At 39.7% G+C, this 288,358-nt stretch overlaps 3 protein-coding genes and 1 pseudogene across 5 annotated transcripts; 2 read left to right on the top strand and 2 right to left on the bottom strand.

The window, feature by feature from the left end:
- Positions 1-1,366: 1,366 nt before the first annotated feature.
- On the top strand, positions 1,367-29,920 carry Mios (meiosis regulator for oocyte development). 2 transcript variants are annotated; one of them, XM_021165674.3, is made up of 13 exons: positions 1,367-2,256; positions 3,088-3,161; positions 4,769-4,827; positions 7,975-9,308; positions 9,577-9,675; positions 15,654-15,908; positions 17,677-17,846; positions 20,137-20,202; positions 21,604-21,762; positions 25,096-25,248; positions 27,395-27,599; positions 28,585-28,714; positions 29,702-29,920. In XM_021165674.3, exons 4-13 carry the CDS (start codon positions 8,015-8,017, stop codon positions 29,796-29,798), a joined length of 2,628 nt encoding a protein of 875 aa, XP_021021333.1. In that variant the 5' UTR covers positions 1,367-2,256; positions 3,088-3,161; positions 4,769-4,827; positions 7,975-8,014; the 3' UTR covers positions 29,799-29,920. The 2 variants fall into 2 exon arrangements, with proteins under 2 accessions (XP_021021333.1, XP_021021332.1); XM_021165673.3 differs by lacking the exon at positions 3,088-3,161.
- Positions 29,921-50,201: 20,281 nt separating this feature from the next.
- Rpa3 (replication protein A3) lies at positions 50,202-53,479 on the bottom strand. The gene is made up of 4 exons (XM_021165723.3): positions 53,272-53,479; positions 51,984-52,058; positions 50,928-51,036; positions 50,202-50,480 (listed from the first exon to the last, which is right to left on the bottom strand). Exons 1-4 carry the CDS (start codon positions 53,368-53,370, stop codon positions 50,398-50,400), a joined length of 366 nt encoding a protein of 121 aa, XP_021021382.1. The 5' UTR covers positions 53,371-53,479; the 3' UTR covers positions 50,202-50,397.
- A 107-nt stretch (positions 53,480-53,586) lies between these two features.
- On the top strand, positions 53,587-247,560 carry Umad1 (UBAP1-MVB12-associated (UMA) domain containing 1). 2 transcript variants are annotated; one of them, XM_021164346.2, is made up of 5 exons: positions 53,587-53,765; positions 63,700-63,799; positions 161,977-162,038; positions 216,376-216,590; positions 245,606-247,560. In XM_021164346.2, the coding sequence occupies exons 2-5, from the start codon at positions 63,718-63,720 to the stop codon at positions 245,691-245,693; spliced, it is 447 nt and encodes a 148-aa protein (XP_021020005.1). In that variant the 5' UTR covers positions 53,587-53,765; positions 63,700-63,717; the 3' UTR covers positions 245,694-247,560. The 2 variants fall into 2 exon arrangements, with proteins under 2 accessions (XP_021020005.1, XP_021020006.1); XM_021164347.2 differs by lacking the exon at positions 245,606-247,560 and having other exon boundaries at positions 53,615-53,765; positions 216,376-218,192.
- On the bottom strand, positions 166,079-167,851 carry LOC110295932 (lysine--tRNA ligase pseudogene; annotated as a pseudogene).
- Positions 247,561-288,358: the final 40,798 nt, after the last annotated feature.

The following is a 288,358-nucleotide window of genomic DNA, read 5'->3' as shown; positions in this document are numbered from 1 at the left end:
CAAACCACATGAGGCTTTATTTGGGGAAAGCCAGAGCTCTGGGGATGACTCATATCCCATGCAGGGGTAGAGAAGTCGACCTCAAGAGGAAAGAGGTCCCAGTTTTTATAGGCCCTCAGGGGAGAAAGGAGAAGGGGGAGAGTAGGGGATTTCCAGATCTAAACAATGTCTTTTCTCAAGAAATGGGTATGGGAGGGGTACAAGGAAAGAGTCTGGTGCAGGTGTAGCAACTTAGGATTGGCTGGGCTGTGGTTGCTGGGAAGATTTTCTGACTCTTTCTCAGCAACCAATATCACAAACACCTGGCAATGGGCTTCATCAGTGGGCACACACATGGGTTCAAGGAACAGTCAAAACATTGGCAGACACACAGGTTCAACGAGTGGCCAGAGCATTGTGCACCTCTATTTTTCTAAATCAATGAAGCTAGTTCTGCTAACAGTGACATCTATCTTGCCAATTTCAGGGCTTCTGTGACCTTTTACATTCTGTCAGGATCTTTCACCATCAGTAGACATCTCAGACTGTGGTTAGTGTCAAACTCAGATATCCTATATTTTTCCTATGCATATATATCTATTATAAACTCTAATTTATAAATTAGGTACAGTAGTGGCAACAATAATATAATAGTTATAAAAAATGGTGGACCCTTTATACTCTGCAATGATACTAAGATCCATGTATGCTCAAATGTTTTATCTTAGTTGGTGTTATTTGCATATAACCTACATACATTCTCTGTACCTATATAATATACAGACATATGTATGGAAAGACAGACAGATATGAGAGAAAGTTATTTTCATGTAGCCAGCCTAGCTCAAACTCAGTATGTTGTTGAGTCTATCTTTTAATTCTTTGATCCTTCTGCTTCAACCTCTGGAGTGTTGATATTATAGACGAACACTACCATACCCAATTTTAAAAACATTTTGATCTGTGGTGGTTGAACCTGCACAGGCAGAGCTAGAGGATCTGGAGGGCCAACAGCACTATAATAAATCATATGTGAATCTCTCTCTCTCTCTCTCTCTCTCTCTCTCTCTCGTGCTTACTCTTCCTGTGATGATTTGTCAATACCTACATGTTAAGACAAAATGGAGTGATTGATGTAGGTATTGTGATGTAGTATTCTGCTACTTGGTAAGGGTTACTTGAAAGTAAGCACTGACAGACAGATCTGATGGCCCAGATTGCAGCTTGGGTACACTGTGACTATGGGTAGTTGAATGATGTTCAGGATCGGACTGAACAGGACTCAGAAAGATTTCATAACATTCAAAAATTCAAATTTAGGTGTTCTTTATTTCGAGTCGTCCACCTAATATTTTCAGGCTTTGACTGGTCAGTGGTTACTGAGACTTCATAAGCAAACTCACAGGTAAGTGAGAGACTTGCTTTTCCATTGCTGTATCCTGTTTCCTGACACACTATCCAGTTCTAGAAGGCCTTTCTCTTCCAGTTGTTTCCGTCTTTAACTTTTCTGTGACCAATCCATGTTTGTCTTTCTTGGTCTAGTGATCCTCAAGGAAGTTCTTCTGATGCCCCGACCCAACCTGGGGGAGGTGCTCTCCCAGGTAGCTTAAAAAAACCATCACTCTTTTGTCCTGTTTCCTACAAGGGTCTTTTTTTTTTTTTTCTCATTCCTATATCCCAACACGGTTGTGACTCAACTCAACAAGCCATTCATGACCTCTTTTTTGGAATAACTGAAATCGAATTATGAGCCCCAAATTCTTATGTTTTTACTAAATCGCCCATCCTCTCTGTGGAAATTAAAATGTCTCACATATGCTAAAGTGTGTGTACCACCACGACCATGGTAGCTGGCTTCAGCGAAATAATCAAATTCCATGAGCGCAGGGTTAAAGAATGGCTTGCTTGCTGGGAAGGGGTCCCAGGGTAGGGCCCACACTGGGCGGAGCGCGAGGGAGGGAGGCGGGGACTCTAGGCTGTGGCCCTGCCCACAAGAGGGCGACGGAAGGGGCTCAACTCAAGGGCGGAGTGTTCGGGAAGAAGGCGGGGTCTCAGCGCGGCGGCCCCGCCCCGGGGCGGAGCCGGGAGAGGGGAAGGCGGGGCTCGCGGCGAGGAGGACTGCTTCGGAGGCGGCAGGGTGGTTTGGTCGTGGGCCCAGCGGGTGGCCCGGGTCACCGCCGGCGCTTCGGCGGCCATCTTGCCCGCGCCCGTCTCCCGCGGCGGGAGGGGCGGCGTAGAGGCCGGAAACGTCTGTGTGGCGACAGGCCACCTCCTCAGGTCAGTGAGTGCGGCCCGGAGCGGGTGTCTGCGTGAGGCCCGGGGTGGCAGCCGCGGCCGCTTCCTCAGAGCCTCGCCCGCCGGCGGGTGGCGTTCCGATCGATCAGTGCGCTGGTCACGGCACCGGGCGCCTTGGGGTGTCCCGCGGCCGCGTGGCGACCGTCCTCCGTGCGGCCGCGGCGGGAGTGCGGAGCCGCGTCCCCCGCCGCCGAGCGGCTCAGCCAGGTGTCTGGACCGTGGGAGTCACGATCGGATTCCTGGCTTACCCGGAATAGCAACAGGATGAGTTCCAGTTGTACCCAATCAAATCCTTGTTAAAGGGCCTGTCACCCCCGTGAGCTCTGTGCCCTACCGACGCGAATAAAGCAAATTCCTTGAGAGGAATGGAGCCTCTCTGCTTTGCTGAATGGCTCAGCACACGACTGCTCTTGTTGGCTCTTTTGAATAACTATAGTTTAACGAAAATATAGATGCGCAATGTCTTGTGGAGATGGTAGTACTCCAAATTTCCTGAAACTGCTATCGTTTATTTAGCGCGGAAAGAAAGACGACAGACCATATAATTGTATGTTTTGCGTTATGACAGTGTTTTGAATGTGTGCCCAGTTGCCACGTGGGGTTAAGATGCTTTGTAAGTGTAAAGTATAGACTGGATTCCCAAGATTTAATAAAAATATAAAAACTTTTCGTTTTTTTTAATTGGTTGTATATTTTAAATTATTTCTTATTTGATAGGTTAAATTAAAAGATATTCTAAATTTCGTTTGCTACTTTTGAAATGTGCCTGCTAGAGAATTGTAACTGGTGGTTCACTACATTTCTTTTGGATAGTGTTACGGATGTTCTTTCTGGTGGTGACTTGTGGGGAACCATTGAAGGGAAATGAACACTGACTAAATTTGAAGGTGAGGACCTAAATTATTGCCATCTCTTAGCCCCTCCATGGATTTGCCAGTTGTCTCCAGCATCTGAAAGCATTCACTTCCAGGACTGGTTGAAAGAACTAAATAGGGACACCAACATCTGCATGAAGCAGAAAACTCAACTCTGATGAGTTGGTGTTAGAACTTTGTGAGGTGGAAATTATGTAGATGTTACCCAAGTCACAAGGGTCTTGTAATCGTCTAAACTAATAAGTGCATGAAAGACTTTCTGATCCCTTACTGGTTTTTGTTGTTGTTTGCTTGTTTTGTTTTTTGCTGTCCTCCATATTTATATTATGTATGTTAATAAGCAAGGACCCATTTGTATAGAGTGTTAGATTTCTTAACAGGATGGTTATAGACATACTGGTTTTCTAGGGCCATCTTTGTATTGTGCAACTCTACGCAGGAGCGCCAGCCGAGCATTTAGAATGCCTAGCAGTTTAAAGCTGCTATGTCACTCCTTGACATTTTCATTTTGCACTGGGCCCTGCAAATTAGGTAACTGCTTCTTTCTTTAGCACTGGTCGAAGTTGGAAGTTGACAGATAGGCACAAAACCAAATCATCTGTTCTGTTTAGTCCGTCACAAAATGAGAAGGATTTATTAGTTCCTTTCTAACTGAAAAGTTCAGTGTATGTTTTGTATGTGTTACTGCCATAATTTTGTGAGTGGTGACAGTATTTTACAGGCATAGCATTGGAGTGCTGACTGGTTCTTGTTGCGCATCACCTAGATCACAGTGTTCAAATTACAGTGTCTTAGTTTCGTTTCTGTTGCTGTGATAAAGTACTTTGACAGAAGCACCTTCAAGGAGGAGATTTTATTTTAGCTTATGTTTCCAGGTTGCAGTCCATCACTGTAAAGCAGTCAGCATGACAGGAACCTGCGGCAGCTAGTCACGTTGCTTCTGCACTTAGGAGCTGGAATCCGTAATGTAGTATGCACATGCTTCCTGCTCAGCCAGCCTTCTCCACTCTCAGACAGCTCAGGATCCCCTTGCCTACCGGAATTGTACCACCCACAATAGGTTGATCCTCCTCTACTTAATATGATCAAGGTGGGCCACATGCCAACCTGATCCACACGCTCCCTCCTTGAGAGCCTCTTGTCAGCTGCTTCTGGATTGTGATATTGATTTATTTATTTATTTAGACAGGGTTTCTCTGTGTAGCCCTGGCTGTCCTGGAACTCACTCTGTAGACCAGGCTGGTCTCGAACTCAAAAATTCGCCTGCCTCTGCCTCCCAAGTGCTGGGATTAAAGGTGTGTGCCACCATGCCCAGTGGATAAGTTGGTGATTAAAAGTAACCATCACATACTGTAGCCTTCTTGTTGTTTGTTTTTGAGACTGGATTTCCTGTGTCTGAGGCCAACTCTGATTCTTGATCCACTTCTACCTCCTTTTGCCAGGACCAAGGTGGACTTCACCACACCTAGCTTACAGTAACTCTTTTGAATTGGATTTTTCTACATGGTTTTGTTTTGTTTTACCATATATAATTTGTATCAGTAGTAAGATTGTAGAATGGAATCCTAGGTTAATGTGTGTTTATATAAGTATTGAGTTTTTCTTTTTTGTTTTTTCAGGGACATAGCAGGAATCTCAAGACATGGTTCAGAAGCTCCCTCTACTTGTGAAAATCTAGGTATGGGCACGACCCCTTACTCTAGGTGCTATCTAGTTTTCTTTGCTGTCTGATATGATTTTCTTCTCTTCCTCATTTTTTCAGTTTTCAAACTTTCTCTATTGTATGTGTCTGTTCATTAGAATGCAGCTTTGTTAGAGCAGGGTTTTTATCTGCCCCTAGCTATCACTGTGTTCCCATAATTGAGAAAAATGTGCATACAATGTGCTAAATAAACAGCTACAGAATAAACAGAATACAGTGTATTAAAGCAACCCACTTTTAGGATGCTTTACTTTGGATCTTCCATTTCTAGAACCAACTGTAACAGTGATAGCTTTGTTCTTAGAGTTAGGCTCTGTTGCAAAAAAGAAATGTTGATTCTTCAGGAGTAGGAAAAAGTGGAAGCATGAAGAAAGCGTAAAACCTTGGACTAATAGTTGTGAGAAGTGTCCATGGACCCCTGAACACATGCCTGCACTAGGCAGACATTAACCATCTACTAACTGGCTAGTTCTATGTTATGTATTAGAACTATAGTGGAAACAAAAGATATTTCATCTTTTGTATTAGAAGGCCTAATCTAGTACAAGAGACTTAGCTATGAGGTTTAAAGAGAGAGAATACTACTTGATGAGAGTGTATTTCTAGACAAGAGAACATTTGCAAAGATGAGAGATGGCTGGGGAAAGAAGTGAATTCCAAGAACTGAAGAAAAAAAATCGGTGTAGCTAAAATACTGCAAGTAAGGTATCCCAGGAGGTCAGAGCAACAGGTAGGGGCTGAAGGTATTTATAGATCTGTAAATTACTTGTGTAAACTGGTAAATCATTGTGTTATACAATGATTATTCTGGCATGAAGAAATGACATAGTATAGTGCTTGCTACACCCCCATGAAGACATGAGTTTTGGGATCCTCAGAATCTATGTGAAAAGCTGGGCATGATAATGTGCACCCACGATTTCAGCACTGGAGAGGCAGAGACGCGAGGATTCCTTGGATTTGCTGGCCAACTAGTATTGCCAGCGAGTTAGTGAGCTCCAAATCCAGGAAGGAACTTTGCCTCAAAAACATAAAGTATACAAATTGAACTGGGTGGGTTATCTTTAAAAAAAAAGAAAAGGAACAAAAATTTGGGAGGAGTGAGGAGGAAGAGTGAATATATGTTGAAAATACATTGTATGTATGAGCTTCTCTGTGAGTTCATGAAAAGTAAGGCGCTAGAAGACATCTAACATGACTTACATGGCCTACATATACCACCTGTACACATGAACACATAAGCCATATATGCTCACATATGCACAACACAAAGGTTATTCTGACTCTTTAAGGATCATAGTAAAGATGAATTGTTGAGATAGTGCCACACACTAGAAATTATATGTTCCTCGATCTCTCATAGTTAGTCTATAGCACCTTGAGAATATGTTCACTGTAATACCCTGGTAGAAAGAAGTAAATAATTTGAATAAAGGAAAGACACACAACAAAGTGGAAAAGGAAATAAAGAAGAAGTGATATTAAGAATATAATGGAAATGACTGATCCTAGGTTTCAGAAGTGTTAAAGGAGGAAATAAAACCAGTATGAGAATTTCTGAATGTTTTTTCAAATCTAAATTATATGAGTTCTGGAGAGATGGCTCAGAGGTTAAGAGCGCTCTGCTCTTGCAGAAGACATGAGTTCAGTTCCCAGCACCCACATTAGGTGATTCAACAGCCTGTAACTCCATCTCCAGCTGACCCAACGCTGTTTCCTAGGCTCTAAAGGAACTGCACTCATGTGCACAATACCCACATTCACATACATACAGAATTAAAAATAAAAGACTTCTTAAAAGTTAGATAAATATGAAGTCTGTGAAAGTCTATATTAAGAATTCATGTCGAAAAAATGTTTGCAAGATCAGGAGGTAAAGCAGTTATGTGAGAGTTGAATATTTATCAAAGAATATCTTTATTAGGAAAGTATGTTCATCTCTATACTTGATACTTGTAGTAGATAGTGGCAGACTGAATGTTCACCTTCTGAAAATAACCACAGTGAGATTTGTAAATGTTTTGTTAATTTTGTATCTAACCTATTCTTGCCAACCTCTTGGCAGCACTTAATATTTGCATCCAGCTTTCATTTTTAAGCAAAAAAAAAAAAAAAACAAAAAAACAAAAAAACTATTCTGGTTTTAGTTAAAACTTATCTAGGCTTATAAAATTGAAAACTAAGACCCTTTAGTGGTCCCTTAACTCATTTTTCTCAAAGTAAGTGTGGCATATGTACTGCTGATCATAAAGCGATGATTTTTTTTTTTAGATAAAATACAATCAAAGATATTTTAATAATATATTTTAGCATACATTAAAATATAATTAATACTCTCTTCTCATGGTTGATGAAACTACATATGAAGTTAAAGTTGATCAGATTTTGAAAAAAAAAAATCAGTTTAAGGAGACTAATAGCATTGTGAGTGGTCCATGAATGAGTAAAATTGGGAAGTACTAATCTAAATAATTCTATTATTGAGTAGATGAGAAAATCATCCTATAACTAATTATAGAAAAGTTAGAATAAATCTGGTATCTCCTTTGTACATTCCAGTTTTTATTCTGCCTGATTCTTAATGTTGAAAGCCAAAGAAACAAGTGTTGCAGCATGATATTGTACTTCAAATTTGTGTTGTTCATTAAATTACTGAAAAGTGAGTGAGTTAACTAGTGCTTAGTAGCTCTGTGGCTAGACATTCCCATGTTAGCACAGACAGCATTTACACTGAGGACTAACTGCTGCTCTAACCAATACTTAGGATAGTGAGTCATACCTCCTTTAAGTCTTCCCCCATCATGGGTATGGTACTTATTAATTTACTGATCATAGTGAAGTTATTATGACCCAAGGTTAATTTGAAGGCCCTGGTAACTATACAATTAAGATAATTCATCATGGGAAATAAAGCCAGGATAGGCTTCTCAGATCCCTGCTAGATCACTTTATTGCAGGAAGCGGTTATTCTTCTGTCTCCATTTTTAATCAAAAGAATATCATCTTGAATCTGTAGGGTGAGAGAAAAATACAATCACAGAGAAAAAGAAGGTACTTATGTAGAGATTTGAACATAAGAATTGTGTTTTGTTGATATTTTAAACTTATTTTTAACACTTTCAGTAAATGGACCTGACTGGACTTTTTAAGCCCATCAGTAAACATGAGCGGTACCAAGCCTGATATTTTGTGGGCACCACACCAAGTTGATAGATTTGTTGTATGTGACTCAGAATTGAGCCTTTACCATGTGGAATCGGCTGTGAATTCAGAACTCAAAGCTGGATCATTACGTTTATCTGAAGACTCTGCAGCGACATTACTGTCAATAAACTCAGATACACCCTATATGAAATGTGTTGCGTGGTATCTCAATTATGATCCTGAATGTCTCCTAGCAGTTGGACAAGCAAATGGTCGCGTTGTACTTACAAGTCTTGGTCAAGATCATAACTCTAAGTTCAAAGATTTGATAGGAAAAGAATTTGTTCCCAAGCATGCTCGACAATGCAATACCCTTGCATGGAATCCACTGGATAGTAACTGGCTTGCTGCTGGTCTCGACAAACACAGAGCTGACTTTTCAGTTCTAATATGGGATATCTGCAGCAAATACACTCCTGATATTGTTCCCATGGAAAAAGTGAGACTTTCAGCAGGTGAGGCTGAAACAGCATTACTCGTGACAAAACCACTGTATGAGTTAGGGCAGAATGACGCTTCTCTATCTCTCTGCTGGCTCCCACGAGACCAGAAACTTCTTCTTGCTGGCATGCATCGTAATCTAGCCATATTTGATCTTCGGAACACAAGCCAGAAGATGTTTGTAAATACAAAAGCTGTTCAAGGAGTGACAGTAGACCCTTACTTCCACGATCGTGTTGCTTCCTTCTATGAAGGTCAGGTTGCCATATGGGATCTTAGAAAATTTGAGAAGCCCGTTTTGACTTTGACTGAACAACCAAAGCCCTTGACAAAGGTCGCATGGTGTCCAACTAGGACAGGCCTGCTTGCTACTTTAACAAGGGATAGTAATATTATTAGGCTGTATGATATGCAGCATACACCCACTCCCATTGGGGATGAAACCGAACCCACAATAATTGAAAGAAGTGTGCAGCCTTGTGACAATTACATTGCTTCCTTTGCATGGCATCCGACGAGTCAAAACCGAATGATAGTTGTGACTCCCAACCGAACAATGTCTGACTTCACTGTATTTGAAAGGATCTCTCTTGCCTGGAGCCCAGTTACATCTTTAATGTGGGCTTGTGGTCGCCATTTGTATGAGTGTGCAGAAGAAGGCAGTGATAATTCCTTAGAAAAAGATATAGCAACAAAAATGCGCCTTCGGGCTTTATCAAGGTACGGACTTGATACAGAACAGGTGTGGAGAAACCACATTTTAGCTGGCAATGAAGACCCACAGCTCAAGTCACTCTGGTATACTCTGCACTATATCCTTTGTTGTGTTAACTTTTTGAGGCAAATTGGGTAGCATGCTAAATGTTTTATATACAAATAGAAATTGTATAATCTAACATTCTGAAGTAAAATTGTTTAAAACTTTTTAAAGTTTTAGTTTGTAGAATAGTGGCAAGGAAAGTGTCAGTAAAGGGAAACTATTTTATTTGTATAGATTCTTATGAATTGGCTCCTAATTAAAATAACTTTAATTTTGAAATATTATGTATACTTACTAGTATTTCCTATGCATTTAAATACTTATGAAGCAATATACAGAAGATAATGATCAAAAATCTCCAGGCAACAAAGGATCATTGGTTTATGCAGGAATTAAATCAATAGTAAAATCATCTTTGGGTAAGAAAATTCCATTTTATATTTTTAAATACATTTATAACTTTTGTACTCTTACTTGATCCCTATTTGATTAAAATTAAAATTAGTTCAGGACTGTGTACAGAAATGTCATTTATCCCTTTTGGCTTTCTGATTGGGTATTTTAGTAAAGTCTTAAGTATATTGAGTGTATTTGTATCTGGAATGTTTTATGGAAGGAAGTTTGATCTTTGATGTCCATTGACTCTTGTTAAATCTGTTCATTTTTGTTTCTGTGCTATTTATATGAAGACCCACTTGAAGAGAGGTACTATACAAGTTCACTGCTAAGATCCTGCTTCTTAGGTTGAATTTTATCGCAGCATCTTGTTTTTTAAAGAGTAAATTAAAAGAATCTTGAGTGAAGTTCCCTTTTGTTTGCTACAAATACTTTCACAAGGACTATGATATGACAAGAAGTGTGGCCTAGGCTGAAGAATCTCGAAGTGCTTGTTAAGTAAGTGAAGGAATCAACCAATGGATGAATTAAGAGTTAAATTGATAAACTATTTCAAAACATATCCCTCCCTACCCGACAAAGAACTTTTAAGGTAGCTGCTTTAAGCAATCATTCTTGTCTTTGTCCTAGAATTTATTGTTAATGATTGTAATGTATTGTTAATTATTGATAATGTTACATTGTCTCTTAGGATTCAACCTCTACGTTTTATTAGTTGATTTGTACTCCAGCTATGTAAGGTACTAGAAATGTAATTTACATTATTTGGTTCAAGCCATAGTAGAAATAAGATTTTCTTTATAGAACTTCCTTCACTGTGTTACAAGTAACATAGAATGCTCAATTGTTTGTTTTTGTTGTTGTTGTTTTAGAGTATGTTTAATATCTTCAGTTAAGCTGCTGCATTTTTTATAGTGGGTTTTGGGGTTTTTTTTTTTTTGAGGACTTTGAAATTATTTTGGTACTCAGTGCTAAAGATGATTTGACAGCTTCAGATCTATTTCATTTTGGTGTTTTCCCATTACAACTATACCAGAAAGTAATCTTTATCAAGAGAAATAACAGAGCAAGTTCAATGAGAAACTGCCTTATTTATTAACAAAAGTAAAAAGGCAGGCATATATATGATCACTTCATATAAACTTAAATATAAAATGATTTGTGCGTTAAAACCACTGCCACCAAGAGTTAAGTACTATGTTGATAGCACTTATAGTATTGGGCAATGGGATAATATTGTCTAGAGTAGAGGAAAAATATAACCAGAAAGCAGTATGTTAGAAATATTGATATTTTATGAGATAGATGAAAATTTTCAGAGGAAGACCAGAAAGGAGAGAGTCGTGGTGAGGTAGAAAACCTATGAGAACCATACATTCATGCAGACAAGGGAAAGAAGTCACTTTATACTTTACACTGAAACAACTAAACAGCATCATGTGAAATCATCAATTATAAATAATTAGAAACGTAGGTTCAATAAGGTAGGATAAAATGGTAGCTAGTAGCAGCAGCTAGCCTAGAATGCAGCGAGGGCTGTTATTGCTTTGGTTTTGGTTTCAGTATGCGACTATGTTTAAATGCTGATTGGAAAAGCCATGTTCACAGTATTGTAGATATATTACTATATACTATAGTAATTATAGTGTGTGAGTGGGCTTGCACATGCTAGTGTGTGCATGTAGAGGCTGGAGGACAACTTTTGGGAGTCAGTTCCAGCCATCTACCTTGCAGAGGGAGAGAATCTCTGACTGTTTATGAACCTTCTATGCCGGTCTACCAGGCCATGAAGCATTTCCTTGCTACCACCCATCTCCCATAGGAGTGCTGGGATCACAGATGCATTCTGTCTGGTCTTTTATGTGAATCCTAGGGGAGGGAACTCAGGGTCAACAGGCTTGTACCTAGGACTTAACTGCTTAAGCTGTTTCACCCACACCAATACCTGTCTAATATTGAAGAGGGTTATATATTAAAAGGCTGGCCAGCTTTTTGTCCAACCCATTGAAATTTTGTTTATACTTGAAAAAGTATTCTTTTTTTTAATTTATTTATTTATTATATGTAAAGTACACTGTAGCTGACTTCAGACACACCAGAAGAAGGTGTTAGATCTCATTACGGATGGTTGTGAGCCACCATGTGGTTGCTGGGATTTGAACTCAAGACCTTTGGAAGAGCAGTCAGTGCTCTTACTTACTGAGCCATCTCACCAGCCCCAAAAAAGTATAATTCTGATCTAGAAAACTTACGTTAAAATGATTTAAAGGAAGAAAATAGCTAAGATGTTGTGTTTTTGTTTTCTTAACACCAAGTATTCTTATAAAGTGTATTTTATCACACACATGTTTTATACACATACACAGTGTATGTCTGTGTATGCATATGTGTATGTGACATATACAAACACATCTGATAGCTGATTTGAGACTTTTTTTTAACCTGGTAGTTTAATGTTTGAGTATACTTGTTCTCTTTGCAAACAGTAAAATATTGATTCTACTAATATGGGCAATAATCAGATTCAGTAAATACAGTTTTTCATGTTTGTATTGTATATGATGCATATTTTATTTTTCTTCTATAGATATGTTAAAATTTTATAGTTGTTAAAATTGTAGTGTAATGATACATTTGGAATTCATGGTATCACGTTTTTTTGATAACCCTAATTGCCCATAGTATAGCTGCCAAGCTAAGACTCTCTGAGCTCCTAGAATTCAATTTATTAAGTTAAAAATGGTCTATTTAAAAGTAAAAAAAAATTGTAAGAATATTTGCCTAGCATGCAGGAAGCCTCAGGTTTAATTCCCAGCATTTCATAAAACTGAGTGTGCTGCTGAAGCCTGGAGTCCCTCCCATATCTTGGGAGATGGAGGCAGAACACTCAGAAGTTTAAGGTCTTCCTTGGTTACATAACGCGTTCAGGGCCAGCACGGACTATATAAGAGCTTGTCTCGGGGAGAAAAATACTTTTGATATGAGAGTGTTTGTTGCTTAGCAGTAGATTTGTACTTAGCATATGTGAAGTCTTGTTCATGTTCCATATTCAACCTCTCTACCTTCCTACCCTACAGAGAAAAATCTGGTTGGTGATACAGCTCAAGGATATTCAAGGCCAGGACTTTATCTATAGCACCACAAAATAATAATTTCCAAATGTAATTAATTTTAAACAACTCACCTTACAATTTTTCCATAAAGCAAAAAGGTATACTTTAAAATAAATGCTTACACAGGTAGTATTTTCAGATTATCACAAACTACCATCAAGGGGATAATCACAGAAGTTGTTCAAAAGTATGATTTTTAGGTTTAGTAGAGAGCTTAGACCTACTCTAATTCCTTGTAAGTATTTAGACTAAGTGATTTATACACTTAGATGTACATATATAAAGTTTAACTTAAAAGTGACAGATTTTAATTATTTTTCTCTCTTTGTTTGTTTTGAGACAGGATCTTTCTATGTAATCATGGCTGTTCTGGAACTCACTATGTAGACCAGGCTGGTTTGGAACTCTTAGACATGCATTTGCCTCTGCCTCTCTAGTGCTGGGATTAAAGGCATGCACTACCACAGCTGGCTGTTTTTCCCTTTTTAATGTTTATATTTTGATACCCTTGACAGATTAATTGTAGTTAGTCAGCTTTGGACCCTTTGCTACTTTTCTATAATAAAAATTGTTATAGAATCTCATTGTTTCCATGAGTCCAAAGACTGGGCACTGCTCAGTGTCACAGAGCTAAAATGAACATAGTGGCTAAACTTCTACTGTTTCCTTCTAGAGGTAGAGTATTTTCCAAAGTCATGTGGTTGTTGGTCAAGTTCAGCAACCACAAGACAGGTTGAAGATACATGTAGGAGATAAAGGAAAGTTCCTAGAAATGGGACGGAACTGGATTCGATGAGATTTGGCTTTAGATAGAAGGATGCACATATGCTTTATTAGCTGGGCGTGGGGGTGGGGTGGCATTTTTAGGGTTTAATGACCAGAGGCAGAGAGACTGAGGGTCCCTTGCCTTTGTAGAACTAAGTTATGCCCTTCTTGCTGATTGGGTGATAGCCCTACCCATGGCCCCTAAAGGTTATTTACAGTTCTTTTCTGTGCTACTTTCTCACAGATTACCTTATCAGTATGGCAGCTCTGCCTGCTTTAAGACCTGCTTCTCTTACTTGTTGACTCTTGTTTAATGTAGGCCTAGACCACATATCTCCACTGAGTCACTCACAGGCAAGGACCTCAGCTACATCTGTAAAGTTCTTTCATCTCTGCTCTGTTGTTGTTTGGAAGCAGATCACAGATTTAAGCTTAAAGTCCAGAGGAGGGGATCACTCAAGGATATGGTCCCCAAGCTGTAGAAACCTTGGGGCCCTACTTTGTTCTGCCTACAATCAGCAGACTGAATCCTAAAAGCTCATCTGTTTACTTTGATCTAGTTATTTGTTTAAGTAGCATTGATGCTTATAAGCATATAAATATATAACTGTTATAAGTTACAAATATAAATTACTAAATAAAGGAAGTTTGTATATGGATACTTGTGTTTCCTATGCCATGATTTAATTTTTTTCTAGAAATAATGTATTTTTGACAATTTGATCATAAAACTTTCTAGAATATTTAGGAATTTGTTGTAGTTGGGAGAATCCCTGAACTTCATGTTTGTATATTTTGTCTCTGTTTGCCATTAAGTAGTACCCTAAATGAAATTACTTTGCCATTATAACCAGCTCCCACAGTTTCAGTGTAAATAACATTATGAAAATGTAAGGTATTTTTTATTAAAAAGATTGTGAGACATAGGTCATTCCCATTGTATTTTTCTCTTTCTTATTTCCCTAGAAGTCCTTTGACTAAAATCTCATTTTTTACCCGTGTTGATAGTTATGTACCACATAACAGTCAGGCAGAGGTGGTCCAGCCCTTCCTTATGCATATATGCAGGAGAAAGGGAAGAAAGCTCAAGAGCCTCGGATCTCCAAGGCAGAGGGCATTCTTTGCAAATAAAACAAAACTGCTTATCTGTTGGAGCTTGTGCTCTAGTGAGAGAAGAGATATGAGAGGCTGTGTTAAATATGTCTGCAGGAAACAAGTGAACTACATACAGAGGGATCTGTCTCGGGTTAGAGGGGTGAAGCAGAGACTCAGCTCAGTGGGCCCAAACATTTACTCTTACAACAATAGCTTCTTTTTTTCTTGTTTTTTTTTGGGGGGGGGGAGGGTGAGGGTGGAGGCACAAAGTGATTTGTCTTACAGGTTACAGTCCATCCATCATGAAGGGAAACTGAGGCAGGAACAAAAGCAGAGGCCATAGAGGAATGCTCATTACTTACTGTCTTGTTCAGCCGGCTTTCTTTATTTTCTTTTTCAAGACAGGGTCTCACTCTGTAGCTCTGGTTGTCCTGGAACTCAGTGTAGACCTGGCTGGCCTCGAACTCACAGAGATCTCCCTGCCTTCTGCCTCCCGAGTGCCCAGCGGTGGTATCACATACAGTGATACCTCTGGCCCTCCCAGAGGAATCAAAATCAAGGAAATGCCCCACAGATTTGCACTTCACACTTGAGAGTCTTTCTTCCAAATGCCTCTAGCTTGTATAGTGTTGACAAAGACACCTGCAGGAAGTGATCCATCAAGGCTCTGGGAGTGGATATCGGTAAAAGATCACTGATGGCTCCATCTCTTCAGGGTAAAGATTCTTCGGATTGGGAGGCACATGGAGCTGCGTGTCTCTGTCTGCTGGTGACCTAGCACAGACTGCCACTTTTGGAGGAAAAAGATGCCCTGTTCTTGCAATAGAAACAAGAATAGCTTCTTGGTAACTCAACTATGGTGCAAAGTGTTTTATTTGTGGTATACTGCGTACTTATGCTATTGTAAGATTATGGTTGAGAAATTGAATATTCTAAATGTTGAAATGTTTCTTTGTAAAGCTGAAGTGTTTCCTAATATATTTCAAAATAACAATAAACAAAACAATATAAAACTTTTCTGCTTTTAGGAATGGTAGAAAGCAGCAGACATAATTGGAGTGGCTTGGATAAACAAACTGATATTCAGAACTTAAATGAAGAAAGGATTTTAGCATTACAGCTTTGTGGGTGGATAAAGAAAGGAACGGACGTAGATGTGGGGCCATTTTTGAACTCCCTTGTGCAAGAAGGAGAATGGGAAAGGGCTGCTGCTGTGGCTTTGTTCAACTTGGATATTCGGCGAGCAATCCAAATCCTGAATGAAGGGGCGTCTTCAGAAAAAGGTATTAGGTTATATGCTCTGAGAATTGGCAGTTCATAGAATTTTGTCAAGAAAGGATGTGGATAATTTTCAGTTTTCTAATCAACATCTTTTTCATTCAAAGGGGAAGTATATAGTGTTGAGCAGTAAATACTAGCCAATCCCATTTATATATGCCTTGGGATAGGTCAATAAAAACAAACATATCTTAAATGACATCTTAACAATAATATAAGAAGTTGTCTAGCATGTATGCCCTTGTTTTCTTTTTAAAGACTGATCATATACATTAAATATTGGAACTGCTTTCATTTGTAAGCACTCTGACTACAAACGGCTGGATATATTCTAGTGTATGCTTTCTCCTTTGGTAGGAAACTGAATGATATTTTTGTATAGACCCGTGTAGATTCTTATGAAAAGCATATTTTGACCTGGAAAATGTTTCTAATTGAGTCCAATTAAAGCATGTTCCCTGTGTTTGTGTGTGTGTGTGTGTGTGTGTGTGTGTGAAAGAGAGGGGGACGGTGATAAAGTTTCTTTGAGAATTTGCCAGAGGATCCTCCTTAGGAAAACAAATCAGTCAAAACCAAAGAATTTTGGTTTGTTTTATTCTAGTTTATATGCTATTTATATTTAATACATATAGAAAATTATTTCTGAGTATTTAGAGTATTCTTACTTGCTCTGGCCTACTTTCAACCTACTTTCAGTTATACTATAAAAAACATGAAATTGACTGTAATCTATTTAGTTTCATTCTAAAAGTTAAAAAGGTTAGTGCCTTGCCCCGAGCATCTTTACCTGTGCTTCAGGGAAAGCCTTCTGTACTTGGCAGTATGAGAAGTATGTAGTGTCATTAAAAAAAGAAGAACATATATGAGTCTGTGGGATCAATGTTCAGCCCTCCTCCAAAAGGGACTCTATTTCTAATTTAATTTTGCCTCAACTTAAGAGCATACTTTCTTATCATATATGTCTGGAAAATTTGGTATTTGTATGCTTTTATTTTAAAAGGTTTAAAACTTTATAATAGAGTAGGCATCAAGTATCTTGGAAAACATTTTTGTAAAAGTGGCCACACTGTACACCAAGAGCAACTGTTTATAAAAGCCATTGGTAACCAATGCTTTGTGTAAACATGTCTACATGCAGTGTTGTAATGATTCTCATAGCTGTTTGACCTAGAAGTTTTCTAAGTATATTAAAATAAAAATACCAACATATTGTTATTTTTTCTCCAGTTGACACTTTGTATATCAGGCTATGTATTAATAATTAGAAGTAGGAAAATAAGAAACCTTTGAAAATTATGATCATGTGGTAAAGTAGCGTTACGTTCAGTACTTTCCAATAGCGTGGATGACCTTACGGTAAGAGTGACAGTGACTTTGGTGAGATGGTGTCACTTGTCTCCCTTTCGATACCAGGTAATTGTACAACCTCGTAAGAAACTGCTGGACGGAGAACTTGAAAGTAACCGTTACTTGCTGCTGCGGAAGCAGTTTAGTCAGTGCCAGAGCCTGCCAGTGCGATTCTGGGCTCAGTCTCCAGTGCTTCTTCTTAGGGAAAGTACTTCACTCACAGTGTTTTCAGGCACACGTGTGTGTGTGTGTGTGTGAGCTGTTTTTAAGAATGAATTTTTCTTTGTACTCTACCAAATTTAACAGTTTTAATTATTTTCTTATTGAAATTCATCCTTTAGTCACTGTGTTGAGGATTTAAGAACTGTGGGGAAAGGGGCTATTAAGCTTCTGATAACTGACGAGATGTGTACTTTTAACCTGCAGGAGATCTGAATCTCAATGTGGTGGCAATGGCTTTATCGGGTTATACGGATGAGAAGAACTCCCTGTGGAGGGAGATGTGCAGCACCCTGCGCCTGCAGCTCAACAACCCCTATCTGTGTGTCATGTTTGCATTCCTGACGAGTGAAGCGGGGGCATATGATGGAGTGTTGGTGAGTTATCTTCTTTCTCCACGTCCTCCTTTGAATTAACAGGGTTGCTTTTTTCATGGTTTTGTTAATACAGCTACAGAACTAAGAAAGACTATTTCATCCATTACTGGAAAACTGAGCTGTAGAAATGTACAACTGTAGACATATACATGTGTTACTGTTTAAATATTGTGTATGTGGGAGTGTGGACAACTGATAATCACTCAATTAGTTTTGGCTAAGGTGCCTTACATCTTAAATAAATGGTCATTTTTCAGACAAGTCCTGTTTGGAAAACATGTAACCACACTAATTATAATAATCTATATTTTATTTAGTCTTTCAGGTCCTTTTCTTTCTTTCCTGATTTAGTCACTGTGTAACTCCATCATAGCTTCCTTGTCACACACTGAGGAAAGAATGAAGTGAGATTTCTCATTTCATATCAGTTGTTGACTTACAAACATTAAAGCCACTTTGCTTTGTACTGTTAGTCTTCTTTCCAGCAATGAAAAGGACTTTCTTTATTAAGGTTTATTTCTCTGTTTGCTGTTAGAACATTTCTTATGTGTATTGCTGTATTAGTTGTCATTCTATAAGATCTGTAAAAACATATATTTTATTGACTTATCGTGCTGAAAATCTAAATAGATGTTAGTGTTTATTTTGACAGTGTGTAGTTTGTTCTGCCTGTTGCTTTAACTTTCTAGTGAACCTTTCTGACCTCTTTACATTAATATCTAGGAATATTTCTCTTTAGCTGTTACTACTGCGTTTGTTAAACAGAAGACTTTAAGTGTTGTGTTTGAGCTAACAGTAAACTTTCAGCAAGAGCTAGAGAATGATAAGAGAGCAGAAAAAAAATGAACTGATTGCTTAATGTTTACTGCATTTCTGTATTTTAATTAGTGACCTATACTAAGATCCCTTCTTCTCTTATCCCTATAGGGAGAGCTGAGAAGGGAATTCATATATCCAAGCTTTTTCAAGAATGTACTTTATTTAATGTCTATGTAATTGTATTTTATTTTTTATATTGTTAGCATAACTACATACATATTGATCTTAGAAGCCAGAAAAGCTCCAGTCTTTGTTCTGCCACAATTTGACCTTAGCTATACAGTTAACCTTTACAGCTCTCATTTTCTCAGCTATAAAATGCACCTAATTTTGTTATAAAACCATTTGTTTTTGTAGCACATGTAACTGAGTCTAAGAGCTTATTCAATTTTAAAGATAGATTTACACTTTATAATTGAGGAAAGGTATCAATGAAAAGTATCAATGAAAAGGATATTAGATTTTAAGAAGGAAAACTTCAAAGAAAGACTCTGATAGAAAGTGGATCTTTTTGCTACCTATAACTTAATTTTTTTCTTATTGCAAAATTACTTTGGAACTTTCTAAATTTATAGTAACATTTTCAAAGGTTTTTTTTTTTTTTTTTTTTTTTTTTTGGTTTTTCGAGACAGGGTTTCTCTGTGTAGCCCTGGCTGTCCTGGCACTCACTTTGTAGACCAGGCTGGCCTCGAACTCAGAAATCCGCCTGCCTCTGCCTCCCGAGTGCTGGGATTAAAGGCGTGCGCCACCACGCCCGGCTCAAAGTATTTTTTAAATAATATTGATGAATAAAATGCTGCCTCTAAATATTCTATTGCAAACCACCCATATAGCAATTTGGATAGAGTGTCAGTTTACAAGTTTTAGGTTTTATATTTAAGAGGTATAGGTAGGTTTTTTAGAGGTAGGTTCATTTTTCCTTTATGAGTATGCATGTTTTGCCTGGATGTATGTCTGTGCACCATATGTGTGCGTTGTCTAAGGAGACCAGCCAGAGGTAAGCATTGGCTCCCCGGGAAGTGGAGTTATAGGTGCTTGTGAGCCACCATGTCGATGCTGGGGAATTGATCCTGGATCCTCTGGAATTGTTCTTAACCATTGAGTCATTGTTGCTGCCCCAAGTTATTAATAGTTTTAATCTGTACTGGTATACCCCGTTCATAGATTTTTCTAGATGTGGTGATTAATTTTATGTAGCTGTTTCTCCAAAACTCGTTGCTTTGAGAGAAAGATTATGTGACATCTAGTTATAGTTTATATCGGTGTTACAGGAGAATGGCCTGCGGTTTTATGTCTATATAACTGAGTTAGCTAGGTCTGCCTGCATTTGAAAGGTAAAGCTCCACTGTTAAGGACAATGGCCTTCCGAGGCTTCTTTAGCAATTGATGACTCTTCTAGCATCTGAAGAGTGCCTTTGCAACACATTTCAAAATAAACTTATAAATAAATGCATGTATAATTTCCCCCCAGTATGAAAACAAAGTTGCTGTACGTGACAGAGTGGCATTCGCTTGTAAATTCCTTGGTGATGCTCAGGTGAGAACTGATTCAAATCCGTATGTGAGGTGATTAATGTTTACTATGAATTATTCTTAAGAAATTAATCTTTACATGTAATTATATGCCTATGAGATTTTATATAAAATCTAAGAAGGCAGCTATTACATTGAAATTATAAATATGCATGTAATAACTAAGTTTGTTTTAGAATATTGAGTTGATGTTTTAGTTTATTTTTGCATTTTGAGGAACTTAGCAGATATAAATTTTAAACTCAGGCTTTAGTAGCACACACAGTGATGTACACACTTAGCTGCTGCTCTGATGACCGGTGAGGAGGAGGAAGTGCACAGAGATGGCTAGCAGTGCTGTAGTCCTGACAGCTGTTAGCGGGATGGGAAGGAATGTTGGCTGCAGTTTGCACAGGATGAAATGGGAAGGAAATAGTTTTTATTGATGATTATGAACATAGAGCTCTAATTCTGTGATACTGTTATACTACCATGATAGTCAAGCACTTGCTGAAACGAGGACACTTCTTGTAGATCTAGCCATCTGTAAACATAGGAAATGTCTTACTTTTTTTAAATGATTGTGGGAACTAGGGAGATAGCGCAGTCGGTAAATACTCACTTTGGAAGTTCAGGGACCTGAATTGAATCCCCTAGAGCCCGTGGAAAACCTGAGTGCAGCAGCTGATGCTTGTTTTTTTGTTTTTTTTTTTTTTGATTTTTAATATTTTTATTACATATTTTCCTCAATTACATTTCCAATGCTATCCCAAAAGTCCCCCATAGCGCCCCCCACTTCCCTACCCACCCATTCCCATTCTTTTGGCCCTGGCATTCCCCTATATTGGGGCATATAAAGTTTGCAAGTCCAATGGGCCTCTCTTTCCATTGATGGCCGACTAGGCCATCTTTCGATACATATGCAGCTAGAGACAAGAGCTCCGGGGTTCTGGTTAGTACATCATGTTGTTCCAACAATAGGGTTGCAGATCCCTTTAGCTCCTTGGGTACTTTCTCTAGCTTCTCCAGCAGCTGATGCTTGTAATCCCAGGCTGGGTGGCAGAAGCAGGAGGGTCCCTGGGACTCACTGCTCTCTCATACTAGCAAATCGCTGAGCTCAGCTTCAGTGAGAGCCCTGTATCAAAATATAACTTGGAAAGCTGTTGAGAAAGACATCTGTTGTCAATCTCTGGTCTCCACACATGCCCTCGCACACATGCCACACAAAAATAAATTGATTATGGATAGATACTGTATTGAAACTTGAAATTGATATAGACTCCTCAGTACATATTTAGATTTTGGCAAGGGATTTTTACTTAAAATGTTTTTCATCAAGAATAAAATGTTCAAAATATAGTAATTCTCAGTTATAAAATATGTGGTGAAACAGATTGCATCGAAAAACTCACTTTGAATTTTTCAGTTAAATAAATACATTGAAAAGCTGACCAATGAAATGAAAGAGGCTGGAAATTTGGAAGGGATCTTGCTTACAGGCCTCACTAAAGATGGAGTGGACCTGATGGAGAGCTATGTGGACAGAACTGGAGATGTCCAAACAGCAAGTTACTGCATGTTACAGGTTAGTGCAGTGTGACACTGGCTTTAAAAAGCCAGGCCACACTCTACATGTTCCATATTTCCTCAGCTAAAGTGCATGTGCTCTGTTCCTTGCATATGGGTTTTCGTTTGCAGCTTTTCCCCATTGTTCTGTTGAGGATGTGTGTTTCATCTTACTGGCCCTAATCACGTCATTTGCTTCTCCAGGTTTTCCCTTTAGTCAGAAATACCTGTGTTGGCTGGGTCTGAGTTCATGTAAAGCTCAGATGGAAGCAGAGAAGCTTCTCTTGAAAGCCTCAGATCAGAGTCTCCCTCACCTTTCATAACGGACTCCGTCGCCTGATCTGAACAGTGGTTTTGGTTGCATTTGAATAGAAGGCGAGACATTAAGTCACACTTGAGTTCTTTTACTCCCCAGTATCCATCTTCTTACCAGCAGAGTAATTTGAATAACTATGTCATCAACATTTTGTCATTGCCTTAACTGTCCAGTGGTTAAACCAGATTCCAGGAAAGGATTACTTAATACTTTAATTGTGTGTGAGAAACATAACTCCATCCACTGTGTTGCTGTCCAGTTGGCCTCCAGCTGGTCTTACCTTTCTTGTTAGGAGCACCTCTCTCCTTGGTGCCTTCTTCCTTTTGTAGGAAAGCTTGCTTTACGTTGGTGAACAAATCGAAATATGTTTGCCAGCCCCTCTCTGTGTGCTTTCCTGTGAACTTATGTAATGCTTGCTCAAAATGCAGTCTGCTTATATAAGGTATCAAGCCACCACTTGTGAGAAAAGCTTTCCTCCACACAGTTTTCTCACTGGAAGGAGTTTTTTGTCTTTTAAATGAAATGCTGATATATGGCTGCAGAGTGCAGATGGGGTGGTCAGAGCGCTATTTGTGAAATACTGTTAGCATGCAGACAGTATGTAAAGCGAGCGAGCGACCTTTAAGCAGTCTAGTCAGATAATCATTTCATTTTAGCTGGGATGCCTTGTCTTTCCATGTGGCCACGGCTAGCTGTGCCATTGTGCTGGCCACGGTTAGCTGTGCCATTGTGCTGGCCACGGTTAGCTGTGTCATTGTGCTGGCCACGGTTAGCTGTGCCACTGTGCTGGCCACGGTTAGCTGTGCCACTGTGCTGGCCACGGTTAGCTGTGCCATTGTGCTGGCCACGGTTAGCTGTGCCATTGTGCTGGCCACGGTTAGCTGTGCCACTGTGCTGGCCACGGTTAGCTGTGCCATTGTGCTGGTTTCATTTTGTTTGTCCTCTTTGCTTTTGTTCCTTTGTTGCCCTGCTGTATTTTGTATCAGTTTTTGTATTTCACCTTAGTTCTTTATATTTCACCTTACTTCTTTATTGGCGTTTAGCTGTACCCTTCACCCTTCTTGCTGTGTTTGTTGTTTTTTGTTTTTTTGCTAAAGCCGTTGCTTTGTCTTACAGTATGTGTGCATCTCAGACTCCTCAGTCCCACCCCCCTCAGGCTGCACTTCACACCCGACATGCTGTAATACCCTCCTTTTCCTCCCACACATCCAGCACAGGGCTTTTCTTACACCTTGCATCACACAGGTATTACAAGAGTGTAATTTCATTTGTGCACCTTTTCCTTGTCCAGAGATAACATATTTTACTCTATATAGAGTCTCAGCTCCAACTTACATTGTTCCTTGTGCTTTACCCAGTGATTTGTCTGTTCTGTAGATTATAAAAAGAAAGGAATTGCAGACTTTGTATTTATTTATTTACTGTTCCTGGTGTCTGTTCTTCCAGCGGATCTGAGTTGAGTCTTATTTCATCCTGTTTATTCACTGGCATTCCTTGTGATGCAGGTGATGGTCCTGGCTGGTGCACTTTAACAGAAGCATCTCCTGGATCTTAGATTTTCCTGCAGCTCTTTAAAGAAGTGCTTCATATGCTTCTGCCTCCTTTGATTCTGATGAGAAATAAGTGCTTTTCCTTGTTTCCCTGTATGTGGTGTTTGACGTTACCATGGATTTCTTGCAAGAAGCCCCCTTTCTCAGAAAAAAAATGACACCATTGTGCCTAGTTACAGTTCTTTTGCCTCTGCCAATTAACATTTTTGTCATCAGGTTTGGGGTGGTTTGGTATATTATTTCTGTGCATCTTTCTCTTTTCCATGCTTGTTCTTTTTTTCTTCACCGTGTTCTGTGTACAGTAAATCAGTTTTACTCAGCACTTGGGCTTCTGTTCATTTTCTTTTTTCTTTCCTTTTTATTATTTACCTCTCCTGCTTCAGTTGGACAATTTCTCTTCTTTTTTTCTTGTTTTGTTTTGAGACAGGGTTTCATTGTGTAGCCCTGGCTGGCCTGGGGTTCACTTCGTAGGCCAAGCTGGGATCCACCTACATCTGCCTCTGAGGGCTTAGTGGAGTGGTAGGCCTCCATGCCCAGCTTCAACTGGATAATTAATGTTGGCTTGTTTATTTGTTCTCTCTACACTGCCTTTGGCCATTAAACTAGCCAGGGAATTTTTTTCTCCCACATCCAAAAGCACTTTTAAAATTAAAACAAAGTAGCTTCTCTGTGGTAACTGCATCATTTGTTTTAATGTATACTTTGTTCTAGTTCCTCCCCCTGATCTCATTTTCCCTGATTTTGTACTTTCTAGTCTTGAGGCAGTTGTTAATTTCGGTTATTTTGCATTTCAGCTGTAGAATGTCAGCTTTGCCATAGGTGACATTTCTCAGGTTAGAGGCCTGTTTGCTCCTTAGTTGGTTATTCCCACAAGTCTGTCATGGTTCCCGTTGCGCTTATTTCTCTGAGTGGCCTACTTCCTGCATTGAAGATTCTCTCTGCCAACTCTGACACTAAAACCTGTTTCAGCGATATCTATCTTACAGGTCAGAAATATTGATGGCCTGATGAGAAGAGCTTTAAACTTAAGGAAAGCAATTCTTGCTTCTCACTCGTGCCTCTGTGCACTTGATGTTTAAAATACTCAAAAGCAGTCCTTCACTACCAGATTTGAAGGGCCAGGGTCAGTATTAGTTTAAATGTTAGGTAGTTTCCATTTGCAATTTGGAGCCATTGTAAGCAGAGATTTTGAATCCGTAAGTTTTAGTACGTACAACAAGGCATTTTCTTATCACAAGTGCATTATCAAGAAAAGTGGGTTGTTTGTAGCTTGCTCCTTAAACTCAAAATAGAATTTTACTTCCTGGTCAAGTATTTATATGGCGTGCATGCTTATATATCTCTAGTGAAACCCAACTAAAGATGGATTCGCCAGGCTTTCATTGTTTTATTCAAATCCTCATTAGGATAGAGGTTTTTACCCAGAATCCTCTGATTTAAACCAGGACATTTCAAATGTTTGAAATACTTTGTGTTTTCTTTTTAGGGTTCACCTTTAGATGTTCTGAAAGATGAAAGGGTTCAATATTGGATTGAGAATTACAGAAATTTATTAGATGCCTGGAGGTTTTGGCACAAAAGGGCAGAATTTGATATTCATCGGAGTAAGTTGGATCCCAGTTCCAAGCCTTTAGCACAGGTAAGTAGACTGTTGGAGAGAGAATCAAATCTTAACGTGTGAGCACCAGGTGAATTCATTATTATCACCCTGTTTTTTGTCTTTGTCTATTCCAGACTTTACTCTGTTCTTATTTTTTCCTGTCTTTTTTTAATTTCTATTTTTTAACCATCACCTTGTACAGCTGAACTTTACTTTGAGATAAAACAAAGGATAGTAGGCCCAGATGATCTGAGGAAAGCCTAACTCCTAGGGCTCTCTGAAATGCGTCAGTAACTGCCAGACTTTCAGAATCCTAACTGTGCCACCTGTACATTGCTTTTATGTATTACTTATATTCAGTACAAAACGATTGGAGGTTTAAAAAAATAGAATAAGTACAAACATATGTCTATGCATGAAATTTTAGTATGAGATCAATTATCACATAAGGTATATAATATAATATCACATAATTACTTCAGATTTAAATACTTGATTATCTTCACTGTGACCAATGGGTGGTGCTATTTTAATTTTGTAGGCAGTAGGAAATGGTTTTTTTCTTTTCTTTTCTTTTCTTTTCTTTTTTTCTTTTTTTGAGACAGGGTTTCTCTGTGTAGCCCTGGCTCTCCTGGAACTCACTTTGTAGACCAGGCTGGCCTCGAACTCAGAAATCCACTTGCCTCTGCCTCTGCCTCTGCCTCTGCCTCTGCCTCTGCCTCTGCCTCTGCCTCTGCCTCTGCCTCTGCCTCTGCCTCTGCCTCTGCCTCTGCCTCTGCCTCTGCCTCTGCCTCTGCCTCTGCCTCTGCCTCTGCCTCTGCCTCTGCCTCTGCCTCTGCCTCTGCCTCTGCCTCTGCCTCTGCCTCTGCCTCTGCCTCTGCCTCTGCCTCTGCCTCTGCCTCTGCCTCTGCCTCTGCCTCTGCCTCTGCCTCTGCCTCTGCCTCTGCCTCTGCCTCTGCCTCTGCCTCTGCCTCTGCCTCTGCCTCTGCCTCTGCCTCTGCCTCTGCCTCTGCCTCTGCCTCTGCCTCTGCCTCTGCCTCTGCCTCTGCCTCTGCCTCTGCCTCTGCCTCTGCCTCTGCCTCTGCCTCTGCCTCTGCCTCTGCCTCTGCCTCTGCCTCTGCCTCCCGAGTGCTGGGACTAAAGGTGTGCACCACCATGCCCAGTTCAGGAAAAGTTTATCGCTGGAGTAGGTATCTTAGTAAGATGAGATAGTATTGTGCCACCTGTGAGGAATCTGGGGAAGAGCTGAGGCGTTCTCATAAAACCCAGTGAGCACCTTCTGTGGCTGTTTGCACCCTCTCGTCAGCTTTGATCCAAACTTCTAAGGCACTGCTGCAGGAACCTTAATCCCTTTCCAGCTAAGAAAAGGCCATGGTGGTTGAGGAGAGGGGTGTTCTCTTGTTTTGTCCTCAGAATGGATCCTGGGGTCTTGTACATTCTAAGCAGTTAATCTCATACTGAGCTGCATCCCCAACTTTCTTTTCTTTTTCTATTTGGGCAACAATTTCACTAAATTACTTGGCTGGCCTTGAACTTGTGATCCCTCTGCCTCAGCTAGCTTGAGTAGGCAGCTCAGCTCAGTGCTGCCTTTATAAGATTTTGTTCTGAAGATGGTCACTGAGCTGGTTGCTGGTGGTGAATTGGCGTCCCTTTTTGTTGCTGTGTGCAAATACCTAACAAGAAGCAGCTTAAGGTATAGCAGTTCTGGGGTCATTCCTGGGAGGGAGGCATGGGGGCAGGGCCATGAAGCAGCGGACCACTTTGGGTCTACAGTCAGCAAGTGAGGCCGGGCTACGAAACCTGAAGGACATCACCAAATGACCCACTTTCTCCAGCTGGCCCCTATATCAGGGCCTATTTCCAGCTGTTCTGTAATCACATTAAACCACAATTGTGGCATTGTGTAATGGCCTCGCGTGCATTCCAATGCCCTTGATAATTATACAGCATCAGGGTCTACCATTTCTAGTGATTCACAATTATCCATGGTATTAGAAAGAATGTAATTCAGTAAAGGTAACAGGACATAGTAAATAATGTCACTTCTGCCTGGAGACATGGCTGGAAGCCTAGTCAGATGGATTACTTTGCAATGTAAAGTAAAACTTTAAAACATTTTATCTGTACCAGACTTTATAATTCCATTATGGGTCGCACTAAATTGCTCTTTTCATTTGCTTTGTAGGTGTTTGTGAGTTGTAATTTTTGTGGCAAATCAATCTCCTACAGCTGCTCCTCCGTGCCTCATCAGGGCAGAGGGTTCAGTCAGTATGGAGTGAGTGGCTCACCAACAAAATCCAAAGTCACAAGCTGCCCTGGCTGTCGGAAACCCCTTCCTCGATGTGCACTTTGCCTCATTAATATGGGCACACCTGTTTCTAGCTGTCCTGGTATGACAATTGCACAAGATATTTCTCTGAACTCAGTGTTTCTACATGGTGCAAGTAAAATATATATTAGTTAATGCCTGCATGATTCTTACTTCTTGAAAGTTTTATTAAATTTATAGTCTATTCATTAAAAATTACACATTATATTTATGATAACTTAAGTAATCTCACAGATGCTAACTTAAAGTTGATGATTATATGAGTGATTTTTATAACTATGCTATTCTCATGGCTCCTACTGGTATTTCAGATTTGATATTTAAAATTCAGTATGCTCCTAGTTATTAACAAAACTTGTATCCATAAAGGCTCTTTGATAGTGTCTGAGAATGTTTACTTCTTTCTTATTTCATCCTCACTAATAATATATAAACTATTAGCCCAGAAACCAGACCACTTGACTTCTTAGCTTTAGTCTTGCTTCTGCTATTGTGACAGTTATGTAATAAGTAGATGTGGGGTTGTTGTTGTTGTTGTTGTTGTTGTGTGTTGAGCGGGGTCTCATTATGTAGAACAGACACATTTGTGTGGATGAGAACTACCCGTCCTATTGATGGTTAGTAAAACTCACCTGAAATCTGAGTCTACATTTCTTTTTGGAAAGGTCTTTAGTGTAAAGTTTTTCCATTCAGATAATTCCTTAATAAGTCTGGATAACGTACACTTTCCCATTTTTTGCTGATAATTAAAAATATAGGTAAACTATCTGGGTGTAATGGCACACTCCCTTTATCCCAGCACTGGAGACAGAGTCAGGAGGATCTCTTGAGTTGCAGGACAGCAAAAGATTCATAGTGAGGCCATGTCCTGAAAACACAAAAGCAAACTGCAGTGTTACATATATGAACTGTTACTAGATCTTAACATTCAAATTGTTGTTTCAGTATGGTATATGATTTATATTTTAGCATAGTTTCAGAGCTATCCTCTAAGAAACTTAAATTGCTGCGACGTAGCTAATGGTGATCATTTTGTTTTCCCGTAGGTGGATCCAAATCAGATGAAAAGGTGGACTTGAGCAAGGACAAAAAGTTAGCTCAGTTTAACAACTGGTTTACCTGGTGTCACAATTGTCGGCATGGTGGGCATGCCGGACATATGCTGAGTTGGTTCAGGTAAGCAGTGCTTTCCCTCCTTGATAATCTTACAAGACATAGAGCAGACGACCTGTTAAGTAGTGCAGACTCTTGGTATCAATGTGTTAAAGTCTACTTTTTTTTTTACTTATTTGCTTATTTGACTTAATAAAGGTAGTATCAGTGGTTCCATCATTGCCTTATGTAATGTTTAACTTTAAAAGTAATAACTATGCCAGGTGTGGGGTGGTGTTTGCCTTTATTCCCTACACTCGGGGGGCAGAAGCAGGTGGATCCTTATGAGATGAGTTCAAGGACAGCCTGGAAATAGCAGATTCCTGACTAGCCAGAGCTAGATGCTCAGATCTTGCCTTTGACTGGATTAAAATTATTTAAGGCTATTGTGGGACAGGATATTTAGTTTTTGACATCTCACAATTTGTCATGTAAGTATCTATACATATGCACACGCACACACACCACTCTAGTGCACTCACTCTTTGCTTGGTATAAATAACTCTTGGGATGGAGAGTCTCAAGATGAACTTACCGTTGATTCACTGACATCACACTCACGTGCACCTTGTCTCAACTGGCTAATCTGAACTCTTTGGTGTTTTCTAGATAGGGTTTCTCTGTGGAGCTCTGGCTGTCCTGGAACTCACTCTGTAGCCCTAACTGTTCTGGAACTCAGAAATCTGCCTGCCTCTGCCTCCCAAGTGCTGGGATTAAAGGTGTGCGCCACCACTGCCCGGCTCTAACCTGAACTCTTGATATTTCCTCATCACCAAGGGACTGTGAGCAAGCCATTTTGGTATATTAGTGTATAAACTAAAACTGTTCATTTTCCAGTAACTTTCTCTTAAAAGTTCACCTTGGTGATTGTTTTCAATTTGATGCTATTAATGCATTTTTTTAGTGGGTTTTAATTCCTATACTTAACCCAGTGTCATTTTGAAAATTGGTGCATAAATATATTTGTGTGTATAAGTCTTGGATTCCTAACGGTTATTTCACCTTTTTCAGGGACCATGCAGAGTGTCCTGTATCTGCATGCACGTGTAAATGTATGCAGTTGGATACAACAGGAAATCTGGTGCCAGCAGAGACGGTCCAGCCATGAAATGTTCCACCTAAAGAAAAATCTTCAAGTGTGGAGTTTTTAAAGGATGTCCTTCATAGTTCAGGAAATAAAGTCACTCATGGCTTTGCTCTCGTGGGAAAATAAAGCATTCTGTCAGCTCAGCAATGTGACATTTGAGTGACTTTGACGTACTTCTCAGAGGCAAGCGCTGCTGATATGAACATTAGAACATGAATATTGGTGCTGTTTAGTAGGTTAAAGTTCATTTGAAAGAACTGTCTAGGCTTTTGTCAAAATTATGTTTATAGATGGTTTTAGAATAAAAACAGACCTTGTGCCTGCATCTTCAATCTGAAATTGATATCTTTTGATAAAATCTGTACATATCTAAAGCCAAATGCCAATTCATTGTTTCATATATCAATTTAAGCTTATTCATGCTTAAAAATGATTTCAGAGAAAATGTCAATTTTTACATTGGGAATTAGCTCCTGACCCATGCTGGAGAATACATGCATGTGTGCATATGTGCACACACACGTTTAAGGAACGTTCTCTCTCATACATTTCTATTTTAGTATAAAAGATTTGATATAGGTCATTCTTGTCTTCCTCAAAACTGCAAGTTAAGAGCAGGCTGGTGAGCTGGTTCAGCATGTAAGGAGGCTTGCAGCCAATCCTGATGACCTAAGTGCGGTCCCATGTGTCGGAAGCAATGACTCAACTCATCTCCAGAAGCTTGCTGCGGCATGGGGCGCGCACGTACACATGTGCCCGCACGTGAGCACTCGAGCACACGCACGGACAATAAATAAAAAAATGTAAAACAATATACTTTGAAACTTTTTTCTTTTCAAAAAAAAATGTGTGAAATTTCAGGAAAACATGATAATAACTTTTTCGCTTTCAATTTTTTTCTTTACAGTGTTCTGATTTGTCTCTGGCTATCATCTTTACTTACCATTCTCACCACCACCAGGTACTTCTGAGTCAGAAATCTATGCAAGATCATATGTAGGACACCATTTGTGGTGCGGTCAGACACCTTCCTGTTTTGGAGTCTCTTCTTTTTTCCAAGGTAGACTACATGGTGTTGGCCAAAACAAGGGCATTCCTGCAGTCACCTTTAGATATAAGTTGCTAAAAGTGTGTGTATTGGGGCCAATTCAAGGGCTTTGTTTCCATTTTTGTTTGTTCCATTTTTGTTCCATTTTGTTCATAACTGGACATAGTCAAGAGAAAGGAATTGTACCACGCTTCTTTGTTACACACTGTGTGTAGGAAGGGAACTGGATTTTGTGCTTGAAGTTATAATTGTGAGGATCCTGTTCTCTAGGGTTTGGAGAGAGATCTGTAGCTGCACAGCATGAAGAACATCATGTCAAAAGACTGAAGATCCAGTAGACTAGACTGAGTTGTAACCTTGCTTCCTTAAGACCTGATAGAGAATAACATTGGCTCAAGTGTATGTGTGTTCTAAATGTATTCAAATGAAAAAATAATGACTTTTCTTTCTTACAGAAGTTACCATTAAGATACTACTGGTGTTATAAACTTTACTGTTTTCATTTTATTAGGGTATTTTCTCTTTCTTTTTCCTTTTTTTTTCTTTTTTCTTTTTTCTTTTTTTTTTTTTTTTTTTTTTTTGGTTTTTCGAGACAGGGTTTCTTTGTGTAGTCCTGGCTGTCCTGGAACTCACTCTGTAGACCAGGCTGGCCTCGAACTCAGAAATCTGCCTGCCTCTGCCTCCCAAGTGCTGGGATTAAGGCGTGTGCCACCACTGCTGGGCAGGGTATTTTCTTTAATATTGCATAAGTTAAGATATTCTTTTTAATCTTACTCTGTTCTTTTTTTTTTTTTAATATATTTTATTACGTATTTTCCTCAATTACATTTCCAATCCTATCCCAAAAGTCCCCCATACCCTCCTCCCTCTCCCCCATTTCCCTACCCGCCCATTCCTTTTTTTTTTTTTTTTTTTGGCCCTGGCGTTTCCCTGTACTGGGGCATATAAGGTTTGTGTGTCCAATGGGCCTCTCTTTCCAGTGATGGCCGACTAGACCATCTTTTGATACATATGCAGCTAGAGTCAAGAGCTCTGGGGTACTGGTTAGTTCATAATGTTGTACCACCTATAGGGTTGCAGGTGCCTTTAGCTCCTTGGGTACTTTCTCCAGCTCCTCCATTGGGAGCCCTGTGATCCATCCACTTAACATGAGCTTCAAAGTAATGTCAAATTCTTAGGATGTATATTTTTATTTTTCCTAAAAGTACAATATAAAGTTAATGAAATAATATCAAAACCTTTTCGACATACTATATAGACATAAATATGAAGTCTAATATGTAAATATAGACTGACTTGTAATCATGATGTATGGTGACATTTAAAGATTGTTCTATTTATTAACTTCCTAATATTTCTTTTGATCCCAACCATATAGCTTATATGATGTCTGTTTATCTTGCCTTACATTATGTATGGAATGAAAATAGAGTCAAGTTAATTAGTTCTTAATAATTTTTAGAATTTTTGTTTTATTTCTTAGGTCAGTGGTATTTGAGACTATAAACTCAACAAGATATTTACCTAAACTTGTTCAGTAGAGGACTTTAAGAAACATGTTTTTACACCAGGCGTGGTGGCGCACACCTTTAATCCCAGCACTTGGGAGGCAGAGGCAGGCAGATTTCTGAGTTTGAGGCCAGCCATGTCTACAAAGTGAGTTCCAGGACAGCCAAGACTACACAGAGAAACAACCCTGTCTTAAAAAACAAAACAAAACACAAAACAAAACCAATAACAGAATTACACACACATAGAGAGAGATTGCAGAATCAGCTGACTGTATAACAATTACCATGTTAAAGCCACAAGTAAAGATAATTAAATCCAAGAAAATGTTATTGAGAATAATATTGTCAGTGCCTATGTATATTTCAGGTATTTGGCCTATTGAATTTCTGTTCACCTTACACGTAATTCTGTGAGACAGGTACATTAGTGTTGCCATTCTGTAAATGAGGTAACAGGCATAGGGACATTGCTTTTCTTAGGCAAAATTATGACATCTGACATAGTGTGCTGATTAAAAAGATGGTAAAGGGCAGAGGATGTAGGTCATTGTGAATATGAGGCTGAGTTCACAAAGTTTCTCAGTACCACATGTACACAAAAGAGAAAGTAGGGTGGTGGTCACCTATCTGCATCGGTTAAAAGGAGAAATCTACATTTTAATGACTATGGGAAGGAAACAATTTGAGAGAACTACAATTTATGGTGTTCCTCAAATGAGTGAGCAAATATATATTAGGCTCCTTAGAAATATTCATAACCTTTGTCATAGGGCAGAAAGTTTTTATGAGCTACTAAGTGGATAAATGCAGATGTTAGTATGATGTAGTTCTTAACTTTACTTACAGTAAACACATAGAACTTAAATGTCCACTGTGACAGTAAGTCTTAACACATACATAGGGAGTGCTAATAAGCTATTCACACATATTACTATTATAAGTTAAGTATGACCATCATATTGCTATCATAAAATAGCCAAGTGTAATTTAGCCCATGAGATACAGAAATGTGGTTCATAATAAGAAAGTATATCGTTCTAATCTACTCAGAAAGCATTTTCCCCTCCGTTTTGTGTCCCCTAGTACTAACAGTGCAATAACAGTTCTTAGTCCAGCACTCAGGTTAGTTAGAAATTGTACTTCACTCTCCAGTTAGCACATTGAAATGGTTATAAAGCTAATTGTCCTGAAGCCAGTGGTCTATAATCAGTAACTGCTTTCACATTGTCTCTCATATGTCTATCTCATAGGTTTTCTGACTCTTCTCTTGTTTCTATGGCCATGGCAGGAAATCTGCTCTCTCCACTGTTGTTCTCCAAGCTGGGCACATACACAATTCAGTTCCAGTAAGTTGTTTACAGTAAGTGGTGAATTCTGAGTGTGCCTAGATGTCCAGGCTCCTAACAAATCAGTAAGCATTTGTGTGCCTTAACTGGTGGACACAGGTCATGATATTAAATGATCAGTGGCACCATCATTGCTTTGGAAGCAGTGTGTTTAATGAAAGTTGCAGACATAAGTACAGTCCCTGCAGACTCAGATACACTGAGGTCAGTGTTTAGATTCTCGCGATCATTTCTACAGATTGAGGATTTTGTAGTGTTTGCAGCTTCACAGCCAAAAAGTCAGTTTCTTCCATTTGTATTTTAAATTTTTGAAATTATTTAAAAAATATTTACTAATAATTGAAGGAAATAATTGCCCATAATGTCTTCTAAATTGCAGTTTCCTTAGGAATACCATTGGTAGGACAATGCCTTTCCATGCTTTGCTTTAGAACTATGGGTAATTTGTAATGCCAGAAATGGCAGTAATAATTCAGTGCATAGTCTTCATTCAACTTAGGAAAAGCATGCCGTCTTAATGTAATTTCCTAACTGGAAATTCAGATAGAGTAATCTAATTAAGTTGAAATCTTAAATCCACAAAGACAGAATTGTTCGGAAGTATATTTGAAAGGAGTAATGACTCAAATGTGAAACATATTTTATATGAATTCACAAAAAAACGTTAGTCTTGTATCTTTTGATTTAAAGAATATTAGTTCACTTATGCATGTTTTACACACACACACACACACACACACACAGACTTTAGTATGCAAGAAACCCTGAAGTTTGAAATACAAATGGCCAAATAACATTTTTTTTTTTTTTTTTTTTTTTTTTTTTTTGGTTTTTCCAAGTGCTGGGATTAAAAGCCACCACGCCCGGCTCATTTTTATCTACATTTTTGTTACAGCCATGTTTTGTGTCCAATAAGCTGCCACAGTCAAATGTCATGATGTTCTTCAATTATGTAATCATGTTTTTAACACAATAGTATTTTATGAAAAAGTGAAGTTCTTGTGTTTTAGCTTCAATGAAAAATTATTTGTCATCCATTTGGAAATTCACATTAGACAATATTATATTTTGTATTTGTACAAATTTAGTTGTACATGAAATGGATACATTTATGAATATAAATATTAAGCAACTATACATTTGAGAGATGTCTGTTGCAAAAAAAATAACTTAAATCTTCTGATTTTCCATTCATCAAAAAGGGAGTGTAGATGAAAATAACAGACTACACAGATTGGCTTCTCTGACCGCCACACTTTGGAAGACAGGTAGCCAGGCTGGCCTTGAGCACAGGATCTTTATCTGTGCCTTCTGCATGCAGTATTGAATGCTTGACTAAATTATCATTTTAAAGAAAATAATATAATGCTTCCAATAAATGCTGAAATAGTTAAGAACAGAGAAGATTATTCTCCATTAGAAAGACAACTGGGAGCCTGGAGAGATGGCTCAGAATTTAAGAGTACTGGCTGTTCTTCCAGAGGTCCTGAGTGCAATTCCCAGTAACCACACAGGAACTAACCATCTATAATGAGATCTGGTGCCCTCTTCTGGTCAGCATATATGTAAGCAGAATGCTGTATACATAATAAATAAATCTTAAAAAAAAAATAAGAAAGAAAAGATACAACTGGGAATGAGAAAACTGGCACAGGTTCTTAGGATCCTTTGAGACAGCCACTCACTCATAGGTTCTTAACCTCATGGGTGAATGATAATTTTAAAGTTGCTATTATGCCTTCAGGAAGTATTATATGAAATATATGATTATTTTTCCATTGAGATTAAAACTATCATCCAGATAAACATCCTCTCAGGAAAGAACGGTTCCCCCACAAATGATTTATTACTTTTAGCTTGTCTATTCTACTGTTCTTCCTTTGGAGTCCATTCCCAGTATGTGAAACTTTGAGATTTCTAATATCTTTTTGAGTGTATAGGCTAGACTTTGAATATTTTATTTCCTGCAGAGACATTTGAACAGAGTGAAAATGAACTCGCATAGAACAAAATTGCCAAGCATATGTGACGGAACTGTAGGGAAGAGGCGCACACTTTAATCTGCAAGGATGCTTAAAGTTGTTCCATGTTGGTTACGAATGAGGCCTGACAACTGACATTTCTCATTTTGGCCTGCCTGCACCAGATCACATTCATGTCTGGAATAGATGGTTAATGACATGCCTCTCATTCCCACTCCTTTTGGACTGAATAGTGGAAGCTTTGGTTGATTTAGTCATCAGCACCCTTATTGAAACGTGGTCCCCAGAGCCAAGGCCACTACACAGTTGTGTTAGGACAACTCAATCAATCAAAACAAACATCAGCATCTCAAATCAAAAAAACTATAGCACTAAAGATAACAAGGTTAGGGCTGGAGAGATGGCTCAGTGGTTAAGAGCAGTAACTGCTCTTCCAGAGGTCCTGAGTTTAAATCCCAGCAACCACATGGTGGCTCACAACCATCTGTAATGGGATCTGACCCCCTCTTCTGGTGTGTCTGAAGACAGCTACAGTGTACTCATATACATAAAATAAGTAAATAAATCTTTTTTTAAAAAAGATTACAAGGTTCTTTTCTGGTCACTGTCTTACCTGGCAAAGTTTTGTTTGTTTTCAGGGAGCATTGCCAAACCTTAGCTTGGAGGAAGAACAAGACTATACTTGTTCAAGAACTTAGCATTTCTGATTCTTCTGGGCTTCCTGAGACTGGGCTTGCTACTTAGACCAGAATTCCGCCTACCTCAGGATTCTGAGTACTGGGATTGCAGGTGTGCACCATTACCCCTGGTTTTTGTTTGTTTTTCTTTCATTTGTCACTGTCACGTTGTATGACATGCAAATGTATGAAACCCTGCAACTTGTATGGTGAGGAATACAACTGCCAAATTATTTAACATTGATAAGTATTCCACATATACTTTTATTTGAACAAGTAGATGTTGGAAGGAGAGAATAAGAACATTGAGCTGTCAGGGTGATGTGGGCTGCACTCTAAAGCAGGTGGCAGAAAATGTGGGCCTGTATAACCTAGGAAAAGGGACAGCTTGTGGGTTTGGTAAGTGTTACATACAAGGAAAGGGAATAGGACTTGGGACTTCTATTTTAGCATCTGTTCCTGGAATTCTCAGCATTCCTGAATTTAAATTACTCATTTACTTCCAGCTCCTAATTTTGCCGATCGATCCACCTGTATTTCTTTGTCTTCTTTGTCACTCAGAATTTTCTCAGACCAACCATTTAACCCACCTTTGAATAAGATTCACCCAGCTGAAGCAATTATGCCCCCAGAGCCAAGGCTGTTTATGCAAGGAGTAGAACTATCCCCTTACTTGATGATCCCTCCCATAGTCTTGCAGTTGGTGGGTGGTGGTGCTGTGAGCGTTCTCTTCACGTTTTAAGAAGCAGCTAGCAAAGGCTGCATTGAGAACTGCTAGCTAGGGGCATTTTTACCCAATATTGATTAATGCATGAATGCTGCTGCATTTTTCTTGAATTTTGGGAAATGGGAAGGGGTCATAGGAAGAAAAAGCATTAGGGTACTAAGGAGTGGGGTGGGGGTTTCTATAGTGACATTTAGTACCTTTTCAGAACCTGATGAACTGGTTAGGCCAAGCTCTGCTTGACCAGGTAGTAAGCAATGAGCACAGCCATCTTTACTCTTGATTCAGATAACTTACCATTCACAGAGCCCTCTTCAGCAAAGCATTCTGGATAGCAACTACCAGCACATACTCGATCTGTTGGCCACTTTAAACTCAACCACATTTAGTCTGACATGCAAATAATAAATTATTGACTGGAAGAAAACTAAAGAATCATCTTGAGAGATGTTCTAACTCGGGGGTATAAGTAGAGTTAGGTCTAGGGTCTAGATTGAAATCTAGAACTTGTTTATTTGTCAGACTCTTTGGTCTGTTTTAAGGGTGTGGTCCTGGTAGATTGCTGGTGCTAATAGTGAATTCCCCCACACCCAGAAGTATATGGGGTAACACAAATTGAACTCCATAGGGTATTAAAATTAAAAAAAAAGACAAACTTGGCTGGAGGGATAAGGATATGAAAGTGGATTTGGGAGGATTTATATGAAATTCTCAAAGAATAAAAAGTATTTTTAAAAAATCTAGGTAAGTAATCCATCTCAAACCTGCTCAGTCTAAGACTGGTGTCCTGGGAAGCAAGCACAGAGGGAGCAGCCCAGTCCCTCAGGGCACTGCATAAGAATCAAGAACTGATGTCAAAAAACTAAAGATTGATGGCTCAGTTTGAGATGACTGCTATATAATTCCTATAATTATACATATAAAATGTATAAACAGAATATTGTACATAATCTTGCATCAATGAAAATTTGTTATAAAATATTGCTGTATAATTAATATTTTAAAGGCTATATAAATGGAATCTTTATTTGCTTATGCAGTTACACCTATAATTGAGAACTCATTATGGGGAGTCAGAAGAATCAGTTTGAGGGCTAGCCTAGACTACACAGTAAAAGCCTGTTTCAAGAAATTATAAAGACAAAAAAGTTGAGAAATTAGTCTTTTAGGAAAGTTTACAGATCCCATAAAAATTTAAATATCTGTGTCTAAAGTTATTCATCAATATATTCAGATGTTTTTCCTAAAACAAGAGGTCTGTCTTCACTTTTGATTCAGTGATTTAGCTATTTTAGCATGCATTCCCTTTTCATTTTAAATTCTGTCCTTATCATTTAACCATCAGGGTTCATGAGTGAGGTAATTCACTCCATGTCTGCTGGAGGGGAAATGTTTTTCTGTGCCACCATAGAATATGCTTTGCTATGGCTATTTCTATTTGTAGTCATATCTTGTCATCACGAGATCCATGTAGCTGAATTTAGAATATGTAGGGGACACAGAAGGCAGCAGTGCTGATCTAAATGTCATTGACTTTGATTTTAAATCACAAAAATTGTTAAAAGCTGAAATACATCCATCCTGATCACCCACTTCTCCAATGTATTCTTCAATAATCTGAATTGTTACAAGAGCTTTGTAATAGTATTCTTTCAAACCCATGAAATTTCCTAGCCTCCTTTCCAGATTCATTAGAGTGCTTGTTTCTGGATCCCACTTTCAGATCGTTTGAGAGCCAAATGTCATGTGTGTGTACCAGCCATACCTAGGAGATATGCCCCTTTAATTAAGCAATCACATATGTGCACACAAATGTCTTAAACTTACAAACTTCTCTTTCCTCAGTGGTTTTCCTTTGAGCTTTCAATTGGGTGATGGACAAAAAGGGGGAACTCTGCTTGTTTGTTTGAACACATCTCAAAGTTTTAAAGCTCATATGTTCTTGTGATGCATTTTCACTGGATTGCTTAAAATATACCCTTAATTTTATATGTCAAAGGTTAGGTCATATTGAAAGATCCTGACAAAATATAAAAGGTCACAGAAGCCCTGAAATTGGCAAAATAGATTTCATTTTTAGCAGAACTAGTTTCACTGGTTTAGAAAAATAGAGGTGCACAATGCTCTGGCCACTACTTGAACCCGTGTGTCTGCCAATGTTTTGACCGTTCCTTGAACCCATGTGTGTGCCCACTGATGAAGCCCATTGCCAGGTGTTTATGATATTGGTTGCTGGGGAAGAGTTGGAAAATCTCCCCAGCAACCACAGGCAGACCAATCTGGAGTTGCTACACCTGCACCAGACTCTTTCCTTGTGCCCCTCCCATACCCATTTCTTGAGAATAGACATTGTTTAGATCTGGAAATCCCCTACTCCCCCCTTCTCCTTTCCTCCCTGAGGGCCAATAAAAACTTGGACCCCTTTCTGTGGGATGAGTTGTCCCCAGAGCTCTGGCTCCCCCCCGCCCCCGCATAAAGCCTCATGTGGTTTGCATCAAGCTTGGTCTCTCGTGAGTTCTTGGGGGTCCGCTATTGTCCCAAGGCTTGAGCGAGAGGCTCCTCTGGGGGGGGGGGTGTCTTTCTTTTGGGGGCTCGTCCGGGATTGGCGCGACCACCCACGTCTCCAAAGACCCACTTGGAGGTGAGATTTTTTGTCTAAAAATACTTCTGTGAGCTGGCGAGGTTCAGTGCTGAAATTTGCAGCTGCTATATTTCATGAGAAACAAAGACCCGCGCCTCGGGATGAGGCACAGAGTGTGAACAGCAGATGTGCTGAAATCACCTGCTGTGTTGCTCCCCAAGCGAGGAGGACTCCAGGTGTCCATCTGGGGCCGGAAGTGAAGAGTCTGTAGTCTTCCTAGATTAGAAGACTTACGCACTTCCCTGACTTTTTTGCATTTCTGAGCTGGTATTTTGTTTGTCCGTTAGAAGATGGGCATTTGTCAGTGTGTGTGTTTTTTGTGTCAATTTCGTGTTTTCCATGATATTGGACGATAGGACAGACTGTAATGACCTCCCCTAAGTTTGACTTTAGACCACTGGACTGAAGTTAGATCAAGGGCCCATAATCTTTCAGTAGAAATTAAGAAGGGACCTTGGCAGAATTTTTGCACCTCCAAGTGGCCAGCTTTTAATGTAAAATGGCCACCAGAGGGGACTTTTGATTTGACTGTTATCTTTGAGGTTAAAGCCATTGTTTTTCAGAGCGGACCTGGGTCCCACCCGGATCAATAGCCTTACCTCGTCCAGAATTCACTACCATAAATCAAACCATGGATTCCCTGCACCTCTTAGAGCCCTCTTCTTGCTGCTCCCATGCACATGGGTGGGTCAGCATAGCACCCTCGCTTTCTGCCCTAAGAAGCAGTAAGCGGTTGCAGTGCGGACCCTACCTGGACCAGTGCACTTTCTGGCCCAGCAGCGAGAAGGCGCAAGGGCTGCCGCATCAAAAGGCTCCTCCCAAAATGGAGTCTCCTCTTCAACCCGCAGGTCCCTTCCATAAGCTCCTTCCCCTCCGCCCTATCTTCTACCCCCGCTGGGTCCCGCTTCTCCACGCCCCTCACCACTGGAGGTGCAGCCAGAGGATCTGCAGCTGGGACCCAGAGCCCAGAGTCCCCCAGCAGGTGGAGCTCCTGACACCACTTCTGCTTTTCCTTTATCAGCTGTAGGTGACCTGTCCGCAGACCCACAATCTCTGCAGATACTACCATGCCTCCTTTTCTGAGAATCTTATGTGTTCTCATCAACCCACTTGAGATGATTGTCAGCAGCTCCTCCAAGTTCTGTTTATCACTGAACAAAAAGAGCACATTCTCCTGGAGGCTCAGAAAAATGTTCCTGGAGTGAATGGAATCCCAACCAACCTACCTAATGAGATTAATGGAGTGACAAGACGCCCCACCAATTTGGTTAAGGTAAGAGAGGTGATGCAGGGCCCTACAGAGCCCCCGTCTGTTTTTCTAGAAAGATTGATAGAAGCTTATAGACACTATACTCCTTTTGACCCAACCTCTGAGGGTCAACAAGCAGCGGTTGCTATGGCTTTTATAGGGCAATCAGCATCAGATATTAAAGAGAGTTACAGAAACTAGAAAGATTACATGCCATGGCTTTACAAGATTTAGTCAGGGAGACAGAAAAGGTGTATCACAAGAGAGAGACAGAAGGAAAAAAAGAAGAGAGGGAGAATAAAAGGGATAGAAGACAGGAGAGGAACTTAAGCAGGATTTTGGCTGCAGTAGTAGGGGAGCATAAAGGAAGGAACAGGCCTGAGAATAGACAGATAGGGTACCTGGGCAACAGGGAACCTAGACCTAGAAGAAGAAGACCCGTGCAGAAGACTTTAGAGAAGGACCAATGTGCCTATTGCAAAGAAAAAGGACTGTGACTCAAATACTGGCACTGGCTACTCCAAGATAGGTGAGAGAATTCTTGGGCACCACTGGGTTCTGCAGACTTTGGATACCTGGGTTTGCAACACTGGCTGCCCCTTGTACCCCCTGACCAAAGAAAGTGGAGAATTCAGATGGACATCAGAACATCAGAGAGCCTTTTTGAAAATATTAAGGAGGCCCTGTTGACTGCGCCAGCCTTGGCATTGCCAGATCTAACCAAACCCTTCATCCTCTATGTTAATGAGAGGGCAGGGGTGACCAGAGGAGTTCTTACTCAGGCTCTAGGGCCATAGAAGAGGCCCATGATATATTTGTCTAAGACGCTGGACCCAGTTGCCAGCAGATAGCCCACATGTTTAAAGGCCGTTGGTGTAGTAGCCTTACTGGTTAAAGATGCCATCAGATTAACTTTGGGACAGCAAATAACTGTGGTCGCCCCCACTCTCTCTCTCTCTCCTCTTTTTTTTATATTTATTTATTTATTTATTATATGTAAGCACACTGTAGCTGTTTTCAGACACTCCAGAAGAGGGCATCAGATTTTTTGTTACAGATGGTTGCAAGCCACCATGTGGTTGCTGGGATTTGAACTCAGGACCTTTGGAAGAGCAGTCGGCGCTCTTAACCGCTGAGCCATCTCTCCAGCCCCTTGCCCCCTACTCTCTTAAAAGCATCATCTACCAGCCCCCAGACCAATAGATGACAAACGCCTGGTTGACCCACTACCAGATTCTGTTGCTGACTGAATGGGTCATGTTTGCTCCTCCTGCTATCCTTAACCCTGCTACCTTCCTGCCTGAAATGGACGATTCCTTGCCCGTTCACTGTTGTGCGGACATCCTTGTGAAAGAAACCAGGATCCATAGTGATCTACACAACCAGCCATGGCCAGGCGTTCCAAAAGCACACAGGTACACAGAAGCAGCTTCCTAGTAGAAGGCCCTTCAGATGGCTGAGGGGCAGCACATCAACATCTACACCGATAGCAGTTTTTATAGATGCCTTTTCAAGATGGGTAGAGGCCTACCCAACAAAAAAAGAAACTGCCAATGTTGTGGTTAAAAAGATCCTAGAAGAAATTTTTCCACAGAATACTTAAGGTAATAAGGTCTCACAACAGACCCGCCTTCGTTGCCCAGGTAAGTCAGGGACTGGCCATCCAACTGGGGATTAATTGAATTTTACATTGTGTTTATAGACCCCAGAGATCAGGATAGGTAGAAAGGATAAATAGAACTCTAGAAGAGACCTTGACTAAATTGACCCTAGAGACCGGTGGGAATGACTGGACAGCCCTCCTTCCCTTTGCCCTATTCTGCGTCAGGAACACACTGGGAAAATTTAAGCTATGGCTTTTATAAGGCAATCAGCATCAGATATTAAGAGAAAGTTACAGACTAGAAAGATTACATGCTATGGCTTTACAAGATTTAGTCAGGGAGTCAGAAAAGGTGTATCAAAAGAGAAAGACAGAAGAAAAGAAAGAGGAGAGGGAGAATAAAAGGGATAGAAGACAGAAGAGGAACTTAAGCAGGATTTTGGCCAATGAACCATTCCCCACTTCTTCTAGTTACTAGTTCTAATCTTAAAACTAAACTGCAATTTCTTTTTTAAGGTTCTGCAGAGACTGGTATTGTCTTAGTACTAACAGCTGGACGGCACCAATCTTTTCTCTAACAAAGGTCACTAATTTATTAAGATTAGCAGGTCACACATCAGCAGTAAGAGCCAAATTTTAGAGGGCCCATCAGAGTAGAAATGAGGGTGGTCAACCAAGGGGATTTATTCTTCAGGAGCTCGCTTTTTGTAAGAGGCATGAATCTAAGCAGAGATGCCTTCTACTTTGACAGCAGTGGGGGTGGTCAGCAGCACGATGTAAGGGCCTTTCTAACAAGGTTTAGATTCCCAGCTCGATGTCGTTGGACAAGAACTGCATCTCCCACCTGGAACTGGTGTGGTACCATTAAATCTCCTGGTTCGTAGGCCTCCTTGAGCTGCTCCCAGGCGGTGTTTCTGACCACTTCTAGGGCTTTCATGCTTGTGAACAATGAAGGACCAGGGTTAAATTCTAGAGAATCTAACACTCTCCCCACTTCAGTGAGCGGGGGAGGCCCCCCTGTACAGGATTACCCCATGCTGTAGATCAAACAGGGTCATAAGAAACATAAATGGCTTACCTCAAGCCAGCATCAAGGAATTTAAACCATGTGTTTCACTGATATTCTGGGTTTTACACCATTTTCATAGGAAAGGCAGACAACTTGATGGCATTAGGATTGACTTTATCTTCATAAGTGTCAGAGACCATACCGTGAGAAGTCGAGCCCTTCACAATCTCCCACCCTGACAGGGCAAATGGCCTCGTGCTAGGAGCCGGTTGTCACTCCCTCCTCCCTGTTCCCTTCCTGGCACCTGAGGCTGTAAAAGCTGAATTATAGTCCCCTCTTCCTTATCTCTTCCTGAGTTCCCATGACATCCAAGGACATGAGTTATGCCTGAGCCCAGCCTGACACCCAAGGCTGTCAAGGAGGATCAATGTTCCGGAGATAAGACGCAGAGTGCCCGCCGCCTGGAGCCTGACTTCTGCCCTCATGTCAGCAGATGCCCGCTTCTTTGTTCTTTGTAAAATTCCCCCTAGACCCCTCCCTATTTCCCTCGATGTATGCTTTAAAACCCGGTGTCTCAGCCTAATAAACAGAGACCTTGATAGGTAACACTCTACTTGGTCTTTTTCTCTTTTCTCTACCAATCCCATTTTCTTCCAGGTTTGCGGTCCCCCTCCCACCCACAAATAACTGAATCCCGCGGGACGGGATACATAAGAGATGAGAATAAAATTCCACATAATTTAGATAGCAGAAGAAAACAAATTTAAGTTTCACAAAGTAAAATTATATCCGACTGCTAATAATCAGGAGGGTTTCTTTGAAACCACAGACCAATTAAATAATAAGACAAGACACCTTGGACAGACTTCAGAGGACTGATTTTAAATTTTGTATATATCTTCAAAATTAGGGTATGGCTTAACATCAAGTATTTGTGGTAAGAAAATGCATATTAATATATTAAAAACACAACCTCCAAAATCTCTGTGTTCACCAATAGCACTAGTTTGTTACTCAGAACTTTTTTTTTTTTAAGATTTATTGCCCGGACCTGCTGGACTTAAGTAACAGGGGTCTCCGGGGAAGGGAACAACAATGACAAATTTGGGATCAGAAGACACGAAGGAAGCAGACAAGACAAAATTTCTGTTCAACTCTCATTTACTCCAGGGAAACAGAGGGTTTAAAAAGCTACAAACCACTAAGGTCTATACCCAGGTGCACGGGTCAAACTGGTATTATCACTTGGTTACACAATAACATAAGTAGAATGTACCCGTTGTAAAATGTCTGGAAAGGAGTGTCCTCGTTGTAAAAGGTCCAGAAAGCCCCCTATCCTAAAATGTCCCGAGTCAATTGCAGGAACGGAATCAAGATAGTGGAAGAAAAAGAAGTGTTAGTTAATAGATGGTAGCCCAGGGACAAGATGGAGACTGAGATGCCAGGGGCTTTGGGTTCTAACATTTATTTATTATTATATCTAAGTACACTGTAGCTGTCTTGAACCACCATGTGGTTGCTGGGATTTGAACTCAGGACCTTCAGAAGAGCAGTCAGTGCTCTTAACCACTGAGCCATCTCTCTAGCAAGGACAAAATGCTTTCAGTTTTGTGTATAATTTCATCAGGTAAAAAAACTCTGAAGCTCCAAGGAACTAACACTTAAGGAAACTAAAATAGGAAATATTCCTGATAAAGGTATTAAAAATGTTATCAAAACAGTTTTGACTGTCTAAACTGTCCATAGGAAGACACAACAAAATTTATATGGAGGGCCACTGTTAATAGAAAAGTTATTAGCTTATTAAATGAAATGGCTACTAAGGAGATACGTCATAGAAATAATCCCTTACTGAAAGTGTAAAAAAAAAAAAAAAAAAAAAAAAAAAAAAACAACCAAACAAAGGTTTATTGAATCTTTGGCTTTTACCAATACAGAAATAAAAGGGATATAGGATTTCCCAGGAATAGATTAAATAATGCTCTACTGACTTCAAATTTTTTAAATCTCAATGAAACAGGTAATACCGCTGCTAAAATAAACTGGATTTTTTTATAGGACTTATGAACAGATCAGCATACATATGTTATAACTTCAGAATGAAAGGAAAAAAATATGTTGTGATGGGGAAGAGGTTTTGTCTTTGTTTCAACAGAAGAAAGGCTATGGATTCCATCCAAATTAATAAAAATCAGATTTGACTGGGTAAGACATCCCCTGAAGATCTTGGCTTCAGAGAGGAAGAAATCAACAAAATAGGTTACATATATTGCTGATCCCTGTACATGGGGACAGCTAAGACTGGCTGAGACATGAAAATGTCTCCAACCTTACCTAAGCATAGCCAATAAATGTTGATCACAAAACCCTCAGGACTTATCATGCCATCCTTTCATTAGGCAAGGATGAAAATGTATATTACAGTTTGGCTATACAATCCAAACTAACTTATAAAGAAAGATGCCTTACCTGCTGAAACAAAGAGCAGAGAATCATCTTTAACTGATTGTGCACACTGCACATTCCATATGTGTTAATGCAGAAATATATATTATCTTTGAAAGCTTCTATATTCACAGAGAAAAACAAGCAGACACTAGCTAAGTTAAAGTGGCCCTGACAAGATTCACCCTTGAGGGTGGTGAGAAAGATGCTGAGACATATTTATTCCAGTATCCTGCTAGATTCACCTTCACTGACTACTTCAATAGCTGCTTCCTTGGGGATCTGCATCTAGAATAGCTGTGTATTCAGATGCTGATTTCTAGGACCAGACATTTGGTCTGGATGTTGGCATGGTCAAGACTCTCTGGTCCCATGTTATGTAAAAACTGTTTGGTTAATAAAGAACAGGTTCAGTCAATAATTGGGCAGAGGAGAGAGCGAAGGCTTCTAATGCCAGGGGGTCTTAAAGAGACTAGAAAAGGTTATTTGGGAGCAAACAAGGCAAAACCCCCAAATTACTTTTACAGATGGCACACCTAATGCACCAGCTCTAGCCCATTTTAGCTCCCGAATAAATGACACGGATACTTAATCAGGTTATTAAAATGCTTCAAGCTCTATAACTGGGTAAATATCTATCTATTCTAACCCTACTATAGTAGCTTGCCTAATGCCCAGCCATATGGTCCTTTACCTGTAATCTGAGTCTTGCTCAGGCTTCCTCTGCTCTAAGAGTGTCCTTAATGCCATTCCTCTTAGTCCCTCCTCAGGGTTTTTCCACACTTCTTCTTCACCTCTCTCTGGTCTCTTTGGAACCCCCCCCACACACACACACACACACACAAACACACTGGAATAGGAAGTCCTGACTGCTTTCTACTCAGTTATTGGCTGAATCAGCTCTATATTAACCAATCAGTGGTGATAGGAAACAATTTTTACGTAACACTGAGACCAGAGATGCTCACCATGCCAACATCTGGACTGTAACCTACATCTGGGCACAGAAATCAGCATTGAATAAACAGTGCACAAAACTCTCTTCTAACAGGAAAACATTCTCAACTTTGTCATGTCCTACATTAAATCCTGATAATCCTGGTACAATTTCCAGTGTCCCAGTAAATTTAAGATATTACACCTCTAGACCTGACATTTTTACAATGTTTTTGTGTTATCACCTATGTTTCTTAGTTTTATAAATAGTTTTTTAAAGATGTGAGCTGCATTATAAATGAACGAATGTACTCTCTTTTGCCTTCCCGGATATTCTATAACCAATATTTACTGAAGACTTACTAGGAGTAAAAAGTTAACGTGTAAATATTGTAGAATTTTCTTTTGGCACAGGGAAAATTGAGTATGGTTAGCAATTCTACACACACACACACACACACACACACACACACACAAACCACTCAATTATATGCTTGAGATAGGTTAAGCTGTATAATTTATGAATAACATTTCAATGAAGTCACTGCAAGAAAAATCTGGAATTTGTGTCAGGGAAGTACCAATTGTTAAGACAATACTCATTCAGGTGCCATGCTCATGGGACACCAAGATGTACCAGATAAGCAGCTCAGACATGAGAGAACTTATATACAGCACCATCAACATAAGCACTCACTCAACAGAAAGCAAGATCCTGGGCTGACTTAGTACAACTTGAGGATACTCTCAACATTTGATAACACCAGATTGGTTAACACAGAACTAGAGACTGACACTTCCTCTGGTATTTAGGGCAAAACTTACTGAGAATGGCTGATGTCCCTCCTTACTTTCAAGCTATATTCCACTTAATAAAAAGCTTTATTATAACCAACTAGAGTAATATTCTTTAAGTAATCTCCAGATTATTTGGGGCCTATAAAACTCAAAGATAACCAAATTCTACTGAACAAAATATTTAACAACTTAAATCAAGACTTTGACTCATGGTCTTAGAAAGTTCAGCTCATGGTCACTTGGCTCCATGTCTTTGGATCTATGAACAGACACATCATTATAGTAGCAGGAATCTGAGGAGAGAAGGTTGTTCACATCAGGGCAGATATGAAGCAGAGAAGACCAGAAGCCAGGTTATCCACTTCAAAGCTGAGCCCCACGTAATTTACTTTGTCTATAACTTTCCAAAATAAAGCCCTAAGTAGGGATCAAATGCTTACATGAACCTGTAGGACAATTTCATATTCAAATGATAAACTTACACATGTGAACACCAAAGAGTCATGGGCATTTCACAATGCATATATGCCATCTCCTCTAGGCCACCAGTATGAAAATTATAAATTAAAATTTCTACAGAGATCTAAACTCTTAGTAGTAGGCCCCTATAAAATGAAAAACAGGTTACGTATTTCCAATACACCATAACACAAAGTTCAGAACAGCCAGAAAGAATGGGATCAAAGACCAAAATTCATCACAGTAAAATTTAAATTCTTGTAGTTCCAGGTACAGCATTTGTGGCATGTGTTATCATGTGAGAGTGCTAAATAGGTCTGGGCAATCTTGCCCTGAATGCTTTGCCCATTGTAACTCATATGAACTCTCCTGGGTTAGCTCTATTTGTAACCTGTAGCTTTCCTCTGCAGATACCTGGTTTATTTCTGGCAACTCTAACACCCTTAAGTCTCCACTGCAGCTTAAGTGTCAAACTCTCAGTTCATGGATCACACTGATGCTATCTGTAGGGGCTCTGCCTCTCAAATACTGTCTAAACTTCCAGTCCTTCCCTTGAGATATAGATGGAAGCCTTCATAGCCCTGCAACTCTTGTGTTTTACATGCCTGAAAAACAAGCACTGTATGGATCTGCTCTCAGCCTGGCCAGGAGCCAGGCCCAGTCAGGCCACTTCTGTATTGACTAAAGAGTACCTGAGTACACAGACACAAACAGACACACATACCTTAAAGCTGTGTCCGCAACATTTCTTGGAGCACCCTGCTTAATGGAAAACCTTCCCAATGAGTCAAAAACTTATTCTGTGATGCCCTAATGGTACGTATACTCTTTATGCCCACTTGAAACATTCCCTTCTGGCCAAACAACAGTTTTTAACATTACTTTTTTCTCTAGTTCTTACTGTAAACCCAGCAAAAAGATGTACAATGAACACATCACAGCCTGAATCTTAATCTGTCTAAAATTTTTTTCCAAATTAATGTCTTCATTTTGAATTTAACCTCACTTTGTCTCGGGACATAGACAAAAATCTAGACAAATCCTTTCACAGAAAGTTTTTCCAATCTAATTAACAACAGTCTCAAATCTACCTGAAATCTTATGAGCAGTCCTTATTCCTATCAGCATTTTGGTCTTTCAAGTTCCAGCCATTATGCATTACATTATTAAACTCAGCTCACAATGTGCTAGGACTTCTCTTCTCAGTTCTCCAAACCCTTGCAAATTCTTCCCCTGAACCCATTCTTAACATTTAAGAACCACACAGATTTCTCATAGTTATCACCCTACTTCCCTGGTTCCATTTGTGTGTATATGTGTATAAATAACTATTTTATCATTGTGACAAAACACTTGATATTCACAACTTAAAAGGAGAGCTTAATCATGCTTTCAGAGGGCTTAGTACCTTATAGATGATAGGGGATGGGAGAAAAGAGAAATTCATACGATTGGGGTGAAGAAACAGTAAAGTGAGGAAGGGGTCAGAGACCAGCTAGAACCCTGAAAGGCAACCCCTCCCCAACCCCCCCACCCAATGACATACTTCTTTCATATCTAAAGTCTCCAGATTTTCTCAAATTAGTTTGACCTGTGGGAAGACATTCCAATATTCAGGCCCTAAAAATGTTAGATGAGAATTCCATACTAAGAATAATGACAAGTTTAAAGGCATAAAGAAAAAGTCAAAGTTTCTGCCAACCCAATGGTCACCTGTTTGGCAGTGGTATATACACAGTTTAGAATCCAAAATAAAGAAACTTGACCAATTAGATACACGCCTGTTCTTTTCATTCATCAAAAGCATTTTCTAAATAAGCTATTAAGGAATAATCAGAATGGTAGATGGTAAGAAAATCTATAGCATGGCTAGCTGGCCAGGCTTCTATTTGGTAGACATAAGACCAAACCTTATAGTTACAAAACTCCAAGTTTGAGACTGAAAAATAAAAACAACTGACCAACAGCATCATATTTTGATTTTTATTATTCAGACCATATATTGAAGTATCACTTTTAAAAAGTTTATAAAAAGGCTTAGTTGTAAACTGTCATAATAGATTTACAAAAGATATATATATGAAAGAACAACTTAAATATTAGAAATTATAGGAGTCGCTCCATTAACTGCAGGAGTCTTCTTTAATAGCCTTCAATGTAGCTTACTGGCAATCCTAAGAAACTGAAGAAGCTCATTCATGTTGTGGAAGCCCTAAAGGAAAGAACTGAGGAAGCTCATTGATAATTTTCACAGCTTCATTGTAAAGTTCAAGATCTGAAAGAAACATTTAAGCAAACACTTAATCTACAGTGGACTCTGCAGTATCAACTGTTACCTGAAGGATTTCTATGTCTTTCCTTGTCAGAAGTCGACTTATTTTCACAATCCATGTTTATTTCACTGTGGTACTACCAAAGACTGGAGAGATGATAAGCCATTATAGTCATCTTCTGCTGGGGTCATACTTTCAGTGTTACTATACTGTTCTAGTGTCCAACTCATATATGAAAATATTAATTTTATCATATTTTAAGTCCTTTTTATTCTATAACTAGCGGTATTTATTGTTTTCTTTACACACAAGGAATGACTAATTTACAAGGTCTCTTCTCATTTTATAGAAATTGAAAATATACCAAAACTGAGATTTTAGATCAAAAACCTTAAATAAAAGTTTTCTCCCATTCATGAGACTGCTGAACAGTGCGGTGCTTTACTCACCAAAGCGATTACTATCTTCCTTGAACAGGGTATAAGATGCACAGAGCACGGTCGCCTTGGCTGTGACTTTTCCAACTACTTCTACAATCCCAGAGATTTCTTCGTCAAGCTAAACATTGAACAAAATGCCAATTAGGTATATTTACCTTTTCAGGTGCTAATGAGCTTGGAAAGATGTTATAAGGTTTCCTTGTTTTTCAGATTTAGTCACAGTTTACTAATTTTTCATTGCAAAAAGAAATTTTACATTTAACCAACATAACAATGAAACACAGTTGTCAAAAATGCTGGCCTGAGTCCTGTTTCCCTTGGTAGCAGTTTACGTTCTGAAGATGCAGTTATACGTTTATGTTGCAGGCAAAGTCATTAAAAGACACCGAGGATCTTCAGAGTTCCTATAAACAGACCTCCTTATTTGTTTAAAAAGTCACTGAGAAGAACTGTGGATAAGTCTTACATGTTCTATATCAAGTAACCAAATAGTATATGGATTTGTCTTCATAAAAGATCAAAGATGTTTTAAGCACATTAAACATAAAACTTTTAAAAATTTATAAATTTACATTTATGTAAAAATATGCATGAAGATATATATACACACACACACAATGTGTGTGTGTATATATATCTTCATGCATATTTTCATGGATATATATATATGTGTGTGTGTGTATGTATATATATATATATATAAAAAAATTAAACATAGAAAATAAAACTGACTAGCAATGCCACTTAGTATGAAGCAGGAGGAACATCTGGGGCCAGCTCTTGAAGGCCAGGCTTGTGATTATGGAAGAAGCAGTTTAAAAATTTTTTCACATGTATTTTTTGGATTTTTTTTTAAGGAATAAAAATTGTTATCCAATCAATACTTAAGGGATGTTGGAGCCCTAAGAATCACTAAAGGTTAGAAATGGAAATAAGACAAAATATGAGAGTACGAATTTGATTTTTAAAGTTATACAAGTGTAATCTTCACATTTCCACCCCCAAATCAGAAATAATAAGAAACCCAAAAAAATTAAATATGAGAGCATATCACTTAAAACATACTGGCTCCATCAATTCAATGGTTCCATTTTTTCCTTCTCCATCTGAAAGAATAAACATTTTTCCAGTGGGATGAATCTAAAAAAGGAAACCAAGACAAAAAGCCATAGATTTAGAAAACAGAATCTACAGAAATGAATATTTAAAAGATTCACACAAGTTTCATGTGGTTGAATATAAAGTAATAGGGGTTTTGCACAGTTTATTTGGTTCAAGTTATAATCTTAATACCAGATCAGATGATTGTAAGCCCAGTTAATTTTGAATTTCTAGTAAACAACGAATATTTGCTTAGTGTTTTGTGTGGTTTCTTTTATTTGCAAAAACCACTTGGTACACTAAAACTAAACCTGGCTTTCACTGTCTAATGGAATTCTGCCAACATTCTTGATTTAGTACATCTCACAGAATATCCTCTTTTGGGGTTTGTTTGTTTGTTTGGAGACAGGGTTTCTCTGTATAGCCCTGTCTGTCCTGGAACTCACTCTGTAGACCAGGCTGGCCTCGAACTCAGAAATCCACCTGCCTCTGCCCTGCCTCCCAAGTGCTGCGTGTGCCACCACCGCCCGGCTCAGAATACCTTCTTTTAAAATTAAGAACGATGATCTAAAAGAACTGGTTGCCAGATCTGAGGAAGACTTCCCTTGAAACTGAGCTCTGCCACTCGATGTGAGGTTTGAGCAGCTCAGTCAGCCTACCAGTTTAGTTAGAAATTCTTTTCCCTTAGAAAATGTGTGAATGAAATGACCTAGCAAGTAGGTCCTTACAGAGGATTTTCTTTCCCTCGGCACTCTCAATTTCTGGGCCTTTGGGCTTAATTTTTACCTACAGGAAGGACGAGGCTGCAATCTTAGACTGGGCTAGATACAAGGTATCTATAGAATATGGGAGAGGCTATCAAGAAATGTTTCAGAGGGAGACGACTGCAAAGTAGAAAAACTAGGCCCATAAAGAGAGACGGTTGCAAAAGACAGGGAAGCCAGAAGATTCATCAGCTAAGTCTGGCTAAAACAAAAACTAGAACAACAGACAGAGGAGCCAGGTTTGTAAATACCTTCCTGGTAAATATAGAAAGGGGGCGCGGAGCGCTTGGATCTAAAAGATCATTCGAAACAGTTTTGGGGACATAAAAGAAGCGGCACCAAAATGTTGCTGCAATGGCTTAGCAGTTTCCACAAGCTCTTCTTGTGAAAACTACAGCAAGCTGGAGGGCAATGCTGCTTAAAGGTGACCTGCTCCCAGCCTCAGCTCCCGACCCCGCAGTCCTTCCCGAGTGGCCCTGGTCCCGTACCTTTTCCAGCTTCCCCACGAAGCACACGGGCCGGTCGATATACTGTGGTAACATGCTGGCGTTGACGCGCGCTTTGGGGAGCTGCATTATGTCCTCCATGATTCTGCCGCCAACATTCGCAACCCGCAGGAAAGCAGAAAATGATTGACGCCCAGCCGGCGGCCGCGCCAACCCGGGCAGATTTCCCGAACACCAATCAGAGGAGACGTACGCTCCAGACCCACCAATCAAATCCACGGGAGCATCTGGTTGGCACGCACCGGGCTGGCGGAGGGGGCTCAAGGCTTCCGGAAGTACTGGTATACTGCCTAGTGACGCGCGGCGTTCCGGAAGTCGCTGGGGCCGAAAGCCAGCGGGCAATGGAGGCGGGACTTAGAGGGGCGGGGCTGAGGCCTGGGACCCGGGATCTGGAGCGGCCGAACGTCGACTTGACCCCGGAAGTAAGCTGAAGGACCGTGGTGGGTGGCGAGCTGCAGGCTGCGGCGGAGTCTCAGGTAGCTTTCTTGCAGGAGGTGTCTGGATCTCCGCACCTCTCTCCTCCCGAGGGCTGAACCGTCGGGGTAGTGGGCGGAGTCGGGCGCCTGGTCCGGGAATGCAGCGGTGCGGGCACTGACAGTTGCCAGCTTTTGCGCGGGTGGCGCGGGTGCGTGCCTAACCTGGGGTTTGGGGTCTTTATTTTTGAGCGAGTTCTACCTGTAGAGAACCATCGTCAATCTTTACCCCTCCCTCTGGACGTTGTTGCTAGGAGACGTTGTGTAACGTACCTGCCTGCTTCACCCACTGGCAGCAAGAGGTGCTGCCCCTCTCTTTACCTTGGACCTTTGCTAGCCTTGGCGGTGTGGAGGTGTCCATTTCCACACCTACTGGGTGCTGGCGTGCATTGGGGCTCCGGTAGAGGAGGACCCCCGGGAAGGACTAGAGATGACAGGCTTCACCAGCTGTTGGACCCAAGCTAGTGCTCCTCCACTGGCGTCACATTTTCTCTTTCTGCAAATGAGGGGTTGACTGCTTTGTAAGGTGCTAGATAACTCTTAATTTTGGGTTGTAATACTATATCTAATTCCCCGAAGTACTCTGAGCTGGCTGTCTGAAAGACAGTTTATTCCAAGATTTGAAGAAAATTGTCGGATGTGTTTCTGGTTCATAAAATGACTGGAAGCTGGTGGCTGTTGATTTTAGTGATTTCACCAGCAAGGGGTTGGTACTGAGAAATTTCAAAATGAACGCACATAAAAATACCTTCAAAAGAGATTGCAGAAATTAAAACATAATTTTAATTGCGTCTCATAATTATGTGGAACAGTGTCTGGATCTTTCTAAAGCCAAAGACTTATTAACCTTCAAATTCAGGGCTAATAATTCAGTTCCAATGTAGTCCTGCTGTTGCTGCCTTAAGTAATAAAATACAATGATCTGGTTCCATCTATTTATGAGTGAAATCCAATCTTCCCGATTTAAACGATTGTTAGCTCTCCTTAGTGTTCATGTGACATTTAATATGTGTGTCTTAATTCTGTTGTGATTAAAACAAGTTTAAAATTTTTTCCTTAGTTGTGAGCTGCATTTCCTTTGGGTGCTGGCAAGTCGGTATTGAAGCATTCATGATATAGCAGTGCATTTTCTACCCTGGTGCATAGCACCCTTTTAGTTCAGTGAAAAGTAACCAGCAAGAAATAAATTCCCGGGGCTGGTGAGATGGCTCAGTGGGTAAGAGCACCCGACTGCTCTTCTGAAGGTCCAGAGTTCAAATCCCAGCAACCACATGGTGGCTCACAACCATCCGCAACGAGATCTGGCGCCCTCTTCTGGAGCTGTCTGAAGACAGCTACAGTGTACTTACATATAATAAATAAATCTTTAAAAAAAAAAAAAAAAAGAAAAAAAAGAAATAAATTCCCAGTTCAGGTCTAGTTTGCTTTATCTGTGTGCTGCAAGCAAATGGTACCCTGTCTCCAGACATAGGTTCTTACCATCTAGTTATGGTGGACAACTAGGAGCATTGTAGTAAATTGTGTTGTTTGGGTGCCTTTGGGGCATCCTTCTCAATAACTCCTAGGGAGGTATATCATAGCCTTTCAGCCCTGAGATTTTTGTTTAGTAACTCATGCCTTTAGGGGAAGCATTCTTTTCCCATGCAGGGTATTTCCATTTAAATTCCTTTTAAAACCAGTTAAACTTTTCAATTAGCTTACAAAGTAGTAGGTTTTTCTGAGACCTCTTTCTTTATACATCCTTAGTCTTAGTTAGCCCAACCTCCTGTTCCCATCTCCACTTAAGCCTTTCACCCCCCAGTATTCTCCTCCAACGAACTACTTTTATAGCTCACATGTTCTACTATCTCTTACCTCCTTGAAATTTCTCTATAGCCACCTTTGGTCTTTTTGTAGCTTCCTGACCTCTAAAGATACCACAAATGTAAGCACACAAATCTAAAACCTTAAAGCTAGGCTCCATATGTGAGAGAGGACAGGGTGTTAGTCTTCCTTGGCCTGGCTTACCTCATTCACTATCATAATATTTTCCAGTCCCTTTAATTTTTTGTAAAATTCATAATCTCATTTTTTTCTGTACAGCTGAATACAACTCCATTGTGTATATGTATACATATATGTATACATATTTGTTCATTGGTTGCTGGACATTCGGGATGATACCATTTCCTAGCTATTGTCAATAGAGCAGTCGTGAACATGGATCTCAGAGCATCTCTATAATAGAATACTGAGTTCTTTAAATGTAAGCCCAGGAATGGTATGGCTAAGTCATTTTCAGCTTTCTAAGAGACCTATACAGTGACTTCCAGTCTTACTGATTTTTCTGCCAACCTAGCTTGTGCAGAAAAGGTTCATTTGGCTTATATATCCCGAATCATAGTCCGTTGAGGGAAGCCAAGGCAGAAACTCAAACCATGCTTCCCCCTAGCAGTCTGGGTAGATAAGAGACCTCTTTTACTCTGAGTTGAATAATATGTTTTCTACATTTTCATCTATTTCTTGTGAGAAATTGTCATCAGACAGAGACTCTTCCTGTTAGTCTGTGGAACCACATTTTCCCTTGCTTGTGTAGATGTCATTCTGGTGATCTTCTTGATGGAGACACTGGGTTGCTGCTGCGGCTTTCTATTGTTGGCAGCTTCTTGCTCTGTCTAGTCCTGGAAGTCAGATGAATGTACCTATTTCTTTGATTCATTCAATTCTAGTGGGTAATAAACCTTAACCATGTGTGGTTTTTGTAGGCAGTAATTGTGTCTTCTGTGGCTTAGACTATAAAAGGAATCTAAATGAGTTGGAAAATGAGGACTGATTTGTAATTCTTTGAGCTTGAAATTAGACAAGTCCTGTGCTCTGCTTACAGAGCTTTTTCTGTTTTAAGTTCTAAATGGGGCACCAGCATGCTAATTATCATAGATGACTTTATTCCTCCTTTACCATACATGGTCATTTACCTGAGATACTGGCTTTACTGGAGAAATGTTTTGTGTTCAAATTGTCTGGAATCCTTTTGTAATGTGTTTTTTTTTTTTCAGAGTTGCACAAATTAAATAGAGTAGGCATTATTGTTCTAATGATCTGTATAGTCTTTTATGCCCAACTAACAAGGGTTGCTTTTGGCATTTATGTAGGATTGTGTTTGTAATTTTTCTAAAACAGAAAAATATATCATTGAATCATTAACTTACACGGATCAATATACAAAAGGCAGAAAACTGTCTTCTTAGTGAATAACTGAGACCTGGATGATAATTTGCAAGTGCAACTTATAATTTCTCAGAAGTGAGTAACTTGATCTTTTAGGCTCTGCGTCACTCCCAGTGCTTCACAAAAGAAAGGCATGCTTTGGAGCCTTGCATGATGGCTCAGTGGTGCAGCAGGCAAGGTGCTTGCTGCCACATGTGCTGGCCTCAGTGTGATCTCCAGTCCCACACAGTGGAAGGAGGGAAACACCTCCTACAGGCCATCTGAGCTCCTCATCTGCACGTTGGTGTATGTGGATGTGTGAACACAAACATGATAACAAATATTGTTTTCCACTTCAATGATTAAAAAGAGGGGAAGTTTGTTTTGTTTAAATCAAACCTCTGACTTGAAGGTGTCTCCTGACTGGAACTCATCACATAGCAGGTGATGATGGCAACATCATCAGGACTAGTACACTGCATGCATTATTATGCAATGCCAGCATTCAAAGAGGAGAAAGGGACACTGTTCTTCATCCCAGGTAAAGCCTCACATTCCTAGGTCTCAGGGAATTTCTTTATCTAGGGTGCTCTCTCTGCTCAGTGGTAAATATTGCAGGTAAATATTCATCAAATGCCTTGGCTTTCAACCAAGGACAGTTTTGTTAATGTCTAAAGACAGTTTTGTTCTTCTTAACACAAGGAATGAAGGGTATTTAGTAGACCACTGATTGTATTTAACACACACTGTATAGGATCACCGTGAGACAGTCCTGCAGGGGCGGGAAGGAGAGCATCACTCCCTGGGCGTTGTTAAAGCACAGCTGGAATCTGGAAATTGGTGGCAGCATTGATGACAAGTGCTTTACGTTTTTACCATAACTTTTCATTTGATGTTCATTTCCCTGTAAACACAGAAAGATGTCAGAGATGGGGCAGTCAGACTCCTAATTCACAGCTGTTAATACTCTTTATTGCTTCCCTAGTTTTCGTGAGCAAAATGACTATCAGTAAAACAGTAAGATTAGCCTTAGCTATCACTTGCTATCTGCAGCACTTCCTGAGGCATCTCTGAAAGATTACAGCTGATTACTCTGACTTCTAAGGGTGCATCCCCAGCCAGGACTGTTGAAAATAGTTTGTTCCAGACATTATGCTAATCACAGACCTGGATGGATGATGATAACAAACTCCACAGCCATTCTACCTTGGCCAAATCGGGGAGCATTTTCCATGGTTGAAAAAATACAGTGCAGCAGGTCTCTGGTGGTTTCTTGTACTCTTCCAGAATTCCCTATAGTTTGATGCTGTATATGTAGCTTGTAATACATAATTATCCAACTGACAAATATTTTTTAATTGTTTTTTAAGGCACCAGTTTGCGAAAACATTCATAAGGTCACATTAGGAGAGTACGTTTCACTTAAATGTTCTCATTTTCTGTTGAGATATATATACACACACATACGACATCACCTTCAATTCAGGTTACAAGTGCAAAGGTTAGAAGTGTTAAATTTGAATATGGTATCTCTTAAAAGTGAGACTGTGTCTTCCCACTAATGGAAACTCAAGTGATTACTGATGGCAACAGAGGCAAAATAGTCTTACGGATTCAGATGAAAACTGGTAATAAAATCCAATACAGCTCTGAGTAGGTGAGAAGGAAAAAGAACCAAGCTAGGTCCATAATGAGTTGCATATGAGCTAGCTAGCATACATCTTTATGCTGTGTTAGAGTCACGACCATACCATATCAAGTGGACATGTTTAATTGGTAATCTGATTTTTCTTTCTTGTGATATGCCTTGGTTGGTTGGTTCATAATAAAAATATGAAGCCTTTTGTGTGTGTGTGGGGGGGGCGGTGCACTAGCCACCACCAAATTGTGTCTTTATGTTCTGTCTAACAAATTCTGAGGCAATTTCCAACTACTCCTGCCCAGAAGAGGAAATAGAAATCAGAAAGAAAGAACAACGAAGTTTCCCACACTTTGAAAAGCTAAAGTGTTTTTATTTATTCATTTGCTTATTTTGAAAATCAAGGACTTTTTTTTTTTTTTTAGTTAGCTTTTGAGAGAAAAACAGCAGAACAGGCCAGCTATAAGACTCTCTAGCTGCCAGGGTCAAAGTAAGAGAAAGCCATGCTGATAGCAGTGGAGGTCAGGAAGCAGCAGCAAGGCAAAAGAACTGGCAGATGCCAGGGAGAGCATGCTTATGTTTAGCCAGTATCTGTAAAGAGGTAACGAGAAGAGAAGGTTGGGTTTTTCTGAGTTAGGGCAGCCCCAGAGCAGAGGCTCCGTGGTACAGCCTGACAAAGGCTCTGCAAGCAGCTGCACTCTCAAGGAGTTTCCACGTGACTGAGAGTGGGTATTGAAATGCATTGTTTAGATGTCATTGAATATGTCTCTAAGGGTTATAGAAGGGTTTTATTTCAATACGTAAATATTTGCAGTGTTCTAGAATTCTTACCAGCTTCTTACAAATTGAAAACACTGTGTATCTTTGGGTATAACCATGTATATTTAGAATTCAGTTGAACCAAGTAGATTTAACAAAATGGTGGTATGTTTCCCCTTAGGACCCATTACTTCCCCAGCCACAAGCTTTTGACCAGGGTTCCAATACCAGGCACGATAATGTCTTTTAGAATTTTCAATGAAAATCTTTAGTTATAAACTTGAGTGGGTGGTAGCAGATAATTCTTTAAGCACTACTTTTTGGGCCATGTGAGAGCCCAGGTACAGTGAGTAGTCTTGCGACTTTAAAGACATATATTATTCTTTGATGGTTTCTTACCCGTATATAGTAGATTTGGGTCATTTTTGCCATTCCTGCTATCCCTTTCTCATCCCTGCATACTCCTGCCGAGCCCGTTCACACCAAGTCTCTTTCGTACCTTTATGTCTTGCTTGTTTGCTTGTTTGTTGTTGTTGGTTTTTTTTTTTTTTTTTTTTTTTTGTGACCCACTCAGTTTAATTCCAGCATGGTTTGGGGATGGGATATTTTCTGGAGCATGGACCCCGCTGAAGAAAATTACTTTTTTTCTCAGCTATCATTAACTGGTGATCATTACTGAGGGAGGAGTGGGGACTCAAAGCTCCTTTCCTATCCATGATAGAAGTTTGCCAGGCTTTGTCTTGTGCATATCTTGTGCAACTAACCGCAGTTACTGGCAGCTTATAGTTGTAATACCCATGGCATTTCCAGAAATCAGCTCACTTCTTTCCATCCTTCAGCTCTTTCTCCCCGTGTCTTCCATGATGTTCATTGAGCCTTACGGGAGCTGTTATTGATTTCCTTCTTAGAGGTGTGCAGTTAACAGTCACTTATTATTAGCATTATTAGCTTCTTACTAGTTACGCGTCTCTGTGTTAACCATTACCCACTGCAAACAGACGCTTCTTACCAGAACATAGAGCAGCACTTATAACCATGTATTAGAATTCATTTGACACCAAGCAGATTTAACAAAATGGCCCTTAGGGCCTATTCCCCAGACACAGCTTTGACCAGGGTTCCAGTATCAGGCATAAATATCATCACAAGGTGATGAAGAACATGTTAGAGTAAATCACAGAGTGGTTGATCCCTCCCCCCACCCCCACCCCCTGCTAGTCTTGCCTCTGTTGGAACACTGGGGGCATTTTGCTGTAGACTTACAGAATAGCCAAAACAATCACAAATGGACAGACTCTTGGGATGACTCAGAACTGCTAAAGACTTTCAGAAATTTTTCTCTGTTGATTAGACTTAGGCTATTAAAATTTACCATTTTAGTTCTAAAACTGTCATCTGAGGCAAATTCTATTTGCATAATATTCAATTATTTTGCATGATATTTTACAGAACTGAAGTAGTTGCTACCTTATAAAAAGTAGGTTATTGTACAATACTTGAATTTCTAGTATACCTTAAAATATTGAAATGAAATATACGTTTTCTTTTTTGTTATTAATTCTTTTATGTTAGGATTCACAGTAATGAGTGGCTGTCATTCTGGGGTCTTCTTATCCTGCTTGTCTTCTTGTATTCCTTCACTACTGTTCTTCCTCAGCTTAGCGCTCTCTGTGGTCTCCAAGGAGGGAAATTCCAGTTGTTTGAATTTTTTGGGTCTTTTTTATCTGTATTTTGTGGAGATGAATAACTGAGCTTTTTCAGCCCACTACCCCTTTTCCCCAGATATTTCCTGTCTCAATTAAGTTATTACACTTAACCTCTACAACACTGTTTAAAACATTTAGTCTTCGTACAAGACTCTTCTAGAGTATTTGAACTTAATAGTAAACAAATCTTGTTATGCTGCTCTGCATATTCTAGTATTTTGACTTTTCAGCCTTTTAAATAGTTTTTCTTTATTCTTCTGCAATCTTGATTTCTGTGGCATATCCACATATTTTTTTGATTCTAGTGAGGTTAATTCCTTTGTTGTCCTGTACATACCTTTATTCCTATTGACTCTTCTTTAAAAACAAACAAACAAACAAAAACCCTTCCTTCTCCCTCCATTTGTATTGGTGCCCCACCCATTGGATGGAGTAGAAAATAGTCTGCCAGGGCTTTTAGAAGTTTTAGTGCTCTTTCAGAAATGATTTATGCCGTTTAATGAATTCTTGTTTTAGATTAAAACTACAAAAAGCATAAAGCACTGCCCTACTCTATTTTGTAATGCTCAATAGAAAATAGTAAATGTTCATCTACATTTATATTTGATTTCATAATCATGCATTTCATAATTTGTCATATGGAAGAGGAAGATTACATATTGTTTAGGATTTATTTTGTCAGTAGTATGAAATTCACTGTTTCTTGAATTTATCTGGCACAAGCATGAAGAAGAAAATTATGTTTATAAATATGCATATATATCTTCTATAGTAAAGTGGCTGCTATATTTCAGTCATGCAGAAATTTTACTTCTGGTATATTTATATTAACTAGTGAGATTAAACACACAATAAACTTGAAAAGTATTTTTTAATGTCTTAATCTTTTTTGTCATGGGTGATGTTACTTAAAAAGAAAATCCTCAGAATAATATGAAAAAAATAGTTATATTATGCACTCTATCATTCCCTGAACTTCAGAGCTGTAAGATCTGTCTTGCCTGGCATCAGATATACCTGCTGGATGTGGTCTGTGTGTGTTATTAAGTGAATATACTGCCCTTTATGTTTTGGTTGTGTTGAGTGCATAAAGAAATGTTTTTACTTTTGTACACAGAGATTATCTGTCACAAACACAAATTGGCTTAAACTTTGAGATGATTTTCTGAAAAATTGTGAACTAAAATATTTATTTAATACCCAAATATGTTAATAATGAATATTCATGTGATTTGCATGTTTCTTCTCCCAGTTTTGGCTTGAGAATGTGAAGTCAGTCCCTGTGTAGCTCAGAGATCCTATGTCTGCCTAGTAGGAACAATATTGTAGTTAGCAAATAATAGATTTTTAAGAATGAATTATGATTTTTCTCCTATTTGCAATGGTAAAATTTGCTTCGTGTGTGTGTGTTGAAAGTAATGGAGAAGGGAAAGAGCTTGTACCCTCCTAAGTGCCAGGATTCTAGGCATGTGCCACCATTTCTCTCTTTTTGTTTTGAATTTTCATCTTGTTTTTCACCACTCCCATAGAGCTCATGTCTCTTGGTATTTTTTCTTCTTTTTTTCTTTTTTGGCTCTACCATATATGAGGAGTTGGGATGAGGGCCATCTTCCTATATTGAAATATTATCTTTTTTTTCATGGCTGATGTTTTGACCTTTTCAATTTTTAATCCCTTTAAAAGAGAAATCTCCTAGGTGTGGTGGCAAATACTTTTGATCTCATCTCTGGGCTCTGGGGATTAGGGGCTAACAGAGGCAGAAAGATAGATCTCTTGAGTTCAACAGCAGCCTGGTCTACAAAGGTTCCAGGCCAGTGGGAGGGAGGGAGGGAGGGAGGAAGGGAGGGAGGGAGGGAAAAAGAGAAAGTGAAATTACCAGCTGTTTTCTGTCAACAGCTAGGCTCCTTTACCATTTATTTACATTGGGCTTAGTGACCTTCCTGGATCTGCAGCTCTAGTCATGAAAACCTGCACTAATCCTAGAACACTTGTCAGCATCACGGAACGGTTCCTCAGGTTCAATGTTAGGGCTGTGATTTATGAAAACTAAACTTCAGAGTGCTTTCTACCCTTAGGACTCTTCTTTGCCCTTCCTTCTTTTGCTCCAAGTGCCTGAGGTAGCAGCTTATGATGTGGCCTTGCCTACACCTTGGCACCCTTCAGTTTCTATCCCAATTGTTTTCTAAGGGTTTTCATTCTACAGGACTATGCAGAGATGGAGGTGGGGGCAGGGCATCAACACCAAGATGGGAGTTTGGGGTTGGCAATAGTGTATATGGGTACAGTACAGTACTAGGCAATCCCCTCCCCCCCCACTCCACCCCCCCCCCCCTCCACAGCAAACTGATGTTTCTTCTGTGGTTTGTGAGGTGTTATCAATTGATTTCAGCCTTTCATGGAGTGTTTTCCTGAATTGTTAGAAACTGAAAGAGGTTGCAGACTTTTAGGGCATAGATTTTAGACGGAAACAGATATATCTTGCTTTATGCCTTCTATCTTTTGCTATCTAGAGAAAGGTTGATGCTTTTCAGTCTGCCCGTAGAATCCTCGGAGTCGTCCTTGTGCTACCTTTATGACAGCTCCTTACGGAGAAGAGCAGGACTATCTGTCCCATCTGAGCTGACCTCATTCCGAATGTCTGTTTCAGATAGCAGCAGCGGCGGCTATGTTTCACTTCTTCCGAAAGCCTGCAGAATCCAAAAAGCCCTCTGGGCCAGAACCGGAAGCAGATGGATTTGTCCTCTTAGGTGAGTCCTTAAGAAACAAAATCCTAACTCGGTGAATCGTTTCAAAAATTAGTTGGTAATGATACGAATGGATTCTAAACTGTGTCTTCTAATTTCAGAGTAAGGTGTATGAGACAGTTTCTCTAACCCTTCCTGTTGCAATGTCAGGAGTTTGTGCCTGACAGCCAGCAAGGCTTTGTCAGCCTCCATGAGAGTTTCTTGGTAGGGTTTTGTTGCTTTCTCCCTTAACAACAAAACTTCAGAAACCTTTAGGCCTTGTGGAAACTGTTGCCTTCTGGAGTTTGAGCAATATACTCTTCTCACAGGAGTTTATTCCAGCTAAGTTTGGTTTTTCCAACCACTGTTCTAGGTTTCTATTTTTAAAATATCTATAAAGGTAAGAATTATACAAAGAACTTTGATCAGTTTTTTTGTTGTTTGTTTGTTTTTGTTTTGGTCTGTGCACACTTAGAAATAGCATTATTCTCTTTCACCATGTACTCATTTAAAGAACATGACAGTGGCTCTCTGCAGTGTCGAGGGCACACAGTTTCTAGAGCTGCTTATTTATGTATCTTTCTACATCTGTCCCTTCAGTTGCCAGCATGGGACATTAGGGGCAAGCTCCATCCATGGGTGATGTGGCTCTCCTTTTTGTGCAATCTCTGCTATCATGTAGCCTTGACCAGATGTTTCATTGTTTACCTCACAGCTGCCCTAGTAGGTATCTACTTTGCACCTGCCTTTGCAGGTAAAGTCCATCTGGTATGGCCTGCCTTTCCAGTCTTAGCAAGACTAGCATTAGAAGCATCTTTGACTGAGACTCAGAAGTCTCACAGGCTTCCAGATTTGCTATTTCATGAGGGAATTTCCAAGACTTTAATGACTCTAATATGCTGGGTACCAGCTGTTCTGCCTTCTCTATCCCCACTCTAATGGTATGTTTTCTCAAAAGCTGACATGCTGTGTTTGGAGCAAGTTTTCCAAGACCGTCTTGGACTAAGCATGACTGCTATTGTCCCCGGGACCGTATGTCTAGAAGTTTGACACTTATGAAGAGGAATCAATGCTGTATAATCCTAGAAAAACAATAAAATATGTAGTGTAGTTGATATGACCGTATACTTTGTTCAAATGACCCAAGAGCTATCAACCTAGGCCTCCATGTTTCTCAGGAGCTGTCAGCTGATTCTGTCTGATTAACTGGGGTTGGTTTTAAATGTAAAGTTTCTATTTCAATAATTTTATTGAAGGAAAAACAACAATAAAAATCTTTGTATACCTGGTGTTCTATGGACTTTGTAAAGCCTCTTGAGGTTTGGTGCTATCAGTCAGTGTGGCGTCTGCTCTCGTTTCCTGCCTCGTTTCTCTTTTCATCTGTCACATCATCTCACGTCTTCCTCAGAGGCACTGCACAGGTTTACAGTTAAGTAGCGATCTGAATGCTGACTTCACAGGCAGAGCAGGGTTGACAACCTACTAGGTTTTCCATTTTTAAGAAGTTATTTAGCAGTCCCAGGTGTTAGTATGGAACTGAATTAATTAAAGCACAGAAAATACTTAGAATATTCTGTAAGTAATGTGGCACCATCACCATATACAGAGCACTTAATTTTCCAGGTTCTTTGCCTTGCATGAAGCAACTTTGGAATTAACCCGGGTAATCCGGTGCCAGAGCCTATCTTTTTAGTCTCTGTACTGTTGCAGTTTTGAAATACTACACTGTCAGCATTTCATTTTTCAAACTGTTTGTTTAGTTGATATAAAAGAAGAGGCATATGAAGTTATGATGCACTGCTGACAATATGGTGACTGTAAATAATAATAAAATTCCACACATGTCAGAGAGCTGGAAGAAAGGGTTTCAGTGTTTTCACTGTGTCCTCAGTTTTAATCTAAGCCATTAGTGATAGTGCAAGGGTCCAGGGGTCCAGGATTCAATGAAGAATGATACCCCAGATTCAAATAGTATATAAACGCAAAGAGTAATTTATCCTGCAGAAATCTAGCATGCTGGGGTCTCTCAATCCAAGATGGAGACCACAAAGTGAGGGATTTAAAGCACATTAGGGAAATTCTGGGGTAGGTGACCTTTATCTTGCTCCATCTCTAGGGACATTCCAGAACTGAGGTGGGGCTGGAAACTGCTGCTGGGGAAGTCTGGAAGCTGCTGCTGACCCACTGTCCTTGCCTCAGGTCAGGTGGTGGGCAGCTTCTGGTAGCTGGGCAGTTTCTGACTAGCTGCATGAAGCCTGGGTTCTTTTTTCCTAGTAACTGACTTGCCTGGACTTGCCACGTTCTTAGGCATAGTCTCCTGAACTGCCAATTTGAAGCCTGTTGTGGAACCAGCCTAGCCTTCTCAATAGTTTAAGGCAAAAAAAAAAAAAAAGCCAAAAAACAGAAACCAAAAAAACCCCTGAAAACATTAAATTGTGTACTTTACTTTTTAAACATGAAAGTACTTTCTTTTAAATAAAGGAGAATTTGGCATTGTATCACTGTTTAATAAGTTTGGCTCCTAATTTGGCTACCTCACTGTTTATTCTTCGATATTTTAAATAACTAAAATATTTTAAAACTATTATATAAAACTAACCTCCTGGAAGTTGAAGGCTCATAGTAGTATTGTTTTTGTAGTAAAACATCATTAGACTTAATCGACTTAACTGATAAAAATTCTAACCATTACTAGGAATTATTGTATTACCGTTAAAATGTATAAAGACAAACTTAAAATTTTTTTTTGTTGTGGTAAACTACCTGTTTTGTCATGTCACTCTATAACAGTCTCTTTATATAATATTTACTTTAGTCTTGGGGCATACCATATGAAAATACTTTGAAAAGATGAGTTCAGTGGTATATTTTTCATAGTTTTATTGTTAACAGGGTACCATACTCACCTATTTTGGAATATGTACTAGTTACTTTCTACTGTGAGAAAACACTACAGCCAAAAGCAACTTGTAAGAGAGAGAGTTTATTTGGGCTCATATTTCCAGAGGACTAGATGTCCATAACAGCAGGGAAGGAAGGTATGGTATCCTGAGGCCAGGTCAGGAGGCTGAGGGATCAGAAGAGGAGGCAAGGAGAGAGAACTGGAAGACAGCTGAAGCTGTGGCCTCAAGCCAGGCAAGACTCCCTCCAGCCAAGCTCCAGGTCCTAAACTCCCATAACTTCCCCAAGCAGTGCCACTTACTGGGGATCAGCGAACCTGCAGGTAAATTTTCACCAAAAACATCCAATAGATCTTCACCTACGAGTTTTAAATTAGTATCGGAACCAGAAACATTATAGGAGCAAAAAAATGGTTGGTTTTGTTTTCTTATCATCTGGCTTCTCAGTGAGAAAGCATATGACTGAGAAACAATCCCCTGCCAGTATGGACTGTTTAGAATTGGTTACAGTGTCTCCTTAGAGCCTCTATAACCAGTTGCTAAAGAGGCCACAGTCAGTTACACTGTTAAATCTGAAAATGGTGCCCCTTTCCTTTCGTTTTCCACCTGAGAATACCTTCTCCTTTAGGCTAGTACTTCTGTTTAATGTTCACTGGAAATTTCAGGTCCAGGCACAGCCAAGGCACTTTACTTGATAACAGGAGTATTTAGAGTAGTCATGTACAACTAAATTAGTTCATGTTTATGGAAAGCCTTTCTCTTTACTAGGATTTCTGAAGCTTTCGCTCTCTGTAGATTGTAGAGCACGTAGACTAAGCATAAAGTGAGGGGGTGGGGTTAGTAGAAAAACATGCTTTCCCTTGTGTAACCAGAATTCACAGAAGAAGGCTAGAGCTCATTCAGTAATGAAGTTGAAGTAATCCTCCAGGTACTGCATCTACACAAAAACAAATTGCAGTTTTCCTTTGCATCACTGGGTGGCGATTTTTCACAGTCTTGTGCTACTGTTTAAAAAGCTAGCAAGCAAGGCACTGTTTGTAATTACCAAGGCCTTCTTCTGTTATGACACATTTAATTGTGCTTTTAACACATTATCTTTAAGTTGATTACAAATTTACTGGTGTAATGTGCAACCTTGTAGTTATTTTAAATTAGGAAAGGGTTTTGCCTAAATGTTGGCAGATAGTTCTATCCAATACCAAGACAAAGGCATGCATTAGCTTATTATGTTAAAGCAAAAATAGGATATAAAATGAAAAGAAGTAATGTAGATTATTGTTATTGCTCCAGTAATATTGTTGACCAAATATTGAATATAATTTTAGAGGGGTGAGAATGAAATTGGGCAAGCAAACTATCACAGAGACAAAAGGAATTGTATTACAGTCCTGCTGAAACCCATTTCCTTCTTCAGTGTACAGGCACTTAAAGTAGGACACAATAACTCTAAGATTCTTTTAAATTAAAACTAATTTAGTAATTCATAGTAGTTTGGATTTCATCTTTAAGTATTTGATATTGAAGTACATATCTTAGCTTCCCCCTTCTTGGAGCTTAAGTATTAAATTAGATGTTATCAGTTGTCTTAAAGACTCTTTCCTATTATATTCCTTATTCTGGGAATTAAAGCATGCGCATATATTTCAGTAAGCCCATTTTATTTTTATTTAGGACTTTTAAAAGGTTTTTTTCCCATCTCTGTGTTTTTCTCTTTCTTTCTTCCTTTCTTTCTTTCTTTCTTTCTTTCTTTCTTTCTTTCTTTCTAATGAAGACTTAGCTGTGTACAATGAAAATGTACATTCCACAGAATAGGAGATAGTAACTTTCATTCTGTGTGGAGCCAAAGGCTTTAATTGTGACAGCAAAACTAAATAGATTTTCATAATGTGCTTCCTATTTTAACTCCTGTCCTTACAGAACAAATGCACAGATCTTTAAAAAGTATTCATGGATTTAAAAAGTAATTTGTTCTTGACCTTGTATAGTTATAACCAGAAAAACTCAAATATATTTAATTTATCATAGTGATCTCTATTTTTACTCTTGACCTTTAAGTTCCAAGGCAAATGTCAGAGGCTTTTTCATTTAACTTCATTAGGTAATGAAAGTTCTTATTCTCCCAGCTGTGTGTAAGGGATGGAATTTTCACAGTATTTGTTCCTTAATTCTGGTCTAGCTCATCAAGGTGTTCTCCCTATGTGTCAGAACTCTGACATCCTTCTAAATAACATGCAGTATTGTAGGAATGGCAGTGTTCAAGAGTTGCTGAAATCATTCTTTCCTAAGGTGTTGGTGGGAGAGCAAAGCATTCTTAGGTGATAAGGCAGAACAAGATAAGGCCTAGTTAGGGCCTTTGAAGAGTTGCTGCTTGGCTAGAGAGAGTATATCAGGGTCACTGAGGAAAAACCGGTCTGGGAAGGTAGTTTGTGATAGACTGAGACATTAGAATCTTATCCCTCATGCTGTAAGGAACTTTTAGTTCATTTTAAAGCATCCGTGACTTAATTTTTTTAAATTCAAATTTAGTAATAGCTTTTAAAAAAGAAGTTAACTTCTATCATTCTCTGTAGACCAAGAACTATTCAAAGTTATACACAGTATTATGACTTGAATATATTTCTGTATTTAGTATATGTCACATTGGGGTGACACATAAGCCAGCAAAACAATAGTCACACAACATAGGGATGCGTGTTGTGTAGCAAATATCTGGAGTTGAACATTTTCCTATCCTTTTGTTTTAATATGATACAAGGCAGAAAACACTAGTTGTATTCATTTTCCTTTCTTCCTTTTCTTTTCTAGCCCTGTGGTTATTTTCCATTTAGGTGTGGGGTTATTCTGTTTGCAGATTCTTGGAGATTTTTTTTTTTTTTTTTTTTTTTTTTTTTGTTAAAACCCAGTTGGGCTAGCCATGATGGCACATGGCTTTAATCCTAGCACTGGGGAGGCAAAGGCAAGTGGGTCTCCTAAACAACCAGAGCTACATAGCAGAGATATTCTGTCTCAAGAAACAAAGAAATAATAAATAAATACCAAAATTAAAATCAAAGCGGAGTTGGTATGCACCTTTCTTCCTTGCTTGCCCAGCCCCTCCATCTTGCTGGATTGTGGACTTGGTAAGTTGGGAGACCTCTGACTGCTCTCTTGGCCATGAAGCCTAAGTATGTTGTGAAGGTCATTGGAGAGTATGCCCTGTGGAGCTGGGTCCTTGAAGACTGTGGTCCTGTCAGATGGTCCTTTGGTACTTCCCTTTGCGCATCTCTTACTGAAACATGAATATGTTTCCATTCTGGGTAAATCACTGTTTTATTTTGTCATTTTCAGATGAACTAAACCTAAACTAATATAGGCACTTAACTGGAAACCATAGTAATTTGAGATTCTCTTTAAGTCTGTCATTTAATGCTTTATTATTTCAATCAAGCTGTCATTTCAGTCTTATTTTTCTTGTCTATGAAATGTGGATAGTTTCATGATTGCCTCATTATCTTGCTGGGTAAAATGAAACTATGGGGGAAGTATCTGAACAAAAACTTCAATTTGTTCGTTAATTCTAATCAGTTTAGGGTTATCCTTAGTCATTTAGGCAAAACTGGAAAGGAAGTTGTAGTAGATTTACCAGTGCTTGGTATGGCACAGACTTAGTGGTGGATAGTGAACAGAAATCTATTGACTCACTTAACTGGAAGCTGGAAAATGGAAGATCAAGGGCCTGGCATTTGATAAATGGCTTCTTGCTGTGTCATCTTGGTAGAAAGGCAGAGAGAAGGCAGCAAAATAGCAAGAAGACCTGACTCTGAATGCATTGGTGTTGTGATAATGACATTAATCCCTTCTTGAGGGTAGAGACCTCCCGGTAAATCTCTTCTTGAAAATTCTATCTCATAATACTGTGACACCATTCCATTTTACCATGAACTTGGGAGGGAACAAGTGTTTCCTGATTTTAGGCCAGACTGGAAGGCCTCCCTGCCTATAATATGATCACTGCCCAAACCCACTGAAAGTTGAAATGCTTAGAGTCTGTATTGAGCAGGCAAACATGACTAAAGAATTGAAAATTGTTGCCAGGCCCTGACAATAAGTTGGAAAGAAGTGTAGGTCATGACAAAGCACCTGCCTAAGAGGTATAAGGCCTGGGGGCTGGTGAGATGGCTCAGCAGTTAAGAACACTGGCTGCTCTTCCAGAGATCCTGAGTTCAATTCCCAACAACTATATGGTGGCTCACAACCATCTACAAGAGGATCTGGTGCCCTCTGCTGGCCTGCGGATGTATATGCATCAGGGCACTCATTAAATAAAATTGGGGGGGTGGGGGGAGGGAGAGGGAGAGAGAGAATATGGCTTTTAGTGTGATCCCCAGCACTGAGACATACAGCTGTTCTTTTCATCGGGAATGGTGTATACCTTCGTGGCATATACACATCATGTTAATGATGGGTTTACTATGCTGAGTCAGTGGTTTACAGGAATCATTGTAAAATGTTTTGGCATTCTAAGTCAAAGGGTTAAGCTCCGAACTTATGGACTGACTTTGTTTTATTTCTGGAGCCTGCCATTTTCAGATACATAATGATACAAGCTGAAAATATGCTTGGCAACACCATAAGAAAACTGGAAGTCTTAAATAGTTTGGTGAAAGATTACTTGAAGAAATTGATAACCGTGACAATCAACTGTTTCAGCAGTTGTTATTGTGTATCAGTCTGGGAAACCAAATGGAATAGTCTGGAAAGACCCACCCTGAAACTATATGCTAATTTTATGGGAAGAGAGTTTGTAACTAGGAGCCTCAGATTCCCAAATGTTTGCTGCCCTAAAAATTGCCAAGAACTATATTCTGGATGCTAGCTTGCTTTATAAGGCATCTGGGCTGTGTGTTCTGTTAGACAGCTCTCTGTTCCAGTTATCGGGTACCTGAGAACTCCGTTCTGAAAAGGAAGGATCAGTCCATGCTAGGCTGGCAGCATGGTCCTTCCACTGTAGCTTCAGGTGTGTGCTTCAGGCAGTACGTGATGGTAAGAACACATGTTGGAAGAAAAACGCCTTCTATCTGGAAAGTAAAAGAGAGGACTGTGGAGTCCAGGAGTGTAGTCTCCCCTGCCAGGACCTGAGCTGCTGTCCCAGAAGCAACATTCTTAACGCGGTGATATTCCGAAGCCCTCACCTTCCGGGTCTCTGAGGGAGGCTTAAGAACCAGACTCGGGTTTTGTTTGCCTGCTGCTTTGTTTGTTTCTAACCTAAAATCACCACAGTTTTACTTGCATTATATACATTATACACTAGTGATTCTCAAAATATCACATTATATTGAAGTTTTTAAATATAATAATAAACATTTTATTTTAAAATATTAAGTATTTCATTATAAATTGAGCTATACACTTTACTATTTCTATATTAAAAAGTAAGAATGAAACAGGATATATAATAGTTTTTAAGGCTAAAGGAATCTAAGGATAATTTTCAGCATTTTTTGTTTGATAAATATTCAAAGTAAATGAAAGCATATATAAATGTGTGTGTGTGTGTGTGTGTGTGTGTGTGTGTGTGTGTGTGTATTGCTTGCTAAGAGATATCTGGCAAATATAGGATAGAGCTACCTAATTAGGAAGAAATGCCAAAATTACATTTGAACCAGTTATAGTGGAAATGTTCTCTCCATGGTGAGATGTCTTTCTTGCCTGTAGGGTTCTTTTCATTGCTAAAGCTGGGTTAAATATATCACCATAGAAATTTAATTATGGTTTACACCTGTTATAAAAATATGCTAATGTATCTAAATACATTTTAATATTCTCAGTTCCACTCTACTTAAATACTTTCCATGCCTTAAAGGTATGCACTTTCTCTCAGCTCCTTTTAGTCTCCAGGGTTTCAGGATCTTGAAGCACGTAGAGTTCAGTATGGTACAAAATGGCATTTCTCCAATCGTGTTTTGTATGTACCTTCCTGAGACCAGAAAGAGGCAGTGCCAAACTGAGTAAAGGTGATCTTCTCACAATTCCAGGACAAACAAGGCTTGGGATTTCAGACTTTTCATTCTAAAACTTTCCAATAGCTTTAGAGAAAAGCAACATTGACTTGGCAAGCAGCGCTTGGGCAGACACGGTGTGTCGACAGGGCTCAAAAGGAAGCCGCTTATTTACCAGCAGCCAGTGCTGACTCGTGCAGAAGTTCCTTTCTTCAGACATTTGTAGTATGTTCTTGACTTTATAACCTACACATTGAGATAAATTGAAAAGATATAAAGAGAAAATAGGGCAGACCTCTAAAAAAAAAAAAACCAACTCAAAATTTAAACCTAGAGCGATGGATTAAATAATTTATCAATGTGATAGTTACTGTTGTATGTAAGAGACTTTCGCAATGTTTTGCACTTTGTGAAACCTGACAGCACTCACTGTGTGTAGAGTGCACTGGAGAGGTGAGATGGTCCTGGTGCTGTCTACTTTCTTCCCCCTTACCTCGTTCAGGTCTTCTTCCTGGGTGAGATGCTTCCCCTGATGAATGAGGGAAGAAATAGGGCTTTTATTTCTGTTTTCTTTTCTTTTTTTTTTTTTTTTTTGGTTTTTCGAGACAGGGTTTCTCTGTGTAGCTCTGGCTGTCCTGGAACTCACTCTGTAGACCAGGGTGTCCTGGAACTCAGAAATCCTCCTGCTTCTGCCTCCCAAGTGCTGTGATTAAAGGTGTGTACCACCACCGCCCCGCCTAGGCTTTTATTTCTTAAAGTTTTTTTTTAATATTGTATTGCATTTTACTGATATTCTTTTGTATATATAGAAAGATTGAAAGATTATTCAGTTGCCCTAGTCTCTGTTAGAATACGCTGATGGTACTGAAATGGACATGGACACACACACACACACACACACACATATTTGTATATGTATATATACTGAATTCTTTATCAGGACAGCAGTAAATCTGTATAATGGCAGTATATCAATTTAGCTTGTCCCTTACTAAACGTTTACTAAATTTCTTTTAAGATCATAGAGAGGAAACTTATAACCATAACAGGATTGAGACTGGCAGGCAGATAGAATCTTGGGGAGAGTTTGACTGAGAACAAACTAGGTGAGCTTTAGGATTTGTGATCTCAGTGATTCCCACCCCTCTCACAGGTGGACTGAAACCACTGGAGGTATTGGATATGTGCTTCATGCTTCATAGCTAGCACAGTTTGAGTTACAGTAGCAATGAAAATAATAATATGGTTGGGGAGCACTACATTATGAGGAACTGGGTTAAAGGGTCACACCATTAGGAAAGTTGAGAACCGCTGTGATATATTGTTGAGACCTCCATAATAAAACCCTACATTGACAGCTGTTCTTCTGCATCCGTCGACATCTATTCTGAGAAAGAAGAGAGCACTCTGTTCCCCTGTCTTATATCTCTTATAATGTCATTATCTGTATGTGCTCAGTTTAGCTCCTAGTTCTTTTATTGGAAATCTAATTGCCAGTGATACTAAGCAATTAGATCAGAGAGATTCTGTCCTCAAGGATGAATTAATGCTGTCATTGTTTAGAGTAGATCATAGAAATGGGTTCCTGATTATTATGGCTTGGACAATTTTGTTTTGTTTTGTTTTTGGAGACAGGGTTTCTCTGTATCCATGGCTGTCCAGGAACTCACTTTGTAGATCAGGCTGGCCTCAAACTCAGAAATACGCCTGCCTCTGCCTCCCGAGTGCTGGGATTAAAGGCGGGCTTGGACATATTTTAAAGGGTTTTTTAAAATGTGGGTATATGTTTCACCTGAACTTATGACTGTACCACATGTTAGTGAGGTGCCAGCAGATGCCAGAGGAGGTAATCAGGTCCCCTGGCACTGGAGTTACAGACAGCTGGGAACTGCAGTGCAGGTGCTGGATATTGAACTGGGTCCTCTGAAGAGCAGCCAGTGCCCTAACTACTGAACCATCTTCCCAGCCCCCAGTTTGGACATATTTTTAAAGATCTGTGTGCTGAGAATGGCTTGATTCCAAGAATAAGACAGATTTTTACTGAGAGTTAGTGAATCTTTAAGAGGCCTAATGAAGGAGATTGATTGGTCAAGGCACTTTCTCCAGAGAAGATTAATGCCTACCTTTCAAGGTGTTTGCTCTAAGACCAGGTTATTTACTGTGAGAACAAATTATCATAAAGAAAATTTGACTTCATCTGCTTTCTTGTTCCTTCTGCCACCATGTATCTTCTCTCTCTGCTACATGTTCTTGTGACTGCTTTCACATGAATGTTCCAACTTACTGTGGTACAGAGGCCCTTATTACAAACGAAATTGATTGGACACCCCGTCTAAGACTTTACCTTCTGAAATGGTAAGATCAGTACACCTAGTTTTTCTTTTTTTATAAACTACCTGGCCTCAGGTGTTTAGTTATGTAAAATACACTGCCATATCTATCAAGTGATGAATTTTTCTCCCTGGCATTCCTTTTTCATCTCTTTGCTATGGATAGTGCATCAGATTGTCCATAGTAAATGTCAGCTTGTCAGCCTGAGCCTTTCTGTCTCTATAATCATAAGAAGTAAATCCCCATTCTTTATAAACTACCTGGTCAGCAGTAATCTGTAAAAGCATACTATCATAAAATAGATCTCACATTAAACATAATACAGACACGAAGTAGACTAAGCTACCACCTTTGCTCTCTGAAAAGCACTTGGTCAGCAAGTAAAGAAGGCAGCGTTGGTCATAGTTGTTAATGGGGAAATACGTCTAGACCCCAAAAGAAAAGTGGCTTGTATAGAACTAGAGATAGAATTAGGGGATATAGCTAAGGCATGAGGAATTATATGTTGTATTGTTATTGTTGTTGTTTTGTATTCTCCAGAGCTGGATAGCAGAAAAAGGAAGCTACCTTAGGAGAGAGGAGCTGCCCTGAGTGACAGGCAGGAAAAGCAGATGGCTGGATAAGATCCTGTGTTTGTGCTGCTGCTGCTGCTGCTCTTGCCGTGTGATGGGAATTCAGATTTGCAGTCTTGATGGAACAATATGCCTAGACTTTAGCAGAGTAGGTTTTCTTTGTCTCAGTAATTTCACTTTCAGTTATTTATCTTTGAAACAGGAAACTGTAGCTTATAAAGATAATATAGTTAGTGTGGTTTTGTTGCATGTATTTATAGGTCTAATATGGCTCCTGAAGGGAAATCATTGAGTCACAATTCACACGACTCCAGGTGATGTAATTTTTGTGTATTACTATTGAAATTATATATCTTACAGATTCCCTATAAATGCTTTTAATTCTCTAAGATATTTAGAACAATATTTATGAATCTTATCTGATAATTGTAAGCTATAATATGGAAAAATCTCAAACTTTCATTTGTTCTATAATAATTTAATAGTTTAAAGTATTTCCAAGGGTAAAAAAATGTCTTGGAGAAACTAGCTAGTATTTTATTGGTTTCAGTGTTTTCATGGAAGTTGACAGTACTTATTCCCAAAGTTGCTTCATGAAGCCAGCACTTACAATCTTAAACATTAAGGTCAAATTTGATAATATTTACTATATTTTCAATGGGTTATACAAACATATGCCATTTATTTTGTGATCATTTTTATTATAATTTCAATGATTTAGCAATTTTGGTAATAGCAATATTGTTTCATATTCCCCTCCTTAAATTAATCTGTAAGGCATTTCTCTGAAATTTTAAACTTGATGTTTTTTGAATTTGTTTGTCTTGATATTATCATGTGAATGCATAAACACATTTGTGGTGTGTACATCTGTCAGTACAGGGGGCAAATGGATGCTAGTTTGAAGACACCTTTTAGGAAAGTCTGTTTCATCTTTGGTCTTCTTAGGGAGTCAGGCTGCATACTCTAGTTTAGCTTGTCCGCAAACTTCCTGGCAGTTCTCTTTCCCCACTTCCATCTCACCGCAGGAGTTCTGGGAGCACAGATACACTCTGCTGCTTTCAGCTTTGACAGGGGTCCCAGGACTCAGGTCATCAGTCTGCCAGGCAAACACTTGCTTACTGAGCCACCTCACCTGCCTTGAAGTGTTTTTATTGTTGTTGTTTGTTTGTTTGAAGTTTTTATTATATTACTAGAAATTTGTTTAGTACATATGAATTTTTCCTCTGCAGTAGATTTTGTGTTGACTGCTTGGTTAAGTTGAAATCATATGTTACCTTAAAATGTCAATTATTAAAAAGATCTTTTTTCAACTGAAGAATGACACCTCTTTCTTCATTTTATTATTTTAAATTGTTATTAGTGTAAAACATGTGTATGTGTGCATGTGTGTTTTGATGTGTGCACTGATGTGTATTTGTAGGTGCCTGGGTATATGAGTATGTGTGCACATGTGTGCACTTGGAAGCCAGGAGTCAAACTTAGTTGCTGTCGTCAGGAGCCACCTTGGTTTTCAAAGTGTCACCCTAGTTGCTGGAGCTCACCAAGTTAGCTAGGCTGCCTGGTTAGGAAGTTCCAAGGAAGCTCTACTCCCCAGGTGTTGGGGAGTACCTGGTCTTTTTACATGGGTGCTAGGAATAGCTTAGGTCCATTCTAATTCTTTCTTAGTAAGCATTTTCCAGCTCTACTATCTTCCCAAGCTGTGAGATCTTTGTCTTTGTTTAAATTTAAACTATTGTTTTAATTTTGTAAGTGATCACCTGTAAGTATATCTGATACCACTCATGTGCCTGATGCCTGTAGAGGTCACAAGACTTGGAACTGGAAGTTATAGACAGTAAGTCACTATATGGGTCCTGAAAGCAGCAAGTACTATTAACCACTGAGCCATCCCTATAGCCTTTGTGAGAAGTCTTTTAACTACTGCTATTATCAACTGATCTGGATTGTTTGTTAAAACTATTGACTTAAGGAAGCTATTTTTGGACAGATTTTAACTAAAAGAAAAAGAGAGGAAAAAAAAGCCAGCCTTTGGTGACCTTCTGTACCTATGGGATAGCACTGTTAAGAAATTGGGAATTTGTCTACATGCTATCAGAACACTCCCAAGAAAGCTTTAGACTTGATTTGCCATGGAGAGAAGCGCTGTTGCTCCCTGCCAAGCAAGCAGGCAACAGTTTGTTGTCATCAACGGTTCTTCACCATAGTTTATCTCATGTAGAGTTCTCAGGACCAGCCAACTTTGGGATTTGATTTATAACATACAATGGTTATGCTCCATTAGATAAGAAAGGATATGGAGGAATCAACATCTGCTGACTCTGGTCCCTCTGGCTCTTTCTAGACTGAAATGCTGGTTAATCTGATACTGTCCAATTGACTTTTGTTGCATGTTTTTCAGCCATGCCCTTTCCTTGTCACATCCATGCATTAAACTTCCTGAGTGTTTAGTCTCAGAGCTGGAACAGTCAGGCTCTTCATAGCCCTTGGCATTCACTTCTAAACCACATTCAGTTTTTCTGACAGTGGAATTTCTGCCAACAGAATCTGACCCTCTTGCACCACAGTCTTGAGTGAATTAACTCTGCTCAGAGCATGTGTACCTCTGCAGGAACCATCAGTAAATTTTGTTCTAAGAAGACATCTTGGTAATAAGTGTGTCATCTTTAAATTTCTTTAATCTTTCTTTAGCTGTCCTCTGTAATGGCTTAATTTTGATTATTTCAACAGCATTTTGTACATAATATTTTATAGATGATATTTTATATTTAAATGGCAAGGACATGAATGATTGACATGGACCATTGACCTTTATATGGAACATGTGCAGATCATACAATAAACTAATAACTGACTTTATATCTTTTTTTGCCCTGAAGTTGATGATACATATGGTCTTTAAAAAAACTTTTCATTAATATATGCATGTATGTATGTATATATGTATGTGTATATGTATGTGTATATGTATGTATGAGAGCATACCCATGCCATGCATGTATGGGGAGGTAAGGGGACCTCTGTGGAAGTTGGTGTTTTCCTTCTATTATGCAGTTCCAGGGACTAAGCTCAGATCATCATGCTTGGCAGCTTGTGCCTTCTCCTGCTGAGTCACCTTCCAGACTGAGACTCATTCTTTTACAGACAAGATTATTGGGTTTCTTTGTTGTTGTTGAAACAGGGTTTGTGTGTGTGTGTGTGTGCTTGTGTGTGTGTGTCTAGAGGTTTGAATAGGAATGGCCCCTATACTCACTTATTTGAACACTTGGGCCATAGGTATGGCCTTGTTGGAGAAGGTGTGGTTTTGTTGGAGGAAGTGTGTTACTACAGTCTTTGAGGGCTCATAAATTCAATCCAGTTCTCCTCCTGTTGGCTGCGGATCTAGATGTAGAACTCCCAGTTACCTTTCCAACACATTATCTGCCTGCATGCTGCATGGTTCCCACCATGAAGATAATGGACTGAACCTCTGAAACTGTAAGCCAGCCCCAGTTATAAGACTTCTTGTGGTCATAGTGTCTTTTCACAGCAATAGAAAGTCTGCCTAACTAAGACTGTGTGTATGTGAGATAGAGATAAGGTCCTGCTATGTAGCTAAGGTTAACCTAGAACCTACTATGTAGTAGAGGTTAATTAACTTAATTGCCCAGGCTGGCCTTAAGCTGACAGTATTTCTCCCAGTGATAGAACTGGAACAATGTGCTTCCCCACTGACTTTGGTACATTTTTTAAAAACAAACAAAAAACGAAAGTCAACCAGTAAAATAATGTGCTGTGATGTCTGATTTGGAAGTGACGAGCTTGTTGTTTGAATTTGATGAGAAAGGTGTGGGTATTTTGATTCCATGCAATCATGAGAAAATATATTTCTCCCTGGCTGTTAACCAGTATCAGTCTAAAAAAATCTATGGATCTCAAGTTGTGGCCTCATTTGCTTCCAGTAGGTCTCTCAATGTCTCATATATTCAAACTGAATGAATACTCAATATTTTATGTTCATCTGAGTGTGTGTGTGTGTGTGGGGGGGGGCTTGGAGTCAGTTCAGAATAGTTGTTGCTGATCCTGGCCAACTGGTTTATCTGTATTGGTTCCATGTATTGGTTTCAGCCCAGACTTAGAATCGATGACATTCTCGTTCCTTTTAAGGACTCTCTGATTTAGACATTCCATTTGAAATCTGTTAAGAACATCATAAACTGGTCCCTGATTTATTGATTTTTCCCGGGTCTCTGACTGTGTAAAGTGTCACCAGCCATGGCATAAGCCAAGTAAGCTCAGTGAGTTTCCTCTCTCTGCTCCACCATGGATATGAATTCTACACCTTGGTATGTTTTCCTAGGAGGGGCTTTTCAAACTTTGACAAAAGATGCCTCTTTGCAGTCTACTGGGTCCTTGCTCCTTTTGACATGCCTGAAGGGAAAGCTAGCACCTTCTATACTAGTGCAGGTCATGTTTTCTGTTTTGTATTGTTTTGACAGATTCATTATTGTCTAGCACTTTAGCTATTATTTTGTCTAAAAGAACCATTTAACATGCATATAAGTTCATGTGCACCTGTGTGTGTATGAACACACACACACACACACACAGAGAAATACTAGTATGACATCAGGCTCTTCTATTTTTCCAAGGCAAGTTGCAACATTCCATCATTTCGAAAAGGCTTGTGAAATACAAGTACTCATCTTGAATGGTTTTCCTAAAGGTTATTGTCTTCTGTCTTTCTGTTAGAGATTTCCTTTAAGAGCCAATGTGAAATCCAACTAGAAAAGTTATTGTGGCTTCTAGAGCAGCTTCAGAATTGTGTTGCATATTCTTTTGTTGGGGAAGAAACACGTATCTGCTAGGACAAGTAAGGATGGGTTTTGTTGTTGTTGCTGCTGTATTACATGTTCATATGAATTTTATCCTTAGGATGTAATACAGCTATGGTTATTTTAGCGCAGGGTGCTTTAAATTTTGAAGTGTCCAGCAGTAAAGTACATTCAGGAGATGTTCTGTTTCCATCAGGAGCCTCTTGCGTTCTTCGTGTGTTCTGGAATAAGCACTTGCAATTTAAGCGAGACTTGGAGCTCTTCAACAGCTTAAGCGATTCTTGTTTAATGAGACCAAAAGTGTGTTTAGATAAAAATCCCGATGCATCGCCAGGTTACCCTCACAGTGTTGTTCAGAGGCCTTCTCTTTGGGGGAATTTCTAGCATTACACTCTGTTTCTGGTGATTGTTCATTTGCTTGTTAGAGTGTACAATTTGGTATCAGTTTCTCCTACTCTTTGAATCGCAGGAATTGAACTCAGGTTGTAAGGCTTAGCAGCAAGCACCCACTAGCCATATCACTAGAATTCATTTTACTATTTTTAATAAGATAATATTGTTTGTGGCTTGTTTGTTTGGTGTGTGTATATATAAATTTATACATGTGCATGTGGAGAACAGAGGGCAACCTTAAGATGTCCATCATCCACCGTTTTGGGGGAGGGGGCAGGGACTCTCACTGGTTTGGGACACCGCAAGTAGGTTAGACTATGGGCAGCGAGGTTCAACGGTCTGCCTGTCTCTGAGGCTGGCTGGGCTTACAGGTATACACCACCATAGCTGACTTTATATTGGTTCTGATAGCTATATCCCCAGTTGTACTTCAGTCCTCATGTGTCTTCCTTTATAAATTGTCACAGTAAGAGATGGCTCATTTATTATAAAAATCAGAACTGAAATTGTAACAGAAATTCAGTCAGAGGAGGATATACAAAAATATAGTTAAATTTTATATAAGCAAATGAGGAAGTGATTATATAAGAGCTAGTCATCCCTTCCCACTTATATTATTTTTTATGATTGAACCTAGATTTTACAGGCTGAGTTATTCCTAGTGTGGCATTTGCTGCTGTTAGTACAGGGCCTGCACACTGACTTGTACTCAGACTCCCACTAGCTGGCTGCTTTGCATTTGTGGATATAATCATCAATGCCCTCCTCAGAGTTTCAAGGAAGGAACTATGTTTAGCATAGTTTCAGTGTTACATATTTTACTACATCTAATTTTTGAGTTTGCATATTACAGGTAGACTTCAGAATACAATGAAAGAATCCTAGAGTGGAAGACAGGACATCTGGGTTTCGTTTTCGTTCATGACCATGAATGCCTATTGTTTTATATACAGAATCCTGAGCAACAAGCCACACGGTGTGCTCATGTTGATGAACAGTTACTCTCACCCATCTGACAATTCACTATGTTAGCTATGGAGGAAAACCCTTGATTCTTACTTGTATTGTTCTTTGTTCCTGCTGGAATATAAATCTTTTATGTGTTGTTGGAAGAAGTGTGAGGAGACACAGCAGAATTTCAAGATAATGCCATCTGCCAGTTTTCTACTTAACAGAATACTGAGTTTAAAAATTAAAAAAAAAAGCAACTTACTTCCAAACTTGCATCAATGACTACTGTTCATATAATCTAGTCCAGCTAATTTATGTTATTTGCCAGAGATAATTACTATTACCCACTAAAATAGTGATTAAAATCTATTTGATGTTTGTAATTGTTTTTGTATAGATTTTGAAAATGTGCTTTAAAATGAGAGTTCTCTAACAGAAATTCTGTAAGTTCATTAATTACTGAATTAATATATTCCTTTTACTATTTTACTGTTTTGAGACTTTCTACCTAAGTATATATTATAGTATATCCCGTGTGCGTGTGCGTGCGCGCGCGCGCGCGCGCGTACATACCCAAGTATTTGTATCATTTCTGTGCCACCCTCTACCACCTCCAACTCCTTCCACTTAACCTCTACTACCATGTTCTGACGTCTGTGGGTAATAGGCATGCATATGGTACACATACATACATTCAGGAAAAACACATTTTAAAGGGGAGGCAGAAAGATTGTAAGAACTAGAGGAACAGATGACTACTCTTCAATAATATCTTCTAGACATGATAGAGATGCTGTACTCATGAACTCTAAACAATATGGCAGCCTAGAAGACCTGCAGGTACTACAACACTCAATATGCCAACAGGGATGGAAGCATAATTTCACATGATCTGGTCCCATCTCTAAATGAAGTGCTATAGGCAGTCAGTTGTGATAAAGGAGGGAGAATTAGTTTTCTCTATGACTGAATCTAATACTTTTCCTTAGAAAAGTATTAGATCATTCTCTTTCCCTTTCCCAATGTCTCCCCTCTACATTCCTGCCTTCTACAGTTACTTTAAGTTCTATATCCAAACTCAATTAGCTAGGATTCACAAATAAGAGAAAACACAGGAATTTGACTTTCTGGATTTGGGTTATCTCATTTAGTGTAATATTTTCCAGTTCTATCCACTTACTGCAAATTTCATGATTTCATTTTTCTTTACAGATGGATAGAGTTCCATGGTGTTTGTATATGGCATTCTCATTATCCATTCAATAGTTGGACCTCTGGGCTGCTTCCATTTCCCAGATGGAAATGCATGGAGCAGCAGTGAACATGACCAGTAGTGAAGGCATCTCTGTAGAAGGATATCTAGTCCTTTGGATAGCTGTCAAGGAGTGTTAGAGCTAGGTCATATGGCATATGGGCTGGGAGCTTCTTGAGAGTGCTCATCGGGAATATAGTTTCCCTCCCATCCATACTGAATGAGGGCTCCCATTTCTCACATCCTCGTGAGCATTTGTTGTCTCAAGTTTTTTTTAAGGTTTATTTTTATTGATGAGTATACTGTAGCTGTCTCCAGACACACCAGAAGAGGGCATCAGATCCCATTACAGATGGTTGTGAGCCACCATGTGGTTGCTGGGAATTGAACTCAGGACCTCTGGAAGAACAGTCAGTTCTCTTAACCACGGAGCCATCTCTCCAGCCCTGTCTCAAATTTTTAACCATTCAAGAGCATTTTTGTTTTGTTTTGTTTTGTTTTTACATTTTCTTGATTGCTAAGGATGTTGGCCACTTTTAAAGAGATCTCTTAGCCATTTTTATTTCTTCTTTTCCAATCCATCAGCATTTTTGTTGCTGTTGTTTGTTGTTCCAGAGTGAATAGAATATTCAAAGTCATTTTCAATGCCACTGGATTGTAAGATTCTCCTCTGTTTTCTTCTAGCAGTTCAGTGCTTCAAGCTTCAAATCAAGATTTTTAATCCATTTGGAGCTAAGTTTTGTGCAAGATGATAGATTCTTTATAAAGATAACTTAGGATGGAGAGGGTTTGTTTTGGCTCGTCTAGGTTTGGGGAATCAGCGAGGCTGATCCTGTTGTGCAGGCCTAGGTTTGCTTGTTAGAGGAGAGAGAGAGGCAAGTTCAGGAAACAGCAGAGGGCTTGGCAACTTGAGCAGCTTAGTGATCCTAACAGGAGTGCAAAGCACAGTCACTGATATCAGCAACACATGTCTCAGGAGATTATCCTTGCAAGGGCCCCAGTATCGTTATTCTTATTTTCTTTCTGAGAGTTAGGGGCAAGTGAAATATACAGACTTAAGCAACACATCCAGAGACACATACTAGTGGATGATAGCAATAAGGAGTGGGAACACATTTCCACAGCAGCACTAAAACTCAGCACTGTCAGGAAGCTAACTAACTTGCCAGAGATTGCAGCTACTGAGTGACAGAGCTGAGATTTCAAGTTAGATAGCCTGTCAGTGCTCGTAACTAGCTTACACGCTGTCTGCTGGGTTGATATTTTGGGCTAGACCATCTTGTCTTACATAGTTTTAAAATAAATCCGATGTACTTCATGTTCCTGAAATGGTGGTATAGATCCTAACAGTGGCCCAGGGAATAATAGTAAATCTTTTTGAGGATCAGGTCTTGTCTACTTATCTTTGAAATCAGTCCTTTAAAATCAGTAAATTGATTATATCAGAATAAATTGATTATATCAGAGTAGTTTGCTGGTTCTAAGCATAAAACTATTACATTAGCATTCTTTGATTGGTAAAGTTATTATGTATGTATAGATGATAAATTGGGATAAATAGGCAAAATATATGTTTCCATATTTATGTATATACTAGTCTGTGTAGAAAACACTATGTTAGCTATCATGGTGAACTCCATGGTGCCTGCAGCTGTAGTAGAGAATTTACCACTACAGTAAAGTAACCTAAGAGACTTGAAAAATATCCTTATAACAAGTTAAATTTGTAATTAGGCACTTTTCCTTTGCCTTGAGCATCTTTCTTGGAAGTCAGAGCCTTGCTTTCGGTTTCTAGCACCATCGTCAATGTTACCTTTGTTAAATCCTTTAAACATGTTAAACGTATGCTCCATTTGGCAGTGGGAATGCCATGTGCTCTTAGATTGCTTCAGTGTGTTTTTAAAAATGAAATTGATTTTAAAGTATGACTCTGTAAATGATTCCTTCAGTTATTAAATAATATCTATCTTATACTTTATAACTATAATAAAATAGATATTTTGGAACTTAAAAAGACCACAAATCTCTATTGTTTGCTCTGATCTAGAATTCAGTTTAATTTTGCCTTAAAGCTATTCTTAGAGTTAATATCTAATGCTTTTAAAAATCAGCCAAGGTACCTTTGGGCATTTAAATTCCTTTTGTGTTCAAAAATGTCATTAGCTTGAAATATAAAGATGCTTTCTAGGGAAACTGGTTTGCCTAGCCAGATCTTGTAATTTAGTTATTTTGCAATGTGATCCTCAAAACCCAAACACCAAGGCTGCTTTCCACAAGGCCTTGTTGCCTAGACAGTGACATCATGTTTTAAGCATGTTTAGTTTGCAAAGGTCCTGCTTTTGATCCTTGGTTGTCACTCCTTTTATGCAGCTTCTCCTGAATTACAAAGGTACTGAAAGCAATTTGCTTCATTAAGGTCTGTTGCTGACACTGTTGTGTTTCATTCCTCATTCTTCTCTGAGCCTCCTTCATTAAGACCATATTCAAATTTGGATCATGGCTCTACTGCTACACCCAGGCCATTATCATCTAAATAGCAATTACATATTCAAAAACAACAGCTTCTCCTTAACTGTCTGCAACTTAACATTGTCCATAGATTCAAGTGGGAATTAGGAAGAAAACGAATCTTTTCTTTGTGCTTTAGAGCCCTGCCTTTCATCCTTGTTTTACTAGATAATGTTGAATAAGCTTCTTAGAGACTGAGAAAGACCAAATTGATTGCTCAGCTTTAGGGGTGTGTGTGTGTGTGTGTGTGTGTGTATGTATGTGTGTGTGTGTGCACGCGCGCGCACACACACATGTATATGTTATAAGTTGTTTCTTTATTAGCTATCCAAGTTGCAGTGACTCATAATCATTCACATGTTTAGTATTTAGGGCTTACCATTTTGGATATACTGGGTTCAAGTTAAGAGATTAATATATAAACAAAAGCAGTAGTGCTTTATAGCTTGAAACATTTACAGGGAATCTTTTTAAGATTTATCATTGTATTTGTTCTTTGTAGATGGACTTCAAAAATAGAAGCACATTTTGTTATTAAAACAGTACTATACTTACCTAACTACTGTGTTTCAGCAGCCTTAAATTATTATATAAAGAATAAGTACTGAGTTGACTTGGCTTAAATAAACATCTATGCTTAGAGGATACCAAGGGTTTCAGCAGATACAGTGGGCATAAATAGTACGACCTTTTGCTGTTCATAAATAGTTTAAAAGAAAATTATTATAAGTACCAAATACACAGTGTGTGTGTGTGTGTATCTGTGTGTAGATATATAAGTGCATCCAGTTATGTTGTATAAATTGCATTTTAGAATTTCTTAACTAGGAGAAGGAATAGGGGGTGGGGTGGGGTAGGGTGCTAGGGTTAAGAGGAAAGGTGGCAAGGGAAAATAGTAAAACCTTAATCATTAAAAATACTATTTTTATACCGTTTGTATCTTAATGTATTTTATAACTTTCTACATAAGTAAGAAACTTGGTCATTAAGAACTTTTGCTTGTAGTTGTTTGAAGTGAGCTTTCATTCCTTTGCGTTTTGATGAGTATTGTCAAATTTATTTTATGTATGTGTGAATGACTTTACATTGAGTTGCTTCTAAAGACAATGTGTTGAGATTTTAGACACAAACTTTGTATAAGAATATTGGAAAACTGTTCAGCTGTGGCTACTCATCAACACGTGTCAATAAGGTTTGCCCATTATCCTCAGGCCATCTTTGTGAGTGATCTGAAGAGGTCAAATGTTGGTGTCCATTTCAACTAGTGCCAACGGAAGTGGGAGTAGTGTAGTCAGAGAAAGCAGAAAGAAGGCAAGGAGAGCCCAGGGAAACGTGAAAAAGCATTCAGGTCCTCTGTGTGGCAAGCACAGTAAAGCCTGTGAGATGAGTAAGGCCTCTGCTCAGAGGTGGTCCTTCCGAAGCATCCTGTTGGACCTGCCCTGTATTACAGCTAGTGGTACTGCTTTGTGACTCGCATACGGTAGGTCTTTCAGATGACAGACCCAACAAAACACTATTTTAAGGTGATTATGGGAAACAGGATTTGGTGACATGTGGCTATAATCCCAGCACTTGAGATGTGAAGGCAGGAGGATCACTAGTTTCAGGTGTTAAGGTCATATTTGATTGGTAAGTAAGTTCAAGGCCCCCAAAAAGTTCAACTGTCTCAAAAAATAAAAAACACAGAAAAGAAACAAACACTTGTTTTAACTTGCTCATGCTTATGCAACAGAAATGTAATATACACTTGAAATGCTTTTTGTTTTTTTTTTTTAAGTAATGAGAATGTATTCACATGACAATGTAATGAACACCTGTGTACCAGCTATTCTGTCTAAAAATAAATAATTTATTGTTCATCTTAAAGTGCCCCTCTTTATTCCTACCTCAGAGCTAAATTTTCTAATTGTATTTCCTGATTCTTTCTAAAACATTTTTAGCATATTTATTTGTATCTCTATTTTAGTTGTGTATGTTTTAGAGACATATAAATAGAATGCAAAGTCACAGTACATATAAAATATTCTGCATTTCACTTCTGGCAACATCACATGCCTTGGGATCCAATCCCATATTGATGCATATAACTTGAGTTTTTTATTTTTGTTTTATATTCTTTTGGTGGTGGCTATGACACAATTTTTTTAATAGTGGTGGAAAGTATAACCTGAAAATTAATGGCTTTTATGAATAAACAGATTAGCAATAAAATATTAATGTTTTTACTTGTTTTGAGAATTTCATGAGTACTATATTTACATCATCTACTTCTTCCAGCTTCTCCTGTTCTGTGACCCAACTCCAATTAATGACTTTTAATTATCTGTATGTGTAATCTCAAAAACATAGTTGCTTAAATGATACCTGAAAACCCAATTGACATGTCAACGTGGATGGGAGAATATCACAAAACTCCTTTCCAGTTTGAGGAGCTATAGGCAATGGCTTGTTCCAGAGATGAACCCTCTGACGGGTTATCAAAATGCAAGATATCATCCCTCGGAACATACCTATATATACAATATGTACTAAATAAATTCAACCAGTTATGCAGTTATGTATTGAGTGTGTGAGTGTGCACATATGTGTATACAAGAATATATATATATATATATATATGATGAAGTCAATAATTTGAGAGATAATAATTTGGGCAGGAGCAGGACATAGAACAAATTGGAAGGGGAAAGGGTAGGATGGTATTATGTAATTACAGTTCTCATATAAGAAATTCTCAAAAAAATTAAGAATGTTGCATATGTATATATAAAATGTTGAGTTTCTATTCTATTTTAGTGACTCTTGGATCAATAATTATAGCTTCCATGAAATTATGTAGCATTAAGGCATTCAAAGACTGAATAGTTTCCCCATGCTAGATGCAGTATGGGTGTTGAGTATTCAGTAATGTAAAATACAAACAAGATCTATTTTTGTGCAATTAAGTTGCAATTTTATCAGTGGCAACTGCTGCTTAAAGAAGAGAGAGCCATTAGTTGCCATAAAAGAAATGAAAGCGACTACCTAAAAGCCATAGTTTTAGGTTGAATCTACCTTTGTTGTAATTTATTAAATTATTCATTTCACCAAGTGAAAACAATTTATTTGATTTGAATTAAAATAAAATGTTGACGGTATCTATGTTTTTAATTCTTTCTTTTAATTAAAATTCCCTAAGCGAAGGAAGGTTCTAATCCCAGTAAGAGAGCCTCCTCTTAATGCATCCATTTTCACTAATGCTCATCAACATTGTGCTGTGTTTATAAAACGACCTGTTTTTTTTTTTTTAATGTCCTATAACTTAAATAACCAAAAAGCTAGTATGCGATCAGAGAGTTTAATAACTGTGTCCGGGGCAAGCATGAATTACTGACCTCAAGATTTTCATTACAACTTACTACAGCTGTATATGCTGAATCTTCCCACTGCCCATAAATAATGTCCAGTTCGTATATTCTGTCACGTGAAGTATGCTAAGTATACTCACCTGTCAGTAAACTTGGGTGTTTGATTATTTTTAAATAGTTATTCTCAACTTTGCTCGTTCAAACAAGAGTGAAAAATACCATAGATTCTGCTTGCCATGTTGTGTACTTATTAAAGGAATTTTATTTTTATAACCAATATGCTGCATTGTAGTGGTATGATTAAATAACTTTTCATATACATCCATTGGCTTTATATTTTCATATGATGAACAGAATTAAATCATATAATGAAGTGAAATAATAATGTAAATAGTAGAGATTACAAGGAAGACTGGCACTGCTCATTTGACAAGGACAAGCAATAGAGACCTGAAGTGGGTTTTCCCAGTCATGTCTCCTGTACCTTGAACACATCATCTTGTTTCTGTGATACCCTCCATGACGCTGTCTTTATTACGGATGCCGTGTCTGCTGCTACCTTCCATTTTTAACCTGCAATAAGTGAATTACTAAAAATCAAGAGAGTAGAAATGCAAAGTCAGAATTTAAAATCAGTTTTAAGTAAGTTTGAAGGAAAAAACTAAGTAGATTTAATAAGTTTAAAGATATCTAGAATTAAGATTGCAGTAGATTTAATAAGTTTAAAGATATCTAGAATTAAGATTGCAGTAGATTTAATAAGTTTAACGATATCTAGAATTAAGATTGCTTTACATGTAATAGTTATAGGCTTTGCTATTATTGTTCATATTGAAAATTGCCTCAGGGTCTGTTTCTTTGGTTTTAAAGGGCTTTTTGTTTTCATTGTTGGTGGTTCTGTTTGTTTGTTTGTGTTTTAATTTTTATTGCTCCATCTCTTTGTGTTGGCATCATTCTGTATACAGAACTCTCATTAAATATAGATGGTAATAATGGTAGAAACATCTGCCTATCCTTTCTTGTTGACTCGTGATACAGTAACAGTCTAAGCTAGACTCATCTTCTTGTACTTCTGGGGGGCGGGTGGGGGGAGAGAGAGAGAGAGAGAGAGAGAGAGAGAGAGAGAGAGAGAGAGAGAGAGGAATGTTTAAAGGTTCACAGATCATTTTGATCAGCAGTAAAGGTAGGAACCACCTGACTTGAATTCTAACCACCATAGAATTAATTTTCTTAAGATTTGCTAGTGTATAATCCCTAGGAGACAGAAGAATGGAAAACTTTCAAATACAGAACGTGGTTCTGTGGGTGGTATAACTTCTCATCGATTAAAAAATTAAGAATATTTTTTCCTGCCTTTCTGTTAGTTGACACGATTTAGTGAAATTGTGGTTAAAAACACATTTTGAGTAGATTTGGAAGATACAAAAGATAGAGTTGTGAGTCTTGAATTTGATCTAGTGCTGCAAAGGAAAGATTAAACTGGAGCAATATAATTAGGATAAACCATTGCATCTGCACTTGTAACACAGCAACTGAATTGAGAACCAGCTGCAAAATGGTGACTAATCTCTGGCAAGCCCACATGAGGACGCAGTACAATACAGCAGCTTCAGACCCATGAGCACTTGTTTCTTCCACTGGCCTTTGAGCAGGTGATGCTGGTGATGCAATCTGATTATACTGCTGAATGTATGCTAACCACAGCCAACAGTTGAGTCTCATGAGGGCTTTCACAAAAGACTTAAATATATATTTCTTTCTTATAATTTCAGCTAGAGGAGGGCATAGGAAGAAGACGTCCTTTGCCTTCTGCAGTGCCTGTAGCACTTTATAGTACTTTATAGTCCCACGTTTGAGAGGCTTTCATTAGTGTTCACATGTGAAATGAAAATGAGAAAAATAATATGGAAAGAAGCTCTTATTCAGAACTGTTCACAGCTACTTACAATAATCAATTAAAATAATTAAACTGTCCACACTGTTTCACTCTGAACAAACAAGAATTTGTAACCCAAGGAGTGTGCTCTGAAGGGAAAGCGGTCCACTGTGCATACTCAGAGAGGCATTTTCCTAGCTATCACCTGTTCTGATGAGGTGACAGTTAACAGTGTCTTGAACATTAAAGGTGCTTAATAAATATTCAGCTTGCCTTGAATCTGAGCCCTTGCTTTTAATGGTTGAATAGAATAATACTTTCGGGGGCTGGAGAGATGGCTCACAGGGTTAAGAGCAATGCTCTTCCAGAAGTCCTGAGTTCAATTCCCAGCAAACACATGGTGGCTCACAATCATCTCTAATGGGATGCGATGCCCCCTTCTGGTGTGTCTGAAGATAGCTAGTGTATTCATATGCATAAAATAAACAAATCTTTTTAAAAAAAAAAAAAAAAAAGGACGGGCAGTGGTGGCGCACACCTTTAATACTAGCACTTGGGAGGCAGAGGCAGGTGGATTTCTGAGTTCAAGGCCAGCCTGGTCTACAGAGTGAGTTCTAGGACATCTAGGGCTACACAGAGAAACCAAACCAACCAAACAAAAACCAATAATACTTTCTTCTTCCATTGTAGTACAGGGGGTGACTTAGTGAGGATGTCAGAAAGTCATGTGTCAGAAAGCATGTCATCTTTGGAAAGAAGTGCTACCAGAGCCAAACTAGAATCAGGAATATTTCCGATGGGGAGCTGGAAAGAAGAATTCTTAGAACTCACCTAAGATATATATGAATTGTTAACATCCAAATGTGTATAATACAATGCTATAACTTTGCAGTCAAAAGGACACGATTTCCACAAGATCATTCAGCTGTAGAGTTTGCAAATTGTCTTGAGAATAAAAAGGGAAAAGAGATACAGAGCTTGGTAGCTCACACATTTGGTATCCAGAGGTGTGACTGGAAGCATGTCAGAAGGAAGGGAGTCTGGACCTCCCCCTATCACGTCTGAATCTGTAGCCTGGAGAGGGTCCCAAGGCATTTGTGCTTTAAATCATTTCTCTCCCTCATCCTTTTCCCTATGAATCTGATACATGCCGAAGTGAGATAAACAGCAGCAACTATAGCACTATAGCACTAGAAGGCATCTGTAGTCCATACCACTAAGGTTCCAATTTCATAGTGTGCAGATTAGCTTCCTCCACATCCTCACCAGCACTTGTCTTTTTGATAATACAGATTTTTAATGGAGTGAGGTAAGACCTCACTGTAGTTTTATTTGTACTTCCCTGAATGAAGTTTTTTCGTATACACATCAATCATTGGAACTGTTTTTAACTGTATGTTTAGGTGTCCACTTCCCGGACCCTTGCCTTTTGGCGCTCCTGTGTATTTTAGATCCTACTGACCTCAGATGTGTCACTATGACACATTTTCTCCAATTTTTTTTATGATGTCTATTTGTTTTCTCCAATGCATTCAATGTTTAATTTTATATAATTTGTCTTTTCTGTATTTAGATTTTGTTACCAAAATATCCATGCCCATTCTGTCCCTGAAATATCTCCCTGTGTTTTCTTCTAGTCCCATCCATAGTTTCAAGTTTTCATTTTAAATTGTTAACCAGTTTAGATTGCTTCTAAGTGATGAGAGATAGGGATTTTCTTTCTGGGTTTGCATGTAGATAATCTAAATGTCACAAATGTAAAGACTATGTTCATCCCAATGTATTTTCTTGGCATATTTGTTTAAAAAATGTTTGGTTTAAATACTAGGCTTGTTCTTCTATTCCCTTGTTCTGCTTTATACCAAGGTAGTGAAGTCTTGGTTGTAAATAAATTTAATTGGCTCTAGAAAAATTGTTTTAGCATTTATATGTATCATAAAAACAAAACACAAAGGGCTGAAGAATATGAAGGCTTAGTAACCTGAGTCTAAGTGTGATGTCTTCTGATTTTGAAGTTATGGAAAATGTAACATTTAGAGAACTCAGAAGAATGGGTAGGTTGAATTTGCCCCTCCCCCAAGGATGTTTTTATGAACATACTTGGGACTGCTATTAAGAACCATTTGAGGGGGGCTGGAGAGATGGCTCAGCAGTTAAGAGAACTGACTGCTCTTCCAAAGGTCCTGAGTCAAATCCCAGCAACCACATGGTGGCTCACAACCATCTGTAATGAGACCTGATTCCCTCTTCTCGGGTGTCTGAAGATAGCTACAGTGTACTTACATATAATAAATAAATCTTAAAAAAAAAAGAACCATTTGAATAGGATAATTGGTGAGGAGGACACAACATCTGTCCCAACACCAGGAGTAACTGGGACCAGTGGGACCCAGGCATGCAGGAAATCCATCAGACCAGTAACATGAGTTTCTTACTTTCTGTCTGGTACCCTGAGCAGACCCTGGGCGCAAATTCCACAGCGGTCAGTCCCACAACACCCAGAGGAAGCTCCACTCCCAAGCACTCTAACATGCCCAGCATCAAGGATCTCAGGATCCCAGGAGCTTGGTCACACCAGTATCTCAAATCCTAGAGGCAGCTTGACTCCCAAGAGCTCAGCCACACCCAGGATCTCAGGAAGGACAGGTACCAGTTAGATATAGCCAGGGCAGGTAACACTAGAGATAATCAGATGGCCAGAGGCAAGCATAAGAACATAAGCAACAGAAGCAGCCAAGTGTGGTAGCGCACGCCTTTAATCCCAGCACTCGGGAGGCAGAGGCAGGTGGATTTCTGAGTTCGAGGCCAGTCTGGTCTACAAAGTGAGTTCCAGGACAGCCAGGGCTACACAGAGAAACCCTGTCTCAAAAAACAAAACAAACAAACAAAAAAGCAACAGAAAAGGTTACTTGGCATCATCAGAACCCAATTCTCCCACCATAGCAAGTCCTGCATACACCATCTCACCGGAAAACCAAGATTCAGATTTAAAATCACTTCTCATGATGATGATAGAGGACTTTAAGAAGGACATAAATAACTCCGTTAAAGAAATATAGAACACAGGTAAACAGCTAGAAGCCCTTAAAGAGGAAACACAAAAGTCCCTTAAAGAATTACAGGATCACAATCAAATAGGCAAATGAAATGAGCAAAACCATCCAAGATCTAAAAATGGAAACAATAAAGACATCACAAAGGGAAACAACCCTGGAGTTAGAAAACCTAGGAGAGAGATCATGAGTCATAGATGCAAGCATCACCAACAGAATACAAGAAAAAAGAAGAGAGAATCTCAGCTGCAGAAGATACCATAGAAAACATTGACATAACAGTGAAAGGAAATGCAAAAAGGAAAAAGCTCCTAACCCAAAATATCCAGGAAATCCAGGACACAATGGGAAGATAAAACCTAAGGATAATAGGTATTGAAGAGAGTGAAAATTTCCAACTTAAAGGGCCAGTAAATATCCTCAACAAAATCATAGAAGAAAGCCAGGCAGTGGTGGTGCACGCCTTTAATCCCAACACTTGGGAGGCAGAGGCAGGCGGATTTCTGAGTTCGAGGCTGGCCTGGTTGTCTACAGAGTGAATTCCAGGACAGCCAGGGCTACACAGAGAAACCCTGTCTCGGAAAAAAAAAATTATAGACAAAAACTTCCCTAACCTAAAGAAAGAAATGCCCATGAACATACAAAAAGCCTACAGAACTCCAAATAGACTGGACCAGAAAAGAAATTCCTCCCATCACATAATAATCAAAACACCAAATGCATTAAACAAAGAAAGAATTTTAAAAGCAGTAAGGGAAAAAGGTCAAATAGCATGTAAAGGCAGACCTATCAGAATTATAGCAGACAGTTCTCACCAGAGACTATGAAAGCTAGAAGATCCTGGGCAGATGTCATACAGACTCTAAGAGAACACAAATGCCAGCCCAGGCTACTATACCCAGCAAAACTCTCAATTTACCATAGACAGAGAAACCAAGATATTCCATGACAAAACCAAATTTACACAATATATTTCGATAAATCCAGCCCTACAAAAGATAATAGATGGAAAACTCCAGCACAAGGAGGGAAACTAATAAAAGCAAGAAAGTAATCCTTCAACAAACCCGCACAAACATAATTCTACCTCTAGCAACAAAAATAGCAGGAAGTAACAATCACTTTTCCTTAATATCTCTTAATATGAAAGCTAGTATGACCAACATATCCTAATCGATTGAAATTCAAAAATATGAGGAATTAGAAATTTGTTGGCTGTCATCCAGTGGTCTCTCTAATTTGGTAACTGGAGAAATAGGTCCAATATTGAATAATCCATATATACTTTCTGCTTGTTTGTTAGTGACAGTGTCTTGCTGTGTACCACACAATGGTCTTGAAATCATGCTTCTCCTATCTCAGCCTACTAGTAGGATTGTTTATTTGAGGATTTTACACTATACTATGTTTTTCAGAACAGCTTGCATATTTCAAAATTATATATACAGCCAAAAGAAATGTAGACAATTAATCTGGGAGTGGATCGTAAGAGAACGACAAAGAGTGAGACTGAATGTTTTGCTTGATATTCATAATTATTGTATCAATTTTTAAGAAGACAACCTTGTAGGTTACTCTTTTTCTGAGATGAATGCTTTTCAAAATCATCACTGCCAATGAACCAGAATCTCACCCTCACCTAATGTCTGTGCTACCCTCTAAGCAAAACCATTGTTCATTGGAACAGTTGATGAGTGACTTTATGTATAGACCATCTTAATACACACACCATTTCTGAAATGAATGTAACCTCTTCCCTGTAGGCTGAGAATGATGACAATCACTCAAGTCAAATAGCTTTGGCCATAGCAGGAAATCTGTATCCAAATAATCGTGCCTACAATTCATCCCTTGGCACAGCAAAACTGTCAAATCTTAGCTTAGCTATTATGGAGGTAAAATCCTTTGGTGATGTGAGGGACATTGAAATACAGCCTTATTACAATGAGCTCCAGTGTCTAAAAATTGCTCTTATTTTGGGTTTGTACCACAGTAAGAGCCAAGATTTTAAGCTCTACTAAAAACAAAACAAAACAAACAAAAAGACGTTATTTTGTTCATTTAATAACATGTCCATTATTTTTATGATTGGTATAAAATATATATTGTGTTGAATATAAAAAAAGGGAAAAAGAGAACCATTTGGAAATTATCTTCACAGATGCATTAGACTAGGCCCTCACCAATGAGTAATGAGTGATATCTTTATAAAAAGAAGAAAATATGAACGAGGAGGAAAATGTTGTCTGGCAACAGACTCTGGAACGATACACCTACTCACCTCGGAGTATCTAAGATTATAGGGAGCGCCAGAGTAAGGAAGAGGAATGGAAGGAGCCTGTCTTAGAGGCTCTTAAGGTGTGGTCCTCTGACAGTTTGAAGTTAGCTTGCAAGCTATGGACAAGAGGAATTTATCATTTTAAACTATCATTTGTGCTACTTTGCTGTGACAGCTTGATAAAACTAGCATAGCATATCTTTTCTTGATTTGTGTTTTTGACTAAAACTTAAAACCTTATTATGTTATATGTGTATATTGAAATTTGTGTATTCTAAATCTGCTAATGTTGTCAAGTTCGAATTCTATTTAAAATGTCTTGGAGTCTGTCACGTGCTTTTCCCATGGAAACCCAGGTGACCCTTGCATGATTGCAGACTATTGGGATTACTGCCATTAGGGCCCATATTTTCCTTAAAGAGAAGCTCATGAATATGAACTTAATGAACTTAATGAACCTAAGTGGTGGTGTTCAATTTTTGTCTGATATAAAAGAGACTTTTACCATCATAAGTACCGGGTTCCTTCATGATATCCCTCCAGCAGGAAGACTACCATCTCCCTAAGGCCAGGCTCCATACAGAGTAAATGAATCAGCTGCTTTATCTCTCCATGATCTTTTGTGACTTCTCTTGTGAATTTTGGATACCTGTTTCCCATTTTATTTTATAGACCTTCTCATAAAAAACTGTGCACTGACCCAGTTTCTAGCACTAGGGATTTTGATTCTGTTGTAAAATGGTATGAAGAACACCTGTGTGGAGCTAGTCATACTGGATACATACTTAGTATGTGTGTACATCAAAAGTTTTTGAAGCAATTATTTGAACTTAACTATAATACCTTTGGCCACCTCTACATAAAATTAGGATGCTTTTACTTGGTTTTTACTAGGTCTGACACTACTCAGGAGTGAGACAGTACACAAGTTCTTTAATGTCTTTTAGCTTTAGTTTGCTAATTTATACAATTAAGAGGTATGAACATCTCTCAGAGCTTGACACATAGAATAAATAGTAGCCATGTATATCACAGAGGAGTGATCAAGAAATGGTTTATTGCTGGGGTGTAAAGGTACATGCCTTTAATCCCAGCACTCTGGAGGCAGAGACAGTCGAAATTCAAGGCTAACCTGGTCTACAGAGCAAGTCCCAGGACAGCCAAAGGTACACAGAAAAACCCAGTCTTTTTTTTTTTTTTCTTTTTCTTTTTAAAGTTTCTCTGGCTGCCCTCTGAATGGTATCAATATATCAATATTCCTTAATAGCTCTTCCATTCTTCCAACAATACAGTGGGCTACTGTCCGTTCCATTGTTAAGCACTGGGAATAAGTGGTGAATATGGTACACATAACTGGCCTCAAGGGCCTGAAAATCAGTGTGAAGAGCTGATATTAAGTCCATAACCACTTAAATGCACATAAGACTGAAACATTGAGAACTAGTGAGAGCAGTTAACCAAATGTAACAGGGGGAGGAAGCCTTCCCTAGGTAACTAATATTTGAACTGAAAATGGAAACATGAATGCACTAATTGTAGAGCAATTGGGAGTTCCAGACTGAGGAGAGAATATGTATAATGGCCCTTTGGAGGGAAGGCATATAACCCAGTTATTATTTAGCAAAAGGCCCACTTTTAGAGAGCCATAAGTATGGCCACAATGAAGTAGGCTCCGCTCATTCCAGACTGCGTGCTCCCTTGGCATGTCTTTATCTTATGACCAGTAGAATAGACCTAACAAATACAGTTGGGTCAGACTCCACTTTCCTCCTTGGAGAGAACTAAGCCCTTTGAGATGGATGTAGAACGCTTATAGATTTGGAACTTTGTTCATGTGCTTGTCAGGCTCAAGTAGCCGTTCTGCCTCTTCAGCGAATTTCTCTCTCACCTATAAATAAGACATCGTCTTTTGAGCATGATATTCCTAGTTTTGCCTGCCTTTGTTCCTTACCTGCTCTTGACTCCGCCTTAAACTCCTCAAGACCCATTAGCATAGTTTCTTCCCTTCCTACATCCAGGAGCACTCTAAAATCCATGATGTTATGTCCTTTAGCTGCCATCTCTCCTCTGAAGTGTTGTTTTGCCAATAATGTCTACTTTTTCCCTCCAGTAATCTTCTGTATTGGTCTTGTTTCATATTATATAATCACTAAAAATAGTGTCACCTCTGAAATAATTTATTTTAAGCCAAGAACTCCTACTTTCTGATTCCAATTTTGTCTCCCATGGATCATTCTTACCACCAGCTAACTTACTGAGGGCGTCTGCTCAGTCCCTCATCACTTCCAGACATCGTGTCTAGTCCAGAGCTTTAGTGCCATCAAGTTTCTATTATTATGATCTCTGCCTGTTTTCTACTCTAAACAAACCAAACATCTTTTTGAAATATTAATTTTTTTCTTTTATTTTTGAGATTATAATTACATAATTCCGTCTTCCTAGCCCTCCCTCCCAGCCTCCTTATATGCTCTTCCTAGCTCTGTTTTATATTCATGACCTTTTTTCTCATTAATTTTTGTTTTATTTATATATATATATATTCCTAAATATAACTTGCTCAGTCTATGTAATGTTACTTGGGTATATGTTTCTTGGGCTGACTATTTGGTATTCGAATCAGAGAATCCTGTTTCTCCCACTCTTAAGTATTTCTTAGTTTACTCCAACATTTTGTACACGTCCCTTTTCAAGAATATTAAGTATTTCTAGAGACAATTAAAATCATCTTATGGGTGTTTTGTGTTGTTGTTGTCTTCAGTGTTGTTTTTCAGTATTGGGTGTTGAACTCAGGTTGAGCTGGATAAATAATTAAAAAAGGAGAAGAAGAACGTGGTCCTAGCCGGTGGGAAATAAACCAGTGAGCTATAAAACATTTTCTAATGAGTTCCTATTATTTCAATAACATAGGAAAATAACAGCCATTTCAGATGTTTAAATTTTTTATGTTAAATTGTATTTGTTTTATTTGTGGCAGAAAAAAATTACAAATGACTGAAGTCATAAGACTTTAACACTGTAGAGCAAATTACAGACTTCAACATAACCACCATTTTTTTGATAATCCAACATTCAGTCTGATTTTCCACCTCATTGAGAACATTCTCCAGCTGCTGCTGGGTGATTTCATAAATTGCATTCATGATCCTAGCTTGAAGTTTCTTTAAAGAATGTGGTCTGGATGAATACACACAGTTTTAGCACAGCCTCATAAAATACAGTTCAGTGGGATAGGTCAAGTTTAAAGTTGCACAAGGATTTCATAAACACCCTGAGTAGATGGGCACTAAAACATTGTGTTATATGGAAAAACCTTATAAAAAGATGGCCATGGTCCAAAGGTAGATTAACTTGGTCATCTATGAAACAGTTCCCACTGCTGATGGTTCTTAATAGTACCACCTGCTACTTCTTTCATATTAAATTGTGTGAAATAACACATTCTGTAAACTGATGAACTACGCATTTATTTAATAAACCCATCAATGAAAGAAACCTCTGTCAGAAGAAATAGAGTTATTTATTAGGCTCAAAAGGTCTTAAGCCAGAAATGTTAGGCATTTTTATAGACAAAGAGTGTTGTAATCTATCATTGTTTTGGTGTTTGGTGGGTTGGTTTTTTTTTTTTTTTCACAGCAGTAAGCAGTACACTATACCCAGTTGGTATGTTTGTCATTTATTTGGCAAGAGACTCCACAATCTCTGGGTAGTCATCTGGATGCCAAGTTAGGTCTCATAGAAAGACTCAGTGCTCTTAGTGATTTTTCTTTAGCAATTGTGAAGCTGTAAGCATACATTTGGGGGTGTTTTACTGATGTCTTTTCTGTGTTAATTTTATTTATTGCTTTAGTGAGAATATCATTCACCCAGCCATGATAATTGCTACTATAGAAAATGAAGCCAAACAATGTAAATTTTATATTCCCAAATTAGCATTGTGGTTCTCTTGTTGATCTAGATATTGTTCATGTTTTGAAATTACTGTGGTGATGCAAATAATGCACAGAAACCATTAGCAGTATGTGACCATTATGAAGTGTGGGCTGTTGTGTTTTTTGGGCAATGAACAGAATTAATCCCGAGACACTTGCATGCTACCAGCCATATCAATGAAGCTAAGTGTCCTGCTAAGATACCTCACTAACTTTTAACTTCACTGAACCTTAAATGTTTATAGTGACACAACTCCATGTTATTAGCAGAATTATTATGAAGCTACTGTCAGCTATCTGGTAAAGTTTCTCTCCCTCCCCTAATACTTGGTACTGAGCTAGAGCAGTGATTCTCAACTTGTGGGTCACAACCCCTTTGGGGATAGTATATAAGATATCCTACATATCAGATATTTACATTATGATTTATCACAGTTATGAAGTAAAAATGAAATAATTTTATAGTTGGGGTTACCACATCATTAGTACTATATAAGGGATGGCAGCATTGGGAAGGCTGAAAACTATGCCAGACAAGCATGCTAGCCCTGAACTGTATAGTTCTAGATCTTACGATTGCCTTTGATATACTATTTTGGTTCTGTAATATTGGGGAGACTCTGAGTTAATGGGATCTTAGAGGATTTCCCTATCGAATGATTTTGAGCTTGCTAAGTCAACTTAAGCTGTTAGATTCACCCTAATGTAGATGTGAATCTTCCCTTAGTTCCCAGAAATAGTGTAGTTTCTGTACTTTTAGTTTATAGCTAACTTTTATTATTAAGTGTTTTATTTTAAGAAGTTAATGAATATTGGTAGCTATTCTTTTGAAAATGTCTTCTCTAATTTACTCAAGCTTTATTTTAGTACTTATACCTTTAATGTAAATATGCCTCCCTAAATAGAAGATGTGTTTATCCACTTTATATGTGGAACTATATAATGTTATTACATATTTAAGTTGCAGTGTGAATGCTAGTGACCAGTTGAGAGTACAGTGGAGGTTTGGAGGAGGGAAGAGAATAATACCAAGGTCTAGTTATGGAGGGGAAGTAGTTCTGGGGCTGGTTTCATGGTGGGATGACACAAGATAGTGATAAGCTACTGTGTTTTACAAGATCAAAACAAAGGGTTCTGAATATTTTAACCTTAAAAAAATGATAGCTGTCTGAGGAAAGAGTTCATGATCTAAGCATTGCACAATACATACATGTTTAAAAGCATTACATAATGCCTGGAAAATATGTCCAATGTTAAGTAACAAGGATATTACCTGCTACACTAACAAAACTGAAAAGAATTTATGTAAATGTGTATATAAGTACATCTTAACCTGAAAATATTCACTAAAAACATGTGTGCTGATGTTTTTATAATAAAAAAATTACAAGGAATATTGTTAAAATTGGTTATTTTCCGTACCACATTGAAATTAGATGCCTAGTCTCTTATTCTCACAAGGTCTCACTTTACATTTTTCCTTAAAATAAAATAATTGCATGTTATTTTCATTAATCCATGTCATATCTTTTGGGTTTTAAAACAAAATTACATGTTAGCTAGCTTTTTTATTTTCCATTCATTACTACTTGTTTTGTTTTTGAGACAAGGTTTTACAGTCTGTAGCCCAGACAGGCCTCGCACTCCTATTCTCCTTCCTACTTTAGCATTTAGAGTTCTGGAAATACAAGCTTGAAGTACTCATTTAAATTCCTTGCAATGTTTTAAATTCTGTATGCAGTGATTAAAATTTCATTGCAGTTTTCCATGATGTGCAGGAAGGATATAAGACACAAGGCTACTTACTATGTGAACACCTTTTCAGTTCCATTGAATTGTATTTTTAGATGACTTAACCAGAGATGTGGTTAATGAGTATATTGTTAACACTGTTATTTTCTCAGACTATGCCATAAAACACTCACGTCCTATGAAAGTAATGGCGTAAGAGTTTTCGAGGAACATACTGAGGCCATTACTGTTTAGTAGAGAATGATTTGTCCATGAAGAATGAGTATGACGTAAATAAAGACGGTTGCAAGCTTAGAAGGGAAGGTCAGCATCAGATGACTGCTGCCACTCCTGATAACACAGATATTCTAGCTAGAAATGTCACATAATTGAATCAGATTACAAAGAAAAATTGTTTGATATCAAGTAATTTTTTTTTATTTACAATACTTTACTCTGTTGCTGAAACTTTACTACAGGGTCTCACATATATTGTTCCAGGCCTTCACCACTGTGCTATAGCACCAGCTCTTAAGGTAAATAGAGTATTTTATGTATTCTTTAAGAATGTTATGCATGTGTACAATATATTCCAGTCATTTCCACTTTCATCCTACTCCACCCAGATCAACCCCAATGTTCTTTTCTACTTTAAACTTTATTTGTTTATAACCTGAGTTCAAATATCATGGGCGTGGGGTCATCTACTGGAGCACCACCAAACTACCAGAGTCCACACCCTTAAAACCAGCTCTCCTTCCCTTGATTCTCAGTAGCTTCTGAGTTAGATATGTAAGCTGGGTGCCCTCTCCTATCCATGCTCACATGTGTACTGGCCTGGCCTTGTACAGATTTTATTCAGGGAACCACAACTTGTGTGAATTCATTGTGCAACAATGCTTTAATGTCAAGAAGACGTATTTGTCCCCAGTCTTCCCCAAACACTGTCTCTTAGAATCTTTTTGCCCCACCCAGGATGTATCCTGACCGTGTCACATTTATAGATATGTTCTCCACAGATACTTGTTCCCTACACTTTGACCAGTTTTGAATTTCTGTCTTACCCATTGTCTTAGTTTGGGTTTCATTGCTGTCAAGAGACACCATGGCAACTCTTATAAAAGGAAACATTTAATTGGGGCTGGCTTACATTTTCAGAGGATCAGTTCATAATCACTGTAGAGGGCAGACATGTATTGTAGGAGTTGAGAGGTCTGCGTCTTGAGCTACAGTCAGCAAGGAGGAGATTGTATTCCACTCTGGATGTAGCTTGAGCATAGGAGACCTCAAGACCTGCTGGCACAGTGGCATGCTTCCTCCAACAAGGCCACAACTTCTAACATTGCCACTATCCATGGGCCAAGCATTCAAACAGATGAGTCTATGGGGCCCATTCCTATTCAAACCAGCACACCCACTGTCCACTAAACAAAGATGCTTCTCTCATGAAGACTGAGAGCTATATGAATAATCAGTAGGGATGGAAGGATATTTAGAAGGCAGTTTGATTCGATGTCCATTTAGGGGAAAAAAAATAGTAGTAGACTTATTCCTAAGGCCTAAGATGATCCAGCTATGGATTTTTTGCCAGGTTGATTTTTTTTCCTGTGCAACAGGCCTTAAATCTAAACAGAAAGCAGTTTGTCCTGAGGTGGCTTTAAAGGTATAATATGTAGAGATAAGTATAATGTAGAGTTCTGCAATAGTTTAATAAAGTCCACTATTCGTTTGCCATACACGTTTCTTGAAGATATACCTCAGCTCAGACCTTTTCAGAGTTCATTCCTGTGAAGGTAGTTTTCATCCTGTTTATCCAATAATTTTAATTTTTCCAAATGCTGCTTTATTAAATTTAGGAGAATCTACAAACAATCCTACAATGCTTTCATAGAATTTTTGCCATACATTTTGTGTCAAAGGATTTATGCCTTTGTTCAGAATATGTCTTTCATTGCCTGACTATGACTTGAGAATCACCATTGTATTTTGGTTTCCTTGTGATAAAATTCTTTCCATCTTCCAATAAAAGGGAATCTGTGGTATTCTTCCAAAGAGCTTTGCTATTTGGCGAGAGAGGAGTTGGATATCTTCTGAATGTTGCTGTAAAATGCATCTAATGCCATGCTGTTCTGTAATATCCAGTGTCTTCAGTACATTCCTGTGGGTGAAGACTAGCTACAGCTGGGGAGTTCAGTGGTTTTAGTAGGTCAAGGAGCTCTTAACTCATCTCCCTTCAGTTCCCACAGAGGATGTGGATGTCAGCACTGGAAAAGCTTAGACTCCGGAGGAATCTGTTGTTGAACCGTTTCGTTGATACTGAGTCCTTTGGGTTTATAGTTCTACTTTGAAACACATCCATTTATTTTCTAGAAGTTCAGTTCTTGTTCTGAACTGTGCACCCCCCAGGTCACAGCTTAGTTTTACCAATTTGATGACTTCAATGCCTCTCACTTGCTGAGTGCCAGAGGAAGGCATTCTGCCTAAGTTACGTCTGGTCTCTTAATGCCTTCAAAAATTCAGTTGTTTTTATTCATTTTATTCCAATGTGTTCTTCAAATGATTTCTGGCAATAAAGATGTCTGGCTGTGCATGAGAGCCCTTGTTTACTTATTACTTGCTTTTCTTTTTAATGTGTCTATGAGCCTCCCTTCTGAAAATCTCATTTTCTTTGAGAAAGAACTACTCCCTTATATTTTGTTTTATTTTACTTTTTTATGTGTATGTTCTTACCTGTTATGTGGGTCTCTGCCTGCTGCCCACGGAGGGCAGAAGAGGGCATAGATCCCCTGTAACAGTTAGAAGCCTCCATGTGGGTGCTAGTAATGAGCCCTGGGTCCTCTGGAGGGGCAGCCAGCTCTCTCAAGGGCTGGGCTTCCAGTACAGCCACATTTAGTTTTTTCTTAATCTCTTCATGTATAGTGTCAGGGAAGTACATGAAGCAACAGAGTGTTTGGTTCCTCAGCATATAAAAATGGAGTCAATGTGCCATTTTTTTTTTTGTGAAAATTTCCAAAATTATTGTATTACCGCTGGCTGAATTGTGGCTTCTTCCATTGTCGAGTTGGCCACCATGCATTATGAGTGGCTGGGAACAATCAGAAACCAACCCGTGGCAGGGCTTAGTGTACCTCTCTGGTGGCTTGTCTCCCTGGGTGTAAAGCTGCAAGAAATTAAAATCTCTCCCCCTACACACACACACACACACACACACACACACACACACACACACACACCCCTACACCCCTACACACCTACCCCTAAGGGAAAGCTCTATTGTCTATTGGGTTACACATTTGAATCTGCATCTCAGCTCTGTTACTTATGCCCTGGAACTTTAGTGAGTTAATTAACCTCTCTGGGCTTCAGTATTCTTGGCTATGAAATGAGGATGATGACAGAGTCTCTGTAGGGCTGTGGTGATGTTAGCCTATGTAATACACAGAGGCAGAAGCAAGATCCTTGGGACTGGCTAGTTAGTTAGACTAACTAGAATAGCCGAGCCCAGCTTCAGAAGATCTTGTCTCAATATAAAACTAGGGAGTCATAGAATAGAGTTAGACATCTGATAGCAACTTGGAGCCTCCACATGTATGAGTACATACATATACACACATCTGCATGTATACATGTACTCCCATATGTGCTAAGACATGCACATAGACTACACATACATACATGCTCTGAAGAAAACTTTATCATTATATTTTTATAGTTCATAAAATTATTTTTACTTTATTTACCTATACATCTTGGCTCAGGAGACACGTTTAATCTGGCTCTTTTGTCTTTTTATGTATAGTAACTGAAGAAAGAATGGGCAAATAGTTCAATTTTTTGCTAAAGATCAAAACCATCATAGAGCATTTGCTTATTTTTGACTATTTTCTTTTCTTGACAATGAAGCCTGACCCCTTGGCTTTATCTCTTGTCTTTTTGCATGCTCTAATAGATCTGATTTAAAGAGTTCACCTTGTAGTTTAATGCAGGCCTTTCATTTTGGAATGGTGCTTCCTGTTTATTGAGGAAGATAGTCTAAGTTGATGGAGCCAGGTCTGTGGGGTGTATCCCAGTGTAAGAGTCCAGTAGAGCACTTTAATGTTCAGAGACTTGACCTCTGGAGGTTGCCAGGCTTTCCTCTTACTGTTCATAACTGACTCTTGTACCATTAAATACTTTTGTGCTTACAAACCATTTCCTTTCTTTATGACTTTGTTTCTCTTTCCATAAAATAGAATGATGGTAGTATCCAGTTTATCAGATGTTTATAAATAAAGATTGATTGAGATCACTACATACAAAAGCCTGGCCTGACGTTTGTGCCCACTTGTCAATAACTATTCACAGCTACCGTTGTATGGACTGGGAGTGTGCAGTGTTGCTAACCCTTTCTCTAAACTTAAAGCAAGAAAACCTGCATCTTCAATCCTGTTAATTAAGAAACTGGATTCTGTATCCAAGGTAACAAAAAAAAACAAAACAAAAAAAAACCCCACATCCCTTTTGTACAAGGACAAATACAATCATTTTGAATTAAATAAAAAGTCCACAGTGGATATATATGGTGTAGAATTTCATATGAATGAAGTATGCCAGCAGTGTAGTAATTTACACAAAAGATGGACATACAAGCATGCATCTGCTTAGATCCCAGAGGCTTCTAGATCCTGTTAAAAACAAAACAACAAAATATGAGGCTGTGCCTGAAATAGAGTCTGTAGAGTATTAATTCTTAGTTAGTTATTGAAAACTTCTCAAAGCTTTCTCAAAACTTTCTCAAAGCTCTCTAAATTATTAAGGACTAGAGTAGATGCTGGATGGCTTTCATATACTTTCTAATTGTTTTTTCCATTATGAGGTCTGACTTGCACATGAAATAAGACAAACAAAACGGAGATTTGTTCTCATGAGTCTTCTTTGTCAAAAATTAAATCACTATGGCATTAATTAGTCACTAAGTTTACATCATCTCTATTTGAGTCACATATCTCGCTGTGATATGGGTTACTAGCCAGTGGTTCAAACAGGATCTCTTGCTATTTAACGAACTGTTGTTCAAAATATACTGCAGTAATGAAAGTATACAACAATATGTTTTTATTTTTGTTTTTAACTTCCATTAAACACTGAATGTCACTGGTAACTAAATGTGTACCAGTGCTTTTTTTTCCTCTCTCTCTGCAGTGTTACCATTAATCTACCTTTTAGGGATTATACCTAGGGCTATGAAATTTCTTTTATATCTGTCTTCTGCTTTATTATTTTTTGGTAGGACAAGCCCCACCCCCAGTGGTCACTTTTTCTAGAATGGTATGATAACCCCATATGCCGTTGTGTTTTGCCCATGCATTACTGATATGTGGTTTATGGCTACTGTGTATAGATGACTTCATATAGTGCCTATGAAATTTTGTTGATACCTGGAGAAGGTGAAGACAGAGTCTGGGAAGCAGAGACAAAAAGAAGAGTTAAGAAGTGCAGGGAATTCTTTTGTTTGATCTTCTACAGAAAGGCAGAAATTTCAAGAACAGTAATGAGAAATGTACACGTCTTGGTACCATTATTCAGGCACAAAATATAAACAGTTTATAAGCTTTTAAAATAATTAAAATATTTCAATGTTGCTTGTTAGATACCGTAAGTAATGTAAATTACTCAGTTTTTAAAGCAGGATATTAACAGGTGGTTAATTTTCAACTCTGTATACTGACATAGAAGGTCTTAGAGTGGCTAGATCAGTAGGCATTAGGGATTTTATATTTCACTACCATTCCATTGCAGGTTCCTGAGGGATCTATCATGTTTCAAAATTGTTATCTACAGTGAGATTTGGCATTTCCCCCCATTGCTCTTACTTGTCATTTGGGTGTACACCGCAGCAGTTCTTGGTAGCCAGTGTAATGAATGTTTCTTGGAAGCAAGTAATTGCTTACTTGTTGCCCTGCTTTGTACTGTTGAGATCTTGACCATGGTATCAAGAAGTGATTATGTTCTGCTCATATATCTATTTAGGTTCTAAATGCCTCTAGAGTCTAATGACAATTTCTTTCTCCATCTTTAAGAAATTTATGACTGTAACTTCATTCAATAAACTGTCTAACCCCTTTAAACTATAACTCAGTTCCTTTTCATATTGCATGATTTCTTGGGCTTGGTCTCTTGAACATACCCAAGAGCTTTTAGTTTTTGGACCTTTTTGCTGTGTCCATGTCGTTTTGTTTTCCTTTATGTATGTCTTTATCTGCTCTTTCTGTCCTTGTCCTTCATCTCTGTAAGTCATTCCTCTGCCTGGCCTTGTGTGTTGATGATGTATCCCCTTGTGGGGTTTTTAAAATATGTTTTTAATTAGAGTATAATTACATCATTTCCTCCTCATTTTCCTTTTCCTCCAACCCTTCCCATGTACCAACCATCTTAAATGCATAGCCTGTATTTCGTGTGTGTGTGTGTGTGTGTATTCCTAAAGAAATACAACCTGCTCAGTCTGTATGTTACTTATATGTATACAGTTTCAGGACTGACTCTTTGACCTGGGATAACGACTCTGGGGGAGACTCTCTGCCATTCTCATCATCCTTAGTTGTCTAGAGTTGAAGCCCCGTGAACTTGATGTTGCCGGTGTCATCCTTGTTCTAGTCTTAGACAGCCATGTTGATGAGACTTCCTTACTGTACCTTCTCTGATATATTTAGGAGAAAAAAATCTCACAGCAAACTTCTTGTTCTTCTGGTTCTTCTAGTTTTTCTGTCTCCTTTTCTGCTTTGACCCCTGAGCCTTAGGTGCTCTTGTGTTGTAGATGTATCAGTTGGGACTGGACACTATTTGTTCACTTGCCTGCATCCTGACTGGTTTCTAGTTGGGATGTTTTTCAGCTATATAGGTAAACATAGACTTCCATGTATGATATATACTTTAGGTAGATAGATAATGTGATTGAGTCTCTGTGACTCTTTCCCATCATGCTTCTAATGTGATTGGTTGATTTAGTTAAATTAAAATATGAAATTATCATGAATTTTGTCACTAAACTAATACTGACTTGAACCATCTCTATTGAATAAAATGGGCTCTGGTACATAATATATTTATTAGTAAATGCTTTCTAACATGTCAAAAGTTATATAAAAAGGCATTTTTTGTATAAAATTTATGTTTCTAGTTAAACTCTCAGCCATTTTCACTAAAGTTTAATCATCAAATCTCCTTTGTATTTTTATTCAGTTACTATTCTAAAAGTGTTTTCATTACATTTAATTCACATATAAAAATTGATAGAAGGAAATATACTAAAATATTATTATGCTTGAATTCTATTTCTTTTAAACATGTTTTTATATCTTGAAATACTTTTAAAAACATATTATATTTGTTTTTTAGGGCCTAGAAATGGGGTGTTAATGGAGAAGGGGACTTTAATTAACTCAGCAGTCCTTTTAAATAGCTCATTCTGTGCTACATGCTGAGCAAAGTGTTGGCTCTCTAGAGGTATACAAAGCAGACATAGTCCCTGTATTTGCTCATCTTATAGCCTCATGGGATAGCCAGCACTTTATACCTGCATGTGCTTAGACATAAACACATGATGCTTATGCATCATACATACTCATTTCATTACATGTAGTAATGAATAAAAGAAGAGGAGTAAAGGATGCCATGTGAGAGTATCATAAAGGAGAACTATTTTAATGTGAGAAGTTACAGAAATCCTCTCCAAGGAAATGATATTTACTTCTTTAATAGTGGCAATAGTTGTGTGTGTGTGGCACACACACGCACACACGCACATGCTTGTACACCCACATCCTCATGCACATGTGGAAGTCAGGACACAAAGTTTTCAAATTTGTTTTCTCCTTCCACTCTTATTTTGGGCTCCAAGGATCACACTCAGATTGTCAGTGTTGTGGGCAGGCACTTCATCACCTGGGTTATCTCATCGGCTCTGGAAATGATATTTGATGCCTGAAGGGTGAATCCTGATTACCTGGACACAGAGTATTGTAGGGTAGTGATACAGGAGGCACCAATTCCCTGAGTCCGTTAAGATTTTGGCTCATGCCAGAGGCTAATAGAATATGAATGCTGTCAGTAAGGAGAGGGGAAAGAGTCTGGGATAATGATGGAGAACAATGGGTGAGCCAGCATATGAGACTTTGTCTTAGTAGTTTTGCCTGTAGGACTGATGTTCTTCTACATAGCAATAGAGACTGGTGGGATGATTTTAAAGCAACATGTGGGTTTTTTTTTTTTAAGATTTATTTATTATTATACATAAGTACACTGTAGCTGACTTCAGACACACCAGAAGAGGGCATCAGATCTCATTAAGGGTGGTTGTAAGCCACCATGTGGTTGCTGGGGTTTGAACTCAGGACCGACCATGGGAAGCGCAGTCAGTGCTCTTACTCACTGAGCCATCTCCCCAGCCCAACAACATGTGTTTTTTAAGAAGACATCATTGATATTGAGAGGAGAGAATAAGTAGGAAATGACTTCCCAGTAATGAGTAATCTGGGGTGGGGGGAGCCAGTAGCAAATGGAAAATGGCTTCTCTAAAGTACTGTTACTTACTGAGCTCAACACTTAGAATCAGATTCTCAGGAAAGCACATTTTCATAATGATTAACTTAAAATCAGGTAAATATAATGTATTTTAATTTCTCTATTTCTATACAGTAACCATAATGATGAAAATTCTTAATTTGCCAATGATTACTTTCTCTCTCTCTCTCTTTTTAACAAGGTAGTTCAGACTGGTAGACCAGAACTGACTTTGTAGGCCTCTTGGCTCAGCTTCCTTAGTGGAAAGTAACAGGTATGACCACCTGGATAAATAGTTTGAATATAGTTAGGAATTATTCTGCCTTAGTAAAGTTGTAGTTGTAGGTTCTCCTCAGAGATCCATGACTTTACTAGTCCTGAGTAGTTGGCCAAGTTTTCCTCTTATTGAATGGACCCTAAATCCAATTAGAGAACTGTTGGTTACCACCAGTGTATGCGTGCCACTACTGCACCGTAAGGGGTATCATGCTATGCTGCTCATTGTTTGGTGTATAAGCATCATAGCTGAGTAAAACTGTCCATTGCTTTCATCCATTGGAAGTTTGCATGGCACCTTCTGGTACCATGAATTATAGTCCTCAGGGAAGGTGTTTTCAAATCAGTTCCAGTTCAGAGACTTCTGGACTCTCTGCCTCTGTGGTGCATGTTCTCTTCAGTAATCATACGTACCTTCAACCTTCCCTGGGAGGGAACCAAGGGTAATAAAAATAATCTGTAACATTTTGTGAGTCTCTTGGACAAGCGTGACCAACAACTTACAAAAGGGCTTCTCATTCCTGGTGTTAAAATTTTTATTAGATGATTTTTGGCTCTTGGAGATAGTATTGTTACCCCAAATGGGAAAATTTTAACTCCACATGGTATTTATACACAGACTTAGATATGAGTTTTTTTAAAAGGTTCCTTTCTCCTCTTTGCTCCAATGTTTATCTCCTTCCTTACTTATTTCAAGCCTATTCACGTTTCCATTTCCCTGATCAGAACACTTGTACTCTGCTATTCCCTTCTCTATTGCTCTGCCACCCACCAACCCACCACAGGAGTGTCCCTTTTATGTTTAATTTTGGCTTTCTGCTGTTACTCCAGGATATGTACTCAGATCCAAAGATTTGGAGCTAGGAGACACAGATGCAATTTGACATTTGTCTTTCTGAATCTTGGTTACCTCATGCAATATATATTATTATTACATTATATATATATATATATATATATATATGTGTGTGTGTGTGTGTGTGTGTGTGTGTGTGTGTACATATATATAATCATACACATTGTATAATACATATGGATAAGGATGTCGATGATTTCTTTTGAGATGTTTTATTGCTTCTTTCCTCTGATTTTTAATTACATCATGACTTTATTTTGGCTTATAAGAGGTACTTATCAATGATAAACTGGGAATGGCATTTGCATTAGCAAAGTCCATCTCTTAGCTCGTTGCTCTGCTTTCTACCATTCCAAAGGCATTGTGGTGTCTAGCATATTGACTTCTGGGCCATAAGAAAGAACTCAGGGCTGAAAGCAATCATGTAGAAACAAAGAGAATGATAGAAAGAATCAGCAAAAGCAATAGCTGGTTCTTTGAAAAATATGAACAAGATAGATTAAACCCTTAGCCAGACTAATCAGAAGGCACAGAGACAGTATCCAGACTAACAAAATCAGAAATGAATAGGAAGATATAACAACAGAAACTGAGAAAATTAGAAAAAAATCATCAAATCGTACTACAAAAGCCTATATTAAACAAAACTGGAAAATCTGGATAAAATGGACAATTGTCTAGACAGATACCAAATACCAAAGTTAAATCAGGATCAGATAAACCATCTAAACAGTCCCATAACCCCTAAAGAAACAGAAGCAGTCATCAAAAGTCTCCCACCCAAAAAATGCCCAGGACCAGATGGGTTTAGTGCAGAATTCTATCAGACCTTCAAAGAAGACCTAATACCAATACTCCTCAAACTATTCCACAAAATAGAAACAAAAGAACACTACCCAGTTCATTCTATGAAGCCTCAATTACACTGATACCTAAACCACACAAAGACCCAACAAAGAAAGAGAACCTCAGACCAATTTCCTTTATGAATATTGATGCAAAAATACTCAATAAAATTCCTGCCAACCAAATCCAAGAACACATCAAAATGATCATTCACCACGATCAAGTAGGCTTCATCCCAGGAATGGAGGGATGGTTCAATATATGGAAATCCATCAATATAACCCACTTTATGAACAAACACAAAGAAAAAAACCCACATAATCATTTCATTAGATGCTGAAAAATCATTTGACAAAATTCAGCATCACTTAATGTTCCAAGTCTTGGAAAGATCAGGAATTCAAGGCCCATACCTAATCATAGTAAGAGCAATATACAGCAAACCAGTAGCCAACATCAAACTAAATGGAGAGAAACTTGAAGCAGTCTCACTAAAATCAGGGATTAGACAAGGCTGCCCACTCTCTCCCTATCTATTCAATATAGTACTTGAAGTTCTAACAAGAGCAATTCGACAACAAAAGGACATCAAGGGGATACAAATTGGAAAGGAAGAAGTCAAAATATCACTATTTGCAGATGATATGATAGTATACTTAAGTGACCCCAAAAATTCCACTGGAAAACTGCAGCTGATAAACAAATTCAGCAAAGTGGCTGGAAATAAAATTAACTGAATCAAATCAGTAGCCTTCCTATACTCAAAGGATAAACAGGCTGAGAAAGAAATTAGGGAAACAACACTGTACTGGCTAGTTTTGTGTCAACTTGACACAGATGGAGTTATCACAGAGAAAGGAGCTTCAGTTGAGGAAATGCGTCCATGAGATCCAGCTGTAAGGCAGTGTCTCAATTAGTGATCAAGGGGGAAAGGCCCCTTGTGGGTGGGACCATCTCTGGGCTGGTAGTCTTGGTTCTACAAGAGAGCAGGCTGAGCAAGCCAGGGGAAGGCAAGCCAGTAAAGAACCTCCATGGCCTCTGCATCAGCTCCTGCTTCCTGACCTGCTTGAGTTCCAGTCCTGAATTCCTTGGTGATGAACAGCAGTATGGAAGTGTAAGCCAAATAAACCCTTTCCTCCCCAACTTGCTTCTTGGTCATGATGTTTGTGCAGGAATAGAAACCCTAAAACAAACACCGTTCACAATAGTCACAAACAATGTAAAGTATCTTGGTGTGACTCTAACCAAACAAGTGAAAGATCTGTATGACAAGAATTTTTGGTGTCTAAAGAAAGAAATTGAAGAAGACCTCAGAAGATGGAAAGATCTCCCATGCTTGTCGATTGGCAGGATTAATATAGATTAATCAATATTAAAAAGTAATATATAGATTCAATGTAATCCCCATAAAAATTCCAATTCAATTCTTCATAGAGTTAGAAAAAGCAATTTGCAAATTCATCTGGAATAATAAAAAGTCCAGGATATTAAAAACTATTCTCAATAGAACTACTGGGGGAATCACCATCCCTGATCTCAAGCTGTACTACAGAGCAATAGTGATAAAAACTGCATGGTTTTTGTACAGTGATAAGCAGGTATATCAATGGAATGGAAGTAAGACCCAGAAATGAATGCACACACCTATGGTTACTTTGACAAAGGATCTGAAAGCATCCAGTGGAAAAAAAGACAGCATTTTCAACAAATGGTGCTAGTTCAACTGGTGCCCAATTTGTAGAAGAATGCAAATTAATCCATTCTTATCTCCTTGTACAAAGCTCAAATTCAAGTGGATCAAAGACATCCACATAAAACCAGATACACTGAGTCTAATAGAAGAGAAAGTGGGGAAAAGTCTTGAACAAAATTTCCTAAATAGAACACCAATAGCTTATGCTCAAAGATCAAAAATTGACACATGGGATCCATAAAATGACAAAGCTTCTGTAAGGCAAAGGACACTGTCAATAGGACAATACGGCAACTAACAAATTGGGAAAAGATCTTTACCAACCCTACATCCAATAGAGAGTTAATATCAATATATACAAAGAACTCAAGAAGTTAGACTCCACAGAACCAAATAACCCTTTTAAAAAATGGGATACAGAGTTAAACAAAGAATTTTCAACTGAGGAATACCTAATCGCTGAAAAGCACTGAGAGAAATGTTCAACATGCTTAGCCATCAGGGAAATGCAAATCAAAATAACCCTGAGATTCCACCTCACACCAGTCAGAATGGCTAAGACCAAAAACTCAGGTGACAGCAGATGCTGGCAAGGATGTGGAGAAAGAGGAACACTCCTACATTGCTGGTGGGATGCTATCTCATGAGATGGCTATATCAGGTTCCTGTCAGCAAGTACTTGTTGGCATACATAATAGTGTCTGGGTTTGGTGACTGTATATGGGATGGATCCCAATGTGAGGCAGTCTCTGCATGGTCCCTCCTTCAGTCTCAGGCTTAAGAGCCTGAGAAGGGGCAGTGGAAAATGTGGAAACAGCATTCATCACTAGATGAGACTCGCTTTTATAGCCAACTGAAATACACTCAGTGATATTCAACTCCCCTTCAAATACTTGCATAGGATTCTATAATAAATCTAATAAAATCAACTCTCTTTGGTTTGGAAAGATACAGTACTTTTCCTGATAACTCAACTTGTTCGGATCTGCTCTCTAAATAATAAGCTCACTGAAATAATTTCCCTCTCTCCTCTCCCCTCTGCCCTCTGCCCTCTGCCCTCTCCCCTCTCTCTCTCTCTCTCTCTCTCTCTCTCTCTCTCTCTCTCTCTCTCTCTCTCTCTCTCTCTCTCTCTCTCTCTCTCCTGGATTTCTTAAGAACCAATAGTTTTTGGGTTTTTTTTAAATTTTACTTATCTATTTTTATTCGATATTTTCTTTATTTACATTTCAAATGATATCTCCTTTCCTGGTTTCCCCTCCCAAAACCTTCTATCCCATCCCCTCTCCCCCTACTCACCAACCCACCCACTCCTGCTTCCCTGTCCTGGCATTCCCCTACAATGGGCATCAAGCCTTCACAGGACCAAGGGACTCTCCTCCCTCCTACCCACCAGCTCCCACTTCTTGGCCCTGGTGTTCCCCTGTACTGGGGCATATAAATTTGCAAGACCAAGGGGCCTCTCTTCCCAATTATGGCAGACTAGGCCATCTTCTGGTACATATGCAGCTAGAGACAGGAGCTCTGGGGGTACTGGTTAGTTCATATTGTTGTTCCACCTATAGGGTTGCAGACCCCTTTAGCTCCTAGGATACTTTCTATAGCTCCTCCATTGAGGGCTCTGTGTTCCATCCAATAGCTAACTATGAGGATCCACTTCTGTGTTTGCCAGGCACTGGCATAGCCTCACAAGAGACAGCTATAGCAGGGTCTGAATTTCAACAAAATCTTGCTGGCCTATGCAATGGTGTCTGTGTTTGGAGGCTGATTATGGGATGGGTCCCTGGGTAGGGCAGTCTCTAGATGGTCCATCCTTTGATCTCAGCTCCAAATTTTGTCTCTGTAGCTGCTTCCATGGGTGTTTTGTTCCCAATTCTAAGAAGGGGTGAATTGTCCACACTTTGGTCTTCGTTCTTCTTGAATTTCATGTGTTTTACAAATTGTATCTTGGGTATTCTAAGTTTCTGGGCTAATATCCACTTATCAGTGAGTACATATCATGTGAGTTCTTCTGTGATTAGGTTACCTCACTCAGGGTGAAATTCTCCAGATCCATCCATTTGCCCAAGAATTTCATAAATTCATTGTTTTTAATAGCTGAGTAGTACTCCATTGTGTAAATGTACCACATTTCCTGTATCCATTCCTCTGTTGAGGGACTTCTGGGTTCTTTCCAGCTTCTGGCTATTATAAATAAGGCTGCTATGAACATAGTGGAGCATGTGTCCTTATTACCAGTTGGAACATCTTCTGGATATATGACCAGGAAAGGTATTGCTGGTTCCTCAGGTAGTTCTATGTCCAATTTTTGAGGAACCGCCAGACTGATTTCCAGACTGGTTGTACCAGCTTGCAATCCCACCAACAATGGAGGAGTGTTCCTCTTTCTCCACATCCTCTCAGCATCTGCTGTCACCTGAATGTTTGATCTTAGCCATTCTGACTGGTGTGAGGTGGAATCTCAAGGTTGTTTTGATTTGCATTTCTCTGATGATTAAGGATATTGAACATTTTTTTCAGGTGCTTCTCAGCCATCCGGTATTCCTTAGGTGAGAATTCTTTGTTTAGCTCTGAGCCCCATTTTTTAATGGGGTAATTTGATTTTCTGGAGTCCACCTTCTTGAGTTAGTTATATACATTGGATATTAGTCCCATATCTGATTTAGGATTGGTAAAGATCCTTTCCCAAACTATTGGTAGCCTTTTTGTCTTATTGACAGTGTCTTTTGCCTTACAAAAGCTTTGCAATTTTATGAGGTCCTATTTGTCAATTCTCCATCTTACAGCACAAGCCATTGCTGTTCTATTCAGGAATTTTTCCCCTGTGCTCATATCTTCAAGGCTTTTCCTCACTTTCTTCTCTATAAGTTTCAGTGTCTCTGGTTTTATGTGGAGTTCCTTGATCCACCTAGACTTGACCTTAGTACAAGGAGATAAGAATGGATCAATTTGAATTCTTCTACATGATAACCGCCAGTTGTGCTGGCACCATTGGTTGAAAATGCTGTCTTTTTTCCACTGGATGGTTTTAGCTCCCTTGTCAAAGATCAAGTGACCATAGGTGTGTGGGTTCATTTTGGGTCTTCAATTCCATTCGATTGGGCAACCTGTCTGTTGCTATACCAGTACCATGCAGCTTTTATCACAATTGCTCTGTAGTACAGCTTAATGTCAGGCATAGTGATTCTACCAGAGGTTCTATTATTCTTGAGAATAGTTTTTGCTATCCTAGGTTTTTTGTTATTCCAGATGAATTTGCAAATTGCTCTGTCTAATTCGTTGAGACTTGAGTTGGAATTTTGATGGGAATAGCATTGAATCTGTAGACTGCTTTTGGCAAGATAGCCATTTTTACTATATTGATCCTGCCAATCCATGAGCATGGGGAAATCTTTCCATCTTCTGAGATCGTCTTTGATTTCTTTCTTCAGAGACTTGAAGTTCTTATCATGCAGATCTTTCACTTCCTTAGTTAGAGTCACACCAAAGTATTTTATGTTATTTGTGACTATTGTGAAGGATGTTGTTTCCCTAATTTCTTTCTCAGCCTCTATATCCTTTGTGTAGAGAAAGGCCATTGACTTGTTTGAGTTAATTTTATATCCAGCTACTTCACTGAAGCTGTTTATCAGGTTTAGGATTTCTCTGGTGGAATTTTTAGGGTAACTTATATATACTATCATATCACCTGCAAATAGTGATATTTTGACTTCTTCCTTTTCAATTTGTATCCCCTTGACGTCGTTTGTTGTCGAATTGCTCTGGCTAGGACTTCAAGTACTATATTGAATAGGTATGGAGAAAGTGGGCAGCCTAGTCTAGTCCCTGATTTTAGTGGGATTGATTCCAGCTTCTTACCATTTACTTTGATGTTGGCTATTGGTTTGCTGTAGATTGCTTTTATTATGTTTAGGTATGGGACTTGAATTCCTGATCTTTCCAAGACTTTTATCATGAATGGGTGTTGGATTTTGTCAAATGTTTTCCACATCTAATGAGATGATCATGTGGGGTTATTTTTGTTTTTGTTTTTTTTTTATTATGTATTTTCCTCAATTACATTTCCGATGCTATCCCAAAAGTCGTCCATACCCTCCCCCCCTCCACCCACTTCCCTGCCCACCCATTCCGATTTTTTTGGCCCTGGCATTCCCCTGTACTGGGGCATATAAAGTTTGTGTGTCCAATGAGCCTCTCTTTCTAGTGATGGCCGACTAGGCCATCTTTTGATACATATGCAGCTAGAGTTAAGAGCTCCGGGGTACTGGTTAGTTCTTAATGTTGTTCCACCTACAGGGTTGCAGATCCCTTTAGCTCCTTGGGTACTTTCTCTAGCTCCTCCATTGGGAGCCCTGTGGTCCATCCAATAGCTGACTGTGAGCATCCACATTTTGGAGAAGGTACCATGAGGTGCTGAGAAGAAGGTATATCCTTTTGTTTTAGGATAAAATGTTCTGTAGATATCTGTTAAATCCATTTGTTTCATAACTTCTGTTAGTTTCACTGTGTCCCTGTTTAGTTTGTTTCCAGGATCTGTCCATTGATGAAAGTGGTGTGTTGAAGTCTCCCACTATTATTGTGTGAGGTGCAATGTGTGCTTTGAGCTTACTAAAGTTTCTTTAATGAATGTGGCTGCCCTTGCATTTAGAGCATAGATATTCAGAATTGAGAGTTCATCTTGGTAGATTTTACCTTTGATGAGTATGAAATGCCCCTCCTTGTCTTTTTCGATAACTTTGGGTTGGAAGTCAATTTTTTTCGTTGTTAGAATTGTTACTCTGGCTTGTTTCTTCGGACTATTTGCCTGGGAAATTGTTTTCCAGCCTTTTACTCTGAGGTAGTGTCAGTCTTTTTCTCTGAGGTGGGTTTCCTGTAAGCAGCAAAATGTTGGGTCCTATTTGTGTAGCCAGTCTGTTAGTCTATGTCTTTTTATTGGGAAATTGAGTCCATGGATATTAAGAGAAATCAAAGAAAAGTAATTGTTGCTTTCTGTCTTTTTTGTTGTTAAAGCTGGGAATCTGTTCTTGTGGCTATCTTCTTTTAGTTTTGTTAAAGAATTACTTTCTTGCTTTTTTCTAGGGTGTAGTTTCCATCTTCGTGTTGATGTTTTCCCTTTGTTATCCTTTGAAGGGCTGGATACATGGAAAGATATTGTGAATTTGGTTTTGTGATGGAATACTTTTTTTTCTTCATCTATGGTAATTAAGAGTTTTGCTGGGTATAGTAGTCTGGGCTGGCATTTGTATTCTCCTAGTGTCTGTATTACATCTGTCCAGGATCTTCTGGCTTTCATAGCCTCTGGAGATAAGCCTGGTGTAATTCTCATAGGTCTGCCTTTATATGTTACTTCACCTTTTTCCCTTACTGCTTTTAATATTCTGTCTTTATTTAGTGCATTTGTTCTTCTGTTTATTATGTGTCAAGAGGTATTTCTTTTCTGGTCCAGTCTCTGGAGTTTTATAGGCTTCTTGTATGTTCATGGGCATCTCTGGCTTTAGGTATGGGAAGTTTTCTTATATAATTTTGTTGAAGATATTTGCTGGCTCTTTAAGTTGAAAATCTTCATTCTCATCTACTCCTATTATCCATAGGTTTGATTTTCTCATTGTGTCCTGGATTTCCTGGATGTTTTGAGTTAGGATATTTTTGCATTTTATATTTTCTTTGATAGTTGTGTCCATGTTCTCTATGGAATCTTCTGCACCTGAGATTCTCTCTTCCATCCCTTGTATTCTGTTGCTGATGCTCATATCTATGTTTCCTGATTTCTTTCCTAGGGTTTCTATCTCCAGAGTTGTCTCACTTTGGATTTTCTTCATTGTTTCTACTTCCATTCTTAGATCTTGGATGGTTTTGTTCAATTACATCACCTGTTTGGTTGTGTTTTCCTGTAACTCTTTAAGGGATTTTTGAGTATCTTCTACCTGTTTAGCAGTGTTTGCCTGTAGTTCTTTAAGGACTTCTACCTGCTTAGCAGTAGTCTCCTGAAATTCCTTGAGGGATTTTTGTGCTTCCTCTTTAAGGGCTTCTACTTCTTTAGCACTGTTCTCCTGTATTTCTTTAAGCGAGTTATTAATGCCCTTCTTTAAATCTTCTACCACCATCATGAGTTAAGATCTTAAATCTGCGTCTTGCTTTTCCGGTGTGCTGTGGTATCCAGGACTCGTTGTGGCAGGCATACTGGGTTCTGATGATGCCCAGTGTTCTTGGTTTCTGTTAGTAAGATTCTTAGGTTTGCCTTTTGCCTTCTGAAAATCTCTGGTGATAATGATCAACCTGTCTCTGATTGGAGCTTGATCCTCCTGTGATTCTGTTAGCCTCTGTCAGCACTCCTGGGAGTCCAACTCTCACCTGAGTTCCAGTGGTCAGAGCACTCTCTGCAGGCAAGCTCTCCTCTTACAGGGCAGATGTCCAGCAGTCTGGAGCTCTGACCCACCTCCTGAGTTCTGGGTCAGAACTCTCCCTGTAGGCTGATTCTACTCTGGCAAGGAATGTGCCCAGGGGTCTGGGTCTCAGCTCTGCCTCCTGGCTGAGGATGAAGGACTGAGGGGACCCTGACCAAGAAGCTCTGTTGCTTCTGTCGCCCACATGCTCTCAGGTGTTCAGGAGGTCCTGAGTGTGCTAGGAGTCCTGTGGCGTGGAGAGTCCTCTGGTGCTCTAAATGCCCTCCGCTAGGTTCATGCAGAAGATGGCTGGGCTGGCTCCGACCTGAATGGATCTCAGCCTCTGGTCGGGCGGGGTTCCTTTGTCCCTGTTCCTGCTGGCACAAGACCCTCCACGATTCTTTGGAGCTCATGTTGCATTCCACTCACCCATGATCCAAAGGTGATCCTGTGGTCCTGTGGCATGGAGAACACTCTGGAGCCCTTAGTGGCCTCTGCTGGGCTCCTCTTTGATACGTTCATGAATGCCTAGAGTAAGGTCTGGCAAATGCTTCATCCTGGTTTATGAATGAAAAAGCTTGAGACTAGAAACATGACTTGGTGGTGACCACGGCCTTTGTAAGTAGAGTGGGGTCTCCCTGCATCATAGTGCCAACCAGGAGGAAGCTTTGACTCTCATGTTGTTGAGACACTCAGCAATGCTGATATGTACTTATGCCAAGATATAATAATATACCTTTTAGCCATTTGAAACAGCCAGAAAGGATGCCAGAGCACTAAGTCCACACAGAAGAAATGCAGATTTTCCATCTTTTCATCTCTAAAACCATGCTCACTAGGTCTAGATTTCAGGATGATAAAATTCTCTGTTGGTATTTACTAAGCTGTCCTGTTTCTTCCTTACAATGGAGAACTTCCCCTTATTATTCTCATTTTATCAATTATTTTAGAGAGAGAGAGAGAGAGAGAGAGAGAGAGAGAGAGAGAGAGAGAGAGAAAGAATTTATTTCCTATGTCTTCGGGGATAGAAGTTAAATCTTAACCATGACGTTGTTAGAAAATATACAGATTTTGAGCCAAAAATAAGGAAACATTTATGAGCATCTAAGATAGCCTTATGTATGGTTCATGGATTATTTTATAGTTTTACTGTTTTGTGTTTATATTATTTCGTGGAATATCCATCTTCTAAAATTGTGGGCAATAATTCTTTAATCCAAATTCGATGTCATGAATTAGAATGAGTTATAAATGTAGTCTTCTTATAGCTGCATATGTATCAAAAGATGGCCTAGTCGGCCATCACTGGAAAGAGAGGCCCATTGGACACACAAACTTTATATGCCCCAGTACAAGGGAATGCCAGGGCCAAAAATGGGAATGGGTGGGTAGGGAAGTGGGGGGGGGAGGGTATGGGGGACTTTTGGGAGAGCATTGGAAATGTAATTGAGGAAAATACGTAATAAAAAAAAAGAAAGAAAAAAATAAAATAAAATAAATGTAGTCTTCATTTATAAAAGACACACTTATAGAACTATAACAGACTAGCAGTGAATACTTAAAATTGTTGTTGAATACAGAACATTATTTTTCCCAGAATTAGAAGATCAATTGATCAGCCAGTGTTATTACCAGAACTGTTCCTGCGGATCTCCTAGGTGAGGGAGGACTTACCTTTGTCTGGTCGTTAGATTTACAGCAGAGCAGTATGACACAGTAGTAATGTGACTGTATTAGCTGCTTATCCATCTATCAGATTTTTGAAATACCATTACCTTTTTATAACTATTAAAAAGCTAGAAGATGGCCTAGTCATACATCACTAGGAAGAGAGGCCCCTTGGTATTGCAAACTTTATATGCCCCAGTACAGGGGAACACCAGGGCCAAGAAGCAGGAGTTGGTGGGTAGGGGAGCAGGGGGTGGGGAGGGTATAGGGAACTTTCAGGATAGCATTTGAAATGTATATAAAGAAAATATCTAATAATAAATAAATAAATAAATAAGCTCTATAGTACTGATTCTGTTGGGAATAATAGTATCTGTATGTAAATTAAATTTTTTTTTATCATTTTTAGAAGCAATTATCTGAGGAGAGGAGCGTAATTTTCAGAATTCTCTGGGATTTAGTTCTATCAGCATGGGACTGTGCACAGTCACCTATAGCCTGGCCAGTAACCGACTTCCTATGCTCTTCATCCTGTCTTCTCTCTTTATCGCTGTGTGGCAGACATTCCATTATACACTGTGCTGGTCTACTCAGACCACTCCGACCCCAGGGCAGTATCTTTGCAGCAGTTTCCATCTCTGCTTTTCCTTTTCTTGTTTTCTGATATTTCCCTTGATGGTCTTTTTACCAGCCATGGCCTTTCCACACTTACTGTTAGGATCCCATAAGCAAAACTGAGATTCAAAGAAAAATTCAATTACCAGTTACTTATTTTCAAGTTAAAAATAGCTACAACTTTGAAAAAATATGGTGGACTTTAATGTGATAAATTATTTGAAATGGCCCTAACATTTTTTCCTTGAAGAGCTTCTTTTCAAGATTTTTATAATCTCCCTTTAAGTGATCACACACTGTGATGTAATTATTTTCCAACACTACATTCTAGTGGCCATTATCCAGGTTAAGATGAAATGGCTTCTCTGGGTCTGAACTGTGTCCACCTAATACGAGGAAAAATATTTGAGGACATTAGTTAATGTATTTTCCAGGAATAGAAGTAGGTAATCATTTTTTTTCACAGCCTATGAAATTTTTAGCAATTTTAGACTCTGCTTCTTCATTTTATGGCATTCTTAGAGGGCAAAAAAATTTTTTTCCAGGGAGAAATTCAATGATCCCTCTTTTTAGCGTGCTTGGGAAGGCAATTCATAAATCCTCGACTTCATTTTTTTTTTGACTTAATATTTTTCTAAAGTAAAACTGAACATTAATTTTTGCTGTGATCTGTGTGCAGATATGATGAAAAGATTCACAAGGTAATATATATTGAAAACTTTGAAAGCTCTTGTAAAATGTGCTATAAACTAAAATTTATTGCACAGAAAACAGCTAAGATTAAAATGAATCTGTTCTATGATAGCATCTACAAGTTATGTAAAAAGTTAATAATGTGAGTACTAATGAAAGGACCAGTGTGTCACATTTGCATTCATAAATATCCATGAAGGATCTCTTTCACCAGAGTTATTCAGGCTTAGTCCAAGACAAGGTCATACAATAACTGTAAGAAATAAGCAGAAAATAAATTCTCTTCTTTATTCTATGAGATGGTGAGGTGCTTTGATCTATAATACTGTAGTATAACATGTAAAGGGAATATTCTAAAAGAATAGAAAGATGATGGTTAATTGTAGTTATAATAACCATTTGTTGCATGTCTGCCAGGATCCATGCTACCTACTGCATCTTTGTATATAATTGGGGATTTGTTTTGAATGTGTATAGATATGTTGAGTGGGTATATTGTACACTCATGTTTATATATCTTTGTTCACATATGTATGAGTCTTTACATATAGAAGCCAAGGCTGGTGGGTATTTTTTAAACTAGTGTCTGTCTCCTTTATTACTGAGGATAGACACTCACTGAACTCAGAGCTCATCAACTAGCTAGTCTAGCTAACCAGTTTGCCCTCAGGAATCTCTGTCTCTGCCTCCTGACTCCTGGGATTACAGGTGGGTCACATACCCACTCAACATTTATCTCGGCTCTAGAATCTAAATTTCAATGTTCAGACTTAACAAACGAGTACCCAATGTACCCAGCCATCCTTTTAGCCCATGCATATTTTATATAATATGATTTTAGCACCTGTTAGAGGAAAATCAGATAGTGTTATACCCACTTGTCTTAGGGTTTCACTGCTGTCAACAGACACCATGACCAAGGCAACTCTTATAAGGGCAACATTTAGTTGGGTCTGGCTTACAAGTTCAGAGGTTCAGTCCATTATCATCAAGGTGGGAGCTTGGTAGCATCCAGGCAGGCATGGGGCTGGAGGAGCTGAGAGTTCTACATCTTCATCTGAAGGCTACTAGAAAACTGACTTATAGGTAGCTAGGATGAGGGTCTTAAAGCCCAAACCCACAGTGACACATCTACTCCAACAGGGCCACACCTGGGCCACTGCCTGGACCAAACATATACAAACTGTCACAACATTTTCCCAATTCTGGAGCTCTGAGAAACTAAATGACTTGTCTGAAGCTGCGTTAATAAAGACAATTTTGCATACATTAGAACTTATCTACCCACAATCAATCTTTGACAATGACCAGAGATAGGGTCTTGACGATATACTAATGTGACACAATTTAATGTAGCTGTCTTTGGCAGTTAAACTACAACACTTGATGGGAAATAGTAAAACTTCATTCAAATTGTAGTGATACCCTATTTCTTGATTATAGTTTCTGTTTCTTATTTCATATTACACATTGGTACATACTTTTTCATCTTTAACATGTATGTCTATTCCTGTTTTGTGTCTGACTGTGTTCTGGGTATTTATACTCATGAACTTATGAATTATTTTTGATAACATTACGATGTAGGTGTTATATTACTATTGTACAAATAGAATTACTGAGGTGCCAGTGGATTTAAGCATGATTATATTGGACCCAGGGTTTGTGCTATTAATTGCTTATAGCTTTAAGATTGTATAGAACTTGACAAAAGCAATAACCATTCCAATGCTGCTGCTGGGCATACAAATAGGAGAGTCTCAGTGGAGATACTAACTCGTATCAATAAAACATTCGTGAAGCAATAACCTCCATGGTATCTTGAGATTCTTTATATTAGAACCATAAGTTGAGTTGTAAAGAGAAACTGAAAACCAGCTTCATTTGTGTTTGAAGTCAGTTGAGACTGCTCCTCTACATAGCTGTTTGATGCTGTGCAGGCTCTCGTGTGTACGTAGCTGAGCAGAGTGAACATAACACCACATCACTGAACCACTTGTTACATTAGCTTAGTCAGTTAAATACTCAACTCTGATGAATATTTCTCCCTTAATTATATGTGCCACTGCTTCTCATTTATAACTGTTTTTGTTATAAATGAGAGTGATATTTATGGGTAGGGGGGCAAATAAAACTTTTAGAGTTGTTATGTTAAAATAGGCTGACATGTCCAAGTTTTCCAAACACTGGAGAGACAAACACTGTCTATGCCAATCAAAACAGCAGATTGGTGACACTGAAACTAAAGAAGCTTCTGGGGTTAGAAATTTCTGTTCACTACGACTTCAGTTTCTCTTCTCCTCAGTTTTGGCAAAGCTGAGTTAAAGCAATTCCAGTTTTGGTGGGGAAAGAGAAAAGTAAGTTAGCATTATAGCAATGCTTTCTATTAGTTGTTCTGGAGCCTGGAGTGGCGTTTTCCTGGGCTGGGGGTGACCAGTTGCTCTGGATTTGAGCTCAGGAGCATCTTGTACTGCTTTCTCACTGCTGCCTACCTGTAATCAAGGCGGGATGGCCAGAAGCTGGTTTACTCGGAGGACCTGTAGCAATGTGCTCATGTCTCTGCCCGTGGTTTTGCAAAGCTTGAAACATGTTGAGATATGTAAACCACAGTTAGCTAAGACCATACATTTGTTCCTACCCTGACCCTTCTCTCACATTTCCCTGCATGGGATTGCCTTGACGTGCTTATCAGCATTTTTCAATCTGGCCAAAGGGACACTGAGTTGCTGACACAACTGCACCTGTAGTTTGATAGACTTTTTGATAATTACAGATTCCTGATTAGACACATGTGACCTTTAAGTCTTTCTAGCCTTCATGTTTACTTATTAAAGAATTGGCAGGCTGGGCAGTGGTGGTGCACACCTTTAATCCCAGCACTTGGGAGGCAGAGGCAGGAGGATTTCTGAGTTCGAGGCCAGCCTGGTCTACAAAGTGAGTTCCAGGACAGCCAGGGCTATACAGAGAAACCCTGTCTTGAAAAACCAAACAAACAAACAAAACCAAGAATTGGCAGACTTCAGATAATGGAACAGAAAACCAAATCAATAAATATGAATTGTGAAATTTTTTTATGCTTTTCTTTTTTTTTCCATTTTTTATTAGGTATTTAGCTCATTTACATTTCCAATGCTATACCAAAAGTCCCCCATACCCACCCCCCCCACTCCCCTACCCACCCACTCCCCCTTTTTGGCCCTGGCGTTCCCCTGTACTGGGGCATATAAAGTTTGCAAGTCCAATGGGCCTCTTTCAAGTGATGGCCTATTAGGCCATCTTTTGATACATATGCAGCTAGAGACAAGAGCTCCGGGGTACTGGTTAGTTCATATTGTTGTTCCACCTATAGGGTTGCAGTTCCCTTTAGTTCCTTGGGTGCTTTCTCTAGCTCCTCCATTGGGGGCCCTGTGATCCATTCAATACCTGACTGTGAGTATCCACTTCTGTGTTTGCTAGGCCCTGGCATAGTCTCACAAGAGACAGCTATATCTGGGTCCTTTCAGCAAAATCTTGCTAGTGTATGCAATGGTGTCAGCGTTTGGAAGCTGATTATGGGGTGGATCCCTGGATATGGCAATCACTAGATGGTCCATCCTTTCATCACACTTCCAAATTTTGTCTCTGTAACTCCTTCCATGGGTGTTTTGTTCCCTATTCTAAGAAGGGGCAAAGTGTCCACACTTTGGTCTTCGTTCTCTTGAGTTTAATGCGTTTAGCAAATTGTATCTTATATCTTGGGTATCCTAAGTTTTGGGCTAATATCCACTTATCAGTGAGTACATATTGTGTGAGTTCCTTTGTGATTGTGTTACCTCACTTAAGATGATGCCCTCCAGGTCCATCCATTTGCCTAGGAAGAAATTTTTCTGACATCAAAAGGTATACTGTACAAAAAGATTGGATCATGCCAAGGGCACTAATTCAGGGGGAACAAGAGTTGAATTTTGAAAGGGGGTAATAAACAGCCTTGGTGGCTTCCTTAAAAACTCTAGTTAATGGCGACTATTCAAAGAGATAAAGACTCTGGAGGGTCTGACTTGTCACTGAGGTACTAAATGTTCCGTAAGTTGAAGAATGGCATTCTGTCATGCTTATTCAGAATGACTCTGGCATGGCAGTTCTCTAGCATTAAGCTTTGTGAAACCCACTTGGGGGGGGGGGTGTACTTTTATAAACAGAAATACTTCCTAGGTACTATCCTGTTTTTTTTTTTTTCTACCAAAGCACTGGATTTAGTTTTATTTTTTTATTTTCTTATTAGATATTTATTTACATTTCAAATGATATCTCCTTTCCTGGTTTCCCCTCTCAAAACCTTCTATCCCATCCCCTCTCCCCCTGCTCACCAACCCACCCACTCCTGCTTCCCTGTTCTGGCATTCCCCTACAATGGGCATCAAGCCTTCACAGGACCAAGGGACTCTCCTCCCATTGATGTCCAACAAGGCCATCCTCTGCTATATATGAAGCTGGAGCCCTGCATCTCTCCATGTGTACTTTTTGGTTAGAGGTTTAGTCCCTGGGAGCTCTGGGGTTACTGGTTGGTTCATATTATTGTTCCTCCTATGGTGCTGAAAGCCCCTTCAGCTCCTTGGGTCCTTTCTCTTGCTCCTCCATTGGGGACTTTATGCTCAGTCTAATGCTCAGACTGGCAAGAGAGAACTGCCTCCCTCCTACTATCTCGTGACCTCCTGATCATGGGCACTATAACAAATGCGTGCAAAGTGACACACACTCACAAAAACAATTTGGTTCCTCCTTAGTGCTGGTTGGATTTCAGCATTCAAGTCTGAATACTCTTTTTCACATTTTAATCAGTGTGCAAAAAGGTGAAAAGTCTGTCTTCTTTCTCTCCATGCATCTTGCTACAATCTAGCATATGCCAGGAAAGGGAAAGGCTTGCATATTGGCAAACAGATTCCAAGATGATTCCTAAGCCTATTAGAAGAATTTTTTTTCAGAAATTACCTTTAAACTAAATAATGGTAACCAAAATGTATTCGTTAAGTGTATATACAATGTTAATTTCTCACTGCACTTAGACCTGTTCATACTTTAAGAATACAGCATTTCAGAGGACTTAGGGCTGTTTGAAAGCTAATGTGATTATGAGGCAAGGTACAGGAATAGTTATATATGTGTATACTAGCAAATGTAAATGGATAGATGGAGTAAGAGAAGAAGTTAAAAATAGACATCCTTTAATTTTCAAGTAAGTAGAGTTTGTTAGAACTTGTGGCCCTGGAGCTGGTGACTAGTGACATCAAAGAAGTTAAATAGAAACTAAGTTATATGTAGTGCTATTAGAGAAGCAGGGGCTACCAAACTTGTTGATAGGATGCAGTAGTACCCATTGGGTTGAAAATAATTACTGAGAAATGAAAAAGTAGTTCTGTGTGTGGGAGTTCAGACAAGTGACAAAACTTGTCTAGAAATTCCAGGATTTTTAGGCTGAAATTTTAATGTAGTCACAAATGAAGACACACTGATCTATTCCTATGGATTTACTTAAAAAAGAGCTTGTCATCATGTTCAGGGACACTAAGAATTAAAGTGAGTGACCTGGGTAGTGTGTGAGATTATTGATGACAATGCTGGCTGGAAACCTAGTTCAGTCTTGGTTTGAATGAAAAGAAACCTCAGTCAATCCCTAGAACCAGTCCTTAAGTGGGACTGATTTAGATAGTGCTAAGGTTCTACCAATGCCCCAGGATATTTCCCTGTGTACTTCCATTCCCTCTGTGCATAGGTCTCAAGGTCAGTCTGGTATAGGATGCTGCACACAGATCTTTAATTTATGGTGTTGGTCACGTTTATTCCCCATAACATGCCTATTCTGCCAAAGTGTCTCTGGATAGATATATAATTAATTGTCAGACTTTCTTGTTTTGGATAGCATTTTCTGAAAAAAAGCCCTTGTTTTCTTCAATATGGAGAACATACTTCCTTATTTAATTTTCTAGACTTACTGTGTTAATAAGCACATATAGATTTGCAATCAGCTTGGAATTCTGTTAAAAGTTTCTAGATAATTCTACAATGCTGTTAGGTTGTAGCATTTTGCGTTCTATGATGCTGAACATTTTCTAAGATTTGGATCCTATTTTATACTCACTTAATGTGCATCTTTTATTTAAATGATTGGAATTCTGACGTCTTTGGAATATGAGTTTCTGTTATGAAGAAAGGAACATATAAATGTGTTAGTAGTTGGTAAATAGATATCTGTTCATAAACAGTTATCATTCAGTTTGTTTTCCAGTCTAGGGGCTTGAGGCCCCTGATCTTCAAAGACACCCTGATCCTTTTTCTTTTTTTTCCCCTATGTTTCCATTTAATCCTCTTTCTTAGAAGAAAAAGTCCCCTTGGGATTTCTCCTATTATGATTCATATTCAACTTGTTATCTTTAAAGTATGTGACTATAGCACAGGAGGAGGAGTGAGAGGAGGGGACGCTGTCCTCCTCCTCCTCCTTTTGAGAGATCTATAAAAACAAGGGATTTTTTTTCTGTGCTGTGTTCCAGAAGGAAAACTATTTCAATTTATTTTAGAAGTAGATGTAAATGAGTCATAAAAGGAAGGCTTAGTGTTTTCTGTTATTTTTAAAATAATTTCTAATGTTAAATATTCTTTTGGTAGAATGTATCAGTCATTGCTAACTTTAGGTATATCTACATTCTCTGTATTGTCTACTGTACCCATACAACTTTACATGGTAGGAAATGCTATGTTCATTTAAGAAAGGCTAATTCAGTTACAAGTGTGGACATAAGATTCAAGTCTAAGCCAGACATGCGATCAATACTGCCTTAACATAGGCAAATTAAGTAAACATCAAAAATAATTTTATCTTTTTGAGAATCTATAGTAATTATAAATACAAGTAATTTTGAAAAAAATTATTTATATACTAAAATATGTTATCTGTGTGTCCTAGGTTGGCTTCATCTGGTTTCAGCCTAGACACCTTGTCAGTTCCTCCACTTGATTTTATAAAGGTTTTGGTCACATGGTGTCAGATCTACTCACTTTTGGATTCTTGAACCACTATTTATGAACCCAAACCAGCTTTAGGCCAACATCTATGGAGGAATTTTTGGAAAGTTTCTGGTTTGTAGTCTTTGGGTTTCAGCCTTCTGGCTGCTGTGCTGTCTGGAGGGCAGAAACTAAAGAATCTAGTTTCTCTTGCAAGATGTTGTTAGTAGTCCCATGTTATATGAGCGTTGTCAACCCTTTGTACTCTTGTCCTTAACCTTTCTTCCATTCTACCCTATAACTGCAGGGGCTCTCCAGAGCAGCCTGTGTGTAGTCTGAATGACTCTCCCATAGCAACCTCTCACTTCACCACACACAGGCACTCACCTCTACTTCAATTCTGGTTCACATACTTGTGAATAAAATAATAAAAATAGCCATTGTTTTAAACTAGGTTTGAAGTAGTTTGTCTTACACCAACAAATAATTGAGGCAGCATCAAATTTAGGGTTATGAGTTGTATGTTTCCTACTAGCAGTGTTTAATCTTTAAGAATGTCTTCCCCCAGTATACTGCTAAGTACAATTTCAAACTTTGTAGCGGAAAGAGTGTTTAGAAAGAATTTCCATCAGAGGAAGTGACAAGAATACCCAAGTAAAGGATACAGAGTATATACAAAGTAGAACAATTATAGGGTAGAATGGAAGAAAGGTTAAGGACAAGGGTACAAAGGGTTGACAAGGATTATATAACATGGGACTACTAACAACCTCTTGCAAGAGAAACTAGATTCTTTAGGAGTTTTCGCAGGCGGTTGTGGGATAGACTGAAGTATGCAGAAATGGGGAGCAATGTGGGAGCTAATGTAAGATGCTATATGATTCTGGTTGCTAATGCCTGCAGCCAGGATAAGGTTGGATGACTAAATGGGAAGCCCTGCTACTGACCCACTCATTGTGCATTCTAGAACTGCTAAAGTAGCTCTTCCTGGCATTTTACTTCTATCTGTTAGGAAGTTATAAGTAGTGCATAGATTCAGGCATAGACATAGATGTTTTAGTTAGGATAAGGCACCTGATTGCCCCCTGCTGCAAAGTCCTTTACACGATTACAGTGCACACATCTATGGTGTGACTGTCGCTCCTCAGGTGAAACAGTCTTGTGCATTACACAGCTTTTATCAGTCCTTGTGTTACCCTCATAATATAAGTAGGAGTGACTAGCTGACCGTATTTGTTATCAAAGTGAAACAGAAAGAAAGTGAAGCCTGAGTGGTAGTGATTTGTGTTGCCTTTGGAGAACTGCTTACAGATTTTCTGTGAGACTTCCTCCTTGGAAGCTAGAGACTAAGGGTGTGCCAGAATTGAGACGATGGAAACCTGTCCTGAAAGTAGTTGCTGGTTTTAGGATGCATTTTCTTCACAGTGGGCCAGCCGTGGTTGGAGAAATCAAATCCTGTGCTTCCTCTTCATCATGGGTCCTTTTTAGAAACATTGGACGAGCAATGCTATGGGCTCTTTCAGATGGGTGTGTCTCATTCAGAAAGTAGTTTTTAAAGATTTACATTAAAGTATATAGAAACTGCTTTTAAACAAAACAGTGGAGCTTTCCAATATTGTAACTTGGGGGAAAAATGAAAATTATTTTGAGATTGTGAAGTTTGTTCAAGTAAGCCAAGTGCATTGGTTACATTCCCATCCCAGTGAAATATTCCCTTTGAAGTTCCTTGCTGGTTAGCACCACTCATGTTTAGTAGGATCTGTGTATGGAGGCAAACTCTAGGACTTCATTCTGCAAACGTTACGGGAAGGCCCTAGAAAGATACCAGGGTTTGAGTTTGCTTCTGATTTTCAGCAGAGGCTGGTGTAGCGGGAGTAGATACATATGTAACTGCTTCAAAGCAGGTGTTGACAAGGTCATAATTGTATGTATTTCCATAGTAGGATTCGCTGGCTGAGTTAACACTACTGTCACTGGGCCACATACACAAACTAAGTTTCAATTTCAGTTTACAGTGTACATGTTTTTAACCCCTAAATTTTTATTGTTGTTGTTCATAGTAGAATGTAATTTTTCCCTCTAAGGCCCTATCAATCAAAAGCATAGTAGGTATAATTGGCTTAGTAAAATTTAATTTCAAATTCAATGAATAAAATTTTTTTAGCTAGTTTGACTCAAAATGCTTTTAGGCTGTCCCTATCAAAAGGAAGGGAATGCTAAATTAAAGTAAATACGGATATAAGACAGGAGTTTTATGTTTATGTAAAACTAGTGCTGAGAAAATAAATATCCTGAAATACCAGAGCCAAAATATATTTTTAAAATATTTTGAGCACAGGAAATAAATTATAAACAGCCTAGTGGGGGGAAAATTCCAAACCTTCATAAATATAATTAAGTTATATTTAAAATAATAGGGATTTCTGGTATGTAGTTAAGATGCCTTTGACTTTATTAAAACCGAAGATGTTTTTTATGGTTATTGAAAAGCCAAAGGCATCTGAATTTTTCTTAACATGAATGATTTAATATCTGAAACTATTGTGATTGGGAAGTCATTTTGTAAACTGATTTCAGTACAGTAGGAAAGCAGAAACCACCTAAAAATATTAATATTAAGACCACATTTGCTGGATAACAATCAAAACAGTAGAGCCTAGAAAATAGAAATTACAATGCACTCTAGAGTGTTGGCCTCTAGTGTGAGGATGTGAATCTAATCCCCAGTACTTAGGGAGGGAGGGAGGGAGGGAGGGAGGGAGGGAGGGAGGGAGGAAGGGAGGAAGGGAGGGAGGGAAGAAAAAGAAAATAAAGAAGATTATAGTTTCCATAAGAGAGAAGAATTGACCTAATGAAGGAGAATTAAAAATTGAAATATCTTAACAACATCTTAGCTGGGCAATGGTTGTACAATGCTTTTAATGCCAGCATTCAGAAGACAGAGGCAGGCAGATCTCTGTGAGTTCAAGATCAGCTTGATCTGCAGAGCTAGTTTTGTAGGACAGACAGGCTGTACAAAGAAACCCTATCAGGACAGGGGAAAAAAATGTGTAGGAGGAAGAGAAGGAGAACTCTTTGGGCATGGTGGCACACACCTTTAATCCTAGCCTTGGGGAGGCAGAGGCAGGTGGATTTCTGAGTTCCAGGCCAGCCTGGTCTACAAAGTGAGTTCCAGGACAGCCAGGGCTATACAGAGAAACCCCCTGTCTCAGGGGAAAAAAAAAAAAAGAAATAGAACAATGTGAAGGTAGTTGTAAACAACTTTCTAGAAGACACATTTACTTTTTGTCCATTTTTTTTGAGACTCTCACGTGTGAGTGTTCCATTTAGACCAAGTTCATCCTTCAGGTGTATGTGCTCTCTGAACGACTCCTACTAAATGCATGGCCTTTTTTTGTTATTGTCACATAACTCCTATGTGTATAATATAGTGTACTGAGTCAATTCAGTGTTTCTTAGTCAGTTCAGTGTATGCATTTACAGCTGGCTGGTTGGGTTAGGGTCACTTGTCACAGGCTTGACTGAGAGAAGATTGAGTCTCCCTCTCTCAGCAGCCATTAAATGCCTATTGCTCTTTATCCAGTGGTACAGCCCACGTCCACATTGGTGTATCAGCTGCTATTGTCATTGTTTAGGTCTTGCTTAGGTGACCATTATTTTGAAATTTTGATATACATGAGACAGTGCCTTGCTGTAGATGTCCAGTCCTCTGGCTTACAATTTTCCACCCTCTCTTCCACAGGGCTCCCTGCCTTAGGAGTAGGGGTTGTACTGGGGGTGTCTCAGGTGACATTGGGTACCGAATGGTCAGGTGCTTCTTTCACGGTGCCTGGGAGCTAGTACGCTTATCCAGGAAAGCTAGTGAGTTAGTTGTGTTGCTGGAGCTAGGTCTAAGAGTATAGAGATGGCGTGACTGAGTCCAGAGTTATTGAGGTATTTAAACTGAGCTGAGAACCATGGAAAGTGGGAGTGGTGTGAACCCCTCCATAGGCAGTTCTCAGGGTCTCAGCCAGCCATATAGCTGCTCAAGTGACATTTTAAGGCAGCGATGGGGGCTGGATTACCTGAAGGCCCACAGTTGGCAACAGGGCCAGAAGTGATTGACAGCAGCATGTTTGAACAGTGAGGTCATATTTCCACTGTTGTCCATCCTGGTAAGATTACTCGACCTCAGTGTTTATAATCTGGACCTCAGTGTACACATTCAGGAACCATTCAGATGTCTGTGCCAGAGGACCTGCCCTTTTTCTTAGCAAGGGTTTTGATGTAGGCTTCTAGATTTTCTCTTTATTTCTGAAGCTGTCCTGCTGCTTCCTGTGAAATCATTTCCTTCCTTCTCCGTTTTGTCCCCTCTGCCCTGTCTCAGCCCTGACACTTGCCCTCCATCACTGCCTACTGAAGACACTTACTTGCTCCAGTTCTCAGTGTCATTTCTAAGAATGAGTAAATCTGATGTATTAGCTTTTCGCCTGTAAAATATGAAGTCATATTCCCAGTATTCCTTTCCCAGTTCCAACAACACATCTTTTTTCAAATATACTTTAATTGATTAAAACCCCTGAATTCTGTTCCCTGTTGTTCACATTCTGCCTCCGACCACTTTGTTCTTTATGTAGCTGTTTTCCTGCACTAGCCACAGTCTTCATCTGGCCTCGGAATCTTTCTCTCAAAATGTTCTTTAGTTCCTAGTATAATGTTCCGATCCTGAATACTAATGATATTTAGTTAAACCACACTATTGCTAATTTAGAAAAAGTTCCAGTTTAGGTTAAATTTATGTTTCTGATACTTTCTTATTAAAGTACTTATGAAAATGATTTTAATAAGTACAATAATTTTTGTAACAACACTAAAGCCCTGAAACTGCTTTTTAATATTGCTTTAATACTCACATGTCCTTATTTCAGTTGAACCTTTAAACATTTCTGAAGCTCCATTTCTATGTCAGGTGCTACCTTAGGCCCATAGTGAGGATTATAAGTTCATGTGACCTTGAGAAGCTCACATTTGTGTTCTAAACATTAATTTGCAAAATTCATGTGTTTAATAAATATGTATTGAACTCCAGTTCTATGGTAAGAATTAGATCAAGGCATAGGGACATAGGTATAGTGAGCCAGAGGAAAAGGAAAAGGATAAAAAAGTCCCTGCCTCCATGTCTACATGGCTTTCCATGTCTCAGGGAGACAGACCACTAATCAGCAGTAAGAATGGAGAATCTGTGTAACTTACCAGACCGATAGCAGCTTAGCTTTCCTCTTAAAAGACAGGGCAGCAAAAGAGGGTTTCTAGCTAAAGGAAGACCTGGAAGTCTTTCAAGCTTATTGGCTCAGCACATAAGTATCTGAACTGTTGAAAATATCCACCCTCCAGCAAACTACAGAAATGAGTATTCCTTCCATATTTAGTAGCTTTGGGATTTTTTCCCTTTGGGACTACACTTACTAATTGTTAGTCAAGGAAATAACTGCCATGCATATGAAAATGCTGGAGTCTATGGTACTTTGGGGCGTGCTTTTATGTTGGAGTCACATTAGAACCCAGACATAGTAGCTGTGACTGATGGGTTAGGACAGGGGGTTGGATGGAAAAGCACTGCAAGTGAGCAGCAAAAGCTACTTGCCCATTTTTCTCCCATGATATATACACATTAATCCAATCAATTAAAAATATATATTGACACAAGTTACTGTTTCTCCCAGGCATGCACAGTAGCATACTATTTGTTTCTTACATCTGCCTTCCAGCAATTTATATTAGGAAGTAAAAATTTTACTGTTTGACATTGAAGTTTGTCTGATTAATAAGCTAATATTACCTCAGATTTCAAACTTCTTATGAAAAAAAAAAAAAACATGAGATTTCATGCAGCTCAGAAATAGTATACCAGGTACAAGTCTAGAGGACACTTGATGTTACCCTTGTAATAAAAGGATTCCAGAGCCTTCTAATGTCTACATCTGTAACTACTGTTTGTTGAATTACTCTCCTGAATGTTGCACGTGCTGGCTTGATTGAACATGCAGCCTTCTTTAGGAAATCAATAGGTTCTCCAGTTTTTGTTTTTGTTTTCTCCTGATACTGTGACTGGCTAGCATTGGGACTAAACACAGTTCTTTACTTAAACACAAAGGTACTGTTGCTCTAGAAATTAGCCCCATATTTTATTCTCCAACAACTGTGCCTTTGATCATTTGTATAAGATTTGGACAGTTCGTGCTAAGTCACAGTGTTCGTTTATCTGAGACTGTAAGATCCTGCCATGTTCCAGCTGCAGATCTAGATGTTGGTGACACTGGTGAGCCCATCAGAAGCCCTCACCTTCTCTAGTGAGGTTTCCATCCTACTCATTCCTGTAGCCTCCAGCCTGGGGAAAGGCAGGCTCTCAAAACAAGCCCTGTCTTTTGAAATTTTTCTACCCAGGAGATGCCATGAGGGTGTGGCCCCAAAGACAATTTCTCCTATGTTTTGTGAATGTGAGCATTCCAAGAAATTAAGTTCTTAGCTTAAAATAGGCTTAAACATTATGCATTCCTAAGCTTGTTTACTTTAGTCTCAAGTGTGGAAATGCCAGAAAGCAGCATTTTTATACAGTTTGATGAACATCTTTCAAGGAATCCTCCATGGCTGGCCTGGCTTCTGTAGCCCAGTAAGCAGCTCCAGGCCACACTGGCCTCAGCAGCCAGCACCACTTCACAGCACTGAAGTTTATACTTGGGGCTACATGCTTTTCCTTATGACTTTAATCCTCAAAGCAGCTTTTGAGGTAGACACTGCTGTTATGCATATTCTATAAGAAGGTGCTGAAAATACCTAGCTTGCCCTGCGTTGCAGCAGTTAAGAAGTGAGGCTGTGATGAGACCTGAGCATTCTGGCTCTGGCTCTACCCACCGCCTCTCACTCCTGTATACTTCTGGGCCCTTTCATGTCCTGACACTACATCCCATTAGATATATAAATACCAGGCTCTTCCCCTCACTACACCTTCTTTTTCATTATGAATTTTCCTCTTACTATAAAGCTGTTCTTAGAAATACATTTTTGTTTTTGGTTGCAATCTCAGAAGATAAGAGTCTTGGAACTCATTTTGATTGGGTCCTATGTTCTGTTTACGTAGTTGTTTACTAATTTTCTGTTTCTTTTACCTAGTACTCTTATCATAAGCTTAGCAAATTTAAGTGAAAATTTATCATTGGCTACAAAACTATATTTTTCTGTGCCTCAGGAAAACAGTGGAATAGCCTTTCTGAAACAGTGAGAGCCTTTGTCCCTGTGAAGAAAATGGATACAACCTCTACCCTGATCTTTTAGAAGAGATTTCCCAAATTCTCACCGGATGTGTTAGAAGGGTACTTTGGGTTGAATCTCCCCAGTTCTCCTGTTTGTGGTTTGCTTTCTGAAATATCATCCCTGGACCACCACTTTTTCCCATGTGCTTCTGCTCTCTTCTCCCCTCGTCTAGTCAGCTCTTCTCCATAATCAACAGTTTAGAGTGTACAGACTTTGTATGCAACTTATTGACCTACTAGCATGTTGGCTGCAACTAATGACACTTATTGTAAAATATCCCTTTTGTTCCATAAAGAATAAAGGAAGATGAAGGAAAGCAGATGAGGTACATGGAAATAAATTTGTATAAAGGAAGTTGCATGTCCATGATAGCATAGCATGTTCTTTATGGCTGCAACATAAAATCAGAAGAGGGTGAGGAAATTGGCCTAATAGATATAGCTGGGACTAGAGAGACCGAAACATGGTACTGATTATAGGGTAGTGAATGAAGCTGATAGAGACTAGGAGGCAGGTTTGGGAGAGACTGCTAATGAACTGAAGAGAAAGCACAGTGCATGGTGATTCACTGCCATTGTGAGCATGCACAGAAGCAGGGCTAGTTCTGCCACAGATAAGGAGGGACTGTGGAAAGCACTAAGGTTAACTGCCACAGAGTCGTGGACCAAGTAACTAGTCAGCAAGCTGGAACGGATGGCCTTGTAACCCAAGAAACGGTTTGTCTTTAGCAATTGCTTTTATAGTCAGAATCGTGTTGGATATTCTGAGTTACAGTTTTGGATAAGATCCCCTAGAGATGAGTAAGAAAGTCTAACCCTAGAGAGAGTAACACGAAAATGGAGAACCACAACGGAGCCTGAAAAACACCCACAGAAAAATATGGCCAATACAAAGTATATATGTGTGTTCTGTGTGTAGCTTTGGCCGTTTTTAAAGATTTTCTGAGAATTACATAGCCAACTTCCTACAAACTATGACCAAACTATATGTATTGCTTAAATATCTGTTGCATTGTCTTATTCCTAAGTCTCAGTTACAACTGCCATCATTAGTGACCCATAGTTAACAAGAACCATCTTTGCCTAAGTATATACAGCCACCATTTCAGGAAAGAAACAATTTGTAAATAAGAGTCTGGAAAAGTTATTTGTTAGTAGGTGACCTATGGAGGGCTGGGTGACAGCATGGTTAAAGGTACAATCACTCTAGCAGACATAGGATGTTGTTTTCACAGGAAACCTGTTTATTAAATCAGGAGATTATTGTATGAGAAAGGGATTGTCGCATGCAACCGTGTTCCTGCTGGAGTGAAAGGCCATACATGTGCTCACCTGTTAGATTTACATTTCACTGCAACACTGTTCCAGTGCAAGAGGTTACATCCTTGCCACACACACACACACACACACACACACACACACACACTGGGAGGTTGGGGGAGACAGACATACAAATAGACTTGAAGGTAGGGTTTTAAAGCAAGGAACGTATCCAGACCATGGAGAGGGTGGCTGATAGTAGCCACAGTCCACTTAGGTCCACGTAAGGTCCCCACGCTCAGGAGGAGGAAATGGCGCCCCAAGGTCCCTACTCAATGCACATGTACGAAGAGATCTTAGAACTTACATCTGTAAATTACTTTACACTTAGATGACAGTCTTTGTTTTCTCAGTATATGTATTTGTGCAGTATCTCATGTTTGTAAATATATATGATTTATATAAATTAAAAGAGGCATAAGCTCTAAAATGTTTAAATTACTGTGTGTGTATGTATGTGTGATTAAAATATACTTTGGAGATTCCAATTTAAATCATAGCGACTCTTTGGCTGTAGTAAATAAATTGGGAACATACAGAAGCTTTTAAACAAAAATTTTACTGCCATCTAAGTGTAAAGTAATTTACAGATGTAACTTCTAACCATTTTACCTGTCAGCTATCGGGCAATTTGGTTGCAAAATGCAGATAGATGCCTCAACCTTATTTTTATATTGTGGTTCTTAAGGAGCCCACTAAGCAGCAGTTCACAAGTCTTTGCTGCCCCCTTTGTGAGCATGCTGAGGTTTCTCATGGACTACCTAATGTCTCCCTGCATACAGTACACTCCGTGCAGTCATCCTTTAGTCACAGGCAGTTTAAGCTGTTAAATAGTATCTTGCTTTAAAAGGTAGGCTGATGGAGTTTCTATCTGCTGGTACAGCTGGTAAGTTAATATATACAGTCTGTGAGTATCCTGCAGGGACCTGTTTTTACATGCATACCGGGACGTTTATGGAGAAATCAAAGGCCATGAGTCAGAAGAACACGACTCTTGTTTCCAGCGGACTGGAGGCTTAAAAAAATTGGCTTTGAAAAATTGAAAGTCGTGTGGTTTGTTTTTATTGTGGAACCGATCAGGAAGAACAATTTACAGTCATTGCCATTCTTCACAGCTGAATGGAGTAGAGGTGCCCGCCTCGGGAAATGGAGCAGCTGCGCCGTTCTCTCTGGGCTCACAAAAACATTTGCTCTTTAGTCGAGAACTTTAGATGGCGGGGTACAGTTTGTTTTCATGATGGAAATGGTCAGTTGTGCCTTACCAGACAGCTGTAGTGTAATTAAGAAAAACTGTGTGAAAGTGGATTAAATATAACAGAAAAGACCCTAAAAGGGGGGAATTTCATCTTAAATGTATTCACTTTTTTTCCTTCCATGCATAAAAGTGGAGCTATCAATATAATTTCTGCACAGTTTTTTCTGCTTTGCAGTATTATTTAGCTCTAGGAAAGATGTGGGACTCTGCTACAGTGTTTGTTTTTGTAAAGAGTGCTACCTAAAAAATACCAGTTTCAAGATGATTTAACTTCTGAAAGATGTACCTTCAAAATACCATTTATAGTAGGAATTTTACAGTTCTGTTTCTGTCGACTTTAATGTGTTTAAGAGTTCGGTGATCTTCTCTAGAACAAAGTTGAGTCAGCTTTTTAGGCTCACTTCCTAAACAGGCAGCAAAGCAGTCTGCTTTTTGAGATGAGAAACTCTGAAAAGTGAGAGATTACATTTGTTCCTGATGAATTGGAGTACTGGAATAAGCTAGGGAAGAGGGACTGGCTGCAGGGAACCCTCAAAATCAGGCTGTCAGCTGACTTTGTAAAGCATACCCTTATTTTATGCAGCAGCAGACTTTGGAATAAGAATAGAAATGCCTTAATTTGCATCACAGTCTACAGTAGTGAAATAACTGTCCCAAGGTCGGAGGGAGCTGAATTTGAAAACTGTTGTGTGCACAAATAAGCAAGATTGGTGTTAGGCAGCCATTGTGTGTTTTTATCCTGGTTGCCCAACACTAAAATACAAAGTTTCACCCTTGACAGAATAGAGGTGCCAGCTGTAGATTTCTTGGAAGATTTTATCATAGGCTGATGATGTTTATGCAAACACCCTCAGGCTCCAGTTTAGTTGGGATTTGGAACCCTCAGATGGCGAGAGGATGGGAGATGGTCAGGCTACTGCCACTCTTGAGACTTTCCGCTCAAGAGGCGTGGTAGGCAGATTTCACAAGAACCTGAGGGTAGTAAAGGAAGAACTGAGCAGCCGTTTCCCTCCCAGCCTCACACTGCTGCTGTCCAGATTGCTGTCCCTTACCTCAGATCTCAGGAGAAAACAAAGAATAGGGTCAGAGTTATCCTAAATGGCAAACGATGGCTGCAGCTTGAGAGGTTTGTTTGTTTGTTTGTTTGTTTTCCTGTACACAAACTGAACCCTGATATTTACCAAACTCTTTTTCTTCATCTGTGGAGCCTGCAGCTTCAGATGCTGGTGAGGGCATCCCTATGGACACTGCCTCTGCAGAGCACAGGCAATTGCTCAGAAAGCACATGGATGCGTGGAGGACTCAAAGCTATGAAGGAATTGGCTGAGGCACATTTTCAGCTAAGACCTGCAAGGAATGTATAAAGAGAAAGCAATATGATACAGTAAGAGAATTAACTGGAAATTCAAATGAGGAAAAAAAAATGTAGATTTAAGGCCCTGCTCCTGAACATTCCGGACAAGCCATTCTCTAGGACTCGATTTCTTCACGTGTGAAGTGAAACCTGTGGAACGTAGCAGACAGGTGGTGCTTCTGAAAACAACCCTGGGAGAGAGCAGAAGTAAAACTGCCAGGAAGCACCTTTAGTGCTGTATGCTTAGGAAACCACTTCATTCATTCATTCGCAGCTTTAAGGGGGTAGGGTAAGCAGGCCTGGCAGCCAAAGATAGAGAACACAGCAAGTCATAAACTTTCCAAGAATAGACCTTGTGCGGATTGCAAGGCTCCTCGATAATCCCAGAATGTATACCCAGCTAGTTGCCTTCGGCCCATCACTTTCTTCCAGTGCTAACGCCGAGCCCTCTCTCCCTGAGCACCGCAGTTCCAGTCTTCTTACTTTGTTTCAGTAGATGACCTCCTTCTCGGTTTTTCCAGAAAAGTTGAGCAAGGCTGGATTGGAGTTCCCTGGTCACCTCCCCAAATGTCTCTTCTCTAACTTCCTCTGTTCTTTCTCTCTCTCCTTTGTGGGAAATGATGTCCGTTCATCCCGGGTTCTCATTCTGCCTGTGTGCACCTGGCTTCAGCACCTCAGCTTGCCTGTCTTTCGGTCTAAGTTTGCTTTCAGGACAGGGGTCATGAACCTTTAGTGCCACATTTTGCTTCATTTTTGCTGCTAAAATTTTCTGCAGCATGATTTGAACTCTTGCATCAGGATCCATGCTTAGTGTCCATGCATTGCTGTCTGCCTTCTGTCTTCCTCATTATGTTCATATTGCAGAGGCCTCTGCTGACTTCCTTGTCAAGTTCAGTTACCTTTAGTGTGTTAGTCTCCATAAGTATGTTGATAACCTGAACTTCCCATGCTGGAAACCTTTTCCCTCCTTGACTACTGTGTCTGTAAACTCCTTGTCCCCTCCAGCTGTCTGTGACAGTCTTTTTAGCTCCTCACAGGATCCTCCCTAGGAATCAGTGCACAGCTCATGTAGTGATCACCACTGCTGGTGGTGGTGATGCATGAAAAGTCACAGTTCTCCACCTGATTGACAGAAGCACAGAGCAGAAAGTGCAGCTCTGCAGTATACTCTTAATATTCAAAATATTCCATTAAAAATAACGAAACAGCTATAAAATAATGAAGGAGCTATAATAGAAAAACTGGCTAAATTGGTCTTGGTCAGAAATAATAATCTACTTTTCAAAAGAGATTCTTAAAAAAATGAAAATTTTTTCAGATTGGAAGAAAATATATCTGATACAAAAGTTGTATTCAGAAAATATAGTACTTTCAAAATTTAATAAGGAAACAGTTCCATTTTAAAAGATTGACAGAAGATTTGAATGATTGATTAGAATCTGATTTAAAAAGATCAGTGAATTCTACCTCAGAAAACATGTTCGACATCGTGTGATTCAGAAAATGTAAATGAGTGCTATACAAGACACTAGGTCATGCACTAGAAGGACTGGGTTACCTTAGCTGATGTTGCAGTGGATATTCCTGCTAGGATGGGGGAGTGGGCAGCCTTGTTGGATTTTGGCAGTTTGCTTTCTTTCCTTAACTACTTAGCATTCTATCCAGCATCTTTCCCCATCAGGAGTGAAAAGAATGCTCAATGTATTTGAAATTGCAGAAAACACAAACCTGTAGTAATGGAAAGCAAAGCGGCTTCTTTAGGGATGAGAGGATTAGATGCAAAGAAGCACATGAGAACTTATTTTATGTATATGAGTACTCCATCAGCATATAGATCTATCTAAACACCACAAGAGGGATCAGATCCCCTTATAGATGGTTGTGAGCTGCCATGTGCTTGCTGGGAATTGAACTCAGGACCTCTGGAAGAGCAGCCAGTACTCTTAACCACTGAGCCATCTTTCTAGCGCTGAAAAATAACTTTATACAATATGTTCTGATCACAAATTTCTCTCCCTCAACTCCTCCCAGACCATCCCAACCCACCCAAATCCATGACTCTTTATTTCTCTCCTTAGAAAACAGCCAGACAAACAAAAAGAACCCAAACAAACCAGAATAAAAAAAAAAAAAAAAAAAACAGGAAAAAAAGAAAGAAAAAAGAAAACTAAAGAAAGACATTCATACACAAAACCCATAAAAGTGCATTATCTGAACCATAATATACGAAAAAGATCGGTAAACAAACAAAATGACCAAACAAAGCAATATGAGACAGAATGGTCTACAAAATCACCATTGAGTTTGGTTTGTGTTGGCCACTCCTGTGCATGGGGCCTACCTGCAAGTCTGGTTAGTATACCAAACGAGACTGCATAGGAGAAATCTTAGTTTTTTTCATTGCAAGAACATGTCAATTTCAGATCGCTTCTTGGTTAGGAATGGGAGCCTGTGTCCACTTTCCTCTATGAGTGCTGGACCCTGTGTGGCTTGATCCTATGTAGACCCTATGCATGATGCTACAGTCTCTGTGAGTCTGTGTGTCATCAGTCCTGTGGTACCTGGAAGACTCTGTGTTGTAGAAACCATCCATCCCCTCTGGCTCTTAAAATCCTTCCACTTTCTCTGCCATGTAGCTCCCGGGTTAGGAGTAGGGAGGTGGTGGTTGATGAAGACACCTTATTTGGACTGAGACTTTCAAAATATCTCACTCTCTGATCATTGTCTAGTTGTGTGCCTCTGTGTTAGTTCCCATTTACTACAAAAAGAAGCTTTTTTCATGATGTCTTGAGTGAGACACTAGTCTCTGAGTTCATAAAAATATTTTTAGGAGCCACTTTATTGCTATGTTTCTTTAACAGAATAATATATTATTTGGTTTTCCCCTATCTCCATGGCTTATCCAGTCTCAGGTTCGCCCTAGCAGTGTCAGACATGAGTTTCATCTCATGAAGTGAGCCTTAAGGCCAATCAGAGGATTGTCAGCTGCTCCCACAGTGTTTGTGTCACTGTTACATAAGCATATCTTTTACACAGGTCACTGTTGCAAGTTGCAGGGTTTATAGCAGGGTTGATGGTCACCTCTCTCCTCTGGTCTGGGAGTGTGTAGAGTATCTTCTAGTACTTTGGACACGAGTCAGTAGCAGGGAAGGCTCACAAGGAAACCTGGAGAGGTTGTAGGTATATCATTATGTTGATTGTGAGGATTGTATATACACTGTTTATATTTGATACAGTTTATTATACATTGAGCAAATTATAGGATCCTAGCATCTTTCAGCCTATCCTTTTTGTTTACGTAACTTCTAAAGCTATCTTGTAGGTAGCAGCATAGATTGTTTTATATAAATGAAACACGTGAGTGGAATTATGTAATTGTATATTTTTCTGTCTGGCATTCTCACTGAAAAGTATTGCATTGGTGAGAGTTATCCATACTGTTCTGTGCAGTTATAGCTTGGTATTCTCATTCTTATGTAATATTCTAGAGTATAAATATGTGGCCATGTATATAAGGCCAGTCAACATATATGTAAGTACCTGAACTTTTTATTTTTTTATTTTTCAGGTCTCCTATTTCTAGCTTTTGGGAATAGCAGTTTCTTTCCATTTCATTTATAACTAGTTATATGAAGATAGTATTTTGTATATTAATTTTGAATTAATCCTTTGGTGAACTCTTATTAATGACTACAGTTATTTTTCTTCTATAATGCTTTTGGGTTTGAGTCATTTTAATTTTTAAGTTCAGAGAAAAAATTGACATCTGTAATAAAGTAATTGAAAAAATCATCAAGGAAATTATTTTTAAAATGGAAATGTAGAATTCTTATAATTTGAAATTTTTCATTTCTTTTTATCTTAAAATGTTCACATTGTCAGAGTCAAGGTATTTTCTCTAGCAATAATTTAATAATTTAAATTTATTTAATTAATTATTTATTTATTTAACTATAATTTAAAGAATACTCAAACTATACAATTTAATACAAAATAAAGTTGTAAATATGAATATAATTTGTCACCATTTACTATTTACATTACTCTATTTTTTCCAGTCCCTTAGCTTATAAACATCCCATTTCCTGTTCTTTATCTTCTTTCTCTGCTTGTCTCTAGGAAAGCAGTAGTATGAGGAGAAATGCTTTGACTCTCAGTGAAAACATTAAAGTACACGAAGCAAAGGATGGAATTCTCTCCATGTTTGTTTTCAGATATTATTATTCCCTGTATCTTTCTTCTGGCTCTTTCTAATGATTCCTTTCTTTTATCATTTATTTGTATGTATGCATATAATATGTAGATGTCCATGAAATATTGTCTTAATTTTATCTTCTCAAAGTAAATGTGTATATAAAATGAGTTTTAATATACTCTGTTGCATATAAAATAAAAATGAAATTTTCATCAGTTCAATTTACTTTTATATACCTTATAGTGATGTTTCCCTTAATATGTAAAACTTTAAAATGTATTATTTCATTATTTCCTCTGTAATCATTTTAAATTGTATGTTCTTTCTTTAAAGGTCGGTTGTTTTAAGTACCTAGAAACTTGAACCACAAATTTAATCAGAAAATAATACTTTAATCCTAGCTAATCCACATTATTGACCTTCTGTGCCTGCAGCAACAACAATAGCTGAATGTCTCCTGTATAATCTCTTGTGTAGACCCACAGACTCACTGGCAAAGGCTGAGCCCGAGATTAACTGCCCTCCTTTGAGATGGTAGTTTGCTGATTTTTAGGAGGAGACTTTAGAGGGTCTCGTTTAATCCTTACAAAGACAAGCTGGTTGTATCCATCTTGTCTAATTTGTAAAATGAAACTAGGTCAGATCAATTATAGATAGCTGTGTCTTGCTCTGAGTGGCCTTCTTGCCAAGAAGATTATTAAAATACAAATTTGCTGGTCAAAAAAAAAAATTACTGTCCCTGCTGAAAATAGAATGGGAATATAATAGCTCGATGGTGCTCTACTTCCATACTATCTTCATAATATAGAAGATACAAACAGAGAAACACAACTCAAGTATGTATGTATACATGCAGACACGTAAAAGCACATGCACATACATGCACACATGCACATTTTTAAACATTCTTTGACTTTATGCTTTGTGGAAGAGGTGAGATGTTATAAAGACAAGCACTCATAGCGGGACATGACCCATCTGAGAGGCAACATTCTTGAGAAACAGAGCTGTGCTCAGGCTGGAATATAGAATTGAATATAGAATTGCTCGGGTGGGGTTAAAAGGACGACAGCTATGAAGCTGAGGGGTGACAGAAATGACTGAAGATCATATTCTCCTAGACTTGAAAGCTTTGTAAAGCAATGTGACTATCTATCCAAGTAGGGTGGGGCTATCGTAGCTGGGGTATGGACAGTAGAGAGAAGATTAAGGTCTTGGCTTAAGAGAGCAGGAGAATAGATAGAAGGAAAGGTGATGTGTTTAGGTGAAAGGAGACTGAGACATGGCAATGGCCTGAACCACAGTGGAGTCAGTGAGTTGGAAAGCTGAAATTGGAGGCCAAAAATTTCTAGTTTTCCTTAGTAGGTTTTGTGGTATGGGTCTGTGTCTATCAGTATATCCTAGTTCTGTACCCCATCTGTCTATATCCTGCCTTTTGTTTGAAAATAACTCCAAAGTAAAGAACCAGCATTGTCTTTATTCCAGTAACCTGTCATTACTTCCAACTACTTAAATATTTTCTTTAAAAAAAGAAAAAGGAAATCAATCAATCTATCAACATTCCAGAAACCGTGTATATAAAGCATCGAAAATAGAAAATTAGCTCCCTCACAGATTCATTTCTGTTTTCATTTATTGTGTTTGCCAAAGGAGCTGGCAGTGTCCCTAGCATAGAAACCTAGGCCTCTGTCCTGTTAGCGTCTCCAGAATCCTGCAGACCTAGATTCACCTGTGTCTACTCTTCCCTGAACATCTTTTGAGGCAGAACTTGTCACTGCCAGCTTCTCTTGGGGTTTTCTGTTTCACCCGTGCCTGGGAGAGTGCAGAAGGCTGTCTAGGCTGCTTATTCTCCCTTTGTCCGAAACAGTCCCTCAGTGTTTCCTTGACCTCCAATGTCTACATATTTTTAAGGTAGTAGGCCAATTGTTATTTAAAATAGACTACAAATTGGGATTTTCTGACATATTTTTAATTAGCCTTGGGTTCTGACAGAAGTTTTGCTTAGGAACATCATAGAAGTGAGGTGTTCTCATTGTATTGTGTCAGGTACACAGCTACTATTCATTATGTTTTTGGTGATATCCAACATCATCATTTCCTTAAACTTATACGGACCAGATTCTCCTTTATAAAGTTCCTTATTCTCTCTTCCTCATCATTTATTTATTAGTTTTAGCTGAATTAATCTTGGCTGAATTCATTATTACTGTGATAGCTGTTAACTATATTTTTTACTGCTTCTCTTTAAATCATTTGTATCGTACTAGAAGGAAAGGTTTCCTCTGGTCATTGATACATTCATTCTTTCATTTATGTATACCAGTATGGTATGTTGATTTCTTGTTTTAATACATTATAACGATGCTGTTGTTACGTATTAATCTCCCAGATTGGGTCAGTTGACGGCCTCCAATCCCTTGCTTTTACTCTCGGTGCACTTTGTGCTAGTTGAGATGAGAGGTGACTACAGTCTTTCTTTACCCTGTGTGTAGGTGATTGGTGCACGCTGAGCTCTAGCACCACTTGCTTCCCCCATGCCTTCTCCGCCTTTGCCTCCAACACCCTGCCTTTCCGGTGTGAAACTATTTCGGCAGCAAGATCTGTGTGACAGACCTCTATACAGATAGACAGACTATGCATAGTTTCAGAAATAAAATACTAACTTACTAGTATTATAGGAAAACAGATAATTTGGATAACCAGAAGTAATAGGTTAGCTCCAAATTATTTTTCAACTTTTAAAAATACTGCAGATTTGGAGAAAGCATTTGTAACTTGTTAATGTTTTGAATTTAGTTAAATCAATGGTAAAGTTACAAATACGGTGAGGGCTAAGGGAAGAATACTTGCAGAGTTCTAGTATCTTGGCCACTTATTATCTAATTCACTGTAACAGTGTAGAACCCAGTGGGATCTTTTCTCTCATTTTAACACATAGTAGAGACCTTTCAGTTTTCTTAACGCAGTTTCAGAGTGCCCTGTTGGCTTCTTGTCCTTTTTATCCCACCTTTACACACTTCTGGGAGATGTTTCCCGGCATGCACAGCTGGGCTCCCATCCTCCCTTGCTGCAGAGATCCTGGTCAAACCATAGGTGAAGGCTGTGCTTACTGACTTCTCCTTAGCCTTTTGTTTAGCCTCTGCCTTTCACCCATATCAGAGTGCTATTAATAAATGTATTTCCTTTAAGCAGTCATGCTACATCCCCTTCAGCTTCCTTCATCTAAACCATAGTTTCATCAGAATCTTATTTTCCTGTACGCCACATTCCACTTGACCTTGGGAGCCTTTGCTGCAATGATAAAATATGGGCCTCACTCAGTAAGGGCCTGCCATATCTCCTCTATAGCACTCACTATATCGACATTGAAGATGTCATAGCAAGTCAAATAAGCATGTTACTGGCCTTGTGGAATTATAGTCCCACAGGAACAGCATTCAGCAAATATAATGCCTATACCTGAATCTATCTAAAATGGTGCTGCAGATGCATGGAGTGACTTAGAGAAGAGTGAGGACACATGGAAACTCGTAAGGGGGCATTGGTTTCTGTTAGGGAATCTAGATGTAGCGAGGCTGAGGTCAATGCATAATTGAGTACCTATTAACGGATTGTCATTTGGTTTGTGGAACCTTCTAGAAAAAATCTGCTCCTTCCTCTTTCTCAGGCTTTCCACTTTGCAAGCAGGCAAAATCCTCAGACAGCTCACATAGCATACCTCTTCACTCTCACTAGGGAATCAATTAGCTCTTAGTTAGCTGTTGCTCTTACATCTTTCTACAATTTTGATTTTGTGGTGTCTACTGTTCTCAAGTCAAAGTTTCCAAGTCATTAAAGTAGAATCTGCCAGTAGCTGATCCCCTGCATTCCGCCCCATGATTCTTCTTTTGCTTTCCTGGGCTCCTAGAATGGTTTTGGTTTCTAAAGAAACCCAGGGAAGCAGCATTAAGGCCCTTTGGATGTCTTTAATACTGAATCCCCCTGTTTAACCCCTGAGTTCTATCAGCAGCAGCCTTGTTTCTCTCCTGCTGGCTTCAGGACGATGGAAAATGGCTTTAGTTCAGAAGTTTCAGTATTTGATTTAAAGATCTGTATTAACACTGGAGTTTTACATAATTTGTAACTGCTTTATCTGTATTTTCAAGTCCCAGCACTTCATAGTTGTAGAGTTCTTGATTTAGGTTACTCAGAAATTTACATTTTTATCATGGTCACTCGTGTGCCTTGCTCCTCATTTTCCTCTCTGTCTCCCCATCCCACTCTGTTTCTTAGTTGGGATTTCACAGTCCTCTTCCAGTTGTTGGGACTATAGGCTCTGACCCCAAGCCTGACTCCTTCATGAATTCTTATGGGGATCAAATGCCTTTTCTTATGTGAGAATCTCTATAGTGTTGCATATTGTAATGTTCAGGACATTCTGGGGTCACTGCCACCAATCATTATTGTGAGTAGTTCTGCTATGAACTTAAAATTTGAAAAGAAGACACAGAAGGGAAAAGGCTCTAATGAGGAAGCCTGTGAGTGTTGTACTGAGCACCGTTTTCACAGTATTTTATATGTGTTATTCTACCACCACAGTGTATTGTCTCTCCTGTGTTTGGTGAAATGTTCTAGGGAATGAGTCCTATAAAGGAGGGATGGTCTCTCGTTCCATTTCACATGGTGCTTAGCCTACTGCATGGCATATAAGGTGTTTACTAAATGCCACAAAGAGCTGGGCTTAACTTGAACCTGATTGTAAGTACTGTTGTTTCTACTAACACTTTCTCTGTGAACCTTTGCAGGTACCCATGGAGGGCTGACTTTATCTTTTTAGTCTTTGTGTGATTTCTCTGTTGAGGTGCATATTTTCTTTTCTTACTCTTTATTTGTTTATTTCTAGTTGGTATACAGTTTGTACTTGGGCTTACAATCCTTCCCGGTAGTTAGACGGATGAGGCAGATGAGTGACAAAAAGAGTCTGTTGACAAGACCAGTAATGAAATGCAATGCAAAGACTCCCGTGCTGTGTTTCACCCCAGAGAAATGAGCTGCGAAGCTACCAGGTTAAATGGTGTTTGAAAGTTTTTTGTCTTGGTTTTTGTTTCTTTAAACTAAGGGTATTAATAATTAAGAAATAAAAAGAATAGGGAATAAAGAAAGTAAAAAGAAGGAATAAATTATAAATAAGGGGGAAGCATATGAGAAAGTGGTTTGAAAATTCATAAAGAAAATGTCATTAAAATATACACAAAAATAACGGTCACGAAAGCCTTATCAAGTAAAATAGAACAAAATATTTTTTAAATCTTAAAATTGTTAAATTTTTAAAATAAAAATATGAAATCTAGTAAAATAAAAAAATACCATCAATTAGTATTTCTTTGTTGCTGGCATGAATGTAGTCCCAGTACCTTCTTTATTGTATCTGTAGCTTTCTCTGCAGGTGGGAAGAAGTCTGCTAGTCTCTGTGTTGTTCAAAATGTCTTCAGTTCTGGGACAGATTCCTGAACAAGGGTCAGCTCTCCTTAGGGGTTTCTCAGTTGTCATATAGGTTTCTCCCCCAGTACCTGTCCCCCTCCCCCATTCTCCAGCTACAGCCTCCTCTCTGGCAAATAGAATAATTGTACTTCCCAAAGTGGTTTTCAGCACCGAAGGCCGGTGCAGTGTCTGTTATTTTCCTTTGCTTCCAGGTTCTCTTTCCCTTTCTGGTTTTCTGCCACCACCCCTCAGCGTTGCTGAGTCTTGTCCGTGTGTTTGCCAGGGGCACTGGCTTAGTCTGTGGAGGGAATAGGGGTTCTGGAGGGTCAGGATGTGGCGGTGCTAAAGTTTCTGCTCTCCTACCCAGAGGCTTGATAAGAGTCTCACTGAGGAATGGTTTCCTTCTTGCCAGACCGGTGTTCTCATAGCGAGAAAGGCCCCTTAAGGGGAAGCTGTATTCTTCTCTTCAAAAGAATGGAATCTGTGTCCTAGGTACAGACCCAACATTCTAGCTGGGCTGACTATGGAGCCGCTGCGCAGGAACCCAGATTTGCTTATTAATGCCATGCTAAATGAAAGGATTATTTATCTCTTTAAGGAGATAATGCCCCTTTCCCTCCCAGAATGCTTGCCTGCTGTTCATCACTGTGAGCTTCACTGGGTGTGCCCTCCTCTCTCTCAGCTACTTACAGGTAGTGAGTGGCTTTTTCTCTTCTCCCCCTCCAGCCTCCAGCCTGCTGAGATCTACAGCTTGCCTGTCCTAGAAATGTTCTTTTAAACTACAATAAAGTTGTCCTCAGGCTTTCTATTGAGCCACTCTTACTTTCTTTTATTAATGAGACTGACAATCTCCAGAGGTGATCCTAAAATCTTCAGTAACTTGTGGCATCCCAGGTGGGGTTCCCAGAATTTCACAGGCCTGGGAGGAAGAGAGTGGCAGCAGCTCGGTCCAGAGTCTCCATACCCCACACGGATCTCCTGTCTGCAGCGGGGACTTTGCACTTAGCTCTGAAGGCTTTCCTCCTGGCTTGGGTTTTCTGACCCAGAGCCGGCAGAGGTTAGTTCTGCCCCCCAGTGCTGTGAGCTGAATTCCGTGGTCAATAAACCTCGCATAGAGTGGTTTATTATTTTATCTGTTTCTTTCCTGTACGTACTGCGACCCTTTCTTGCGGTTTCATTCTTCAGTCAGGTTCTTTCCGTTCAGATTCAGGAGAGCTAGGGATGTGACGCTTATCTTTCTCATCACCGTGACCGGTCTTAGAATCCGTCCTTCTTGCCTACAGCCAATTCAGCAGGTGTTTAACTTTGTCAGTATCCCAAGGTGTTTTATCCATTGCTGGTGCGGTAATGTAATATGTTCTTTGGTGTTATTTTGATTTGTCTTTACGATGTATATGCTTGAACTTTTACTTACATTTGTTTGCTAACTATGTTCCATCCTTCATTGCTTATCTTCTCCTATTCATGGTTCTTTTAAGTTATAATGTTTGTCGACACACTGTGACCAGAGTCCTGGGCATGCTATGTGTGGAACAGTTAGGGATTCTTGGCTCTATATTCCTTTTTTCTTCATTATGACAGAAAACATACAGATAGGCTGACAAAATTAGAAAAGATAAGAAGAACTAAACTGAACTGTAAGGGACTTGGATGTGTGTTCAGCTAGATTGGATACCTTAGCTCAAGTTGTTTTGGTTTGGTTGTTTGATTTTTTGTTTGTTTGTTTGTTTTGGGGTTTTTTGGTTTTTGGTTTTTGGAGACAGGGTTTCTCTGTATAGCCCTGTCTGTTCTGGAACTCACTTTGTAGACCAGGCTGGCCTCAAACTCAGAAATCCCCCTGCCTCTGCCTCCCGAGTGCTGGGATTAAAGGCGTGTGCCACCACACCCTGCTTTAACTCAAGTTTGTTTGTTTGTTTTTTTTTGGCATATTCAATTGAGATATAATATTCAACTGATAGTAATAAAATCTCCTGTGTCATTAAAAATACAATAGTAAGGCTGTCAGCATTGTGTGAAATTGTACTAATGGTTTCTTTTTTTTTTTTTTTCATGGTTTTTCTGTAACCTACTGGATATTGTCTGTTTTAGCTGAAGCAAAGTACTTTATATGTCTTGGTTAATTCTGAGACTTTCTTGGAAACAGAAGAAGCCAGAAGGTTGTATGTAGAACGGGATGTGAGAAGAGGAACACTTCCAAACATTTTTTTTCTTGTCTTTATATAGGCCTTTCCCTTACAACAAATTTCACAAATTGCCTTTAGAAATACAGATGCCAAACAAAAGGCAGGCTCAGTTTTAATGTCTCCTTGTTATTCTATTTTCTGTTGTTTAATTGAGAAGGGAGATGAGAAAATGAGCCAGGTTCTTTATTCTCTTCTGTGGTATATCCGGCAGCTGGAGAATGGCAGTGGATAGCTGTCTCTTGTGAGACAATGCTGGGGCCTAGCAAACACAGAAGTGGATGCTCACAGTCAGCTATTGGAAGGAACACAGGGCCCCCAATGGAGGAGCTAGAGAAAGTACCCAAGGAGCTAAAGGGAACTGCAACCCCATAGGTGGATCATTATTATGAACTAACCAGTACCCCGGAGCTCTTGTCTCTAGCTGCATTTGAATCAAAAGATGGCCTAGTCGGCCATCACTGGAAAGAGAGGCCCATTGGACTTGCCAACTTTATATGCCCCAGTACAGGGGAATGCCAGGGCCAAGGGGTGGGGGTGGGTGGGTGGGGAACTGGGGGGGGGGAGTGTATTGGGGACTTTTTGGATAGCATTGGAAATGTAATTGAGGAAATTACCTAATAAAAAAAAATAATAAATTAAAAAAAAAGATGTTGGACACATTAAATAAATAAATAAATAAATAAATGCAGAAAGATCATCAATATCCACTACATGGCTTCAATTAACTGAGCATTTTTAACTCAAGTTTTAAGACTTAATGAGGAGTGTGTTGTAGAATCAAATGGCACCTTTAGCAAGTGTGGGTCCTAATAGATCACTATTGAGTGAATTTAAGGAAGCCTGCCTCATGTTACGCCTAGAACATGTATGACATCCCTCTTGTTGCTTTCACTGTCTCTTCCTGTTCAACATGTTATAACAAAATACCACGAACTAGGTAGCCTATGAATAAGAAAACAATCTTATTTCTCGATGCTGGAGACTGGGAAGTGTAAAGTCACATTGTTGACAGATTTGTTGTCTGCTGGGGGCCTGCATTACACAATGCAGAGCATATAAGAACATTGTCTCGTGGTGGGAGCAGAGAATAGTAGCCTCTTTGGCCCTGCCTTAGATTTTCCATTGCTATAAAAAGACACCATGACCAAGGCAGCTCTTATAAAGGCAAACATTTAATTGATGCTGGCTCACAGTTTAGAGGTTCATTATCACCATGGCAGCATGCAGGTAAACATGGTGCTGGAGAAAGAGCTGAGAGGTCTGCATCTTGATCTGAAGCCAGCCAGGAGGGGACTGTCATCCTCAGGCATCTAGGAAGAAGCTCTCTAAGTCCATCCTCACAGTAACACATTTCCACCAATTAGGCCACACCCACTCCAACAAGGCCACACCTCCTAACAGTGCCATTCCCTGGGTCAAGCACATTCCCACCACCACAAGTCCCTTGTAACAGTGTAACCCCTTTCTTGAGCACTTCACCCCCATAACCCAGTCAGGGCCTTACCTTCTACTATCGTCACATTGGTGGTAGGGGTTCACATTTGGATTTTGAGGGACACTGACATTTAGTTCATTCATAGAACTGAAGAGAAGACAACAGGTACTTGATAAAGGTAGAATAGCAGCGACACCTGCACTTACAACTACAGCATTTCCTTCCAACTCTTTACCTTGGTATAGTTAGTGTTTGTCATTTTCTCTCATTTGATCCTTGTAACAGCCACCTTGTGTAGTGTCACCATACCCATTTTTCAGATGAAGAAATTGAGGTTGAAAAAGCTTAAGTAACTTACATAAGGTCTTGAAGTAGTAAACGATTTGGGTGGAGCTCTGACAGATTTCAAAGCCATTCTCTGTCTAGATTTCCAGACTGCCTTGTAGAGTGAATGTGACTAAAGATTTAAACGGAGCTAATGGTGTGGCCATTCCCCTGTTCTCCCCACTACTGCATTTGGTGAATGACTAATAGGCAAACACTCCCAGGCGGTATTTGCATTTTAAAAGCAGTGTTCCTTAACTCTAATGAATCTCTAATTGGTAGAATTGGTTGCAGTGATATTTTTATTTTTCATCTTTTCCCAACATATTAGCTTTGTGAACTAGCATACTAAGAATAGGTTTTGCTACAGCCTTTTCACACATAACGTTGCTCTTATTAGTCTCCCTTCCTTATACTCCCCCCATCATACACACACACACACACACACACACACACCTCTACTCTAAGATGTTTTTAAATTTAAACTGGGGCCTTTTTTCTTCTGTGTCTTCAAGGTGGCTGGCTATCTTTTTCTTCTCTGCAGATTATAATCTAGTCTGGAATAAGTTATGCAGTAGAATGCAGCCATATAGTGCTTAGTATGTTCCAAATGCAGCAGAATGAATTAACAGGGCATTGTGAAAAAAATTAATAGAAAGGCATAAAGTGTCAAGTAAATATAATATATTTTTAGATCAATGTTGTGTCAACATTGTTAAAAAATTCTTAATCTTCATTTCCTATACAGTATTAACTAATGAGGTGATATAAGTTGTTTACAGGCATAAGGTGACTAAATTACTCTATTATTTTTACTTAAAAGCACTGTGAAAAAATTTTTGTCATTTCTTTACTACATAATTTCTCATATACTAAAATGTACTAAAAATTAACTGAGAACTTGTGCTCTGCATGTTTTTCTCATGTTTCTGACCATAGAAATATTTTTTTCTATGTGAACTCCTTGGGAGAGTTTTCTTGTAGATTATGGTCTCGGATATGGAATTCTAGAAATAAACCCTTTCCAATAAAGAAAAGATGAAAAAGAATTTTTCCAGTACCTATTTTACTTTTGAGGTTATAATACATACATATATGCATGTGATATATGTATGTGTGCATATATATATGTATATAAAATTTATATATATATAAATATATATATAAATTTTATATATATATATATAAAATCACGTATTGCTTCATTTCCCTCATCTGTTTCCTCCCTCAAATCCCTCCAATCTATCTATTGTTACATGTGTTTGTAATGTGTGTCTGTATAGCGTTACTTGTGTGAACTTGCTTTCAGGGCTAACCGTTTGGTATTGGACATGCTCTTGCCTGGGGAAGACTGTCTCTCCTGCTCTCAGCTTTCCTTAGCTGCCTGTAGTTCTTTATCTAGGGTTGAAGCCTCATGAGATTTTTCTCTTCTTGTTATTAGCATGTCTGTTGGTGTCATTCTTGTTTAGATCTTGTTGGTTAGAATTTATGTGTGTAGCTTATGTTTCTAAGAAAGACAGTTCCACAACAGACTTCCTACTCTTCTTGCACTTAGAATCTTTCCACCCATCATCTGCAGGGATCTTCAAGTCTTAGGTGCAGGAGTTGTATTGTAGATGGATTAGTTGTATTAGACTGAAAAACTACATTTTGGTGGGTTGTCTGTTACAAAAAGAAGTTTCCTTGATTAGAGATGAGGACTGCACTGACCTTAGGTATAAGGTCAAATATTTATGTAGTTAGGGATTGTGCTAATTTAGTCGATTGGTTTTAGGTCTCTGGTAGTTGGCTAGGTTTCCAGTCCAGGCATGACCTCCCTGTTGTTGAGCTAACTCACTCATTGTGATCTCTCTAGTTGTACCCTACTCCTGTCTCTTTATATGGAGGCAAAATGCAGTTATGCCCCTATCAGTCCAATCCTAGTTCTTAGGAGCTCAAGGATGCGCTGGTAATGACAATCTTCTTCCATATTAAATATGTCCAATTGAGATAAAACGATGATAGCTAGATATTAAATCCTTTTGCCTAGAAACTTATGTTGAATGATGTGGTTTAAATCAAGACCTCCTTCCAGTTGCAGGATATGCTGAGTTGGGAAGGCTTCCCCTACTTGGGAGAGTGGAGTGGCATATTCTCTATGACTGTCTTTTATCAAGAGAAACTAAAGAAAGGGAAGAACTAAGTAGAACTAGATCTTCCCGTACTCACCAATCCACAGAGAAAAGAACAGCCAGGACAAAGTGGTAATAGGGCATAATGATCTGTTCCTTCAGTTGCCTACCATCAAACCCTCTGTACTGGCCTCCCTAGATGGACTACGGGAACCTTTGGTCTCCTTCCCCATGCCTGCAAATTTCTCTGCTTGTCTACCTTCCCTTAGGCCTACTGCTCACTTTCTTATGTCATTTTTCCTCTCCTACCCCGACCTTCTCCCAATAGAATTAAGGTCATGGTGATACTCTAATGACCCTCCCTTTCTCATCTCCTTGAAGAGCTCAAATATTTTTTTAATCCCATAAAATGCACAGTGTACATATTCCTCTCCAATGGGGATTAGTAAACTCTCCAGCCTACCAGCTGTTTTCATAAATAACATTGTCTTGGATCTTAGCCACTTACCAGCTCACATGATGTCTGTGGCTGCATTTGGCTACAGTGGTGGAGTTGTGAAGTTGGGACAGAGACCATATGGCCTCCGAAGCCCAACCTGTTTACTATCTGGCCTTTCACAACAAAAATTAGCCAAAGTATTTCGCATTAGTTCTCTAAGATCACAATGAGCGCTATTAGTATTTGTAGCCTTTATCATTTACTGAAAATAAAATCTATACTTTTAAACAAAGAAACTAACACAGTTATAGTATATGAGGAATTTTGCTTCTAGTAAAACTTTAAAAGTTCTGGATAAACACCAAGGGCATTGTATATTTGCTTTAAAAGGCTAGAAGGAGGAACAGAGGCTAACTCTCATCAGAACTCTCATCAGAACTCTCATCAGAACTCTCTAGAAGGAGGGGCAGAGGCTAACTCTCATCAGAACTCTCTAGAAGGGAGGACAGAGGCTAACTCTCATCAGAACTCTCATCAGAACTCTCTAGAAGGGAGGACAGAGGCTAACTCTCATCAGAACTCTCATCAGAACTCTCTAGAAGGAGGACAGAGGCTAACTCTCATCAGAACTCTCATCAGAACTCTCTAGAAGGAGGGACAGAGGCTAACTCTCATCAGAACTGTCATCAGAACTCTCTAGAAGGAGGGGCAGAGGCTAACTCTCATCAGAACTCTCATCAGAACTCTCTAGAAGGAGGGGCAGAGGCTAACTCTCATCAGAACTCTCTAGAAGGGAGGACAGAGGCTAACTCTCATCAGAACTCTCATCAGAACTCTCTAGAAGGGAGGACAGAGGCTAACTCTCATCAGAACTCTCATCAGAACTCTCTAGAAGGAGGGGCAGAGGCTAACTCTCATCAGAACTCTCTAGAAGGAGGACAGAGGCTAACTCTCATCAGAACTCTCATCAGAACTCTCTAGAAGGAGGGACAGAGGCTAACTCTCATCAGAACTCTCATCAGAACTCTCTAGAAGGAGGGGCAGAGGCTGACTCTCATCAGAACTCTCATCAGAACTCTCTAGAAGGAGGGACAGAGGCTGACTCTCATCAGAACTCTCATCAGAACTCTCTAGAAGGGAGGACAGAGGCTAACTCTCATCAGAACTCTCATCAGAACTCTCTAGAAGGAGGGGCAGAGGCTAACTCTCATCAGAACTCTCTAGAAGGAGGACAGAGGCTAACTCTCATCAGAACTCTCATCAGAACTCTCTAGAAGGAGGGACAGAGGCTAACTCTCATCAGAACTCTCTAGAAGGAGGACAGAGGCTAACTCTCATCAGAACTCTCATCAGAACTCTCTAGAAGGGAGGACAGAGGCTAACTCTCATCAGAACTCTCATCAGAACTCTCTAGAAGGAGGGGCAGAGGCTAACTCTCATCAGAACTCTCTAGAAGGAGGACAGAGGCTAACTCTCATCAGAACTCTCATCAGAACTCTCTAGAAGGAGGGACAGAGGCTGACTCTCATCAGAACTCTCATCAGAACTCTCTAGAAGGAGGGGCAGAGGCTAACTCTCATCAGAACTGTCATCAGAACTCTCTAGAAGGAGGGACAGAGGCTGACTCTCATCAGAACTCTCATCAGAACTCTCTAGAAGGAGGGGCAGAGGCTAACTCTCTTCAGAACTCTCATCAGAACTCTCTAGAAGGAGGGGCAGAGGCTAACTCTCATCAGAACTCTCTAGAAGGAGGACAGAGGCTAACTCTCATCAAAAGTAGTTATCATTGCCACTGGAAGAGAAGAGGCATAACGTGTGGAGCCTAGTGCCACAAGGAGGAATGGAGAGAATGGGGTACAGGGGAGTGGCCAGCACCAAATCCTGACTCCAGAGCTCCCTTTCAGAGCAGTTGGCTCTTCACCCCCTGGACCAGCTCTGGAGATGGGTTCTCCTGACACATGCATGGCTGCCGTCACTCACTCACTGACTGCCTCTGCCCTCTGAGCTTTACGTACTTGTCTAGCAGAGGGAGGGGAGATCTTCCCATACATGACAGGCAGTCTTCAACAGTTTTTCCAGAGAAAAATCCACCAAAATCGTCATGATTATTTTCTCTCTTTGAAATGGGTCGTAAAGTATAATCGATATTTCTAAACTAAAGTATCGTGTTTTATATTTCTTACATTTGTTTTTATTTATTGTTCGTTATTTAATCTCTTAAGTGGATACAAAATAATTGAATTTTCCCCATGATGAAATTATCCAGCTGGGAGAAAATCCAGAAGCTGTATCTCACCGTGACCTGATGTATCTCACCGTGACCTGTTTTACTTCACCGTGACCTGATGTATCTCACCGTGACCTGTTCATTTCCTTTGTTGTATTTGGCTTCGTCTTGTGTCTTTGTTTGATGCACTGATCTTGCAGATGGCAGTTGGCCTGTGATGAGTGACCATCCTACCTGAGCCATCACCCCAGTGGCATTTCCCCTTGCTTCCAGACAGATGTATTGTGTCTTTTCAAGAACAGTGGCTCATAACCTCTCCGGCTTCCCTGGCAGTAGGGAGAAATAGAGAAAATGGCGTGTTCTCACCTTGAAACAAGAAAATGGCAAAGGAAGCATAGATTCTGTGCCGGATAATTCTAGCTGTGTGCAGTGTGAGGGTGGCTATGGGGGAAGTGATAAATAGTTTAAGTAACTTTTCCTGGAGAGTGTTGCCTGCTTCCTTGAACGTTCTGTTTGGTCCTGGATGAGCATTATTAACATGGCACAAGCATTTGTATCCTATGGCTCAGTGTGCTGCCATGCTCATATCTGTAATTAAGAAACTGAATTCCTTGTACTCTGGTTTCTCCACTTACGTATTATCAATGAACAATCACTGTAAACAGCCACCTAGAAAGCCAATTGGAATTTTGGACATCTTAGATTACAACAATAGGTTGATTTAACTTTTGTCTTAGCAATAAAATTATGACTATATAAAGACCAAATTTGTAAGGGTTTTCTTTTGGTATGATTTTTTAAAAATACTATTAACTTTTTTGGAATTTCAAAATGATACCACAATTATATTACAAACAAAATATTAAAGTAATGTTTTATAAATTTGTCTTTTAAATTTCACAAATTTTAGAAGTTATGTTACACGTTCAAATACAGTTTTTATTAGCCACCTTTAAAGTGTTTTTGCCACAGATTTATAGGTGAAATACTACAAAGAGAAATTTGCTGTTCTTTAAACCAATAAAAATTGGATGTCTGTTTTGTCGCTAAGTTATATTATATGCAAATGGAAACAGACCTGATAGACTAGAATGTCATTGATTACTCTATATTGAAACACATGGGGGACAGTACCTACCATCAGAAAATTTAATTGTCTGTGGTTGTCAGATAAAACAAGGTTTGTTTAGTTCTGTATAGCTTTCAGAGCCTTTTCCTTAATTGTCATCCCTGATGAACTAAGCTTTTGTGTTTCCTAAGGAAAAGTTTACCTCAGGAAGCTTTCCGTGCTCTATCTCGACTGCTGCTCATAACTCTCCTTACCATCTGCACAGTGCTTACCTGTGACTTCAGTCGGCTCACTGTTCGGGACATTCTTAAATTGACCTAATTGTATGGCAAGAACAATTTACAAATCACTAAATTAGTTTCTGATTATGCTTCAGAGAAGTAGGCTAATTGGGTATGTACTGACCATGTGCCAATTCCCAACTATTAGTAATTAGCAAATTAAGGCAGGCCATTAATAACTTGTTATGATTGTACTTGCTCAACTGTGGATCTATTCTGTGTCGTGTAAGTTAGCCTGCTCCAAGTTAATTTAGCAATGGAATCTGCGGAGGCACCAGACTTAGAACTCGTGTTACTAACTGAAGGCTCTTTATGTGTTTGTTCATGTTCTTTCCTGCTGTGAAGATTGTCTTCTATTGGGTTTACTGTCCCACAGAAATATACATATCTACTTTTATCCACAGGAACAAAAGAAAAAAAAAGCCATAAGGATTAAATTTTATGAAAACAAGTTTAGAGGACAATTACTCATGTCATAAAGAAATTTGGATTTTAAAATAGTTTGCGTGTCTTTAAGTCATAGCTTTCTTAATTAAAACATGACTTGATAAACACAATTCAAATTGATGTTCTTTTTTCAGTGTAAACCTGTGTAAAGCAGGATACATTTTAGTATGTGTTTATGGAATGATTCATGATATCCATGTAAAAATATATTTTCTTACTCCTTAAAATTAATTTGTTTACTCTGTAACAAAGGAAATGGTGGTTGTTTCCATAGCATGAAGCATACAGTACCAAAAAACACTGCAAACAAACCCAAGAAAATTGTCCTTATAACAGAAAAGTTCTCCTCTGTCTTATAGGAGATACAGCAAATGAAATGAGATGTAAAAGTTCTGAAGCAGAAGGCAGCCAGGCTTTGGAGGTAAGGAAAAGGCAGTGGGAATCCCGGGGATGCAAAGGATGGCTCTGGGTGCAGAGTCTCTGGCTGATTCACAGCAACAACTCACACGGAGAAGCGGGGGGGGGGGGGGGGGGGGGGGGAGGGGGAGGGGTGTAGGGGGGAGGGGGTGTCAGTGAGAGCAGCTCTGAGCTAGCTGCCTGGGAGAGGCTGCCCAGCTCTTGTGGGGTTTCTGGGTCAAGAAATGAAAGAGGAGGGGGTAAGAGAGAAAAATAGAGTTCTTGAGTTAGAGCAGTCTATTTTTGAGTGAATTTTGAGAATTCTATTGTCAGACAATATTTCTCGACTATCTGGAGAAAACCAGTTTATGTCTTCTTTTTCCATAAAAAAGTTGTTTTCTCCTGGAGGGAATGTTAGTATGTTAGGGTTCTCTATGCACAATGTATTAATAGTATTTAATCACTGAAGTAATTATCTTTAAGGTTTAGGGGAATGTTGGGTATTAGTTTAATACTTAGGTGGAAGAAATCGGTGCGATTGTGCAGCTTTCTGCACAGTTCTTGTGCGTGCCCTGGCTCGCCAGCAAGAACGACCTGCAACAGGATCTTTCTGCACACGTTTATTGGGAGAGCGTGATTGTAGAGGCGAAGAGACCCCAAGCCCAGAACTGGTGCTGCTTATATAGGCCTAGGAGAGGCGTGTCTCACACCCGGATTGGTTGTGCTTGGGTTATGCTTATGACCTCATTTGCATGCCTACATCTGATTGGTTAACTTCTCTCTCATCTGATTGGTTAACTTCTCTCTCATCTGATTGGTTAATTCTCAAGACCTCATCTTGGCAATAGAACCTTTACTGCCTATGTATGCCTGGTGGCCAGCAGTAGCCACCTGCCACTCTGCAACAACACATGTGGCTTCCCACACACAGTGCCTCATTCCCACATCTTCCTGCAGAAGGAAAGCACGTGCATCAGTGAGGTCAGTCTGTCTCAGCACAGGATCCAGAGTGTGTGCTCAAGAAGACTGTCAAATGAATACATTCGTTACAATTCATTAATTAATAATGAGCTACAAGTAAAAGTTGCCTTTATTTTAAGGGGTTTTTAATAATTTTCACTAAGCAAATGTTTTATAATCAAGGGAAACTTACTTAAATTGATGAATAGGAAGAAAAATCATTTTATTTTTTCACTTACCTGCATTTATTCTTTCATTCATTCATTCCACAAATATTTACTAAACCGTGACTATGCCTAAGACACAGTACAAAGAACTGGGTAGGTAATGATGAAAGAAATGGATGAAAGAAAGAAAGAAAACCTTGTACTTTGGACACCAAGCACCTTGATCTCTTCAATTTTACTTCACTTCAAGCACAGAGTGAGAGCTAAGTGTTGCTCATGTGTACCCGCTGTGATCGGAATAAAGCACTGCTCTGTTGGAGGCTTAGGAAATAGCTACCATGACTTCGTAAGTTTTAATTGCTTAGTGTCTTTATCAGGTTACTGTTACAAAGTGCCATACTGTGTACTGACTTACAGACAGTAGGAAGTTATTTTAAGTTCCAGAACTGGGAACCCCAAGATCAAGGTGCTAGCAACTTCGCTATCTGATAAGAGCCTGCTTTTTTAGTTCATGGGTGGTTCCTTCTTGTGTCATCACATGGAGCTTTGACCTTCACCCCTTATTAAAGGAAACAGTCCACCTTATGAAGGTTCCACCCTCACGACCTAATTATCTCCCCAAAGCCACATCTCTTAATGCTATTACATTAAGAATTCAGTTTCCACATGTCAAACGAAACAGTTGGGGGTGGGGGAACTGCAGCATATTAAAGGATGTACTGGATATGTCTATAGAGCTTGACAGTGTGTGGATGCTGTTAAGTTTGCTTGTTGGTATGGAGTCTTCCAAGGCTCCTTCTTAAGGAAAGGAGCATTCAAAGTCACCAGGGAATTGAGCTGGCTCATTGTCAGGCTGTGTTCTAGACTTTTCATTAGTACCTCAGAGGCAGTGTACATACTCAGATGAGTTAGAAGTACTTGCTGAGCAATGGAACAGCCAGTGTTCGCTATCAGAGAGCACAAAAGAAACAGGTGCTACAGAGGAAACCACATAGTTAAATCATAAGAGACTATCTATGGTTTATCATAAAAAAGTCAAAATTATTTGTCTTTACCTTAAACACCTAAAATAGAATTCTTTATTTCTCTTCTTTAAAAACCCAACAATGAAAACATTGGTGTATAGTCTGTACTGCTTATACCTTCACGTAGAACAAAACTATCATCTAATCTGGGAGTTTTAAGCTCTGGTGAGAGGCTCACAACTCCCACAGTGAGGGTAGTATGTATGAGCCTATGGCCCTGAGTATGGGACTGTCTAGCCAGCAGACTACATTTTACTTATATCTAAACATTTCAACCTTCACTTGACCATAGAGAGGTCTACTTGTTGATTTTTGCAGCCCCAAAGCATCTCTGTCCAAGTTTTCATCATCTCAACATATCACTGTTATCTATGGCAGGTGTAGAACTGAATCCCTGAGGCATCCTTGGCTCCACTCTGTCCTTCACATTCCTTTGTATCTCTTTCATGTCTTGTCATCTTAGCCTCTGGATTCCAGCATCCCTCAGCCTTGTCACTGTTAGAACACAAAGCCACCACTTGTGCCAGGTTTCTACCTCCAGTGTTCCCTTAGAGCCCACTGGTCGCATAGCAAACCAAAGTAAATGTCAGGCACACTGTTGATTGGCTTGAGACTAGCTGACTTCTCACTAAGGAGAATGAGCACTTAAGCCTAGAGCGGGCTCCAGGAACCCCTGCACCTTCCATTCTCATTCCTCCCCATGCCCCAGCCTTCCCTCCGGGCCACTGGCCTTCCTGTCATTTCATGATGCTGAGCTCTTTCTCTTCTTGTCCTGTATGCAGCTGGCACTCATGCTCATTACCAGAGCTTGCCTTGGCTCTTCGTTGTCATAGAAACAATCATTTATTTTGCTAGCCTTTCTCATGACTACCTCTGCTGAAGTGTCACAACCCCAGTCGCCACCACATAACTTTGTTTCATCTTCTCCACTACAGTTATCTCAGTTTCTGATCATTTATTTACCACCTGTCTAGAATTAAAATAGATCTTATAACTCAGATTCACATCTGGTATATACAAAGTCCTGTCAAAAAAATATGTTAGCGATTGATTCAACAACCAAATAAAAAACCCGAATGTCATTTGGATGCATTTGTCTTACCTCCTCATCAAATCCTGATGATTCTACCTACTGAGCATTTTCGTAGCAGGCTTCTTTTCCCTCAGCTAGGTCCTCATCTGTGCACTTGACTGTTACTGGATCACTGTTTCTTTCCCAGATCTCTTTCTAAAAGGTGGGTTTTGTTACGTCAGTACCTCTAAAATGCCTTGAGTAAGAACTTTACCTCAGCCGCTACCTCTTGTGAACTCTTTGCTCCTGCAGCCAGAGACAACCCCATGACTTCTGACCTCTTTTGCTGTTCTTGATGATTTCACTGTAATACCATGCTTAGAAGGCAGAGCGCATGTCTTTGTTAGCTTCACAGCCTCCTGTGCTGTGCCATAAATGCCACTGGCAGTGACTTTTCAGTTTCTGATTAAGTAAGTGGTCTTCTTTAACAAATTCTGTCTTCTGTTTTATATTAGAAACTAAATCTTTTCTCTCTGGAAAAAGAAGCATGTTTTGTGTTTTGTTTTGTTTCGACTTCTTAATAGTTACCCATTTTTAAAAAAATCTTACTTTTGGCATTCTCATTAACAACAAAAATGATTTAATGATTTTTAGATAGTTTTGAAGCGTATATATTCAATAAAGATATTATAATTAATATACTAGCAGGGAGGTTCATAGTTCACTTTATTATTTTTTTAAGGAGAGAAATGGTTTATTTGGTAACAAGGAGTAAAAAAGAAATTCTTTAATTCTTCTCTCTTGTGGTGGTTGGACTGCAGTGGCCAGATGGATGCCACATAGGAATCGCTTCCTCAGACCAGATCTCCTGAGATTCAGACGCCATAGTTGCATGTATCTTCTAGACAGAGTGGCTGGCCTCTGTGCTCTCTTGAGGTTTTAGTGGCCATTGCAGTTTCCTTCTTGTCTTCAGGCTTCGTGGCAGGAAACAGAAGTACTTCCTTCATTTTGTTGGAATCTGTGAGAAACATAGTAAGTCGATCAATCCCCATCCCCCCGCTGGCTGTGGGGGACAGCCCATATTCCAGGGCAGTGCAGAAGTCCTCATCTATGAAGATGGCCTCGTCATCACCAGCAGCCTGGGCCTTGGCTTGTTCTTCAAACAGCTGTTGCTGCCACACGGGGTCATTCAGCTCGGTGTGGACATCACATACCTCCTTCTTCAGGACGAACAAAGTGCTCACTGAGACCCTCTTGGGAGCAGGGCCATTTGGCCAAAGGACTCGTGATCTGTGAGTGATCACAGATGAGTGTAGGACTGATGCATGTCACTTCGAGGAACTTTCCAACAAGCTTATCAAGGAGCCTGGCTGTGGTCCGAGGTGGGAGCCATTCAATATCTTTTGCAACACAAATATCATCAAGAATTTTTCGAGTTTCTTCAATTTCTGGCAATCTTCTGGCAGCTTCACACCTTGGGCTTTCTCAAGCTCTTCTACCATGCTGATTCTTCGGAAGGGTGGGGTGAAGTCGACCTCGTGGGCTTGGCCTTCCGGCCCATCTGGGTGGTAGGTGATCTTGTAACTGCCTGTAATGCTTTTCACCATTTCTGACAGCATCTTCTCTATGATCTCCATGAGGTCATGATAGTCTGCATAGGCCATGTAGAACTCAAAGGTGGTGAACAGGATTGTGAGTCAAATCAATCCCTTCCTTCCAGAACTGGCACCCAATTTCATAAGCGTGGTCAGTGACACAACTACCAGCATCTTGTGGTAGAATTCTGGAGCAATTCTCATATACAAGTTCATGTCCAACTCATTGTGATAGGTGATGAAAGGTTTGGCCACAGCTCCCCAGTGACGAACACATCATGGGAGTTTCAGTCTCTTGGAATCCTAGCTCATCCAAGAAACTTCTTATATATGCGATGATCTCAGAGTGGACGATAAATTTCTGCCTCACAAAGTCATTCAGGATCAAGTCCAAGTATCTCTGGTGATACCGTGTTTCCTTGTCTTTGAGATCAAAGTGAAGATAAGGCAGCATATGCAAGCGGGTACAGCAGTGTGATCTCCTAGGGTGATGGTCAGCCCACCCTTTGTGATTTTCCCAGGATTCCCCTCAACTCCAATTATGTCTCCCTGGCGCAAGTTGTTAGTTATGTGAACAAATTCCTCTTCTGATTTATAATTCCTGCAGTTGGCCATCACTTATAATTTGACACCCTCTGCTCAAAGGTCATAGAAGATGAGCTTTCCCCCAGAGGCTCTCTTGGCATGGATGCGACCTGCCACTTTGAGGGTAACATCAGTCAGGTGGTCCCAGGCTGCAGGTGACTGTATTCTTGGATGAACTGAGTGAGTGAGGTGTCCACATGGTACTTGTGTGTTTGCGGGTTCTCCCCTCTGACCTTCAGGTGTTGGACTGCTTGACTTCAGATCTCGTAGTATTGATTTGAGTCCGGAGTCTTCTCCTCAGCACCCACACCATTGTCATCCGTGTGGTTGGTTGTGGCACAAGCAGTCTGGTTTAGCTGTTTCTCACAGAGCTCTTTCTGCTTGGCCTCTTTCTCTGCCAGTTTCTTCTCAGCTTTCAGATGCCTCTTCAGCTCATTCTTGCTTAGTTTCAGCTTGCCATCCACTTAGACTTCACTCTCCTGCAGTGTGGCCATCTTCCCCACTGGCCTGACCCAAAAAAATTATCCATAGTTCACTTTAAAAGACTAAGAAATGAAGAAGTGGTTGGTTGGTTGGTTGGTTGGCTGGCTGACTGGCAAGCCAGCTGGTTGGTTGCTTTATGTGCTAAGACAGAGCCTTTGTATGCTAGGATGGCCTAGAACTCAGTCTAGCCTGGACTAGCTCAGACTCTCAGTGATCTTACTGCTTCAGACGCTTAAGGGCTGAATTACAAGCATAAGTTATCATATCTATCTGTAGAAATAACTTGATAAGAACATAAGAAGGGGTTCCATAAAGCTAGAAGTAATGTTTGTAGTGTTTTATGTTTGTACATGTACACATTTATGTTTGTGTGCATCTCTCTCTCTCTCTCTCTCTCTCTATATATATATATATATATATATATATATATATCAATGTATATGTAAATGTATGTTTATTCGTATGTACATGTGTATTTAAATGTATATTAATGTTTATTAGGTTTCATGTTTGTGTACGTATGCATATTTATGTTTGTGTACATGCATATATTTATGTTTATGTAAGTGTGTATATACTTGTGTGTATAAATGTGTATTTGTTTACATGTTTATATTTATGGTTTGTACACGTATCTTTGTGTATGTAAATGTGTATATGTTTGTGTGCATAATTTATATATTTATATATGTTTATATTTTTTAGGTGTGTATATGTGCATGTTTATATGTATGTATATATTTGCTGAAAACATGTTTTGTTCTGGGTGCATTGTATTATCAGCCATTGAATAAATGCTTAATGTTTGGTCTGCACAAATACTTAGAGGACAGGAATTTATCCCGTTCATATCTGAAAAGCTGTGAGTAGACACCTTACCTTTCATTGTCAGAATGATGAGGACATGTGTGCACACAGTTCATCTCTCGTAACTATTCTTGCCTATTTCTTTGTATTTTCAGTTGGGCTTTTTAACTATAATAAGAGCTAGCTGGAGTTGTAACTTGGTATTGGGAGTACACTTGCTGGGTTGTAGGTATTTCCAAATCATAAGTTGAATTTTATTTTTCTTGTCCAGTTCACCCTCTTGCAACCATCTGCCATCATCTATCTATTATACCTTTCTTCAATACTCATTTGGATTTGAGTATTTTTTTCTGTGTCATAACTGTTTTGGCATTAATTCATTACATAAAGACACATTACAAATCAGATTGTTAAGTGTTCACATGTTTTTTTTTTAATTAATTTTAAGCAGTGTTTCCCAAGGATTGTTTTCTTGTTTGTTTCTCTCTTTTGCCAATTAACGTTTATTTCAGGATAGTATTTATTTCAGAAAATTATGGAAGTATTCTCAGCACTATTCTACATCTAATTCTTGTATTTCAAACACTGTTTCCCTAGAATCAGTACACTGTGGCAAAGAAGCCAAACACAGTATGCTAATTAAATCACATTTTGTAATTAGTATATGTGATGTACTTTTTTCCTTTGTAATGATTTTTTTAACTTAAAGTATAATTACATCATTTTCTACCTTCACTTTTCTCCCTTCAACCCTTCTTATTACCCCTGGCCCTGGTCCTTTTTCTCAAGTTTGTAGCCTCTTCTTCTTTAATTGCTTGTGTGTGTGTGTGTGTGTGTGTGTGTGTGTGTGTGTGTCTGTCTGTCTGTCTGTCTGTCTGTCTGTCTGTCTGTGTCTGTGTATTTCTAAATATATAAATACAGGTGGCTTTTTCCATATCTTACTTATACACCTATAATTTCAGGGCTAACCACTTAGTATTAGTACAGTCAGGGAGCTCTACTCCCAGGGGAGGGCTATTTCTCTAAGTGCTCTCAGAGTTCTTTAACTGTCTGTAGTTACTTGTCTTTGGTTGGGGCCCTTTGAGATTTCGTGCTTTCATACAAGCATGGGTATTGGTATCATCCTCATTCACGTCTTGTTTAGGTAACCAAGTTGGTGACAATCCACAGGTGTAACTCCTGGTGTTTCTGGGAGACACACTCAGACAGTAGACTTCCTGTTCCTCTGGGTGTTACAGTCTTTCTGCCCCATCTTCCAGGTGGATCCTTACGTGTAGGAGCAGGAGTTATGTTATAGCTATATCAGGTGAGGCTGAGTATCATGTAGTCACTTTTTCTCTGCATTTTGGTTGGCTGTAGTTCTGTCTCAATCTGTTGTAAGAGGAGATTTATTTGATTAAGCTGAGAATGGCATTTATCTGTGTGTTTAAGAATAAATATTTAGAATACATCTAAGAATTATGCTGGTTTAGTAAAGTGGTTCAAGTAGGTTCTTCTCCAAAGGCCATAACTAACCTTGAGTAGTTGGCTAGCCCTCCAGTACCAAAAATGTTTTCCTCTTGTTGAGCAGGTCTTGAACACAATTCAAGAGTTGTTGACTATGACCAAGGTGTTCATGCCACTGCTGCCCTTTAGAATTAAAGGGCCATGCTAGTCCTTCTCGGGCATCATAGTTGGGGGGGATTGTTCCTTGCTCTCTGTGTTTGGAAGCTTGATTGGCAGCTCTTGATACCATGAAAGCTAGTCTCCAGAGAAAATGCTTTGAGGTTAAACCAGCTCCTTCTGGGTCCTGTGTCCAGAGTGCGTGGTGTCTTCAGCAGTAGGGACTTAACTTTCCCAAGGGGGTTTTAGATGGATTTTGCCACACAGTATAGGACTTTATTGTACAAGAATTAAGAGGCTGGAAAAATACCAAATATATTCTCTCATATGCAGAATCTAAATTTTTTTTAAAAAAAGAATAAAACATGAAAGTAAATGTGAAACTATTTGCAGAGAGGAAGGGGACTGGATGGGCTAGGAAAAGAGGGTAATTGGTAAGCATGATCCAGAGACACAGTATACAAGTAGCGAAATGTCATAATAAAGCTTTACTTTGTATAATAAATATATACTAATTTAAAAAGTTAACTAAATAAATGATAAGTATTTAAAGATTTTTCTTCAATTTTTGAGTACATTGCAGCTTTTCAAACTTTTTGTATTTTAGTTTGTAAAATTTTCTAAAAAAATAAACATGGGAATCTTACTAGCTTCATAATAACATGCAACTTTTTAAAAACAAGTTTTCTATAGCCAAAGAGTATAAACAGTGAAGAAGAAAAGAACGTAATAGAGAACTCAGAAATCATAACAAAATAGTCAAGCAACATGCTGGGCAGTTTCGTTCCAAACAGTGGTATTAAAAAACATCATTCATAGCAACTTAATTGAGGCCATACTATATTTGAAGGGATTCTACTCAAATGACATATTCTTAATGAGATTAAATAAACCAAAAGAATTGCCTTACAATAGACTTTCCAAAAGTATAACATTAATAATTTTCCCATTAAGAATAATTAAGTAATCAAACATGACTCCTTTCATAGAGTTTTGTGTGAAAGCATGCACATTATTATAGTATGTGACCTAAGCCAACTTACTTCAACCCTATGGTGCTGTCAAATTCCAACTTTCAATTCCAAATATCATTTAATACATCAATGATATTTACACTCTATAGTTGTTTATATTATAGAATGTGAGACAAATTAATGACCAGAGGAGTTGGATAAGTTTCTAAGCACTTGTGTGTTTGTGTGTGTGTTGTACATGTTGTACTGCAAATGTGGAAGTCAGACAACAGATTGGGTGAACTGGTTGTCTTCTTTCACCATGTGGTTCCCAGGAGGGAGCCTGGCACCTTCTCCTGCTCACCCGCCCGCCAGCCTAAGAGGACCACGCTCTTGAGAAGTGTGTGAGGAGTGTGATTTCTAGACAGCTGTGTTGGTTTGGTGAGGAATGAACACTAACTAAAACAGTAATTGATTAGTGTGAAGATATGTAGGCCATATGTAGTTGGTTACAAGACAATTTGGTCATAGAAAGGCCTGATGGATTAACTATTAGCATGGTAATAAAATGGTAAACTAAAATATGTTTAGATTGGTTAATAAATAATAATTTTCTTGCATCTCCCCAAGTACAGTTTTGAAATATCAGACTGCTTCATTTATTTTAACAAATATTTCATTAAAAATCTATTTTGAGAAAAGTTCTGTTTAATATTCTCTGTGTCTGAAAATGTCTTAGATTATACTTCTAACACTTCACCACATGAACAAACCAGTCAACCATGATTAGACTCCAGGATTAAAGGTATAGTGATGCCTTTTGGAGGCAGCCATCACTTAGGAAAACTGTACAGTATTATAGAGGTAATCATTATTTAACTGAGGGAATCAATGCCACTGATCTCAAGTCTGAAGGAGTTTGTAATGCACATAGATGATAATATGTAAGAATTTGAGACACAAGAATAACATATTCTGAGAATTACCATTAAATTATAAATAAATTATACATTGGAGCACACTGACAATTTTACCTGTCACTTAATCTCATTTTACATCATAAAGATAAATATTTTTTGCATCAGAAGATTGTAGAATCTACACTAACTTCCTGGTTTTTATTATTTTGCCTGGAAGGTAAGTAAAAGCCCAAAGTTCAGTTAAGGCCTTTCTAACAATAAATGAGAAGACAAGAAGGAGCTAAACCATTACAAAGCAAACCCTTTTACATTTTGTGTTCAGATGTGAGGATGAACTGCTCGCTGGTACTCCTCGGTTCCTTTTCCCATAATGACCATCTCTGCTGTAGTTTGTCAGAAAGGCCTGTGCAGTCTCAGGGTAGCATGCAAGCCCTTCAGCTGGCCTTCGTAATTTCATGAGTGCTGTTAGCCTGGAATTTAGTGTATTTTGGTATTCGCTTCTGGTTATTATTATTGTGATTCTTTTCAGGTTATTTTCATAACAAGAATCCATGATTCTTACTAATTACCATAAACCACTTTGGATTTAGATATTTAAATAACTCCTTTGAAGTACCATTTTATTTAAGAAGCCAACAGGTGGTAACGATGCCTGTATTCTCCTGAACTTTGGGTCATGTGGCCACTGACTGGATCCTAAAAGAAAACAGAAGTTCTCGAAACTTGACACAATCAAAAAATTAAGCAGGAAAAGCAGGTGGCTTAACACACGTGTACTTAGTGTTAATGAAAAGTCAGAATGGCCCTTTCCCATTCCATGTCCATTTCCACTGCTCTAACATTTTGTACTTTGGAGCCTACTTTGTTCATTAACACAAAAGAGCATAACCTCAGTAGGGTCTTGACAGCTACCTCACAGAAAAACATCAGAGTGATTAAAACAAGAGACAGAGCTCTTCTTACCATTTAGTTTGAACACTACATCATATAGTAGGCACTTGCCACAGGCTGCTGGTGCACATGTGGGATGAGCCTAGTGTACATTCAGAAGTAAAGTACACACTGACTTTAAAGATTAGGCGTGGAACCAGTCGCAGTATTTACATCACATGTAGGTATGATGCTGTTTCTGATAGACTGTGTTCAAGGTAAGACATTAAGTTAATTTCACTTCTTTTTTTTTTTTTTACTAGATATTTTCTTCATTTACATTTCAAATGCTATCACCTTTCCTAGTTGCCTCTCAAAAAGTCCCCTATGCCCTCCCCCACGCCTCTGCTGCCCTGCTCCCCAGCCCACTCACTCACGCACACTTCCTAGACCTGGCATTTCCCTGTACTTTGGCATATAATCTTTGCAAGACCAAGGGCCTCTCCTCCCATTGATGGCCGACTAGGCCATCCTTTGCTACATATGCAACTAGAGACACAAGCTCTGGGGATTACTGGTTAGTTCATATTGTTCCTCCTATAGGGTTGCAGACCCCTTTAGCTCCTTGGGTACTTTCTCTAGCTCCTTCATTGGGGGCCCTCTGTTCCATCCAATAGATGACTGTAAGCATCCACTTCTGTGTTTGCCAGGCACTGGCATAGCCTCACAAGAGACAGCATCCTGTCAGCAAGGGTCTGGGTTTGGTGGTTGTTTATGGGATGGATCCCTGGGTGGGGCACTCTCCGGATGGTCCTTCCTCCCATCTCAGCTCCGAACATTGTCTCTGTTACTACTTCCATGGGTATTTTGTTCCCCATTCTAAGAAGGAACGAAGTATCCACACTTTGACTTTCTTCTTCTTGAGTTTCATGTGTTTTGCAAATTGGATCTTGGGTATTCTAAGTTTCTAGGCTAATATCCACTTATCAGTGACTGCATATCATGTGAGTTATTTTGTGATTGAGTTACCTCACTCAGGATGATATCCTCCAGATCTATCCATTTGCCTAGGAATTTCATAAATTCATTGTTTTTAATAGCTGAGTAGTACTCCATTGTGTAAATGTACCACATTTTCTGTATCCATTCCTCAGTTGAGGGACATCTGGGCTCTTTCTAGCTTCTGGCTATTATAAATAAGGCTGCTAAAGCCAGGCGTGCTGTGCACACCTTTAGTCCCAGCACTCGGGAGGCAGAGGCAGGTGGTTTCTGAGTTCAAGGCCAGCCTGGTCTACAAAGTGAGTTGCAGGACAGCCAGGGCTATACAGAGAAACCCTGTCTCAAAAAAACAAACAAACAAACAAACAAACAAAAACAAAAAATAAGGCTGCTATGAACATAGTGGAGCATGTGTTCTTATTACAAGTTGGAATATCTTCTCGGTATATGCCCAGGAGAGGTATTGCTGAATCTTTCAGTAGTACCATGTCCAATTTTCTGAGGAACTGCCAGACTGATTTCCAGAGTGGTTGTACCAGCTTGCAATCCCAACAGCAATGGAGGAGTGTTCCTCTTTCTCCACATCCTAGCTAGCAAATGCTGTCACATGAATTTTTTATCTTAGCCATTCTGACTGGTGTCAGGTGGAATCTCAAGGTAGTTTTGATTTGCATTTCCCTGATGATTAAGGATGTTGAACATTTTTTCAGGTGCTTCTCAGCCATTCAATATTCCTCAGTTGAGAATTCTTAGTTTAGCTCTGTGCCCCATTTTTAAATGGGGTTATTTGAATTTCTGGAGTCCAGCTTCTTGAGTTCTTAGTATATATTGGATATTAGTCCCCTATCAGATTTAGGATTGGTAAAAATTCTTTCCCAATCTGTTGGTGGCCTTTTTGTCTTATTGACAGTGTCTTTTGCCTTACAAAAGCATTGCAATTTTATGACGTCCCATTTGTCGATTCTCAATCTTACAGCAAGAGCCATTGCTGTTCTGTTCAGGAATTTTTCCTTGTGCCCATATCTTTGAGGCTTTCCCCACTTTCTCCTTTATAAGTTTTAGTGTCTCTGGTTTTATGTGGAGTTCCTTGATCTACTTAGACTTGAGCTTTGTACAAGGAGATAAGAGTGGATCAATTTGCATTCTTCTACATGATACCAGCACCATTTGTTGAAAATGCTGTCTTTTTTTCACGGGATGATTTTAGCTCCTTTGTCAAAGATCAAGTGACCATAGGTGTGTGGGTTCATTTCTGGGTCTTCAATTCTATTCCATTTATCTACCTGTCTATCACTGCATGTACCAGTACCATGCAGCTTTTATCACAATTGCTCTGTAGTACAGCTTGAGGTCAGGCATGGTGATTCCACCAGAGGTTCTTTTATCCTTGAGAAGAGTTTTTGCTATCCTAGTTTTTTTGTTTTTCCAGATGAATTTGCAAATTACCCTTTCTAACTCAGTGAAGAATTGACTTGGAATTTTGATGGGGATTACATTGAATCTGTAGATTGGATTGCTTTCGGCAAGATAGCCATTTTTACTATATCAGTACTACCAGTCCATGAGCATGGGAGATCTTTCCATCTTCTGAGATCTTCTTTGATTTCTTTGTTCAGAGACGTAAAGTTCTTATCATACAGATCTTTCACTTCCTTAGAGTCACACCAAGGTATTTTATGTTGTGACTTGTGAAGGATGTTGCTTCCCTAATTTCTTTCTCAGCCTGTTTATCCTTTGTGTAAAGAAAGGCCACTGATTTGTTTGAGCTAATTTTATATCCAGCTACTTCACTGAAGCTGTTTATCAGGTTTAGGAGTCCTCTGGTGGAATTTTTAGGGTCACTTATATATACTATCATCATCTGCAAATATTGATATTTTGACTTCTTCCTTTCAGGTTTCTATCCCCTTGACCTCTTTTTGTTGTCAAATTGCTCTGGCTAGGACTTCAAGTACTATATTGAATAGGTAGGGAGAAAGTGGGCAGTCCCTGATTTTAGTGGGATTGCTTCAGGTTTCTCTCCATTTAGTTTGATGTTGGCTACTGGTTTGCTGTACATTGCTTTTATTGTGTTTAGGTTTGGGCCTTGAATTCCTGAAGTTTTCAAGACTTTTATCATGAAGGGGTGTTGGATTTTGTCAAATGCTCTCTCAACATCTAACGAGATGATCATGTGGTTTATTGTCTTTGAGTTTGTTTACATAATGGATTACATTGATGGATTTCCTGGTATTAAACCATCCCTGAATCCCTGGTATGACGCCTACTTGGTCATGATGTATGATCGTTTTGATGTATTCTTGGATTCGGTTTGCCAGAATTTTATTGAGTATTTTTGCATCGATATTCATAAGGGATATTGGTCTGAAGTTCTTTCTTTGTTGGGTCTTTATGTGGTTTAGATATCAGAGTTATTGTGGCTTCATAGAATGAATTGGGTAGAGTACCTTCTGTTTCTATTTTGTGGAATAGTTTGAGGAGAGTTGGAATTAGGTCTTCTTTTAAGGTCTGATAGAACTCTGCACTAAACCCATCTGGTCCTGGGCTTTTTTGGTTGACAGACATTAATGACTGCTTCTATTTCTTTAGGGGATATGGAACTGTTTAGATCGTTAATCTGATCCTGATTTAACTTTGTTACCTGGTATCTGTCTAGGAAGTTGTCCATTTCATCCAGGTTTTCCAGTTTTGTTGAGTATAGCCTTTTGTAGTAGGATCTGATGATGTTTTGGATTTCCTCATGTTCTGTTGATATGTCTCCCTTTCATTTCTGATTTTGTTAATTAGGATGCTGTCCCTGTGACCTCTAGTTAGTCTGGCTAAGGGTTTATCTAGCTTGTTGATTTTCTCAAAGAACCATCTCCTGGTTTGTTTGATTCTTTGAATAGTTCTTTTTGTTTCCACTTGTTTGATTTTGGCCCTGAGTTTGATTATTTCCTGCTGTCTACTCCTCTTGGGTGAATTTGCTTCTTTTAGTTCTAGCGGTTTTAGGTGTGTTGTCAAGCTGCTAGTGTATGCTCTCTCTAGTTTCTTTTTGGGGGCACTCAGAGCTATGAGTTTTCCTCTTAGGACTGCTTTCATTATGTCCCATAAGTGTAGGTGTATTGTGGCTTCATTTTCATTAAACTCTAAAAAGTCGTTAATCTCTTTATTTATTTCTTCCTTGACCAAGTTATCATTTCGTAGAATGTTGTTCAGCTTCAACATGAATTTCTATTATTTATGTTGTTACTGAAGATCAGCCTTAGTCTGTGGTGATCTGATAGGATGCATGGGATAATTTCAATACTTTTGTATCTGTGGAGTCCTGTTTTGTGACCAATTATATGGTCAATTTTGGAGAAGGTACCATGAGGTGCTGAGAAGAAGGTGTATCCTTTTGTTTCAGGATAAAATGTTCTGTAGATATCTGTTAAATCCATTTGTTTCATAACTTCTGTTAGTTTCAATGTGTCTGTGTTTAGTTTCTGTTTCCAGGATCTGTTCATTGATGAGAGTGGGGTGTTGAAGTCTCCCACTATTATTGTTTGAGGTATAATGTGTGCTTTGAGCTTTGCTATAGTTTCTTCAATGAATGTGGATGCCCTTGCATTTGGAGCATAGATATTCAGAATTGAGAGTTCATCTGAGAAGATTTTACCTTTGATGAGTATGAAGTGCCCCTCCTCCTTTTTGATAACTGGGTTGGAAGTCGATTTTATTCGATATTATAATGGCTACTTCAGCTTGTTTCTTCAGACCGTTTGCTTGGAAAATTGTTTTCTAGCCTTTTACTATGAGGTAGTGTCTGTCCTTTTCCCTGAGGTGGGTTTCCTGTAAGCAGCAAAATGTTGGGTCCTGTTTGTGTAGCCAGTCTCTTAGTCTATGTCTTTTTATTGGGGAATTGAGTCCATTGATATTAAGAGATATTAAGGAAAAGTAATTGTTGCTTCCTATTATTTTTGTTGTTAGAGTTGGGATTCTGTTCTTGTGGCTATCTTCTTTTAGGTTTGTTGAAGGATTACTTTCTTGCTTTTTCTAGGGCAAGAAATTTTCCTCCTTGTGTTGGAGTTTTCCCTTTATTATCCTTTGAAGGGCTGGATTTGTGGAAAGATATTGTGTGAATTTAGTTTTGTCATGGAATACTTTGGTTTCTCCATCTATGGTAGTTGAGAGTTTTTCTGGGTATAGAAGCCTGGGCTGGCATTTGTGTTCTCTTAGGGTCTATATAACATCTGTCCAGAATCTTCTGGCTTTCATAGTCTCGGGTGATAAGTCTAGTGTAATTCTAATAGGTCTGCCTTTATATGTTACTTGACCTTTTTCCCTTACTGCTTTTAATATTCTATCTTTATTTAGTGCATCTGTTGTTCTGATTATTATGTGTCGGGAGGAATTTCTTTTCTGGTTCAGTCTATTTGGAGTTCTGTAGGCTTCTTGTATGTTCAAGGGCATCTCTTTGTTTAGGTTAGGGAAGTTTTCTTCTATAATTTTGTTGAACATATTTACTGGCCCTTTAAGTTGGTAATCTTCCTTCTCATCTATACCTCTTATCCTTAGGTTTGGTCTTCTCATTGTGTCCTGGATTTCCTGGATGTTTTGAGTTAGGATCTTTTTACATTTTGCATTTTCTTTGATTGTTGTGTCCATGTTTTCTATGGAAGCTTCTGCACCTGAGATTCTTCCTTCTGAAATCTCTCGAATTCTGGTGCTGATGCTCACATCTATGGTTCCTGATTTCTTTCCTAGGATTTCTATCTCCAGAGTTGTCTCCCTTTGGGTTTTCTTTATTGTTTCTACTTCCATTTTTAGATCTTGGATGGTTTTGTTCAATTCCATCACCTGTTTGGTTGTGTTTTCCTGTAATTTTTTAAGGGATTTTTGTGTTTCCTCTTTAAGGAGTTCTACCTGTTTAGCAGTGTTTTCCTATAATTCTTTAAGGGATTTTTGTGCTTCCTCTTTTTTTTTTTTTTTTTTTTTGGTTTTTCTCAGTGTAGCCTTGGCTATCCTGGAACTCACTTTGTAGACCAGGCTGTCCTCAAACTCACAAATTTGCTTGCCTCTACCTCCCAAGGGCTGAGATTAAAGGCATGTACCACCATGCCCAGCTTTCTGCTTCCTCTTTAAGGTCTTCTATCTGTTTCACAGTATTCTCCTGTATTTCTTTAAGTGAGTTATTAATGCCCTTCTTAAAATCTTCTACCAGCATCATGAGATATGATTTTAAATCCCATTCTTGCTTTTCTGGTGTGTTGGGGTATCCAGGACTCTCGGTGGTGAGCGTACTGGATTCCGATGATGCCAAGTGGTCTTGGTTCCTATTAGTAAGATTCTTATGTTTGCCTTTCGCCATCTGGTAATCTCTGGTGTTAGATGTTCTTGCTGTCCCTGGCTGGAGCTTGTTCCTCCTGTGATTCTGTTAGCCTCTGTCCACACTCCTCAGTCAGCAACTCTCTCCTGAGTCTCAGTGGTTAGAGCACTCTCTACAGGCAAGTTTTCCTCTGGCAGGGAAGGTGAGTAGAGGTCTGGGTCTCAGCTCTGCCTCCTGGCTGAGGATGAAGGCTGGAAGGGCCCTTATCCAAGAAGCTCTGTTGCTTCTGTGGCCCATGCGCTCTCCTGTGTGGACTGGTCTCTGAGAGACCTGGGATACAAGATGGCAATCTCGCCTTGTCACTTATTTCTTATGGCTGATAATTTGGCCACCAGGGAAAAAAAGGTAATTGTATGACTTATTTAATAAACTTGAGCTGGGCAGTGGTGGCTCAGGGCTTTAATCCCAGCACTTGGGATGCAGAGGCAGGTGGATTTCTGAGTTTGAGGCCAGACTGATCTACAGAGTGAGTTCCAGGACAGAGAGGACTACACAGAGAAGCCCTGTCTCAGAAAACAAAAGAAAAAAAAGCTTGAACCTGTTTAATAAATGTTAATTGTTGACAACATGTTTACTTTCATTTCTAACCTGAGTTGTGAACGCTTTGAATCTGAGAGTAAAATTCCTCTTTGCTCTTGTCAAGACCAATAGCATGATGCAGCTGTGCTTTGGCATTGTCAGCCCTGACTTAGGTGACTGCAGGTAAAGAAGGCACAAATGCCACTTCATTGTTCCAAAGCCAGATGAGTGAATTATACTTACTTTTTTTTTCACTTTCCACCTCCTCTCCTGATGACTTTTATGCTTTGTTCATATCATGGTGTTGATGATGGCATAATTGGAAGTGAACTCAAGCTTCCAGAGACCTCCTTCATGTTCTCATACCTCAAGTTGTGCTGTAAACTATCAAAGTTAAACATCTTTCGATGTCATTCCATTATTTATTCTTAGTCTGTATTATTACTCATGTCAGCGCCCAAAGTGAGTCTTTAAAGAGGTCAGTCGGCCAAACCAGAACTTGGATGTTGAAGGTCAACCATCCTCTGCTTTCTAGTACATTTAGTATTTTCTTTTTTTTTTTTTTTTTAGTATTTTCTATGTGGAATGAGAAAGATAACATCAGTGTATAGTTATTTTACACCCTTTAACTTTTGAAGTGTTAAGCATTAACTAATTTAAGGGTTGTAGAGCACTCAGATCAACAGAAGTCACATTATATTAAGTAGAGAGAAAAAATTGGATAAACATTCATAGTAATGAAAAATTTAAAGTTCTCCTGTGAAGGTAAATGTAATACTTGAATTAGTCACATACTTCCTCTAAAGGGTTGATTGCTTCCCCAAAACTTCAAGATTGGTGGTTTTCCTGAGAAAACCTTTTATCTTGGGCAGTTTTTTGTTTGTCTTGCAAAGGGACCATACAATTAGCATGAAATTAGAGGTTTCACTTGATGAACAAGCACACCTTTTTCTTTGGCTGATATGCATGTAAGGCATCCTGTATCCCAGCGGTGCACTCTAGAAGGTACTCTTCATTCTTCTGGGTACCCTACTGAAGAAAGGATTCTGGAAGTCACAAAAGAAAGCTTAGTGTGCAGAGAAAGCAACCACACTGGATTGGAATAGTTAGGCTCCTCCCCTTTCCTAGGTTCCAGAGTTAGTCAGAACCCTCCTTTTTATGGCCATCAATAGAGGATGTATTAATAAGACCCCTGTGAGCATGAAAAGTATTTTCTTTAAGTTATTGTCATTAATCATAAATGTATGCTTCCTTTTTGAAAGAATTGTTTTGAATGGTATATGTAGAAAATATTTATGCCTATATATTTTAATTAGATGGTTTGTCTTTTAGAAATACAGCTGACAACTTTGATATTGTAGCACTTACCTGCCAGTGAACACCACTTAATATTTCTTTAAGGCATTGATATTCCTTTTTTTTTTTAAACCAAGAGTGACTCTTTGGTGTTTTAACAGGGAGCAGTATTTAAAGATGAGATCCCACTGCTGTGGGGAAAGTATTTATAGCTTACTAGCTAATTAAGCCTAATTTTTTATATTATATGTTGTAATTCTCTCATGTGTGGCTAATAGCATTCCCTAAAGGATGACAAAATGCCACTAAAATAGTCATCCAGCTGTTACCTTTTTCACTAGAATGTACTACCTAATAGATTATGATTGATACTTCAGTAACAAAAAATAATACAGGCCCATTTAAACTTGTATTTCAGCAGGTACACTTTTTTTTTTAGCAGTGTCTCACTGTGTAGACCTGGCTTATCTAGAAATTGTGTTGTAGACTAGGTTGTCCTTAAATTCACAGTGATCTTCCTGCCTCTTCCTCCCAAGCTGGCAACAGGTGCTTTTTCTTATGCATTTGCCCCATGTATTATTTGAACACAGTCAGTAAGTTACTTTTATTTGACCTGGCAACTCTTAACTCAGAAGAGCTCTGAGTTCTGTGTGGCCCACCCATACTCTGCTGTTTGCTTATTCTATTCCACCCAGCACACAGAGATACAGTGATGACACAGATATTCTTAGGCACTGGGTGTGCTTGAAGGATGTGCTCTGACTTGCACACATAGTTGGAGAGATAAGAAGGGCCAGCTTATAGTTTTCCTCTTGATTTCTCTTTATTTTATAACAGAAATGCTTACACGTGAGTACTGACACATGTCACAGGGCGCCTACAGCACAACTGTTTTCCTCTCTAAGAATATGATCACATTTCAAAACTTTAAGAGTGAATCCTTAAACACATGCATTTCCTGTGAATAGTGAAGCTTGTGGATAAAATGTGGCTCATGCAAAAAGGAAACCGAGGAGAAGTTCACGTCCTGAGCCATCTGTGCAGTCTGTCTGGTGGGATGCACATCCGTCCTTATGTGTTACCAACCTGCTTTTCCTCTTCGGAGTGCCAGTTCAGGGATCACTTCTGTAAGGCCTTCCCTGACTAGCTTCTTCACCCTTGCAGTGAATCCTGCTATCCTGCTTCGGCTTCAGGGTACAGTTGTACTCACACACACATCACAGCATGTTGTTATAGCTTGCTTGTCTGTTTCTTAGAGACCCTTGGAAAAGTTTTGAAGGAAGGACATGATTGAAATCATTTTTGAGTTCCTAGTATCTACTCCAGTCTCACAAACAATAAGCTTTGAGAAATGTTTTAATCTTAATAGAACAACTGTCTCCTTGGTGAAGCTTCATGCAAATCTGCTCTTTCTAAACTGATCTTGTTTCTACCACAGCTTGTTGTGTCAGTCGAGAGTATGAAAACGCTTTAAGGTTTCAACTAGATAGTTAATATACTAGTTCTTGAATTTTTAGTATTTGGGTTTGAGAAAATAAAGTGTGCCCTTATGGAGGGTGTCTTAATGAAATGAGGTAACCTTGACTTTGGTACTCCACACACACCCCCAACCCCCATATAGACCTGAACAGTCTCTTCACTCCTGTCCTTGCCCCATCCCTCCCTTCCCTCACTTCATTACTATATCTCTTCTCTCCCCTTTCTCCTTTCCTTTGTTCTCTCTTTGGTACCCCACCCCCACTACGGCTGTCATCAGTGTGTCTCTTTATAGTAATAAAGTGAAAATATAATCTTCCTACATAAGAAAATTACAGGCTTTGAGTCCATTCCCCTAGAGCCTTACCCAGTTACCAAAGGCACCTGGTTCACAATGCTACAGTCAGTTATATTGATAGCTTGAAGTGTAACTCTTGTCAATCTACATTCGCATTTTAACGGAAGCTTTCAATCCCCAATCTTCAAAAAATTAATAATATTAACATGATATACAACTTTATAGAAGGTATAGGAAAAGTGTTTTTGAGAAATCTAGGCTATTTTAAACACCTTTCAAGGAGTGTGGCAGTAGCTCAGATATTCACATACATAAATGAATAGGAAATCCATTTATCTGCACAAGTAATGGACAGCCCTGAACTGGTGACTGAAACCAGGGGGTTGTGTTTCTTAATCTAAAAATGTCCCAAGTTGTGCAGTCGACAAGTAGTATAATGGCTCCTTGATGCCATTAATGTCTTAGACTTCTCCGTCCCCCTCCATCACCACCTTTAAAGTGTCACACCCATGTGCTCTTGATTACCAGGCATATCTCCATCATAGGAGGAGGAGGTGTGGGCAGAGCCTTTGAGAGAGTAGGCCATTTAAGTGAGATTTTCAAAGTCTGACGCAGCAGCTTTCATCTGCATCTCAGAACCTGCCAGGTTCAGTCAGGGAGTCTTCTCTACAACTAAGGGAGCAGTCCACAAATGTGACCAGCAGCCATAAAACAGTTTAAATTAGGTCACGTAATCTGTTTCCCTTTTCAAAATAGTTCTAAATTTTAGTTTAATCCATATTTCTGTAGAATGTTCCTAAGATGCAGTTATTTTAATGGGTTTAAAACTGTTCAGGAGAAAACCTAGCATGCCCCCTGGCTGGTCACTGCCAAAGGGGCCAGATGAATCACTGTGGCAGAGTCTTTACCAGTCGAGGTTCAGCCATACAGATGTGAAATGCAAACAATGGAACTGTCAAGTGATTGCGTGCTGATTAAATAGTGAAACCTGGCCTTGCTCACTGTAGGCCAGACTGTGTAGGAGACCTGCTTAACAGAGCCGACTAGGGTGGCTTTGGGAGCTAAAGAAGACCTGTAGAATTTAGGACACTAACACGTTTGGCAAGAGAATTAAAGTAAGAGGACAATACACGCTGCATTTATTATCTGTTGGTTTAGGATATTTATACTAATTTCTTTATGTTAAGTCCTTTTTGTGTTTAAAAGTGTTTCTTAATATTTTAGTGGATTCTTTTTTTAGAAAAAAAAATTCTTGTAATATATTCTGATCATGGTTTCCCCTCCCAGGACTCCTCCTGGATCTCCCGTCCCCCAACTTCCCCACCCACTCACTTCTATTTCCCCTCTTTCTCTCCCTCTTTAAAAAACAAACTGGCAGACCAAACAAACAAACCAAAATGTAAAATAGATTAAATTTAAAAACCTTAGGAAACACATACACACAAACAAAACCCATAAAAACAAAGTATCACAAAATCAAAAGCAAGTGGGTTCATGTGTGTGCATGTGCTCACATTTTGTGTGTGTGTGTGTGTGTGTGTGTGTACTGTTTTTATTTTTGACACAGGCTGGCAACAGACTTACAGTCTTTATATATTAGCTGAATGCTAAAAGAATTAGCAAGTGCCACTTCATTCACTTGAGCTGGGTTCATACTGCAGAGAACATCATGTGCTGTTGTCACACATGTAAAACTAACTGACTGCAAACTAAATGGTAGCTTTATCACTATACCAAGCAGTGGCTTTCGTGCTGGTATTTTGTCTCTCTCTTTTTTTTAAATTATTTTTTACACTCCATATTCCATTGGCTGCCCACCCCATCCACTCTCCATTTGTTCCACATCCCACACCTCCTCCCCACCCCACCCCAGTCTCCAGAAAGGATGCTCTCACCCCCCTACCCCACCTGACCTCTAAACTCCCTGGGGCCTCCAGTCTCTTGATGGTTAGGTGCATCATCTCTGAATGAACACAGACCCTGCAGTCCACTACTGTACGTGTGTTAGGCCTCATATCAGCTGGTGTATGCTATCTGTTTGGTGGTCCAGTGTTTGAGAGATCTCAGGGGTACAGATTAATTGAGGCTTCTGATTCTCCTACAGGATCACCCTTCTCCTCAGCTTCTTTCTGCCTTCCCTAATTCAACAACAGGGGTCAGCTGCTTGTTGGGTCTTTTGGTGGGCAGTCATGATAGGCCTCTTGTGCTGGTATTTTCATACATGTGTCTTGTGCTTTGATTGTGCTCACTCCCACTACCCTCTCTTGTTCCCACCTGCCCTTTCCTCTTCCTAAATTCTCCCCTGCTTTCCCATCACACATGGACCCCGTTTACTCACATGCTAGAGGAGAGGAGAGGCATCAGGTGCCCTTGGAGCTGGAGTTTGCAGGTTGTTAGGAGACTCTGCCATGGCTGCTGTGGCCTGCATGTGAGGCCTGTGAGAGCAGCACACACTCCAGCGCTTCCTCAGGAGCGTTCTTCCCTGGGCATTTCTAGTCCTAGCATTATAAGGAGCTTTCCATCCTTAGAACAGCTAGCAATTTTCATAACCGTGTAGAGATAATGATAAATTGCTTAACAGATAGGTCTTTCTAATGTTCATTTTTGATTATAAGTGATAGAAAAAGAGCAAGCACTTCCACACTGGCCTTCTTATCCCAGGCCAGCCACAGAAACTAACTCTATGCAGGTTTGGGGAACAGATGGCTTTTTTTTTATTATTATTTTAATTTTCTAAATGTATTTATTCAGCAAGTAAATTTTAACTATCTTCTCGCATCATGGTTTATAGGAGGCAGAGAACAAGATTCTCAGTGATTACAAATCCTGTGACTAGAAAAAAAAAATGTAGCTCTTTGTTCTTTAAAAGTCAATGAACAGGGAGGAATAGGGCAAATGCAAGAGGAGCACATAAGCAAGAGGAGCTGCATTCAGATCCCTAGTGTGCTGTAGAAACTTAGATGTGGCAGTGCCTGCCAGGAACCATAGTGCTGGGTGGAGACAAAGACAGGCAGATCCCTCCAGCATATAAGCTGGCCAGCGTGGCCAGTGATCAGTAAAAGAGCCTGCCTCCAAAATAAGAGGGAGAGTGCTCGAGACAGACAGCTGGCACTCCCCACCCCCTGCTCTGTGCGCACGCAAGCACGTATGTGCGCGCATGTGCACACACAATTTGTACACACATGAAACATATGTTCATACATACGCTGCTCACATACAAAAGTATGTAAAAGAAATTAATAAATGAATAGAAAAGGTTTAAACATGATCTAGAGTATAACCGTAGTACATTAGATCTCAGATTATAGGTCTGATGATGCAAAGGTACATGTGTCATTTCTACTAAGAGCAATCTAATGAACACTAGAAAGGCATGCAGTGCCCACTGCCAGCCGGCCAGCCTTCAGCAACCCTGCTCACAGAGGTGGAGGTGCAGACAAGATGACTACTCCTTTCTACATCTGAGTTCTTCACTTGGCATGGCAGAGCATCTGCTGTTTGTTCTCTTCTTACCCCTCAGGTCAGGACCTCAGATCAGGCCCTTATCACCTCCTTTCTTTATCACTGTCTTCTGTGAGATAGGTCATCTTCCTCCTGACCTTTGACCTGCTCAATTCTTAACACAGAGTTAAAGACTTCTCTACTTTAAAAACAATGAAGAAAGAAAAGGTGATATTTTCCCACACCTCAGAAATCCATGTCTTGTGTTCCTTAATAACACTTGTAAATATACCTGCAGCTCTCCCAGGCCCTCTAGGTCTGCATCACACTCTTACAGAGTGTTAGAGTCAGTTTCCCTCACATAGCATGTGCCTGCACAGTTCAATGTTTTTTGTTTGGTTTGGTTTGGTTTGGTTTGGTTTGGTTTGGTTTGGTTTGGTTTGGTTTGGTTTGGTTTGGTTTGGTTTTTTCGAGACAGGGTTTCTCTGTGTAGCCTGAAACTCACTTTGTAGGCCAGGCTGGCCTCAAACTCAGAAATCCGACTGGCTCTGCCTCCCAAATTCTGAGATTAAAGGCGTGCGCCACCACCGCCTGGCTCACAGTTCAATGTCTTTGCTTGTTCTGTACTGAGTATAGAATACCCTTTTCGTGGCAGCCATCATGAAGGCCAGCCCAGGATGTGACTCTTTCCACAGAAGCCATCCCAGGTTTCCCCTGACATGTTAGTTCTGTGGTGTAAGCTCTCCCATGCTGCACTGACTTTTACCTTCCAGGTGTTAAGGAAATCATGTCACATCACATCGCCCCTCCATCCCCTCTCTCAAATCGCTTTTATTTTCTCTTTGTCTTCTGTGAGTGTTCAGTGATTTTTGAGCCAACTTTGTGCATTTTACTGGAACTTACCTTGAGCAGGTTCTGTTTGTACTTACTTTCCTTGTATGGTCCTTTGAACCAGGGTTTGCTGTAGTCTGCTGGAGGGGAACATAATAGAGCTACTTCCGTGCATACTCATGAGTGGGCCAGAAGTGCCATGGAAGGTGGGACTTGCTCTGCGCCTCCTTGTATCTTCTAACAGTGTAACTTCATGGGACAGAAGCACTGCACTGAATCAAAGCAGAGAATTTATAAGATGTGTAATCATCAAACACTTCCTGATGTGGCTATGAGGATGTTTTTAATTATACAAGGAAAAATTCAGCACTATAAATATAACTTAGTAGTAAAGAGCCTGCCTAAAACACATGATGTCTAGAATTAAATACTCTGTACCAAATAAGTAATAATAATAAAAAAATCTTTAGAGTGTATATTGGTTGTGAAATGTGTATCTTAAACACTGAAGCACTGATGTGTATGTAGTATAATTAGTTATATTACATTGTTGTATAGGTATTCGTGACCGTGTAAATTAGATAGATACTACTGACCAGCAATTCCCTGTTTATCTAAATAGCTACATTAAGCTACATTAAGGTAGCAATAGTTTGACTTTATAAAAATCTTTCAATAATGTTTTTAGGTCCAACTCATCCTCATGCCATTCTTCCTGGATGCATGCAGAAGATTCCCAGTTCCACTCTCTCACAGACACTTACTTTCTTACATGGTTGTGGAGATGTTGTTGATAGTATATCATCTAAGTTTCTGTACTTTAAAAAAATAGCTGAATGACTTGACGATAAAATCCAACTAAAGAACAATGAGTTGTTGCTTCTTAGCTCTAGTCTCTCAATGTACATTTGAATAAAAGAAATAGGGAGTGGAGAGAGAGGGCTCAGCAGTTCAAGTGTTTGCTTCTCTTCCAGGGGAGCCAACTTCAGTTTCTACCTTGGAGTCTCTCTCTCTCTCTCTCTCTCTCTCTCTCTCTCTCTCTCTCACACACACACACACACACACACACACACACACACACACAGTTGTTTTCAGAAAAATTTTATGCATGAAAGAAGTCAATATGATCTCTTAAATTATGGCCCGTATTCAGTCCTTGGAAATTGTACAGTGACATTCTGTGTCATTTTTTTTAAGCTTATTTCTGCTGCTTATGTGACCTCAGCCCTGCATCTGAGCATCTCTGAATACTTGAGCCTGTGTTGAGAGCAGGGCTTGAAGCTCCCATTGTGGATTTTAGACAATTACCTAACCTTGCTGTGCGTTCTCATTGACATCACCTTTCATACCTCACAGGAGTATTGTAAGACTAATGTTTGAGAAGTGTTTTCAGAATCACAGTGAAAGGTATTAATTTGTAAGCATGTCTATAAGTATTATAATTATTAGTCTTAATGGGGATGGTTGTTTAATATGAATTTCTACTAAGTATAGTGTCATATTTTCAAAGGACAATCTCTTTCTTTATGGCCAGATGTGGATACAATTAACCCTTTACCCTTTATTTTTGAAGATACAATTAGTCCATTATGTCTGCAATTAGATGTGTATGCAGTTTTTGCCTGAATAACTAATTACAGCCTTGGTGAGAGTCCTTTTGAAAATGCTGGCCTTTTGAATCTTGACTGTCTCTGTCTCTGTAGTAAGCAATTTATGCTGTGCATCTTTTGGGGCCACGCTGGCTCCTGAATATTGAGGAATTGCTTTTGCGGTTACTGGAGAAAGATTTTCACATTCTTAAAGCCCTGGCTTTGTATTTTGCCATCAGCCTAAAAGGCCTTTAACATGGTTCCAGTTTCAAAGGTTTTATTGATTTTTTTTCTTTTAATCTTGACATTCAGCTGATTTTTCCACAGACTGCATTTTGTGACATAGGTTTTTTTCTTTTTTTTTTTTTTCTGTAACTTTTCCCTGCTTGAAACCCCCATTTCCTTTCTGTCTCTCAATTCAAACATGTCCTCTTCCATTTCTTTCTTCAGTAGGGAGTAAGTAAGGAACAGATTAGCCGTTACCCTTTCATCCCATGCACAGCCTAGTGACACATTTTTACAGGGACCTTTAATGGCTGTACTGTAACTTGCGATTCTGTGGAGGGGAGGAAGCCTGTCTGATAAGGGATGGATAGGGCAGTGGTTTGTGAGTATAGCAGAAGATCATTAGCAATCACTTTATTGATTTTTGTTTTTTAAGACCAGAGTCTTAAAGCAAACTAATGTCTGATTTGACTTTAGACCCACTCCATGAGAAAGAACCCAGCACTGCTTGAGTAACCAAGAACTAGAAACTAGGTGGCCAGAGACCTAAGGTAAAAACAACAATACTGGTCTTAAAAAAAAAAAAATTAATGAAATGATTCCTAATGGTCTTCTGCTATCCTCATAGATCAGTGCCTTATCCAGTCACCATCAGAGAGACTCTCTTTGGCAGCAGATGGGAACAGATGCAGAGACCCACAGCCAGGTACTATTCAGATAGAGTCTAAATTGGATTTCTCTATCCAATCTCTCCCCTCAGAGCTCAGGGAATCCTACAGAAGAGAAGATGGAAAGAGGTTAATAGCCAGAGCTGGTGGAGGCCACCAGGAGAACAAGGCCCTCAGAATCAACTACGCAGAGCTTCCAGGGGCTCACAGAGCCTGAAGCAGCCATCACAGGGCCTACGGGGGTCTGCACCAGGTCTTCCCTGGATAAAATATAGCTATTAGCTTAGAATTTTTATAGGGCTCCCAGCTGTGAGAAGGAATGGGTCCCTGACTCTTATGCCTGCTTTAGGACTCTTCCTTCTGTTGGGTTGCTGTATCCAACTTCAATAAGAAAGTTTTCGCTTCATCTAATTATATTTTATTTTGTCATGTTTGGTTGTTATTTCTCAGAAGCCTATTCTTCTTAATGAGAAACAGGAGTAGATCCAGAGGAACTGGGAGAAGTAGAGGGATGGGAAACTAGTATCAGGATATGTTGGGTAAGGAAAGAATCCATTTTCAACAAAGATTTTTTAAAAAGAAATAAAAAAGAGAGAAAATGTGAAGAGACCAGGAAGATCTTATAAGCGTTGGTGTCCCAGGATCCTAAGGAACAGGGGCAGACAGATTATACTGATATTTGCTGCAGACTTTACTTTTCATTTTACTTAATCATTTACTTATGTGTTGTTTCTTTGTCAGTGTCTCCCCCTGTAGCCCTAGCTATCTTGGCTCTTACTCTGTAGTGGGCTTAGAACTCAGTGATCCTCCTGCCCTGGTCTCCGGTCGTCAGGATTGAGGGTGTGAGCCACCACACCTGACTGAAAACATGTACTCTTCCTCGGTGTTCTCCACTGATAATCACTGGGCTTGTCTAATACCCTGCTACCACCAAGATGTAGTCAGAGGTGAGTAGAGGTGCAGGCTGTCACCTAGGATCTAGAATAAACAGCTGATGATAAGAAAGGAACTTTCTCTGTAGACTGCAGTGACTGTGGTCTAAAAGGTCGCAGGAGTGTCTTGAAGGTAATGATCACATTAATTAAGAATATCAAGGCCGGCCGGGCGTGGTGGCGCACACCTTTAATCCAAACACTTGGGAGAGGCAGAGGCAGGTGGATTTCTGAGTTCGAGGCCAGCCTGGTCTACAGAGTGAATTCCAGGACAGCCAGGGCGATACAGACAAACGCTGTCTCAAAAAAGAATATCAAAAAATTTTTTTGTTGTTAATTCTTAGAAAGTTTCTCTTCTAACAGCAACTAACATAGGTAACCATCTGAAAGAAAAGAAAATTTGAATAAGAACTTGTTGATGACATTTTTATGTGAGTTAAAACATAAAGCTACCAATACACAACCAAGATCAGAGAAAAGCAGTTGATTTAGGAAGAGGTATAATTACCTTGTAAAGGAAGATAGAAGAGATATCCATAAAATATCAGCTTTACGCCACATAGCAGAAGGCCCTGAAAGATAAGTAGAAAATGCATACTCAATTCAGGTATCAGTATGACGCTGTTACATGGTTTTGATAGATAGTGCCAGAGCCATGCTGTAAAATTGAACAGGCCCCAAATTGTCAGATGAGCAACACAGTGACAGACCACAAGAAAGGAGATGTGTTTAGAGATATTCCCAAAATTAAAACCAGAGTCTTCTCTGCCTAGGAGTGGAAAGACCAGGGATTACACATATGGGGATACTGGGCTGTTAGCATTTCTTAGTATTGGCAACAGTCCTTTCAGAGATGGGAGACAAATGACACACTGTCAGATGGCTGAGTGATAGAGCACTTGCCTGATGTCCAGGGTAGTGTGAATTCCATCCCCAGCATTGAATCGAGAGTTAGTCAGAAACAAAGAGGTAAATAGCTTTAATTGAAATAGGGATGGTGTCGGGAAGACTACAGGCATGAGAGACCTACCTATGCTTTGGTAATTGTGCACTATGGCACATTTAAGCACATACACTGAGGTGGCAAGATAGAAAGCACATTTCTGAAAACGTAGAACTTCTGTGTTATGGGAAGGCATGCACATTCACTAACGAGCAAGAGCGCACCTCTGCATGCACTTCAGACTAGTTACAGTTGAGGTGCAGCACCTAGAGCACAGCGACTGTCTTCTCAGATTCCATGTGAAATGCTACCGTGACAACATCAGAGCACACAGGCTTCTCAAACTTGAGCTTATTAATTTAGCTCACTCTACTGCTGGTTTCCAAGGCGTGGCATGGATAAACTGTGGTGCCTCCGCCTAGAGACTATGGAGCTCCAATACTGTATCCCTCTCAATCCCAAATAACCTGATAGGACTCTATCAGCCACACCATTTTATTCTCTTTCCAGTCTTTTTGTGTTTTCAAGTTTTTCATATCATCAGCTAAGAATTTAATCAGTTTGTGCTGCTATAACAAAATATCAAAGATTAGATAGCTTAAACAGCAAATTGCTTTTCTTCAGAGTTGCTGAGACTGGTCAGTCCCAGACCGAGACTCTGTCACCTCCCTTTTTAGGAGGCTTCTTGCCAGTTGCTGCTTCTTCATGGTACGCTGTTTGGTCATAGAACAGCGAGCACTGTGCCCTACTCTGATAAAGTCACAAACCGTCCCTCATGGTTTCATCTCTTCTTAATTCCTGGAGGCCCCTCTCCACATGCAATTTCATTGGTATCTAAGTCTGTAGAGTGGGGAATTATTTGGGGATTGAGGAAGGAGATTCATATGATCCATTCCCAAAGAAAAGAGTAAATCCATGACCTAGGGAAGTACTATTACGTAGGAAAAGAAAATCTCTCCTTAGCATTTGTTTTTAAGTAATATGTAACCACCGTATGGTAAGCGCCTTGGAAATATCCATTCTTCCCTTCTGTTTCTAAGGGAATCTGTAGTAGAAATTCACAAATCATTCTGAAATCAAATTTGACAGTTTGTGATGCAGGAAGAAATTTTAATTGTTTGTGGTGGTAAGGATTGAATTCAGATGTTTGCATATGATCTGCAAACCCTGTACTACTGACATATATCCCCAAATCCACCAGAGATAATCGTGAATATGGTTTCTGGAGAATGACACCACACTTGTATCTGCAGAAAGCAATTTTCCTTTTTTTTTTTTTTTAAACCCATTTTACTTAGGAGATATTTCTGAAATTTGTTTAAAATTATTTTGCTTTACTCCAAAGTATTGAATAAATCTGATATTTATGAAAAGGTTTTATCTGTCTAATGTAGACACTCAGAATTTAATTTTTCAATCTAAATAAATTATCTGTTCTAAAAACTTCATGAATTAAATGCTTAGTCATGGTTTTTCTTAGTTATTTGAAAATTTCCTAACAGTGTTTACACAGAGCTTTTCCTACCAAGCCAACTTTGTGTCCTTGCCTTTTTTTTTTTTAATATTGGTTTGGCATAATGTCATTTATAAGAGACTCTTTCCTTCAGCATGCTGCTCTGTTGCTTTGTCCCTGGTGAATGGAAATTGGTGCCAGAGTGACTACCACTTGGCTGATCATTTTTGCTTCTGGCTTTGTTGGATGTAAAAATATTCTTTGATAGTGGTTTATTCATACTTCTTTTACTAGAATCAGACTCACTTTATTTAAAAAAACTTAAAAAATTGAAATTGTTATCTAAATACTTGAGAACAAATTTCTTTAGGCCCCCTATAATTATAAGATGCTTAGCAACTTTTCATTTGACAGTCATCTTTTGATGTAATTCAACCAAAATTAATTAAAGCCAATGAAAAATTTATGAACATACTACTAGAATAAAAAAGAAATTAAGAATTTTTTGATACTTTTTGGAATCAATAATAAGATATGTATATTAGTGTCTTTAAAAATAACATTATCTAGGCATAGTAACTCATTCTTTTAATCCCAGCATCAGGAGGTAAATGAATCTCTGTAAGTTCAAGGCCAGTCTAGTCTACACAACATGCTCTTGGACAACCGGTCCTACATAGAGAGATCCTGTCTCAAAAGTCAGAAATAAACAAATAAATAAATGTGACTTTTAGAATTTTAAAGGTCTATCTTTTTTTGACAATTGATTTTAGTAAAGTCTGTTGAGCGAAAATATATCAACATAAACATGATTAATCTGTGCTTTACCATCTCAAAAGTAAAATAAGAAAAAGTACATAAGAGTAATGTTTTCTAAAAGATGCCACATTGTGGCAATTTTACTACATTGCAGTAAAACTGGTAATTGGGCTGAAGTGTAGTTCACATAGGAAGTCGCCAATTCATTCATCATTCTTGTGTCTAAAGTGCACACAGCTTGGTTAAAAGTATTAATCCTATCAAATACATCATCCTACCAAGGTAGAGAACACTCAGCTGTCACTGTGGTGCTTTCCCAACATCCCATAGAATGTGTGCTAAGGTGAGCTCGCTCTATCTGCGATGCTCACGAGGCATTTCAGTAGTTATCTTTCTGGTGCTGTTAATGGAAGGGAGGGAAAGGTTTGTGACATCTTGCTTAGTTAGAGTACACATTACCTTGATCCACACTATCTGGTTTAGAAAACAGAAAGTCATTATATAGATTGTAATTGGTTCTTTATTATCCAGTCCTTGAACATAAAGGAAAAGAGGGTGAGAAAGTCAAGTCTTTCAGGTTTTTTTTTTTTTAAAATAGGTGGGTTATCAGTATTTCTTAAGGAGTGAATTTTTTAAAACCATATATACTTTGACAATTCACACCTTTCCTGCCAGCTCTATTTAAACTTCATTCTCAGTTGGCTAAAAAGAATAAAAATCATTTCACTTGTCTTCTTTGCCGGATTCGTATGGTGATATGAGTCTTTCTTGGTCTCATTGTGGTCAGATTCTGTATGACTTTGGCTTCTTAGAGTACCAGGCTTCCTGTAAACTGAACGGTAATGCTAAGCACAGAGGCCTGGCTGACATCTTCTCATTTTATTATTAGATAGAAAGGTAGTGATAACGTAATAGAACAGAGTGTTCCAGAAGCTATGTTAATAGTCAAATAGCAAACAAATAGCCTTGTTTGTTAGCGCATCTGCTTCTCACAGTATTGTAGAGAAAGAGCTGCTGAAACACAGGGGAGCTTGTCTGAGGCCTCATCGTTGAGGAGAGTTAAGCTGCTGTATTTATGTTTTCATTCCTACAGTTGAGCACACTACACTACAAAGGTATTTGTGGGACATAAGAATAAAATACTGTGCGTCTACAAGTGATAGACTATAAACTGTGGTTCCAGTGGGCTATGGGAAGTATATGGTTTGCACCGTTTGACCCAGCCTCATGACATGGATCCATCCCTCTGCAGTAATGAATGTATGTCAGGTGGTCTGCTGCATCCCACTGTGCAGTAGAGTGCACAGGGACAATGCTCTGTTGACTGCACCATTTAGTAGGAGAACAGACCAGAAGCTAAAGTGAGTGCATATGGGTGAGTGACACAGCGACAGGGCAAGAGCAGCAAAGGGAAGAATGAAGAACACGCACTGGGAGCTGGGGATGGCTGGAGGGAAGAGGGGAGCCATGCTGAGGTAGAGGAGCTAGAACAGGGTCTCTGAGCAGCATTTAAGCAGGTGTTTCTGGAGCTACAAAAGGTAGCATAAGACAGGCAAAGATTCACAAGCCTGAGAACATCACTTTTTGATGCTGTTCTACAGGCAGAAACCCCTGCATATTCATTATTAGTCCATGCAGCTACTCAGGAACAATTTGCCACTATTGACTTAATATAAAGATGCTTGTTTTTCAAGTAAATCTTAGAGGAGTTGTTGTTAAAATCCTACAAACCTATTTTTAATGTGTTAGGAAAGAATTCTAACTTTAGTAGATACAAAAGGTGGAATTTTCCATATATTATACAGATTAACATTTAATCATGAAACTCTTACATCATTCTTTCTGATATTTACAATAATTGAGATCCCCTAGTAATCTGATACATGACATCATCCATTTTAAAAATGCATGAAGAAGCTCTTAATCAGAAATGTTATAGCATTCTTTTATTTGAGCTTAAATTTCTATCCACTTCCACCCAAATTATATTCTGTATTTTGAGAGTCTTTTACTGATTCCTATCTTAGTATGTTCTGTGATGAGCTAACAGAATATCTTGGTGAGGGTAACTTATAAAGAACAGAAGAAACATATAAAGAAAATGACTTCTTACTGTTCTGAGAAGCCAGGAAGTCTGATCTCAGAAAGCTTATTCCCAAAGAGCATTCTTGGGGGTGCCACTGTGTTGCAAAAATAGGACAAGAAAGTGCATGAAGCCTGCTAGTGAGGACCACCTCTTGTTTGTAGCAGACTCCCAACATGATGGCGTTAAATCCACTCTGCCTTCATGACCCAGTCGTCTCTTAAGGACGCCATCTTTTAAATAGTTTGCAATGGCATTCATATTTTCTGTAATCCCTGATGGACATATATACCACAGAAATTTTCATATTTATTAGCAACAAAAATTAATGAAAGAATCTTTTCAAACATTACATTTGCCATGACCCTACGGTCCACTGTTAAAAAAAACTTCTTTTAATTCACATTTTGATTGTTAGTAGTCCATAATTAACCAAAGCAATGTGAATACTTTCTAATTCTGATGATGATTGAACATGAAAAGTTTTTTTAATGGCATGTTCTATCACAATGTGATAAGAGTGACTTTTCTTCCTTGAGTTCTGTATCTGCGGGTGATGCCTAGAACGACGTCAGTAAGTGGATTGGCGCACAAAGTATTTTACTTAGTATAGGTAAAATTATGTGTAGCAGAATCTACAATTTGTCCAAGATCACATAAATATCATAGGGAGATTAAATAATTTTTAAAGAATGTAAGCTTATGATAAAATTTGGCAGAAGACAAAACTTAATTCTTTTATTGTATTAGTATGAGGGCCACTATATATCCCTATCCCCTGAGCCTAGAGCCCTGCCATAGGAAGAGGGCACTGTGCCCAGATGATCGCCGTTCTTTCTGTGACTGCATCTGTTGGGGGGATCTCATATGAGTGAAATCTCACAATATGCAGTGCCTGCCTTTCCCCCTTGGGCATGATGCTTTTAGCTTGCTCGTGCCCATCCTTTTATTGTTTTAGCACTGTGTAATGTTCTTGTATGTGGACAGAGTGCCTTATTTATCTGTTCATCGCTCCCTGAGAACCAGATCGTCTCTACGTTGGGCTCTTTGAATGATATTACTATGAAATGTTGTATGAAAGTGTTAATTCTGATACCTGTTAGGAGTGAGTGGCTGGATTTTGTGTGGCTCTGTGATTAACCACTTGAGAAACTGCCGGACTTGTTTTCCAAAGTGACTCCACCGCTTATGTTTCTACCACAGAGTGGGAGAGTACTAATTTCTCCACTTCCTGGCCAACAGTTGTTATTATCTGGCATTTGGATTATAACTCCAAGGTGTGAAGTCATATCTTACTGTGGTTTTCATTTGCATTTCCTGATGACTAGAGACCTACATTTGCTTACTGGTTTGTTTTGTTTTGTTGTTTTTCACATCTGCTTGGGAGAAATATCTATTCAGAGCCTCTCTTTATTCAATAAGTTGTCTTTTTATTATTAAGATTTTTAAAAATACACATGTGGGTTGGGAAAAATGCCTCAGTAGTTAAGAGCATTTGCTGCCTTTGTGAAGGGCCATGGGCCCCAGGCATATACATGGTGCATAGATAAACGTACAGACAAACACGCCCCCACACAAAGCAAAACTCTTTAAAATATGCAGATGTAATTCCTGTACCAAATGCATGGCTTGAAAACATTCCATCAGTTCTGTGTGCTGCCTTTCTACGGTCTTGATAGTGCCCTTATTAGCACAGTTTACAATTTTAAGGACATTACCTTTAATATTTTTATTATTTTACATGTATGACTGTTTTGCCCACATGCATGTCTATGTGTACCATTTTCTTGCCTGGTGCTGCCTAGAAGGCCGGAAGAGGGTCAGATCCTCAGGAACTAGCGTTACAGACAGGCGTGAACCGGCCTGTGGGTACTGGGAAATGAACCTGGGTCTTCAGGAAGCACTCTCCAGCTGCCGTGATAAAATGCTATCCTCAGCCTTTCTGTAAGTGTTTGTGCTGGGTGTCATAGCTAAGGTGTGTTGTGAAGTTGCAGGTCATGAAGACTTCTACATTTTCTTCTAACCCTTTTATAGATTAGCTTTCATGGGACTTTGATTAATTTTGACCTAGTATTTTTATATGATGTGATACAGGGCATCATTATTTTTCCATATGAATAAAAAGCTTTTCCAGTGTTAAATACTGGAACAAATCTTCCTCCACGGTGCAGTGCACTGTGGTGACAACACATGTGACTGTTAACACTTGGGTTTATTTCCAGTCTTTGAGTTCTGTTCCATTGATTGGTCTCCTCATCCTTATGTCAAAGGACACTCTTGACAACTGGAATTTTGAAACCATAAGTCTCAGTTTTGTTTTGCTTTTCCACAGTTTTGGGTGGTTCATGGTCTGTGGTTATCTGATATGCGTTTTAGAATCTCTTGCAAGAACTCCACTGTTGTTCGGAAAGGAACTGTGCCGATTCTGAAGCTCAGTTTAAGGAGCTCCTCCATCTGAGCAGCTTTACATTTTGATGCCTGATGTGGGATGCTTTCCTATCTACTTAAGGCCTTAATTTCTTTTCAGAATCCCTTATGGTTTTCAGAATGTAAATTTTGTGCTTCTATTAAAGGGTTCCTGAATATTTAGAATTGCTTTCGATGGCATTATGAATGCATTTTTATCTCACTTTCATTCCTGGGTTGTTCATGACAATGTACAGGCATATATTTATATGCCACTTAACAACAAGAATGTGTTCTGTAAGCTGCATCATTAGGTGCTGGGAAAGATCAAGTGTACTCAGCAAACTGCTGATATGAGCCACTCCATAGCTAAGCTGTGCGGTGTAGCCTGTTGATGCCAGGCTACAAATCTACCCAGTATGCTACTAATGTTGAATAGTGTTGGCAGTTAAAACACGTCAACATGTCTAGATGTCAAAACAGCACATCAAAACCATGGTGTCAACATTTTAAAATTATATACCTTACCATGCGTGGAGAGTACAGAACTGGAAGGTCCTCTGTGTGAGGCACTGAGTGAGTAACCTTGTGCCTATCTGTTCCTCCATAGACTGTAGCAGTTCTGTGCACTTCCTGTGACATATGGATTCCAATAGTTTTCGTCAATGAAAGTTAACCTTAGCCTACTATAACGTTTTGCTTTGTACACCTTTATTTTAGTGCTTTTGTAATAACATTAAAATACACACACTGTAGCTTTCTCAGTCACTGTTCTGCTGCTTTGAGGAGACACCATGACCAAGTCAACTCTTGAAAAGGAAAGAACCTTAATTAGCGGCTTGCTTACAGTTTGGGAGGGTTGGTCCATGATCTTCATGGTGGGAAGAAGGCAGGCAAGGCACTAGAGAAGTAACTAAGAGCTTGAAACCTGATCTACAGGCAGGAGAGGAGAGGAGAGACAGTGTACCTGGTGCGGACCTCAGAGCCCACTCCCACATCCTCCCAACAAGGATATGCCTACTCCAACATGGCCACACCTCCTAAATCTTCCAAACCTGGGGACTAAACTTGCAAATCAGAAAGCCAGTGGGGGTCATTCTCACTCAAAGCACCACATTGGCTATGCAAAATATTTCTTTACGTTATTTCATAACTTCTGTGTAGTTTTCCGTTTTTAAATATTTTCATTTTTAAGCTTTTTCTTACAAGTACCAGGCAAGCACAACTGTTATTCTAGGTCTACCCATGGCAGGAAGACTAACCTCAAAGCTAGATATACCATGTCACCTTCTGCTGGAAATCCTCAGAGACTGTAATGCTGCCATTTCCTAGAAGAACATTACTTTCTTCTGGACTTCTTCCTCAAGGACCTCCCTGAGGCTAATTTTAAGTTTTGTGTGTGTGTGTGTGTGTGTGTGTGTGTGTGTGAAGTATACTTAAAAGTAGTGACTAAAACTATTGTTTTTGTAGTAAAACAGCAACAGAGGCATTTATCATAATCAAGCACTATGTACTGTGGATACTTAGTTTGTACTTTAATCCAAGTGGAAACATAATAGATTTCTTTATATCAGTTCCATCATAGACTCATGAGTTTCATGTTGTTTATATATATTACATATTACAAAGGTTATAGTTATGACATAGTAGTTTTTCAGTTCTATTACAATTTTACATTAGTTTGGTATATTTTACTCCATTGCTTACCAAAATATCTTTGCTTATGTGAGGTATTCTGCTTCATGGTTTTTGACTTTATTTCTTTGCGACAGGGTCTCTCACTGAATCTGGAGCTAGATAAGGGTGGTGGTGAGCAAGCCCCAGTGATCCTTCTCCACCTCTTCCCCTCCTGCTCAGTCCTGTTCTTCCAGGCATGCGTGACCACTCGTAGCTTTTTATGTGGGCACTGGGATGGACTCACAGTGTCATTCTTGCACTGAAAGCGTTTTTCCCCCCCGCTGAGTCTTCTCTCCAGCACTAGCCACAGCTGATTTTTAAAATATGAGTCTTGTGTCCTATAACCTTGCTAAATGTAGTAGTTCTTAGTGAGTGCAATTGCATTTTAATGGGTTCCTCATGATTTTCTATTTAGACAAATCCTATCATCATTGTATAGTAATAGTTTTACTTCTTCCTCTCCAGTGTGGATGCCTCTCACTGTGTACTTAGCTGTCCTGGGGAAACTCTGGAGAACAGCGCTGAGCAGAAGACACATGTCTCTAACCCTGCCAGGAGCAGCAAAGTGTCTAGGCTTTCACCGTTAGCCATGCTAGTGTGCTTTTAGCGTGAAAAGGTGTTGGAGGGCTAGGGAGATGTCTCACTGAGTAAAAGCATTTGCCACAGAGAAGTGGGACCCAAGTTTGAATCCCCAGAAGGCATGGACAACTGAGTATAGTAGTACAGGTCTTTAATTCCAGTGCTTCCACAGGAAGATGAGAGTTAGACACAGAATCGTCTAGAGACACTCATGGGCCAGCTAGGCTGGAGTATGCACTGGCAACCAACATAAGAGAAACCCTGTCTCAAATAGACTGGAAAAGAAGAATACAACCCGAGGTTGTATTATGACTTCCATATGTGCTCTGTGGCGCTCGCGCACACACACACACACACACACACACACACACACACACGCACGCACGCACACACACACACGCGCACACATGTATATTGTGAGCCTGGATTTCCTGACCATACAAGATAATCATGGGGCTTTTGCTGTATTGATCTCAAATATCATATTAATTTTACCTAATGTGGTTGGCCCAAAACTCATTGTTAGGAAACAGTACAAAACTCATAGTATAAATTTAAATAAAATTTAAAAAAGACCTGCTGTGGGTTTCAAAGAGAGTGAACATTTTGCTTACTGGAATTAGAGGAACAACGCCAACTGAGTATATTTTGCACAAATGAAGTTATTTTCTGTTTTTTCCTCTTAAGCGACTGATTATTCACTCATAATCTTAAGGTTGTTTGACTTGCAATTCATTTTACTTTTCCTATTATATGATCCCAGCTCTTTTTATATCGTTTAAGCAATCATAGTGATACTCCTAGCTTGAACTCTATTACCCTTAGCAATTTTTGTTTGGATTTTAATTGAAAGCAGTTAAATAGGAAGTGATATATACTCTTGGTCGTCCAAGCGATCAGCTATGCTCCTCAGGCGTGAAAGGACCACTCTCCTTTGTGCTGGTCTGAACGTAAATAGTGGTGATATACTTCCTACTTCTCAACAGTCGAGGTCCACCCAGAAGCTTGCAACTATATAGGGTCCCGGAAATGTCCTCATTCCCCTTTCTAGCCTCTGATATCATCTCTTAGCATAGAATCATGTTAAATGGGCACGAGGCTTGTGTTTGAACCAATTAAAGGGACAGTACCTTTAACTTGCTAAGAACAGATTGCAGCTCAAGTCCTAGCCATCTGGCACCTTCTTGCCCTTGTCCCACAAGTGCTGTGGGCTAGAAAATGTGGGCAGTGCAATGTAGTCAGTGCCAGTTGCTGGACGATTACCCACAAAGGGCTTGCTTCGGGAGGAATCATCTTCCTGAACACAGAGCAGCGTGCTGTCCCTTTAAGTTCTGAAATTTAACTGAATATATTTGGTGAAGGTAAAGCAGTTATTTTAAAAATACATTATTCAGGGATCACAGCGGTGCTTTCAGGGATTAAAATAGTCTAAACAGTATGTAATTTCAGGGTTTCTAAGATCTGCATAGAATTAGCATATCCAGCTGGATATAAAATGATACATAATACAACACCCACCCCACCCCACCCCACAAAAAACTGGTTTTCTCTGCATTGTATGTGCCTTCTTTGGTTGGGAGAGAAAGATAAAGTATTGTATAGCCTCCTATAGGAGATACTGTAAGGGCTTTAGAAACAAGTGCACTCTACATTTGAAAGGCTCCCTGTTTTCTTCGCAGGTCAGATGAGGAAGATGCAGAGAATGGTGGGTAAGCATCCCCGTCTGCTCCAACAGAGATTAAAATGGTACCTACCTACCACATAAAGAAAACTTAATGAGATGCTATCTAAGATGACTGGCAAATAAGTGCCATTCAGTGTGAGCTAATGCCTGCAGTCCTGGAAATAAGCCCACCTTACAATTTACCTAGAAGAAAGTTAGCAAAACTAGATTCAGTAACAGCTAGTATAATTTACTTCTTAATAATGTGTGGGAGCTCTTTTTCTAAACAGCTGTATTTCCAACTTCATAGACAGACTGTAAATTATTTAGTGTCTTCAGAGAATTCCCATCATTGTCTCTCCTGCAAAGAGCTGGGGAAGATAAACAGAATCTTTATTTAACTCTAAATGTGGTTTCTGTACATTTAAGACCACTTTTAGAAATTATACGTATACACTTTTGTGTCGATTTAGCAGTTAAAACTGTAGCAATTATTTCTGGAAGGCAGAAGGAAAAACTGTACTCAGGAAGGTTCTGAAAGTGGCTGTCTGCAAACTGGTGAAATCCCAAGCCTCTGAAAGCCACATTTGCTTATCCAATGGCACATGCGCACCTGGGACCCGCAGAGCTGTGCATGGTGCGCCTGCCATCCAGCCCCAGCCTCTCTGCTCCCTGGCCCAGACATCATGGAAACAAAGCTAACTTGTGAGGGGAAAGAACTGTGTGTGTCCCTTCCCTGTCACATTTCTTCTTCTAGCTCTGCCAGCCAGCAGGTGGATTGTATCTACACTTGATTCTAAGGAGCAGTTTGCAGCAGGTGGATTGTATCTACACTTGATTCTAAGGAGCAGTTTGCAGCAGGTGGATTGTATCTACACTTGATTCTAAGGAGCAGTTTGAGTTCCGATGCCCACTGAAGCCAGGGCCGTCAGATGCCCCTGACAAGTCCGTCGTAAGCCACCCGGCCTGGTGCTGAGAATCAAACTTGAGTCACCTAGAAAAGCAGCAGTATTTGCTTATCTTTGTGAATATGCATCTTTCTTAATTCCCTTCTCTCTCCAAACTTTGCCATTACCAGAGGAAAGTTCTACTTTATCATATTGCTATTAGTGGGAACAAATCCAAACTCTTAACACAACACTCCAGATTCCCTGGATAATTTCTAATGGATATAAGAGCTCACACCAGACAGGGGACAGCAATCCAGAAAGAAATCCTTAAATCCTTTCAGTTTGGTCCCAAATTTCACCTCCAAACTGAATTCGCTATTTTCAAACAGTGATATTCACAATCATTTTAATATATTTAGTATGGTTATTCTTATTCTGTTCATAATACTGATACTAAATTTTCTACATTTATTACAAATCATAGAATCTAATCTGTTGTATATTTTTTACTCTAAAAATGTCAATATTAAACCCTTAATTCCTATAGAGCTATAACTTCTGAAAAGATGAAAATGGCCTGCCATTTTTCTCATTAGCTAAGTGTTTGTTTCTTACATATTCAAGACCACTATAAAGATGGGCATTCTTCCATTATAGAAATTCTTTTCATAACTTGAGTTTGCACACTCCTTGGCCACTGCTCCTACAGTTCCCAGTTGCATCAATTAAAAGTTGTTTCCTGTGGATCACGTCAAGAGGAGTTCAGAGTGTAAAGCTCTTCAGATTGTGGCTCGTCACTGCTGCTTCATCTGTCCAGTGAGCTTGTGTTTCAGAGAAGAGAATGGAATCCAGGAAGTCTGAGAGCCTTGCTGAAGCCCTGTGGTGCAGCAGGGAGCACTGGCACCCAGAGCCAGGCACTGACTTTCAACTAGAAATCCACAAATAATGGTATACAGCTCTAGTTCTTAATAATCCCACTCCCTCTCCCTGAAACCATGGCAATGCTGTGGAAGGGTGGTCAGGAGTGTTTGTACATGTATAGCTTACTGCTGATGAGCTGATGCACTGTGTTTTCTTATGATTCAGTGTATTTTCCTTTGAGACGTTCCAAGTCACTTCTAGAAAGGTTATTATTCTGGTAAAGCATTGTGGTTCTTAAAAATATACAAAAACTGTGGCCTTTAAACTGTTTCTCGTATTGTGAATATTTGGCCCATTCTCAAGTCATTGTTAATGTTATTGACACCATGATTTTTATTGGGTGGGCTTTCCTCCAGAGCAGGGAGTCACACTTTGCACTGCAAAACAGCACACAAAAGAAGCCAGCAGAGTGCCAATGTGGCCGGAAGGGTTATATGAACTTCCTCAAACAAGATCGAAATGCTTTCACTTAGGCTTAGATTTTACTTCTCAAAATATTTAGTTGTAAAAACTTGAATTATGATTTGTAAGTCAAGCCAAGTTTGCTTTAGGAAATTATGCAATAACTTTAGTGTAAGCGGGGCCATGTCACACCTGACTTTCCTGTTTCCTGATCTCCCATTCTTAGACATTCAGAGTTCCTTTACCCATTGGCTCCTGCTCGCCCTGGTGGTTCCTAGCTTTTCACCTAGTTGATTATATTCTGTTTGTTTGTCTGTTTGTTTGTTTGTTTTTGTTTTTGTGAGACAGGGTTTCTCTGTGTAGCCCTGGCTGTCCTGGAACTCACTCTGTAGACCAGGCTGGCCTCGAACTCAGAAATCCTACTGCCTCTACCTCCCGAGTGCTGGGATTAAAGGGGTGTGTCACCACTGCCTGGCAATTATACTCTTACCTAAAAGTATTGTCCTATAAAATTCTAAACATGATAAACTTCTAAATTTCCATCAGCAACTGGATGATAAAATGTACTGTATACAGGCTATGGAATATTACTCAATCTTGAAAAGGCTCTGATTCAAGTCACACGTGTGACTGGATCTTGAAAACATTTTACTAAACATAAGCCAGTCACATCTGCATAAGATCCCTCGAATAAACCAATTCATAAGAATAAAAAGAAAAATATAGTAAAGATTGCCGTGGGCTCAGAGAAAGGCCAAATGAGGACTGGTTTATTTAATAGGGTGATGACAGTTGTAGCAGTGGGAGGTGGTGAGGATTGTAGGCCGTGAAGGGCCTTGACGCCTGTCATTTAGACATTTAATGGCAGGGAAGATGCGCGGGTTTATGCTGTGCACAGGTTGCTTCAGTAAGAAAGCAATACTGACCTGAGCTCTCTGTGACATGAAATAGTAGCACCCTCCTTTGGGTTCCAAGTGTACGCTGAAGGAGCAGCCGGCCTCCTACCATTCTGAATGGCTCCTTCATTCTCACACAGGCTGGAAAAACCACAGCTGTGTTTACTTTTCCAACCCCATCTTCTATTTTGAAATATAACCTGTTTGAAAATGAGAGCCAAGGTCAAATAACACAGCTTTCTGCTCACCTCTCCAGTTTGCCAAACATTGTTTTTCTAGTGGAGTTCTAGGCTAGGCGCAGCCAGTGAGAGTAACACTATCACTCCTGTGTTCAATGGCAGAATTGAATTTGCCTGCCTCAGGACATCTGTATGCAGAGGGGTACAACATAGTTGCTTTCACATTTGTGCATATATGAAAATGCACAGTATGAGCCAGCAAGATGGCACAGTGGGTAAAGGCACTTGCTGCCACACTGGAAGACATAAGTTTAGTCCCTGGAGACCACGTGATATAAGGAAAGAACTGACCTACACAAGTTGTCCTCTGACCTACAAAACACCATGGCATGTGTGTGTGTGTGTGTGTGTGTGTGTTCCTGTTCATTCATATCCCCCCTCCTCTCTCTCTCTCTCACACACACACACACATGAAATAAATAAACATAAAAACTTTGTTTAAATCTACAGCTTATATTTACTAGTTATAATGTTTTCAATTGTGAGGACAAAGAAAATGGGCTTTTTCATTTGTAATTAATTGCCCTATTTGTTGAATTATTTCTTATTTTCTGAGATTAGACCTGGAAGGTTAACTTTACTCAGATTTTATATTGATCTGCAGGGTAAGCATAACACCCTTCTGATAATTACATCTGAATTCTGGTAAAAATGGCAATTCTCAGTACATATTCAAAATGATATGTTTTCAAAATGATGGAAACCGTGACAGCATCGGGCTCCAGTATAGTGGGAACAGCAGACCATGTTAGCTTTGTCCTGGGATAACAGGCATGGTGTGAACAGAGTGCAACATCTATCTCAGGGTTCTGAAAGGCATTTACTTTACCTAGCTTAGGAATTGCAGATGTTCATTCTATCAACATACAGACAAAAAGAACAAAAGTCATTACTGTTCGTTGTGCATGTATGAAAATGCACACTGGGCCTGCAAGATGGCTCAGTTCTGAGAAAAGGAAATCCAGAAAGAAAGGTAAAAAAAAGGCAAACAAAAAATTATCATTTAAAATGTTTACATCTTCTTTTATGTATTTATGACTATATTTATTTGTATTCAATATATATACATATATTGTCTATTTGATATATAAATCCAAACTTGTATAACATAACTATTTTTTTCTGAGCTTTAAAAGTAGAAAGTATAAAAGAAAAAGAAAGTATCTACTTAATTCCTAGTCTATTGTATATGCGGGGAGTTAAAGGGTTTTTTTTTTTTTTTGTTTTACACAGTTAATACCATTTGTTGAATGAGATTTATATTCAGTATGCAAAGGAAATATACATGATCATCTTTCATGATTGTCCTTTGAAATTATCTGGGAAAAAAATGTGATCCTGTTGCATTACAGGCTGAAGAAGTTGAAGAGATACATTCATAGTAAATGAGGCTGTATAAATGAGAAGTTAAGTCGAATCTAATGCGACTAATAGGAGATATTAAATTCTTCAGACCTGTGGTGCACATTAGAAGCTTGAAGAAAATGCATAAAAGCCTGAGCTGCTTTGTCACCTTGACTGTGATCAGATACTGTCGTTCTCAAACCAGGGCCACATGTTGTCAGCTGGGTCGATGTAAGCCGGGATAAGATGCCTAGTTGAACTGCTAATGGAAACTCTTATTTCAATAGTTGCATGGTCTTCACTTTTGGACTTTCACTGTCCACCCAGTTGGCATTTATGAATAGAGACCTGGCTAAATACACAGCCTTAAATACAATACGCACATACCCCAGACAAAGTAGCCTCTGAAGTTATTTCTTATTGGCCTTTATTAGAAGGCTTTGATTAGGTTAATGTTGTCAGACTCATTTAAAAGAAGGAAAGAAAGACTAGTTCCTTTGTAAACATTACCAATAAAATATGTATATGAAATTCTGCAGCACTATAGAAAATATTAGGAAGCACTGAGAAATGGCCTGAGATTCCAACAGGAGTCTACATGAAAGAGGGGTGCAAATGTGTGGGCCAGGAGGTCAGCAGGAATCTAAGACTAGTACACGTGCCCAAGAGTCTGTTTCTGTCCAGCCTTTGAGAGTGGAAGAGTGGGGCTGAGTGAAGAGTGAAGAGTGTGCTGAGGGTATGGTGATGGAAAGAGCAGACCTGCAGTTCTTGACAGCACTGTCTTTTCAGAAATCAGATAGGAGGAACTGCAAAGTACAGGGCGAAGCTTCAAAACAGCAGGGAAGCCAAGAGCTCAAAGCTCAAAAAAGGAGCCTGGAGCCCTAAGCTACACACAGGTCAGAGGCAATTAGCACGTGTGCACACCTGAATGGTTATTGGTGAAATCCGGTAGAGAAGCAGACATGGAAGGCAGGGATTTCGGTGAGTTAGGGTGAATGACTGACAGTCAGTGTCAGCAACTCTCCCTTTCTCATATCAAACGTAACAGAAAGAGCTTGGTGGTGAAGTAGGTGACACCCTACTGAGTGATAGGCGTGAGGATCATTTCGATTAATGTCTACTTTGCTTAAAGGAAAGAACAGTGCAAAGATGTCTGATGGGCAGACCTGTGTCCCAGCGGGAGAGCTGGGACAGTGAGTAGTTCACTCTGGATCAGAGTCCAGGTGCAAAACCAGATATGCTCATGCTCCTGGGAATGGCAGAGGAGGAGGTAATCCGCTGATAGTCCCCTTTGCATCTGAGGAGTAGAAGCCTCCTCCAGCTGCCCAGGAGTGAGAAGGTGATCTAGGGCCAGGAAAGAGGAGAAAGGTGGCATACACGTGTGTGGTAGTAATGACAGGGAGGCCTGCTGGGGAAATGGGAGATATCTTCAGGCCAGACATCATTATTGTTTATAGAGTAATCTAAAACCTGCTTTTAAAAAAAGAAATGGTTGGGTCAGCCTTTTGTGCTCTGAAAATTAGCATCCAACTCAGACTCTGCTCAGAACCTGTCCTCACCTCCCTCACTCCTTTTCTGAAAAACTCCTCTCCTCTGCCAGTTCATCCCCACTCAAGCTGGCTGGGTAGGTGAGTTTTCAGCTTCAGTCGGGCTACTTTTCCAGTACATGAAACAAATGACAGAATGGACCTGCTAGCAGCCTGCTTGACTTCCCCATCTCTTCTGCACGCTCAGCTGGATGTTGTTGCTGTTGATGTTGTTGTTTCAGCTGGAGTACCGAGAAAAGAAAGGCAAGTGGTTCTTGTTCTTCTCCTTCTTCTTTCTCCTCCTCTTCCTCTTCTTCCTCTTATTCTGTTTCAAGAAAGATGGGACAAGCAGGAAACACATGTAGGTGGAAGTGGTAAAGGAAAAGGCAGGATAGGGAACAAATACTGAAAGAAGTTGAGTCAGAATATGAACTAAAATGATGTCAAAGACCAAGAATAGGAGCGAGATCAGAGAGCACCATCTCTCTAACCTCCCTTCTTAAAATGAAGACTCCCATCCTAATGTGCTGCTGAAACCAGCTTCTTAAACTAGAGTCTCTGGCCCCAGGGAGTTAGTGCTCAAGCCACTTTTTGTGTGCGGATTATTCTCTCCCTAATGTTTATCTATCTGTGGCAAAACGTTCTAGACTTTTGCTTATTTCTGCCACCTCACCCCTCAATTAAAACCAAGTCTGGGCTGGAGGAGAAGCTCTGTGGGAAAGCACATGCTTCGGAAGTTTGAGATTCTGGATTCCATATCTAATACCAAAACCTAAGAGTCTACCCCATGCCAAAAGCACAGGAGAAACAAAGAGGGGTGGGTTTGGTTCCACTTAAAATGCTTGAGGACTCACATCGGGTGCTGTTGTGCTCATTACAAATGTGAGAAAAACAGAAAGCAGCCCCTGGTTTAGCGATATAATTTTCTCCAAGTGAGTAGAGTTATTATTTGTGGTTTCCATAGTTGCAAGGGGCAGAGTTCAGGCTTGTGGCACTTTTATTAGCAACTAGGTTCACATTTATTAGCAACTAACTTTGAAGGAAGAGGAGGAAGAGGAGGAGGAGGAGGGAGCAGCAGCTTGAACGCTCTTCCCTTATCTGTGCTGTATCTTATGTCACCTTCTGACCTCTATCCCCTGGTGCTTCTAACTTAGATTTGCCCCTGTACCTCACCCCGCCAGCTAGAAGCTGATGTAATGAAAGCAGATGCCAGCTGAAGCTAGAATAGAATGGATGGCTATCTGGGGAGATAAAATGACAGTGTTGCTTGTTCAAGCCATTGTTCAGAGAAGCATGTCTTTTATTTATAGACATTGCAGTTTAAAGGCATGGAAGGCCGGAGCTTGATAGTACCTTTTCTCTGTGTGACTTGCTTCCTAAAACTATGCCTGATATGGCTACCTGTTTTGTTTTGTACCTAATTGTATATTCTTTCAGTAGGTTCTGTTGCTACTTTTGTTGAGGTTGATTTCTTAATTTCAGTGCATCAATATTTTGCTCTTCTAGGACTCTTTTGTCTCTGTCTAAGGCATGAGTTGCAGGAAAGGGCAAGCAGCGTCTATAATGCCACAAGTATTGGCTTTGTATTAATCAACATTTATAGTTTGCTTGGGGATGAGAAAAAAGATGGGTGTCAGTAAGTTTGCAAAGCTGGTACCTGCAAGTAGATTCCACGGCAGTGACTGGAATTTTGAACGGGGAGTGGGGTGGGGGAATGTAGACGGCTATCCAGATCCTGAACTGGGGGGGGGGGGGGATGTAGATGGCTATCCAGATCCTGAACTGGGGTGGGGAATGTAGACGGTGATCCAGATCCTGAACTGGGGGGGGTGGGGAATGTAGACGGCTATCCAGATCCTGAACGGAGTGGGGGAGGGATGTAGACGGCTATCCAGATCCTGAGCTGGGGGGTGGGGTGGGGAATGTAGACGGCTATCCAGATCCTGAACTGGGGGGGGGGGGATGTAGATGGCTATCCAGATCCTGAACGGAGTGGGGGAGGGATGTAGACAGCTATCCAGATCCTGAACTGGGGGGGGGGGGATGTAGATGGCTATCCAGATCCTGAACTGGGGGGTGGGGAATGTAGACGGCTATCCAGATCCTGAACTGGGGGGGGGATGTAGATGGCTATCCAGATCCTGAACTGGGGGGTGGGGAATGTAGACGGCTATCCAGATCCTGAACTGGGGGGGGGGATGTAGATGGCTATCCAGATCCTGAACTGGGGGGTGGGGAATGTAGACGGCTATCCAGATCCTGAACTGGGGGGGGGGGATGTAGATGGCTATCCAGATCCTGAACTGGGGGGGGGATGTAGATGGCTATCCAGATCCTGAGCTGGGGGGGGGGGAATGTAGACGGCGATCCAGATCCTGAACGGGGTGGGGTGGGGGTGGGGGATGTAGCCACTATCCAGATCCTGAACGGAGTGGGGGAGGGATGTAGACGGCATCCAGATCCTGAACGGGGTGGGGGAGGGATGTAGACGGCATCCAGATCCTGAACGGGGTGGGGGGGATGTAGCCGCTATCCAGATCCTGAAGGGGGGGGCGGGGGGGATGTAGCCGCTATCCAGATCCTGAACGGGGTTGGGGGGGTGGAGAATGTAGACGCTATCCAGATCCTGAAGTTCCTTGCCACACAGGGGGTGGCTCACGAGAGGGCTGCTCTAGGGAACTGGCTCTGTAGCTCGATTCTTGGAGGGTTTTTGTTTTTTTGGTTTTTTTATTCCTTAACCTCTTAGAAGACTCTTCAAATGGAAGTCATGAATTGTTAGGGCCCTCCTTCCCGAAGAAATTCAAAGTGAATCTGGCCCGCCAGTTTTTAACAGGTTACCTGATGGCCAAGCAATTGTTTTTACAGACCCAAACGACAACAGCTCGTTGTGAACATGGTTGTTGGTGATATAGACAAGGACATTAATTTTTCCTGTGACATTAAACCAAAGCCTGGCATGCTGCACTCATCTCTAACAGTATGAGGGAAACTACTGCTTTGGAGAAGAAGTTTCAGAGCTAGATGAAGGACCTCAGAGCCTGGAACCATGACCCAGCGCCATTTCGGTGAACAGAAAGCAGTGAGTCTGCCATCTGAACATGATGTTGGAAATGGTTTTCTGCAATTTGGCTATTAACCAAAAGGCTAATTGATTCTTTTCTTCTGCCCCATTGTAGTTAACATACTAATTCTTCCCAGTAAAGATCCATTTCATTATGCAAATGCAAAAAAAAATCACAAGACTCGAGTCTGAGTGAGGGGTGCTTTCTGTAGAGACCCAATGCACCTGTTCCTGCCCTCAGCCCCCACCTCCACCTCTACGAGCTGCCAAGCTAGCGATTCACTGGTGTGGTTTAGCTGGTCTCGGGCCCTTGAATTTTGACTCAGATTTTCTTTGCGACTTGCTCTTGTTTTGCCGTATAATTTCTCTCCTTCTAGCTCTCAGCATGCCAGCAGCAGCTGCATCATGGCACTCACCCTGCTGCCAAGAGGGCAGGCAGCCTCCTTGGAGACTGTAACGTTGCGCTAAGCCAACTGTTAAGAGATGGAAGCTGGAGTCCTACATCCAGCACAGCTGAAATTTAGATCGTTCTAGGAGGCATTTGGTAGATTGCTGTTAGTGGTATTTTCTTAACTAAATAAAACTTTCAAAACTTTGATTTAGGAAAATTTCAGACTTGCACAGAGGCAAAAGAAATTCTGTGGCGCAGAATTCCCACATGCCTTCCTATCTGCCTCAGCCGTCACCATCCTGGGGATCTTTCACTGTCCGTGGGTTTTCCCATGGCTTATCCAGACTCTTAGTAGACTTGTTCCCATGGGGTGAATTTATCTCCAGTTACAGTTGCTTTTCCATCTCTTTTCAATCTCTGCAGGATGTTTCCCCATCCTTTCTTCCAAACCATAAAAGAAATTAGAATCTTTTTCCTTCTACATTAAGTATGCTATTTAGTGATCACTGTGTGTTGCAATATCATCTCAATCTGTCACAGCTCAATTGATCTGGTGTCTTAGCAAAGCACAAGCAAAGTAGGTTCGTAGGACAGAGCATTAAGAAACCATTGGTTTGTTTCTCCATTTCGTTACTGACAATCTGTATGTACTGAGATGTGTGAGTTAAATGTTCTGCCTCATTGTCCTCTTACCTTTCACACAGCACACACCCTGCGGACCTAGTACTTGATCTCATTGAGTGTACACTTTTAGAGCAGCTTAGGTAGAGCCTAACACGCAGGATGTGTTCAGCACATGATAGCCACCATTGCCAACCATTTTCTCTCTTATCGCTCATTATACAGACTGGAGGGCTGAGGCCCAGAAGGCTGCCTTATCAGAACTTGAACAAAATGCCATGTAGCCCAAGTCCTTTATGGTACTAGATATGGTTTGGTATGTTCTTGCCCTCTAGAAAACTGTTTTTGCCAGATAAGAATGATTTTTAAAAAGAAATGCAAGATAAATGTATAAATGGGAATAAATACTGCTGCTGGAGAGTTAAGTTTCAGAGTTCTGTTTTCAGAGTGGAACATGTCAATGGGTAATATACCACCTCCTTAGTGGGAAAGTTGGCAGTTCAATACTGAACAAGTGTTCTGTGCACAAACACAAGAGAGCTTTGCCAGGTATGGTGGCTTATGTCTTGAATCCCAGGACTTAGGAGGCAGAGGCAGGTGAATCTCTGTGAGTTAGAGGACAGCCTGATCCACATAGTAGTAAGTTGCGGGACAGCCAAGGCTATGGAGAGAAACCCTGTCTCAAAACAAAAGGGAACGAAGGAAAGAAAATAGGAAGAAAGGGAGGAAGGAAGGAAGGTAGGTAGGTTAGAATATAAGATGAGCTAGCCTAGGAACTAGGATTAGGTACTGAGATTGAGAAACAAAGAAACATAAACCAGAAAAGGAAACTGCCAACATTTGATCTGACAACACAGCTAAAGAAACAGAGAAGTTAGACAGCCTATTTGCTTATTGTTCTAGTTTTGTTTTTGTTTTTGTTGTTGGTGGTGGGGTTTTTTTTGGTTTTTTTTTTTTTACCACAACAGTATAATCTAGACCCTGTGCTCATGATCCCTCTACCATCTTGATTTCAGTGACCTAAGCCGTAGCACACATGTAATCTTCAGGAGTTTATGGTGCACACAGATGCTAGTTCCTTTTCAATTTTTTCCACACAAGCCAGCACATAGTGAGGGCCTTTACATGTCTGGAATAGCTGTCATTCTTAACTGCTTCCTGTCTAGTTGGCTGACTTATCATTGTGAATACAAGTTAGAGTGGAGGCATTCACGGACTGTGCCCCATATACCTTTGCCTTTATAGTAAGCTTTCTCATAACAGGAGATGCTATTATTGGTTTTCATTGCAAATCTTAGAAAGTTCTTTTGTGTTGTGTACCCATTGTATAAAAATGTTATTCGGATTAAATAAAGTTATGTTTGTGGGGTCAGGTTTATGGGTAAGCAGTACTGGTCATACAGAAAGGATTGGTTTAAAGTTAAAATTCTCATGAAATTATAAGACAACTGTTGATAGCCATGCCTTGGAAGCTTTGCTGATTCCAAGTTGTTCCCTAGACTAGTGTTTCTTAAGGACATTTATATAGACGCTGTGGAAGAGACGTTTCCTTCTCTACTGACCTTCCATGAGGTTTTTTTTCCTTAAGTCTTTCCTTCTCGTTATCTTTAACTGTGTCTCCCAATTTAGAATGAAAACAAAGTAAAAAGAAGCACCTCTTGACATCAAACACCTCCAACATCACCTCACTTGACCCGTGTACTGCATTGTCTCGCTGACTTTGCCTAGCAGAGCTCACTGGCTGCAGACTAAAATCCTATGGACAGCTCTGTGTGATGTCTGTCAGGTGTCTCATGCCTCCACCACCAACTTTCAGTGGTGCTGCCCTGACCTGCTCCCAGCACTCTTTTAGCCCATATCTGGGTGGCTCCATCTTCTCACTGTTAGACCAAGAACTTTGGATTGATTCTTGACTATACTCTTGTCCCTATACCAGCTTTGTTTCATTCATAAAGCCGGTTGAATTTACACCCAAACTCTTTCCAAAATTCAATCATTTACTCTCACTTTGCTGTTACAACTTTAGTCAAACATGACAGTCTCTCAGTTCCAGGCTGTCTTCTTGCTTACGTTACAGGCTACCCTTCCTCCTACCCACTGTCCACTGTCACATAGCAGCCAGAAGACTCCTAAGATATCTATTAGTATACACCTTCTACACCAATATGTTCCTCAGCACGCTTTCCTCCAACATGCAGCAGTATAGATGCATCATATTACACATGAGACTGACTTAAAGAAGCCAACGCTTCCATCCTGGGTGGTGGCATTCATTGAAAATTAAAACACAGATCACACCACTCCATACTATTAGAAGTCAGGGTGGTGTCTGACGGAAGAAAAGATTGCAACTAGAAAAGAATTCTACGTGTTCTGTACCTTTTATAGCGCTAGCTACCTTATTAATTCCGTTTGTAGGAATTTAGCAATTGCTACAGTGACAATGAATGTACCCTGTCCTGTAGGTACTGTATACTTTAATAAAAGGTCTAACAGAAATGCTGTTTCTCTTCTTTAAAGTTGTTCTTCCTAGACAACAATCTGTCAACCTTTGTCACCATTGGAATCTAAGCTCTGTCTGCTTTCACTCATGCAGTGAGCATTTCTGAGCACTAGGTCTTGATTAGGGCATTTGGGAGATCGGTGAGCACAAGAGATAAAATCTGCTTCTGAGAGATGAGAATCAGAATGCGTCACAAGCATATGGCAAGACACTAAGGGCTAGAGACAGAAACAGAAGTGGGAGACAGGAAGGCTGAACAGAGGTGAGAGGGTAGCATACAGTGTAAATAAGAGGAGAGGCTTTTCTCAGAAGGTGACAGATGGGCCAAGACCCATAGGGAAGACAGGCTAGTAGCTCAATGTAGATCTGATAGAAAAGCCTCCTGGGCAGAAGGAACAGAAGCAATGAGCTCTGGGAAAAAATAGCCTGGGAGTGAGTAACAAGAGCCAGGTCACAGTAGAATTGGAGAAGTTTTGGTCAGGGTAGTCTAGCGGGAGATAACTGGTCAAGGCCTGTTCAAGAGGAGCCTGAATAGGTCTCTGTGAAGATAAGAGGCATTCTGCATGAGGTTGAAGGCTAAAAAAAGACTTTGTTCTCCGAGATTATTTACATTACATTTCAGCGGCTTATAGAAGCAAGCCATTCCCTTTATTGCTATGCAGACACTTATTTCCTGTCCAGTCTACCATTAATGGGTATTTAGATCGACAGAGGTTCTCTGAACATCCTAGTCAGGGCTTGCCTTTTGCTAAACTGCTGTAGCCAAGATATGCTAATTTAAAAGAAATGGAAAGACCAAGGTACATGGGTATTTATTTGAAACCTTGTGCAAACCATGCTGGTTCCAATCTGTGCTCATGGCGCACACTAAAGTCAAGCCTCACATGTGGCACACAAATGAGTGCCATGTGCCAAGGGCTGGCTGCAGAGACATGGATCACTTGACTTGAGCGTCTTAGCATCTGCTTGACGATAGCAACTAGTAAGGACTGACAGCAGAACACCTAAGGACATCTGGACAGTTTGCCTCGTAGGTATTCCAAAGTAGACAGGGCGGATAGAGCACTTCACACGGAAGCAGAGCACTGAGCAGAGCCTGGAAGCAGCCATGGGATTTGTGAAAGCAGCGACAGGCTCTGGGGATGCCGCAGGGCTGAGGAAATAACAGGAATGCATTTTCCTTTAAGGGAGATTTGGGTGGCCACTCAGAGTAAGAGCAGACTGTAGGAGTTTTACATCTTGTAGAGATTTGGATGGATGGATCTCTCAAATGGGTTCAAATCTGGCAGGTTTTATATATTATACATCTCCCAGGCTTTTCGATGTACTGATGCCATATTTACCACTTCTAAACCTCACAGTTCATATGTTCTAAATGTTTTTAATGTATATGTATTTTTAGACCGGCAAAGAAAACACATCCAGCGTGACTGTATCAGGCCCCGAGACAGAGAATCAGACAGGCCAGACTCTGGAAAACAACTCACTAACAGCTGAGCTCCTGAGCGATGTGCCCTTCACCCTGGCCCCACATGTGCTGGCGGCACAGGGCACCATCAGCGACCTTCCTGACCACGTACTCTCATACGATGTCGGCGACAACTTGTCCCGATTCTGGTATGATTTCACTCTTGAAAATTCAGTCCTCTGTGATTTGTAGTCTTTGTGTCTATGCATACCCTAGCAGCTTTAAAGGAAATGAGGCTGCCTATTTTACTGAACCTGTGTGATGTTCTTTGTCATTTCACTGGTGGTGGCCTTGAGGCAAGCAAGGATCATAAAATAAATAAAATAGCATCATGTTCATGGTTTTATCTTCAGAATCAAGTGAATTTATATAAAAATTAAAGTCAATTTAATGAATGGAACTGACTTTGGGAAAAAATATGGATTTAGCCCACTCATATTTCCCCATGTGATAAAACTCCAATTGTTGAGAGTATATGAGAGGCACAGGGTGTTTTTGCTGACACAACAGTGAAAAAGAAACAAGGCTTCCCTCCCTTGGTTACCAAGGCTCAGCAACCTGAGCATAGAGCGGGTGTGAAGGTCCTGGGGTTCGGAGGAGGTTATGGTGGTATGCAGTTACTCTCACAGTGTTTATGAATGAGGTCAGACAAACCACTAGGGAAAATTGAAACCTCTTCGAAACACCAGCCCTTCTTTGCTGATTCAAGACCAAGGGGGCTGCTTTGATTTTCTTAGACTCATGTGGCCCTCTCCACCCTCCTGAAGGATCGCTGTGTTCCTTCTTTGTTCTCATCCCTGCTGAGTGTGTTGAAGAACTGTTTCTAGAGAACTGTCCCGTTGGGTTATCCTTCCTGACCACGTGTGTTCCCAGATTGTGGGTCTGCTTCTGCTTTCTCCTCTTCTGCTTCCTAGATCACTGCTGATAAGCCCTGGTTAGAAGTGTGTTGGCCACAGTACAGTGTCAGGGTTTGACTGTTAAACACACCCAGTTGAGTGACGTTCCAATTAGTGTGTAGGCAGACACCCAGATAGGACTAGAATGCCCACTGTCTATTCCAAGTAAAGCTGAGCAGGGTTGCTGTCGGTCAGTACACTACTAAGAGAGTTGGTCTAGAGTAACAGGGCCATTTCCTTGCCGGGAAAATTTTAAGTCATTTCTTTTGATTAGTTATAATTTATTAATTCTGTGCCAAAGGTTTTTAAGTATATTTTTTCACAAAGAGAGAGTATCAGGAAAACTAAACATTGTGCAGAAAAGTACAAGAGGTTTTCTAATTTTAATGTGCTCTGCATACTCATTTAATAAATGTGGTGTGGTCTTCATAAAACATACTGTGTGATTTAAAGTTAAAGGTACATTTGTGATGACAAAATTATACTTCATTTACAGTTAACATGACTGTGTGAGATTAAGGCTTCAATTAGGTCTTTACATAGTTTTCATAAAACATCTACATAGGAAATATGCCTTATTTTTGGCACAAATGTGAACATTTTGTAGCACTTCTGTGATGGTACATCCTTTTTAACTATCCATGTTAATGTACTCTCAAAATTGAATGTAAAGAGATTGTTCTTTTGCTTAAAATATGTGAAAATTTATATAATTATACATTTCATTTATATGTATGTCTTCCGTGTTACAAATGTGCTTATAAGTACTTTTTGTCTAAAATTGTTATATTTAAAGAATGTGAATTGAAATAAATGTTTTCATTGTTTTCAGATCCACAAAATGGCTTTCATTGCATTAGTAATATCTAATGACAAGTTGTAGACTTCATAAATGGCAGATTTAAGTACATTATGAATTGCAACTTGCTATTCTGTGTATAAATCATGTAGCTATTTTAAAACTGAAGCAAAGATTACAAATCAACCAGCCAACCAGCAGACTCCATTTAACCCAAGAGAAAACTGAGGCCTCGAAATTCAGATGACTTCAAACACCTAGTTAGTAAACTATATACCTAAAAGTGGTGCCTTCCCAAGCGTGAGCTGAGCAAGGCTGACACCAGTGACCATCTCTCTGGATGGAGAGAAGCTCGGGAATTTTAGGCAACTGAGGAAGGCTGGGAGCAGGCGAGGGCTCTTCCCAGGGAAAACCACATCATTGGTTGTCCAGTGCCAAATAGTCAGCCCTGAGAACATGCATGTATGTGACATGGAATGGGCTGAATAAATGGGTTATATTTAGGAATATATATATCCAAATATGCATGCGGTGACAATTAGTTGAGGTTTTCTTTGTTTTTTGTTTTTTTTAAAGGCCATGAATTTTTTGTTTTGTTTTGTTTTGTTTTGTTTTTTTCGAGACAGGGTTTTTCTGTGTAGTCCTGGCTGTCCTGGAACTCACTCTGTAGACCAGGCTGGCCTCGAACTCAGAAATCCACCTGCCTCTGCCTCCCAAGTGCTGGGATTAAAGACGTGTGCCACCACACCCAGCAAAGGCCATGAATTTTAAGGAGTTGAAGGGGCTGTATGAAAGGGCTTGGAGGGAGAAATGTTATTTAATTATAATCTCAAAAATTGAAAAATGTGTAAATAAGTGAAAACAAAGTAGAGCATATGCAGAAAGAGCTGAAGCGTTACAGCCAGCCAACGAGTCACTAAGGACTCTCGTTCAAGCGCAAGGCCTTCGAATCTGCTCCTGACTTCTGGTGGCCTCCATTCCCTTGCTTGCTAAGTAGCAATTTCTTATATCTCTCAGGGTTATGTTGAGTAGTAAAAGGTGACTGTTAAATGCCCAGTAACCTAATGATTGCTAATGTCATTGATCCTGTTAAAGGGGCTGATCTCCTTATGTATACATACATTATAATATTTCACATTATAACATGATGTGAAATACATAGTATGTGAAATACATACATGTTGGCCAAAATTAAAATGATCTACCCACACTCATTCTTTTACTCCATTCACTTCAATAATGTCAGTGGTTTCTTCTGTCTCTTCTGAAACTCCATAGGAAGCACTTACCGTCGAAGAGCAGGGTCTCGTGCTAGAGAGCATTAGAGGTGTAGAATATGTGACTTCACTGAATTGATTTCAAATCCTACTATATTTAGGAAGTCACATGTGTTTTTCCAACTGTCTTTGATGGCCTTTGTACTCTTTTCTTTAAAAGTAGAGAAGGAATCCCAGCCAATTTGTTATTTACTTAGTTAAATTATTAGCTCAACTTTTCAAATTGTGCAGTTAAAACGTTAACAAAAAATATTTTTTACTAAAAATTCTAGGAACCTTATAGTAGGCCTTTGGGTTTTTTAAGTAAATATCACTGATACCAACTTTTAATCCTCCCTCAAATAAAATAACTAAAAACATTATGACAGAAAATACCATGTTTTCCCAGGAGCATCATTTTTTTTATAATTCTAGCGGGTAGGTGTGGCATATCAGAGAAATGACCCCACTCCCCCTGTAGAATAGTGGCTCACCAGTCTTGCCGCTCGCCTCCTGAGAACAGCCACTCAGCTCAGCAATGGGATGCTGCATCCCATTGGGTATCTCAAACAAATGTTGCTTTCCAAGATTAATGTGATCCCGTATCGCTTGTGTCCTGAGCAACAGCCGCCTGCAGTGTAGTCCTGTTGGCTAGGAAGCTGAAGGGGTCCTATCTTCCCAAGCCACTGAGAACTCTGGGTTCTGGGATGTTATCTTTTGAGCATTTGTGACACATTACTGAGGGCATGACCCAACTATTCCTGAGAAATCTAAGACTCCAAAAATAGGACTGACTCCATTTGGCTCTAAAGATGGAATATTCTTATGTTTCAAGAAAGTTACTCATGCCATATGGCTTGGCGGATGGATGTGTGTGAGCAGGAAGAAAAAAGAGATGTATATATTGATTGATGGATAGGAACTCTGTTACGTCAGCATTGCAGAATGTTAATCTTGCAAATGTGAATAAATTTTAGAGCAAATTTTCATCTATAGAAATGTGTCAAAGATAAGGAGAGAGTTCTTCATTTGTCCCCTCTTGTTGACATCTTTCGCAGTTAAGGAACCAACCACGGTACGGCATCCAACACACACTGTTGGGATGTCATAGTAGTTCTCTAGCGTCTCTCTCCTGCCAAACCTTCAAGTGCAATTTACTATCTACTCAACCTCTCCTTACACTTCTCAGCGATTTCTCTCGGATTTTTTTCTATATTGACAATTCTGAGAAATCCTGGTCAGGTCTGCTGGACTCTCTGTGGTGTTTGAATACGAATGGCTCCCATAAGTTCAGATACTTGAATGCTTAGGAAGTGGCACTATTGGAAAGGACCTGGGCCTGTGGCCTCACTGGGGTAGAGGCATAGAGAGACCCTGTCTCCGAAAACAAAACAAAAATGTGAGTGTGACATCACCTTTCAGTGAGATCCTGTGATATCCAGGGTAGATGCTCTGAACCTGACCTTCCAGTATTAACCTTAGCCACCTGGCCAAGAGCGTGGTTCCAGGCTTCTCTAGCATACGCAGTTCCTCCAGCACTGTTTTCTCCAGACTCTATATACTCTGCCCTTTGGGATAAAATCATAAAGCACAGCACATACGCAAGGAACAGGGAATAAAGCTCCCATCTTCTTATGGAGGGGCATAGTACAAAATTATTTGGCCTTCTTCTATACTGTGGATTTATCTATTCACACCCAGTTTTCTTTTCTTACCAATTACTGACATTAGTTTAAATTCATGAATATTCTGTCTTCTGTCCAAAAATAAATTAGTGGTGGCCAAGGGACATATGCACATTTTTACAGAAGTTAATAGAATTTGAAGCATTTTACATGCGTACCATCTGATGTTGGATATTCTATTCGCCTTTATAGCCCTTCAGATCCCTCTTCCTGTAATATCAAGTATATATCTCTTCTTACCTTGCCATGACTTTAACTGTGTACTCAGTCGCAAGTCACACAGGGACATTTTGGCCAATACCAGGCTGCACATATGGGGTGATATGAGGTCTCATAGGATTATATTGGAGCTGCAAGATTTCTGTTGTGTAGCCTTGCTGCTGAGCCTCGTCTATGCTGTGTTATGTGCAGTAATGCAACTGCAGTTGTGTTACACAGTATTCTACACAGGGTAACATGCAGTTCAGGTTTATAGCCTAGATAAGCAGCAGATTAGACCATCTAGTGTTCTCTAAGTGCACTGTGGGAGGCTCACACAATGATGAGGTCATGTGGAACATACTCTGACCCGTGGCTGTGCAGAAGACCTCCCGCAAGTGTTGCATCATCAATGGAGCCCAGACTCTTACCCACCTGTTACCTAAGGTGGTCCTACCATACACACAATGCCATCCTAAAACAAGTGCTGTGGACAGATGACAGTGACCATTTTCCTCTCTAAGGAACCATCCGGGAAATCTGATGGCACCCAAGCTCTTATGTCTGCTATTTGGTTTTGGTAATAGCAAAAGCAGAAGTATAGCTCCTCAATTGTTAAACTCATATCTCATCTTCTGCTTCTAAGGGTGATTTTCAGGAGCAGGGAAAAGAAGTTCTATCTGCTCTTAGAAGAAAGATAGTCAAGAAACTGCATCTGATGGATGAAAGCATGCCATGCTAAAACAGCACTCTTGTCATCAAAGTTTAGCTATTTCGTCCTTGAGAGAACTGTGAATGCAATTCTTTGTCAAGAGTTTGCCCAAACCCAATCTGTACCCTTACAAAGTAAACATTCCTCACAGTCAAACCTGAAACAAAGGATCATTGCGCCCAGAATGTGCATCCACAGACACCTCTGAACTGGCCACAGGCTTGCCACACACCTCCCATGCAGAAAGGCTCCATTCAGAGGCCTGTCAAAGAGTCTGGTCCTGAGCATAGCACTGCTGCTGTGGAAGAACTGTCCAGAGTGGCCACGGTGTGGGCAGTAACCCCTAAAGGGTTAATTCGTGAGAGAAGGGGCCGGCATGTGGATTTCACCATTGTTGGGTCATTCTCCTTTCTAACTTGCTTTTCAAAAGGTGCATACTTTATTTTGTTTTTGAAAAATGTAATGTATTTCCACATAATAGGTTGGAATATTTAGGGAGCTAACAAAGAGTGACTTGAAGAACAAGGTCCAGACAGAGCTGAGTTCTTCACCTGCAAGGTACACTGCACATTGCAGGAGGCATTCTCAAGACAAAAGAGGAGCACATGGCATCCGACAAGCACATAGCAGTCGGTCTGAAATGAAGCCTGAATATTCATTGTCCTCCCAGAGTTTTTTCTCATCACAGATTTGGACTCTGAGGAGACTTCCTGTTTATCTATACACATATTTGAACCTGGAACAGACTGTGGTCTTGTATCTCACACTGTACCAGCTGCAGCTGTCAATTAGCACAGCTTAAACCAAGAACAGTACCATAACGCCACCAGCCCCTGCCTCTACCCCTACAGAAGCATGGCTCAGATCTGGGAGGAAAATCTCCATGTTTCTACCTGAACTCAGCATTTCCGTTGTCTCATTGGAAAGACATAGGCAGCGATAGGGAAAATACAGAGGATGGCACTGCTAAGAGCTGTAATGAACCAGTATTCTGTGGGGTGTAAGAGGCAGATGCCTCTGCCTTCATAAGTAAATATACTCTTCCAGTTTTGGCGGCCCTGCATTCCGAGATTGGAACTGGATGTAATGGCGGAGGAAGGTACCTTCACCCTTCATCTTCATAGCAAGTTTCCTCTAAGAAGGAAAACTGGAACCATTCTGACCCCTTTATGAAACTGTTTCAGAGGGCTGGAGAGATGGCTCAGCGGCTAAGAGCACTGACTGCTCTTCCAGAGGTCCTGAGTTCAAATCCCAGCAACCACATGGTGGCTCACAACCATCTGTAATGGGACCTAAAGCCCTCTTTTGGTGTGTCTGATGACAGCAACAGTGTACTCATAAACATAAAATAACGAAATAATTCTAAAAAAATAAAATAAATAAATGAAAAAGCACTAGGCTTGTCAGCTTTAAAAAAAGGAAGGAAGGAAAGAAGGGAAGGAAGGAAAGGAAGGAAAGAAAGAAAGAAAGAAAGGAAGGAAGGAAGGAAGGAAGGAAGGAAGGAAGGAAGGAAGAAGAAAGAAAGAAAGAAAGAAAGAAAGAAAGAAAGAAAGAAAGAAAGAAAGAAAGAAAGGAAGGAAGGAAGAAAGGAAGGAAGGAAGGAAGAAAGGAAGGAAGAAAGAAAGAAAGAAAGAAAGAAAGAAAGAAAGAAAGAAAGAAAGAAAGGAAGGAAGGAAGGAAGGAAGGAAGGAAGGAAGGAAGGAAGGAAGGAAGAAAGAAAGAAAGAAAGAAAGAAAGAAAGAAAGAAAGAAAGAAAGAAAGAAAGAAAGAAAGGAAGAAAGGAAGAAAGGAAGAAAGGAAGGAAGGAAGGAAGGAAGGAAGAAAGAAAGAAAGAGAAAAGAGAGAAAGTGTTTCAGAAACTGGGACCTGGGACAGTGAAGTCTGGAATTGAGCTAGAACTCAAGAGTCAAAGGGGATTACTAGTTTGAAGCCAACTTGGACTCTAAAAATACTAATAGTGGTTCAGTAATGAGTAAAACCAGTGTGCTTTACAAAATATTTCATCTTCCATATGTTCCAACAGCTAGAAAGATTTTTGTCAGGCTTCACTCATAATTTCTTACTATAAAAAAATGTAGGTATGTGCTCACCTCAGTGACACATACATAAAGACAACAGATAGTAAGCTTGTAGAACCCCAGCTCCCATTCCATCGCAGAATCTGTGCTTCTCTTGTTGATGTTCTCCTAGTCCTGTTATGTTAGCACATAACAAATCCCCCTTTGTTAGAAGGATAAGTGAACCAAAGAAAGAAATCATTAGGTCTTTATGAATGGGATTTCCCAAAAGCAGTGGATTCGTTATATTTATCATAGCTGTGACCTCATGCCTGACAAAGAACTGAAGGGAGGAAGGATTTCTCTGAGCTCACGGTTATGGGGCACACAGACCATCAAGGTGAAGAAAGCACGGGGAAGGGGGAGCAGCTTGCTCTGAGAGAAGGACTATGCGGCAGTGTTACACCATGTTGACAGCCTGGAAGCAGACACCTAGAGCCACAACCTGCTAAGCTGTAGCCTAAGCAATGTCCCAACTGCTCAGTCTTCTCAGCTAAGTCTTATGGCTAAAACCTCCCAAAACAGTTCCAGCAGCCAAGACCAAGTATTCAGAAGGATGGGCCTGCAGGAGACAGCTCACATTCAACCCATGACACAAAGGGCTAGAATTTCAAAAACTTGCAGCTTACTGGCCTGGATAAAAGCTGTGTTCATGCAGCTAAGAATAACACAGAGCTGACCAATCCTCTAAACAGGGTGTTTGGAATCTGTCTGAGGTAGTTTCCATCTTTTTCGGGTGGTTTTCCTCTGCCCATGATGACTGAAATGAGTAAGAACTGGCTGAAAACCCTGCGGTGTGTTTTGATGCTATAGACCGCATTTCCCACTCTCCATGATAAGCGTTCTTGGTTGTATAGTCTCCTGTCCCAGAGTTTATTAATCCTATGTGACTAGATGGGCCCGCTTTTTTTCTTTAAGTGTTTTTCTTCAGGCACATGCTAGCCTGTCACAATTTAAGAAGAGGACGAGGTTCACATCGTATCTGTATGTATCAGAATTTACCTGAGTCTATTAGAAGCCGTAAGCAGCTAATTTATCTAATATTCTCCATAGCATCCCAAACTTCCCCCATTTTGTTGATTAACTGTATCAGCACTGACATAATAAAAATACATTGTATTTATCAAACCTTTCCGATGGCATTTTAAACTTTGATGTATGAATTACTATGACTCTATGTGAGGTTTTGGGGTTTTTTTGTTTTTGTTTTGTTTTTGCATTTATTTTCTAGCTTCTTTCAGTGTCTACCTGAAACTTCTGTGAATCAACATCTATTACTGCTAATTAAGTCATGCTGCTTGTTTTAATTCACATAGTTTTGTAGATTCAAATATAGCATAAGGTGGAATGCCTGATGCTTTGGTGGGTTGTGACAGGAACTGGAAATAGCTATGTAGCTGACCCCTAGATTTAAAGGATGCTCGCATTTTGAGAAAGGATTACCTAAAGAAAGAAGTCTCATTTTCTGAGTCAGTCATTTCACAGTTTACTGAATGAATTCAACCTTTGAATTCTTTTTTTTTTTTAAGTCCAGATTTTATTTCCCTCTCGGTCCACCCTCCTACACATCCCATACCTCCTCCCTGCCCCCCTGTCTCCAGGAGGATGTCCCCACCCCCACCCCACCAGACCTCTACACTCCCTGGGGCCTCCAGCCTCTTGAGGGTTAGGTGCATCAACTCTGAATGAATACAGACCCCGCCGTCCTCTGCTATAGATGTGTTGGGGCCTCATATCAGCTGGTATATGCTGCCTGGTTGGTGTTCTGAGAGATCTTGGCGAGTCCAGGTTAATTGAGACTGCTGGTCCTCCTACAGGGTCCTATATTGAGTGATCATGACCTTGTACTATACTAGTAAACTGATGTCTAACTAGTGTGGTCATTGCATTAGCTCTTTGTACCTCCAAGGTCACCATTGTCATAGGGCCTTCCTTTCCCTAGATATAAGGGTGCACATAGACTATAGCAGCCAATCTTTTAAAAGCTTCATTTAGTCCATAAAAATAAGTGGGGTGCAGGGGAGCCCTCTTACACTTGCTTAACAAAACTATTTTCTGTAATGTAGATAGCAAGTTGCAATCACGTTATAACATTAATAAGTCATAATAATCTTTTATTAGAAATGATTTTCACAAGTATTCTCCATCCCTAAAGTTTATAAGTGGTATCTTAATCTTTATTTTCTTCCTGTCCTTGATTAAAATACTATGCTAAATGAATACCAGTGTCAGCTGTTTCCTAATTGAAGGGCTGTCTCCTGAAACTCTCTTCTTCCCCATCTTGAGTTTATTACCTGAGTCACTTTAAATGCTTCAGGTTCCACACTTGCCAATGTTCTGCTAGCAGAGGGTAACCATGAAAGCAAAGCTGTCCTTAGGCAAGTTATTTTCATTGATGCTTTTTTGGGGGGGATGATTGTGCACTAGACAGGTGTTCTCTTTCATATGGATGCTGATAAAGGCCTAGCTGCAGTGTCACCTGTTACCACCCTAAGATGGGAGACCCCAAGGCCTGTTTCTGTTCACTGACACATGCCATATTCCCCAGCCTGCAGTGTACTTTGTTGAGCTTGTTCAATCAAGTACAAAGTGCCAGAAAGGTAGCATGCACTTGACACGATGAAAGGTACAGAAGATGATGTCCTCATCCTGAGCACTGATGACACCATCTTGACCACCAAGACATGAAGTGCCCGGTAGTTTGATGACTGACGACCTTGAGAAGACTTGGAGAATCCCAAACAGCTTAGCTTAGGCTGTTTATTTTTTGAGGAGGGCACAAATCTACCTTGCCTAAAAGGCTTGTTTTGAAATGCAGCAAGACATGACAAGAATGGTTAGGTGGTGGGGGAGACTTCATTGAGCACTTTCAGCATCTAGAAATGTTATGTCTGTAAGGATGGCCTCCCTGCTACCTGTCTCCTTTGGGGCGCCACTCATAACTGAGTCTGCTGTCCCAAGGGCCAGGTGGTACCAGTGTCATAGAGCATCCTCAGTACACCCCTAACTCCATCTCTGTTTTGGTTGTACACTGTCCCAATGTCCAAGGCATTTCTGTTCTGCCTGTGCACATCAGCTGCTCTCTAGGAAGAATGACATTTGCCTACTATGTCAAAAGCCCATAGCATCCTGATTTTCTCAGTTTTCTACTACTTGTTTCCGGATTATATGACATAGTAAGATTCAACCCTTTTCTGACTCTCTAAGCCAGAAATGGTTAAGGGCTGCCTTCCTTGTTTGTCAGTTCTACAAGTTTAGTTATTTACCACTCCAGCTCAGGTTAGATGTATATTGTTTCTACCATAGATAGTGCTTAATAAATTCTATATGAATGGACAGACAAATATATGAATAGATGGAAAATTGAAGTGGGGCTGTGGCTGTCTGTTACCCTTGCAAACAGCCACCAACTTTAAGATTATTGTTTTCTTAATGGAATTATACTGTAGTTTCTAATGAAAGTTTTATACCAGGATACCCACATCCCATTCTGTTCCCCTTGGGATAAAAGTTTACAAAGATGGATGTGGTGGGTTGATAGTTAGTGACAGATTCTGATTTGGGCTTACAGTTAGGAACTCCTTTCCAATGTGAGGCACAGTTCTAAGTGCTTTCCATCTATTGTCTTTAGAAACTTACTATGTGTCAAAGGTAGAAAGGATATGAGGCAATCTGGCTGCAATATCTATCACCTCATTGACCACAGAGTTATTGTGGCTGATCTGATGAGATGGCTGTTCCCTTCTTCCCCCATCATTCCACTTGCATTCCTCCCAAGGCTGCACATTTCTTCAAAGGGGCTAACCTTTTCCAATAGAGGAGGACTCTTGATAGGTGAAAGGTAAGCAAGTAGCAGCACTCCCCTGGTAGAACTTCCCCAAAGCTCTCATGGTCCTAAGGACAAAGCAGTTCATCTTTATCAACCAGCAAATGAACATATAGAATTTGGTATAAGCCTAGAATGGGCTGTTGATAACCACAAAAGGATAAAGTTCTTATTCATGCTATAACATGGATGAATCATAGAACATAAGAAAAATAAATAAAATCAGCTGGGCACAAAAGGACAAATACTGTTCCACTTACATAAAATAGGTAAGAAAGTTCAGAGAGCTGGCAAGTAGATTAGAAAGTATGACGGATGTAAGTGGTAACAAAGGAGAGTAGAAGGCTGTGGGAGGTGATAACTGTAGAATTGGTTGTCCAAAAACATTGTACATATGATTATATAATTATATTAAATTGTACATTTAAAAATTATTAAAATAGTAGGTTTTATGTTAGTTATACTACATACTAGTTAGTTTTACTAAGAGAATAAGAGAGTATGGGGTGCTTGGCCCTAAATGGAGCATCTGTGTCACACCTAGGTTCAACAATCATCATGGAAGATGGGATAGAAAGAGCCAGAGGGTCGGGAGAATCTCTGTGAAACACTTCCTGTTATGTCAGCCCATTTAAACACATGAACTCGTAAAGTCTGTGGCTAATGCATAAGACTGGTGTGAGATCATGCTAGTCAGAATACCAGAACAGTGGAAAGAAATTTGAAGTTCCACACCTAGCTGAGAGGCTGGTAGCATTTGCTGAGTGCTGGAGAGGAGAGTCAGTTTTCTTCAGGGAGATAGTCCTGTGTAGGCTGTTCATGCCTCCAGTGGACTGCCGATTATGTCCATGCACACACCGGCAGCACTAATTGAACTCCGGTTACCACAGAGCACAGGAAGTTGGAAGGGGGTGTGGTGGAGGAGGTCTGGGAGGAATTACTGGGTGGACTGAGGTCTGATTTTTGTCAAAGTATATTGTGTGTGTGTGTGTGTGTGTGTGTGTGTGTGTGTGTGTGTGTGTGTGAAACCCTTAAAGAATAAATTTAAAACATTTTTTATGCCTGCTTGGAATGAGCACATCTGGAAAAATCTCCAAAAAAAGAGGTTAGGCCAGAGTTTTTCAGTCTGGGAGTTAGCGTCTTGAATGAGGTAAGTCTTTGTCTTCATGAGCTCTCCTGTGCCTACCCTTGATGGTTAACAGAATCCCTGGACTCTACCCACTGTGTGCCAGCATTCACCACACTCTCTTCTGGTTGTGACAATCAAAAATGCTATCAGCCAAATGACTTTAGGAATAGAGATTCACCTCCAATTGAGAAACAGGATTAGGTTACCTGTGGGTTTCAGAGCATCTTTTCTTAGCCATTCTCTGGCCAGCATGTATTGTTGAACATGGTCTTGTAGCCAAGACTATGAGCCACAGGTAACTGAACTAAATTATCACTGATTATAAGACATTCATACTATGCCAAGCCAACTGTATTAGTGTAGGTTCTATAGAGGAACAGAAGCCAAATAATGAAGATAGATGATAGGTAGGCAGATAGATAGATAGATAGATAGATAGATAGATAGATAGATAGATAGATAGATAGATAGATTAAAAAGTGGGTTTATTAGGCTGCCTTAGATGATACAGTCTGGATAGTCCAACAATAGCTATTTTCATAGCAGAAAGACCACAAATCTTGTTACTAGTCAGTCCAAGCTTGCTACCCCAATATTTCCAGTCTGGCACTGAGGACCTAGAGGATTTCTGGAGAGCCACTGGTTTTCAGTCAACATTAAACACCTGATGCTGGCTCAATCAAGGGATGTAGCAGTGGCAGCATTGGAGGAGATAAACTTGCCAACATGAGGGAAGGGAAGCAGCCAAAAGCAATCTTCTTTCTTCTATTTTTCTGGAAGATGTGTTAAAGATGACTGGTCTATCTCTGGAACACACTGCCATCTTTAGGGTGGACCTTCTCATTTCAGATAGTCATATAAAGCCACGGTGGCTCGCCTTTTAGTTGATTCCAGATCCAGTCAAGTTGACAACCAAGATCAGCACATAACTGAGTGACTGTGTATTCTCCCTGAGTGCTTAGTATTTAGCCATAGCCCTTTGTAGTTGAGTAAGACCTGAGGGTAGGTGATGACAGAGCAAGAGAGGAAGAAGGAAGAGCTTTACCTCAAGCACCTCAGCCAAGAAAACTGGCTCTTGACCAAGTGAAAGCTAAGGACCGTATCTCTAAGTGATATCACCACTACACAGGAAATGCCCCACAGCACTTAATGTTTGTCATAACACAATTCAATCCTGTGCTACTCAAGAGTGGGGAAACATTCTGAAACATACCTTAGTAGGCCATTTACTGTTATAGAAACGCCAGTGTACTTCATAAACCCAGGTGGTCCAGCCTGTTGCTCCTAGGTTATGAACCTACTGAGCTGGTATTACTGACTACTGCAGGCAACTGTAACACAACAGTGAGTATTGACACAGCTAAGCATTCTGAGCACAACATCTTTTGGTAAAGATGTTGCATATTTGATCACACTGTGAACCTCTAAGATTGTGTTATTTACTAAAGAAGAAAAAAAGAAAAGAAAACTATTCTAGTTGTAGGGAGTTTCAGCCCTCACCACACACCTTTAATCCCCCTGGCTGAAATACAGACACAGATGTGTACAGCCCTTAGTACACATCTTTAATCCCAAACAATGAAGGTAAAGTTAGTTTGTAGAAGGATGCAGCCATATTTGAAAATGATATCTAATTGAGGGGCAGACAAAGTGTTGAATCAGAGAAAGATTTAACAGAATAGGATATTCCCAACTCTCATGAGAAGAGAGAGGAAAGGAAGTCTACTTAAAGGGGCAGTATAAAAAAAGAAGAAAGGAGGCAGTTTTTAACCAGGACAGTTATAGAGGGACAGGTTGCAGAGAGAACAATCTAGACATAGGTGAAGTCAGAATGAGCCAGATAATGAGAAGGAGCCAGAAAATTAGAATATATTGCCAAGCAGAGCAATTCAGGACAAGCCTCAGAGATGACAAATAAAAGTTACTTTTACAAAAAGTAGTCCATTAGAAACATCTTTTTTTCAAAAACAAACAAACCAAAAGACACAGCTTCATGAATCACTTACCACTGGTGCAGGCCTGGAAGTTGTGGCTGTGCCAGTGAGTAGCAAGATGTGAACGTGAAGGCAAGGAAGGCCTAACTGCACTGCTATGCACTTGAAAAGCAGTGCACACTAAATTTATTTTAAAATATCTTCCCCCATAATAAATGAGCCTTAGCTCTTTATGGCTTCTGTACTTTATAAACCTAAACAATGTATCCTACCCCCTTAGAAGGTCTTCAAGGATTGCAAAATCTTTTTCAAAATCCCTCCTGAAGGACTTGACTTGTCTGTGACTGACTTACAGTTAACTTTCATACATTCTAAAATATTGATTAAAAAATACAAGGTTGTAAACATGCAAACAAGTGGCAGGTATTCGCCACCAAGACTTACGTTGTACATCTGTGTGTGCCCTGCTTTCATGTGGCCAGCAGCACACTGGGCTATTTATACCAGTGCTGCCACCAGCCTGCATAGCACTTCAGTGTCACTGGGCAGCAGGAAACTTCCAGCTCCCTACAACAGTCCACTGTGACATATTTGTTTTGTTATTGACTCAAATGTTATAGAGTGCAAGGCTCTTATTCAAGTGAAAACTTTGTGGAGGGAGTGGTAATGAAAGGCAAAAGGCACTCCTGTACCTTAAGGAGCTCCTCAGAACAAGGAGTGTTTCAGAGAAAGAGGAACTTTTTTTTTCCTTAAAATGAAATGACATGGGACATGTAGGATAGGAAAAGTGAGTGGATTTTTGATTCTGCTGGTGGTCTTCAGTGGACTTGTCCCTCTGGCTGTTGTTCAGCCACTAACCATTTCAGCCCATTTCCTCTCATTCTCTCCACAAATGAAGCATATTGTTCGCATCTCATCAGTTCCTTAAAAAGATGCCTTCAACAAAAGAGCCACGCTTTTCCTTTAGGAAACAAATACCATTAGAAATACAGCATTGAAATGCTTTTCATTATCATTAGCTACTCACATCACAGAATAGGATGCATTCCAAGAAAAATAACTGTAAAGTTGTTAATATTCCATTAATTCCATGAGGATTTCCTATGTGCATACAACATGCTTTGATAACACTCACTCTCTCCCTCCTCCCCCTAACTAACTCCTTCAGAATCATAAGAATTGATACACTCAGTTCCTTGACTTTGGACAAATTTTATAATCTTGTGGGGACTAAAGTTTCTAATCCTTGAAATAGAGATAACGTTGACTTTATAGTATTGAGATGATAATTAAAAAAGAGACTGTTTTCAAGGACTTAACTGAGAGCAGAGTACTGAGTATGGGTACCACATGGCAGCTACTGGCAATCGTGGCTGAAAATGCTATTTCATGCAGCAACTTTGTTCTCATCTCAATCCATCAGTATATGAAGGAATAGCTCATATCTGTGTGGTCTGAAAGGCACCGCTTCCCTCAGAGGTTGCTCTAGTTGAATAGGCGAGGATTCGCTGGACCTCTTCTAAACCAGACCATGGTACTTATAAAGCACAAGATACCTACAGTCCATCCAAAAGAGTCAGACTGGACCTGTCCCTGAGACCTCTCCACAAAGTTACTATTGCCCACCACGTACAGTAAATCCCTTAATACCTGCTCATCAGAATCTTCCTTGGGAAGATGGTTCTTGCTTTTTTGAAGAACCCTTGTGGGGTCATTTGAAGAGATCAAATCTATTATTTAATACCTATTGTGTATAGTATAAATTATGATAGAGTCCCTATCTGCACAGAGTGGGTATTCCCGTTAGTAACTCTCCTCTTCCGTACAACCACAGACCTCATAAAAGCAGTAAGGGATGAAGATTGTGTTCTGGCTCCCAGTTCCACGGTACAGTTATCATGGCGGCCGACATGGCTGCAAGCCCTTGGGGTGATTGTTCACATCCAGTCTTCCCATGAAGGAGAAATGCACAGGGCTGTTCAGCTCAGCACTGTTATTCAGCTCACGTTTTCTTTCCCTAATTCAGTCCAGGACTCCAGCCCATGGGGTGGTGCCAGCCATTTCTGAGTCTTCCCAACTCATTTAACCCCCTCACAGGCACACCCTGCAGCTTGTCTTCTAAGTCATTCTAGAGCCTACGAATTTGACTGGATTAACTATCTCATCGAGAATCTGGTCATTTTGTCAACTGGTACCCTCTTATTGGAAATTCTTTGTTTGGCTCAATATACACTGAGGGGGGGGGGGTTAAGGGGGAGGGGTAAGTCCACCACTTTTCATCCAAAGCTCTTGATCAACTTAAAATATAACTTCAATGTTATACTGGTTGATGTCCTTCAGAGAGTAGTGCTCATGGTTGCCTGGTGTCTCAAGTGGGGAGTGTGAAATAAGAACTGGCTATACTCCTGGACACATGATGCAATTGTCTACTGGTTTGAGATAAATTATTCATAGACAAGTTGGTTACTATCATGGAATAGACAGAGATAGACACTAGATCATTTTTGAGAGTGAATATTAAATTTATGGTTTTTTTTTTTTTTTTTGCTCTTGAGAATGGCCCTACTGTTCAGTTAAGATTTCTTCGACACAGTAAAACTGTAGTTACCGATGGGGAGAGTGAATATATGATTCTGTGTTTTATATTTCTGACACTTTTCCTAACTCTTAACATATATGTGAGGTAGTAATGTTAAGGAGGCACAAGACAGCTATCCCTAGCTTTATTTTCTATTTCTTACTTAAATATAGCTGGCTGTCATCACTTCCTTAGTGATGGCTGTGATTTAAAAAATCACTACAGCCATTTGCTACAAAGAAGCTGTTCTAAACTAAATTTTGGCTTAGGTACTGCTGATAGTTCAAACACATGAAGAGTCCTGAGAGCGTTTTACAGAATGTTCATAGCTAGGCTATGTCTAGTTTGTCTTCTCTGCCACTGTACCAAGTCCCACCTGGCTTGGGGGTTACACAGAGACAAGTATGTGACTTGTAGCTACTGCAGCAGCTGATGTTCAACTTGGATAACCAATGTCCTTTACCCATCCTCTCAGAAACATATATTCACAAACATAAGTCTTCTCAAACAGTTCTCTTCCCATCAATGAAATTCATTTGTGCGTCCTCCCCCTCCTTACCTGCAATAGTATTGATTTTATAATATGTCAGCTTTGTTTAACTGTAGGAATGGAATTGTCTGAATATAAAGCTAAAAGCACTGAAGTTGTGAAATGCCAGTCTTAAAGCTCTCCTGCCAACAATAAATCCCCCTTACGGCCCTCTCTGCACACCACATCGATTTAATAGCCCAACTAGCCTTTCTGCACACCACATTGCTCATTTAATAGCTCGGTTAGCTACCCTCCATCCTTTACAGGAAGCTGTTAATTATGGTTTCCTGGGTTTTGCGTGGTTGTGTTCAAGTGTTCCTTTCCTTTTGAAATATCTGGTTCATTTTGTTCTCTATATTTCTCCTCTTCCCTCTATGGCATGATGATGTAGTTGAGGAGATGATGTAGTTGACAAAAAATGGTCCCAAACTAAAAATGTTCTAAGACTTAATTACCTTAGAGTCAGGGTTAAAACTTGTTGTCTACATTATCTGTCCTTTGGGGGATGGGGTGGGTAGTAAAATATAAATATGAAATCATACCCACGGTGTGTAGTAGCCTGGCTGGCCTAGAATTCACTATATAGAAAAAGCTGACCTAGAGTTTGTAAGAATCCTCCTGCCTCTGTCTCCCAGGAGCTGGGATTAGAAATATATTCCACCCCACCCAGTTTATGGTGTATTTTATCACCAGAGTAACTTAGTGACTTGTTGCTGTCTTTGACACACCTTGCAAAGGCATGATAAATTTCTCCCTGTAACCCATCCCTCGGCGGAGGCAAATTCCCCACAGTGTTGCTTGATGAGGGCTGAGGAAGCTGAAGTTGAGTGTTTCCCAGTTCAGAATGTGCTTCTTTCCAGAGGCTGTCTTGTGTGCAGAGCTGGCTGAGAGGAGCTTGGACAGCCATGCTGGAAGTCTGGCTAGGCTGGCTGGGCCGGGAGCAGTGAGAGGTCAAAGCTCTGGTTGATTTCATGCTCCTCTGGCGTGCCCCGCAGACTGTAGCCTCCACCCAGAGATGCTCTGGCAAGTGTGGGAGGCAGCTGGACAGATCAAGAAAGGCCTTTTGTCCCTGCTGTTCTATAGCAGGCCTTATTTAGAGCAACAGATGCAAATGGACAGGCTTGACTTCCATCTCATGCAGAATGGGTTTAAAACCCCAGGGCTTTGCCTCCAGTTTGAAAGCTTTGTGTAATTATATGGAAGTTTTAGAAGTGTGTAGAATTTTGTTGGTTTGGTTTGGTTTTTGTTTTGGTTGGTTGTTTTTTGGAAGCTTTAAAGAGAAATCTATGCTTTCTCCCTAAAATAAACCACTTAACTTTCATTTTAATGCCTAATACTAAATACCTCTGTCTCTATGTCCCTCGGTCCCTTCTTTCTTCTTTAAATAAAGATTACCACTAAGAAGGTTAACAAGGAAGTGCCTGGGTGATAGCTTAGCCTTGCAGCAAGAGGACCAGATTTTGATTCACAGAACCTAAGTTTTAAAAGCCGAGTGTGGTGGTGCACACTTGTAATCTCAGCTCTAGGCAGGGCTCAGGGGCTTGCTGGTCAGTCAGCCTTGCTTATGCAGAAAGCCCCAGGCCAGCAAGAAACCAATTTCAGAAACAAAGTAGATAGCTTCTGAGAAATGATGCTTAAGGGTGACCTTTGTGCGCTCAAACATGCACAGACACATGGACACAAAAGCGTGCAAACAACAGAAAAATGAATGTTAATAAAATCATGGGAAACAATGACTTTTTCCATCTATTTTTATGTGTTGTTGGAGACAACCATGTGATGTTTTCATTCAATCTAGGAGGACAAGTGGATCTGGGATGGTATGGAAACCTTCAGCTTTAGAAACTGTATCCAACATAATCCAAAAGGGAAATTAATTTTTCACTTTGAAGATGTTCACTAGCATAAACACCAAATTATTGAATAGCTGAGTCTCCTGAGAAGTGTCACCTGTCACCTGATACTTCCCAATGGCTCCTGGAGTAGGAGCCTGTCTCTTTGTCCTGACTTTAGACTCTGCCTTAGGAGACCATTTCCCAAAGCGGTTAGAAACAGCATATTGTTTTATTAGGCACCAACTTAGAACCATTGTGGAACCACTCGAAGTTGTCCTGTTTCCTCCAAACTCGAAAGTAGTGGGTCTGTTGAAAACAATGAGAGTTAGTGCAGACAGACTGAGTGGAGATGGTACTATTGATGGTGGGGTGATCTGCAGCCCTCCAGGACAGCAACTGTGAGCATCAGGCAGGTACAGAGACAAGCTCCTAGGGCTGGGTTGTGGAAATTCAGGGCTCACCTAAAGGCAGAGCAGTAAATAAGTCATTTTAATCTTAAACTTCACAGTAGGTTTGAAAGTAGGTATAATTTAAGTTATTCATTTTCTATGATGACCCATATTACAGTATGAATTCTTAAAGCTTAAAAGAAACAATGGATTTATGTTCAGAGCAAGCCACTTTCTGAAGAATTAGAAGGTGACTTGAAGAATAATTTTATACACACCTGACTGCTTTCTTTCATAGACCAACAGAATCAACTAATCTGGACCCTTGGGACTCTGAGTCTAATCTTCAACCAAAGAACATACATGGGCTGGGCCTAGGTCTCCCTGCACTTACATAAAAGATGTACAACTTGGTATTTATATGGGTCCCAAACAACTGGAGCAGGGGCTACCCCAAAAGCTGTTGCCTGTCTGTGAATATGTTCTTCTAGCTGGCCTGCCTGACTGGCCTCAGTGGAAGAGGATGTATGTAGCCCTGCAGAGACTTGAAGTGCCAGGGTTTGGGGGATACCTATATGGTCCCCAACTGCTCAGAGGAGAAGGGAATGGGAGGATGGGGGAAGGATTGTGGGAGGGGGTGACCAGGAGGGGGCAGTGAGCAGGATGTAAAATGAATAGGTAAAATTAATTAATTAATTTTTTTAAAAGAGAGATTTCTGAGGGAGAGGGGAGACTGCCTTCTTCCATGCCCTCCTGTCTCTTGGCTTTAAAGGGATGACAGGGGCCCCGCTACTCCAAGCTTCACCCTTATCCCTGACTCATTGCAGTTAAAAAAAAAAAAATAGCGCTGGAAAGATGACTCAGTGAGGGGAAAGACCATGCTACACATACAGACCTGAGTTTGAATCTCCAGAACCCATGTGAAGACAGGTGCGTGTCTGTAATCCTAAGGCTTCGGTAGAGAGATGGAAGATAGAGACAGGAGGCTCTTTGAAAGCTCATCAGCCAACTTGCCTGGCATATTTAGCTGTGAACACCAAAGAGACATTGTCTTAAACAAGATACAAGGTGAAGACCAACACCTGTAATTCACCATGTATAATTCTCTGACCACACATGTGCGATAGCACACAAACCATGGCTGTTGCCCACTTGGATTAGCACACACGTGTGTGCATGAACATACAGCCAGCGTACAAAAACTCACAGATAAATGCCCTGCTCATGGTGTTCAAGACTAGTAGCATACGCAGACCATGCCATGAAAAGACCTTAGCAATGCAGATGTTTTCAAGTTTCCCTGAAACAAAAATCCCCAAGCACAACTGTAGTCAAACTTGACTGTGTTTGACGGAAGCAGTGTTTGCTTTCAAGACACAGAGCTCCACGTGGGTGATGCTGAGGATACAGCTGATGTTTATGAGGTGGGTGGGTATCAAAAGCTGAGCGGGTGACAAAAGTCAAAGTAGAAAAAAAATAAGTCATCTTTTTTCTGTATGTTAACTTGGAAATAATTATAGACACTAAAATGTCCTTGAATAGCTTTGTTGGTATATATTTAAAAAAATCAATGAAAAATCTTCAAAAAAAGATATTTATGGCCAAGTTATGGTAAAAGAACTTTTGGAAACTTTTCATCTTCAAAAACAAAAAAAACTTGTGAGGGGGCTGGAGAGATGGCTCAGCAGTTAAGAGCACTGACTGCTCTTCCAGAGGTCCTGAGTTCAACTCCCAGCAACCAGATGGTGGCTCTCGACCACCCGTAATGAGATCGGATGCCATTTCTTGGTATGTCTGAAGACAGCTACAGTGTACTTATATATAATAAATAAATAAATCTTTAAAACAAAACAAAAAGGTTGTGAGTGGGTGCTTGTGTGTGTGCGTGTGTGTGTGTGCGTGAGTGTGTGTTGTGGTGTGTATAAAATAAAGTTTAAGTTTTGTCAAGTTAATTTTAACAGTACATCTACTAAATAAAACAAATGAACCAAATGGCTTCAGGTTTAGTTAAGAAGGCCTGAGGAGTTTCTGGTGGTTACGTATGTTACGCATGTGGACTTGTTTGTAATCCTTTCACTCTGAAGCCCTGCTAGCGCCATCTTCTATATTGAAAGGGCTGTTTTACAGATTGCCTGTAACCCCCAACTCTGCCTGTGCTTCTGTCCGATTCTTAGAGGGCTCTTAATGAAAACTGCTCCTAAGGAATCTTACTTGCTCTCTTACCAGGATACTCACAGAAGTTGTTGTTCTACTCCTGAGGTAACTCAGTGAAGTGATTTTAAAATTAAAAATAAAAAACCAATTATAGAGGCTTGATCCCATAAGTCATGACAGGATGCCTTGTGCTGATGTTGTTAGACCATGCATTTTATATGTGGAGCATCACAGATTAAGAACTGCTCTTCTGCTTTCTAAAGCAGAGGCAGACAAGACCCTGTCTGCTACAAACTAATTAGATCTTAAATCCACACCTTGGTTTGTTCCTAGACTTCCTGGAGGTGGGTAAATTATCTCAAAATCCAGCCATCTGCCTAAACTAAAGAAAGAAAGAATATCAGATAGGGTCAGTGTTAAACTTTGGAGCCATGAACAGGTAAGTGGGCCACTCAAAGAGCAAAAGAGAGAGGCTGTGTTATTATACTGAAGGGAGAATGTAGATACGGACCCCAGAGTGAGCAGCAGGGAAAGGGAATTAAAACTGACATTTGGCATAAAACCAAGACCCTCAAAGAAGGGTTACTGTAGCCCCAGGTTGACGTTTTCCCAGCAACTAGAATATATTCCCCATAGAAAACCACTTGCTGGCTATCTTGCTGAATTCTACACACATAATTAAGCAAACAACAGGTCACAAGAAAGGCCAAGAAGCACATGAGAAAGTAATTTGTCTATATAGAACCATCACAGATAGAAGAGCTGCTTGTGAAATACTTAGAGAAATGTTTAAAGTCAAGATAAAGAGCAAGCAATAGAAGACTGTCAGCAGTGACCAGGCAGTTAGATGTTAAAGACAGCTAAGCAGGCTGCCATAATAGCAAATACGTGAATATCTGGGGACAGTGAAATGCAGCTGTGAATAAATTCACCAAAATATAATCTGATTTCTAAAAAAGGATGGTATAGAAAATATTAGAATAGTTTAAAATGTCGAGGAGGAAATGAGAAGTTCTGTCATAGATCAGATCAAAGGCAACAGAGGGACTAAAGCTCATCAGAAAGTGGGGGTAGCCCAGCTTCTCCCCCAAAGCCTTAACTTTGATAATGAGTCCACTGTTTCCCAAAGTGTAGTATGACCAAGAATGATAAGTAAAAGGAAAACTGGCACCTAGCTATTAAACAGGAGTTCTGTGGAAAATAGAGACAGTTGTTAAGATAGTCATAAAGGAGAATGATCACACACAAAGAAATGATCACTCCATGGGCTGCAGACTGCTCAGTAGTGATACCAGACAATAGAAGGCAATGGGATACTATATTTAAGTCTGGAACTCGAATAGCTACAGCCTATCAAACATGAAAGTAAAGAAAGGCATTTTGAGTGAAACACAAGATTAGTTCATCAAAGCACTTGCACTGTAATGGCCGTAAACCTAAGGGCAATTTAAAACCATGAGTTAGTTGTTTGATGGCAATTTAAGAAAAAAAAGTCAATGGCAAAAAAGAGTTTGAGAAATTTTTATCTGTTTGGAAAAGATTTTTTTTCTTTAGGGTATTAATTGAGAAATCAGAGTGGGGGGCTGGAGATATGGCTCAGTCATTATGAGCACTGGCTGTTCCTCTAGCGGACGCAGGTTTGCCAACATGACAGCTCACAACAATCTGCAACTCCAGTTCCAGGGGATCAGTGACACCAAGCCTGCATGTGGCTCATATTTAAATATATCTCCAAGCAGAATAATCATAAGAGAAGAGAAGAGAAGAGAAGAGAAGAGAAGAGAAGAGAAGAGAAGAGAAGAGAAGAGAAAAGAGAAGAGATTGATCGGAGTGTTTTTAAATAATTAAACTGGGTGTGGTGGTGCATGGCTTTAATTCCAGCACTAGGGAGGCAGAGACAGGCAGACCTCTGACTTCGGGGCCAGCCTGGTTTATAGAGAGACTTCCAGGATTCTTAATTCAAGGCTACAGACCATTATTGTGGAGAAGTGAAGCCAGGAGCTTGAAGCAGCTAGTGACATCACAGTCAAGAGCACAGAGTTGAGTGGTTAGTAATTATAAAAACCAGACCATGTCCAACCAGAGTCTCCTAGAAAGGTGATGAAGCCTCTGCAGAAATGACCAGAGGCCACCCGAGATAGGCAATCTTTCACTGGAACTCTCTTCACAGGTGATTCCAGGTTATGCGAAGCTGACAAAACTCTCCATCATACATGTCAAAAGCAATATTTTCATGAAACTTTACTGTTCATAAAGCTTTAAATCTGAACCAAGTGCCTGTCCTAAATATTTACAGAACCAGAAAATAGACACCAAAATAAGGCAGAGATACAAAGAGAAGAGCACAGCTCTAGAAATGGAAAACAAAACTACAATGGGAAGACCAGGAAAAAGAAATTTCTATTTTGAAAGCGCTGATAAAATAGACTATTCTTTAGCAAGGCTGGCTGGAAAGCAGGGAAGTAGAAAAGGTATAAATCTTTAAAATGTGTACACATGCGACAGCAGCAATTGAAAGCAGAATGCTGTGAGCATTTTTATTCCAATACATTTCAAAGCTTAGACAAAACCATTATTAGGAAAATATGACTTACCAAAATTGATTTAAGAATTTTTAAAAACTCAAATATTCCTAAAGCATTTGAACTTACAATCTTCTAAGAACCGGCCCATATAATTTTATAGATGGAATTTTCATAGCATTCAACAGCTAATTTCAATCTTCTAATGATTTATGTTGTAGGACTGAGGAAATAGCTCAGCTAGTGGGATGCTGGCCCCAGCATCAATTAATAATAATAATGATAATGATAATGATAATAACCACCCACCATACAACAAACACACAAAAAAAGAATGAACAAGAAAAAAACCCCCACTTTGGCATAGTGATTATACTTGAAATCCCATTGGGAGGTAGAGATTGAAGATCCCTGGGATTCACTGGGCATATAGACAGTGTCTATGGAACAATACCTGAGAGTTTGTCCTCTGGTTTCCATATATACACATGCACTTGTAAGTGCCCCTGTACACGCACATGCACACCTTTATTTACATGCAGCTTTAGGTTGTAAATAGAAAAAGAAGTACTCCCAAAATCAAAAATAATAGAAGTATTACGAGAGAAAGGAAAGTCCAGAGCGGTTCTTCTGAGGCTGACTTGAACTTTTGAGTCCTAACAACCATCCTTTTAGAATAAATGCAACCGTGAATACTGAATATGAAAGAAAATAAATTCTATAACCTTTTCTTGGAATGAAAATAATTAAGAACTCATGAATGACAAAATAGGCTGCCAAGTAATGAGGCAGTAGAGAAACCAGGGTCAGGAAATGTTTGCTGGTTAATGTTGAATTACTATAATAGAATGGAGAATAAACAAAGGCTTGAACTATGGTGTCAGAACCAGTTGTGACTACATGCCAATGTTTGAAACTCCCATATATAGAGAATAGCTAACAACAACAACCAAAAAAAAAAAAAAAAATGGAGCTTGTCTTGGTCCCTGTTTTGTTTTTTGAAGAGACACCATGACCAAAGCAACTCGTATGAAAGAAAGTATTTAACTGGAGGCTGGCTTACAGTTTCAAAGGTTAGTCCCCTGTCTTCTTTGCAGCACGATAGCACACAGGCAAACATGATTCTAGAGAAGTAGTCAAAGGTTCTACACCCTGATCTGTAGGCACAGACAGACAGACAGACAGACTCTGGGCTTGGCATGGCCTTTTGAAACCTCAAAGCCACCCCCAGTGACACACTTCCTCCAACAAGGCCATACCTTCAAATCCTTCCAATCCTTTCAAATAGTTCCACTCCCTGGGGACTAAGCATGTAGGAGCCTAGGGGGCCATTTTTACTCTAACTGCACAGACCTGAACGTAGAAGTTGAAGAAAATGATGTTTGTCTTTGCACATTGGATGAAGAAATCGATATTGTGCAAAATTAAAACTATTCTGTGTGTGTACTGAGGATTAAACTTATAGCCTTCCTTATGGTAGAAACAGAATTTTAAACATACAATAAATGTCTATTTCTGTGTAAGGATGCTATCCTTGAAAGACCAGCAAATGGAATGGATTCTCAAAGCAAGGTTCATTCGGAATGCAACTCACATTCCCAACTCCCCGTCCTCTACTCCTTCAACAGACAAAGCATGGCTCAGTTCCACCAAACAGCAGAACAGTGGAATAGCACCACAGTACCGGAATCAGAGTCGAATACAGCCTAACCACAGAGCAGCCTTACTTAGCAGAGTGGAAGGTGTGTGCCTGGAAACTGCACACAAAGCAGCTTATGCAAATGCAAGAGAATCCAACCAAACCTTGCCCCACTCACTGCCATACACAAGCAGTCTTTCAATTTCAACGCCTTCTGTTTTCTTTACAGTATACTAGATAAACTTGCTTTCTTTCTTCTTCAAACTAGAGGATGAATTCTTTCACCAACCCACCATATCTTCTGCTACATTAGCAACATATCTACAAAAAAGACAAGGGAAAAATGAATTTATGTAAAACCCATATTTGATATGAGATAACGTTTTAAGGCTTTAGTTTGTAATTTTAACCATGTGTCCATCTGGGTATCTGTGAGTATAGGCTTGCTTTTTATTGGAGCGTTGGCAGTTCTGCATCACGAGAAGATCTCTGGGCCATGACAGACATGCACATGTCAATTTCTTAGTGTTCCTGGGGAACTGGCATAGCTTTGGTTAAGAACCTCTGCTCTAACTACATGTTTTTTCTCTTAAATTTAGAAAAATGTGAGAGAATTAAAATCCTATTTACCTAAAAGTCATCTGTTTTCAAGTTTGAGTCTTGTTTTATTAAAGCAAACAACAGTAAGTTAATATAAAATAAACCTTATCTGATGCAGTCATAACATATTAACTCATTTGTTAAATTAAGGAAGCTAAAAATAAAATATACCCAGTCATTAGTGTGTTTTTAATTATGACATGCATGTAGCAATATTTTTTAGCCACTTTAGGCATGCAGTTCTGTGGTATACCTGCCATCCACAGGATTGTACAGCCATCCAGAACATTCTCATATTCTCTAACAGAATGTTATCTCAGTGTAAGCTATGTACATTGCCCGATGGCATTTCCCAGGTTCTCAGTTTGGGGTTTGTATCCTTTTTTAATAGAGTGGGCACCTGGGTTCTCTAGGCCACCAGTTTTTCATGGACCACAGCTGTGATACACTTGCTAGGATTTCCAGCTTTGATTCTCTTTAAAATGAAAGAATTGAAAGGTACTTGGCAAGGGCCAGGCACTCCAGAGCCTGGTTTTGTGTCATTGTCATTTCCTACCTGGAAGCAATTTTTGAATTCCCTTATACTTTCCTAGTACTCTTAGCATGTTCATCCATTTTATATTCAGTCAAAATTCCCCTTCCTGAGTTTGTATTCTACCCATTTATATAACATGTAGCTGTGTTATACAATTCAAAACTATCTCTGAGTTCAAGCGCAGATGATTTGTGGAAAGTAGCCAGCTACCTAGCTGAACTGAAGGAGATGGAAGTGGGGGGACATCTGGAGAGCTGTCTCCTTGCTGTGAGCATTTCGAGTGAAGGCTGTTGTTGACAATGTGATCTGGCAAGTTGAATATTATATTAAACTAATAGATGAAAAGTAGCATGTATATCTGGGATGATTAATTTTACATGACAACTTGATGAGGCCACAAGGTGCCTAGACATTTAATTGAACATTATCCCGTGTGCCTCTCAGGACACTTCTTAATGCAATCCATACTCAAATGAGTAGATCGAGTGTAACAGACTGCCTTCCCTAATATGGATGAACCTCACCCAGCCAATTGAAGACATGAGTAAAGCAAAAAGGTTAAATACAAGGGGTTTTTATCTGCCTGGGTGCCTTAAACTGTGATGTTTTGATCAAAACATTAGCTTCCCTGGGTCTACAGCCTATTGGCTGCAGCCCTCGAGATTTTTAAATTGGCTTAATCCAGCGAGCCAATTTTTATAATAAATCTCTTTTCATGTGTTTTCATGTGTGTCTGTTAAAAAATATCTTTGTTGTATAATTTTATTTCGTTATTTATTATTATGAAATGTTAATAATAGGGGAAGCTTGAATGGAGCATATTTAGAATACTGCTATGTTTGCAACATTTCTCTAAACCCAAGCTTACTCCAAAATATAAATTATGTTTTAAAAAGTAGTACATACATATGATCTCTCTTGAGTCTTTTTTTAATTATAGGGCTATTGGTCACAAAATGTTAGCCATATTTCCTTCAGAAATTATTGTAGCATTTTATAATGCCTGACTTTTAAAAATGAATATTGTAACATTTTACTAAACTGGGGAAGTCCTACTTTAATACATTTAAGATTCCTTGACAAAGTGACCCAAAGGCTGTCAAACTCCAGATCTATTTGCTGTTAGTTTTTAATAAAATATCACCCCCTTTTGGGTTTCCTTATGAGTCCAGAGCATTTTCTGATGAGACTCCAAGACTACACAGAACTAGGAAAATAAGCCAGTAGGAGTAGTAGTACGAGTATGTTGGTCCTGGCTGTCTTGGTCCATTCAAGTTACTATAACTGAATTTTAAATTACTATACCGTATACCACAACTAGATGTCTTATAACCACTAGAAATTTATCTCATGGCTCTAGAGACAAAGAAGTTCCTGTCCAGAGAATAAGCAGATTCAGTACCCCTTGATGCCATTTTCTGGTTCATAGATGACCACGTTTCTCTGTGTGCTCATGGCAGAAGAACAAGGGAGCTCTCTCGGGTCTCTTGTACTGGAGGGTTAGAGCAGTAATTCCATTCACAAAGGCACCATCTTCATTTCCAAACCACTTTCCAAGTGGGCTTCAACCACCACCCCTTGAGGATGGGTAGGATTTCAGCATATGAATGGGTGGGGTCACAAACCTTCAGTCAACAACACTGTCTGCTGGGAGCTTTCTTTGACCGTTATAATCATGGAAGGGAAGGGTAGACTTTTGGCTTAGTTCTATGGCTCTGGATAGTTGCAGTAATTGGGACAGAGGAGCAGAGAACTGTGCCTCTAAATCAAAGCTGAGCTTGGCATGTGATGGCTAGAGGGATTCAAAAGTTCTTGCTTTATTCTTTTTCTCCATTTGTCTCCTGGCTTTTCTCCATTTCTTTTCTCTTTATTTTTTTTTCTCCAAAAGCATGACTACTTTGTGTCTGGGAAAAGTACCATCCTCATCACCGTGTTCCATCAGCTGGAGGAGTTCCCGTCCATCTTCCTGGGGTTGACTGTTGAGTGCTTGTCGTGACTGGAAATGTGAACGTGAGCATAACGACTGCACTTAAGATGCTGTGCTTTTCAAGTTCTTCCAACTCTTGTTACCTTTTTTTCCTCTGTTGGTTTTCTTGCTCGGGCTTTTTCTAGTAATACAGCTTGAGGCTGATTGCTTTTCTTATGCATCTTCTTAATGTGTCAGCTGTACGCTCATTCTGGTGTTTGCATGATGCACAGTGAATGTTTCCCTCTTAATTTGGGTGTTTTTATTTTTAAGTGATGATAATCTATATAAGTGTTTCCCAAACTTTGCTAGGCATCAGAGTCACCTGAAAAGCTTGTTAAGAAATTGGGAGTCCTAGGATCCATGTCTCTCACATGTACATATGGAACAAATTCAAGTCAGTACATAAGGAACACACAAACATCCAGGTGATGCTGCATTGATGCTGATATTCAGGTCCAGAGACCACACCCTGATTCACTGACCTATACAGCACAAAATCATGAAGTAACTGTTTAATCCCCTGTGCAGGAGAGAAAAAAATTACCATCTATAAATTTCCAGAATTTAGCCACAAAATAAAAATAACAGAAAGAATGTGGATATTTTGTTTAAATTTTAAGGTAAAAGAGTTTTTCCCTTATAATTATTTTCTTCAACGGAGATAATTTTCACAGAACACAAGTAAAGTTAAAACTGATAAAGAAGGGAAAGCTATTGGTTAATTCTACCAGGGTATGTAACAAGGTTAATTATGTATGTACATCTTGACGATCCCCTTGCTGGGTGAGCCACCTCCAGAAATACTTGCCATAGAACTGAAATAGAAATGATTACATGAGTAAATTATCACCCACACTCCTTGCAGGCACCATTTCATACCACAAGCCTTTTCTCTCTTCAGGGAATAATGGTTTTACATTTTACTTGTGACGGCACTCTAATTGCCAAATATAATAGGGGCATTATACTGAAAAGTTAAAAGATTCCAAGTGAGAAGATAAGTCAAATATAGTAATCTCATCCACCAGTGAATCTTTAAAGCATGCTCCTATCTTCTTCCTCCCACCGCCACCCCCCCAATCCTAAGCATGCACGCGATCGCAGAAATGGAATAGCACAGTCGAGAAAAAATAACAAGTATTCTAACATTCTACTAGCTGTTGATTCTAGCTATGACCCGTTGTCCAAATTTGGCCAAGTGCTTATTTTTAGAAATAAAATTTTATTGGAAAATAGCAATGCCTCTTTGTTTGGCTGCTGTTACCAATGCCAGACCAACCATGTGGTCTAAAGCCAAAAACATTACTCACTATTGACAAAAAAAAAAATGTTATTGACCCAGTCCACCTATTCACTTAAGTGAGAAATCTGTCCTGAGGATTGAAGGCTTCTCAAAGAAACACATTCCAACAGAGGCAGCATGAAAAGGCCTCGACTTTACTAACTCCTGCCCCAACCAAAGCATCAGGACTTTAGAGAAGAACGTTGGTATAAGCTTGCATCTCATTACAGTTTTCAAAGACCCCTTTCAAATGGCACAGGCACCGTTGAGTAAGTAATAAAACAGAAGTTTGCTTTGATGTTAGTCCAAAATGTATAGATGACATATTTCCACACACCTATGAAGTATACCAGTAGCCCAAGACTGGGGGCTGTTTCTATACTAAGTCCATGGATGAAAGAATTAATGGATTTTTTTCTTTTAGAAAATATACTAGCATTACATCAGGCTGTATTTTCTGATGTGCAGAGCCTACAAAATAAATCATGATTGGTGGCATGAATTCTGATTTTTCTCAAGCTAAAGTCACAAAACTGTCAAAAGCATGTGTGACTGAGCATGTGTCTGTAAGTTTATGTACATTTACATTTTATATCCCTGTTTAAAATAAAATTATATAATATTGGTAGCTGACCCTTGGTGTCTCTCATTTACACATAAAGGGAAATATATGTATTTTGTGAACAGGAACCTAAATTCTGTTGTTTCATGTATAGCCTTGTACAATGAATTCAAGTGCTTTCTCAAAATAAGCCATTATTTGGTGTTTTTTTTTTTATTGGTTTTCTCCTTTCTGCCAAGAAACAACTGTATATACAAGACACAACTGATATACAAAGCAGAAAGCAGATCTCAGTCTGATGGGGGTGGCTGTGTCATCACATAAAGACATGCAGTACAAGGTTGGGAGGGCTGGACATGGGGTGGGTGGGCACTGGAGGTGTATTTGAGAGAGCCTTGACAAGAGAACAGGCACTTGCCACGTAGATGTTCACACTCCAGAAGATAAGCCATCAATTTTCATGTCAGTGCTCTTGAGAGAATTTTCAAAATTAGTATATGTTCATTGTACACAAGGATGGGTTTCATACAAACACTTTCTCAGGGGCTGGAGAGATGGCTCAGGGGTTAAGAGCACTGACTGTTCTTATAAAGGTCTTGAGTTCAAATCCCAACAACCACATGGTGGCTCACAACCATCTATAATGACATCTGACATCCGATACTGGTGTGTCTGAAGTCAGCTACAGTGTACTTACATATAAATAATAAATAAATCTTAAAAAACACTTTCTCTTAAGTGTATCATGTGCTCTGATCATATTCACACCATAGTACCCTCCCCTTCCTCCCCTTATCCATTCCATCAGACCCCTTCCTTGTCCAAAATAGTTCCCTCTATTTTCATGTCAAGCATGTATGTGTGTGTATACACACACACATCATATATACGATTGTATTCATGTGTACAAAACACACACGTCCTCACATGAGATAAAATATACTATTTGTCTTTCTGAATCTGGCTTAATTATTACTTAATTGTGAACTCTAGTTCCATCCATTTTCCTGCTAGTGGTTTAAATTCATTCATTCATATGTATGTGTATATATATATATATATATATATATAGTGAAATAGTCTCAACACAGTTTGATTTTCTTTTTTTTCATGGCTAAGAATACTGAACACCTTTTCAGACATGATTGGGCATTTCTATTTTACATTTGAGAAGTGTCTAGAATTTGAGATTTTCAGCTCTTTATGTACACTAGATTCTGATCCCCTTTCTGATGTTCAAATGACAGAGAGTTTTCTTAGGAGAATCTCTTGATCCCTTTGTGTTCCTTTAGCATGTGTTTATCATAGTGACTTTCTCTGCCCTACTTTTGAATAATTCAGTAAATGAATGAGGACAAGGGTGTGAAGGAGTGGGTGTGTGAGTAATGGGAGGGTAATTAACACATAAAGGGCAGAACTGCAAACCATGCTGACCTGCTCAGCTGAACAAACTGGGCCTGCTAAAGAAAAAGACTTTGAGGCAGGTCAAGGTAAGATGATGCAGAAAGCCATATGCCACTACATGTATTGAAATGTATTAAATATTTGAGTACTTGCATGTGCCAATCCTCTGCTAATTATTACATGCCCATTTCTTGTTGGGCTCTAGAGATACACAGCTTGGCCTCTGCACTTTCTGGACTCACTGACACAGGAATGATCACAGATATGGCATAGGCTCTGAATGCAGCCTCTCTGAGTTCTAGTAATAATTTATCCCAATTAGTTGTGTGTCCTTCAGATTCTCGGTGGTTTAGTTTAGTTTGGTATCATCTCTAAAGCTGGGACAATGATAGAAACTAATAGTGGTTGTGATGATTAAAATGAGATACTGTATGTAAATCCGTCTAGCACTAAGTTCTCAGGAAATATTAGGCATGATCATGACTGGGGAAAACAGACATTGAACAATAACTAAAATGGAAAGTCACAGAAGCTGTGAACTACAGAGTAGCAGGAGTACTGTAGGGTTGATGGTGACGGAGTACCATACAGACCTGAGATTCAAGGAATCCTGTCTAGTGGAAGAGATGATGTATCTGTGTTTGTTGATTGAGCTATTGGAAAAGATCACGTGTCATTTACTCATGAAACAAACAGACTTTAGGAGCAAAGGTGAGAACAAATGAATTTGAGGTTCCAGAATGGATACCAATACAGATCAGAATGTATGTAAAGATGGAAGTTGTTCATAGTGGTATATGCCAGAAGTCCCAGAAATTGAGAGGTGGAGGCAGGCAGACTAGGAATTCAAGGCCAGCCTTAGCCCATTTGAGGTCAGCTTGGGCTACATGGGACTGTCTCCAAGATCAATCAATCAATAAATAGCCTGAGCATGGATGAAGACAACACATAGAAACAAAAAATAACCAGAAGGAATTCCAGGGCTAGAACAGGAACCCAGAAGAGACTGAGCAAATTAGAGTTGTCAATGAAACTGATAAAAAGGGAGATTGTGACATTGTAGAAACAAGAGAGAAGAGGAGAAGAGCAAGGAGAAGACTGGACATGGCCAGTAGTATCAAGTTCTGCTTCATTTTTAATACGAACCGAAAATGGCCTACTCTATGTGACAATTAGGTCATCTGATCAGTGTCATCTAATACACCTAGATCGTGAACAGGCTGGTTTCTGGATCCTACCCCATATTATAACAAACATTAAAATGTATCAAATTCCACATTACTTATTTGTTTACATGAAAAGGAAGGGCAGTGTACAGATGTTCCTATTTAACAGCTACTATTCATAAATGGCTAAAACTAAGCCTTTGTCAAGTAACTCCAACACCACCAGTCAGCATAGCTTTCAAGATTAGGTGATAGTGGAAACACAGCTAGAGCAGTTAACAGTGCTACTATTTTGTAAATTATCCCAGGTACTCTGTGGTACTCACTATTATGTGCAAGCCTATGGGGGTTTGGCCCTTGATTCTTTATGAATCAAGAGGGAAGTACTCTGGGAGTAAAATGTGCACCTATGTCAAGCAAATTGATTTCTCAAAAGCACCATCTAATAAGTTGATTTACATGGAGAAGATAAGAGGTATATGGAAAATGCATTAACTCTTTGGGACCATTTGGGGCAACATTAGTAAGTCATGGCTCTAGTACTAAATGGTTCTTCTAATGGCCCCAAGGAGCAAATGTACCCTCATCCACACAGTCTCAGATGGTTCCCATGGTGAGTCACCTGCTGACATCTGCCCTCTGAGATTATAGGTGCTTTTAAACTACTAGATCATTGGCCTAATTCCCACTTTACAGACAAGGAAATGGAAAACTTATTCTAGGTTATTTGGCCAGTTAATAACAAAGCTTAGATTAGATATTAGCCTGTTAAACTGGCTAGCTAATAATTGGCATTCCACCTATCATCTCAGTAAATGCTTGCGATCCAGAATGTAATCCTTGGTAGCTCTGAAGAATACACATGGTTGAGAAGAGACTGCTTTGAATGGTCCTTTGCAGAACATGGTTTTAGCTGAACATTTTTGTTGCCGTATGATGGCTGTTAGTTGTAAACATTACGTGAAAACTCAAGTTGACAAAGGAGATAGGAGGGCCGTAGAAGGGCCTCAGTGGTAAAAAGCATGCCCTGCTCTTGAAGAAGACCTGAGTTCAGTTCCCAGCATGCCCACATCACATGACTCATGAGCTCTGGGCAGATCTGATGTCCAAGGCCTCCTGAAACCCACAGCCTCCCACTGCTCCTGATCTCCTACTGTCTGTGGCCTCCACAGGCCCCTACACTCAAATACACACACCCCTCCACACACATAATTAAAAATAATAAAAATAAATCTTTTTAAAAGGAGACAGGAAGTCTTTTCACAATAGATGCCAGGAATGAATCAGGTTTTAAAGTATGTTTACTAGGCTTACACACTGAACAAAGTAGGTCATCTTTGGAGGTATTGCTCAGAGAGGAACAAGTTTCTAAGAGCCAAATGGAGAATGGGGAGCCACAATTCAAGGGTGCTTATTTTGCCAATGAGAAACAAAAACAAATAACTGGCTTCAAATCTCCACCTGGCTTTTTGCCCTGGGCTTATAAAAACTGGAAAAGCCCACTCACCTGATGCCAACCCTGGGCCTCTCAGGCCACTTGCAGAGAAAGGAAGAAAACTTGCACCCACGTGGCAATGGTTCTAATACAAGCTTATTATAACCAAAGATCATGGCTTCTTTGCAAATCATACATTCAGTTACTACGTCTCCTCCCTTTAGAAGAGATGTGTGAGGAAAAAGGAAGAAAATGGCATAGCCCAATGGTAAGCACATGAAACAGGAGGCTAAGCAATTTCCCACCTCTCATCGCCCATGCTTCCGTGCTGGCTGAGAGCTTCTAGGACTGCACAAAGAGCTGCGTCTTTATGATTTATTTTTTCTGGAAGAGGAAAAGTAGAAGCGGCAATTGTCAGTTATGCTCTGTAAGCACAATGAAACCTCGACATTGCTGCTGGTTCTTGCTTGTATATTATGAATGTGCTGTATTTTAAAACATTTAAAAAAAAAAAAACATGTTCAGTGTGACTTCTGTCTAAAATGGTAGGGCTTTTTTGGTGGTGGGGGTTGTTTTATTTGGCTTGGTTAGGTTTGGTTTGGTTTGGTTTGGTTTGGTTTGGTTTGGTTTGGTTTGGTTAGGTTTGGTATGGTTTGGTTTGGTTTGGTTTGGTTTAGTTTGGTTTGGTATGGCTTGGTTTGGTTTTGACAGCAGACCAAGAATTTGGGAGGATCCGGTCTCTGAAATTGCATGAACATCTTTTTGTTTTGTTTTCTCTTGTCATTGTGATTAGATTTAGGCCGTAAGCACTAGTGAAAGCCATTTTAATAAACACTGGACCTCCCTGTTGAAGGAATCCACACACAAAAAAAAGCTTCAATGAGGAGAAAAGGGTAGCCTGAAATGGCAATCCCGTTTTCTTGTCTAAATAAGAGATACAGGTGATGATTAATCTAAACAAATAGAAGGGTCAGCAAATTATATGCAATTGTGTTTAACTCTTCAGACTTCAGTGAGGTCTATGGTAAACAAGAGCAGTCAGTGAACTGTTTCTTTAAAAAATAATCCTTGGCATTTGCATATCATTTTACGTATCACATGACTGGGTTTGCTACACACCCGGGTATGTGAAGAGGGCCGGCAGGTCTTATTGACCCCATTTCACAGATGAGCAAGGAGAAGCTGCAAGCAGTCCAGAGGACTTCTTTCCATGGGTAATCTATATCCTAGTGCAGGCCCTTTCTGATGAAAAGTTACCTCTTTGTTCAAATAAGGGCAGGGCCTCCATACAATCCAATGTTAACTGAAGATGTGTCCTAAAACTATAAGAGGCATGCTACTGACATGTCTTATGGAATTTAAGCAAAGATCCTTTATTCTCTGTCATTAAAGTCTGAAGTAAATTAGGAAGAGTGCAGATCATACATGGACAGTTGTGTGTCAGAACACAACCCGTGCCCTTGTCAGGGGCTCCCTCAGCTTTGTTCAGAGCTCAGTTCTCAGAATCAATGAGTTCTGGATTTGGGCCATGCCATTTATGTTTTTCCAAAAGCCATTTTCTCACATGAGCTAAGGTTCTTGAAGCTGCTCTGTGCCCTTTACTAGCTTGGTGCAATCCCCAATGCTTCCATCCAACTGCTCCCTCAGAATGACAGGAGCCTGGTATAGTTGTACCCTGAGAGGCTCTGCCAAGAGCCTTACCAATACAGATGCATGCAGATGCTTGCAGCCAACCATCGAACTAAGCATGGGGGCCCCAATGGAGGAGTTAGGGGAAGGTAGGAGCTGAAGGGGGTTGCAACCCCATAGGAAGAACAGCAATATCCACCAACCAGACCCCCCCCCCGAGCTCCCAGGGACTAAACCACCAACCAAAGAATATACATGGAGAGATCCTTGGATCCAGCTGCATATGCCTTCTCTGGCATCAATGGCAGGAGAGGTCCTTGGCCCTGTGGAGACTCAATGCCCCAAATAGGGAAATGCTGGGGCGGTGAGGCAGGAGTGGTTGGGTGAGTTGGGGGGCACCCTCATAAAAGCAGGGGCAGGGAGATGGTTTGGAAAGGGGAAACCAGGAAGGGGGGTAACATTTGAAATGTAAATAAATAAAATAACCAATAATAATTGAAAAAGAATGATAAATTATTCTTTATGGCCAGCTGTTCTGTGCTCTTCTGATCCTTCCATTTGCATATGATACCTTACTGAACAAGGGAAGTTTTCCTTTCTGTTTCAACCAAATGCAGGTGTGCAGCCATTCTGTGAGAACTCCCATAATTGGCCATGTCAAATTGCCTCCCAGGACCAAGGTCTGAAAAATATTATGTTTTCATAGTGACAATAAAAAACCCCACAATATTTGTACTTTACAGCCCCTCCCCCCCCCCCACACACACACACTGTCCTCTGAAGCTCTTTTCTCTGCCAGTCACAACCACACAACCTCACAAATGGTACCAGGCACTGTGATTCTTGGCAATTATTTTTCTAGCCTCTGTAAGTTTACAAGGGAAAAAAAATCCAAGGCTATAAATGAATAATAACATGAATTGGCTTACTTTGCTCCCCGAAAAGCCCAGCAACTCTTTTTTATATTTACTGCTAAAAATTTTCCAGATTCCTAAAAATTCTTGATTCTAGTATCTTGTCAAACACCCTTTCTGTTTGCTCCTGCAGCCTTGTCTGTAAAATATCCTTGCTTCCTGGCCACCTGGAATCTCAGTGGAAACAAAGTTGTCCTTTCTCCCTCAGTTTCATTTCTATGCAGCCTTGAAGAAAATAAAGGTGCTGTGAGCTAAAACATGCCGTCATAGGTAACCTGGGCTTGTTAAAATATGGAGTGCCTCTGGACATAACTCAGTATTGTTGCACCCAGAGGTCTGAGGGTTTGCAAAAGATCAAATATTTGCTTTTTGTTTAAGTCAGGCCCCAGCAACAACAGGTATTTATCTCTGGATCTTTCAAAGCAATGGTCATCATATTACTTCGTACAGAAAGAGAACTGTGAGACTTTCATGTAAGCTAACAATGTCATTCAGATTTCAGATTTCACTCACCAGCAAGTACAAGAGAGCTGCTAAAAATGTAAAATTCAGTTTAACGAATTCAGAGAGGAATTGTTTCTCTATTCAAAACTGTTCAAAACCACTAAGATGAAGTAAAAACAACAACAACAACAAACACTCATGAATATCACCTCTAAATCACTGCTATTATCAAGCTTTGCTTAAAGCTGTGGCCAAGTCTGCAGAAGACAAAAGAGAACAATGTTCTCGGCATGACAAGAAAAGTCTCTAATTCCAATGTGTGATCTCATATGTGGACATTCAACTTCTACCTTTACACTGTCGGGCCACGATGCGGCTCGAGTCACAGAGTGCATGCGCGAAGCCCTGCACTGGACTGCCAGCTGTAATCAAAGCACACATAAAGTGTACCCTGTAATCCCAGGATTTAGGAAGTGGAGGCAGAAGAATCAGAAAGTTTAAAATCATGTTTGACTACATAGGGACTTCAAGGCCAGCCTAGGTTTCATGAGACTGTCTTTGTAAATCATGAGTAAATAATAATAATAAGTTTATATTTTACAGCAAAGGGGGGGAAAAGGTTAGTGTCTTTAGTAAATTGAAGGCACGACCTTCAATCCCTGGCAGTAATAGTTTGGTCAGAAAGCAATGCATGCTTGTATTATAGTAGTCAGCTGGCTGGCATCAGGCTGTTAACCCTTTGTCACCCACCTCAGGGAACTAGATGGTCTACTCTGCTAGCTGGGGCTGGGTAGGTAGAGTGGGGATTCCAGAATTCATACACCATCTTGGAGGACTCAGACAAACTTGAGAGATTTCCAATTTCAAGAGACTTTGCAAACAATCAAAATTAGTAACTTCTCTTTCTTCGGTTCAGATTGGGGTGAGAAAGAAAAGGATTCTTGCGAAGTGTTTGTTCTGGAAATCACTCCTATACCCGTCCTAAGCCTAAGCGGCTCAGTAAGTCATCTTCCCGCCACTGCCCGCCCTTGTCTGCAGCTCATTCCTTTTATGTGTGAGTTCTATTTCTTACCCACTTAAAATAGGGCCAACCTGCTTTCTTCGGCAGATTGTTGGTGCTAAGTAAATGATGCAATTTGTAGTAATAATGATAATGATAATGAATCTTAAAACACCTAAGGAATCCCGGTGAACTCTCTGTGATGTTAAAGCCATGCCGATAAACAGTGATAATGACTGAAAAGGAGGTGAAAAACTACGACACAGATTGTTGACAGCTTCTAATTGTCTCAAAAGAAGGACTTTTCATAACAGACAAACCCCATATAAATAAATACGCGTTCAGCACTATAGACATACAAAGACTATATCTGGATTTTTTTTTCCTGTTTTACAATAACCTGCTTCATAAAATACAGGGACACCAAAGGACTTGACAAACAGTCCTGAGGTCAAGGGCCTTGGGAGGGAAAAACTAAGGCTGTGTTTGTGCTTTGTTCAATGTTGCATTGTTCCCCAGTCTGTAAGCATGACTTTAGAGACTCCACCAACATAAACATGAAACTACCTAGTTATAAGCCTGTGTTTACACAGTCAGGATCAAAAGCACAGACAGTCGGCTTCATTTGCATTTGCTTGCCAAAAATGTCTTTTTTATTTATTTTTTTTTAAGGAACAAGAATTCATACTATGGTGCCATTTACTCTCAAGGTTAATTTCGATTTACACGTTTTATAAAAGGCCTCCTATTCTTTCTGATGTTGCTAGCACTTTTCTTTTCTTTGGGGTTGATTGTTCTTTTCTAAGGAACTGATTGTGTGGGGATTGGGCGGATCATTGCAGGGAGCGCAGATGAAAAGCCTGTTACTCCAAAGGATTAAATTACAATTCTTAGTGAACCATTGCCAAGCTATTTTTTTTCCCCAAACCCAGGGAGGATTGGAAATAAGAAGTGTTACGGCTAGAAGAAAGAAAGAAAAAAGGTGGGAGCGGGTGAGCTGCTGAGCAAGGATAACCATGCTACGAAGTGTTATTCTGTTCTCTTCAAGTAAAATCACAAGGCAAATGAAAGATGAGAAGGTCTATAAAATATCTATGTGATCAGGGAGACTAAATGTGTGAATTTGGAAAGAAGTAAGATCGGGACTTGTACTGAATCTAAAAATGGAAAGGAAAACAATACAGCAGCAACAGACGCACACATCAACCCATAAACAGAATTCAAGGTCAACGATGCTTTAGAGTCCTTCAGGCTTGTGGGATCAGAAGGCCTGACATTTGCAAGGTGCGTAAGAGAAGCTCTCTTTATTATAGATAATATCAGAAGAAGAAGGCAAATATAAAAGGTCACATTCCCCCAAATCTACATGGAAACCACAAGGAGAATGAATTCTGGTTGAGGTACCAAACACCAGGATGTCTAGAACCTGGGAGAAGACAGGATAAAGAAGTTTTGGAAAGAGCACTCGGAGGCAGAAGCATGCAGATCTCTCTGAGTTCAAAGGTCAGACTGTTCAGTCTTAGGCCATCCAAGGTTAGACAGACCCTGTCTCAAAAATGCAAACAAACAAACGAATGAACTGTAATATCCATTTGACTCTTTGGTCTGGCAGTTTTTAAGAATGGAAAAAAAAAAAGAAGTTTGGGAAAGGAAAGTTCACAAAAAGATGTTTCTAAATTCAGTGTGTGTCAATGAACTGATGGAAGATGCAGGCTGAAAAAGTTCAAAGGCCTGAAGAAACTGAGGAAAGATGAAAAATTGACCATGATCTGTGTCCTTATTGTAACATGGAGTCTTTGGGATGCCACCGTGGTTTCTGTCTGTGTCTTACTAGGAGGAAAGAGCAGATCCCACACACAATACTGACATAAATATAAAAGTTTGTGCCAAATTATCCCATGTTTCAGGACCACACCAAGGATAGGGGTAAGTGCTTCCCATTGAAAGGATAGGTAATATGTGATGCTCGTTCTCTGGGAGTTTACAATATCTTAGAGAAGAGAGAGATGCCTTAATCAATGACCATGGTAAAACTTGAAGCCGAACTTAAAAGGATATGTCACACAAGGGAAGCTGCAGAGAAGGAGAAATCAAGAAAGACTTTAAAAAGAGGTATTATTTGAGCTGAGTCTCAAGGGACAAGAAAGAACATTCCAGTCAAAACAACAAACAAACAAACAAACAAACAAACACCAAGAGCCAAAATCTAAGGTGCATGTAGCATGACATATTCTGTGAGCATGGGTCAGGGACACCAGCAGATGAGGTTGAATAATGGTAGGGTCTGATTGGGAAGGGCAAGAGCCATGGGGTTTGACCTCATCCAAATAAGTGGAAGAGTATTGCCAGCTTTGAAGTAAGAGTTTGGCACAGCCAAGTGTGTAATTCTGAAGACAAGTTCTGGATGCTATGAGGTGGGCAGGGGTCAAAGAGGTAGCAATAGAAAGCAGATAAAGATAGACATGATGTGTGGAGATGTGATGAGAAGACTTTCATCAGTCTGTTAGGGTGAAGAAGGGAACTCCAAGTCCAAACATGTTGATCCCACTGAGATAGAGAACACTGCAAAATGGGGACCTCATTTATGCCATTGCTTGGCAATATGGGGCATCAAAGGAGCCCGACAGAGCTGTGGTTAACTGCTTCTTCATGTAGTGGAGAAACTTTAGTCAAAAAAAAAAATTCAGCCAGAACTGAGTGTTTACACTGTACACCCTCGTGGTGTTCTTGAAGAGACTCAAGGGATCCGAAAACATTCCACTGGAATTTTACTTAATTTTTAACTATTACAAAACTCTTTGTGTAGTAGAGTCCAACAACATGCTAACTTGTCCCTGGGGTTAGCTGTCTGGGTGCAGTTCTCAAAACAAAGGAGTTCCCTTCTCATTCCCTGCAAATGGAATGGTATCCTGAGATCACAGGGCGATTGGTTTGGATTTTATTTTTCAGACTGTTTACCAAGTCTTAAGGATATTGACCTCTTTGAAGATTCTAAAGAGACACATCCCTATTTTTCCTGACCTCCACTTCTTTCTCTGAACTGGAGGTGTGTGCAAGAAGCTGGAGCAGCAAACTGGCTTTGGGTCATAAAACCAGTCAAAATGTCACTTGTCCATGTTTTGTCTTTTTTTTTTTAAATTCTCCTTAACCAAAAGAATATCAAAACACAGGAATAGGTAATCCGTTCTGAAGCCTAGATTAGCCTGGTTGCTACTGTGGACATATGTGACTTCATGTTCTTAGCATTAATAGCTATTTACTCTGTTGTTATTATTTGCTGTAAAAGCAATGACCTGGCCAGTCTGGCAAAAATGTGTTTTAAAGCAGTTAACATTTTTTTGTGGCAGAATAAAAAACACATGGTAATTCTATTATTCTATTTACATTTATTTTATTAGTTTATATAATCTTATCTAAGCAATCAAATCTTCTGCCACATACAACTTTTTAACGTGTTATTTGAACTTCATCAACAATGCCTCGCTTGGGTCTCAAACGCTAATCAGGATCACTACGAGCATTATCGGGGACTTAAACATCTTGCATCCATCAGAAAGAGTAAGTAGGACCATAATGAATAATCACATTAGCATAATTTTAAAATGCAGTACTCAAATGGCTTCCCCCCCAAGACTTGTAGTAAAACCATACACACAATGAAATTGAAATGATTCATTACACCACAGGCTTGTTTATATTATAACATATTTATATGCATGGAAGAATGAGATGGTAAAACTGCCATTAATAACTAGAAGGAAGGAGTTCTGCTTTTTATTAAATCACATCAAATTATGATGAACATGTACAAAAAACCATGCAAGGAAAGTCTACTGTTCTTCTGTAATGCCTTCTAGTTTCTTCTTCTTCTTCTTTTTTTTTTTTTTTTTTTTTTTTGGTGATTTTGAGCATGATGGTTATTTGTGTGTGTGTGTGTGTGTGTGTGTGTGTGTGTGTGTGTGTGTGTGTGTGTGTACACATATGGACAAGCTTCTGGGAGCTGTTTCTTTCCTTCTACCAAGTGCGTCCTTGGTATTGAACTGCAGTCTTCAGACTTGATCACAAAGTGCCTTTATCCACTGAGCCATCTTGCTGTACTTAAAAGTTTTCTTTCTTTTTTAAATAGATCTTTCCATTAATCTGTACTTTGCATCTCTCACTAAGCCTATAAATAAATTGAGTAATTTACGAGCCAGTTTGTGCCCTGATAGCAAAGCAGTGACCTTACGAGTGGAGCTGCTGCCCACCAACAAAGCACTTAGGTAAGGGAAATTGTATTTACTAGAGAAAAGGCACAGTCAATGACTCCTCTGAACTCAGTAACTAAGTTTTATCAGAACAGGGGTGTGTCCGGTATATCTAAAATAATAATAATAATAATAATGATGATAATAATTTTGATGTCATATTATTTGGTAAGAAAAATAAGAAATGAATTCAATGTTTAGATTGCAATTTGAAGAGTTCTGCCGCGGAGTAACTAGCAGTCAAGGCTTCCTGGTGTAGTGGCAGTGTGGATGCCTGGAATGTATCACTGGGTGATCTCTGGGAGCTCACTAGGTGAAAGGTCATGAAGGGCAATATTTCAGGCAAAGAGTAGTAGTCAATATGCATGTTGAAGAAATGAGACTAGTTTACACTCACATTATTAAGTGAATATTAATTCCTTGAACATCAATTACTAGGAAAACTATAGCGAGAGATGAAACTCGAAGGCACTAGGGATTCAGAAAGGAGCTATTCATAGGACCCTTTCCAAAGCACAGGGAACATACTGGAAGAGGGGGCAGAGAGAATGTAAGAGCCATTCAATGGGAAGAAGGCCTGACTCTGAGGCACTCTTCTGGCCAGAGTATAGCTGCTGTACACATGAACTCACAGCAACTGTAGTTGCCTGCACAGATTGGGCACAAGGCTAAACACATCAACATTCCATCATGGACTTGGAAAGACCTCTTAAAGTCTGACCCCTCCCTAGTGGGTTATTGGCAATTGGTGGCTACTTGTGAACTGGGAGTCCTTGTCCTAGCCATGTAACCACTGTGGCTTGCCCATGCTCCGGTGGCTAACTCCACACCATGAGCCTGCTGGCAGCCCTAGTCAAACTCAATGAGTAACAAAGCAAATGTAAAACTTCTGATAGTAAGAGGGAGACTTGGAGGGAGGAGGGCTAGGAGGAGCGGGAGAGGGATAAGAGACAGTCATTAGAGGGTAAAGGAAGCCTGTGTGTGTGTGTGTTTGTGTGTGAGATGGTAGCGGGTAGAGAAATGGTCAACTAATAACAGAAAACGTAAAGCTGGTAGGAACTAATGTCTAAGCAGAACATGCTCTCTGCCCTCACAGAGCTTATAGTTTAGTAAGAGAAATGAATTTTAAAAAGTAATTCACACGGCAACGTTCAGGTTCAAAATACCCAGTAGAGAAAACAGACAAAGTTCTGGAAGATAATAACAGGAAGGACCGACTTGAAAGGAGTCAGGGTAGTCCCTGTCTAGGTGATGAGATCAGAGGAATGAATAGAATCAGATCCTGAAGGTCTGGGGCTTATCGGGAAGCAGGGATTTTTATCTTGGGCTTATCCATGTTTAAAGGTTCCACGAAGTGGAGAGATGAAGTCGGCTTGCTGTTTCAGACAAGCCTTCCTGGCTGCTATGCACAGCAGGATGAACAAGGCAAGAGATAGATAGGGAGACCAGTTAGATGGCTTTTCCACTCGACTGGGTGAGAGTTGACTTGTGCGTGCCAGAATCTCTGGGCGGCAGTAGCATTAGGCAAGGGGGAAGTATGGTCAAGTATTTAACAGCCCTTTTGGCTTGAGCACTGAGCCTTAGAATGGCTGTTGGCCTGGGCACCAGAGCAGAATCTGCAGCCCTCTGCAGGGCAGGGCTATCTCCAGAGGTGGAGCAAGCATGACAGGGACTTGGGCCAGCTGCTCTTTGTAACCAGTGTTAGAAGTATTTCAATATTTTCCTTTGGGGGAAAAATGCAGCTATCCTGGGAAAAACTAAGGAGATAAACAGGAAAGAGAAAGCTTGGATCTTAGCAATGGAAGCAGAAGCAAAAGGGGACTTAGGAACTAGGCTCTGGTATCTGTTGGGGCAATGAGGTAAACTAATTTATGTATTCACTAATATTTCCTTACCATTTTGTGTTTAAGATATTCAGAGACTTGGCATACAAGTAGCATTTGATATAGGAGTAAAGAACTGGGGGAAAGAATGGAGCTGAAGAAATAAACTTGGGAACATAAAGATGCCATTTAAAGTGACAGAGCAGATGAGGTCTCCCAGGGAAACAGTAGGGAGAGGAGCAACAGAACCCAGGCGGCGCCCTGAGCCCTGCCAACATTCAGTGTCTGCAAAGAGTAGCAACATGTGACAGGCGAGCGGGGAGTAGCTGTTTGGAGGAAAAGCAGTCAGGAGAGCTCACAGGAGCTAAGAGTGGAGAGCTTTCCAGAAGGAGGAGGGAGGGAGTAGCTGGCTATGTTGAAAGTTGTAGAGAGATTAAGAAAGAGGGACTGAAATCTCTCAGGGAAGTAGCAACAAGGAGATTGTTGGTGACCTTGACAAGAGCCATTTTAGTAGGTTGAGAGCAACGAGGTCAAACTGTCTAGCTCTGGAAGTAAGTGAGAAGGGAGGGCAAAGAGATAGGGAGTGCATGGATTTTTGCAATTGTGTGGGATGTGGTTGTTGTTGTTGTTGATGAGGATGTTGTTACACTTATTGGGAAGCTATTTGTACAACTTTAATTAGAACTAGGGGAACCAGTAAGGGATTTGATAGCGCTCAGAAGCCAGCAAATTGGAACTCCTGCTTAGCTTTGCAAATAAACTCTTCTATGCATTTCTTACAATTGATTTCATGGTACAAGAGCATAATTTAGTAATTGTGAGAAACCTTTGACTCACTGAACAATAATGGTTTCTGTCTGGATCCTTATAGAGAAGGTTTGCCAGCCCCTAGATAAAACTGAAATGTTACATTTACTAGCCCATTTAATTCTCTCAGGAAACCAAATAATACATGCATACATGCATACATACATACATACATACATACACGTGAATATACAACCCAAACAATGAGAAATATTTCCTTAGGCAGAAGGGTCATGGGAGTTTTCTCATGTCAGCTTCCCAGTTTATCAGCAGTTAAGACAAATAGCTGCTGTCCTTTACTGATACTGTGTGTCTACTTCTGACAATATGACTCCTCCACAGTTTGTAATGAGAACTGTGCCTTACACGTGACAGGTGTCTGATACATACTGCTTAAGGAAAAGACAGGAAAGAACTAGACACTGGGCCAGAGAATTGCCTGGGACACGAGGCAGGAGATCATTTTTAGACAAGATACTTGGCCAAGTCTTTAAATGACTTTCATGGAAACATCTCTTGTCATATTTCATCTATTTGTATAATATTTAACAAAATCACATCATTCTAATCATAAAGTCCAACTGTCATAAGCAGATGGGGAGATGTAACAAGAGACTTCAGGAGCATCCAGTTTATAGCAGAACAGCAACTGTGCTGCTTCTCTGTGTTCAGGACCGATATAATAGGAGGAGAAAACTGTCGGCCATTTTGGAAAGTTCAGGAAGGGGGCTCAGGTTGAAAGTGCTTGTCATCAAGGGTCCTGCAAGCCTCTTACAGGCTCCAGCTGTGCCCTTTGAGTCACTAACAAAGCTGGCAGCAGGGTTGGGTCCTCTGAATATTGACTTAAGGCAGCTGTCCCAAGTCATCCCACTCTAGGGATCTGGGCGGATTGGATGTTGGAAACCATGCAGAAAACACTTACTTTAGCTTTATTTGGAATGTGGTGCGTGGAATAACAGATCATTCCTAGGATCGCTGCAGCTTTCAGAGAGGAGGTGTAACTTTGAAAAGCTGGTCTGGCTTCTCATACAACAGATTTAGGCTTCTAAAATGCACACAAGATTCTTAAGCTGCGGTATTTGTAGACAGAGGCAATAATACCTAGTGAACGTATTTGGCAACATCTCACCTGGTAACTGAAGAAGAATTTCCCGAATAGGTCATATAAAGGTCAGGAATTGTGGCTGGGATGTAGTGTAGTTGATGAATGCTTGCCTGGCATGACAGGGTGGTGAGTTCAAATCTCAGCATTATACAAACTGAAAATAATAGGATATAGCTATAATCTTTGCACTCAGGAGATGAGAGCAAGAGGATTATAAGTTCAAGTCCACATTTTGTATACAGCCCATTTAAGGCCAGCCTGGTCTATGAGACATGTCTCAAAAAAAAAAAAAAAAAAACAGGAATAAAAATAATAGTCATTACAATATTGTGAGCAGACACTGGATCCTTAACTAGCTTTCTAACTTATTTATACCATAACAAGCCCATAAAAAAATGATCCTATCCTGTACTGTCAACATTTTGGAATATTATTCCCAATAGTTTGGATATTTGAAAGAAGTTTAACCTCCTAGGGTTAGCTAAAAATCTAAATATTATTAATCAAAAGTATATATTTAGATTTTTCTGATATGAAGGCATATATCCTATATTGATCATTAATGATTGAAGGGGCCTAAAAGTCACATATTCTATATTGAGCCATTAGTGGTAGAAGCTGAAGAGCCTAAAGGTCCAAATACCGTGTTTGAGAGACACAGATAAGACTCAGAAATTCTACATAAGGTGTTCAAGGACCAAAGGCAACTAAGAGTTAATGAAGCCTACCATCTATGACCAATGTTTCTCTCATTATAAACCCCGATTCTGCATGTATTTTCTGGTAAATTGGGGGCTACTCCATTTATAGTGATCTAATTGCTACAGCTAAATAATACATTGGACCACCACTCAAAGATATATTATGCTCACTGAGTTTGTGCCTTACAATAGCACATGGCACTTAGAGTACAGCGCTGATCTTTACTCTGTGCCTTAGCTGGGATCACCTGAAGGCTCACTTACATGTTTACTAATTGATGTCAACTGGGATCCTGAACACATGCCATTAGCCTTTCCTTGTAGAGTCTCCTCACAATATGGTGACTAGTTTCTAAGAATGAACAACACAAGACAGAGAAGCAACTAGAAGGCATTTTGCAACTTATGACTCATTGGAAGTCCCATTTTCTAATACCCATTTGTTTATTGTAGTTATCAAGATCCAAGTTCAAGGGAAAAGATAGTAGCAGACTTCACTGTTTAGGAAAATAGGGTCTCATATTATGTAGGTAAAGCTTCCCTCAAAATTATAATCCTCTTGCCTCAGCTTTCTGAGTCCTGGGATTATGGGATGCAGTTCTAGACTTTGCCTCTTGATAGAACTAGTAAGGTCCTAGAAGAGCATTTGGGACAGTGTTACTCTATGTTCCCATTCTAAAATTACACTCAGCTGGATTAGAATAAAGGTAAAGTAGGGGAGAGGCAGTGGGATTGGCCCATCGTCCCTGAAAGCTGAGAAGCCTCCTCCATGGCCCTCCCCGTCAGCAACTTCACAGGCTATCCTTACTACAGATTGAAGAGGAACAAAGTGTTTAACTCCACGTGACTGAAGCTCATATTTCCCTTAACTGTCTAGATTGGTCTATTGAAAATCATGTTTACAGACAAAATCCCAAGCATAATGGACTTCACAATGAAGAAAAGAGAGAAATTATTTTAAATGAAGAAACTTAAAGAGGAATAGTTTGTGTACTAGACTATAAAGAACAGGTCAATAAAACCTTTTGTAGCACAAAGAAAAAGACATATTCTCTGACCACAGAATAAAGCTACAAATTGGGAACAAACATTTAAACATAAATTTCCTATTCACTTGGAAACTTAAAAGTACTCATGTTCACAGTCTTGGGTATAGAATTACAATATATGGTTACAATTATAAATTTGTAGAAAATAAGAATAATGAAAACACTACAAGTCCAAAGTCATGGGATATGCCTAATGCTACATGTAAGGCACATATCAAAAAGTGAGATATAACAGCAGCAGCCAAAGATTGGTATTTAAGTGTCTAGCACTAGCTTATGGCTTTATAGGTATCATCATAGTTAGTAGCCAACAATCTGTAGATGAATACTGTTCTGCTCTTTCTTCTTTAACTAAGGAAGAGATTGACCCAGAAAAGGACTGAGTTAAGTGAGAGCATGGGCCTAGATTCCAAGCAGTGCTTCTTGCTTTGGCATTGGAACAGAAATACAGACAAAGCTCATCCTCTTTCCTAGAAACTTCTTTTTGCCTTACAAAGACAAAGATGGCCTCATGACTCCTGAGCCATACTGAAAACACAAGGCCTTCTTTAGTGGTGCCCCAAAAGGGAAGAAGGAGAACTGTTATTACCAGATTCTGTATGAAGTTCAGATTCCCCAAGTTGTCTCCTCTCACACTGGAGAGCAGAATGGGTCTTTACTGCCCTATAGGAAATCTACAAAGCATTCTCTCATACCTTCTTAGCAAGCGTATTTCAATATGTTACAGCATGGTGGAAGGTTCAGGTCTAGCCTTCCCAATGTGATTTTGGCTGGTGTGAATGGAAGAGAGGCCACATTTTTTTTTTCTCTGTAGTTTTCAACAAAGTGGAGTCTTGATTGTCTATGGACTTTTTGTTTCACTAGGCTGATCTTTTCCTGGTTCTTTGGCAAGGCAGAACAGGCTTTTGTTATGGCCATTTGAATTTGCCTTTTAAGCTACAATTTGCCAACCTGTTCTGATTAGCTTCTAGGAAATATACACAAATGAACAAAAAGCCAAGGGATTTAGCCACTGGGTTTCCCCCAGTATTCCTAACTGGCCTGTCATCTTTCTACCTGTCTATTTTCTTATATGAAATTTCCAGGATTTCCCCATTTCTCTTAGTTGAAACAGCAAGGGAAGTCATTTCTATTCCCTCTCCCAGAAGCAGAATCACCTGTCCTGTGTTAAGAAATCTGATAGCAGATGCATACATTCAGAGCAGAGGAACATGCTGGTAGAGCATAGGTTATAATGATAGGCGTGGGAAAATGGTATGGGATCCACACCAAGTTCACAAGTCATAAAAGAAATTAGATTACAATTCTCCTAGGTCCATGGGTATGAGGAGAATACATGAGGAAGGTCTCAAATATTAAGTTCCATTTTCTTAATGAAATAGGAAGGGAATCAATCAGGGCAAAAGAAGCTCAGGAAAGGCTGGTGATTTACAGAAAGGTGGGAATATCTTGCTTTGAAGGACACACCAGTGGTTGGAGAGGAACAGTAGAACTGTTGTCATACTGAAGCCACACAAATTTAGGAGAAAACAAGTCAGTTTGGGTGATTATTTCCTTCCATATCTGTGTACAGATTAGAGAGAGAGAGATGTTAATTCACTCAATAATTGTTGTCAGATTAGATGTTAGAAGAGGAAAGATGTAAGGGCAAAGACAGTGTGCATCAGGTGTGATCCAGGTGTGCATCAAGTGTGAGTAAGATGCTGGACTGCAAAGTCAGTCTTATTGCATGGAACAGCTTCAAAAGACACAATTTACATTGGATTTTTGCCACTTGATGACCCTTATAGATTTTAAAAGGTGGACTGTAAACATTTGGAATAATTGGAAGGGAAGACTCAACTGGGGTGACAATTTGCTAATTAGGAACTGTTCAGGACAGGAAATGACAGTTATGGAGTAGACATTTGAAATTGAGGTTAGGAGTTAAAACAGGTATTGGAAATTAAAACTTTTAGGGTATGATGTGGGAGTATATAGCTGAAGTTGAATGGATGAAATTGCAGTGAAAAGCTTGATTCTTATATCAACCCTTCCATTGAAAATAATTTTAAATTATAAATAATGAAAATATTTCACACATGCACTTATGTTTTTGAATATTTTTATAATGTGCCTAGAAATTAGGGTCTCAAATATACTTGGCAAAATCTTTACCTCTGAACATTGTCACAAGCCTTATCAAAACACAATTTTAAATGCATCCACGGACTAGCAACAAAGTCAAGTCAAAATGAATTAAGTCAGTGCTCTAGGGAGATGATCAAGTCACTGATGGTCTGTTGCCCTGAGTACTCCCACCAGATCTAGGTGGTTTGGAGTTCCAGTTTTCGTAACCACCAAAGAGACACCGATCATAAAGCTCAGAACTAGGCCAAAGAAGGTAGTCTGAAATAACATCCCAGTGCGGGCGTTGGCTCAGTCAATAGAGGACCTGAATTCAGTCTCCAGAACTCCCGTTTTAAAAAGAATTCTGGGCTTGGTGACACAATTTGTTATTCTAAACAATGGGAGGTCAAAATAGGTAGATCCCTGGGATTCCCTGGCTAGCCAGCTAGGCTGGCTCCTGGGTAGTAAGGGACCCTGTCTTTAAATAGGTGGATGACACCTGAGGAATGACATCTGAGGTTGTCCTCTGTCTGTCACATGCATATTCACACAGGTACACATTTGTATATGCACACACACAAGGACACACACACACACGCGCGCGCGCACGTACATGGGGTAAAGGGGAGAAAATGGAGAAGCCATCTCTGTAACAGTCAAAAGAATACACTAAGCAAAAAATTGTCCCCCACAGTAACCAACAAGAAAAACTCGAAAACTGTCACTGGGAAAAACAGGAGAAACACTTCCCTGGGAGTCTCTAAGTTCAAGCCAGCACTTACGTGTGTTTTGTTTCCTAAACCTCACTCTCTGGGTGGTCTGAAAAAATGTCCAGCTGAGAATGCAGTTTAGAGTGGCCTTCCCTCTGTAGTACCCATTGGCATCTGGCAGGAACAAATGCAAATCCTCTTTAAATGAACCCTCCAGCATAAGCTTCAAAGAGTTCCCATAGAAATATGAGCCCATAGTTAAGGAGCCAGAAACACTGTGAGTGACACCAAACAGAAATGACGGTGTCTGAATGTCACTCATCAGCTTCAGTAAGATGTGAGAAGAGCAGACAGCACAAAATTTATACATCCTTTATAAGAATTGCAGAAACCACTGGATCATTATGGGATGGTGAGATATATTATAAAGACAGTGAAGAAAAATATATGTTACAATTCCTAAAAAATGTAATCTAAAAGGTCAATATTTTGAAAATGCATTTCTCTCTATATAAGCACTGCCTCACCATAGGGCTATGCCCCAGCTCCTATAATCAATATTTAATAAAATAAGATCACAGCATTTTTTTTTTATGTTAGAAAGTCAGAAATGGCAAAGGTCCCGAGACTGGTCAAATAGATTAAGCTACAGCTCTATAAAAAGAATCCATTCAGCAATGAAATGTGATATACGGATATGCATGTACTGATGTGAGAAGACAGGTCTCCCAGGGAAGGTGAATCAATTGTAGAGCAATGCACCAGCCCATCTGACATCTCCTCTGTGCAGGAAGACAGATTCATGTAAGGCTGGAACTGTTTAATAGGCACTCCGAAAAGTTAATGATATTGAACTCAGAGTGTGGTCTATATGTTTTTATTCTTTATTTCTTCTATTTTTATACCATGGATATGTGCTCCTCATATACCAGAAAACAAATTGGAGGAAAAAAATAACTAAGAATAAGAAAAGCTAGAATAACTATAACTATAAAATATATGGACACAACTTTTACTAAACATTAGTATATTACTTGAAGAATATCACTGTCTTTAAGCAGATTAAAAAATAAGACTTAACAGTAAGTGGAGTGTGTGTGTGTGTTTATGATTACCAGTGTGTAATAAGTTTCTGGCTAAAAAGACTTAAGTTTAATAAAGTTAAATTATTTTCAACGTAATTTAATAATTCTAAGATAAACTCCAGTTGATTTTTTTAATTGATAAAATGTTTCTAAAGTCTATCTGGAAATAATAAATGAGACTATTAATAATATATTTTTGAAAATTAAGGAATTACAAGGTTAGATTTGTTCTAACAGATATTAAGATACATGACCAAGCAGTAAGCATTTTCCATTGTAACTCAAGGAGGAAGCTCTTCAGCATCAAAGAAAACTTCACATCTCGTTGTATTTCTTAAATTTCCTTATGGTTTTTGAGATCATACTATAACATGTCTCCCTCTGCTTACCTTGTTACACACTCTCCCATATACCCCTTCTGCTCTTTTTTTCAAATTCATGGCTTCTTTGTTCATTAGATGTATGTATGTATGTATGTATATTCCTCAATATAGCCTGTTCAGTCTGTATGATGCTACTTATATGTATGTTTTCAGGGCTCACCATTGGGTATGGAATAAACAGTTAGCGTGTTCTTCCCTAGGAAAGCTCTTTGCCCCACTCCTTGGTTGCCTATACTTCTTTGCATAGGGCTGAGACTTCCTGGGCTTTCCCTTTTTTTTCCCTTCCACTTTTGCATGTCTATTGTTATTGTCTTTGTTTAGCTCATGTTTTTGTTGGGGATACTTAAGCTTCTAACATTAGTAGAAGACACACTCTCACTCCCTGGTCCCCTGGCTTTTGCAGTCTTTCTGCTCTCTCTCCCACAATGTTTCCCCAGCTTTAGGTGTGGGAATTGTTTTGGAGATGCATCCACTGGGACTGGTCTCCACAACTCTGTGTTTTGCATTGGTTTTGGATTTCTGTGAGAATCTCTGTCTGTTGCAAAGAGAAGTTTCCTTGCTTAATGGTGAGAACTACACTGACCTGGGCGTAAAGACAAATGTTTAGACTATAGTAAAGAAAGTAAGCTACTTTAGTAAAGTGGTGGTTGTAGGCTTTCCTTAATGATCACGAGCTTTGGGTGGTTAGTTGGCCATGTTTCTAGTACCAGGTATGAGTTCCCTCTGGTGTAGGGGCCTTAAGTCCAATTAGTGAGCTGCTGGTTACTACCAAGATATCTGTGCCACTACTATACCCTGATGGTTACCGTGGCCATGCTATTGTAGATCGTGGATTCCAGAGCTGATAGGATCGTTGTACTTTAGAAGCATGTGGTGAAATTAATACAGTGAAAAATTTGATGAATCATTTTCTACATGACATTGTAATGATGGTCATTTAAAGGCAAGTGTCCTTTTACCTTAAGTATTCCAAAATAAGTTCAGCATAAGTTAAAGAAATGTAAAGGAAGAAAGCAGTATAAACAGGAAGGAGTTCAAGAAATATGTACTAGATTTAGAATGGTGCGGCTTACTAATGACTCTTGACTGCTAACCCTTTGCTTCTTTCTGCCTCCATTATGTATTGATTTCCCTCTAACACCTGGGCTACTCCTTCCCTAGTACCTCTGCAGGATCAGCCTCTGCGGAAGACCCGTATGTTTGAGTTCCTCAGACCTTAGTCCTTCCTGACATTGTCTCCTGATGTATCCTCATACCTATGAGAGCTCCAATTACTACCAGTTACTAGCCTGGTCTACAAAATGAGTTCCAGGACAGCCAGGGCTACACAGAAAAACCTTGTCTCAAAAAAACAAAACAAAACAAAACAACAACAACCAAACAAAAACAAAACACTAACAAAACCCCAAAGGATACTTTCAGTAATTCCTTTCTCTTAGCAACACAAACTATCTTCTTGAATTAAAAAGTATTGCATATATATTTAGGCTGTGTGGTATGTTTTGATATACATATTAGCCATGAGATCATTATAATTAAGCAAATCAACTTAGCCACATAGATACTTATTTTGTGCATATGTGTCAAAAGTAACTAGGATCTACTCTTGTAGCAAATATCTCATGTGCAGTGCAATATCATCTAGGAAGCCCCTCATTCTAGGTCATTGGATGCTAACAATGTTGGGTGTGTATTCTCATAAGTATGTAGGTATGAACTGGAGTGGGTAAAAGTAGGTGTACATAAAGTATCATCACAGAGGCTATATGATAAGAGGAGATAATATTAATAAAATAAATAGAGGACATTGATAAAAACAGGAGGGATGTGGATAAGTTGAACTAAAGAAAGAAAAAAAAAGAAAAAGAAAATCCATAATACTTGGGTTAGCTTGACTGTTGAACGTAAAGGAAATGTGGGGGTCACTGCAATGTGTTGAAAGGTTTCCTGTAGACTTTAGGAATCTGTGCACTTACGGTACCTGTGTCGTCAGAGTCCCCAGCAGGCCTTTCCAGGTTCACTTTATACCAATTCCCCCTCTCTAGGATCTGATCTGAATTTACACTCTCCAAAGGCCTTCATGCTTCCTATGTCTGCCTCTTAGCAGGGCCTTTGCTCTTATGTGTCTCACATCCTGTTACGGTCTTCCCTAACTACCCAACTCCTTTTTATCATTCAGAGTCTGGACACTTCTTTCTCAAGTAGCTTCCTCTGAATTTCCTGGTTAAGTCTAATTTAACTTTTAATTATTCTATTAAAAGTGTCATATACTGTGTACCTTCCTATGTGTGAGCCATCTCCCAGCTGCTCAGATCCATTTATGTGGCTTTGTAGCTAGTGATTGACCTCTATCCACTCTTCTTTTAAGCTTAGTATTCTTAGTGTTTGGCTTGTAGGCCCTATAAACACAAACACACATACACACACACACACAAAGAGAAAGAGAGAGAGAGAGAGAGAGAGAGAGAGAGAGAGAGAGAGACTTTAGCGAATGAGTAACAGCAACAGCATTGTAATACATAACTGAGGTAGATTTTGTTAGACTAGACTATCATTACTTTTTCTCTACTGAATAAGAAGAAAGAGAAAAACACTATATATAAAGAACTCAAGAAGGTGGACTCCATAAAATCAAATAACCCCATTAAAAAATGGGGCTCAGAACTGAACAAAGAATTCTCACCCGAGGAATACCGAATGGCAGAGAAGCACCTGAAAAAATGTTCAACATCCTTAATCATCAGGGAAATGCAAATCAAAACAACCTTGAGATTCCACCTCACACCAGTCAGAATGGCTAAGATCAAAAATTCAGGTGACAGCAGATGCTAGCGAGGATGTGGAGAAAGAGGAACGCTCTTCCATTGTTGGTGGGATTGCAAGCTTGTACAACCACTCTGGAAATCAGTCTGGCGGTTCCTCAGAAAATTGGACATAGTACTACCAGAGGATCCAGCAATATCTCTCCTGGGCATATATCCAGAAGATGTCCCAACCGGTAAGAAGGACATATGCTCCACTATGTTAATAGCAGCCTTATTTATAATAGCCAGAAGCTGGAAAGAACCCAGATGCCCCTCAACAGAGGAATGGATACAGAAAATGTGGTACATTTACACAATGGAGTAATACTAAGCTATTAAAAAGAATGAATTTATGAAATTCCTAGGCAAATGGATGGACCTGGAGGGCATCATCCTGAGTGAGGTAACCCAATCACAAAGGAACTCGCACAATATGTACTCACTGATAAGTGGATATTAGCCCAAAACTTAGGATACCCAAGATATAAGATACAATTTGCTAAACACATTAAACTCAAGAGAACGAAGACCAAAGTGTGGACACTTTGCTCCTTCTTAGAATAGGGAACAAAACACCCATGGAAGGAGTTACAGAGACAAAATTTGGAAGTGTGACGAAAGGATGGACCATCTAGTGATTGCCATATCCAGAGATCCATCCCAGGATCAGCTTCCAAACGCTGACACCATTGCATACACTAGCAAGATTTTGCTGAAAGGACCCAGATATAGCTGTCTCTTGTGAGACTATGCCAGGGCTTAGCAAACACAGAAGTGGATGCTCACAGTCAGCTATTGAATGGATCACAGGGCCCCCAATGGAGGAGCTAGAGAAAGCACCCAAGGAACTAAAGGGAACTGCAACCCTATAGGTGGAACAACAATATGAACTAACCAGTACCCCGGAGCTCTTGTCTCTAGCTGCATATGTATCAAAAGATGGCCTAATAGGCCATCACTTGAAAGAGAGGCCCATTGGACTTGCAAGCTTTATATGCCCCAATACAGGGGAACGCCAGGGCCAAAAAGGGGGAGTGGGTGGGTATGGGAGTGGGGGGGGGCGGCGTATGGGGGACTTTTGGTATAGCATTGGAAATGTAAATGAGCTAAATACCTAATAAAAATGGAAAAAAAAAAAAAAGAAAGAGAAAAACACAAGCAACTATCTTGGAGAAGTAAAGACAAGAATTGTCAGAGTTCCTAAGCCGGTGGTAGTCATTTATACATGTACTTAGAGTCCCAGCATTTGGAAGTCTGAAACAGTAGAATTACTACCTGCATTTCAGGCCAGTCTTTGCTACATAGTAAGTTTAAGATCAGGGCTCTTAGAAAAAGACCCCGTCACAAAACAAAGAGAAAAGTAAACCAAAACAAACAAAACCCTATAAGAATAGTAAAAATATTGAAATATTGACAATTGTTGATAGGAACTGACAAAAACAAAATGAGAATCCCCAGGAACAAAAAAGTGAATGTGACAAATTCTTATAAAATTTAGAGCCACCAGTCAGCCAATCAAGCTGACCTAGTCACTAAGGAAATGAATTGGTAACATGGGATGGAGGACACATAGAGGCAGCAAGCAGTGTTTCCTCTGTTGCTGTTTTTTTTTTTTTTTTTTTTTTTTTTTTTTTTTTTTTTTTTTTTTTTTTTAGACTGGGTTCTTTACTGAACCTAGAAATTGCCAGTGGCCAGAATGCCTGGTCAGCGAGACCCCAGGGTCGGACTGTTTGCCTTCCACACTCCTATCCCCCAGTGACAGCCAGGAGCTGCGGTGGAACCTTCACATGGATGCCGGAGGTCTGAATCCAGATCCTCACGCCTATGCGCCAAGCACTTTATCCACTGAGTCATTTCTTCTGTCCTGGCAGTTATTGCCTTATGTAGTTAGCAGCCCAGAAGTGCTCTTTATCAGGATTCCAAACAGTGGCCAGCAGCCACAGGTGCCCGCACGCTTTCTTACTACATCACTCAGAGAAGTAGAGTTTCTTTCCTGAAAGTGATCGGAAAGTATTTCTTCTCAGCCTTATCTAATCAACCTAGTACCAACTTGGGTCAAATCTCCTGGCAGACTACTAATCAGCTAGCCTGTAGGAACATGTGCTGCTGTGCTGTCATCTCCAACTGCTAATTAACTAGTGTGGGCCACGGAGGTTCAGTCTTTGGGTCTGATTTCATAATTTCCTGATTCCCAGACCTAACCCTCCATTCTCCTTCTGTCTTAACCATGGGCTTTCTGGGTAATCTCGAATCAGCCACCTAACAATTTTTCCTCTGTCCTCTCTGGAAATAGGTCTTTGTGTAGACTCCCCCTTTTTACCAACCATTATTTTGAAGTAAAAATAGATAAAGTCTCCCTGGTTCTACAATCTGTGCTAGCATGCTGCGTGATGAGGGACTGTTGCATCCTAAGCCTCCTTTTGAAGACAGAAACAGATCTTTCAGGTGATCAGCTGAAGTCATGCAACAGTGTTCCAGGAACTCTAGCAAGGCAGTGCTCAACTTGTACCTAAACTGGTCCTAACCAGACTAGAGAAGCCAGCAAAGAGGCAGGAAATGGCTTCTGTTGATTTCAGCAGCAGCTTAACTCAATGTGCCAGGCAGCTGTGTCTCTCATTGGCCACAGCTGCTGCGAGCAGCAGGATGAGGGTTGACCTATATCTGTCCTCTGTAGGTCAACCCCCGAATTTGTTTGTAGAAGCTTCAGTCTTCTAGAACGCCAAGTTTCGCTTAGTACCTACCACAGTACCCTGATTTTATCAGGAAGTGAGATACCCCACACCTGTGAAGAGCTGACATCTGTGGGCTTCCCCAGCTCTAACTTCTCTTGCTTTGTCTCTCACGGCCCGCCCCTCCCTCCTGTTAGCCTCTTGCTCGTTGTTTTTTGTTCGCCACCCTACTTCCATCACCCTCTGGGTGAGAGGGGCCGAGATGGTCACAGCTGTGTGCCTTCTTGCAATCACGATGACACTAGTGTTTGTCTTCACGGTTCCAAGTTCCATCTTTCAGTTGCAGCCATCATCCCAGGTGTGTGCCTGTGCCCACTTAGGCTTTTCTGGGCCACCACAGGTTTTAGGATGTGTCAGTTGCTCTTTTCAGCTGCAGCTGTAAACAGAATTGTCTGTTGGATACATGCATTCAACACCTTAGTGCCCAAGTTTCTACACAGTAATAGTTCTTCACTGTTTTTAATGGCTAAAAATTTGGAAAAGATAGACTGTAAGTCTTTCTCCTAGATTAGAAAGCCATCTATTTGATTGTTTTTATTTTCAAAGCCAACATCCAAATGTGATTAAGCCTCTTGTCCTTTGCCTCAGAGTGGGATCAATAGGAGCATGCTGTCCCAGGTCTCAGTTGGTAGACATGTTTCTTTATGCTTATGTCACAATGTGAAAGGAATCCTAGTCAGTTGCATGAAAGCATCGGGACTCTGTAGGCCTCTCCCTCTTTGTAGCACAGGTATTGTTTCCTGTGATGATTTCTTCACTGGCTCTTTATAATAACAAAGACACAGCTCGGGTGGTGGAAACTCGGGGTCCCTGTGTACACTAGCTCCGGCACAGAAATTTGAGATAGGAAAGACCTATTAAGCCATCACAGTGGTTCTCTGAGGGCACATGGTGGTTTTGCCCTCCCCAGTACGCCTGGCTACTTTTTAGTGCATTTTCCAATTGCAAATAGTACAAGAGAAAGGGATTCTGGCTCTCCCCAGGGGACAAGCGCTGCACAGTCAATAATAGACCCTCCATTACAGCGTGTGACCTGCTCTGCCACCTTAATCATCTGCATTTTGAGTTTCATTTCCATCACTCCTCCTCCGTCCCCTCGGACCACACTAAATAACTTCTCTCCATCCATGCTGTTTATGCCCTTCAAGTACTCTTGGCTGTGGCCAATGAGCCAGTCCCGGATGGTTAGCCCCTGGTGGTCATGCTGAGAGACTGTCTTCTTTCATCTGCCTCTGGAAGGCAGTCCCTTTGGCCTTATAAATCGTGCTCCTTGCTTTTCAGTGAATGTCCACCAGTTTCTCAATATTTAGTCTCATTTCTTTTTCACTCCAACCGCTCGTGAAAATCCCTTTGCTGTCTCTGTTGACAGAAGTAGTAGAATCCCAGTTTTCCGAAAGTAGGCCAGAGCTTTTGAGCCCCGGAGAGTATCATAGCTCAGGGCCTTTGAGTCCCTTACTTGCTGAGCTAATGGGAGTTCGGTGTGTGTTTAGAGACAGGAGCGCTTGATGCGTGTTTCGTCAGGCCAGCCTTTGTTTTGGTGGCACATTGATAACTCTCGTTAGTTGTTTAAATCATAGTTCGCTGCCCACATAAATGTCTGGTTGAAAAAAAAAAAAGCCTCCTCCCTGGATGCCCTCAGAAAACTGCCAACATCTTTTCTCTTACTAATCCTGTTTACGGAGGCGCAATTGGCAGGCATCAGTTTTATCTGGTACCTCCGCTAAAGGGGAGGCGTTCCTTCCCTGTGAAGCAGAACAAGCCCTTTACCTTGAAAGAGCAGGAGTGGTACAAGCACACGCAGGAGGCAAGCAGAGTGGTTTGGGAACACCAGTGTGTGTGGTATGCAGCCTGTTTCCTCTGCAGCCCTCTCTTCCACATCTAAAGCGCTGGATTTAATGCGGCCTGCTTTAATATGCTCAGTGTTGGTGTTTGAACAATAACGATAACACCAGCATGGGCTTACAAACTGTTTCCTAACTGCGTCATCCTGTTTAACAGTTGATACCAGGATGGAAGCGGGGATTATCTTTACTTACCAGGGAGGCTTAGAGAGGTTTTGTTATCAGTTTCACAAATAGCCAATAAATTCCCCTTGAGTCCTTTTGGTTCCCCTACTGAGATGTTTTCTGAGCAATTTGTGAAGAGCAACAACTAACTGCATATTGGTTGCTAATGTCCCTGAAATGCAGAAGTTGGTATGTTTTTCTGGGCTCTTCACTGGGAAAAAAATGGAGCAATCTAGATATAAGCCAAGTTTAATATGGGCTCTGGTATTTATCAATAGAATATTTTAGCTGTTATTTGATGACAGGAAGAGTATATTAAATTTATAAGACATAACCTGTTATCTCTTTCTAAACAATAATGTCATATTATTGGCCAGGACTAAAAGTGAGCATATCTCTTTAAATACCAGTTCAGACCCTAAGGCTGTCTGCCTTCTCTGCAAAGCTAGTGAGATTATATACACCTAAGATAAGAAAGCACAGAGGTGTATTTCAACAATTCCTGAAAACATGATTTAAGGAAACAAACTATCTACTTTTATGTTTGAATAATATGCCAAGCAGAAATGTAATTTTATACCCAATATGTGGTAAGAGAAGCACAATATTCTAGAGTCATGCTGCTAGCCAAAGAAGGGCATTTCAGTTATATTCACCCAGTGCTTAAACTTGAAACAAACGAATTTACACCAAAGAAGAGGACCTTACTAAATCGGTCTTATGTTTTAAGGTATAAGCATAAGCAACACTCAAATAAAAGACTCTTTGACTCCAGCATTTTGAACAAAAGTGTGGCCTGGCTGGAGCAGGCAGCTTGCATAGGTCCCCATCTCTTGTCAACACAGACACAAGTGAAGGTCATCCTGCATCAGCTTGTGGACTCCTGTGGTCTCACACTTGGCTAAGTGTGGTTGCACTCTGGTTTCACTGACTGGTACCTGTAACTTCTTAGGAGGAAACAGTGAAGCAACTGCATCCTTAAAGACGTCAGCTGTGGTTTATAATACTCATTATTTAATTGTTTAAAAAGAAAAACTCTATTGCTCTTTTCTTGTAATTATATAATGCTATATATCATATAATAATATATGATAAAGTACATGTTTATTGTGACTAAATTTAGAAAGATAATAACAAACTCCGGTAATTTTCTTGCAGAAGTAATAGATATGATAAACTTTCTAAGCTTCACCAATGCATCTAAATATTTTATGCATATGTAACATATATATATATATGCATATATATGTTCACCATTTGAAAAACAATATATTATTGAGGCTGGGTATATAACACGGTGGTAGAGTACTTGCCTACTGTGCAAAAGGTTCTGAGTTCATTTCCCACTCCTTCAAATAAATAAAGAAAAATTAAAAATATAAACCAGTGTACTTTGGAATTTCATACTACTAAGAGTCCGCTTTGTTCCCTTAAGATCGTTCACTCATTCGATGAAGGACTTAAGTTGTAGGGGTGCTAACTAAACATTTTGCAAACTTCATCTCCCTTATATGAGTCTTAAAGTTTCTAGTTCTTTTAAAGGTGTAAGATACCTCTTTACAACCAAAACTCGGATAAATTTGGAATATTCTGAACATTTTTGGGGAAAAAAAAAGGATCTAATCCATGAGTTCCAGCATAGGGACAATCTCTAGTCCAGAATGAAGGGACTCTGGAGCTTGGTGAGTGAATCAGAGAGACAGACTGAAAGGTGAAGCAAGATACTGCAGCTCATTGTGTCTCCCAACATCCCCTGACAGAGCTTGCCACCTGTGTCCCCAGCAGGAGATCTTCGTGAAAGAATTCCTTAGTGTTTTTTTAGTTAACCCTCCAGTGTTAAGACATCTAGAAGGCCCCAGGGACTCTAAACAGAGGTTTGGGGGTTCGACTGCATTGGGAAAGCTCACGGAGCACTTTATTTATTTGAACGGATGCTTCATCAAATCTAAGGCACTGTTACAGATTGTCCCATCATTTAAAGTGGAGTGAAGAAAACCATGCTGTAAATTGAACATATTGTTCATTTTAGACTTTATCCATTTTTTCAGAGATACTAAAATATGAACCAGGATCTTATAGTAAATGAACTTTGGCAATTTGCTTAACACCATTGCATAGAAAATATTCAGTCATATTCTGTGAACAGATTTTTCAGGACTCAGTACATAGTCATCTCTGGACAGAGACATTCAACTTAAAACAGGACTCTTTGACATTTTATTTATTTATTTTTAGACCGAAATAAAGGCAAAAATGCTCCCATTTTGACATTTATGTTTCTGTAGAGATTGTTTCATCATGCCTTCCATGGCTTTCTTAGAGTAGAATAAGAAAGGCATCATATGATTCCTGTTTCTTTATTTTCATGTCTTCAGAGACAGCAGATTCTGTCAGACACCCTTTTACCTCAAGAAGCTTGACTGATCCTTTTCTTTGATCTTCATGTTTTCAGTTAGCCACTTAATGTAGTTCTAAAAAATTCATCAGGCCTAGGAAATGCAGACTCATTCCAATTATGAATATTATGTCTTTTGCTAAACCAGTTTAATTATCAGATTTTACAGATGAACAAAGACTGTCAGGCCAGGCATCTGACATGTCTCTCATCATTGAGGTGGGCACTTGTTTGGCCTGGGAAAGTCTATCTACAGAAGTCTGGTTCTCCCGAAGTGTCCTTTAATCTTGCAGGGTCAAATGCGTTCTTTCTGTTTCCTGAGAAGCCTGTCTCTGGCAGGTCTTCTGAAATGGAAATCCATGCTCTTTTAAGTATTCTCCCTCCTGTTAGCTGCTACTGTCTGCTTTCCAAATGTAGAGTAGCACAGTTGGAGACATAGAAAAGTAGCTTCCCTTGGGGGAAGAAGAGAGGGAGGGAGGGAGAGAGAGAGGGAGGGAAGGAGGGAGAACCCATTATCACAAGAGTGAGTTCGATAGTACTTGGAATATAAACACAGAACACCACACATTCATATAAATTAGCTCTAGTATGTAGGAATAATCCTTTCATAAGTTCTCATCCTTTCCCTTTGAATTTTATCTAGAATTTCCTGCTTTACATGGTATCATGTATCATGCAAAATTTCGAGATATTATGCTTAGAATATCATGCTAAATTACATGATAAGAATAGAAACAAACATAAAGGTGCATATTTAAAATCTGAATTTTTGATTTTTTTTTAAATTGTACTGAGAACATACAAGAAATACAGGGATCTGTTGGCATCTGTTTCTCCAACTTCATCCTGAGTGGTGCCAGGATGCTGAGGTATCTCCAGTCTTCTCCTTCCTCCCTCAATAGCTTGCCTGCTGGGGCACAAAATGAACCTGTTAGCTAGTAAGGAAGCTGGGTATCCATCACCCAGGATGGCTTCCTGGAGAAGGGAGAGGGCTCAGGAACTGCAGGAAGGTGGATCTCACCTCCAAAAGCATTCTTTAACATCAGTCCTGGAGGTGGATGCATCCTTTCTGAGGGTGAGAAGAAGAGATAGGAAAGGGTAGGGATGCTAGGCAAGGTCCAGCCTCTAAAACCTCACTGTAGCCCAGGCTGACCTTAACCTCATGGTCCCCCTGCCTCAGTCTTCTGTGTGCTGGGATTGCAATGCCATGCCTGACTCCTAATTGCATATTTGAAACAGTTCCACTGGGCAGGAGACATTCTCATTTTTCAAATAACCAAAGTACTCCCCATCAAGTCATTGATTGGTTGTTTGGTTTTTTTTTTCATTGATTGTTTTGGTATTTTTTTCCCTCTCCCTGAGTAAATCTTCAGCTCACAATCACAGGAAACCCATAAATAAAAATACACTTAAATGTCTAAAACCATCCCACATGTCTGAGGGACTATAAACTATAATTTATAATAATATCAACTATAATTATCAACTATATTTACATTTATAACTTGTTTATTTCTTTAAATTTTTCATTTTTTGAGAATTTCATAGAGAAATATATCAATAGCAATTCTATCTTTTCTTCTCTCATTCCAACCCTCCCTCAAATTCATGACCTCTTCTTTATTGTTGTTACATATCCTTACACACACACACACACACATGTGTCTTACATTTATACATATATAGAACTTATTAAATCTATTTAGCATTGATTACATTTACATGTGTGTATGGCTGATCACTTGGGATTGGACAACCCATCAGGCGACTGGGCCCTGAAGAAAACTGGTTCTCCCTCTCTCAGAAGCCACTGTAATTACCTGTATCTCTTCATCTAGGAGTGGGGCCTTGTGACATTTCCCCTGTCCACATTGGCATGTCAATTGGCAATGTCATTATGCTGGTCTTATTTAGGCAACCATGCTGTTGGGAATTCATGGGTGCAGCTTCACTACCAAATCTAGAAGATAGTATCTCCTGGCAGGCACCTTTGGTCCTCTGGATCTTTCTTCTCTCTCTCCCCAGTTTTCCCTTAACCTTAGGAATAGAGATTATGTTGTCCATGTACCAATTGGGGTGTATACACTTTATCATTTATTCTTTGCTTCTGGTCAGTTGTGGATCACTGTAATGGCTTCTTCCATCAGCTGCCACAAGCTCCTATGATGAGGGGTGGGATCTATACTTATCTCTGCATATAAAGTGTTTAGAGTATGGTTAGAAATTATACTAGTTTAAGGAAGTAGCAGTGAGGCCACTAATCTTGAAATGCGATAATAATGATAGGAACTGTTTTTATTTTTGCTGTGACAAAACACATGACCAAATCCACTACAGGGACAGATACGGTGGCACACAAATTCAACCTCAGCACTCAGGAGCCAGGGGCAGGTGAATCTCTGTAAATTCTAGCACAACCTGTTCTACATAGTGACTTACAGTCCAGCCAGGGCTACACAGCGAGATAGTGTCAAAAGAAAAGAAAGGAAAAGGAAGGCAGCTAAAGACAGGAAGCATTCGTTTCTTTTGGCTCACAATTTAAGGATGCAGTCCATTATGGCCCAGAAGGAATGGAGGCAGGAGCATGGTGAGCTGGTCACATGACACCCTCTGTCAGGAAATAGAAAGGGGTAACACTAGTGCTTAGTCTATTTTTGCATTTGTAGTCAAGCACTAGAACAGAGACGCCTTTTTGACGGATTTTCTTACCTCGAGTCACCCAATCTAGAAATTATGTCACGTGTTTGCCCGGAGGTTTGTCTCTTAAGCAGTCTTGTAAAGTGACATCGGTATTAACCATACTTACCTTAACCCATAATCTTGAGTTAAAATGTGGGTCTAAACATTTCTTTTTCTTTTAAAACTAAACCTGTATGATTAAAACATACTTAACAGGTGTGTGTGTCCTCAGATGAATGATGATATTTTCATGAAAACATTTTTAGATAATGTTTTAAAAAAACAATTGTAAGGGATATATCTAAATCAAAATTGTTTATAAAGTCTTAACCTTAACATTTTCCTTTTATCCCAACTTTGTTGTTGTTGTTGTTACAAACCTAAGTCAGACGAAGAAAAACTGAATTATACCATGGCTTAATTTCTTGCTTTTGTTATTCATTAAGTATGGAGAATGAAATGAGCTATATAATTATGATGTGTCAAAGATTCCTTTGGACTCCGCCTTTAGTAATTGAAGGCTATTTTAAAAGAAGTCTGTATAGTAGGTGCCTGATAGTTTCTTGGATCAGCAACCATTCTCTACTGCTGAGTTCTTCAGCAGGGACAGCATACTTTCCCAAACAACCAACACCCGCTGACCATTCACGACAGTCTAGGCACTGCGCTAAGGACTTTAGAAGTCTTGCTTTACTTTTGATATTCTAAAAAACCTTGACGAGCTAGTTATGATTATTTCAATTCTTGCGCAAGGTACTGTGTATCGTGATGTCTTCTGTGTGCCTTCTGAATAGAGGGATTTAGGCAAAAGTTAAAGGAAGTCTGGCAGTTACATATGATCATTTTAGCTTAATAAGAAAGTACATAGGAGCCAATTTCATTTGCAATGTGGGCAAAGTTCAAGTTTGCTGCCAACTGTGGGCTCCATGCCATTTAATAAACTTTCCTTATAATTGTATTCATAATACATTATTATCCTATTTATACATTTCAAGACATTTGCAGGAAACACTGTGTGTGTGTGGGCAGTGTGTAAAGCATTCTAACAATATATGTAAGGACACGTTCATTTTATAAAAATGTAGAACAAAAGTCCCCAGATATTCTAGTACCCACAAGAAACCGCTGGTAATGTTCTGGTCGACATCTTGCCCAATGCTTTTCATTCGTGCATATGCAAATAGATACTTAAAAGACACTTAATAGTTGGTTTTGTTTTCTGGGTTTTGATTCATTTGGTAAAATATTATAAACATTTGCATAAGTCATTAAAATTTCTACCACACAAATCTAGCCACAATGAAGAAATCCATTGTTTTGTTATGCTCTAATTGATTGGACTGAATTCTTATTTTGGATATTTAACTGGGTGGAGAAAATGTTGGCTAGAAATGTCTAAACCTTACTCATGCTATAGGCCTCAAATCTCTGTTGATTAAAGTGTGTGCTCAATAAAAACCTTGGACTATGTCTGTGTTGGTTTGAATTTTAATCTGAAATTACAATGCTTAAGGCAGTTAGTCTCATAGGAATTCAGCTCATTTTTCTGTTTTGAGCCTGGCCTAGATCACTACTTAAGGTACTTGTATCTAGAAACTGTTTTTGTATTTAATGATGAGGGAAGAAGATTCCACAGGCTTGCCCAATTCGGTATTATAGGGACCAGGTGTGGCAGCACAGGCTTAGAAGATAAACGGTCCTTATTACCAATACCAGACAAAGGACTTTGACCTTTGACCTTGGCCTTGACTTTACTTCCCTCTTCTCTATTCTCAGTTTCTGTATTGCAGGAGGTGTTTGCTTGTTTTATTTTTTTATATTGGTGTGTGTGTGTGTGTGTGTGTGAGAGAGAGAGAGAGAGAGAGAGAGAGAATGAGAGAGAGAGAGAGAGATAATAGACACCTGGTACATGCAGGTGCTAAACATTTGCTATTTCTTTCCATTATCCTGTCTCTCTTAAATCTATAACATTTCTGTGAAATCATTCTGTAATGAACTACCTTCAGACACCAGTATCTATTGTGCTAAATACATGTGAAGGTTATGAACTATGTCCATTTTTAACTGCTTCTTCAAGGAGAGACCTAATCCATGTGACTAGAGTCTGCTTTTATAATTTTTCAAATATTTAGACCCTCCAAAATTGTGGGATACCAAGTTAGATAAATATATTACAAATGATGTGGCTGGTGGTAGACATGGTAAGAGATTCCACTGGATCTCAGACGTTGTAGTGTGTGGCCACTGGACCCTAGTAAGAATTTGGTTTTTAACGGATGCCTTGGTCCTGTTAACTCCAATAGCCCACCATGACAGTGATGACTGCTGTTCTGTGCTGTGCTTCTTTCTTTCTGTGTGCATGCCCTCTTATCCATGTGTTATTTATGTATGTCCAAGGGGGAAAGGCACATGCCCCTGTACCCTGTAAGGATCACTTCCTTGCATCTTGCTACATAGTTTAAGAGGAAGAAAACCACTGGTTTAGGTCAGGGAGAACTCTTTGCTATGCTGAAGTCATTTTCCTCTGTTCTAACTGTTACCTCAGCCAAAGTTGTAGGTCTGTTTCCCCATCTGAATATGGAGGACAGTATTCATGGTCTAATTTGTGATAACAACATCATAGATTTGAAAGTGCTTAAAGAGTCCCCTGAGGTTCCTAGAAGATCCAGGAGACTGAAGGGGGAAGTTATGGAGAGCTGACACTTCTCTGTACGTTTGAATAGTTTCAGTTTCCATCTGTGGCTAAGTACTGAGCATATATCTGTGTGGTATTTATGGAAACATTAAATGCATGGCCATACTATGAATAGCTCTGACTGAGAAGTGTTGAAAGAAGTCACACCTCCCTTTGAAAATTAACAAAAGGACTAATCCTTTCAAGGGGTTAGGCAACTTATACCTGGCTCAGTGTCCCTGTGCACTCTGCCTTTCTTCCAAGTTCCCCCGTAAAAGTTTTCTAAGAACAAGTGTAGTAAGGTTGGTCTAAGAGGAAGAAAAGTAGGCAGCTCAAACCTCTTTGTTCAGTAATAACTTCAAGGGCCTTGTGTATTCTTGTAGTATTAAGTGACACTTCTGTAAATACTTGCTTGAGTAATGGTGCTGTGGCAAAACTAAAGTTTATTTAGGACACTGCTCCACCCAAGGTGAGTAATTAGAGATGGTATGTGTGTAAACTCAGTCACCCTGACTCCCCCACTCAACCCTGGCTCTAGGGAAGCAGTACCAGGAAGCAAAATGGGGGGTGGAGCACACAGGACAGCTGAGGCTAGGAAGAAATAGGAAGGGCCAGTGCTGAGGATGCTGGGAGGACATCTATAAGTGGGAATGCATTCTGACCCCCTCCAGCATAGTTAATAGACATTGGAAAGGCATGAGATTTATTAAGAAAAGAATTATTTCCCCCTCCATAGTTTATTAACAACCGTCTTGTTTTAAATGCAGCCAGGGAGGCTGAGTTTACCATGAGATCAGATTTCCTCACTTCCCACACCTGGGGAATAACAGCTAATATTGACTAAACACTCATTCATACCTGTTGGTCGAGACAAGCTACAATAGAAGAAAACCAGGAAAGATCAGTGGCTCTATCATCCCAGAAAGTGACAGAGCTACAGTGGTCCCACACCGAGGCAAATCACTCTTTCTGAGGGAAGAAAAAAAAATGGTTCTCACAGACATGATCTACTCTAAGCATCACTACTGCTGGGGTGCTAAAGATTTTGTTTCAGGCTCTCAGGAATGGTTGAGGTCAGTGATAGCCCTGGATTTCATTTATATTAAGTTTACTAATCTGGCATGTAAGCAATGTGGAAGCAGAACACCCTTTAAAAATAGTGGTGTCATTATCATATTACAAATAATAGCTGTTAGTGAGTCCATTCCACTTACTGTTCCCAGTGAAATTCTACGTAATTAAGATACATCGGTCCTTCTGGGGCTGAAGAGATTGCTCATCACTGAAGAGCACTGGCTGCTCATGTAGAGCACCCCTGTTCGATTCCTAGTACCTCTATGGTGCCGTACACCTGTTTGTAATTCCTGTCCCAGGAGAACAGATACCCACTTCTGACTTCAGAGAGCACAAGGCATACATGTAATACAGGCATACCTGCAAGCAAAATACCCATACCCATAAAATAAAATATAATGAGGTATTTCTACCACTGATTCCTATTTTGAATACCACTGTACTTTATTTGAAACCAAATGATTAGATACCAATTACGGGAAATGCCAGACCCCTTAGATTATTTTGTAGTAAGCCAGGTAGAACTTTGGAGACTTTCTTTTGGCAGTTTTCATGACTCAATGGCATATATCAGTGCTGATCTGCAACTGGCTGTAAAAGTAATGCTATTCAGGTCGGGTCCTTGAAAAACGTTTATTTCCAAACTAGTGTTTCCGGGATTTGCCTGATCATACCGATCTCTGAGGGAGCTTGCTAAAACTTGTGGCATTGCCTCTTTAAAATCCGATCAGCTGTGACTACCCACATGAGACCCTGACCTGATTGAGCCTGTTGACATTCCCTTGTGCAGCAGAAGGAAAGCTCACAAGGCAGAAAACACTCACCAACAGCTCCTCGGTGGTAGTATGGTTTCCTTTGCTGGCTGTCTTTTTATAAGATTCCCTTCCTTCTGGAGATAATCTTTCAGCCATACTCCTATAAGTAACCTCAATTAGATTTATTGGTTCACTGATCTAGAGTTGTGTGGAGTCATTTCTTTGGTTTGTGCTTGGTACCTTATGAGAGAGGGGGAGAACAGAGGCTCACATTTCCCCCAGTAAAAGTCAACACAGAGCCTGTTCCACATCATATGACACTGCCAACCACCTCACCCTTTTAAAAATCTTCATTAAACAGTGGCCTTTTGATGTAAAAGCAGAAACCTACTGTTATGGTTTGAATCTGACCTGTCACCAAGGGCTCACGTGCTAAGGGTTTGGCTAACCAATAGCTTTTAGGGAAATGACTGGATCCTGATGACTCTAAGCTAAGGAATGGAGTAATTCCTTGAGGAATCACAATATGATGGCACTTTAAGAGGCAGTAAAGGAGATCATGTGGTGCTTAACAAAGAAAGTCTCTGAGGTATACAGGCATGCAGAGAAGGTATCTTGCCCCCTGGCCATCCTTGTTTCTCTTTGCTTCCTGGTTGTAGTGAGCCAATCAGCTCTGCTCTCTCATGCCTCGCTTACCATGATGTGCTGCTGGCTTCTGGCCAAAGCAATAGACCCTGTTGCGTTTAGACTGAAATGTCTGAAATATGAGCCTGTAGAAGTAACTTTTATTTGTCTGACATAATTGTACCCTCAGACGCTTACTGCGGAGTAAGCTCTCCTTTTCTTGTTCTTTCTGAACTCTGGCTGGCTGGTTTAACTCAAGCTGTTCTGGCTCAAACTCCTCTCCAAGCTCACTGATTAAAACTGGCTTCTCTTAGCTTCTGACTGGATTGTTCTGTGTGGCCTCAAATTAACTCTACCAATCTGCTCTAATCCTCTGGCTCCTTCTCCTTCTCTGGCTCATTCGGTCTTTACCTGTGTCTAGCTTGTTCTCTCTTCAAGCTGTCTCTATAAAACTGACCCTGTATAAACTGCCTCTAAACTCCCAAAACTGAACTGCGGTGAACTCCACTGCACTGCACTGCCTCTCAACTCACTGACTCAACCAAACTAGAACTCAGAGATTTGCTGCCTCTGCCTCCCGAGTGCTGGGATTAAAGGTGGTGTACCACCAAGCCTGGACCTATGTTTCTCTTTACTTGAAACTTGCTCTATACCAGGATGCCCTTGAAGTCAGAGATCTGCTTGCCTCTGTCTCCTGGGATTAAAAGTGTGTCTGTATTCCAGCTGGGCCACACAGACCTAGAAGGTCCATAGACATGATCTCTTGACAGAGCAGCTCGATCACACAGAAAGTGCAGGAAAGTTGTAGAAATAACTATAAGGAACTGAGAAACTATCAACAACAAGGAAAACTACCTTCAGTTATTACTGGGCACCTGCTGTATTTTTGTCACCGTGTAAACGTTAAGTGATCGGTTAATGAATAGGAAGAACAAGGTCTCTGCACCTGGGGACATACAAATACAAGTTTATAACTTGTAATGAGAACTGTGCTTGAAACAAAGTGACTTAATGATAAACTATTAGTGACAAATAAGGTCTCAGAAAGGACATTTTAGATATCTGCCTTTTGACACT

Source organism: Mus caroli, unplaced genomic scaffold (genome assembly GCF_978045245.1).
Source record: "Mus caroli unplaced genomic scaffold, Mus_caroli_1 scaffold_7, whole genome shotgun sequence".
NCBI lineage: Eukaryota > Metazoa > Chordata > Mammalia > Rodentia > Muridae > Mus > Mus caroli.
The sequence above is the reverse complement of the archived record's forward strand: the minus strand, read 5'-3'. Positions and strand labels throughout refer to the sequence as shown.

Coding starts and splice junctions, on each gene's coding strand:
- Mios (XM_021165673.3), top strand. CDS start 8,015: ATGAGCGGTACCAAGCCTGATATTTTGTGGGCACCACACCAAGTTGAT. Junction 9,309..9,576: donor ACTCTGGTATACTCTGCACT/ATATCCTTTGTT, acceptor GCATTTAAATAC/TTATGAAGCAATATACAGAA. Junction 9,676..15,653: donor AATAGTAAAATCATCTTTGG/GTAAGAAAATTC, acceptor TTCTGCTTTTAG/GAATGGTAGAAAGCAGCAGA.
- Rpa3 (XM_021165723.3), bottom strand. CDS start 53,370: ATGGAGGACATAATGCAGCTCCCCAAAGCGCGCGTCAACGCCAGCATG. Junction 51,037..51,983: donor CCATTGAATTGATGGAGCCA/GTATGTTTTAAG, acceptor TTCAATGTTTAG/CTTGACGAAGAAATCTCTGG. Junction 50,481..50,927: donor GGAAGATAGTAATCGCTTTG/GTGAGTAAAGCA, acceptor TGTTTCTTTCAG/ATCTTGAACTTTACAATGAA.
- Umad1 (XM_021164346.2), top strand. CDS start 63,718: ATGTTTCACTTCTTCCGAAAGCCTGCAGAATCCAAAAAGCCCTCTGGG. Junction 63,800..161,976: donor AGATGGATTTGTCCTCTTAG/GTGAGTCCTTAA, acceptor TCTGTCTTATAG/GAGATACAGCAAATGAAATG. Junction 162,039..216,375: donor AAGGCAGCCAGGCTTTGGAG/GTAAGGAAAAGG, acceptor ATGTATTTTTAG/ACCGGCAAAGAAAACACATC.